The sequence below is a fragment of the Pelophylax lessonae genome (genome assembly GCF_965119305.1).
Source record: "Pelophylax lessonae genome assembly, chromosome: 10".
Classification (NCBI taxonomy): domain Eukaryota; kingdom Metazoa; phylum Chordata; class Amphibia; order Anura; family Ranidae; genus Pelophylax; species Pelophylax lessonae.
This window is the reverse complement of record NC_138777.1, coordinates 84,572,335-84,860,692: the sequence shown is the minus strand read 5'-3', so window position 1 is coordinate 84,860,692 and position 288,358 is coordinate 84,572,335. Positions and strand designations below refer to the sequence as shown.

The 288,358-nt window shown below is 42.0% G+C and overlaps 2 protein-coding genes across 2 annotated transcripts; both read left to right on the top strand.

The window, feature by feature from the left end:
• Positions 1-66,164: 66,164 nt before the first annotated feature.
• LOC309565966 (mucin-5AC-like) lies at positions 66,165-245,490 on the top strand (the record flags this gene model as incomplete). The annotated part of the gene is made up of 43 exons (XM_082270993.1): positions 66,165-66,259; positions 73,136-73,397; positions 76,127-76,241; positions 77,312-77,393; positions 81,584-81,702; positions 82,721-82,937; positions 89,982-90,107; positions 91,689-91,806; positions 92,382-92,520; positions 95,090-95,194; positions 106,011-106,080; positions 111,549-111,686; positions 114,413-114,577; positions 115,084-115,178; positions 119,852-119,978; positions 121,389-121,638; positions 125,314-125,360; positions 126,822-126,919; positions 127,030-127,181; positions 130,535-130,673; positions 137,289-137,399; positions 138,642-138,821; positions 142,354-142,593; positions 143,010-143,166; positions 146,224-146,355; positions 148,762-148,905; positions 155,538-155,810; positions 162,233-162,271; positions 168,615-170,246; positions 174,345-174,713; positions 180,110-180,535; positions 182,719-183,144; positions 185,443-185,868; positions 187,448-187,873; positions 194,774-195,199; positions 197,648-198,073; positions 199,630-199,748; positions 203,583-203,718; positions 222,168-222,230; positions 223,473-223,583; positions 234,805-235,085; positions 243,046-243,220; positions 245,186-245,490. Exons 1-43 carry the CDS (start codon positions 66,184-66,186, stop codon positions 245,488-245,490), a joined length of 9,663 nt encoding a protein of 3,220 aa, XP_082127119.1. The 5' UTR covers positions 66,165-66,183.
• A 9,661-nt stretch (positions 245,491-255,151) lies between these two features.
• Positions 255,152-271,894, top strand: LOC309565965 (intestinal mucin-like protein; the record flags this gene model as incomplete). Its single annotated transcript, XM_082270992.1, has 8 exons — positions 255,152-255,209; positions 257,670-257,845; positions 261,001-261,075; positions 262,723-262,830; positions 265,405-265,436; positions 270,143-270,320; positions 270,580-270,684; positions 271,836-271,894. The coding sequence occupies exons 4-8, from the start codon at positions 262,737-262,739 to the stop codon at positions 271,892-271,894; spliced, it is 468 nt and encodes a 155-aa protein (XP_082127118.1). The 5' UTR covers positions 255,152-255,209; positions 257,670-257,845; positions 261,001-261,075; positions 262,723-262,736.
• Positions 271,895-288,358: the final 16,464 nt, after the last annotated feature.

Sequence of the window (288,358 nt, the reverse complement as noted above, 5' to 3'; positions counted from 1 at the left end):
CTGGCGCAAGCTCAAGAATCCTACAAACCTAGGGGGATTGGCCCTGCCGGATTTTAATCTGTACTATCTGGCAGCTCAGTTGTCCCAGTTCTTTCACATAGATAAAACGGATAGAGAACGTTTTTTGACCCTGCTCTGCCCTGGGTGGGCTCATCCCCTCGGGGACCCCCTCCTAGTTATCCTTAGGGGTGTCAGGGGCTCGCCGGAGCCCTTGTGCCCCAGATCTCTTCTATACCACTATTGTCGGATCTGGGAGGTGGTAGCGTCCAGGCTTCGGTGCCCTCCATTTCACACATTCACCCCTCTGTGGCATAACAGCGCATTACGCGAGTTCCTTTCCATCCCTGACCTGTCGATATGGAGCGGGAGGGGTATTCTTCTCCTTAGCCATATCTCCACGACCACTGGTCTGCGGTCTTACGAGGCCTTGCAGGATCAGTTTGCGATCCAGGGCCCCATGCACTACAGATACTTACAGCTCTCCCATGCCTATAGGTCTCAATTCCCTGATGGCCCTCCTGAGCTAGAATCGGTTACCACCCTTGAGATTGTTAAAAGTACAGCACCCAGTCACCTTATTTCCATGTTCTACTCTGAACTTCACACACCTTCCTCGACCACCTTGGCTTTTGCACTTAAGACCCGCTGGGAGCGCAGTGTGGGGGCCATGGAGGATGAGGAATGGGAGGATGCCCTGGAGACGTGCCGCAGAGTGTCGCCAAAACTGTCGGATCGCCTAACTCAGACCTTTATAATACACCAGGCTTATCTCACCCCACTTAGACTGTCCAAATATCACCCTGACTTGGTCCCTTCTTGTCCTATGTGTGGAGACCCTGACGCCTCCTTCTTTCATCTCTTGTGGAGCTGTCCCCAATTACAGACTCTATGGCAACAAGTAGTCACATTCCTCCATGACAAGATGGGGTCTCCTCTGCAACTCTCCCCTAAGGAGTGTCTCCTGGGGGTTTACCCAGATGGAGAGATGCCCAAATCCACTGTCATATTTCTTCAGGAAACTTTGTTTATAGTACGTAAACTGATAGCCAGGAGGTGGATGAGACCTACTCCTCCTACTCTAGGTTTGTGGATTAAGGAGGTTAATAGTGTCATCCCATTTCATAAACTTTTATATAAACATAGGGGGTGCCCTCAGAAGTTCAACAAGATTTGGGACAAATGGGTGCAGTGCCCTGATACGGCTCGGTAATGCAGTGGGTAACTATTCTATGTTGACCGCCCCTGGTAAATCGATATTTTCTGTTCGAGGGTTGGATCGACGGAGAGCCACTGACTACTGTTTTGTTTTTTTACTATGTCTGTTCTGTCTCTCGGTGCTGATCATTTTGTATAATTGTATTTTTGTACCCCAATGTGTTATGAACCTGATTGCAGTTTCAATGCACGGTTTATTTTTGTATTGTACCAAAAATTTCAATAAACCTCACTGTTTTGAAAAAAAAAAGGATCAGAACATTCAGGGGTATGGGAGATGATTACAGCCACACACACCTACACAGGTTGAACTAGATGGACTACTGTCTTTATTCAACCTCACCTACTATGTAACTATGTAACTATGTACTACAAAAAGATTTTCAGGCATCTCCTTGAACAGTGCCTTTGGAACGCCTATATCCTTTACAAAGCCAACACTACCATACCCCTTGTTCATTCAGACTTTATCTGGAAGGTGGCTGAGCAGATTTTCGTCAACCACCCGACGCCATCAGTATCTGCTAACAGACTCGGATGACGCGCTGTTGATGTTGGCAATCCAGAACGCCTGACAGGCCGTCATTTTGTGGACTTTGTATCGCCCACCCCAAAAAAGTTAGTGCCTACCAGGATGTGCGTCGTCTGCTGTTCTAAGAAGGATGGCAATGGAAGAAAAGTCCGAAAGGAAACAAGGTACTATTGTCCAGATTGCAAAGTTGGACTTTGTCTAGTTCCATGCTTCAAACCGTTTTACACTCAGGATGTGTATTGAATTTCTTTGACAAATTTCATTATTTTTCATTGCATTATTGAATAAAATTATATTATTGATTAGATTATAATTCATGTGTTTGCATTTCAAATTTATCACATCTGGGATGTCTACTAGAGTCTTGTTTTGGTAAGTTTTAAGTCAGTAATTACTAAGAATTGTAGGCCTTTAATACATAACGCCAAATTTCCATGCAAAAAATTGTACCGCTTTTGGTACATAATTCCTGACATAATCATAATCATACCGCCAGGGAGGTTAAGTGCAACATGCTCAAAAGTGCTGCTGCAAAAAGGTGCAATTGGTGCTCCACATGGTGCAAAGGTGCCAGGAATTCCCTTAGGGAATCCACTCACCAGAGCCGATGGACCTTACAAAAAAGGTCAAAAGAGCCTTATAATAAAATGGACCGGAAACCTCCAAGAAGAAATACAGTGGATCCCCTTCTTCAGTGTCACTCAAAAGAAAGGATGGACCAACATAGTGAAGCCTGCATATATAAGTTTATTAATTGTTAGATAAAAATACTCACAAAGGAAAAAAGCAGGTATTCACATATGGAAAATATAGATGTCCGCATGTAAGGAACGAATGATGACACAGTCTTTCCAGGAACGCAGCTGGCGTGCGTTCCACGGACTTCAGGAAGTGATGTTGTGTGGTTGTCATTACCCGTAACGGCATTACCCGTTCCAGTAATATATGTCCTTTGTCGCCATGGAGGAGTGGAAGAGGACTCCAGTGGCAACCTGTGAAGCTTTGGTGAACTCCATGCCCAAGAGGGTTAAGGCAGTGCTGGAAAAGAATGGTGGCCACACAAAATATTGACACTTTGGGCCAAATTTGGACATTTTGACTTAGGGGTGTACTCACTTTTGTTGCCAGCGGTTTAGACATTATTGGCTGTGTGAGTTATTTTGAGGGACAGCAAATTTACACTGTTATACAAGCTGTACACTCACTACTTTACATTGTAGCGGGAAGTGTCATTTCTTCAGTGTTGCCACATGAAAAGATATAATAAAATATTTACAAACATGTGAGGGGTGTACTCACTTTTGTGAGATATTGTATATCTATCTATCTATCTATCTATCTATCTATCTATCTATCTATCTATCTATCTATCTATCTATCTATCTATCTATCTATCTATCTATCTATCTATCTATCTATCTATCTATCTATCTATCTATCTATCTATCTATCTATCTATCTATCTATCTATCTATCTATCTATCTATCTATCTATCTATCTATCTATCTATCTATCTCTCTCTCTCTCTATATATATATATATATATATATATATATATATATATATATATGGGCTTCCAGTCATTTTTGTGTTTATAAAAAGTCAGCAGCTTCAAAAGCTGTAGCTGCTGACTTTAATAAACAGCCACTCACCTGTCCCACGATTCAGCGGTGCACTCACCCCAGCCGTTTTCACCCTGTGTCCTCCCTCGGTGGTGCCGGCATCTTTACTATAGACAGCGGCTGTGATAGCCTTTTGACTTCACTGCGCATCTGCGAGCAGCGCTGCGCTCTGTGACTGGTAGAACCACAGACTATAGCGCAAACATAAAAAAAAAGTTACTTTCAAATCTTACAAGGCTATTTAAAAGCACATGATCTTAATATTGTAAGTAACTGGATCTGTGACTGGTCCCAAAGTCTTCTGGGACCTGTCATGTGTCCCAGAAGACTTCAGGAAAGAGAACTTTGACTCCCGATCGCCTTAGGCAACCGTAACGGAAGTGGGATCGAGTATCTGTCAAAATCTGGTACCCCCTCCTCCACAAAAGCTCAGTTTCACAAACAGAAGCCGGGGAGGAGGCCTTAAAGCTGAACTTCCCATTTTGGGTGGAGCTCCACTTTAAGCCTAATATAATATGTCCACGTGGTAAAATGCATTGGAAGAAATTTTAGACTAAGCCCTGATTCCCACCGGTGCAGCTTTGAAATCACTGTACTTCAGCGCAATTTCAAAGCCGCACACCGATTTGAACTGCCGATTTCATTGCGGCTTGCGACTTTATTTAACAGAAGTCTATGCAAGTCTCAATTAAATCGGGAAAAAGTAGTGCAGGAACCTTTTTCATAATCTCTGCGATATGAGTCGTGGCGATATGATTGGTTCCATTGCCGGCAATAGGATGCGACTTGTCTTGCAATTTGGAACTATCAAATCTCATGACAAGTTGCACCAGTGCGAACAGGGGCTTAAAATCATTTTTCATACAACTGCCACAGAAACCGTAAAGACACAACATGTGACGTGTCTAAAATTGTCTTTGTTCTGCAAAATTCCTGATGTTATCAGATGCTTGCTTTTCATTTGCATTCAGTAGTGTGACACAATACATAATTATAAGGAAATGGCAGTGCAAGAACCAAATGAATGCAATCAGATTTGAAGCAGATATTAAATTACCTTTAAACTCTGAAGCAGTGTGTCATGTATTCAGCCTACCTTCGTCTTCATTGTGTTCTCACCAATATCGACAGTGGGTCAGAAGGAAAGAAGATATTACAGGAATGCATTTATTAGAAACAGTAAGGTGAGGGAGAGAATAGTATTAATCTGTTCGCAGTTTTCTTATGCTGAATCTTTATTTCGGCCTTAAAGGAGAAGTATAGTTTTTTGGGTTTTTTTCCAGCATTCCAATGCTGCATCTGTCCCCCACCAGCTGTAAGACTGAGAATGTAGTGATCAAACACTGCTGATCACTCAGTTCTCAGGGCTCCCTGAGCAGAGAGCTGATGACTGTCAGTCACCGCTGTCTACTCTGACCACCCCCACCCCGGCGGGAGCGGCCAGCTCAGGCTCTCAGCAACCCTCTGAGAGGCTGAGCTGGGTGCTGGTCCAGGCATGTGGGAGGACTCCATTGTCATAATATTGCCCCAGCCTGGACGGGCTCTCCTCCAGCCCGCTGTCTGCTGAAAACAGGTCACAGAAGTGCAGAACAGACTGCACTCCTGCAATCCACAGGAGAAGTACAGCCGTACAAGCTTTTGGCTTTAACAGAGCAGCCCTGATCTTCCTCTTCTGGGGTCCCCCACCTGCACTCCTGGCTCCCCCCTCCTCCCAAACAGCTTGCTGTGGGGGCACCAGAGCAAGTTTGCCCCCAAGTCACAGCTCTGCATGTCCATTCAGACACAGAGCCGTGGCTCAGCCCGCCCCCCCCCCTCTCTTCTCCTTGGCTCCCCGGCTGTGATTGAAAGCAGCAGGAGCCAATGGCTCCCACTGATGTATCAACCAATGAGGAGGGAGAATCCCCAGAGAGCCAAGTCTCTCATGCACATCACTGGATTGTGATGGGGCTCAGGTAAGTATTCAGGGGGCTGCTGCACACTGAAGGTTTTTTACCTTCATGCATAGAATGATATAAATGAATGTAAAAAGCCTTGATCCTTTAGAACCACTTTAACCACTTGCTGACCGTATAACTTAAATGTATGGTGGCAAGTTGGTTCTGCTGCGCCAGGTCACCTACCTAGTACATGATCCGACACTTACGGGTAGGGAGCACGCTCCCACTGTGATTATACAAAGCGGGAGCTGATCTGCAAATACCATGGACTCGATGTCCACTGGCACCCACCGATGGTTATGCAAAAAGCCAGAACAGCAATCTGCCTATGTAAACAAGGCAAATTGCCGTTCTGACAGGAGGGAAGGCATTGATCCTGTGTCAGGGATCCATGGATCCATGTCTTCTACTAGTAAAAGCACCTCCCATAGTACACTAAAACACTGGCTAGGTACACAGTTAACCCTTTGATTGCCCCTGATGTTTAACCCCTTCCTAGCCAGTGTCATTAGTACAGTGACAGTGCAATTTATTTGCACTGATCACTGTATTAGTGTCCCTGGTACACAAAAAGTGTCAGTTACTGTCCACTGCAATATTGCAGTCCCGCTATAAGTCGCTGATTGCTGACAATACTAGTAAAAAAAAAAGAAATACAAATATCCCATAGTTTGTAGATGCTATAACTTTTGCGCAAACCAATCAGTATATGCCTATTGAGATTTTTTTTACCAAAAATATGTAGCAGAATAGCTCTATTTGTGGGAGAAAGGACATAATTGCTATTGCGGTACAGCGTTGCATGATCGCACAATTATCAGTTAAGTAACACAGTGCTGTATTGCAAAAAATGGCCTGGTCAGGAAGGGGGGTAAATCATCTTGAGGTCAAGTGATTAAAGTCATGATAATTCACACAAAAAGTGGTATTTTTTCGGTGACAAAAATACATAACACACACATTTGCATTTTTATACAAGTTTATGTATTTTTTATTGGTACAATAACAGGAACTCTTTTACTCCATAAAATATACATAATATCATGATGTATTTAACCACTTGCCGACTGCCTAACGCCGATCTACGTCGGCAGTCAGCCCCTCACAGGCAAAGTGACGTAGGGCTACGTCACTAGCTTGTGAGGGTCTAGGGAGCGAGCGCGCGACCCGGAGGCGCGCTCCCGCTCCCGCGTGGTCACGGACCCCCCCGCGCGTGTGACCGGCGGACCCGATGTCCGCCGGCCACTCTGCAATCGGCGGGGGAGAGGGAGAATGTCAGGCAGCTTGTGTAAACAAGCCACCTGTCATTCTCCTTGCTGTTAGGATACTGATCACTCGGATCTAGTATGTAGATCCATTGATCAGTGTCCATACAGCTCAAGCCCCAGCCAATCACAGTAGAAAGCACGCCCCTAGGGATACACACAGCCCCTCCCTCCCAAATAAAGTTAACCCCTTCACTACCAGTGTATTTTTACAGTAACAGTGCATATATATAGCACTGATTACTGTAGAAATGTCACTGGTAACCCCAAAAGTGTCAAAAATGTCAGTCAAGGGTCCGATCTGTCCGCCCCAATGTCGCAGTACCGCAAAAAAATCGCAGATCGCCGCCATTACACGTTAAAAAAAAAAACAACAAAAATGACAGAAATCTTTCCCTTTGTTAGTAAACGCGATAACTTTTGCGCAAACCAATCAAAATACGCTTTTTGCGATTTTTTTTACCAAACATAGGTAGCATAAAACAAATTGGCCGAAAAAGTAAAAAAATTTTGATTTTTAAATTTTTTTTTTGGGGAATTTCATATAAAAAAATGTGAAAAATATTGCTATTTTTGCAAAATTGACGCTCTTTTTTTGTTTATAGCGCGTGATCAAAAAATCGCACAGGTGATCAAATACCACCAAAAGAAAGCTCTGTTTGTGGGAAAAAAAGGACGCCAAATTCGTTTAGGTACAGCATCGCACGACCGCGCAATTGTCCGTTAAAGTCACGCAGTGCCGAATCGCAAAATACCCCCTGGTCGGAATGGGGGTAAAATCTTCCGGGGCTTAAGTGGTTAAATAAAAATAGTAAATCTGTTGCTAAAATCCAGACTCATATGTTATCCCTAATAGAATATCCCCTGGTGTATAGTGTGATGTACTGTATATTATTATTATTATAATAAGGAGAGAAAAACACGTTAAAAAAGATAGATTTAGGTCTTGACAGCATTTCAAAATGTTGATTACATAGTAAAGATACGGCGAGGGGGGCGTGTCCTAGCCTCGGTCGAACATGGCCGCTTAGAATTGGAGCTCCAGCCGCACGAGGGAAGAAGCAGCGGCCACAAGGAGGACATTCACAAGTAACCATGGGGCAGTGTTGCCAACCGCCCGTAAATTTACGGGCAGCCCGTAAAAACAGGGCACTTTTCTCCTGCCCGTAAATGCCTGTAGCAGGAGAAAAGTGGCAGTAAAAATGGCTGTGAATGGCTTAGCTCGGAACTGCGCATGCGCAGTTCCGGAGATGCCCGAGATGATCATCTGATGATCCGATGCTACATTCGGCTGGCAGGGCCCAAAGCTGGGGGCGGGGTCTGGCAGAAGCTGTGTGGCACGCTTACTGGTCGGGACTCGGGAGTGATGATGTCATGGCGCATTCCAGCCGTATCGCGACAGGAGCCGAGCGGGTGGAGCTGAGAAGTTGTACTCTACACACTGGGACAGCGCAGGACAGTATGTGGGATCTGGAGCCGACCGGGATGCCAGGAAAGTAACATTTTATATAAACTCTTTAGCTCCTCTGATTACATACAGATCACAGAATGTGGAGCCTGGACTGGGGTAATATCAAAAACTATATTTTGCACTTTTCAGTCAAATTCTACTGACTCCAAAGCTACTGCAGGTGATATCTCCCATGTGACTTTCTAGAAGCTGCTTTTTTGTTTAGTGTGACATGCAGGACAGATTAGACGAGCCCTCCATCCTGCTCTACCCTTTAATCCAGTGGGAATTCAATCAAAATGGTTGACCAGAGCCCCTCCAGTGACAATACAGGGTTTTGTCCAAGTTGGGGAGGAACAGAAGCAGCATAAAGAGCAATGGGCACCTGCAGAGATGGGAGTGTGCAACCAGGCTGAATCAGGTGGGGAAGTTCAGTGTACCCCATCATCAGGGGTGACAGCGATCAGTCCTGCTCCTGAACCCCCAAGGAGGAGGAGAGGGACCCCAGTGGATCAGCAAGCAGAGATTGCAGAGAGTGGAGTTTGTACTTAATGACAGCTTGAAGACAGCCATGGGGGCAACCCTGAATCTGAAGCCCTAACTGTCTGCATGGAGCCTGTGAGAGCGAGGTGGCACAGCTGACCAGTGTGAACTTTGGGGAGACTGTGGTGCTGGAAATCTTCTATGATGCAGAGTTTTTTTGGAAAGAACTGCATAATAAGATAGACATATATCTACCCTCCCATATTTCTCTGCCTCTCTATTGTGGCGGCTGTTTACCATACACACCGTGTTATATGCATGCTTATTTTCACTTTTTGGTGCCCATTTTGGAATTCCCTGCCGGTATTTTCCCTCCACATCCGTGGGTGAGGCGTCTTTCTGGGAGACCCCCCTTTCCGATCTTGGTTGATTGATGTCCTGTCATGGTGGCTATTCTATGCGGTGCACTTGGCTGTCCCACACTTGCATGCATTCATTTGTTAATGTATTAATGAAACTGTATTAACTATTGTTGTTATATCATACAGGTTAACTAAGGCATTCTTTACTCCTAACATGTTCTACACCCCTGAAGAAGCGGATCTGTTGTGTCCGCGAAACATGTCGGGAATTGTTTGATGTATCCTCATTGGACCTGACTACATATACATATATTGTTGCCTTATGCCTGCATATCTCGCATATTTATCTTTTATGTGTCATTTGTAATATGATGATGAATCTTTCGTGTGTTCTATCTTGTTTTTAACATTACCAATAAATGTTCTATTTTTATATCTCTGGTATTTACTTGTAATACGGTACCTAAAAAATCCCACCAGCCCTCAACATTTTCTTGCTGTTCTTTACATTCCTTTCCCTTCCCCCCTGATTTTCCCCCTTTTTTCTTCCTTGTCCTCCTCTCTCCTTTTTTCCCCCCTCCCCCCCTTCCCCCTTTTTCCTTCCTCTCCCTCTTCCCCTTCCCTTCTCCATCCCCTCCCTGTTTCCCTTCCCTTTCCCTCTTCCTCCCTGGCTCCACCCTCTTCCCTTTTTCCCCCCACCCTCTTATCTTTTCCATTTTTTATTTGTGTTTTCTTCTCTTTTTCTACCCTTTTTCTATCCATTTCTATCTGATGTGAGACCTCTGCACCTTAGGCCCCACCTCAGACAACTTTAGGGATAATTCCCGACTTTTAGTATATACATCCCAAGGGATGCGGTACCCCTTTTATATCTAATACAAACATAACTCTTTTTTATGATGCAGGTAGGAAAACTGATCAGCGTGGACATAAGAGGCAGACGTGTCACTTTTTTTTTTTCAAATACAATTTTTTTAAATACCTCATTGTGGTAGATGCTGAGTTTTATTTGGTGAAGGTATTAATTTTAAAGCAGACCTAAACCCTCTGAAGCTGGCCATAAACTCAGCTTGCAAACTGAATGAAAGTATCCAGGAAAAGCAGTCCTCTGCCCATACATCTCCATACCGTTATCTGCCTATACACCTCCATACCATCCTCTGCCAATACACCACCATACTTTCTTCTGCCCATACACCTCCATACTGCCCTCTGCCCATACACCTCCATACTGTCCTCTGCCCATACACCCCCATACCGTCCTCTGCCCATACACCCCCATACCGTCCTCTGCCCATACACCTCCATACCGCCCAGTGTTGCCAACGGTCAGTATTTTTACTGGCAGCCATTAAAAAATGGGCACTTTTCTCCTGCCAGTAAATGCCAGTAACAAGAAAAGATTGCCAGTAAAAAATATATCTGTGACTCTCGACTCAGAACTGCGAATGCGCAGTTCCAGTCTGACACTGGCAGAGACCATCTGAGCACATGCTACAGTGTGTTTGGGCAGCAGTAGCAGGGGGCAGGTCTGGCGGAGGTGGTGCCTGAGTGTGTCATGTGATGACATGGTGCAGTGGAGCCGTGTAGAGCAGCCGGAGCCTCGTGTGTGGGTCTGCAGAAGGGAAGCAAGGCAAGCCAGAAGTGGGACTGTCAATGCTGTTTGAACTGGTGTGGACTGAAGGGACCACCTGGCGTGGAGAGACTGTCACTGTGTTTCAGGAGGGGACGTGTTGTGTCCGTGAGATGCCATCATCGTCTGTACTGCTGCACACTGGTGTCAATGTCACTGTGAGAGTCAATTTCATATGTGTGCCGCCCATTCTAATTTCATGCCCTCCTGAGTCCTGTCCCTGACCTACTAAAGTAAAATAAGAAATCTGTTTTTACTTTAATATCTGCCTTAAATCATATTGCTAATTGCATATTGTACTTGTTTGTAGCCTAAATACTGAAATTTGCACTTAAAACTGTAGTTTCGTAACTTTTGGAAATGCCAGTAAAAATTTGGCTGTGCCAGTAAATTTTAAGTGTCATGTCAGTAAATTTCTATCTGGTAGGTTGGCTACACTGCCATGGGGAAAGGCAACCAGAGTCAGTCCGCATCATGATCCCGCTCTCCACTGACCCCAGGCACCCAGCTGAACTGCCAGATTCCGGAGATCTTCCAGACACAGTTACAGAGCGTGGCCGCCTCCTCAACACAGGTCTCACCTCTCTCCTCCCTGGACACAGGCATCACGCTGCACCTGAACAGCCTGGCTCAGTCACAGCTGCCGTTAAGAGACCCGCCAATCCCCACAGTTCCATCCCACCCCTCCAAACTAAGCCTGCATTACTTACAGGCATTTGCTACTGATATCAAGGACACACTATCAGCAGCCTTTACAGCGGCCATAGCAGACCTCTGCAATGAGCTCCATGACATTGCTGACCGAGTGCAGGAAATTGAAACAATTACCACTAGACATGAAGAGCATATAGAACAGATACATACAACACAGACCTTGCAGATGCTACAAATGAGAGAAATGCAAAGGCATTTAGAGGACTTAGACAACCATGGATGCAGAAATGATTTGCGAGTCAACGGTATCCCCGAATCGACTGAGAACGATCAAATCGCTCAAACAGTAATCACTATCTTTAATGATCTAGTTGATAAACCCGCCACAAGTCTCATAGAAATGGAGAAAATTCACTGTGGGCTACGCCCAAGGGGCAGAGACGCTGACCCCCCCCCCCCCCCAAGAGACATAATCTGCTGTCTCACGAGCTTTCGCCTGAAGGAGGAAATCCTCACAAAAGAACGTAACAGAATACATATCACATTCGCAGCCGCTGACGTTAAAATATACCAAGACCTATCTAGTATAACTTTACACCACAGAGATCTCCGACCATTGCTAGAAGTTCTGTGAACAAGAGGCATACACTACAGATGGAAATTCCCTTTTAGCCTCTCCGCATCAATATCAGGCAGGACGGCCTCACTTAGGGTACCTGAGGACCTCCCTCAATTCTGTGAATGCCTAGACATTCCTCTGGTTGTAAGATTCTGGTACCTTCGGTACCCTTCCAGCCCATTTCTTCCGCATTGCGTCCCACCTTTTCAGCTAGGTGTAACGCATATACCTGCCTATCTCTTTAAGCCGCATGACGTCATCACTAGGCGCCGCTCTGAGCGGCTATTTCAATCGTCGGCTTTCACTCACAAGGTGTTCGTGCAAACCGCTTGTTATACAGCCTTGTCTGACGCTGCCGAAGCCTCCAGCTATTTCCCCAGTATCTGGATAAACCGGAGTCTCGCTAATTGATCCTGTATCTCGCTACTGATCCTGTATCTCGCTACCTGATCTTTATCTCATTACCGGACCCCTCATCTCTCTAAACCAACTAGTGATAAGTACCCCACAGGGGATTCCTTCCTATCAACTTACACTATCTACTCTTTCATACTAAGGACTGTTGCTATCTATGCATTACTATTTCTATCATCTGCACTGTTACATAGATTGCTAGCTCTTGAGTCTACTACCATCTATATCCTTGCACTAAGTTAGCAATTCCTGTACACTTCATCTGCTGTCCCCTACCACCTGTTACTTGTACATGATTGCTAACCTATCTGCATACTATCTATCACCATCTGCTAACACTCCTGAACATTACTATTGAGTGCCTATCATTGCTATCACTACTCACGCCTGCCCTTTCAGCACATCACCTCTATACTATCGTATTCAACCTATCACTCCAGGAACATCTTATCTGAGTGTCTGTATATTTGCATGCTGAGGCAGGCTGGGCTACAATGATGAGTCTGGAGAGTTGGATATGGTGATTCAACACATCTCTACACGACTACTGAGTGGAAATTCTGCAGCTGCAAATCCAGTTCACTAAACAAACGCCGGAGCGTTACACTGGTCCACTTACTGGACTGGTATAGCGAACTCTACACTCCTACCACTAGAAACCCCTTCAGTGAGGACAGGATGGAAGTGCAAGCACATCGTCAACGTTGATACAGATCACCATGACGTACAACACCTACACCGAGAGCTCGCAGATCCCTACCTGGAGCCTGCCCCACGGCTTCCCCAGCCCACCACAGATTATGACAAGACACATAAATATACGTACACCTGAACACAAAAACTTAAAGCTTTGCTTCACTTTGACTATATATCCGAGATCAATCTTTATTTCAAATCCTCTTACATTAATATAAGCGGAAATGTGGTAGCCCAACCGGGTATCTGCATTTAACCAAATGGGCCTGGAAAGGACTATACCCTCAAAACTTTCTCACCAACATTGACCTTAACTATGTTACTATGTAATATGACCTTAACGGAGCAATGGAGGTACAGACACTGAAGCGAAAAACAAAACAAAAAGCCACAAAACAGGAATATCACTACAATGCCATTTCTACAAGCCCAGGTAAGTTAACTGGTTGATACCTGGTCATACCCTGGACTCTATATCAAATGCCAACACGGGTAAAGTACCTCACATCGGCCTGCACCTAACCTTCACCTCAATTGTTTGCCACAGACTGAATAGGAAGTCGATCCATGCATACAGACGAGATTGGGAAAAAAAAAAAACTATTAAGTGGAAAAGACAATTGCAGAAACTCTTATCACTACCACCCTACAGTCTTTTAGTGGAGAAATATCTCCTATAACTTGACAGAGCATAATCTCCCCCAGGGTAACAAACAATCTATGCCTAATGTCATAAGTTTCCAAGGCCGTCCCTAACAGATGAAGGTAAACAGCTCTAACGACTAGATACCCAAACGACTACTGGACACCTTTACTAGATTAGAAGTCTATGGTTGACCGTTCAAAGTTCTATATGTTGTTTCCATACTATGCTCACGAGGAAAACAAGGGAGACATATGATGCATATTATCACTAAAAATATGCATATTGAGTGCGCATGCGCATCGGCTCCGATATGGACGTCTGACCCCGGAGCTCCGCGCCGCCTCAGCCACTAAAGCTCGCACAAGTGAGCAGACTAGATCGGGAGCGTCTCACCGACCACCGATACTGGTACCGGAACGCCTTCTCCACCTCCCCAGATGTCCGGGATCCCCGAGACTGACTCCATTGCAGATCAGGATCAAGCTGCATTTTCTCCACAACCACTGCTGTCAGGCACAGTGCCATGCCCTTCCCATCCCCTGCATGCACCGAATCCCTGATAGAGAGATCACTGGGAGGCTTTGCACTAACTCCATTAGGGGACTTAACACCTAGCCCCATCCTGGCTGCTGCAGATGCACAAGCATTCTCTCCATGTCCTAAAGACTTTACCTCTTTGATGTCTTCCTTCTCTAAAATGTTGGAGAGGGGTCTTGCCAGCACTGCAACTCAAATCACTAGCTCAATCCATAAGGATATAATACAACTAGGCAGCCGTATTGAGTTGATGGAGAAGAAAACTGACCAGACCATAGCTCGTATGAATCAAAATTCTACCCGCATTCAAGAACTCCAGGACCAGCTTGACTTTACCACCTCTAAATTAGATGATCTGGAGAATCACAACGTTATAACTTCAGGATTAGGGGACTACCTGAATCTATTAAAGATGTCCACACAGCGGTCCGCACATTCCTCAAGGACCCTCTCCCTAACATTGCTGATAACTGGACAGAGCTCATAGAGCCCGCCAACCGCCACGTGCTGATGGTCTTCCTAGAGACATCATTGTCAAGCCCCATTATTACGCTGTGAAAGAGGAAGTAATGCGTCTCTCTCACACGGCGGATCAGCTTGCTATTCAAGGATCCCCCATTCAAGTCTTTGCGGATCTTTCCCCCTACACCATACAGTGGAGAAGATCTCTGAAACTGCTTCTCCAAATCCTGACGCAGAAAAATGTTTCCTATCGCTGGTCCTTTCCGTTTCGTCTGAACTTTTCCCTCCACAACAAATCCTATGGTTTCTCGTCGTTTCAAGATGGTGAAAAAATTCTACTACAATTGGGTCTCATCTCCCAAGATCATCTGCCTTCTTCTCAACAGAGGGGCCCGACTACATTGAAAGCCCTTCGCCTCCGAGCCCTTTGACCCCCCTGTGGGTTAAGCAACAATCCAAGAGATCTAGAGAAGCAAGACCACCCTGATTGCACCCTCATGGAGGAATTCTTGTGACCTGCTTTTTTTGCTTTGTAATCTTCGATTATGAAGCCCTCGTTCTTAAATGATTTGAGAATTCTCCCACCACTTTAGTACACATAATTGTGCAAAGTTCAAGGGGGCCGAATACTTTCGCAAGGCACTGTATATTTTGCTATTAAGGGTCCACTGAGATTTTTGGTGCATTCTATTTACTCCAATGGTACTCATGATATGTGTTCTCTTCTTCTTCTTCCCTCTCTTCTCCCCTCTTTATTCTTCTGATTTCTCTGCATGTCTCCGATGGGGTTTCCCCCGTTCCACAGTCATCCTTCCTCTCCTGGCTTCCCGTACATTTCCACACCAGACGGCCTGGCCGGGATCTCCTACTCATCTGGCGGGGTAAGTACTTTTTAGTTTGGGATATAGCTCACCTCTCTGATCCATTATGACGACATCACCCACACCCTCACACCTTAACGTAGCCTCGCACAGCACGCAGGGTCTTAACTCTCCTGTTAAGCGACGGAAAATTTTTCAGTATATCATTCCCAAAAACTTGATGTTGTCCTTCTGCAGGAGACACACTTCCCTGATAGATACCGCCCCTCTTTCCTACATCATAAATACCACAAATTCTACCTTGCCAATGCTAACAACAAAACCAAAGGGGTTGCAATCTGTCTAGCTAGACATCTTCACTTTTCCCTCTCCAAACTGGTCAGGGACCCTGATGGTCGCTACATTCTTGTCTCGGGCACTATAGATGGGTCTAGCTATACCTTCATCTCATATTACGCCCCGAATAGGGGTCAAGCACAGTTTTTTTCTGACTTACTACTCAAACTCTCACCCCTCTTTGAGGGCTTTGTAGTTCTAGGCGGTGACACGAATCTAGCGTTGGACCGCACAGTGGATAACTCGACACCTAGGGCCCTTAAAAATAAACACCTCCCTAGACAAAGCTCGAAAATTGCTAAATCTATCTATGCCTCTAACCTCACTGATATTTGGAGAGAGTTAAACCCCAAAACTAAGGACTATACTCATTACTCGGTACCACATCATACATATTCGCGCATTGACCATATTTTCATTAAAACTTCTACCATCCCTCTTGCTATGAAATCCACTATCAGAGACACGGCACTTTCGGACCATGCACTAGTTACGCTCACCATATCCAAGACACGGTACTCTGACAACACTTTTCGGTGGCGCCTCAATGAATCTATTTTGAGCATTCAGTCCCATTGCACACTTATTGATAATTCCCTTCGAGACTACTTTCTCACTAAAGATACTGAGGAAGTATCCCCCGCAGTCCTATGGGCAGCGCACAAACCCTCTATCAGGGGTCACATAATCCAACTCTCATCACGACTCAAACAGGATCGTAAACAGCGGGTATCTACTCTAAACTCTGCCTTCTTGGCCTTGTCAAAGCAACATAAAGCCCACCCCTCTGCAGCCATCCTTGCCCAACTAGACTCTGCCTGCCTAGAGCTGAATCTAGCGCTCACTACTGAAGCTGAGAAGCAGATTAGATGGTCGGGGGCTCGCCTCTACCATCAACAAGACACAATAGGTTCAAAACTTGCTGCTAAAATTACCCCTAAAATTGCTAAAATTGGTCGCGAATAGACTACAGGAGTTTTTACCTCACTTGGTACACACGGACCAAGTGGGGTTTGTGCCAGGGAGACAGGCCCCCGATGGAACTAGAAGAATTGTAAATCTGCTGGCGCGGATGGGATCCTGTCGGATGCCTTCACTGCTCCTATCTTTGGATGCGGAGAAGGCGTTCGACAGGATCCATTGGGGCTACTTAGAAGCAGTTTTGGGTAAGTTTGGGATAGAGGGATGGCTGAAAAAGAATATAATGGCTCTTTATTCTGCGCCAACAGCGAATGTATCATTATCTGGATTGTTATCTAAAATCATTGGGATAACCAATGGGACGAGGCAGGGATGTCCCCTCTCACCAGTTGTCTTCGCGTTGCTTATGGAGCCTTTTGCTCAGAGCGTTAGGGACAACGCGGGGATAACTGGCTGGAGGGTCGCTGAAATAGAACATAAGATCAGCTTGTTTGCTGATGACGTTATGTTAATCATCACAAACCCACTCTCTTCCTTGATAGAGGTTGAGAGAATGATAAATGAATTTAGCGCAGTGTCATTTTATAAATTAAATATTACAAAATCACAAATTATGGGCATTAATATCACCACTTTGGCACAAAAACGGATAAAAGCGAAATTTTCATTTGCATGGTCTCCATGTATACCTTTCTTGGGGATTATCCTAACCCCACATACTTCCCAGCTTTACGATCATAATTATAAACCGTTTTTGGATAACCTATTATTACAAGCTAGGGATTTTTCAAAATTCAAGACTTGACCACAGCAGGAAGAGTGGCTACGTTAAAAATGATTATTTTGCCTAAATTACTTTACTTGTTCCGTACATTGCCAATTACCCTTCCATCTCAGTATTGCACTTCGGTTCAAAAGCAATTTAACCAAATTATATGGCAAGGGAAACCACCTCGATGCTCATCCCTTATTATGAGGAGACATAGGAGGCACGGAGGGATGGGGGTCCCTTCGGTTCTCGCATATTATAGAGCATCTGTCCTTGACCAACTGAAGTATTGGTGGTCTCCTGAGCAGCATAAAAGATGGCTGAGAATAGAGATGAACGACTGTAAACAGGAGAACCTTAGAATCACAATGTTGGCTGTAATATTAGGAGCCGAGGTCCCTGTTATATAATCTGTAGTGGTTAAAACAGCCCTAACAGTCTGGGCAGAAATTGTAGGAAAGCTACTAGAACATGGGATGATGTGCGAATTCCCCACTCCACTGGCAGTTCTTTGGTGCTTTATCCCTAACCTTGATATAAACCTATGGTTAAGAAGTGGTGTTGATAGTTTGAAAGATTTGTATAGCGACACAGGTATCTATTCATTTGAGAGTTTGACAGATTGGTACAAAATACCACCATCAGCATTAATGAGCTATTATCAAATACGTTCGTTTTTACAGAAGAACAATCTCACTTTATATCTTAAATTACCAACTACTATGTATAAATTGTATCAAGAATAGCGTTGAGCGAACACGGACTGTATTATTCGTGTTCGTACCGAATAATTGGATTTTTTTTACCCGAACACGGACACGGACACTTTACTGTATGTTCAGGTAAAAATCCGTGTTCGGTCGTTTTATTTCCGGGTTTTGCATGCTTTGGCGCTCTTTTCAATGGCGGGCTTTCAACAGCCAATCAACAATCGTTTAACTGGTGTGCCTTAAGCCATCCCAGCCATGCCTGCAAATGTCTTAGTAGCTGTGATTGGCCGTCTGAAGCATGTGACCAAGTCTTTATAAGTTCGAGGCAGCCGCCGCAGCAGCGTCATTCTGCTGCTTAGCTAAGGGACAGAGCACACATCAATGTGCTGGCTGCTGATTAGGTAAAGATAGGCAGGAAAAAACCATTTGTGTCCGGATAGAATTGAGGGACAGGTCGGAGTGTTTAGGCAGGGCGAGTTGTAGGCATTTTAGGGATAGAGTCTGCTGAATTATAGGGTCAGTGTCTTCTACAAACTACAATCGATATTGCTGTGTGGGGGGTGGGGTGAATCTGCACTCAATCCTGATCTACGATCTCTTCTCAATCCTGTTAGGGACAGAGTCTGCTGAATTTTAGGGAAACTGTGTTCTACAAACTACAATCGATATTGCTGTGTGGTGTGGGATTGGAGATAGGCAGGTGTCAGTGATCCACATCCATTTTTCTGTGTGTGAGCTGCAGTGAACACAATCTTTTTGGGCTGCAGTGAACACAATCTTTTTGGGCTGCAGTGAACACAATCTTTTTGGGCTGCAGTGAACACAATCTTTTTGGGCTGCAGTGAACACAATCTTTTTGGGGTGCAGTGAACAAAATCTTTTTGGGGTGCAGTGAACACAATCCTTTTTGGTGTGCAGTGAACACAATCTTTGTGGGGTGCAGTGAACAAAATCCTTTGTGGGGTGCAGTGAACACAATCTTTTTGGGGTGCAGTGAACAAAATCCTTTTTGGGGTGCAGTGAACAACATCCTTTTTGGGGTGCAGTGAACACAATCTTTTTGGGGTGCAGTGAACAAAATCCTTTGTGGGGTGCAGTGAACACAATCTTTTTGGGGTGCAGTGAACACAATCTTTTTGGGGTGGAGTGAACAACATCCTTTTTGGGGTGCAGTGAACAAAATCCTTTTTGGGGTGCAGTGAACAAAATCATTTTTGGGGTGCAGTGAACACAATCTTTTTGGGGTGCAGTGAACACAATCTTTGTGGGGTGCAGTGAACACAATCTTTTTGGGGTGGAGTGAACAACATCCTTTTTGGGGTGCAGTGAACAACATCCTTTTTGGGGTGCAGTGAACACAATCTTTTTGGGGTGCAGTGAACACAATCTTTGTGGGGTACAGTGAACAGAATCTTTGTGGGGTGCAGTGAACACAATCTTTGGGGGGTACAGTGAACACAATCTTTTTGGGGTGCAGTGAACACAATCTTTGTGGGGTGCAGTGAACACAATCTTTTTGGGGTGGAGTGAACAAAATCATTTTTGGGGTGCAGTGAACAACATCCTTTTTGGGGTGCAGTGATCAAAATCCTTTTTGGGGTGCAGTGAACACAATCTTTTTGGGGTGCAGTGAACAAAATCCTTTGTGGGGTGCAGTGAACAGAATCTTTGTGGGGTGCAGTGAACACAATCTTTGGGGGGGTACAGTGAACACAATCTTTTTGGGGTGCAGTGAACACAATCTTTGTGGGGTACAGTGAACAGAATCTTTGTGGGGTGCAGTGAACACAATCTTTGGGGGGTACAGTGAACACAATCTTTTTGGGGTGCAGTGAACACAATCTTTGGGGGGTACAGTGAACACAATCTTTTTGGGGTGCAGTGAACACAATCTTTGTGGGGTGCAGTGAACACAATCTTTGGGGGGGTACAGTGAACACAATCTTTTTGGGGTGCAGTGAACAACATCCTTTTAGGGTGCAGTGAACACAATCTTTGTGGGGTGCAGTGAACAACATCCTTTTAGGGTGCAGTGAACACAATCTTTGTGGGGTACAGTGAACAGAATCTTTGTGGGGTGCAGTGAACACAATCTTTGGGGGGTACAGTGAACACAATCTTTGTGAGGTGCAGTGAACACAATCTTTGTGGGGTGCAGTGAACACAATCATTGTGGGGTGCAGTGAACTCAATCTTTGTGGGGTACAGTGAACACAATCTCATACTTCTGAAGATTTGAGGGTGCTGCCTGTTCCATACTCCCCCTACTCCTCATCTAGCCTTTTAGGGGTACAAACAATAGTAATTGGGGCCTAGTGTGGTTGTGTACGTGTGATATACAGACACTTTTTTTGGATCATATTTTCTATTCCGCTATTTAATCAAAAACCTTTGGGGATCAGTTAAATTGGGGGATAGTCTGTGTTGGTACGTGTGAGAGAGATCCACCTTTCCAAGTTGTTGGGGTTCATCTCATACTTCTGAAGGTTTGAGGGTGCTGCCTGTTCCATACTCCCCCTACTCCTAGCCTTTTAGGGGTACAAACAATAGTAATTGGGGCCTAGTGTGGTTGTGTACGTGTGATATACATACACTTTTTTTGGATCATATTTTCTATTCCGCTATTTAATCAAAAACCTTTGGGGATCAGTTAAATTGGGGGATAGTCTGTGTTGGTACGTGTGAGAGAGATCCACCTTTCCAAGTTGTTGGGGTTCATCTCATACTTCTGAAGGTTTGAGGGTGCTGCCTGTTCCATACCCCCCCTACTCCTCATCTAGCCTTTTAGGGGTACAAACAATAGTAATTGGGGCCTAGTGTGGTTGTGTACGTGTGATATACATACACTTTTTTTGGATCATATTTTCTATTCCGCTATTTAATCAAAAACCTTTGGGGATCAGTTAAATTGGGGGATAGTCTGTGTTGGTACGTGTGAGAGAGATCCACCTTTCCAAGTTGTTGGGGTTCATCTCATACTTCTGAAGGTTTGAGGGTGCTGCCTGTTCCATACTCCCCCTACTCCTCATCTAGCCTTTTAGGGGTACAAACAATAGTAATTGGGGCCCAGTGTGGTTGTGTACGTGTGATATACATACACTTTTTTTGGATCATATTTTCTATTCCGCTATTTAATCAAAAACCTTTGGGGATCAGTTAAATTGGGGGATAGTCTGTGTTGGTACGTGTGAGAGAGATCCACCTTTCCAAGTTGTTGGGGTTCATCTCATACTTCTGAAGGTTTGAGGGTGCTGCCTGTTCCATACTCCCCCTACTCCTCATCTAGCCTTTTAGGGGTACAAACAATAGTAATTGGGGCCCAGTGTGGTTGTGTACGTGTGATATACATACACTTTTTTTGGATCATATTTTCTATTCCGCTATTTAATCAAAAACCTTTGGGGATCAGTTAAATTGGGGGATAGTCTGTGTTGGTACGTGTGAGAGAGATCCACCTTTCCAAGTTGTTGGGGTTCATCTCATACTTCTGAAGGTTTGAGGGTGCTGCCTGTTCCATACCCCCCCTACTCCTCATCTAGCCTTTTAGGGGTACAAACAATAGTAATTGGGGCCTAGTGTGGTTGTGTACGTGTGATATACATACACTTTTTTTGGATCATATTTTCTATTCCGCTATTTAATCAAAAACCTTTGGGGATCAGTTAAATTGGGGGATAGTCTGTGTTGGTACGTGTGAGAGAGATCCACCTTTCCAAGTTGTTGGGGTTCATCTCATACTTCTGAAGGTTTGAGGGTGCTGCCTGTTCCATACCCCCCCTACTCCTCATCTAGCCTTTTAGGGGTACAAACAATAGTAATTGGGGCCTAGCGTGGTTGTGTACGTGTGATATACATACACTTTTTTTGGATCATATTTTCTATTCCGCTATTTAATCAAAAACCTTTGGGGATCAGTTAAATTGGGGGATAGTCTGTGTTGGTACGTGTGAGAGAGATCCACCTTTCCAAGTTTTTGGGGTTCATCTCATACTTCTGAAGATTTGAGGGTGCTGCCTGTTCCATACCCCCCCTACTCCTCATCTAGCCTTTTAGGGGTACAAACAATAGTAATTGGGGCCTAGTGTGGTTGTGTACGTGTGATATACATACACTTTTTTTGGATCATATTTTCTATTCCGCTATTTAATCAAAAACCTTTGGGGATCAGTTAAATTGGGGGATAGTCTGTGTTGGTACGTGTGAGAGAGATCCACCTTTCCAAGTTGTTGGGGTTCATCTCATACTTCTGAAGGTTTGAGGGTGCTGCCTGTTCCATACCCCCCCTACTCCTCATCTAGCCTTTTAGGGGTACAAACAATAGTAATTGGGGCCTAGTGTGGTTGTGTACGTGTGATATACATACACTTTTTTTGGATCATATTTTCTATTCCGCTATTTAATCAAAAACCTTTGGGGATCAGTTAAATTGGGGGATAGTCTGTGTTGGTACGTGTGAGAGAGATCCACCTTTCCAAGTTGTTGGGGTTCATCTCATACTTCTGAAGGTTTGAGGGTGCTGCCTGTTCCATACTCCCCCTACTCCTCATCTAGCCTTTTAGGGGTACAAACAATAGTAATTGGGGCCTAGTGTGGTTGTGTACGTGTGATATACATACACTTTTTTTGGATCATATTTTCTATTCCGCTATTTAATCAAAAACCTTTGGGGATCAGTTAAATTGGGGGATAGTCTGTGTTGGTACGTGTGAGAGAGATCCACCTTTCCAAGTTGTTGGGGTTCATCTCATACGTCTGAAGGTTTGAGGGTGCTGCCTGTTCCATACTCCCCCTACTCCTAGCCTTTTAGGGGTACAAACAATAGTAATTGGGGCCTAGTGTGGTTGTGTACGTGTGATATACATACACTTTTTTTGGATCATATTTTCTATTCCGCTATTTAATCAAAAACCTTTGGGGATCAGTTAAATTGGGGGATAGTCTGTGTTGGTACGTGTGAGAGAGATCCACCTTTCCAAGTTGTTGGGGTTCATCTCATACTTCTGAAGGTTTGAGGGTGCTGCCTGTTCCATACCCCCCCTACTCCTCATCTAGCCTTTTAGGGGTACAAACAATAGTAATTGGGGCCTAGTGTGGTTGTGTACGTGTGATATACATACACTTTTTTTGGATCATATTTTCTATTCCGCTATTTAATCAAAAACCTTTGGGGATCAGTTAAATTGGGGGATAGTCTGTGTTGGTACGTGTGAGAGAGATCCACCTTTCCAAGTTGTTGGGGTTCATCTCATACTTCTGAAGGTTTGAGGGTGCTGCCTGTTCCATACTCCCCCTACTCCTCATCTAGCCTTTTAGGGGTACAAACAATAGTAATTGGGGCCCAGTGTGGTTGTGTACGTGTGATATACATACACTTTTTTTGGATCATATTTTCTATTCCGCTATTTAATCAAAAACCTTTGGGGATCAGTTAAATTGGGGGATAGTCTGTGTTGGTACGTGTGAGAGAGATCCACCTTTCCAAGTTGTTGGGGTTCATCTCATACTTCTGAAGGTTTGAGGGTGCTGCCTGTTCCATACTCCCCCTACTCCTAGCCTTTTAGGGGTACAAACAATAGTAATTGGGGCCTAGTGTGGTTGTGTACGTGTGATATACATACACTTTTTTTGGATCATATTTTCTATTCCGCTATTTAATCAAAAACCTTTGGGGATCAGTTAAATTGGGGGATAGTCTGTGTTGGTACGTGTGAGAGAGATCCACCTTTCCAAGTTTTTGGGGTTCATCTCATACTTCTGAAGGTTTGAGGGTGCTGCCTGTTCCATACCCCCCCTACTCCTCATCTAGCCTTTTAGGGGTACAAACAATAGTAATTGGGGCCCAGTGTGGTTGTGTACGTGTGATATACATACACTTTTTTTGGATCATATTTTCTATTCCGCTATTTAATCAAAAACCTTTGGGGATCAGTTAAATTGGGGGATAGTCTGTGTTGGTACGTGTGAGAGAGATCCACCTTTCCAAGTTGTTGGGGTTCATCTCATACTTCTGAAGGTTTGAGGGTGCTGCCTGTTCCATACTCCCCCTACTCCTAGCCTTTTAGGGGTACAAACAATAGTAATTGGGGCCTAGTGTGGTTGTGTACGTGTGATATACATACACTTTTTTTGGATCATATTTTCTATTCCGCTATTTAATCAAAAACCTTTGGGGATCAGTTAAATTGGGGGATAGTCTGTGTTGGTACGTGTGAGAGAGATCCACCTTTCCAAGTTTTTGGGGTTCATCTCATACTTCTGAAGGTTTGAGGGTGCTGCCTGTTCCATACCCCCCCTACTCCTCATCTAGCCTTTTAGGGGTACAAACAATAGTAATTGGGGCCTAGTGTGGTTGTGTACGTGTGATATACATACACTTTTTTTGGATCATATTTTCTATTCCGCTATTTAATCAAAAACCTTTGGGGATCAGTTAAATTGGGGGATAGTCTGTGTTGGTACGTGTGAGAGAGATCCACCTTTCCAAGTTGTTGGGGTTCATCTCATACTTCTGAAGGTTTGAGGGTGCTGCCTGTTCCATACCCCCCCTACTCCTCATCTAGCCTTTTAGGGGTACAAACAATAGTAATTGGGGCCTAGTGTGGTTGTGTACGTGTGATATACATACACTTTTTTTGGATCATATTTTCTATTCCACTATTTAATCAAAAACCTTTGGGGATCAGTTAAATTGGGGGATAGTCTGTGTTGGTACGTGTGAGAGAGATCCACCTTTCCAAGTTGTTGGGGTTCATCTCATACTTCTGAAGGTTTGAGGGTGCTGCCTGTTCCATACTCCCCCTACTCCTCATCTAGCCTTTTAGGGGTACAAACAATAGTAATTGGGGCCTAGTGTGGTTGTGTACGTGTGATATACATACACTTTTTTTGGATCATATTTTCTATTCCGCTATTTAATCAAAAACCTTTGGGGATCAGTTAAATTGGGGGATAGTCTGTGTTGGTACGTGTGAGAGAGATCCACCTTTCCAAGTTGTTGGGGTTCATCTCATACTTCTGAAGGTTTGAGGGTGCTGCCTGTTCCATACTCCCCCTACTCCTCATCTAGCCTTTTAGGGGTACAAACAATAGTAATTGGGGCCTAGTGTGGTTGTGTACGTGTGATATACATACACTTTTTTTGGATCATATTTTCTATTCCGCTATTTAATCAAAAACCTTTGGGGATCAGTTAAATTGGGGGATAGTCTGTGTTGGTACGTGTGAGAGAGATCCACCTTTCCAAGTTGTTGGGGTTCATCTCATACTTCTGAAGGTTTGAGGGTGCTGCCTGTTCCATACCCCCCCTACTCCTCATCTAGCCTTTTAGGGGTACAAACAATAGTAATTGGGGCCTAGTGTGGTTGTGTACGTGTGATATACAGACACTTTTTTTGGATCATATTTTCTATTCCGCTATTTAATCAAAAACCTTTGGGGATCAGTTAAATTGGGGGATAGTCTGTGTTGGTACGTGTGAGAGAGATCCACCTTTCCAAGTTGTTGGGGTTCATCTCATACTTCTGAAGGTTTGAGGGTGCTGCCTGTTCCATACTCCCCCTACTCCTAGCCTTTTAGGGGTACAAACAATAGTAATTGGGGCCTAGTGTGGTTGTGTACGTGTGATATACATACACTTTTTTTGGATCATATTTTCTATTCCGCTATTTAATCAAAAACCTTTGGGGATCAGTTAAATTGGGGGATAGTCTGTGTTGGTACGTGTGAGAGAGATCCACCTTTCCAAGTTGTTGGGGTTCATCTCATACTTCTGAAGGTTTGAGGGTGCTGCCTGTTCCATACCCCCCCTACTCCTCATCTAGCCTTTTAGGGGTACAAACAATAGTAATTGGGGCCTAGTGTGGTTGTGTACGTGTGATATACATACACTTTTTTTGGATCATATTTTCTATTCCGCTATTTAATCAAAAACCTTTGGGGATCAGTTAAATTGGGGGATAGTCTGTGTTGGTACGTGTGAGAGAGATCCACCTTTCCAAGTTGTTGGGGTTCATCTCATACTTCTGAAGGTTTGAGGGTGCTGCCTGTTCCATACTCCCCCTACTCCTCATCTAGCCTTTTAGGGGTACAAACAATAGTAATTGGGGCCCAGTGTGGTTGTGTACGTGTGATATACATACACTTTTTTTGGATCATATTTTCTATTCCGCTATTTAATTTAACTGGGCCTCCATGCGAGACCTGTGTGCCTTGTTGCGCTGTTTTGAGTACTCCACCAACATGGCCAGTGGCAATGACGCCGTTCTCAGCTTAACTATCCCACTTCTATGCCTCCTTGAAAAAACAATTCGGGCGATGATGGAAGAGGATGTGGCACAGGATGAGGAGGAGGAGGAGGATGAAGAGGTAACATTTCCAAGGCTTTCAGGGCAGTCATTCGCAAGGGGCTCCGAGGGTGGGTTCCTGCACACGCAAACGCCAGGGACGCAATTGTCCAGCAGGGGCACAGTTCTGGAGGATGAGGAGGATGAGGAGGAGGAGGAGCTGGAGGAGGAGATGGAACCATGTTCACAGCAGGGTGGCACCCAGGCCAGCTCATGGCCATCACTGGTGCGTGGCTGGGGGGATACAGAGGACACGGACGATACACCTCCCACAGAGGACAGCCTTTCGTTGCCTCTGGGCAGCCTGGCACACATGAGCGATTACATGCTGCAGTGTCTCCACAACGACCGCCGAGTTGCCCACATTCTAACTTGTGCTGATTACTGGGTGGCCACGCTGCTGGATCCCCGTTACAAGGACAACGTACCGTCCTTAATTCACTCACTGGAGCGCGATCGCAAGATGCGCGAGTACAAGCGCACGCTGGTAGACGCCATGCTGCTGGCATTCCCATCTGACAGCGGGGCCACAGTGGAAGCACAAGGCAGAGGAGGAGGAGGAGGAGGTCGCCAACGCAACCAGGGCACCGCCAGCACCTCAGAAGGCAGGGTTAGCATGGCCGAAATGTGGAAAAGCTTTGTCAGCACGCCACAACAAACAGCAGCACCAGCAGCTCAGATGGAACGTCTTAGCAGGAGGCAGCATTTTACCAACATGGTGGAGCAGTATGTGTGCACACGCCTACATGTAGTGAATGACGGGTCTGCCCCCTTCAACTTCTGGGTCTCCAAATTGGGCACATGGCCTGAGCTTGCCCTTTACGCCTTGGAGGTGCTGGCGTGCCCTGCAGCCAGTGTATTATCTGAACGGGTATTTAGCACGGCTGGGGGCGTTATAACAGACAAGCGCAGCCGCCTGTCCAGAGACAATGTGGACAAGCTCACGTTCATTAAAATGAACCAGGCATGGATCCCACGGGACTTTTCCGTACCTTATGCAGAATAGCAATGGATACCGACCTTACCCACCCATTGTTCCATTTTTGCTCTTTCTCACTCTTTTGGGGTGTACCCTCATTTAAAATTTTTGAAAAGAAGCAGTGTTGGCTACCTCGTCCTCCTCCTCAGGGCCAGATTAATGTAGGGGCTATTGGAGCTGCAGCTCCAGGCCCCTACCTTTTATATAGGCCCCGGGTTGGCCATATTCACTGTTACCGCTCTTCTGTCACTTGTAAACACAGAAGTCTGGCTTCTATGCTCGCTTCCCCAGGCAGCACCCTCAGAACCTCCCCACACAGCGTGAAGGCCGGACAAGGAGGGACAGTTGGCGATGCATGGATGTGTTTATGGGCTTCAGAGACAGCATCCCATGTTGAATTAGGCATGCATGGCTGCACCCTTCCTCCTCTGGGTGCATGGCAAGGCACGGCCCTTAAGGCCCTTCAAAATCCTCAGCACCAAGCCCATGATGCTGTTAATCCGGCCCTGGTCCTCCTCCACCGCCGCTTCCACCTACACCGCCCATAGGTGTGCGCAGCCTATTGCATTAAGGTGTGCACCCCAAAGTTGAAATACACATGCATGTGTTTGCCAGCAGGGAGAGTAATGTATCGGGGCCATGTACCTGTAGGCAAGGAGAAATAGAGCAGAGCAGGTCCCAGGGAGATCTTTCCCATCTCCTCACTGGCAATGCTATGTGCCCTAGGTGATTAGGGTGTGCCCAGGCACACCCAGCACACCCTGTGCGCACGCCTATGTCACCGCCACATCCACCACCACCTCAACCTCCCTCCTACTCCATATGGGCCTCGTCCTTCAGAGATGAAGAAGAACATTGTTTTATTTTTCTGTTTTTTTTTGTTGTTTTAAGTTATTTCCCTATCCACATTTGTTTGCAGAGCACTTGCCATGCTCTTAATTACGTTTTGCTGCCATTTGCAGCACTCTAGCCCTTTCCTTTGGTGTTTTAGAGCCATTTTAGTGCCTTAAAGTTCGGGTCCCCATTGACTTCAATGGGGTTCGGTGTCCGGGAAAAGTTCAGTAAAAGTCCGGGACACGGACCCGGACTTTTTTTTAAAGTTCGGCCGAACCCGTCGAACACGGACATCTAGGTGTCCGCTCAACCCTAATCAAGAACCAATGACTACCTCTAATGGTATTTCAATTATCTACGATATATTGAATAAACATAATATTTACTCTAAATCCACTACTGTTTTGAAATGGGAGAGAATATTGGGGAAAGTTTTTCCCGAAATAAGCTGGTTGAAAGCCTTTGATATTACATACATCTCATCCAAATGTATCAACCATTGGGAGTTATACCAAAAAATCTTGAATTTTTGGTATTTAACTCCTATGAAATTGTCGAGATTCTATTCCTCAACATCAGCATTATGTTGGAGAGAATGCAGTGAGCAAGGATCGTTATTTCATATAATTTGGGACTGCAGATCGATTAGAGCATTTTGGTACAGAATATTCTCCCTGGTATCAGAACTGGTGGGAAAAAATATAGTCCCAAACTCTGAAATGGCGATCCTTCACTTAAATATATACAAGATTCCCCTGGAGTTCCGAGTAGTAGTTATGCATCTCTTATTAGCGGCAAAGCTTTTAATCACTAGAAGATGGAACTCTCAGGAGGTACCAACTCCATCCGACGCGGTTGAATTATTAAATCAACAATGTCAGATGGAAAAAATTGTGGTTACCTTAAGTGCAACAAAGAAAATGTTTGAAGTTAGTTGGAAATCATGGTTAAATAATAGAAGATGCATAGTAACATTGGAATAGGATTAAAGCAGCTGGGATAATATAAATATCGTTAGGCAGTTTTAGACTTGCTTTACCTCCCTCCATAAAAATTAATGTTAAATGAGAGAGATTTGAAATAACGGTATTCTAAATATGGTAACCCCCTTAGTGAGGGTCAAAACTATACTGGAAGGAAGGGGAGGAGTGGTTGTTTCTTTTTTTTTTTTTTTACTCTTCCTTTTCCTCTGGTAGTATAATGTTATAACTGACAAATTTACTGCAACAATGTTGTTCTTGTTTTTGCTACTGGATTTTGTACTATTTTTTTTGTGGTTTGTATATTATTTTGCTATGTGAAAAATTAAAATAAAGAGATATTGAAATTAAAATTACCCCTAAACATCACGCCACTTCTATTCCCAAAATCCACACTAAACTGGGAGACCTTACACAACATCCCCATAAGGTCCTGGCTGCATTTCAGGAATTCTATTCTGACCTCTACTCTGCTTCTGATACACCCTCTGGGCTTTTGGAGACCTTCCTGGAAGATATTCCGCTCTCCACACTGTCCCTCGATCACTCTAAATCCTTAGAAAAACCAATCTCGGAATCAGGTTATAAAATGCCTGAAACTCCGATCTGCCCCCAGGCCCAGATGGATTCTCTAACCTTTATTATAAAAATTTTGGCATGGTCCTCGCCCCCTATATAGCCCGTTTTTTTAACTCTCTCCGCTATTGTCACAGCCTAGATAAGGACTTAAATTCTGCTATCATCTCATTAATCCCTAAACCGGGCAAGGACCCGAGCGAAGTCAGTAATAACTGACCCATTTCCTTGATTAACAACGATCTTAAGATCCTAACTAAAGTTTTGGCCAATCGGCTATCCTCTTTTATAGCTCGTTATGTCCACATAGACCAAGCTGGGTTCATACCAGGCCGTCAAGGCACTGTTCAGACCCGGAGGGCCATAGACATAATTTCTTTACTCCAATCTCAATGGGATGGGGGTAGCAAACAGGAAGGCTACCTCCTTTCGATTGACCTACACAAGGCGTTTGATTTGGTCAGGTGGCCATATCTTTTTGAGATATTGAAAAGATGGGGCTTTGGTCCAAATTTTAGAAGCTTGCTTCAATCACTTTACTCCTCACCTGTGGCCCAGATTCGTATAGCTGGTCAGTACTCTACTCCCTTTCCCATACGGCAGGTTACACGGCAAGGCTGCCCGTTGTCTCTGATTATCTTCGCTATTGTGATAGAGACGTTAGCCATCGCGATTCAGAGGCACCAAGATATTAAAGGGGTCACTTGCGGACACTCGGAACACAAATGCGCTCTCTTTGCGGACAATCTCTTACTGTTCGTCACCTCCTCCCTCACCTCCACGCCCAACATACTCAAACTTCTACAGGATTTTGGACATGTCTCAGGATTACAGGTGAATATGCCCAAATCTACGGTTTTAAATATCTCCGTCCCCAACAGCCTTGTAGATAACCTTCATTCATACTTCCCATTTACTTGGAACACTCATTATATTCCTTATCTGGGCATTAATCTTCCTAATAATATTGACAGGCTTTATTCAGTGAACTATCCCGGGATGTTCAAAAAATTGGAAGCAGACCTCAGAACATGGGCTAAAATAGAACTTTCCTGGATAGGCAGAATCAACACTGTCAAAATTACACTACAGCCCCGCATCCTCTATCTCTTCAGGTCGCTATCTATCCCTCTTAAAAAATCGCAACTCACGCACTTACAATCTTACATTGTCCGCTATTCTTGGGGGAATAAAGGTCATTGTTGCGCGAAATCTATCCTATTCCGTAGGAAAGAAGATGGAGGACTTGGTCTTCTGAACTTGTGGTGGCACTACCAGGCGGCTCAACTCGCCCAAATATCTATGGTATATGTTAAAGGCCCAAAACTGGACTGGGTCCAAACTGAATGCCAAGCGGTTCCACACAATACTATTGATTATCTTATATGGTGTAATCCTAAACACAGACCTCCCGTTCTTGCCCCGACACTATCTCATTCTCTTCATCTCTGTGATACACTACATAAGCAACCCTCTCTGGTCTCAGTTCTGAGACCTTTAACTCACTTATTCCTCAATCCAAATTTTCCCCCTGGCATGGACATTGGAGCCTTCAAGTGGTGGCTCAATAAGGGCCTCTTTAGAACCGGACACTTCTTCAACAGACTAGGCCCCCTCACGCAAGGTCATTGCACTAAACTACTTAAAATGCCCCCTTCTGAAATTTTTCGATATTCACAAATCTCTAATTTCCTACACTCCCTGTGGCACGACAAAAACGAGCCCCCTCCCTGACACCCTATAAAAATTGGTGCTCTAATATAATGGATCAGAGTGGTGGGATCTTCATCATTTATGCTTCCTTGGCGGAAGCCACAGACAAACCTTCCTATGTCCGCTCATGGGAATCTGATCTAGGATCTGAGGCCACCCGGGATATATGGTCCCTAAACTTCCAACACTCCTTTAAGGTCGTCCTCAATGTCTCCCTGATTGAGGCTAATGTGAAAGTTTTCCTTAGATGGTACAGGGTCCCGGCCAGGTTGGCTACCATGTTCCCCAATGCGTCTTCCTTATGCTTCCGAAACTGCAGCTTGGTGGGCTCCATGTTTCACACGTGGTGGTCTTCCCAAGAATTAGATCTTTCTGGAACAAGATTTTTCACCTGTTGCGGAAAATCTCAGGATTAGCTATACCCCAAGACCCCAAGATTGCTCTTCTCAACTTTAAAATTGACAAGGCTCCAAAACATATGTCTAGGCTCCTCTTTTTCATTTTGTTAGGAGCCAAAATGACACTTGCTACGTCTTGGAAGCAGGAGGGAATTTCAATTCATGCAGTAAAGCGAAAAGTCTCCTGGATTATGACGCAAGAAAAACTAGCCAGTATCCTTCTCGACAGGGAACATCTATTTGAAGCAGTTTGGGAACCTTGGGCTGTCTACTCTAAGACCCCACTATTCCCAGGACAATTTACACCCACCCACAGAGGCCCTTGAGGAGACTTGCCCTACCTTCTTCTCATGCTCTCCTTTTTCCTCTCTTTCTTTCCTTCTCTCTACTCACCCTATTTCCTCCCTCATCACTATTATTTCCTTCTCTTTCTCTACACGACCTCTGTTCTGAATTTATGGAACTTCTGGATTTTTGTTATTTCAACTCATTCAGCCGCGGTTGACTGCAATCTACACAGCTCCGCTGGCCCCTTTAAGGGTCTAACAGGGTTTTTTCAATTGCCTCCCGCGGCTGATTCCTTTACTGTTATGGCATACAGCTTCCTGGCACAGAACATTCCAACCTTCATGGACATTGAGAGGACTACTTTATTAGTCTCCTGGCACAGTTAGTCCCCAATAGGGGTGCCTGGAACGTTAGATGGTTTGTTACTTACGTTATATGTCTTCCTCAATCTCTCAGGTTTGCGTGACTTCACAGTCCAAATTCCTTTTGTTATGCTGTACACGCCATGTTTACGCCATTTTATACCTTGTTGTTATTCTCAACCTGCTGTGCATTTTGATGCTTTCCTGTTCATTTATGTTTGAAACTAATAAAAAATCTTTGACAACTAAAAATAGGCATATTATATCTTACTCTGAAAATAAGAGAGTCAGAGTCTACCTTTGACAACAACACCCACTGTGGCTCACCCCACTCCTCACGGACAGATACACACTAGATGTTTAGAAATCGATGTAGCACCATCCTAGGTAGGTGCTAGGAAAATGCATTTGGTGGCTTTTTTCTGCTTCTCAGGAGAGCCTGATCTGTTAGTTTGGCCTGTCACTAGAGTTGAGCAGACACCTGGATGTCCGTGTTCGGCGGGATTGGCCGAACTTGAAAAAAAAGTCCGGGTCCGTGTCCCGGACTTTTTCCGAACTTTACCCCGACACCGAACCCCATTGAAGTCAATGGGGACCCGAACTTTCAGGCACTAAAATGGCTCTAAAACACCAATGGAAAGGGCTAGAGTGCTGCAAATGGCAGCAAAACTTAGTTAAGAGCATGGCAAGTGCTCTGCAAACAAATGTGGATAGGGAAATAACTTGAAACAACAAAAATAAATAAATAAAAATAAAACAATTTTCTTCATCTGTGAAGGACGAGGCCCATATGGAGTAGGAGGGAGGTTGAGGTGGTGGTGGATGTGGCGGTGTAGGTGGAAGCGGCGGTGGAGGAGGACGAGGTAGCCAACACTGCTTTTTTTCAGTCATTTTAAATGAGGGTACACCCCAAAAGAGTGAGAAATATCAAAAGTAGAACAATGGCTGGGTAAGGTCGGTATCCATCTCTATTCTGCACAAGGTACGGAAAAGTCCTGTGGGATCCATGCCTGGTTCATTTTAATGAACGTGAGCTTGTCCAAATTGTCTCTGGACAGGCGGCTGCGCTTGTCTGTGATAACGCCCCCAGCATTGCTAAATACACGTTCAGATAATACACTGGCTGCAGGGCACGCCAGCACCTCCAAGTTGAAGGGGGCAGACCCGTCATTCACTACATGTAGCTGTGTGCACACATACTGCTCCACCATGTTGGTGAAATGCTGCCTCCTGCTAAGACGTTCCATATGAGCTGCTGGTGCTGCTGTTTGTTGTGGCGTGCTGACAAAGCTTTTCCACATTTCGGCCATGCTAACCCTGCCTTCTGAGGTGCTGGCGTGCCCTGGTTACGTTGGCGACCTCTTCCTCCTCCTCCTCTGCCTTGGCCTTGTGCTTCCACTGTGGCCCCGCTGTCAGGTGGGAATGCCAGCAGCATCGCGTCTACCAGCGCGCGCTTGTACTCGCGCATCTTGCGATCGCGCTCCAGTGAGTGAATTAAGGACGGTACGTTGTCCTTGGAACGGGGATCCAGCAGCGTGGCCACCCAGTAATCAGCACAAGTTAGAATGTGGGCAACTCGGCGGTCGTTGTGGAGACACTGCAGCATGTAATCGCTCATGTGTGCCAGGCTGCCCAGAGGCAATGAAAGGCTGTCCTCTGTAGGAGGTGTATCGTCTGTGTCCTCTGTATCCCCCCAGCCACGCACCAGTGATGGCCATGAGCTGGCCTGGGTGCCACCCTGCTGTGAACATGGTTCCATCTCCTCCTCCATCTCCTCCTCCTCATCCTCCTCATCCTCCAGAACTGTGCCCCTTCTGGACAATTGTGTCCCTGGCGTTTGTGGGTGCAGGAACCCACCCTCGGAGCCACTTGCGAATGACTGCCCTGAAAGCCTTGGAAATGTTACCTCTTCATCCTCCTCCTCCTCCACATCCTCTTCCATCATCGCCGGAATCGTTTTTTGAAGGAGGCATAGAAGTGGGATAGTTAAGCTGACAACGGCGTCATCGGCACTGGCCATGTTGGTGGAGTACTCAAAACAGCGCAACAAGGCACACAGGTTTGCATGGAGGCCCATTTATTGGTGGTGAAGTGGTGCTTTTCCGCAGAGCGACTCACGCATGCGTGCTGCAGCTGAAACTCCACTATGGCCTGCTGCTGCTCGCACAGTCTTTCCAGCATGTGCAAGGTGGAGTTCCACCTTGTGGGCACGTCACATATGAGGCGGTGAGCAGGAAGGCCGAAGTTACCCTGCAGCGCTGACAGGCGAGCAGCAGCAGGGTGAGAACGCCGAAAGTGCGCACAGACGGCCCGCACTTTCTGCAGCAGCTCTGACATATCGGGGTAATTTTTAAGGAACCTCTGCACCACCAAATTCAGCTTATGCGCCAGGCAAGGGATGTGCGTCAAACCGGCTAGGCCCAGAGCTGCTATGAGATTTCGCCTGTTATCGCACACCACCAGGCAGGGCTTGAGGCTCGCTGGCAGCAACCACTCATTTGTCTGCTGTTCCATGCTCCTCCACAACTCCTGCGTGGTGTGTGGTTTTTCCCCCAAACAGGCAAGTTTTAAAACTGCCTGCTGTCGTTTACCCCTGGCTGTGCTGAAGTTGGTGGTGAAGGTGTTACGCTGACCGGATGAGGAGGCGGTAGAGGATGAGGAAGCGGAGTAGGAGGAGTTAGGAACAGGAGGCAAACTGAAGCGCCCTGCAATCCTCGGTGGTGGAAGGACATGCGCCAAATTGCTATCCGCCTCAGGCCCATCCGCCACTGCATTTACCCAGTGTGCCGTTAGGGAGATATAACGCCCCTGACCGTGCTTACTGGTCCACGTATCGGTAGGTAGGTGGACCTTGCCACAGATGGCGTTGCGCATTGCACACCTGATTTTTTCCCCCACTTGGTTGTGCAGGGAAGGGATGGCTTGCCTGGAAAAGTAGTGGCGGCTGGGCACAATGTACTGTGGGACAGCCACCGGCATAAGGCTTTTAAAACTGTGCGTCTCCACCAGACGGAATGACAGCATTTCAAAGGCCAAGAATTTTGAAATGCTGGATTTCAGGGCCAGGGATCGCGGGTGGGTAGGGGGGTACTTCCTCTTCCTCTGAAGTGTTTGGGAGATGGAAAGCTGAACGCTTCCACGGGACATTGTGGAGATGGTTGGTGACCCAGGTGGTGGTGTTGCTGACAGATCGTCTGTTTGCGGGGTGGCAGTTGCCGGTATCACTACAGAGGTGGATGAAGAGGCCGAGACTGCAGCAGAAGAGGAAGCAAGAGGAGCCAGAGACCTTTCTTGGTTTTGAAGGTGTCTAGTCTACTCCACTGCAGCTCGTGCTTTGCACTTAGATGCCTGATCATGCAGGTTGTGCTCAGGTTGAGAAGGTTTATTCCTCGCTTCAGGCTCTGATTGCACAGGGTGCAAACCACTCGTGTCCTGTCATCAGCACATTTTCTGAAGAACTTCCACGCTAGAGAACTCCTTTGAGCTGGCTTTGGTGCGCTCGGTCCCTTGCTGCGTTGGGCAGTAGCAGGCGTAGTGTCTAGGGCACGACCGCTCCGCTTCTGCACCCTTCTCCCTCTTCTGCTGTGCTGGTGGCTCTGTGCGACCACCGCCTCTTCCTCCAAACTACTCAGGTCACCTGCATGACCTTCATTCCATGTGGGGTCGAGGACCTCATCGTCCTCCACATCATCTTCCACCCAGTCTTCACCCCTGCCCTCCTTGTCGGTCTCCACAATTCTGAGTGCCGCAGCAGTTGGCACCTGCGTTTCGTCATCATCGGAGACGTGCTGCGATGGTCCTTCTATGTACTCATCTTGAGAAATAAGTGGTTGGGCATCGCTGCACTCAATCTCTTCCACTTCTGGGGCAGGGCTAGGTGGATGGCTCTGGGAAACCCTGCTGACAGAGTCATCAAAAAGAAGAAGAGACTGCTGCATGACTTGGGGCTCAGACTGTTTGCCTGATTTGCAAGGGGGTGAGGTGAAAGACAGTTGGACATCGGCTGCAGGTGCCAACTCTGACCTTTCTGCAGTAGACTGGGTGGGAGACAATGTGAAGGAACTGGAGGCACTGTCAGCAGCAAACCAATCTACTATCGCCTCTACTTGTTCTGGCCTCAACACTTGTAGAGGCTCATGATGCCCTACCAAATACTGCTGCAGGTTCTGTCGCCTACTCACACTTGAGGAAGGTGTTTCACTTGTGCGTGTAGCTGGCACAGATCGACCACGTCCTCTCCTTGCAACAGGAGCTCTACCAGCAGCACCACGACCCAGGCCATGGCCCCTATTTGACGGTATCCTCGTATTTCTGTAATTTATGATCTTGTCCTAGAAAGGTGTTTATTGAATAGCGGAACAAAACAACAACAGTATCGCACGGGTGTATCTCACAGTCAAATATGCAAACTATGCCGCAATTTAATTTTTTTTTACCCCAAAAGGGTGTTTATTATATAGCGGAATAGAAAAACAGTATACAAATACAACGGGTGTATCTCACAGTCAAATATGCAACGTATGCCGCAATTTAATTTTTTTCACCCCAAAAGGGTGTATATTGAATAGCGGAATAGAAAAAAGGATATAAAACGGTGTATCTCACACGTATAAACACAGACTAGGCCCCGATTACAATTTTTTGTACCCTAAAGGGAGGATGAGGAAGAGGAGTAGGAGGAGTTCGGAACAGGAGGCAAACTGAAGCGCCCTGCAATCCTCGGCGATGGAAGGAGATGCGCCAAACAAATTTAAAAGGTGTATCTCACACGTACCGATACAGACTATGCCGTAATTTAATTTTTTACACTCCAAAAGGGTGTATATTGAATAGCGGAATAGAAAAAATTTTATAAAATGGTGTATCTCACACGTACAAACACAGACTAGGCCCCGATTACAATTTTTTGTACCCTAAAGGCAGGATGAGGAGTAGGAGGAGTTCGGAACAGGAGGCAAACTGAAGCACCCTGCAATCCTCGGCGGTGGAAGATGCGCCCTAAAAATTTGGAAGGTGTATCTCACACGTACCGATACAGACTATGCCGCAATTTAATTTTTTTTACCCCAAAAGGGTGTAGATTGAATAGCGGAATAGAAAATATGATATAAAAAGGTGTATCTCACACGTACAGACCCAGGCTAGGCCCCGATTACAATTTTTTGTACCCTAAAGGCAGGATGAGGAGTAGGAGGAGTTTGGAACAGGAGGCAAACTGAAGCACCCTGCCATCCTCGGCTGTGGAAGATGCGCCCCAAATATTTGGAAGGTGTATCTCACACGTACCGATACAGACTATGCCGCAATTTAATTTTTTTTTACCCCAAAAGGGTGTAGATTGAATAGCGGAATAGAAAATATGATATAAAATTGGTGATTTTTCAATAGCACATGTGAACACAGCAGTGTCTTATGTTTTATGTCACGGTCAGCTCAGCAGCAGGCTATGAAGGGAAAAAAAAAAATTCTCCTATAACTTTGTAATTTTTAAATAGCAGATTAGTACAGACTATGCCACAATTTAATTTTTTTTAACCCAAAAGGGTGTATATTGAATTGTGGAATAGAAAAAAGTATATAAAATTGAAAATCACTCAATAGCACATGTGAACACAGCAGTGTCTTATGTCACGGTCAGCTCAGCAGCAAGCAGGCTATGAAGGGAAAAAAAAAATTCCCCTTTAACTTTGTAATTTTTAAATAGCAGATTAGAACAGCAATCTGTAGTAAAATATAGCTGAACGCTGAACACAACAGACTGATAAAAATATATTTTTTTCTCCCTCCTCCTCCTCCTCCTCAGTGGGCTCAAGTGAGGGCAAAAAGATTGTTCACTGCACCACCCCCCACACTGCAAAATCAATGTAGATCGCTAACGGACGATTGTTCTGTCCCTGCCTAATCTCTCCAGCCTGTCCCTAAAATGCTCAAATAACTTTCCCTGCCTACACTCCGACCCGATACTTTTTCATACAAGTACATGGTACAGCAGGCCCATATCAAGATAATGAAATGTTGGGTTTACATATTCTTTAATAATGTCTTAATGAGTACAGAGCTGCACTAATTTGTGTCTTTTATATCTGTCTGGTGTTCAGCTTTTAACACATTCTTCAGTTTTAGCATAGTCTGTAAATTATTCCACTTAGCCTAATACAAATAAATGTGAAACAGGAGTAGCAAAATAAAAACTGATTTACTGCCAAAATTCTGGTTTTGGCAAACTTTCCAACTTTTATTAAGTACAATGTGGATTTAAGCTTGCTCATTCTCTTTTAAAGTGTGGTATGAAAATAAAAAAACAGCAAACCAAACAGATTCTTAAGAACTTATTTTCATAGAATTGTTTGCACCAAGGCTTAGTGAATGAGGTTCTGCTGACTTCCATCAACCAATCCTGTGCAAGCGAAAATGCTTTTTTTTTTCTTTTTTTTTCTCACATGTGATTGAGTAATCTTTGCATGGTAGAACTTCACTTGCAACTTCAATTGCAAAATGAACACGTTTTTTTCCTACAGTAAAACAACCCTTTTGTTTCAAGGGCAACGGTTAAAGGCACATTTTTGTTTTTTGTATTTAAAAACAATAAGGTTGACATTACTAGATATTGTCAGTTAAACATCAAAGCAATTTACTTACCAATTTACTCACCAATGTATGTACTAATTGTACGTACCATTTTATTTGTCAATGTATTTATCAAATTTGATTAGCTAATTATTTATTTTTTCAATTTTCTTACTTACATATTTACTTCTATATTATATAACTTGTCTATTTACTTAAATGTTATTATTATTTTTTTTTATGTATGTTTTGCATTGTTTTTTTTTTCTTAATATTTGTTCTTTCTACCCATTTTGTTAAAGCCCAGTTGAACTTAAAATTTAAATAAAAAAAAAATACTTTCCAGATGCATCAAAACAAAAGGTTTGCAATGTCTTATAGTTAATTTTCTTTAGAAAGCAGCCACACCATGATTTGGAAAAAGAACAGTCCTTGCTAGCATGCTGTATAGAAGAACCCTTGCTTTCTATGTAAAAGCAACCGCTGACAGCTGAACCGCTGATAGCTGATTGTAAAAAAAAAGAATTGTCAGCAAAAACATTTGTGAAATAAAACAGCTTGAAGTCTTCCCCTAGGTCCTTACCAGGCCCTTCTGGTCTGGTATGGATTTGGAGGTGACACTCCAACGCCAAAATTTTTTTTTTAAATGGTGTGGAGTCCCCCCCAAAATCCATACCAGACCCTTATCCGAGCATGCATCCCGGCAGGTCAGGAAAGAGAGGGGAAGAGCAAGTGTCCCCCTCTTGAACCATACCAGGCCACATTCCCTTAACATGGGGGGGTGTGGTGCTTTGGGGCACCCCAAAACACCTTGTCCTTATGTTGCTAGGAACAAGGGCCTCTTCCCGACAACCCTGGGCTGTGGTTGTGGAGGTTTGTGGGTAGGGGGACCCCAGATTCCGGCCCCCCCTATGTGAATGGGTATGGGGTACATTGTGGTCCTACCCCTATACCAAAAAATTAGTGTAGTGTGACAAAAGACAATAGACAGTTTTTGACAAGTCCTTTATTAAAAATGTCTTCTTCTTCTCCCGCACTTCTTCTTCCTCTGGTCTTCTTCTTCTTCTTCCTCCATCTTCTTCTTCCCCTGCTTCTTTCTCCAGTCTTCTTCTTTCTCTGGTGTTCTGCTTCCTCCGCCTCTGCTCCTGTCGTCAAAAATAAAAAGGTAAAACCTCCTCCAACGCTGTGGATGACGTCATTCATATACCCTGCCCCCTTGTGAATGTCACTGCCCAGGACATGATGGGTCTGTGACGTCACAAGAGGACGGGGTCTCTGGATCACGCAATCGTTGTACCACATACTCATATACATAGGGGGGGGATCTGGGGGCGCCCTTGTTAAAGGGGGCTTCCGGATTATGATAAGCCCCCCTGCCCTCAGACCCCCACAATCACAGCCCAGGGTTGTCAAGAAGAGGCCCTTGTCCCCATCTACATGGGGACAAGGTGCTTTGGGGTGGAGGAGCCCCCCTGTCCCAAAGCACTGGAACCTCTCATGTTGGGTTGGTATGGTTCAGGAGGGGGACGCTCGCTCGTCCCCTCCCTTTCCTGACTTGCCTGACTGCATGCTCAGATAAGAGTCTGGTATGGATTTTGGGGGGACCCCACACCATTTTTTTAAAAATGTTGGCATGGGGGGGTCCTCTCCAAATTCATACCAGACCCAAAGGGCCTGATATGGACCTGGAGCAGACCTCCAGGCCGTTTTTTTTTTTTTTTTTCACAAATTTTTTTACATTCAACAAAAAGGTTCCTAGTCCCATTTGTAGCAACTAGGATAATCATTTTATGCAAAAGATCTATAAAACACCACAAGGGAAATCCTTGTGGTAAATAAACAATGTATTAATTGCTTTAGATAAAATAGGTCTAGAGATAGGGATCATTTTGAAGATTTATTGAGCAAGACCACAATATGAATAAACTATTGATGCTTGCATTGATTTGCTTCTACAAGGAAACTTTAAACATCCTTCTTCCTTTCTGAGTTACACATAAAAGAATGAACCTTTTTTTTTCTAAACTGATTACATCTATTGCGTCTACTAAAATTACTTACTGTAAATAGTTTTAGGTACAGTCAGTAGACTTGTAATACAAACCTAAAAGCCAGCTCCAACTTGGGTTTGTTAAAGCACTACTAAACATTCTGTTTAAATCAGCTAAATACATTCCAAGTGCATTAAAAGGTGTGCAAAGTATTACAGTTAGTTGTCTTTAGAAAGCAGCCACAATCCATGTAGCAAAGCATGGTCCCTGCCAGCAGCTGTAGAGAAGGACCTTTGCTCTCTGTGAAAGCAGTGGTCTCTTCACAGAGGTCTTGCATGCTTCCTGCAGAGTCAGACCTATAGCTCTGCAATCAGCAAATCACATGATCCCTGCTAATTGGCGAGCTATACGTCTCAGCAGGGGGCATGTCAGACCTCTGCTGAGATTTCACGACTTCCACACATTGAGCTAGAGACTTTCCCTTCAGGGTGCCGAGAGGGGATAGGCTTTCCTACTCATGATGTGATTGCTTTTTAAAAAAAATTCTAAACTTTGCGCACCTTTTTTAATGCATCTGAAATGTATTTAGATCATTTAAATTGAAAGTTAATTTAGGTTTTAAATGTGTCTACAGGATTTGAAGGGCAGCATTTGAATTTTGAAATGGATCCTTTGCAGCAGTATATTATTTGCAAATTACTTATACCATAGTGGCAGATTATATCCAAACAATGCTTCCAGGTACAAGGAGTCATCATTTGATGATCTTTTTGATTGCGAGCAATGCAAAGGCTGCCATTGCTTATCAGCTTCTTAAAAATATGTCTGCAGCTGAAATAGACTTGAAAGCACCAAATTGCAGAACTGTTTTTAGCATCTTATGGCCCTCTCTGGAGTCTGGGGCCATATTAATATGCGTTTATGTTTATATATGTATGTAAGGGTACCATGTTGGACAGCAGTTCCCGCCACACTAGTTCTGAACCCAACCTACTTCTTGGATAGAACAGGTCACAGCTACCTGTTGTTTTGGAGTCACTCTGCCATCTTGTATCACTTACAACCCGGCCTGAGGTCGGTTTTCTCTCTTGGCAGTTCATTCCAGCTAGCCTTTATCTCTCAGCTTCAGAGAAGCAAGACCTACATGGTGGTCATCAGGGTGTACTGTTCCCATACCAGAACTCCCAAAGCTTCACCCACAGCTGGCATAAAAAAAGGGCACTAACCCCATCCACTACATCACCAGGGGCAGAAAATAAACGTCACTTACACATGCCAGAAGCAGCATATCTCTTTTCAGAATATAGTGTGTACCAAGTGACAGGACAGTATCCCACTCTGAACCCAATATTAGGTTGCAGCGTACTTAAAAGGCTTTTTAAAAAGAATTTAGCATACAGTATAGCAAGTCAATAGTTTAGAGCACTTTTGTTTAGGTTTTTGCTGATAATAGGCAGCATCTGGGAGCTGTGTTAAAGTGTATAAATGGTTACAACTTCTTTTTGGATAGAGTAGGGGAGGTTTAAAACTCTTTTTTTTTTTTTTTTGCTGTATGTGTCCCACTTGGGAGTTTTTATTTTGCTTCCTGTTCCAGAGATTTAACAGAAACCAATAGAAAAAGTGAGGCAAAGTTCTCACTTAGATAGGTGTCACTAGAACAGGTTTCTCCATTTCAAGGTTTACCCCATCCACATGCTCTGTGACAACTTTCAGATTCCCTATTGCTTTCTGCCTCAGTAATAATGGTCCCCAGGGCAAATAAAGAAGGTAAAAATACCCAGCAGGGACATAGACAGCAATAAAAACCTGAAAGGGGTTTTAACCTAACCTCGACCCTATCCATCACTAAAAAAAGTCTGGACTTTAAATACAGTTTAAGATTAAAGTGTTCAGCTGTTTAATAAGATAATATTAGCTAAGGCCATGTTCAATAGCATGTTGATAAATATCCTTGTAAATATTTCCTAAGCAAAGATTGTTGATTTTGTCCTGATATATATATATATACGTCATGTCATTCTGTAAAGATGTCTCAGTATTTCTCATCATCGTTTATTTGCCAGCTTGTTAGAGACGTAGATGAGTTAATGTTTACTTGCTTTTGTCAAGTGGAAAGTCCAAGATTGCCAATGTCAAAAGGCTTCTCAGAGAATAAAATGCCATTCTAAAATAAAATAAAAATAAATCTATGTTGAGTGAACACATTTAGAACATGTAGCATTACAACTCTCTCTCCTAAATTTGGTTGCATTTTAAAGTGTATGTAAAAGCATAATTTGTCTTTTTCTAGGGATAGACGTCCTGTTAGGTTGATATTGCTGTATGCTTCCCTACTGGGGAGATTTACCCCTCTTTTCCACCTGGTGACTATTATCACATTAAACTGACGGGGAAATCAAAAATGTTACATCTGTCATGAGACCAAGGGGTGAGTGTAAATCTTTCAATGGGCCATCTGTTCTGGTGACAACTATCAAAGAATTAAGATTTTAACTCTTATCTACTCTACCAAAAGGAAAAAAAGAAAAGTCTTGGCTATACAAACATTTCATAGTGGAATTTTCAGTAACTTGTAAGGCTAATTAAATACATTTCTGACATATCAAAATATACATCAAAAGTATAATTTTCTTAAAAAGCCACACCCTCACACCCTTTGTCATTGAAAGATAACTGTACCTTCATAAAGTCTCTTGCCAGCAACCCCCCCCCCCCCCAATCCTGCCAAGTTGCATACCCTTCATCTGTGCGTGAGTATATAAGAAAAAAACATTACATTTTACAGGGGCCATATTTGAAGCTTGGAGTGTCTGTACAGAGCAGAAGAAAAAGCTGACCCCTACTGGGAGAGTTTGTAGCTTTGACTTTGTGGCCTCCAGAAATAAAGATCTGACAGGAGTGTGGGCAGGTGAGTACAAGGCTTCAGAGGGAACAATTCTTGAGCTCGCAGGGTGACACTCAAACACATTATTAGATGAGTTCAGTCCTCACAGAGTTATTGCTGCCCATTCATGATGAGGACTGCTGACAAAATTACTTCTATCTATACCATATAAAGTTTTAAAATATCTATTAAGTGGTTATGCCTATGTGACGTAACTCAGAAAAATGTCCAAATTTTGACTTAGGGTTTAATCACTTTTGTTGCCAGCGGTTCAGATATTAATGGCTGTGTGTTGAGTTATTTTGAGGGGACAGCTAATTTACACTGTTATACAAGCTGTACACTCACTACTTTATATTGTAGCAAAGTGTAATTTCTTCATTGTTGTCACATGAAAAGGTATAATAAAATATTTACAAAAATGTGAGGGGTGTACTCACTTTTGTGAGATACCGTGTATCTGATGTTGATATCCATTCCGTGCAGTAGGTTCTACATTTTATTCCACACTGCCTTTTTGTGTGCACTGTGCTATACATTTTTTTTTTTTTTTTTTGGAAAATAATTTTTATTGAAGTAAAATACATAACAAACAAAGACATGAAAGCGAGTATCATCTTGATACTACAAATTACATGGCAATCACATTTATCAGGCATGTACAATGAAATACAGCAAACTTCAGGAAACGGGACACAAAAACTTCAAGGCTATGTCAATCTGTAGACCAAAAGTCCCAGAGCTTATTAAACTTCTGTAGCTGTGAGTTATTAGTCGTCAGGTACTTTTCAAACTGGTAGTTCATACGCAACAGTGAAATCACTTCAGACATGTTTGGCGTGTCTGTGGACCTCCACTTCCTCAGTATGAGTGTTCTAGTGGCTAGCAGGACGTGCGAGGTCCACAGTCTATACATTAGGGGGAGATTTTCTATACCTAAATATAGGATGGCTAGAGCTGGGTTAGGTTTAATTATACACCCTGTGTATTTTGCAATAAAGCTGAACACTTGATTCTACAGGCTAGTGAGGGATGGGCATGACCACATCATGTGTAGTAGTGTTCCTACGCTAGAGCAATCCCTCCAACACAATTGAGAGTAATTGCTGGAGAAGCCCGCTAACCGGTATGGAGTATAGTACCATCTGTGGGTAAGCTTGAGAGTCATCTCCCAATGGCCCAGCGAATGCCATCTGCTGGACCCTAATTAAGATGATGTCTTCTGTCAGAGGTGAAGAGGAAATTAGCAGTAGAAGGCCTTCTTTTCCCAGCTCTGTGACAGCAGGGTCTTTGATGGTGGTTTAAGTCTGGTATTCATGGGAGAATGGTGGGGACCCATCTAGGGAAGTACCAGTTAGTCAGTAGGTAAAGGAGGTTATCTGCGTCCATAATACCTAGATATTACAGATCAGTAGAACAGTTAAGCTTTTCAGTAACCATAGATTTGTCTATGTGATAGTAGGAGGGAGTCCCAGTATTTACTGTTCCCTAATCTTGGCTTACTGGTCCACTAAATCCTGGTCCATTAGATAGCCCTTGTACAGCTGCACAATTTAACCACTTCTGGACCGGAAGGTTTTGCCCCCTAATGGGCGATTCGGCACTGCGTTTTTTTGCACTATAAACAACGACAATTCTGAAAAAAATATATATTTTTCTCATTCTGCTATATAACATTCCCCAAACAAAAAAATGTAAAAATCACATTTTTTAATCATTTTAGGCCAATATGTATTCTGCTACAAATTTTTGGTAAAAAAAATCCCAATAAGCGTAATTTGATTGGTTTGCGCAAAAATTATCGCGTCTACAAACTAGGGGAAAGATTTGTAATTGTTATTTATTTATATATTTTTTACTAGTAATGGCGGCGATCTGTGATTTTTAGCGGGACTGCGACTTTGTGGCGGACAGATCAGACCCCTAACTGACATTTTTGACACTTTTGGGGGGGACCAGTGAAATTACTACAGTAATCAGTGCTAAATAAAAGCACTGTTACTGTAATAATGACACTGGCAGGGATGGGGTTAACCCAGGGGTGATTAAAGGGTTAAGTGTGAGCCTAAGGGAGTGTTTTCTAAGGCTGGCCATACATGTTCAATTTTCTTGTTCAATTTTCTGTTAGATTTACCACATATCATATAATAAAAGGTATAATATAAGGTCAAAATTAAACAATTGTATCCTATTAGGCAGGACTTTTTACTACATAGTTGAAGGTAAATCTAAAGAAAATTGTACAGAAAATTGTAAGTAAATTGTATAATGTATGGCCAGCCTAACTGTATAGGGGAGGTACTTCTGGAATCAACACAGAGACCTTTTTTCCTAAATAGGAGGACCACAGGCTCTCTGTGTGCATTCCAGTGAGAACAATGGTCTGCTGTGTTTACAACAGCAGACCGTCGTTCTCTCTCAGCGGGGAGCGATCGTAGGATGCGCGCCCCCAGGAGCGTTCCCGTGAACCGTTGTACACATACATTGGTTTGCGTAGCCGAGCCAGCCTGCCGCAGTATATCTGTGGTAGGCGGTGGGCAAGTGGTTAAACAAAATGAGCATCTGCCCAAGTGTCATTTAGTTCTCTTTTTCCTGCTGTGATGTTGCTAACATTGTAATTTTAAAGTTTAGATCAGTAAAGTTCAATTCTGACAATTTCGGAGATGCTTCTGCTGATTTGTAAACAAAATAGCTATCACAAACTGATTTAATCTCCATGATGAAATTTGCATGTTAAAGGCCTTGGGTCCTAAAGCTTCTATGTTGCTGGAGAGGAAAAAGAAAAGTACCGTATGTGCACGTAACTTTAGATGCCTCCATTTCTTGTCTTCTGACACTTTACCATCTTTAAGTGTATTCGTTAAAATAAATGTGTGAATTAAGGTAAAGTTAATAAAATTAAACTTTAAATATTGACTTACAATTAAATAGGTACAATTAATAAATAGGTTTTTGGTATAGGAACATCAACTATAATACATTAACTTCTTGCTGTAAAGTTTTCAAGGGTGCCCATTCATTATATGTTACATTGGGGTTTATTCACTAAAAGAGTAGAGACTTTGTAGAGCTTTGCAAAGTAAAAAAGGTGAAGTTGAGTTTACTTCCATTATTCAATCAAGTGCAACAATAAAAATTCATGCCCCCAAATTTTAGTTTATTACAAAATGATTGTTATTTTAGCACATTTTTCCTAAATCCTCAAGCTGCAAGGTCACTTAAAGTAAACCTTTCTGGTGCATAATACAGTGCTGTGAAAAAGTATTTGCCCCTTCTTAATTTTTTTTTTTTGCATGATTATCACACAATTTTAATAATACACAAATACAACCCGAGTAAATACAACATTTTACATGATTTCATTTTTTAAAGTGGTTGTAAACCCACTTTAAAGTATTTTGCCTATAGGTAAGCCTATATTGAGTCTTACCTATAGGGGCTATAAATATCTCCTAAACATGCACGGAGATATTTACAGTGCATATTTACAGTGCATGCAGCCGATGATGTCATCTGTGCATGCACTCTGAAGGAACGGCCACCCGTGCCGTTCTTTCAAAGCCCTATACCGTGAACGGCGGCTCCCGCATGCATGCGCGGGAGTGATGTAATCGCGCCTTCGGCCAATCAGATGGCCGGAGGACACGAACAAGGAAGCAGGACGGCTGGAAATGTCGGCTGTCCTGTCGCTGAGTGGGCGGCACTGTGAGTGCTTAGTTTTAAGGTAAGTATTTCATAATGAGCTAGTATGCGATGCATACAAGCTCATTATGCTTTTGTCTTTACAGGTTTTTTTTCTCATTTTTTTTAATGAGGGTTTACTTCCTCTTTAAGGGAAAATACAATTATCTGACCCTTACCAGAAAGATTGTGATTAGTGTTGAGCGAACACGGACTGTATTATTCATGTTCATACCGAATAATTGGAATTTTTGTACCCGAACACGGACACGGACACTTTACTGTATGTTCGGGTAAAAATCCGTGTTCGGTCGTTTTATTTCCGGGTTTTGCATGCTTTGGCGCTCTTTTCATGGCGGGCTTTCAACAGCCAATCAACAATCGTTTAACTGGTGTGCCTTAAGCCATCCCAGCCATGCCTGCAAATGTCTCAGTAGCTGTGATTGGCCGTCTGAAGCATGTGACCAAGTCTTTATAAGTTCCAGGCAGCCGCAGCGTCTTCATTCTGCTGCTTAGATCAGGGACAGAGCACACATCAACGTGCTGGCTGCTGATTAGGGAAAGACAGGCAGGAAAAAACCATTTGTGTCCGGATAGAATTGAGGGACAGGTCGGAGTGTTTAGGCAGGGCGAGTTGTAGGCATTTTAGGGATAGAGTCTGCTGAATTATAGGGTCAGTGTCTTCTACAATCTACAATCGATATTGCTGTGTGGGGGGTGGGGTCTGCACTCAATCCTGATCTACGATCTCTTCTCAATCCTGTTAGGGAGAGGCTGCTGCTGAATTTTAGGGTCAGAGTGTTCTACAAACTACAATCGATATTGCTGTGTGGGGTCTGCACTTAGTCCCGATCTACGATCTCTTCTCAATCCTGTTAGGGAGAGGCTGCTGCTGAATTTTAGGGAAACTGTGTTCTACAAACTACAATCGATATTGCTGTGTGGTGTGGGATAGGAGATAGGAAGGTGTCAGTGATCCACATCCATTTTTCTGTGTGTGAGCTGCAGTGAACACAATCTTTTTGGGCTGCAGTGAACACAATCTTTTTGGGGTGCAGTGAACAACGTCCTTTTTGGGGTGCAGTGAACAAAATCTTTTTGGGGTGCAGTGAACAAAATCCTTTTTGGGGTGCAGTGAACAACATCCTTTTTGGGGTGCAGTGAACACAATCTTTTTGGGGTGCAGTGAACAAAATCCTTTGTGGGGTGCAGTGAACACAATCTTTGTGGGGTGCAGTGAACACAATCTTTTTGGGGTGCAGTGAACAACATCCTTTTTGGGGTGCAGTGAACACAATCTTTGTGGGGTGCAGTGAACACAATCTTTTTGGGGTGCAGTGAACAAAATCCTTTTTGGGTTGCAGTGAACACAATCTTTGTGGGGTGCAGTGAACAAAATCTTTTTGGGGTGGAGTGAACAAAATCCTTTTTGGGGTGCAGTGAACAACATCCTTTTTGGGGTGCAGTGAACAAAATCCTTTGTGGGGTGCAGTGAACACAATCTTTGGGGGTACAGTGAACACAATCTTTTTGGGGTGCAGTGAACAAAATCCTTTGTGGGGTGCAGTGAACACAATCTTTGTGGGGTGCAGTGAACACAATCTTTTTGGGGTGCAGTGAACACAATCTTTTTGGGGTGCAGTGAACAAAATCCTTTGTGGGGTGCAGTGAACACAATCTTTGGGGGTACAGTGAACACAATCTTTTTGGGGTGCAGTGAACAAAATCCTTTGTGGGGTGCAGTGAACACAATCTTTGTGGGGTGCAGTGAACACAATCTTTTTGGGGTGCAGTGAACAAAATCATTTTTGGGGTGCAGTGAACAACATCCTTTTTGGGGTGCAGTGAACACAATCTTTTTGGGGTGCAGTGAAGAAAATCCTTTGTGGGGTGCAGTGAACACAATCTTTGTGGGGTACAGGGAACAGAATCTTTGTGGGGTGCAGTGAACACAATCTTTGGGGGGTACAGTGAACACAATCTTTTTGGGGTGCAGTGAACAAAATCCTTTTAGGGTGCAGTGAACACAATCTTTGTGGGGTGCAGTGAACAAAATCCTTTTTGAGGTGCAGTGAACACAATCTTTGTGGGGTGCAGTGAACACAATCTTTGTGGGGTACAGTGAACACAATCTCATACTTCTGAAGATTTGAGGGTGCTGCCTGTTCCATACTCCTCCTCCTACTGCTCAACCATCCTTTTAGGGGCACAAACAATAGTAATTGGGGCCTAGTGTGGTGGTGTACGTGTGAGATACATACACTTTCTTTTTGATCATATTTTCTATTCCGCTATTCAATTAAAACCTTTGGGGATCAATTAAATTGCGTGATAGTCTGTGTCGGTACGTGTGAGATCCACCTTTCCAAGTTTTTGGGGTTCATCTCATACTTCTGAAGATTTGAGGGTGCTGCCTGTTCCATACTCCTCCTCCTACTGCTCAACCATCCTTTTAGGGGTACAAACAATAGTAATTGGGGCCTAGTGTGGTGGTGTACGTGTGAGATACATACACTTTCTTTTTGATCATATTTTCTATTCCGCTATTCAATTAAATCCTTTGGGGATCAATTAAATTGCGTGATAGTCTGTGTCGGTACGTGTGAGATCCACCTTTCCAAGTTTTTGGGGTTCATCTCATACTTCTGAAGATTTGAGGGTGCTGCCTGTTCCATACTCCTCCTCCTACTGCTCAACCATCCTTTTAGGGGTACAAACAATAGTAATTGGGGCCTAGTGTGGAAGTGTACGTGTGAGATACATACACTTTCTTTTTGATCATATTTTCTATTCCGCTATTCAATTAAAACCTTTGGGGATCAATTAAAATGCGTGATAGTCTGTGTCGGTACGTGTGAGATCCACCTTTCCAAGTTTTTGGGGTTCATCTCATACTTCTGAAGATTTGAGGGTGCTGCCTGTTCCATACTCCTCCTCCTACTCCTCAACCATCCTTTTAGGGGTACAAACAATAGTAATTGGGGCCTAGTGTGGTGGTGTACGTGTGAGATACATACACTTTCTTTTTGATCATATTTTCTATTCCGCTATTCAATTAAAACCTTTGGGGATCAATTAAATTGCGTGATAGTCTGTGTCGGTACGTGTGAGATCCACCTTTCCAAGTTTTTGGGGTTCATCTCATACTTCTGAAGATTTGAGGGTGCTGCCTGTTCCATACTCCTCCTCCTACTCCTGAACCATCCTTTTAGGGGTACAAACAATAGTAATTGGGGCCTAGTGTGGTGGTGTACGTGTGAGATACATACACTTTCTTTTTGATCATATTTTCTATTCCGCTATTCAATTAAAACCTTTGGGGATCAATTAAATTGCGTGATAGTCTGTGTCGGTACGTGTGAGATCCACCTTTCCAAGTTTTTGGGGTTCATCTCATACTTCGGAAGATTTGAGGGTGCTGCCGGTTCCATACTCCTCCTCCTACTCCTCAACCATCCTTTTAGGGGTACAAACAATAGTAATTGGGGCCTAGTGTGGTGGTGTACGTGTGAGATACATACACTTTCTTTTTGATCATATTTTCTATTCCGCTATTCAATTAAAACCTTTGGGGATCAATTAAATTGCGTGATAGTCTGTGTCGGTACGTGTGAGTTCCACCTTTCCAAGTTTTTGGGGTTCATCTCATACTTCTGAAGATTTGAGGGTGCTGCCTGTTCCATACTCCTCCTCCTACTGCTCAACCATCCTTTTAGGGGTACAAATAATAGTAATTGGGGCCTAGTGTGGTGGTGTACGTGTGAGATACATACACTTTCTTTTTGATCATATTTTCTATTCCGCTATTCAATTAAAACCTTTGGGGATCAATTAAATTGCGTGATAGTCTTTGTCGGTACGTGTGAGATCCACCTTTCCAAGTTTTTGGGGTTCATCTCATACTTCTGAAGATTTGAGGGTGCTGCCTGTTCCATACTCCTCCTCCTACTGCTCAACCATCCTTTTAGGGGTACAAACAATAGTAATTGGGGCCTAGTGTGGTGGTGTACGTGTGAGATACATACACTTTCTTTTTGATCATATTTTCTATTCCGCTATTCAATTAAAACCTTTGGGGATCAATTAAATTGCGTGATAGTCTGTGTCGGTACGTGTGAGATCCACCTTTCCAAGTTTTTGGGGTTCATCTCATACTTCTGAAGATTTGAGGGTGCTGCCTGTTCCATACTCCTCCTCCTACTGCTCAACCATCCTTTTAGGGGTACAAACAATAGTAATTGGGGCCTAGTGTGGTGGTGTACGTGCGAGATACATACACTTTTTTTGATCATATTTCCTATTCCGCTATTCAATAAAAACCTTTGAGGATCAATTGAATTGCGGGATAGTCTGTGTCGGTACGTGTGAGATCCACCTTTCCAAGTTTTTGAGGTTCATCTCATACTTCTGAAGATTTCAGGGTGCTGTCTGTTCCATACTCCTCCTACTCCTCATCCATCCTTTTAGGGGTAGAAACAATAGTAATTGGGGCCTAGTGTGGCTTTGTACGTGCGAGATACATACACTTTTTTGGATCATATTTCCTATTCCGCTATTCAATAAAAACCTTTCTAGGGCAAGATCTTAAATTACAGAAATATGAGGAGACCGTCAAATAAGGGCCGTGGCCTGGGTCGTGGTGCTGCTGGTAGAGCTCCTGTTGCAAGGAGAGGACGTGGTCGATCTGTGCCAGCTACACGCACAAGTGAAACACCTTCCTCAAGTGTGAGTAGGCGACAGAACCTGCATCAGTATTTGGTAGGGCATCATACGCCCCTAGAAGTGATGAGGCCAGAACAAGTGGAGGCGATAGTAGATTGGTTTGCCGCTGACAGTGCCTCCAGTTCCTTCACATTGTCTCCCACCCAGTCTACTGCAGAAAGGTCACAGTTGGCACCTGCAGCCGATGTCCAACCGTCTTTCACCTCACCCCCTTGCAAATCAGGCAAGCAGTCTGAGCCCCAAGCCATACAGCAGTCTCTTCTTCTTTTTGATGACTCTGTCAGCAGGGTTTCCCAGGGCCATCCACCTAGCCCTGCCCCAGAAGTGGAAGAGATTGAGTGCAGCGATGCCCAACCACTTATTTCTCAAGATGAGTACATGCAAGGATCATCGCAGCACGTCTCCGATGATGACGAAACGCAGGTGCCAACTGCTGCGGCACTCAGAATTGTGGAGACCGACAAGGAGGGCAGGGGTGAAGACTGGGTGGAAGATGATGTGGAGGACGATGAGGTCCTCGACCCCACATGGAATGAACGTCATGCAGGTGACCTGAGTAGTTTGGAGGAAGAGGCGGTGGTCGCACAGAGCCACCAGCACAGCAGAAGAGGGAGCAGGGTGCAGAAGCGGAGCGGCCGTGCCCTAGACACTACGCCTGCTACTGCCCAACGCAGCAAGGGAACGAGCGCACCAAAGTCAGCTCAAAGGAGTTCTCTAGCGTGGAAGTTCTTTAGAAAATGTGCTGATGACAGGACACGAGTGGTTTGCACCCTGTGCAATCAGAGCTTGAAGCGAGGCATAAACCTTCTCAACCTGAGCACAACCTGCATGATCAGGCATCTAAGTGCAAAGCACGAGCTGCAGTGGAGTACACACCTTCAAAACCAAGAAACGTCTCTGGCTCATCCTGCTTCCTCTTCTGCTGCAGTCTCGGCCGCTCCAGCCACATCTGTAGTGATACCGGCACCTGCCACCCCGCAAACAGACGATCTGTCAGCAACACCACCACCTGGGTCACCAACAACCATCTCCACAATGTCCTGTGGAAGCGTTCAGCTTTCCATCTCCCAAACACTTCAGAGGAAGAGGAAGTACCCCCCTACCCACCCGCGATCCCTGGCCCTGAATGCCAGCATTTCAAAATTATTGGCCTTTGAAATGCTGTCATTCCGTCTGGTGGAGACGCACAGTTTTAAAAACCTTATGTCGGTGGCTGTCCCACAGTACGTCGTGCCAAGCCGCCACTACTTTTCCAGGCAAGCCATCCCTTCCCTGCACAACCAAGTGGGGGAAAAAATCAGGTGTGCACTGCGCAACGCCATCTGTGCCAAGGTCCACCTAACTACCGATACGTGGACCAGTAAGCACGGTCAGGGGCGTTATATCTCCCTAACGGCACACTGGGTAAATGCAGTGGCGGATGGGCCTGAGGCGGATAGCAATTTGGCGCATGTCCTTCCACCACCGAGGATTGCAGGGCGCTTCAGTTTGCCTCCTGTTCCGAACTCCTCCTACTCCGCTTCCTCATCCTCTACCGCCTCCTCATCCGGACAGCGTAACACCTTCACCACCAACTTCAGCACGGCCAGGGGTAAACGACAGCAGGCAGTTTTACAACTTGCCTGTTTGGGGGACAAACCACACACCGCGCAGGAGTTGTGGAGGAGCATGGAACAGCAGACAAATGAGTGGTTGCTGCCAGCGAGCCTCAAGCCCGGCCTGGTGGTGTGCGATAATGGGCGAAATCTCATAGCAGCTCTGGGCCTAGCCGGTTTGACGCACATCCCTTGCCTGGCGCATGTGCTGAATTTGGTGGTGCAGAGGTCCCTTAAAAATTACCCCGATATGTCAGAGCTGCTGCAGAAAGTGCGGGCCGTTTGTGCGCACTTTCGGTGTTCTCACCCTGCTGCTGCTCGCCTGGCAGCGCTGCAGCGTAACTTCGGCCTTCCCGCTCACCGCCTCATATGTGACGTGCCCACAAGGTAGAACTCCACCTTGCACATGCTGGAAAGACTGTGCGAGCAGCAGCAGGCCATAGTGGAGTTTCAGCTGCAGCACGCACGCGTGAGTCGCTCTGCGGAACAGCACCACTTCACCACCAATAACTGGGCCTCCATGCGAGACCTGTGTGCCTTGTTGCGCTGTTTTGAGTACTCCACCAACATGGCCAGTGGCAATGACGCCGTTCTCAGCTTAACTATCCCACTTCTATGCCTCCTTGAAAAAACAATTCGGGCGATGATGGAAGAGGATGTGGCACAGGATGAGGAGGAGGAGGAGGATGAAGAGGTAACATTTCCAAGGCTTTCAGGGCAGTCATTCGCAAGGGGCTCCGAGGGTGGGTTCCTGCACACACAAACGCCAGGGACACAATTGTCCAGCAGGGGCACAGTTCTGGAGGATGAGGAGGATGAGGAGGAGGAGGAGCTGGAGGAGGAGATGGAACCATGTTCACAGCAGGGTGGCACCCAGGCCAGCTCATGGCCATCACTGGTGCGTGGCTGGGGGGATACAGAGGACACGGACGATACACCTCCCACAGAGGACAGCCTTCCGTTGCCTCTGGGCAGCCTGGCACACATGAGCGATTACATGCTGCAGTGTCTCCACAACGACCGCCGAGTTGCCCACATTCTAACTTGTGCTGATTACTGGGTGGCCACGCTGCTGGATCCCCGCTACAAGGACAACGTACCGTCCTTAATTCACTCACTGGAGCGCGATCGCAAGATGCGCGAGTACAAGCGCGCGCTGGTAGACGCCATGCTGCTGGCATTCCCATCTGACAGCGGGGCCGCAGTGAAAGCACAAGGCAGAGGAGGAGGAGGAGGAGGTCGCCAACGCAACCAGGGCACCGCCAGCACCTCAGAAGGCAGGGTTAGCATGGCCGAAATGTGGAAAAGCTTTGTCAGCACGCCACAACAAACAGCAGCACCAGCAGCTCAGATGGATAGTCTTAGCAGGAGGCAGCATTTTACCAACATGGTGGAGCAGTATGTGTGCACACGCCTACATGTAGTGAATGAGGGGTCTGCCCCCTTCAACTTCTGGGTCTCCAAATTGGGCACATGGCCTGAGCTTGCCCTTTACGCCTTGGAGGTGCTGGCGTGCCCTGCAGCCAGTGTATTATCTGAACGGGTATTTAGCACGGCTGGGGGCGTTATAACAGACAAGCGCAGCCGCCTGTCCAGAGACAATGTGGACAAGCTCACGTTCATTAAAATGAACCAGGCATGGATCCCACGGGACTTTTCCGTACCTTGTGCAGAATAGCAATGGATACCGACCTTACCCACCCATTGTTCCATTTTTGCTCTTTCTCACTCTTTTGGGGTGTACCCTCATTTAAAATTTGTGAAAAGAAGCAGTGTTGGCTACCTCGTCCTCCTCCTCAGGGCCAGATTAACGTAGGGGCTATTGGAGCTGCAGCTCCAGGCCCCTACCTTTTATATAGGCCCCGGGTTGGCCATATTCACTGTTACCGCTCTTCTGTCACTTGTAAACACAGAAGTCTGGCTTCTATGCTCGCTTCCCCAGGCAGCACCCTCAGAACCTCCCCACACAGCGCGAAGGCCAGACAAGGAGGGACAGTTGCCGATGCATGGATGTGTTTATGGGCTTCAGAGACAGCATCCCATGTTGAATTAGGCATGCATGGCTGCACCCTTCCTCCTCTGGGTGCATGGCAAGGCACGGCCCTTAAGGCCCTTCAAAATCCTCAGCACCAAGCCCATGATGCTCTTAATCCGGCCCTGGTCCTCCTCCACTGCCGCTTCCACCTACACCGCCCATAGGTGTGCGCAGCCTATTGCATTAAGGTGTGCACCCCAAAGTTGAAATACACATGCATGTGTTTGCCAGCAGGGAGAGTAATGTATCGGGGCCATGTACCTGTAGGCAAAGAGAAATAGAGCAGAGCAGGTCCGAGGGAGATCTTTCCCATCTCCTCACTGGCAATGCTATGTGCCCTAGGTGATTAGGGTGTGCCCAGGCACACCCGGCACACCCTGTGCGCATGCCTATGTCACCGTCACATCCACCACCACCTCAACCTCCCTCCTACTCCATATGGGCCTCGTCCTTCAGAGATGAAGAAGAACATTGTTTTATTTTTCTGTTTTTTTTTGTTGTTTTAAGTTATTTCCCTATCCACATTTGTTTGCAGAGCACTTGCCATGCTCTTAATTACGTTTTGCTGCCATTTGCAGCACTCTAGCCCTTTCCTTTGGTGTTTTAGAGCCATTTTAGTGCCTTAAAGTTCGGGTCCCCATTGACTTCAATGGGGTTCGGTGTCCGGGAAAAGTTTGGTAAAAGTCCGGGACACGGACCCGGACTTTTTTTTAAAGTTCGGCCGAACCCGTCGAAAACGGACATCTAGGTGTCCGCTCAACCCTAATTGTGATATCATCTTTGCCTTCGGCAGAAGGGTTTGGGTGTGTTAAAGGTAGTTAGTATTATTTAGTGTCCCTTGTGCCTTTTATCCCTTTTATTATAAATGTGATAATCATTTGTGTTTTTAAGTAGTTTAGGTACTTTACCTACTTATTCTACATTTTTCCACTGGCTGTTTGTTTTTTTTTTATTTTAATGTAGAAAAAGCATAAAATAATGAGACCAATAAGTGGTCATTTTACCACAAGAAAAGGTCCTGGTTCTTTCCAAAAAAATGCACATATGTTAATGTGACTCATAGGAAACCATGTTACATGGACTGCAGTGTGTTTCTGCAAAATTGAAAATGCATTAAAAAATGCACAGGCATAAATGAGCTTCTATAACCCCCAGGAGGAATTTAAACAGTAAAAGAGGGGGGTATGGGTGCTTCCGTGGAGTAATACCCTGAATCCGGCAGGTGATCCTGATCCATATACACTTAGGCAGCACTTGAGAGAAGAAGCAGCTCTATGGAAATGTAGAAGAAAACAAGGCGCCTCTAAATGCAGTATTATACCATTTATTCAGCAGCAAAGTGGTTAAAAACACTTACAAGAATTGAATCACATATGAACTTTTACCATTCTCACTTGAAAATATTAGCACCTTATATTTTTTGCACTTATTTATATGGGATCTTGTGTTTTTGTCAGATTTTTATCTATTTATTCATTGATATATTTATTATCTTGAAGCACTTTGCAGCATTCATTTTGCTGATTAATTTATATTTGCACCTTTGAATATTTTTGCACAGATCATCTTCTACACCAGGGGTGGGGAACCTATGGCCGGGGGGCCGTATGCGGCCCTCAAAGTCATTTGGTCCGGCCCCCTGTGCAGCTGAGTCTGGGTCTCTCAGCTGATCTGTCAGAATGGAGCCGATGCTTCCTGTATAGTTTCGACTCCATTCTGACAGTCTGAGTGAGTCACAGGCGGAGTGATATCAAATGCTCTCCGCCTGTGACCAATACAGGAAACATCGCCTTTTCCTCCAGCGCGGCGCCTCACAGCAGTACCAGCCAGCTGTACCCACCAGCAGTACCAGCCAGCTTTACCCACCAGCAGTACCAGCCAGCAGTATGCACAGCAGTACCAGCCAACATTTCCCACCAGAAGTACCAGCCAGCAGTACCCGCCAGCAGTACCAGCCAGCAGTACCCGCCAGCAGTACCAGCCAGCAGTACCCACCAGCAGTACCAGCCAGCTGTTCCCGCCAGCTGTACCCACCAGCAGTTTCTATCAAAACTTACCACCACAGAGAGTCGACTGCGCTCCAGACTAACCGATGCAAACCTGGAAAACCAGTTGCGAGTAGCAACATCATCAATACTAGCTAACATCACACACCTCACCAAAGAGAAGCAGTTGCAGCCATCACATTAGGGGTGAGTTCATTAAATGTTTGACCAAATATAACAGGCACATTTTTAAGTTGATAATTTTGTATGGCCCCCGAATAATTTTATAAATACCCAAATGGCCCTTGGCAGAAAAAAGGTTCCCCACCCCTGTTCTACACTCTCACCTGCACTGAATATTGTTATTTACATCACTGTTATTGTGCAACCAGTTTGTTGCCCACCATCAGCATATTTATTTATCAATTATTTATTTACTATCACCTTTATGATCCGGCACTGATCACTTTATTTATTTATATATCTTGTCAGCACCTTATTCAATTATTATTTAGTTATTTAGGATTTCCGTTTTATTGCTTCAGATCATTACTGTTTTATCATCATATGTTTCACGTTTACATTTTGGTCACATTTCTTAAACTTTAAAGCTTGACATGTTAAGTATCTATCTATTTACTCGGTGTAACATAATCTTTTATACTATATGAAAAAATTGGGGTTTATATTATGTTTTTTTTTTTTTCAGTTCATTAAAGTGTGTTTTTTTCTAAAAAAATTGCATTTGAAAAACCGCTGCACAAAAACTGTGTGCCATTAAAAAAGTGTAACGACCAAGGTTATCTGCTAATATAAAGGGGGTTTCTAAGAAATTTTCCAGCAAAAAATACAGATTTTTATTTGTAAACATCAAATGTCAGAAAAAGGCTGGGTTCTTAAGTGGTTAATGTTGCAGATATCAAAGAGAGCTACTTTAATACCCATTTACAATAAGTTGTGTACTCAGTTAAAGTGAATAGATACGGATGGATGAACTCCCTGGAGATTTGTCTCGATGCACTTGGAAAGCTGCAGAGCATGTTGGCGGTACAGCATAGAAGGAAAAGAGGGAAAAGAAGCACAGACATTCCGTTGTAAAACCTTACAGTATATTTATATTTGTTGAATTTGCTCACTTTGGTCTGCTGCTTCACCATGGATCGAGTGTGTTTTATCATTTGTTATATATTACCTACAAAGGTGCAATCAGCATTTTCAGGTGCTGTACTGATGGATGTATGCATGGGGCTAGGGATCATTCATTTGTGTTTGATCTGTAAGTATTACCAAAGTGCTGGACAGGGTCACGGTACTGAGCAGCAGCAACAAGCCAATTCAAATGAGGTGATAAAACAACTCTGCTAGTACATTAAAGTGATTGTAAACCTTTATTTATTTATTTATTAAAAAAAAAAAACATGTCACATTTATTTGCTATTGTTTTTCAAAGGGCAGCCCTGACCCTCCTCTTCTTGGGTCCCCCGCTGGTGCTTCTGGCTCCTCTTCCCACCATGTGCCCACCATAGCAAGACACTTGCTATCAGGGAACTTCTGCAGGCTCGCTCCTGAGTTAGCTCTGTGTGTCCAACACAAAGCGTGTCTTGGCTTCGCCCCCCACATTGCCCCCTTACTGGCTGTAATTGGCCCCTGCTATGGTCTCTGAGTCTATGAGAATGGAGAGAGCTTTCATGCACAATGCTGGATCAAGATCGGGTTCAGGTAAGTATAAGGGCTAGCTGCACTCAAAAGGTTTTTTACTTTAAAGCAGACAATGCAATTATGTAAAAAAACCTTCAGCCTGTAGAACACTTTTGTGCTTACAGTACACTGCACTCTGTCTCTCTCTGCTATACATTTCCTATTTCGAAACACCTCATTTCTTGTGTCATGTTTCACATTCCCCAAACTGTAATGCCTCTTTCTGTATGCCGTGCTTGCAAAATGCCTCATTCTGTATCCTATGCTGCACATTCTCTATTCCACAACCTCTCCTTCTGTATGCCTTGCTGCACATTCCCTATTCCACAATGTCTCCTTCTGTATGTTATGCTGCGCATTCCCTATTCCATAATGCCTCATTCTGTACACCATGCTGCCCATTTCCTATTCTGTACACCATGCTGCACATTTCCTATTCCACAATGTCTCCTGTATGTTATGCTGCACATTCCCTATTCCACAATACCTCATTCTGTACACCATGCTGCACATTTCCAATTCCACAATGTCTCCTTCTGTATGCCATGCTGCACATTCCCTTTCCACAATGTCTCCTTCTGTATGTTATGGTGCACATTCCCTATTCCACGATACCTCATTCTGTACACCATGCTGCACATTTCCAATTCCACAATGCCTCATTCTGTATGCCATGCTGCCCATTCCCTATTCCACAATGTCTCCTTCTTTATGTTATGCTGTGCATTTCCTATTCCACAATGCCTCATTCTGTACACCATGCTGCACATTCCCTATTCCACAATGCCTCATTCTGTAAACCATGCTGCACGTTTCTTTTTCCACAATGTCTCCTTCTGTATGTTATGCTGTGCATTCCCTTTTCCACAATGCCTCATTCTGTACACCATGCTGTACATTCCCTATTCCACAGTGCCTCATTCTGTACACCATGCTGCACATTCCCTATTCCACAGTGCCTCATTCTGTACACCATGCTGCACATTCGCTTTTCCACAATGCCTCATTCTGTATGCCATGCTGCACATTTCTTTTTCCACAATGTCTCCTTCTGTATGTTATGCTGCACATTCTCTACTCCACAATGTCTCCTTCTGTATGCCATGCTTCACAATCCCTACTTCACAATGTCTCTTTCTGTATTTTATGCTGCACATTCTCTATTGCACAATGTCTCTTTCCATATGCCAAGCTTCACATTCCCCATTCCACAATGCCTCCTTTCATATGCCATACCACACTGGCTCATTTCATCTGCCATGCTGTACATTCCCTGTTCACACTGTCTCATTCTATACACATGCATGCTACATGTATCACACCGTCTTTTTTTGTATATTGTGCAGTACAATCCTTTTTCTGCATCACCTTACTCTGTACACCATGTTATACATTCCCTTTTTCAAACTGCCAAATTCTCTACTCTGTGCTGTACATTTTATATCTGATGTTAATACAGTTCGTACACTGGGTTGCAAATGTTATTCCACACTGCCCCTTTGTATGCATTGTGTTTTACATTTTATGTTTCATGCTAACCCTTTCTGTATGCTGTGCTGTACAATTCATATTTCACATCATCACATTCTGTACACTGTGCTGAACATTTCCCATTCCACATCCCCTGATTCTAAAGGCTGTGCTGTTCATATTATAATTATCAGTGCTCTATTTTTATAGGGTGATGTATACTCCCTATTCCACATAGCCTCATTTTGTATGCTGTGCTGTACATGATATGCTCCATTTTAAACACTGTGCTGTGTCTACAGTAACACAGTGAGGCATGATCAAATTCTCCCTTTTGCATTGGTGCCAGTAGGACTCCCAATCAAACATTTTTCTTAATACAACTGACACCATGGCAGGAAAAGCTTTTGTTCTAAGAAAAAAGGCCCCCTTTAAAAGCCTTCAAACCTTTCATTACCTGCCAATGATGGGGTTTTGCAGTGAATGTCCATTCATGTATTTGCCAAAAAGCATCAAGAGGGACCAATTAAGCAGTAGGTTTAGGAGGTTATCTCTGCCCACAACAACTGGATATTACAGACCAGTAGAACAGTTCGGGTATTTACTAACCATAGATGTGTCTATGTGATAGTATGAGGGAGTCCCAGTATTTGCTGTCCCCTAATCTAACATTGCAATTTTAAAGGCTAGATCAGTAAAGTTTAGTACTGACAATTTCAGAGATGCTTCTGCTGATTTGTACAAAAATAGCTATCACAAACTGATTTAATCTCCATGCTGAAATTTGCATGTTAAAGGCCTTGGTTCTTAAAGCTTCCAAGTTGCTGATAAGGAAAAGGAAACGTATGAGCAGGTAAATTTAGATGCCTTTATTTCTTGTCTTCTGCCGTTTAACCATAATTAAGTGTATTCATTATAATAAATGTATTAATTAAAGTTAAGTTTTATAAAAGTCCACCTTAATTATTGACTTAAAAGTAGTTACAAAAGATAATAGGTTTTGGTATAGGAACAGCAACATAATAATAACAACGTAATAAACGCGTAATAATACGCTACCTTCTTGCTGTAAATATTTCAAGTGTGCCTCTTCATAATATGTTGCATTTGGGTTCATTCACTAAAAGAGTAGGGACTGTTCACTTTGCAAAGTAAATAAGTTGAAGCTGAGTTTACTTCCACCATTCAATCAAGTGCAAAAATTCAAATCTATTTACCCAAATCTGTATTTATTACCATATGGTTGTTACTTTAGCACATTTTCCCTAATTTCTCAAGCTGCAAGGTCACTTACCACTTCAATACCAGGCACTTTCACTCCCTACCTGCCCAGGCCCAATTTTCAGTTTTCAGCACTGTCGCATTTTGAATAAAAATTGAGCGGTCATGCAACACTGTACTCATATAACATTTTTTAAATGTTGGTGGTATTTAATCGCCACTGGGTATTTCATTTTTTGCTAAATAAACAAAAAAAGATCAAAAATTCAGGTCAAACTTTATTCAGCTACATTTCTTTGGTGAAAATAACCCAAATCATTGTATATTATTTAGTCTGTAGAAAAGTTATAGAGTCCACAACCAATGAAATAAATAGTGCCGCGCAATACAATAGGGTAAGTAAGTGATATGCAATTTATATGTTCAGTGATTACCAAAAAATGTGAACATAAATAAATCAATGTAAAGTGCACATGTGCATATGTGTTCCACAATACAGTGAGTGTAAACCAATAAAAAACGCATATAATGTAAACAATAATCACAATAATAAACGTATTATATAAAGTGTGAATCGTGCAAGTGTGATCAGCAGACAAATAACTGTATAAAAGAGAATAGGTAACGGTTATGGCAATGAAATTAAATTACAGACACCATCCATAAATAAAGTGAATAAGTGAATAAGTATCGATTGTGACAATCAGATTGTATACGACATTCACTAAATAAAGAGATCAAAATAATGCTAATGGCGTTTTCCCATGATAAGAAAAGCATTGCACTTCCCCAAGGTGCACTCTATAAAGTCCACTTTAAGTGATCCAAGGGTATCCTTCGTAGTAAAACGTGCCTTCACCACTACACCCTATGTGACTGGGTCCTCACCTCTGCTCCTGCAACCTAGCGATTAAGCATAGACATATTTCCCCCTGATGAAGACACGTGACTCTGTGTCGCCACGCATAGGGGAGGGGCCCGGACTGTGCTTTGCTGAATCCAGGAAGTACAGGAGCAGCCCATATAACTCATATAACTGGTGTGGCAGTGATCAGGGACACTGACTTGTGACAGAATGTAAAAACAAAAAAAGAAAAAACAAAATTTTTAATATATTTTTTTATTATTATATTTTTTTCTATTTTTATGATTTTTTATAAACACACTGTAACCAGAGCAATACCGTTTTAACAAACAGGTTTTTTTTTTTTTTTTTTTTACACATTGCGATTGCTTATACCAGTGAATTTCACTGTTATAAACAACCATTTTTTCTGAATGAAATAGATTCATTCATTGTTAACTATTGTGGTTAGCTGAGATTGGCCACAGCTAATCACATGGTACAGATGGGCTGTGATTAGCCCTGTAAGTAAACATCCCTTGTGACAGCAATATGCAGTGACAGGTACTCTTTATGGAGGGATCGAGGGTCTAAAAGACCCTAGACCCCTCCACTACACTTCCATATATTCAAAACGCCAAAAACTGCATTTTTGAATACACTCACTTTTTGAATCTGCTGCCTTTAGCAGACGAGCAACCTGGATGTGACGTCATGGACGCCGCCTCCGGGTTACGTCATCGGACACCCGATCAAAGCTGCATCTGGCTTAGATCGGGACTCCATCCAGCTGGCAGATGTGCCGGCTGCTTGCTCGGGTCTCCCGGTGGGACGGGAGACACGGGCAGAGCTGCGGAAGGCGGCGGGAGGGGGGACGTCCCCTCCCACTCGCCGGGGTAACGATCGAGCAGCTCCTGAGCCGCATCGGTCATTACTGCCAGAAAGCCAACCGCCGGCTCTAAAAAATGGTACCGGGATGATGCCTCTAGATAGAGGCATCATCCCGGTATAACCATGCAAAATCAGCCAACGTTTATTTACGTGATTTTGCGTGAAGTCGTATTATTAAGCGGTATTACACTATGTGGGTGTCTCCATTTCTTGAATGGAATGTGGATTGTCTGGAGGTCTGAGTCATCTATCCCCAGTGACCTGTCATCATTTGTGAGACCATGGTTATCTGGATCCCCCCAGAATGCGGGAGCTGTGGATCAGCACTATGCGTGTTTGACCCTCTTACAGTATAAGGTTTGTATGAATCTGTCAAATATTTCACATGCTACAAGGCACCTGGGTCCAAAGAATCCGGTGAGCACACATCTATATCCCTCTTCTGTGGGTGTTGGCTCCTCACTTGGCTTTCACTAGATGCTTTGCACAACTTCTAAGGATTCACAGTTCATCAATTGGACTCTCTGTGCTATTTACTTTTCTGAATTACTTCACTTTATTACTTATTGTATGGACTTTTTTACATTCTTCATCAGTTTAGGAGATTGTATGCACACAGTTCTTTTCATACATTGGTGTCAATATATCATTTTTTTCACATAGCTATGCGCTTTGTATTATAATTTTATCAATAACAATTTATGTCAGTTGTGGTGTCAGCTGCTATTTTTTTAGGTTATTTGTTAACGCAGCTGTATTTTACAATTTTTCTATTCACAAAGTGAAATCATTTCTATACCAGTTTGGTCAAGTACTGGTTTTAGTTTATTGTAACCTGTATAATCTATCCAACTGATAAATATATATCTATACAAGAATTCTGTGCAGTGAGCAATGGAGGTATTGGCTCTCAAATATTACATCTATCTATCTATCTATCTATCTATCTATCTATCTATCTATCTATCTATCTATCTATCTATCTATCTATCTATCTATCTATCTATCTATCTATCTATCTATCTATCTATCTATCTATCTATCTATCTATCTATCTATCTATCTATCTATCTATCTATCTATCTATCTATCTATCTATCTATCTATCTATCTATCTATCTATCTATCCTCTCTCTCTGTCTCTCTCTCTATATATATATATATATATATATATATATATATATATATATATATACACGCGACTGTTAATAACGTGTACTGCTCTTGGAGGTTAATAAAAGGCAGAAAAACATAGTAAGAAACATTTTCATGAAAAATAGATTACAGGGTTATTAAGTGGCAGATGTGTATGGAATACATTTGGAGAATAATGAGATCATTTAGTGTCACCTTAAGTAAGAATTTTGATTGGTCACAATGAGCAACACTTATAATTAATTCTTATTTTCTGCAAAATAAAAGCAACAGAAAATAAAGACAAAGAAAAATAAAAATAAAATACTACTAATCTTTACAGAAATTACATAAATAACACAAACTTTTAACATGAATGGAACATGGTCAACATATAAGCTAATATTATTATATAATGTTTTAGATTGTTGCAGTGCAATACACATAATGAGTTAACAAAAATTAATACATTTTTTACTTTGCTGCTTTGATGTTCGAGGTGGAATTAAAAAAAAAGAAAAATTGATTCTAAAACTGAAACTGCTGATTTAGTCAATGTCTGGAACTTTGACTGCATAATTAATCAACACAAATCAAGTTTTTAAATCTTTAATAAAGTCTCTAAAATAGGTAAAAGGAACAGGTGATTTGCATTTTGTTAATGGCATTGTCTGAGTAGACAGACTTGTCCAGCAGTTACCTGGTTAAAAACTGAATATCTTTCAGAAGATCCCTTCCTCATAGCCTTAAAATGAAGAAGGAAAAAAAGTAATGTTTGCTGATTGTAAAGATTGGATATTTCCCTACCCTTCCTGGTGTGAGGTCACTAACATACCAAATAGTCTTATAAATAGCAAGAAGTAACTGTACCTTATACTACTGATAGGCCGTTGCTTCTAGGGTAGACAATGGGGTACCAGGCTGCCAGCTTGGTCGTGCTGTGGCTGGCACAGGCTGTCTTTGGTGTCGTTATTATGGATTCAGGTATTTGTTCCTCTATGACTGCCCATTTATCTCCCAAAATTTTGGCATTATGTGCATTAGGATGAAAAATAGTTTAAATAACAACAGCAAGGCAACAGAACTACATTATAAGGTCTAGTCGCTGATGTCTTGTTTTAGCTGTAATTTCTATTTTAGCTATTTTTAACTTCCTCTTAAGGCTCCATGTACACGGGACGTTGTTAAAAATCCCTTTGCATGCTGGAATTTTTAGGACGTTTGAAACGTCCGTTCGGTTGCGTTTGTACCCGCGTTTGCGGGCGTTTGCATTTAGAACCGTTCCTAGAGGTAAAAAAAATGATTCCCCTTTAAAGTGGAAAAACGCGAACGCTAAATGCGGGTCATCGCGTTCGGTCGCGTTCGGACGCATTCGGTTGCGTTTTTGCGTTTGAAACGCCGGGAAACACACGTTCGGACACAAATAATTGCGTTCTAAAAAAAGTCCCTGAACGCAACTGCCTGCAAATGACTGTAAACGACCTGGTGTACATGGACAGATAAGATAAAATGTAGATGGGTTCAGGGGCTTCTAAAAAAAACGCCCAACTGCTCCTAAACGGCCATTTCCAGCGTCCCGTGTACATGGAGCCTTAAAGTGGTTATTTCACAAACATAAATATTTCCAGGGTTTTTAATCCCCTTGTTCATGAAATTGCTATTTATATACTGATTATTATTGTATCATCACTTCAAATAAGTCTTTCCCTGCTCTCCTCAATAGACAATCTTATTGAAACTCACAAGCCAATGGTATTTTGCATTTTATCTATAGCCAAAACTTTTAATTTTGAATAGAGCAAGAGAATTGTTAAAAATGCTTGTTGGGCTTTTTTTTTTCTTCCCGTGTTCTATTGGGAAAATGCCCTCTCTATTTGTCCTGGTAAATATTGGCAATGGGGCAGAAAATTTTAATTGATATCTTAAATTTTACAGTTAAGGTACCAGATCATAAGGTAAGGGAATATTTTCCAATAGGTCACCCATTCTTGTGACATCCTAAAGTGGTACTTATTCCCAAAAGAAAAATTTATTATATTGCAGCTTACCAATTCTTAGATGTGGTGGCCGCATTCGTTTTTTTTTCACACCACAATTTCAACATTTTTAAATGCATGTTTAGACACATTTTTGATGTGTTTTTAATATGTTCCGGTATGTTTTTTTGCTCTTGTTTATTTTGACACTTGAAAAATCTTAGGGTAATGGCTTCTTATGTGTGTTCCTGTGTGTTTACATGCATCTACATGCATTTTGATGTGTACTGGATGAAAAAATGCAGCAGGTTGTACTTTTGTTTAACCTCCCTGGCGGTATGATTGTTTCTGATTTTAGGTGCTGAAAGCGGTACAATTATTTTGCATGTAATTCTTAAGGACGAGCAGCCCAAACCAACTATTTACATATGATTTTTTTTTCTTCTTTATAACATCTCGGGTATGATAAAGTTTGAAACACAAAATAATAAATTATAATATAATAAATAACTATAAAAAAGTTAAAGTCGATATATATATATATATACACACATATGTGTGTGTGTATATATATATATATATGTGTGTATATATATATATATATATATATATATATATATATATATATATATATATATATATATATATATATAGTACAGTAAAACTGCAGGCAAGGGCACTGGGGGACAAACTAATGTCAATGTATTTTATTTAGTAATGTAATCCAATAGGATTACAATATATCAGTGTGTTTGTGTGTTTTAATTTTCAAATTTGCCGCTGGTTCCACCCCCCTGCGATGTGATGCTCACAGGAGACGGAAGCCGGGGCTCACAGCATCAGGCGGAATATCCGGCCACCGTATGCTGCAGGAACACATTGCGGGATCCCGGGGACAAGGTAAGTAACCTCTTCCAGGATCCAGCAATCCTCCCTGGCGGTACCCTGAGTGTGGCTCGGGGTTACCACTAATGGCACTGAAATTTCACCCCGAGCCACACTCGGGAATACCGCCAAGGAGGTTAAAGCACTGGAACTGATCGCACTAGTGAACTAGGGAATTTGGAATACATCACAATTACTAAATATGCATTACAAATGCATTTTAAAAATGTACTTAAAAGCATCTGGTGTGAACCAGCCCTTAGGCTTTTTTCCCTTTATTTTCACCTAGTGATCCAGCCAGTAAGTCTGTTAGTTTTCAATTTCCTTTACCAGACCAAGCTGTTTTCCAAAAGTGACAAAGGGTTGGGACAAACCATTTAACAATGACAGGGGAGCTTACAATGATCAGCTTTTATTCATTTATGTAAAACCTTTATCCAAGAAGAAAAAAGCTGTCGCTGTAACTGCTTTTGCAGTGTTAGCTGGAGTTCAGCTTTAGCTTGTTAGTGAAGTCCATCTAAATCTGCTAGTGCATCTAACATCTACATCTACTCTCTCCCCAGAATGACTGTGCTGCTGTCCAAAGGTGTCTCTGTTTCATAGTGGAGACAGACAGGTAGTGTGTTACTGGCTGGATTACCTCCTGACAATAAAGGAAACATTTCTAAAACAAGAAAACAAATGCAGACACCACTTTTAAGTATTTAAAATCTGCAGTATATTAGTTTTTTGTATTTTGGGGGTTTAATACCCCTTTAAGGTAATGAATGGCAATCAGCCTAATAGGGCATGGACAGAAACCTGGGAGGAGTTTTATCCATTCTCTACTCTATCCCAAACTACAAAAAAGAGTGGCTAGAGATGCACCCGTGCAATTATATTTATAAATTGGATTTTACACTCAAAATACAAAAAAATTATAAATGTGTGTGCATTAAAGGAGAAGTATAGCCAAAGCTATTTTGGCTGCACTTTTCCTATGGATCACAGGAGTGCAGTTCGTTCTGCACTCCTGTGACCCATTTTCAGCTAAAGCCCGATGTCGGCTGATGTCACAAAGCCAGCCCAGGCTCTGAAACGATCGCAACCATATGGTTGGGATCCACCCATATGCCTGGACCAGCAACTAGCTCAAACTCTCAGTGAAGCTCTGAGAGCATGAGTCAGCCTCTTCTGTCCTCTCCACTGCCCAGCGCTCCAGTGAGCACTGGAGGGGCAGACACCAGCTCTCTGCAGCCTAGTAGTAAACACTGAATGATCAGCAGTGTGTGATCGCTCAGTTCTTGGACTTAGGGCCTGCAGGGGACAGATGCAGCATTAGACCGATACTGCGCCCCCCTAGGTGAGTGTATATATATATATATATATATATTTTTTTTTTTTATCTAAACCTATACTTCTCTTTTAAATTTAGCTATTTCAAGTGATAAAACTTTCAGTAAATTAGAAAAATATTTTTTCAAGCAAATAACCCATGTAATGTAAACATTGCATGTTTTACGCTTTGAGTTGATCTTCAGGCATGATAAACTATTACAAGGAAAGACACGGGTGAATTCAGTGCTACTGACATGAACAGAACTAGCAGTTGTATGAAGCCAGCGTGCGTGCTTACTTATCTATATTTTTATTAAAAACATTATTAAAAGTAGAATACCTTTCCTATAAATGTTAAAAGAACACTTTATTTAGTTGCTATTGCACTAGTTACATTAACTAATATCTTAAGGGGCTTTTACGTTTTTAAACACTTGTTTTTCCATATTTTTATGCTTTTATTAAATGTAGGAATTTATTAATCAATGACTGGAGGGTGCTTTGTATTTGATTCAGCTTCATTCAACCTTTTTGGCCCCATAAACACGCGTATATGAATTAATGCTGCGCCCCGAGCCCACCCTTTTCTTTAGCCTATTAGAGCCTCTGGCTCTAATCACATGGCTAAAAAAAAAAAAAGCCCCATTGAAGTTCATGCGTCCGGCGCCCCGCGTGTAGATTAGGGGGTTGGACGCATGGCTGGGGGGGGGGCGGCGCCCCTGCGCCCCCAACGCACCAGCCACCACTGATCAGAACAGAGGGCTCTTGAGAGAAGAAATGAGGCAGTGTGTGGTGAGGTTTTCAGGAATTTATGTACCTCACCCTTCTGGCCCCTCCCATTGGAAATGATCTGCCTACATTGCATAGAGATGCACAGAGACTCAGTGATATGGGTCTAAAAAAAGGGATGTAATTAAAACAGCAAGCTTTTTTTTAAATCAATTTATCAGCATATTGATGAGGGGGTGGATGGAGGAACCAATGAAGGCAAAATATAAGCGGATTGAATTTCAACCTAAAGCGGAGTTCCAGTCATTTATTAAAAGGCAGCAGCTATAAAAAGTGTAGCTGCTGACTTTTACTAAACACGCACTTTCCTCTCCCAGGATCCAGCGATGTGGCCACCTGAACCCTTGGTTCTCTCCCTCTCCTCTTCCAGGCGTAGGCATTACAAGTGTGAGCACCCAGCTGTGACAGCTCTCGGCTTCAAAGCTGGGTGTGCACTGCGCATGCACGAGTCATGCTGCGACTCCTCAATGGTCAGGCAATCTGATGTGTCCCAGGAGATTGCAGGGAGGGAGGGGGAGAAAATAACTTCAACTCAGATTGCCTAACCTGTCCGAGCGGAAGTGGAAATGGGTACCTGTCAAAACTAGATACCCGCTCCCCTCCCCCAAACAAAAATGACATGCCAAATATGGCATAGGATGGGGGAGGAGTGCTTAAAGCGGAACTTCCCGTTTTGGGTGGAGCTCCGCTTTAAAAGTACAGTAAAACCTTGGATTGTGAGCATAATTCGTTCAAGAAACAAGCTTGTAATCCAAAGTACTCTTATATCAAAGAAAATTTCCCCATAAGAAATCATGGAAACTCAGATGATTTGTTCCACAACCATTTATTCATAAGTCCTTCAGTTTATAGTCCATAGAAAAAGATTATAGCAATGTGATAGGTTGTGTAACCATAACATTTCCATCCACAAATGGCGCCTCCACAAGGAGATTAGAAGCAAAATCCAGCAGCACCTACAGAGTATAAAAGAGGAGAGAGGCACCTCTAAGTGTAGCAGTATGGTTACATTTAATGGAGATACAACATTTAGCAACTCACATGGTTGATGATTAAAAGAGGCACATCTAAGTATGCAGGCATCCGGGGGAAAAGCTGCCCACAAAGACCGTCCTCCTCACTGCCGGAAATCGCCTCTGTCAGTCTGCAGTCGTGATCGGGAAGACTACCCTGCGTTAGAGCGTTCTGAAAGCGAGGCTTGAAGCGCTCATGGAGCACTACATGGAAGGGATGACATTGATGGCATGTGCAGAGGACGGTCTATATGGACAGCTTTACCCCGGATGCCTGCATACTTGGATATTCCTGTTTTAACCACTTAAGCCCCAGAAGATTTTACCCCCTTCCTGATCAGGGCCTATTTTGCGATTCGGCACTGCGGGACCTTAATGGACAATTGCGCCGTCGTGCGACGCTGTACCCAAATGAAATTGATGTCCTTTTTTTTACCACAAACAGAGCTTTCTTTTGGTGGTATTTGATCACCTGTGCGATTTTTTTGATCATGCGCTATAAACAAAAAAAGAGCGACAATTTTGCAAAAATAACAATATTTTTCACATTTTTTCATATGCAATTCCCCCCCAAAAAATTTAAAAATCAAAATTTTTTAACATTTTAGGCCAATTTGTTTTCTGCTACATATGTTTGGTAAAAAAAATCGCAAAAAGCGTATTTTTATTGGTTTGCGCAAAAGTTATTGCGTTTACTAACGACAGGGAAAGATTTTTGTCATTTTTATTGTTTTTTTTTAACGAGTAATGGCGGCAATCTGCGATTTTTTTGCTGGATGTGACATTGCGGCGGACAGTTCGGACCCTTGACTGACATTTTTGACACTTTTTGGGGGTACCAGTGACATTACTACAGTAATCAGTGCTATACATATGCACTGTTACTGTAAAAATTACACTGGCAGGGAAGGGGTTAACTTTATTGGAGAAGGAGGGGCTAAGTGTTTCCCTAGGGGCGTGCTTCTAACTGTGATTGGATGTGGCTTTTCATGTAACAGCAGAGATCTACGGTCCTACATAGTAGGACCGTATGATCTCTGCTGTTACACAAGGGAGAATGATCAGACACCTAACTGATATTTTTGACACTTTTAGGGGGACCAGTGACATTACTACATTAATCAGTGCTAAAAATATGCATTTTTACTGTACTAATTACACTGGCAGGGACGTGGTTAACATCAGGGGCGATCAAAGGGTTACATGTGTCCCTATGTAGTGCTTTCTAACTGTGTGGGGATGGGCTTGCTGAATGAACATAGAGACCTGTGTTCCTAAGTAAGAGGAACACAGGATCCCTGTGTTCATAACTGACAGAACAGCGGTCTGCCGCAATCTGTCTCCATAGGGAGCTATCGTGGGTGCCCGGCGGACATCGCAGCTGTCGGACCCACTGATTGGCTCCCCCTGTAGCCAATTGGCATGTGCACGTGCCTCTGATGGCGCGCACGCACCCTCACTAGCAGTCCCGCAACAGGACATATGGTTATGTCGTTTCGCAGGACAGAGCCGACTTCCCGCTGTATTTGTACTGTTGGCAAGACGGCAAGTGGTTAAATGGGACCCCAGGTGGTGAACAAAATGAAAACTACTCACCTCACTCTGGAGCAGCCACCAATAGAATTTCTTTTTTGCCATAAGATGTCCTCAGTCTTCCTGGTTGAATGACACAAAGTGGCATGGCCCCACAGCCTGTTCGGGCTTTACCATAGTACCCTTTATTCATTGTGTATTGATGCACAAAGCAGCACTGGTGTCACTTTGTCGATGTATATGTCTAACTCAGCTTCGAGCCTAATGAATTAAATTATCTGGAACAGAATTTTATAAGGAATGTTTAAATGTAATCAATGATGACCACCTATATTGTCTCCTAACAGGTCGAACCCGTAACCATGGTCACTATGTCTGCAGTACTTGGGGGAACTATCACTTCAAAACATTTGATGGTGATTATTACGAATTTCCTGGCAACTGCACCTACAACTTTGCTTCACACTGTGGGAGTTCTTATAGCGAATTCTTGGTTCATATCCACCGATCAACTGACAGTGATCATCCAGTCATAGACAAGATCCTCATCACTATCAAAGGTGTCAACATTGAACTGAAAACCAGCATAGCAGTGGTAGCTGGATCCATGTAAGTCATTTCAAAGTTTTCAATTATGTTTTTGTTAAATGTATAACAACATATTTTTTTCATCTGTTCTGTAGGAGAATTAAAGTTGTACCTGCACTGAAAGAAAAAAATATTTCTAGATTATCCATAATTTGGTTTGATTTAAAGCTCATTTTAAGAGTGCATGTGGTATCTATTAAAAAAAGATATAAAGCCAAAAACTACAATTTCATATGAGCTTTTACATTTGAAGTGATTTTGAAAGTTGTTTGCAATCTTTTACAATACAGGTATTTATTTTGAAAGAATACATGGTGATCATGTCATGAATCTTCTTGTTCAGGCCTCAGATGGGGTTACAAGAGAAGTATGGGATTTGTGATTATTTAGGAATCATACTGATCTAGGTGGATACAGCATCGACCGATGCTGCATCTGTCCCCCTTCGACTCTAACACTTAGAACCGAGTAAATAAAGTAAATAAAAAAAGCTGCGCTAATGAGAACTGATGGGTATGTGCAATACACCAATCACAATAGTATTAGGGTGAGTATGGAAATTCACCCAAAAATAATAATAATAAATAAGCACCAAGTGCCAGGTGGGCAACAAAAATAGTGAATATGTGTATATCTGGTGACCACTGAATCACAAACATATGGATAAGTAAATAAATGAATAAACCTAAAACAGAAGAAACACTAGATGACCAGTGAAAAGCAAAAAATAAAGTGCAATGATTGTGACCGTAAAAACACAAACACATGAATGTTAGGTGAACAATAAATCAAATAAGGTTAGTCCATAATAGAGCTTAGTAGAGTCCCAAAAATAAATTCCAGAATCAAAGTAATGAGTGAAGTGAATGGAAATGATCCTGTAATGCTAATCACCACGGTGCTCCCACACAAGTGACATGCATGTCTCCTTACCAGATTCTGGTATAAATGAGCCTCTATGTATGGTTCCTCACAGCGCCACTCTGAAGAGATCCCAACTCCAGCAAACCCCCAGGTTACGGCCAGAAGTGGATAGTAGTGCCAGTATTGTCCACAAGATGGAGCTCAATACACCATAAAGAAAAAGTGGACTAGATAGTGTGATACTGTACAGCATTTATTAAATAAATATAAAATAACACTCACATGATACCGATAAAAACTCGCATGTTCAAGAAGCCGGCCGGCTCTCGTGTAGCCCGTCCTCAGGGCAGCGCAGTGACGTCAGCACGCCGTACCCTACGCGCTCGTCTTCAAAGACTTCTAATGGGGATGAACTTAGAACCCAGTGAACCGAGTGATCAAACACCGCTGATTGCTCGGATCTCAAATCTCCATAAGAAGAGAGTGGGGACTGTCAGTCACTGGCTCTCTGTTCTGTGACCCCCTCTCCCCCTGCTCACTGGAGCGGCTGTGTCAGGTTCTCAGTGGCTCACTGAGAGGCTGAGCTGGGTGCCGGTCCAGACATGTGGGACGATCCCAACCATTTGGAAGCAATCTTTCCTGGGCCTGGACCAGCTCAATTACATCAGCCGACAGTGGGCTTCAACCGACTTCCTGTGAAAATGAGTCACAGGAGTAGTACAGCCAAACAAGCTTTGGCTGTACTTCTCCTTTAATGCTCTGTGTATAGTGATCTTGCTTTTTAAAGCCAGTCTATGGATGAAATAGGCTATCTAAGGACTGAGCAGTTAAAATAATGATACCTGTAATAGTACCTGTAATTCTGTTAGTCCAGCCTTATGTTTCAGACACTCCTTATACACTGTATAGTCAGAGGAGGTGACACCCCCTATTTCATGGTAAAGTTATGCAGGTTTCTGTGTCTCCTCTCTTTCTCTAGTCTTTTCATTGCTAGTAAACCAGCTTCAATAAACTGCTGATTCATTGTCCAATAAGCAGGCAATTGAATGTTCAAACTGTGAAGGTTAGAAAATAAATATTGTATCCATTATCAAATATTTCACATGCGCTCCAGGTGAGATCAAGCTCCACGATCCTCTACCACATCTCGGATGCTGGCTCTGCTAGTCTCTACCAAAGAAATCAATTGTACTAGCAGCAGGAATGGCACACACCAAGGTGAAAAATAATATTGTCTCTTTAATATAATAATTTGCAGGAACTAATTGTTTTCTGACATGTTTCTCTCTAGGCACAGTGGATTAATTTACTAAAACTGGAAAGTGTAAAATCAGCTGTGCATGGTAGCCAGTCAGCTTCTAACTTCAGCTTATTCGATTACGGAAGCTGAGTGGTTTCTATTCAGAGCTGCACCAGGTTTTGCACTCTCCAGTTTTAGGACATCAACCCCAGTGATTTCTCCAAGAGTGACAAAACCCCTACCATTACACTATTATATAGAACATTGACTTTTGACCTCTTTATTTTTTTAAACATATTCTTATCCACCTTTTGGAAATATCTATCACAGTATTTGCATTGGAATGCATAATGTTCAATACAAAATAATATAGTTTTGCATCTCAGTGTGTGACATTCCTGTTGCTGGGACAGAAAATATTTTAAGGTTCTTCGTGACTGGGTATCATGGTGGACATTGGTGAGTGAACAGAATTGCACATCTTTTGGCAAGTTAACAGCTTCCTGTGTATTTTGTTGTTTACAAGGAGTTCAGCTTTAATGCCATTAGATACAAGGTATTGATGCATGTTTCCAGTTTTTTTTTTTTTTTTTTAAGAAAACTTATGATTATCTGATTTTTTTGTTCTAATCATTATATTTTACAGTGCTAAGACACCATACTACAAAGATGGGATCATCATTACGAAAAGTGTTGCATACATTAAAGTATATACCAAGACGGGTTTTACTCTCCTGTGGAACAAAGGAGATGCCCTCATGGTGAGGAATCTTGTATCACCAGCTCAAAATTTCCTCCTTTTTCCCCTGACAGAATATAGGGAAAGACGCCACTTCAAAGCATCCAGTCTTTCTTTTTCTTTCTTCTTTTAGATTGTAGTAGGTAGTAAAATTTAACTTGATCCATAATGTTGAAGATGTTTTGCCACTCAACCATGCTACTTTAGTTCTGAGTGTCAGGAACATACCCCACATTTATGTTTATAGGGCATCATAATCCCCCCCGTTCTAATCCCCATAGCATCATGAAATGTGTCAAGACAGATGCTGATTGAATAAGAACATGATGATAGATGTGTTTGTACAAACTCTTTCCCATAATACAGTAACCATCACGCTGTGATTTGAGATGTGTTATATGAATTACAGCTGAAAGGGCAAATTTTTGTCTGATCTCTGGGGTAGAGATGTAAAAATTGCTCACATAACTTTAACTCCTCCCACCAAGTTATTGGACAACCATCATCTGCTTTAACAACAATGCATAGCAACATAGTATTTGAATTTAGTTGATTTGGTCACCCTGTGGCTATAAATGCTAGGGAATGTTTCTGGCACCTATTTAAACTGAGGAAGCCCGGTGGATAAGTAATGAAATGTCATCAACATTACTATATTATGACTTGGAGAAATGTAAATCTCCATGGACATACCTTTCATCTTTCACCTTTACTGTTGTATTATAATATACTACATTATATAACATCTTCTGCCTTGCTGATTTAGAAGCTTACTAAGAGCACTGAGCAGGGTTGGGCACTAACTCCCAGCAAGCCATCAGATCTCAGTTTTCTTGAGGTTTCAATTGCAAGAAAAATAAAACATGATTTTGTGTTGGGCATCATTTCTTATGAATTAATATGCTTTGCCATTTTCTATATCTAGAAGTATAGTTACAAATATAGGGCAGTAACCCACAGTTTAATTTTTAACCTCGATTTAATCAAGTAGTCAGACCATTGTACAGATGGTTCTTGGATGGTTGCTTTAGGTTATTATTATTCAAAGTGCTGGAATGTAACGATAACTAACACTCTTCTTCTTCTGTACAGGTGGAGCTGGATCCCATTTACAATAACCATACGTGTGGACTGTGCGGTGATTATAATGGCATAAGTGAATTCTCTGTGGAAGGTGAGTGATCTGGAAATATGGCAGTTATTGCAGCATCAATTTAGAGTCTAATATTACTTTGAAAATGTATTTAACACAGTTAATAGTATATTGATTTTTTCCAGCTAGGCACACAGAATCAGTGTATTCTTGGTAATTTTTTACCTTATTGTAACTAAATTAATCAGTCAACTGAATAGTAGTTTTGTTGTAGCACTTTCTGAAGTTTATATAAAATACAAGTCTTCCATGCTCTGCAGTGCTTCCACATAGTGACAAAATGCTAAGAGGAGAGCTGTACATTAACCAAAAGTAACCTGTCTGACCTTAGTAGTTGCACCACTCTTCTTTTAGCAGTTAATTATTGACTAGAAGCTGTGAGCTAGGAAGAGCGTCTTCACCCTCGGATCTTTGCATTCAAAATCTGCACTTAAAGTGTATCGCTAGTCTCTGTCAAGTTTTTATTGCAGTAGGTGTGAAAGAGAAGAGGAATTCAACATTTTGGAGTTATCCTAAGAACAAGCGATGAGGGGAAATCATCCAATGGGGACACCTGTTCCTGGGGCCACACAAGCTTTAATTATTATATCCCATCAATGTGTGATTCAGTCAAAATGATCTAAATTACAAACATTTGAATAGCCATAAGTTTCCCTTAGATTAATTTAAACCTAATTTTAATTGTATATAATCAAACTGAGTCAATCAACCAGGGTGGAATATTATCAATCGTTTTGCATCAACTGATAGGACTGAGATACTTTGTTCATGAATGCAATCATTTTTTATTGATCAAATTATGAGATTACATGGTGAAAACAGGGTTAAAATCATAATGTTGCTATAGATTGAAATCCACTTCTCCGTGTATGGCATACCGATGAAATGGGTTGTGGACTATAGATCAATTAATCGGAAAATAAATTGATAATTTATTAAAGTTTATATAGCTATCACAAGAAGGAAATTAGCCCCATGTTGGTATATTCTCATAAACTTCCCATTGTGTCTCAGGGAAAGTGAAAGGAAATTTTTTCCAATGGTACACGGACAACAAAAAAAGAAAAATATTTCATCTGGGTTGTAACCCTTGCCTACTTTTTTCAAAGCTACAATAAGGGTTTGGCTATACATAGCCTTTGATTTTGTAAAACACATACAAAACAGCTGAGTTAAAGCTACACAGTTTAGAATGAAAAAGTTCTTTGTCAATCCATCCCACATCCTCTTTAAACTGTGTTATTGAATAGGCTTGCCATTATATACCAAAATTTCCAGCACCAGCTCTAACATGTGGTTGAAACCAAAGTTTACTCAATCTATTGATATGTTAACCAGCAGTTAGAGAATAGATATGAATTGTTACCCGAAAGATATGAGATTTAATTTACCTCAGACAATATTTGGGTTAAAAATGAGAATTCTTTGACTATGAATGAAAGCTGTAAAACAGCAATTATTTATTGGTATATAGTTTGAAAGCCTAACTTAATTTAGAACAATCTAACTATTGTACATACTACAAAATGTAAAATATTCCTAGTTTAACTAAAGAAATACAGTGTATAGAGTATATACTCATATACAAACACACTACGACTGACACAGAGAGGACAAACAATGTAAACCTTACTTCTTCATAGTTACCCTTAGTGTTTCCTTTTGCTCTGCCATGCCAAACAGGAAGTCACTCTATCTCCCCCTATGTTAATATAGACCCATATCCCATAGCCTTGTATAGGGCTATTCTCATTGGTTCAGCTATCTTGCCCTGTTCCTTCCTCTGGGCGTATCTCGTTCAGGATAGGACAACTTCCCCCTCTTGCTAAGCCCTCCTCCCTGTTGGAGTGAGAACCTGTTCCTCTCCTGGGCCTGTTGTCCAACCCTTCAACCGATAGTCAATCTTCATTGCATATCTTAACCTCCCTGGCGGTATGATTATGTCAGGAATTACATACCAAAAACGGTACAATTTTTTTCATGGAAATTTGGCGTTATGTATTATAGGCCTACAATTCTTAGTAATTACTGACTTAAACCTGACCAAAACAAGAGTCTAGTAGACATCCCAGATGTGATAAATTTGAAACACAAACGCATGAATTATAATCGAATCAATAATATAATTTTATTATTTAATATATAATAAAATTATATTATTGATTAGATTATAATTCATGCATTATATATATATATATATATATATATATATATGTGTGTGTGTGTGTATATATATATATATATATATATATATATATATATATGTATATATAATATAACGCATGAATTATAATTGAATCAATAATATAATTTTATATATATATATATATATATATATATATATATATATATATATATGTATGTGTGTGTGTGTGCGCATATATATATATATATATACATATATACATATATATATATATATATATATATATATATATATATATATATATATATATATATATACATATATATATATATATATATATATATATATATATATATATATAAAATGTGTTTGTGTTTTGTGCAACGTTTTTTTTTTTTTTAATTTCCCTCCCTAGTTCCGCTCCCATGCAGCATTGCTGCTGCAGGGAACGGAACTAGGAAGTCATCACACCGACGGAGGATGGAGGAGTGGCGGGACTCTCGGCTGGCGGTCACAGCAATGAGAGATCATTGCTGGATCGCCAGGAGAAGGTAAGAGACACCGCTGCGCTCTCTGCACATCTACCCCGAGCGTGACTCGGGGATACCGATCCTGCACTAAAAAATCCACCCCGAGTCACGCTCGGGATTACTGCCAGGGGGGTTAAGGGACAGTCTTTGAAGTAGAGGGCGAGATAAAGGAATGACCTGTCATGGAAGATTATCAATTATTTTCTGGCCCCGTAATGTCTGGGGAAAAGGAACATAATTACAGGGTTGTACTACAGTTTGTTTATCAGTGTAAATAGCAGACCCCCTCCCAGGTAGCCCAGGCATGTATTTTAAATGGACTTGTTAATCAAGTCACTATTGCCTGTAGCTGGAAGCCACCCAACTTCATATAATTGATAATCATATATGAACTAAATGTAAAATCACAACTCAATATCTCATATATATATATATATATATATATATATATATATATATATATATATATATATATATATTACATTAATATTACAATTACTGATGGAGATTTATACATAACTCCTCATCATCACAACACGGTAAAGGAGATTACGCCTAAACTCATAAGGCAACAGAATAAATCAATACACAGAATTTGTAATCCACTCAATTCTGGGGATATTACAAGATTTGCCTTTGGGGGACATTTACAATCTAGAAGACTGGGAACTTACCGTGAGAGCAGAACATCATAGATCTGTTCTCTGAGGAGGCAAGACTGTGGCACCTTGCACTCACAAAGTAATGATACTTCATAATATCAGTACCACACTTTGCATCATAGAGGACCACTTATCATAGGTGAAAAAAACAAAGAGGACCCTGCATGACAGAAGATCAGCTTGAAGAAATCTTAAAGTGAAACTTTACCCATAACAACTTGATAAACAATAATGTTCTTTAGAAAGGAACATACATTCAACATTAATAATTACTCTACAAAAATTAGCCCACAGCCTCAGCAGTAAATCTCAAAGCAGAACTAAACAAATTGATTTACCGGTTTCAAAAAACAAGTACATTCCTAGAATGCTGGAAATGTAAATTGCCACATTTGCTTGTGTCCTCAACCAAACTGTCAAACCATCAAATAGCTGGTGTCATAACTGATCACATGTGCAGCAGCTCCATGGCAGTTGCAGTTCAAACAGAAGCAGCTTTAAGGCAGCAGATCAGCCTCTACAAACTAGGCAGTGACTAAAAATGCCTAAATATGTAGAGCAAGTGAGCATGTGCAGAGCAGGGTGAGACAGTGTTATCCTGAATTTTAAACTGCATAGGCACTTATTTTCAATGTTTATATACCTATACCTGCAAAAGGGGCCAGCCTGAAGTGATCTAGCAGTACTTAATTGTCTGCCTAAAGTTCCACTTTAATTACATAATTATATATATATATATATATATATATATATAATAAAAAAAAAAAAAGCATTAAAATACATGAAAGAGTATCTAGGAGGGCAGGGGGAGTAATCACAGAGTTGGGTTTTAATGTTGGAATGACTAATCTTTATTTATTTTTTGAACCACAGGCAAGAAACTTAGTCCTATACAATTTGGAAATCTACAAAACATCCATGATCCTAAAGAAACATGTACTGACCTAGATGAGACTAAGGCAATAACAGATATATCCAGTTGTTCTCAATATGTGAGTAGCAGTATCATATCACCAGGCAACATCTCTGGGATTTGATTAGTAAATTACTAAAAAGTCTACTGATATATGTGTAGAGGGATGGTTTTCCATCACAGGAGCCTTTGCTCTCACTATCCAAAACCAAATAAAACAGAGTAAGGCTCCGTTCACATGTCAGCGTATGGATCGCGGGCAGAACCGCCGCGGTTCCGCCCGCGATCCAGAGATTATTGCAAATCGCGGGACGCCTGTGCGTTGCCCGTTGATTTGCAATAGCCCCCCAAACGCTGAGCGATGTTGCCGCGATTTCCGCCTGCCGAATCGCGGTAACATCGCGCAAAAAAAATCGCAGGATGCAATACGCTCCAAAGAAGCTCTTGTACTTTTTTTTTTGCGCGATGTTACTGCGATTCGGCAGGCGGAAATCACGGCAACATCGCTCAGCGTTTGGGGGGCTATTGCAAATCAACGGGCAACGCACAGGCGTCCCGCGATTTGCAATAATCTCCGGATCGCGGGCGGAACCGCGGCAGTTCTGCCCGCGATCCATACGCTGACATGTGAACGGAGCCTAAGAGTTAAATGTAAACAAAGGGAATTTTGTTTCTCAAATGCTGGCATCTTTTTTTTTTTCACCATTAAAATGTCTCACTTTCACAGTTCCTTTGTTTAAAGCCCAGCTTACATCACCATCACATAACTTGTATGAAAACATCAGAACAGATATTTTCAATGATTATCTTGCTGCCAAATTTCAATAGATAATATAATCCATAAGAGAGGACAGAAATATAAGTGTTCCTCTCAAAAGTAAATGTACACAATTGATTTCCATGTATCTCTTTACCATCATCACTCTAATGAATACATATTCTCAAATATATTTTGAGAAGGGATAGCAAGCATCATGAAAAGGTGTTTAACCAATTGTGTTTCAGTTAATACTTTTGAACTCTGAAAGAAGTACATATAGAATTTGAATTTGTTGATATGTTAATTATTTTTATTTTAATGCTGCATTTTTCCTTAGCGCTCAGTGTGTGAAAACCACCTCAGAGATGCTGCATTTGATGACTGTAAAGATTTTCTCAATGTGGAAGCTTATATTAATGCCTGTATGCTGGACATGTGCTCCTGCGGCCAATCCCCAGATGCAATCTGCCTGTGTAGCACTATCAGTGCATTCTCCAGGCAGTGTTCCCATGCTGGAGGTCACCCAGGAAACTGGAGAACTGACAGCTTCTGTGGTAAGTATGCTTTTCCTGACTTACTTGTCCTTAACGTGCACAAAAGAGCATGTTCGCAGTCTATGCACAGCAAATTACTTTCATATTCTTAGCAGACAGTAAAGGAGCTTTAAAACAGGCCCCCACTGGCCTCTCTAGTTGCAGGTACTGTGAAGTAATTCATTCTCAAAGATCCTCAATGAACAAAACAAAACAAAACACTTTAGAGGGGTGCCAGACTGCCAGGTTTCTGCTCTCTATAGAAAGTAAAATTGAAAAGAATTGTGATTTCAATTCATACTGCCTTATAATAATAAGGCATAGTGATTTGGACACATTTTTAGGCATTAAGAACTGTGTTACCTCAAATTAATTTTATGATATTTTACATTAGTTAACCCAGATGAAGGAGAAGTCCTAGAGCTCAGGAACAAGACACATTTGCTTTTCTACTTGATCACAATATGAATTCATTAAAAAGTACTTGGACTTGCTGACTATTGGTCTTCACACAAGGTCCCCCAGTTAGGGGCACCCTGTTTCATAAAAGCAGCGTTATCCAACCTAGTGAGCTCCACAGAATTGACTGACCTAATTTTGTGACTTTGATAACATACCATCCTGAGCCTCTCATAAAAAAATATGACAGAGGTTCTAATATCACACTTTGTAAAGTGTATAAAGAGTTACTTAGCTTATTAAACTGATCATCAATATGAAATGAAACGAGCATGGAATCACACAGAAAATCAGAAATCAAGAAGAAGCTTGTTTTTAAGATTTCCCTCCAAGTAACTAAATACAGGTTCCTTTCACTTTACTCAACATAGCTTCATCCTTTAATAAATAAGGACCCCTAGGTGGTGAGGAATATCTACACACGGGGGTGGGGGGGTTATATATATATATATATATATATATATATATATATATATATATATATATATATATATACAGTGGGTACGGAAAGTATTCAGACCCCCTTAAATTTTTCACTCTTTGTTATATTGCAGCTATTGCTGAAATCATTTAGGTTCATTCTTCTTCCTCATGAATGTACACATAGCACTCCATACTGACAGAAAAACACAAAATTGTTGACATTGTTGCAGATTTATTAAAAAAGAAAAACTGAAATATCAAATTGTCCTAAGTATTCAGACCCTTTGGTCAGTATTTAGTAGAAGCCCCCTTTTGATCTAATACAGCCAGGAGTCTTTTGGGGAAAAATGCAACAAGTCTTTCACACCTGGATTTGGGGATCCTCTGCCATTCCTCCTTGCAGATCCTCTCCAGTTCTGTCAGGTTGGATGGTAAACGTTGGTGCACAGCCATTTTTAGGTCTCTCCAGAGATGCTCAATTGGGTTTAAGTCAGGGCTCTGGCTGGGCCATTCAAGAACAGTCACGGAGTTGTTGTGAAGCCACTCCTTCGTTATTTTAGCTGTGTGCTTAGGGTCATTGTCTTGTTGGAAGGTAAACCTTCGGCCCAGTCTGAGGTCCAGAGCACTCTGGAGAAGGTTTTTGTCCAGGATATCCCTGTACTTGGCCGCATTCATCTTACCCTCGATTGCAACCAGTCGTCCTGTCCCTGCAGCTGAAAAACACCCCACAGCATGATGCTGCCACCACCATGCTTCACTGTTGGGACTGTATTGGACAGGTGATGAGCAGTGCCTGGTTTTCTCCACACATACCGCTTAGAATTAAGGCCAAAAAGTTCTATTTTGGTCTCATCAGACCAGAGAATCTTATTTCTCACCATCTTGGAGTCCTTCAGGTGTTTTTTAGCAAACTCCATGCGGGCTTTCATGTGTCTTACACTGAGGAGAGGCTTCCGTCGGGCCACTCTGCCATAAAGCCCCGACTGGTGGAGGGCTGCAGTGATGGTTGACTTTCTACAACTTTCTCCCATCTCCTGACTGCATCTCTGGAGCTCAACCACAGTGATCTTTGGGTTCTTCTTTACCTCTCTCACCAAGGCTCTTCTCCCCCGATAGCTCAGTTTGGCCGGACGGCCAGCTCTAGGAAGGGTTCTGGTCATCCCAAACGTCTTCCATTTGAGGATTATGGAGGCCACTGTGCTCTTAGGAACCTTAAGTGCAGCTGAAATCTTTTTGTAACCTTGGCCAGATCTGTACCTTGCCACAATTCTGTCTCTGAGCTCTTCAGGCAGTTCCTTTGACCTCATGATTCTCATTTGCTCTGACATGCATTGTGATCTGGAAGGTCTTATATAGACAGGTGTGTGGCTTTCCTAATCAAGTCCAATCAGTATAATCAAACACAGCTGGACACAAATGAAGGTGTAGAACCATCTCAAGGATGATCAGAAGAAATGGAAAGCACCTGAGTTAAATATATGAGTGTCACAGCAAAGGGTCTGAATACGTAGGACCATGTGATATTTCAGTTTTTCTTTTTTAACCACTTGCCTACAGTGCACTTTCACCCCCTTCCTGCCCAGACCGATTTTCAGCTTTCAGCGCTCTCACACTTTGACTGAGAATTACTCAGTCATGCAACACCCATACAAAAATTGTGTCCTTTTTTTCACACAAATAGAGCTTTCTTTTGATGGTATTTGATCAATACTGGGTTTTTTATTTTTTGTGCTATAAATACAAAAAGACTGAAAATATCGTGAAAAAACGCATTTTTCTTTGTTTCTGTCATAAAATTTTGCAAATTAGTAATTTTTCTTCACAAATTTTGGCCAAAATTTATACTGCTACTTATCTTTGGTAAAAAAACCCAAATAAGTGTATATTATTTGGTCTTTGTGAAAGTTATAGAGTCCACAAGCTATGGTGCGAATCATTGAAAATTGATCACACTTGATCACACCTGATGTACTGAAGGCCTATCTCATTTCTTGAGACACTACAAGGTCAGGAAAGTACAAATACCCCCCAAATGACCCCTTTTTGGAAAGTAGACATTCCAATGTATTTAATAAGGGGCATGATGAGTTTTTTGAAGTTGTAATTTTTTCCCACAATGCTTTGCAAAATGATTTATTTTTTTTTATTTTTTTACAAATTGCCGTATTAACAGGTTATTTCTCTCACTCAGCACATGTATACTTGCAACTACACCCCAAAACACATTCTACTACTCCTCCTGAGTATGGCGATACCACATGTGTGAGACTTTTTCACAGCCTGGCCACATACAGAGGCCTAACATCCAAGTAGCAGCGTCCGGCATTCTAGGAGCACAAATTACACATATCATTTCCTGACAACCTATCGCACGTTTGAAGGCCCTGGAGCACCAGGACAATGGAAACCCCCATAAAATGACCCCATTTTGGAAAGCAAACAGCCCAACGTATAATTTTTGAGGCATAATGAGTCTTTTGAATATGTCATTTTTTACAAGCTAAAATCATTTTTTTTGCTAGAAAACTACTTTGAACCCCCAAACATTATATATTTTTTTTAGCAGAGACCCTAGAGAATAAAATGGAGATCGTTGCAATATTTTTTATCACACCATATTTGTGCAGCAGTCTTCCAAATGCGATTTTTTTGAAAAAAATTCACTTTTTTGAACTAAAAAATAAGAAAACAGTAAATTTAGCCCAATTTTTTTCCATAATGTGAAAGATAATGTTACGCCGAGTAATTAGATACCCAACATGTCATGCTTCAAAATTGCGCATGCTCACAGAATGGTGCCAAACATTGGTACTTAAAAATCCCCATAGGCAACATTTTAAAAATTTCTGCAGGTTACTAGCTTAGAGTTACAGAGGAGGTCTAGGGCTCAAATTATTGCACTCGCTCTAACGATCGCGGCGATACCTCACATGTATGGTTTGAACACCGTTTACATATGTAGGCGGGACTTGCGTATGCGTTTGCTTCTGCGCGCGAGCTAACGGGGACAGGGCGCTTTAATTTTTTTTTTGGTTTTTTTTTTTTCCTATTTATTTTATTTATTATTTTTTTATTTTTACACAGTTTAAAAAAAAAAATGTTTTGATCATTTTTATTCCTATTACAAGGAATGTAAACATCCCTTGTAATAGAAATAGGCATGACAGGTCCTCTTTATTGTGAGATCTGGGGTCAAAAAGACCTCACAACTACACTAAAAAAGAAAAAAAAAAAAAATTGTTGAAAGAGGAAAAAAAAAAAAGCAAAAAAAAAAGCGGCCCTTTAAACCGGTTGCTAGGCAACGTCTTTTGACGTAGCTCCGGTCCTCCAAGACCATAGAGTTGAATGAGGGCCATTTTGCCCTCACTCGACTTCCTGTCTCTGAGGATCCGGGACCGGATAGTTTTCCCCGCTGCCGGCGGGTCCGGTAAGCTGGGAAAATGTCTGGGACGTGGCAGGAGGGGGGGGGGGCACCTCTTCCCCTGCACCGTAAGGGTAATTCCGCGGCAAATCCGCCACTGGGACCACCCTTATCTGAAAGCCGACCACCCGCTGTTTCAAAAAATACCGGGGGTTATGGGGGCTATCTGCTGCCATAACCCCAGTATTTAGCTTTTAATGGCTGACGCATATAGTCGTTAGGCGGTCAGTAAGTGATTGCATGTATATGGCAAACAGGTGACGATGACTGACGGGGTGACAGGTGACGATGACTGATGGGGTGACAGGTGACGATGACTGATGGGGTGACAGGTGACAATGACTGATGGGGTGACAGGTGACGATGACTGATGGGGTGACAGGTGACGATGATTGATAAGGTGACAGGTGATGATGATTGATGAGGTGACAGGTGACGATGATTGATGGGGTGACAGGTGACGATGATTGATGGGGTGACAGATGACAATCACTGACGGGGTGACATGTGACGATGATTGATGGGGTGACAAGTGACGATCACTGATGGGGTGTCAAGTGACGATGACTGATGGGGTGACAGGTGACGGTGATTGATGGGGTGACAGGTGACGGGCGATGGTGCACGGCGGTACTGATGGCAGTCTCTGGTGACCGGTGAACTTTAGGCTATGTCCACATGTGGGCACTGATGAGGTGACTGTTGGGTGACAGGTGACATTGGGGGGGGGCTGAGGACTGTGTGTGGGGACCTTTATTAGTGTGATTTTTTCTTTGTGACATGTGTACAGAGCAGTAACTCACTATTTCTAGCTCTGCTCCCCTCATACTGGAAACTGTATGAGGGGAGAAGAGCTAGTAACACTGAGTTACTGCTCTTTGTTTACATTTTGTGATCGGCTGTGAATCCTTTCACAGCCGATCACATAGTAAACAGTCACTGTCAGTGACTGTTTACTACCGCCGGTGACAGCTGTGTTCCTACGGAACACAGTGCCACCGACATGACCGCGCTGCGCGCTCCCGATCGCGCATGCGCGGTCATCTTGTGGGCGCCTTCATTGTGATCGGCTGTGTCATTGGAACACAGCCGATTCACGTGGGAAACAGCCACGCCCATTGGCTGTTTCCCCCCTGCCGGTGACGGGGGGTGTCCCGGGGACACCCCAACACCGGCAGTGCAGGGTGGCGCGCACGCGATCGCGCGCCTGCCCTGCTTAAAGTGCCGCCGTCATATGACGGCGGCCCAGGATAATGGTCGCACCGCTCCGCCGTCATATGACGGCGGGCGGGCGGCAAGCGGTTAATAAATCCGCAACAATGTCAACAATTCTGTGTTTTTCTGTCAGTATGGGGTGCTATGTGTACATTCATGAGGAAGAAGAATGAACTTAAATGATTTTAGCAAATGGCTGCAATATAACAAAGAGTTAACAATTTAAGGGGGTCTGAATACTTTCCGTACCCACTGTATATATATATCTATATATATATCTATATATATATATATATATATATATATATATATATATATATATATATATATATATATATATGAATGAGCTTCAGGAACCCACTCAGTTAAGTTTGGTGAACCACTAATTAAACTGGCCAAATTTAGCAAATTTGCCATCATGAACCCTTGGCTGCTGCTTGTTAACAAAAAAACTCCTGGGGATCTGTTATTTATCAGTGGTAGTACTACCGCCACTAAATAACGGATCCCCAGCTTGCTTCTGTTTGGAAACAAATCAGATAGAGAAACTGGGTGATGCAATTGACCAAATATCAGCATCCCTGGCCTATTTGTTTATAAACAGAATCTGTCATTTTGAAATGATAGTACTTTAGGATGACAAGGTCTGGTGTTGTGACAACAACATCGGGGGGCAGGTAATTTGTGAATGCCAGAGATTTACATAATTGGATGACATAACTGAACTTAGATATATATTGAGAGACATTGTTTGCTTTTCTCTCGGAGGATGGGGGGGTTCTTCATTAAATAACGTTGTCTAAGGTGTGGATATTCTCATTTAATTTTAACTCTGCATTTGAAGGGGTACTTTACTCCATAATCACTCCCATAGGGGGGGAGGAAAAATATCTGGGAGCCCTCTTATCATAAAGGGGTTTTCAGATTTTATAAACTCCCACCTGTGAACCCTTGCACACTTTTGTGGCATCAGATGTGGGAATGAGGTTCAGGAAGGGGGGCCCCATGATCACTACCATCCCTTTCTTGGCCAAAGGCCTGGAATGAACTACAGGGGAAATCCCATACCATTTTCAAATGTATTTATTTAAATAAAACAAGCAAAAAAAAAACAACCAAAAATAAAAACAGAGTGGGGTCCCAGGCACGCAGTGTGTGTGTGTGTGTGTGTGTGTGGGGGGGGGGGGGGGGGCAGAAAGCATGCATTCCCCTCTCCTCCAAACCATGCTAGGCCCCATGCCTTCAGAAAAGAGAGGGTACCTTGCATGGTGGCAACAAAACCCCCTGTCCCAGCAATCCAGCTTATTTCCATAATGAGGTGAAAAGAGGCTCATCCCAACTTCCAATACAGTATTTATTAGCAGTAAGACCATGATAGTAAGAAAACCTGCCAGATTTAAAAATTGTGAGATTCATACCCAATAAACAGGCTGCTAATACATTTAGAGAAAAAAAAAATTTATATCGCAAGACTTTATCAGGGTATTTATATTGAATTGTTTTCAGCTGCACAATATCACAAGATGATACTTTTATCTATTTTATAGCCATTCAATGTCCTAATAATATGATTTATCAAGAGAGTTCCTCCCCCTGTACGAATACCTGCTCCAACCTAGACTCAAACCAGGTGTGTTTGGAGCACTACATGGACGACTGCTTCTGTCCCGAGGGTGAGTCACACAAGGCTAATATACCAACCAAATAATACTGTGTAATGTGTTGGGTTTTTTGAGTCTGTTCACAGTTTTTATCATTACTTACAGGATTTTGGTTTCATGTTTAAATAAAGGGAAAGCAATTAACCTCCCTGGAGGTATGATTATGTTAGGAATTATGTACCAAAAGCGGTACAATTTTTTTTCATGGAAATTTGGCGTTATGTATTATAGGCCTACAATTCTTAGTAATTACTGACTTAAACCTGACCAAAACAAGACTCTAGTAGACATCCCAGATGTGATCAATTTGAAACACAAACGCATGAATTATAATCTAATAAATAATATAATTTTATTATATAATATATAATAGATATAATAAAATTATATTATTGATTAGATTATAATTCATGCGTTATATATTATATATATATATATATATATATATATATATATATATATATATATATATATATATATATATATATATATATGTGTGTGTGTGTGTATATATATATATATATACATATACACATATATATAATTCATGCGTTATATATTATATATATATATATATATATATATATATATGTGTGTGTGTGTGTGTATATATATATATATATATATATATATATATATATATATGTGTATAGGTATATATATATATATATACATATATATATATATATATATGTGTTATGTGTTTGTGTTTTGTGCAACGTTTGAATTTCCCTCCCAGTTCTGCTCCCATGCAGCATTGGGCAAATATGTGTGTTGGAGATAATTTAAGGCAGCAGCTAGGGGGTTATTTGACTGCAAAGAGGAGGGAAGCACCATTTAAGTTGTTTAGTTAAAATTTGAACTCACTTTTTATATGAAAAGATTGTTTTTTTTTAAATGAGAACAATTTTATAAACAACAATCGCAAGGCTCATGGAAAGCCAGTGTTTGAAATAATTCCCATTCTACCCAACTGCATTTTTTATAATCCTACAGTTATTTTTACTGTTGGCTAAAGTAAAATCATACCTCAAAATTTTCTGATATCATAAAAAAAACAATTCCATTTTACACAAAGAAAATAGGCAAAATAGACCCCTGCCACGCCTGCAGTTACATGGACAATGAAGAATTATTATACAAAAAAAAGATTGGTTAAACCTAAAAGTGCTTTTTCAGTGTTACTTTCATACACTGTATTTTCTAAATAACGACTACAATGATTTAGATGTTGGATGAATATTTTTATTAGCATCATATTTTTGGCAGTATTTTTTATAGAGGGCTATGTAAAATTATTAAGGAAAGATAGTCCACAATTCCTTGCTTGCTCTTTAAAGTCTTCAAAATGTATTTATTCTCCATAAAAGATACGGTTTCCGTGTCTTTTATGGAGAATCAATGAATTTTGAAGATTTTAAAGAGCAAGCAAGGAGTTGCGGGACATCTTTGGTCATGATTGCCATTGCGGCTGTGCGACTAACTTTCCGCACCCAGGTAGCTCTGAAAAAATGTTTGAATCTTATTGGGTAGTAGTACCCTACCTCTGCTTTATTCTATGTAAAATTACTGTTTTTTTTTTTTTATCTCTAGGCACTGTACAGGATGACTACACAGAACAGGGCTGTGTCCCAGTTAGTGAATGCAATTGTAAATATCAAGAATCTCTGTATCTCCCAGGAGAACGTATACAAAATGACTGTAATGAGTGGTAAGAGTTTCTCAATAAATATAATTAGAGCAGATTTGTTAGTAAGTGCCTGTTCATTCTGTGTGAGGTAACCTGCGTTTTTCTGCTTTGAAAAAAAAAAAGGTCACTTCTGGGGCACATAAAACACAATTTAATTTCTATGTGCCCCATTCACACCACAATGCTTGTGTGATGTGCGGTAAAATGCAGCATGCAGCAAAAAATGAGCACTGGATGGTGCAGCACAATGCAAGACGAAGAAGAAGAATGAAGTGTCACTAAGTGACACCCCAAGAAAAAAGTTGAGAAAAAAAAAAAAGTAAGCAGTATGATGCTATGAATCGTGTATCACACTGCTCCCTGTCGGAAGCCAGATCTTTAACTAGCCCACATGGTAAAACACTGCAGTTTTCCATGCAGGCTAGTGTGAACCTAGCCTCTAACCTGTCTGCCTATAATTTGATCCCCTGCTGATCGGAACAAAACCTGCCCCATGTGAAAGGGCCTTTTGTCAATGATGTACACAAGCTGATCTCTACTCATTCTAGAATGACTTATCTCTACATGTCATGACAACTCAAGTATTTCTGTTACAGCCGCTGTATATCAGGAATATGGAACTGCACAGACCATGCTTGTCCTGGACCTTGTTCAATCGAAGGAGGAGCCCATATCACCACCTTTGACGGGAAGTTATATACCTTCCATGGTGACTGCTACTATGTGCTGTCCAAGGCAAGTGACATTTTTAATGCTCTTTGGTGAATTGATTGATAAGAAAGAAGACTAAGAAACGATAAAGCTGTCTGAAACACTTGGCAGCAATTGCAGTTATGAGACAATTTGGCTTCTAAACTTATTAGGTATTTTTACACATGCAATAGATATGTCAATGTAAGCCCTAACTGTAAGACATTTTGGGTTCATGGACATTAAGCAGCTGAAAAAAAGGGCATAAAAAGCAGCATAAAAATGCTCATAGTGCCTCAAATTTCACAAAAGTCTAAGAGTTTATGGGCAGATGCTTTTTTAAGGGTTTTTTTTCCCCAAAACATTCCACTCTGCTCATTTTTCACTATAATCTATGTACACTCAGAAACACAGAAGGCTCTTAAAAGCATAGTTTATGCACGTTTATGAGCGTTTATGCACGTCAAGCATAAGCTCCTCTTAAAAACACGATTTTGATGGGTTTTTTTATCTTCTGTCTGAAAATGCTCCTCAGCAAACGTGCCTGTAGAAGCCTTAATGTGCATGAACAAATAGGCTTTTAGAGGCTGAAGAAAAAAAAATGGCAAAAGCCTGTATAAGCTGCATTTTTATGCACAGTGTGTATGGATCCTTAGTATGCTAAAACACTGTGGGGTTGATATACTAAAACTGGCGAGTGCAAAATCCAGCGCAGCTCTGCACAGAAACCAATCAGATTCCAGGTTTTTAGTCAATGCTTAATTGTACATGCTGAAATTAGAAGCTGATTGGTTTATATTCAGTGCTACACCAGAGTTTGCAGTTTTAGTAAATCAACCCCAGTGTACTATGAACAGTTGCAATTTTTAAATTAAATACTTTTTTGTACCTTCTCCTCTGCCTCTTTAATGCATTTCACCCTGTCAAGTGCTTTATCATGAGCTATCCTCAATCGATGATTAAAGTAGTTCCCTTAGATAAACTGTTCCCTTTTAGCAGAAAATAAACAGCACAGTGCTTGTGCTGTCTAATCTGCCCTCTCTAAGCTGTAAAAAACCTGGCTGATCCTGCCAGTTCCTGTGTCCCCCTTGGTATACTGACCACGACAATCATGGCTGCTGAGCCCTGATTACTGTGGTCAGTTTACATGACTCTGCAGCTCTCCTCTCTCCCCCTCCATCCCTATTTTTTAAAGGTTACAAGCACTTTAAGCTCTTGACAAAGTGAAATGTAGAGGACAAAGGAGCAGGTGGAACAGCCTGTCAGGGATACTTAGTGCTGGTATCCTGTGAAACAGGTGTGACCAGAAATGCGTGGACTTGCACAGAGAACACCAGGCACAAGTATAATGGAAAATAATGCAAGTTATTAAGAATAAGTGGATAATAAAAATATAACTGCACCTCCAATATACCAGAACTGCATAAATTAAATCAGATAACCTAATAAGTGAGTGAAAAGACAATGAACAACTGCCCAATCCAAATATATACAGATAGCATGAGAAGCGTAGTTGGTGTCAGAGCCTTAGTCATATACAGAAGATCAGGCAGAAGGAGCAGGGAGCAAGCAAGGACAGGGAGAGGGGTTAACAGGAGAAGGAACAAGCAGGCAGGTAAAGGATCAGCCTGCAGGGTCAGTGCATAGTCTATTTGCCTTTAGTAACTTCACCCTAAATATACAATTGAATGTATTTTACTATATCTATTTGACAATTGCAAAAAAACAAAACCTCTTGGGTTTGCCAGAAATGATCTGATAACTTGCCGTGCTCTCTGCCTGTGCACAAGCAGGGGTTATGAAGGTAAGGAATGGGGGGAGGATGCAAATCAGTCTGTGTTCATTGCAATCCATCATAAAAAAAGTAGGCAAGACTGACACCACATTCTTAGGAACTCAGAGCTTTGTTGTCATGTCAAACAGGAAGGTAAGTGCACACTATATTTCTGGCACACCATAAATTTTGAATAAGCATATAGAGAAGGAGGTGGATCATTCACCATTTGACTCATTCAGTTGTGTCTTTGATAATGAAGTTGAGCTTCAGCTATTCAGCCCTATAAACAATTTTATAGGAAGATAAAAATAGTAAATACTGTATGTAACAAGAGAAATCTAGAGCTCCCTATGCTCTAAGTAAGCCCTCGTTCACACTGAACACGGCTTTGAAATTGTGTAACTTCATCTGAAATTGCACAATTTCAAAGCCGGGGCTTGAAAGACATCTGTGCGGCTTCATGCACAGATGTCTATTGAAGTCAGTAAAAATAGTGCAGGAACTACTTTTGTAAATCAGTGCGGCGCCGCAAAGTTGTGCGTCACACTGATTGAAACGGTGCCATTGTCGGCAATAGGCTGCAACTTGTCACGCGATTTGACCTTTCAAATCGCATGACAAATTGCTACAATGTGAACGAGGGCTAAATCATAAATCTGAAATATTTATTCCCATTTGTTTCATATTTACCATAGTGAAAATAATTTGGGGTCAATAAAAGATACATTTTAATTTAGTTTTTTGCCATGATTCAATGTTCATACATCATCAAGAGAAATCATATTTGTTGTTACTGAACAGATGGTCAATAATAACTGTGTTTCTTTTTTGTTGCAGGGAATTGAAAGTAGCTCACATGTTATTTATGGGGAGATAACTAGTGGCAGTAACTCGGAGACCCGTCTCAAATCCATTATACTGCTTATGGATAACAAGAAAAATGTAAGGATATCATTTAGTGTTCCTTACACTGACTAGTAACCAATCTGACTTAGTAAACAATAACAAATGATCAACAACTGTATAATAATTTCAGCAAAATAATGTAGGCAAATCTTTTGTTTACTGCCAACATCAGTAGAGGTTTCCCAATAAGATGATTTCAGAAGAGAGTTTCCAAGATTACAATGAAAGGCAAACAGCAGGATGGATGTCTATCAGTTGAAACCACCTCTGGCATTCCATATCTACAACAAGTTCACTATACAAAATGAAAACCTAAATTTTTGATGGAAATGGCCTTTAACTATGACCCCCTTGTGACCCTACTAAGCAAAGTATCCATTCAACAAGATGACCATTCACCAAAATTACATTTTTATTGTTTTAGGGCATTTCCATCTGATATCTAAAGATTCCATATCGCTAAGAGTTTTTTTTTTTTTTTTATCCAAACGCCTCTATTTTTTTTACACTCTTCTTCCATATTTTCCAACAACATAGAAATATAAATTTCACTTACGATGTGAAATAGAAAAATCAATGTGACCACAATAATATCAAACTGGAGGGTCGATCATGAGCAAGGGAGACAGATTACAAACAGGTAGCAAACAATTTATATCAAATAGGATGGTAACTTGAACTATAATATAGTTCGTTAACTGTTTCAAGAGCACTCCGGTGTGAGAAACCTTCAACTTTATACTTCTCACCAATGGTGCTTTTCCACTGCATGGAACCGAACGGTTCGGCTCGCTTTTGTGCTTTTCCACTGCTGGTACCGCATGGTATAGTGTAGGAACGGTTCGGTACGGTACGGTATGGCGGCACTTTTCCACTGCATGGAAGCGAACGGAATGGCTCTCAAAAACAGTACCTACTCGATTGTGGTTCCAACAGGTACCATAACCGGTACCATATCCCACAATCCTTTGCATGCAGTCACTACTAGCCACTGATTGGTCAGAGAATCCCACCCACCCTGTTGTTATCCCACCCACTTAACTTTAGTACTACTTTGGTGGAAAAGCAAACCATACCGTACCATACTGAACCGTTCCAACACCGTACCATGCGGTACCAGCAGTGGAAAAGCAAACCAGGCCAAGCAGGGCCAAGCAGGGCCGAGTAGAGCCGAGCCGGTACTTGCAGTGGAAAAGTGCCACAAGATGAGTTTGAAGTTCTATATTTAGGTGGGAAAACACAACCATCTTTATACTTAAAGTGCAACTAAAGGCAAACCTTTTCTTTTGTTTTGGATAGAGTGGAGAGGGATTTGAACACCTGTCAGGTTCTATTGTCCCCAGAAAAGTAATAGAGGGGAAATCTTTCAATAGGGACAATAGTACTGTGGCCTAGGGGTCCCCAAAGGCATTCCCTTAATTTGCAGCGATTTCCTCTCACTTTCTGTTTTGGCTATAAGACAGGAATTGATGGAGAAATCTCTGCAATGGAACACAGATGGCAAAAAAATAAACTAATGGGTTATAACCCTCCCTTACTCTATCCAAAATGAAAAATACTGAAAATTGTATCATACTTACTGTAATTTTCTTTTCCTGGTGCCTATCTATTGCAGCATACATGTAATAGTAGCCCCGCCTACTTCCGCCCACAGGACTAGTGCATAGCTATAAAAAGTTAACGCTCACACAACAGCCCTTTTCCCTGTACATGACTAGGAATGAACTGAGTGGGTTCCATACTGCCATGTATAGGCAATAGGAAAAGAAAATTACAGCAAGTATGATACAATTTTCATTTTTTTCTGGTGCCTTCATGGCAGCATACATGCGATTGATCAGTAACTAGCTACCAGGGTGACAAGCTTCAGCAAAGTCTATCATAAGAAAGTGAGTAAGCTACTGGCTTTCTGCCAAAGACAGGTGTAGTGAGGACTATTAAGCCCATCAGTAGTGCTGAAAAAATGCCCCATAACAGAAACTGATTGGCTATCTTGCCTGTCATGTTGGCTTACATGTCTGCATAAAGTGGCCATGATGTTCAGATGCTGCTGGAGGAACGTTCAGCAATTACTTGCAGCCCAGTGGTTGCAGCCCGGCCAAATAGCAGGACCTTAGAATAAACTTCAGGAACTGCAAGGTGATTGTGCGCTGAAGCCTTCAACCATTGTTGGGTTTTACGGAGCTAGGTATAGCAACTATGGTTAGCTAATGACTGTTTGCAAGTGTGCCGTCATTGATCTGGATGTATTGAAGGAGTGTTTCACTTAACTCGGACAACGCAATCTCACTAGGGGATAGGCAAACAAACATCTACAGGCTCTTGATGCCTCTGTGAACCTACTGCTGGACACGCACTGGGCACATCCTGGACAGCTTGCACACCTACTGTTTCTAGTAAGTGTTATTATCTCCTTGAGGCAAAAAAGCACATGTAACTACTGCACTTAGAAGTGCCTTTGCTGTTTCCTTTTGTTTTAATAATTCTTACACCAGAAGCTGGCTTCAGATAAGGGCGAATGTCAATCTGGCAGAAAAACAATTGAGCACCATCCGCAATACCCTCCCCATCTGCACAAACATTTAAATCCCCAGGAGAGGCCCCTGGAGTACACCCCCCCCCCCAAGAGATATGCCCCCAAAGCCTTCCACAAATATAACAGACCAGAGGAAAAGGATGACGGACAGCACCTAAATGCTCCCATAGAAAGTGAGTTAATCCAACTATATTCACCTCAAGTCCCTGGTAGAACACAGGGAAAGTGCAGATAGAAGCCTAGGCGGTAGCCTTGCTGATCTGAGAAACCATAGTCTGCAGCCAAAAGCTTGGGATGCACTCATATATTTATCAGAGTGCAACTTGTCAGGACACGATGGACTCTAAACCCTAGACTATGAAGTAGGTTGATGGTCTGCTGAGTTGACTAGTCATGATGGAGCCAGAAATCTGAGCATCAGTACAGAGTCCCTCTTGAAAAACAAGAGGAAAGTAAAGGCTGAGAGATAAACTTTCCATCCCAAACACATCCAACCAAGAGACGGAAACTTCCTTTGGGTGAACTGGATGCAGATCAAAGAACTGAATAAGTGTGTCCTGTTTGAGGAGACAGATAAAACTAACCTGAGCAAAATGGAGAACTGGGTTCTAACAACCTTGTCTTAAGTTAAACCTGTGAAAGGTTCCATGCAAGACAAGGTCACCAGTCTTGAACAGTCACCTCCCCTAATTAAGGCTACGAGTGAACTACTTAGGATCCCAAAAAGTCACATGCGCACTAATATTAGGAGCTAAATGCTGACCTAGGCCCAGCTGCAGGAGAGAACTTATCAAGCGAATATACTGTTGGGGAGAAAGTCTCGAGGCTTAAACCAAGATAAGCAACAATTGCATGTCCAGCAATAGATTTAACATGAAGAAGTAGACCTCCCTGCTTAGCATCAAGGGATTCCTAGACTCCATGATGTCCTGTCTCATAATTCGAGATTCAAGTATCAAGCTGTCAAAGGCAGCTTGAAGCTGTTATGGAAAAACACATTCCTTGAGAACAGATGATCCTGCTCTAGTAGATCCCTCAGAACAACTGTCTGGTGCCCCTTTTAGGTTGGTGTACCACATCTGCCTGGATCAGCTTGGAACACCAGAATGCTTTCTATTGCGAACATGTGAGACAAACCAGGGAAGAAAGTACTGAAAGTCACAGGAGCATGCTACCAGAGCACCACTGCACCTGAGCCAAAACAGCCTAGCTTTAGTCAAGGCAACCTCTGAAGTTGCCTACCTGGGACACACCTCTAGAAATAGATGCAGGGGTAGAAATCAATCTCCCAGGTTTAGGCATTGCTGTTAGATACAGTCTGCCTGCCAAGATGTATACCTGGAATGCTCATGTCTGACAAGGCTGGAGCCTGATGTTTTGAAAGGGATATCAATCTAGATTTTGCTACTGCAAAATTCTGGATCCACCTCAAAATTGAAGTTCGCCATCTTTATGGCATTGTCTGCTTAGATCCAGATTGTATAAAACAGCCCAGAACTCTGGATACCTTAGGAAACAAGACGCAAAAAACAACCAAGTTCCTTGATATCAAGGGTGTCTAGGTCTCTTCCCCAGAATGATCCACTGTCTGAGGTGTTATTCCATGGGGATTCCTTTAAACTGGAAAGGAGGACTTTCTTGCTCGAGAGCCTGAGCCTGAGCAATAGTGAAGTCACCTGGCCAAAGACTGAGTCCCTATAAGAACTGAGGCCAGTAAAAGCCTGGGGTGAAACCAGGCCAAAGGAATTTCCTCACATGAGGCTACCCTCAGTTCCAGTCCTCTCATACAAAAGTGGAGTTCCAGATTGCTCCTGCTACAGCTTGAGTCTGAGACAAGAGTGTGTAAATTTCACAATGAGGAAAAACACTCTGTCCCTATATGTGAGTAGGGCCATCCAGACATTCCCAAAGTGAGTCAGTTCCAGCAACGATCTCTGAAGGCTCTGAACATATCCAAATAATTCCGCATCTAAAGATCCCTCTATGATAATATTTTAGGAAGGCAATGAGGCTAGTGCTTGGTCCAGCATTTTAATACACAAGGTGCTGACAAATAGACAAGGGGCAGGATCCAAAAATGGTAGTGCATAGGTCTAAAAGCAAGGCACAGAAAGTGCTTAAGGGATGGGGACATTTATTATTGATACCCACCAAGACAGAAAGGGTCCCAGGCGAAGGGAGGCAATGCAAATTTTGTATTTTTTTATGGAAAATTTGCATCTGAACCCTTGAAGCTTCAAGATGCATAGCAGATAATGCCACCATAAGCTTTTTGGATAGTGAACTGTTTGCCACCACGACAGGGGCAGAAACACCTTGATGCAGAAAACCTTCAGAGGATATGCAGAGACCACAAGTGGAGAAAAGACACTTCTTAACAATTAGAAGGAGAAAAAGACCTTGTAATCTGTATACTAGCCTTCTTCTGCTAGAATTATAAGTGTTTAACTTCAGCTGCATTTCTAATGCTGTTGACCTGGACTGTCTCAAAGAGAACCTGTCCCTTGAAGGCCATGCGGGCTACTTCTTCCGACTGAGGAAATGATGTAGCATGTTTTTTACCTAGAGCCTGCTCTGGTTTCTTACCTGGCTCCTCTGGTTCTTCTCCACTCATGGTAAACTTACCTACCTAAAGGAAAATGGCCAGCAGGGGCAAAGCCTCAGGCAGAACATAAAGTGCCAGCTTATCTTCTCTGTTCTTCCTTGCCAGCAGTTGGCCTGCTCTCTCCTGAGGGAGGCTTTATGCAGTTGGTAGCAACAGTATTGCAATGCAGCTTGAGGTATTTGTAATAACTTGGATATGGTACCTTCACCCAGGCCCACAGCAATCCTTTGTGGCTATGAATAGTGGGCAGGAGAACTTCTGTATACACCTTTAAAGGCAGTCTTGACACCCTCTTTATCTTGTATAGGCAACTTCACCCAGGCTCACAGCAATCTTTTGCATCCATGAATAGTACAGTGGAAGAGCTTCTGTCACCCTCTTTAAGGCAATCTTGACACATTATTTACTTTGTAAACGCGGCTTCACTCAGGATTCACAGCTATTCCTTGTGGCTAAGCATAATGGGCCAGAGAGCTTCTGTCTGCCTTTTTAAGGCAATCCTGACACACTCTTCAGGCCATAGTGTTGGTGTTTGGCAAGGGAGAGGCTAGTTAGCACCTGAATGCACTCTTTTAGCAGCAAAATACCTACCTGGTCTGATGACCCATACCTATAGGAACCTTGTGGATCTTTGTTATGCAGTGAGCTCATGCAGTGCAGCTGGAACACTGACATTTGTTCAGGTATAATAATAATGCCACACTGAGACAAGAGTAAGGACATATCTATTCGCTAGGTAGCAGGAAATGGCTCTTGGATCAGGGTTTGTGGCTATGGGTGTGCTAGCATACATTTCTATCTTGTGAACGCCCCATCTGTAAGTCGCTGGGTCTTTAAGCCCATGTTCCTCAACTCTTCTGCCTACCCCCGCCTCCTGGCAACCGTTACACCTTGCCCACTTCCATGATGGCCTCCAGGTAGTCTTTCCCAACTCCAAGATTGCCACTGGGAGAGAACTTGCTCAAGCCAAAGATGGCCCCCCATGTGAGCTCTATCCACTTTACCTGTTCAGCATTATGCATCATTCGCATGAATGTAGACATTTCGCTTTTTCTTCCACAATTGCCACTTGAAAGCATACTGGCAGGGCAGCCATCAGAAATGTTGGGGCCCCTTACACAGCTTTAGGACTGGGCCCCCCGGTGCTTGACCACCAACCTTCCCCATGGCCCGCCAACTGGCTGCCCCAGCAAATCTGCCCACTGGCCATCTTACCAAGTAAAGTAGATTTTAAGAAAAATCAGAAGATGAAGGGGGGGGGGGGAGAACCACTTTACAGTAAAGGTGCAACAATGGTAACATTTCCAAAATGTAAACCACAGTTCCCAGTCCACCACAGTGCCCCGTACATCACCGTGCCGCTTACATAACAGTGCCCTGTACATCACTGTGCCCCCTATACATCACTGTGCCCCCTATACATCACTGTCCCGCTTACATAACAGTGCCCCGTACATCACAGTGCTCATACATCATGGCCACTTACATCACAGTGCTGCTTACATCACAGGGCCCATATATAAAACAGTGCAGCTTACATCACAGTGATCTGTATAACAGTGCAGCTTACATCACAGTGATCTGTATAACAGTGCAGCTTACATCACAGTGATCTGTATAACAGTGCTGCTTACAACAAGGTGCCAATAAATCAATGCCACTTACATTACAGTGCTGCTTACATCACAGTGCTGCTTACATCAATGCCACTTACATCAATGCCACTTACATCACAGTGCTGCTTACATCAATGCCACTTACATCAATGCCACTTACATCACAGTGCTGCTTACATCAATGTCACTTACATCAATGCCGCTTACATCACAGTGCTGCTTAAATCAATGCCACTTACATCAATGCCACTTACATCACAGTGCTGCTTATATCACAGTGCCAATACATCAATGCCACTTACATCACAGTGCCCATAAATCAGTGCCCCATACATCACAGTGCCCGTTCATCAATGTGCTCCTTTATGACACAGTACCCCTTTTATTGCAAGCCTTCCCTGCAGAGTACCACCTTGGTAAGTCATAGGCACTGATCAGCCTGGGTGTCCTCTCCCTTCTGTCTCAAGCCAGCAGCCGCTACAATGCTCACAGTGGACGGAGACTGGAGGTGCTGCAGATCTGGAAGGAAGGCGAGAGCTGGCCAACTTAACAAGCGGGTACTTATCCACTTGTTAATTTTAAAAGGCTCCCGCACTCTCTGCAGATAGTCCTGCAGCACCTCCCACTCCCTGTGAGTATGGCAGTGGTGGCTGGCGGGAGACCTAGCAAAAAGGACACAACTGCTAAGTGGTGGACCGTGGCCCTGACAGGACTTTCATTTGGCATGGACCGTGGCCCCATTTAGTGTTCCCTACGAAGTACCAAGAGCCTCTCATGGGCCCAAATGTCAGTCCGCCCCAATCCCTGTCCACAATGTATCCCCATCCCCACCCGGATTATCCATCCCTGTCCACAATGTATCCCCATCCCCACCCGGATTTATCCATCCCTGTCCACAATGTATCCCCATCCCTGTCCACAATGTATCCCCATCCGGATTTATCCATCCCTGTCCACAATGTATCCCCATCCGGATTTATCCATCCCTGTCCACAATGTATCCCCATCCCCACCCGGATTTATCCATCCCTGTCCACAATGTATCCCCATCCCTGTCCACAATGTATCCCCATCCCCACCCGGATTATCCATCCCTGTCCACAATGTATCCCCATCCCCACACGGATTATCCATCCCTGTCCACAATGTATCCCCACCTGGATTATCCATCCCTGTCCACAATGTATCCCCATCCCCACCCTGATTATCCATCCCTATCCACAATGTATCCCCATCCCCACCCTGATTATCCATCCCTGTCCACAATGTATCCCCATCCCCACCCTGATTATCCATCCCTGTCCACAGTGTATCCCCATCCCCACCCGGATTATCCATCCCTCTCCAGGATTCTGGTCGGGGATGGGGATACATTGTGGACAGGGAAGGATAAATCCGGGTGGGGATGGGGATACATTGTGGACAGGGATGGAGGAATCGGGCCTGGATGGGGATGATGGGAGTTGCAGTGTGATAATGGATGAGGATGATTCTGAGTGGGGATGAGAGTTACTAAGTGAAGAGGCTCACCACAATGTAATTCCTTTCCCCACTTACAATCACCCCCAGCCATTTTTACATTGCACCTCCATCATGTCTGGAGTTCTGTGTCCCATCAGGAGTGCAAACAAAGCACTGGAGGAACAGCAGCAGGCTGCAGCACATCACACATAGAACACTCAGTGACTTTTACCCTCCAAGCCGATCTTCATTCTGCTCCATGGCATGCACCTGTGAGGGCTGGAGCCACTTCCTCCATTAGGCAGATAACCACACCCCCATGCTGAGTGCTGGCCAATCAGCTACTGCCCAAACGTTTTTTTAAGAACCAGGCTCCACCTCAGGCACAGAGGTTATTGAAGCTTGCCAGGATCTACCCGCGGTCACTGGGAGGAGAAGAAAGCCTGTATGTAGGTATTTCTTCTCCTTCGCTCCTCAGTCAGAGTACTGCAGCGAGAGGGGGGAGGATTATTACTGACTAGAACACCCCCACCAAGCAAACACACGGCACAAACCCCAAGCAATATCTAACCCCCCCCGTGGCATACGAGCGGGGGGGGGTGCGGGTGGTGGTGGTGAAGATCGGAAGCTATTGTTTTTAATGTGTGTAAGGGAAGCGGTCCCCGGGCCCCTGTAGAGGCTCGGGCCCCTTACATCAGTACTGCCTGTACCCCCCTGATGGCGGCCCTGCATACTGGCACATAGTACAGCTGCAGCTCATCCGAGAGAAGATGTAACACACAACTTATGAGGCCATTCACAGACAAATTCCAAAAAATGAGAAAACATGCTTATCTTGGAAATGCGGTGTCACAGTTCCATGGATCCACTCACTTCTGGGAGGCAGGCTCCAGACACTGACAGCTCTTCTGAGGAACAGGGCCCTGGCTGCAATGCTGTATGTTTGCTTATCAGAGCATTTAGCTTTCAAAGGTCAGGGACTGTGCTAAAGGAGAGGCTAAACCTGTGAAAAAAAAATAAAGGTGGCAGGTAAGGGTTTATTCTCTTCACAATGGAATGTGATGTTGTGTGGGTGTTAATTTGCCCTGGTCCGTTGGGCCGAAGTAGGCAGGGCTACTATCACATGTACAGTATCTCACAAAAGTGAGTACACCTCTCACATTTTTGTAAATATTTTATTATATCTTTTCATGTGACAACAGTGAAGAAATTACACTTTGCTACAATGTAAAGTAGTGAGTGTACAGCTTGTATAACGTGTAAATTTGCTGTCCCTCAAAATAACTCAACACACAGCCATTGATGTCTAAACTGCTGGCAACAAAAGTGAGTACACCCCCAAGTGAAAATGTCCAAATTGGGCCCAAAGTGTCAATATTTTGTGTGGCCACCACTATTTTCCAGCACTGCCTTAACCCCCTTGGGCATAGAGTTCATGAGAGCTTCACAGGTTGCCACTGGCGTCCTCTTCCACTCCTCCATGACGACATCATGGAGCTGGTGGATGTTAGAGACCTTACGCTCCTCCACCTATCATTTGAGGATGCCCCACAGATGCTCAATAGGGTTTAGGTCTAGAGACATGCTTGGCCAGTTCATTACCCTCAGCTTCTTTAGCAAGGCAGTGGTCATCTTAGAGGTCTGTTTGGGGTCGTTGCCATGTTGGAATACTGCCCTGCGCCCTAGTCTCCAAAGGGAGGGGATCATGCTCTGCTTCAGTATGTCACAGTATGTTGGCATTCATGGTTCCCTCAATGAACTGTAGCTCCCCAGTGGCAGTAGCACTCATGCAGCCCTCGGCCCATTGCACTCCCACCACCATGCTTGACTGTAGGCAAGACACACTTGTCTTTGTACTCCTCACCTGGTTGCCCCAACACACGCTTGACACCATCTGAACAAAATAAGTTTATCTTGGTCTCATAGGACCACAGGACATGTTCCAGTAATTTATGTCTTTAGTCTGCTTGTCTTCAGCCTTCACACCTTTTGCTGGCTTTCTTGTGCATCATCTTTAGAAGAGGCTTCCTTCTGGGATGACAGCCATGCAGACCTGCTCCCCATTCCTAGTAACACTAACAAGTCACATGACACCAGGGAGGGAAAATGGGCCAATTTGAACATTTTCAATTAGGGGTGTGCTAACTTTTGTTGCCAGAGGCTTAGACACTAATGGCTGTATGTTGAGTTATGTACACTGTCATACAAGCTGTACACTCACTACTTTACATTGTAGCAAAGTGTAATTATTTCAGTGTTGTCACATAAAAAGATATAATAAAATATTTACAAAAATGTGAGGGGTGTACTCATTTTTGTGAGACACTGCATGCTGCCATGGAGACACCATGACAAAGTTGTGCCTTTTTAGTTCTACTTCAAATTATGATAATAAACTGTTCAGCCAACATTATGTTGATAAAAATGTTCAGCCAAAACTTTGTTAGTTAGTTTAGGATACAATTGGGAAGGGTCACTGCTACTAGCGTCTTTTGATTACATACAAACAAGTACTTTTAATACCCCATTGAGCCTAGTCACATCATATATAAGCCTGTATAAAGGAGTAGATATGGCCTTTACCTATAAATTCCTTGCCAAGCAAATGTTTGAGATTTTCCTTCTCTGTTCTAGATGGTGACTTTCAAGGCTGATGGCACAGTTCGGCTGAACAATCAGAGGGTAACACTGCCTCAGGTTACAGGTAATATGACAAAATAACATGCAGTATAATTCACAACTGTATTAAAAATGTTTACTACATCAAACTGGTTGCTTACCTGCTGCTCTGTATTTCTCAAAGCAGAATTCTAGGCAATACTTGTTTATTGACCTGACAAAATAATATATAACTCTGTTAAGCCAGAATTTTGATTCCCGAATATTTGTTAAGTGCATAGCCAGGCAGGTTCCAGGCTTATTTCTTGGTTTACCAGCGCAACTTCCTATGTTTTTACGACCAGCCTCCTCTTCGCTGAATAATGAATCAGCATCTTCAGCTTCATAAAACTGTTGGCAGAGTATTAATATAATGTGCTGGAAGCTTCTTGAATACAGGAAAACAACTTTACTTTCATGGAGGATAGCAGAACATATCTTTACATGGAATAGGAAGCAGAAGCATACAAGAACAAACACTTAGAAAGATATTACTTCCTCTCATTGCATCAAACCATAGATATACGTGTACATTAGACTATATTACTACAGTGCCACCTGCTGCATAGATAGGTATATTGCATACAGTGTATAGTCACAATACTTGCTGTTGTTCTTCCAACACATCTTCTCAACAGCATGTGCTTTGTCAAATTGCATTCAACTTCTTCTAGATATAACTATGATGCTCCTTTGACAAATGCTTGTGAGTGCATTGGCAGTCACCTCATTAGAGACTATATTGGCTTACGGGTCTGTGGTGATGAGCCTGTGTAGGTGATCATCCAGTTTTCCTATTGTGAGGAATCACTTGTTATTGTGAATGGTGCATTCATCACCTTGGAACTTAACTATAAGACCATTGTTTGCAAGACTTTTCACTGATAAAAAGCTGCCTTCTAGTTCTGTAACATACAGCACTTTCTTTACAAGGATACTGTGCCTGCCTCCTTGTGGTGTAATGCAATTCAAGAAGCCCTGGCCTTTACCTTCCTCAGTTATGCTTTTCCTGTTTGCTGGGAAAACTTTGTCTTTTGCACTGTAATCAATGTTTGTGAAGAAGGTCTCATCGCTAGTCATGTAGCTTGTTGCACCTGAGTCTATGCACCAGCCAAGTGGCTTGTCGCTCTGTGTCAATTTAAAGGTGCCACTTCATGAAGTGTCTGCAGTTTCCTTTGTGGCTACTTTGACTCTTTCTTTTGTGGATAGCTCTAGCTTTCACTGCTTGGCTTTCCAGATAGAACAGTCCTTTTTAAAGTGACTGGTCCTTTTACAGTGAAAACATGCCCTGCTTTCTTTGTTGTGCTTTGTGTCTTTATACATCTTAAGAGCTTTCTCATGCTGCATATTTTCTTTTCTTCTGTCATATTAATCAATTAATTTGCCTTTGACATATTCTAGCATTAGCTTCTGCTCGGGTCTGGTTTCTAAAGCATTAATAAGAGCAGTATATGTCTCTGGAAGGCTGCAGATGAGCAGGGCATCAATAGGGCTATTGTTGATGTCCTCTCTGATGGACTCGCAGCTGCTCTATGATTTCTAGCATAGCTTTTGCGTGGTTACATATTTGCTGGCCTTCTTCTAGCCTCATCTTTTACAGCTTTCTTAGCAGAAACAGTTTTTTCTCTTCTTTTGTGGATAAGCTGGTCATCTTCCACTAGCAAGCTTATAGTTGCTTTTGCCTGTGTGTCTTTTCTATCCCATTCCTCCGTCTCTATGTTTGTGGGTCTGTCTGTATTCAGCAATCAGCACTTGCCACAAGTCATCCTTGCTGAGAAGCTTTTGTAGCTTGAACTTCCACAGCTGGTAATTGGCATTGTTTTGCTTTGCAATTGCAAACTTCACATCTGAACTGCTTGCCAACTTTCAGCAGCTTGTATACAGCACTCACTGACGTAGTATTCTCTCCAGTGCCTGGGCCCATAACCTGTTGCCAGAGTGTTAATATGATGTGCTGGAAGCCTTTTTGAATACAGGAAAACAACTTTAATTTCATGGAGGATAACAGAACATATCTTTACATTGAACAGGAAGCAGAAGCATACAAGAACATACACTGAAAAAGATAGTACTTCCTCTCATTGCATCATACCATAGACATATGTGTACATTACACTATAATACTACAGCGCCACCTGCTGCATAGATAGGTATAATGCATACAGTGTATAGTCATAGTACTTGCTGTTGTTCTTTCGGCAAAAACTGGACCAAGATATGGTAAAGCTGAGCCACAACCTTCCTGGTTGTGCAGTTAGACAGAATGGTGGAAAGAAAGGGTTTTTCTAAACCACTGATTAGTAATGAGCTTGGTTTCAGGTTCAGCTTTATGAATGGAAATAGCAATCAGTGCAGGACCTTGATATTCCCCTGGATGATAATTCTATTTTCAATAGAAAATATTAGAAAACTATAAAAGAATTTCAAATAATTGTAGGTAACACTTACTGTGAGAATAATGTGATATATTTATATATATATATATATATATATATAGAGAGAGATGTCCCGAACTATTCGCCGGTGAACAGTTCCCGGCAAACATCGCTTGTTCGCGTTCGCCTCGGCGGGCGAACATATGCGATGTTCGGTCCACCCCCTATACATCATCATTGAGCAAACTTTGACCCTGTACCTCACAGTCAGCAGACACATTCCAGCCAATCAGCATACCCTCCCTCCCAGACCCTCCCACATCCTATAAAAAAGCAAGGACAGCACCCATCTTAGATTCATTCTGAAGCTGCAGAGTTAGTTAGAGCAGGGAGAGTGCTCCTGCTGCTGCTGACTTAATAGGGAAATCATTAGCTAGGCCAGTGTTCTGTGTCCACTCCTGCTGTAAGGACAGCATCCTGACAGCACCCCAAAAAGCCCTTTTTAGGGCTGGTATATCAGTCTGCTTTTATTTTTTTTTTCTATATATATATATACACAGACTGTACTGTGTGCACACCACTCATATCGGGTGGCACAGTACCTTGCAGATAAAAAAGTCATTTCATTTTTACCCTTTAATATAATAACAGTTGCCTGCCAGTGTGTGTCAGGCCCACTGACTGAACTGTGCCCACTGCCAGTGCCCACCACTCATATAGGGTGGCACAGCACCTTGCAGATAAAAAATTCATTTAATTTTTCCTCTGTAATATAATTGCAGTTGCCTGCCAATGAGTGTCAGGTCCACAGACTGTACTGTGCCCACTGCCCACCACTCATATAGGGTGGCACAGCACCTTGCAGATAAAAAATTCATTTAATTTTTCCTCTGTAATATAATTGCAGTTGCCTGCCAGTGAGTGTCAGGTCCACAGACTGTACTGTGCCCACTGCCCACCACTCATATAGGGTGGCACAGCACCTTGCAGATAAAAAATTCATTTAATTTTTCCTCTGTAATATAATTGCAGTTGCCTGCCAGTGAGTGTCAGGTCCACAGACTGTACTGTGCCCACTGCCCACCACTCATATAGGGTGGCACAGCACCTTGCAGATAAAAAATTAATTAAAATTTTCCTATAATAAAAAATAAAATTCATCCAGAAAAAAACAGGAACTGGCCTTTTCATTCGAATTTCAGTAGCGCAGGGATTGTGATAACCTCTTACCAAATAAATAGGATGATAACATATACCAAAATATTTGAATCAGATGTGATAAATATAAGCATAAAATCATTAATACATAAAAGCATGAAATCACATCAATCGGAGTCCATAAAGTCCATAGGTATAAAGTGCATAGAGCAATGAAAGTGCAAACATGAAGGATCACAGGTGCGACTTATGGGGACCACCCTTGCTTGCCACCACCACACAGTGCCGGGAGAAGTATCTGAAATTCAGACTCACCAGATGCCTATGTCTAACCACTCTCATGGACTAGCCAACATCATACGTTATTCCAAACAATTTAGGAATGTTAGGTGATTTATGCCCATTATGGATTAAAACCCGACTCTGCGTAAAATACGTAATTTTCCATGGGAGTTTTGCCATGGATCCCCCTCCGGCATACCACAGTCCAGGTGTTAGTCCCCTTGAAACAACTTTTCCATTACTATTGTGGCCAGAAAGAGTCCCTGTGGGTTTTAAAATTTGCCTGCCTATTGAAGTCTATGGCAGTTCGCCCGGATCACCCGTTTGCGACCATTTGCGGAAGTTCGCGTTCGCTGTTCGCGAACATAAAATTTTATGTTCGCGACATCTAATATATATATATATATATATATATATATATATATATATATATGAATCAAATGTATTAGAAAGTGCTGGATGCCAATTATAAATATGTAAAAAAGATACAGTACAGGATGTCAGTAATTGTACACACAATCTGGAAATTCTATGTACTGAAAAATATTAAACAAAATATTTATTAAGAAAGTGCACCGTGCAAAAAAAGTGCAGTGCAGTATAAACTGACTGAAGAATCGACATAACGGAAAATGTGAGACCGAATAATTGTGAAAAAGTGCACTGTGCGATTAATCGGTGCGGTGTATTCCTTCAGCATCCAGAAGCCCCGCCCTATTGTTTCGTCTATTGACGTCTTCTCGGAGCGGCAGTTTGAATATTTTCACTTTGAAAATAGAATTATCATTCAGGGGAATATCAGGGTCCTGCGCTGATTGCTATTTCCATTCATTATCATTTAGATCATCTGCAATTAATTGGCTGCACTTCCTTATCCCCTTGTCTACCAGCCTTGGAGTCCGAGGCGCTTGATTATTATTGTTTCTCACAGGTTCAGCTTTAGCCTGAGCCCAAGTTTTCCCAAACCTGTAAGTTAGCTACCATTGGTGGCCAATGGACTGTGAGCAGGAGATTCCCTGGCCCACAGGGTACAATACACAAAGGGGTGGGGATTCTAGTGGCATCATTGACCTAATATGGGCACATGCTCACATTAGGTTACTGTCATTGACCTAATAGGGCCATATTAGGTCAGTGGTGTCATGAGCATTCCTGCCCCTATGTATTGATGCAGCTATAGGACAGGGAATCTCCTACCTGCAGCTTATTTGCCCAGCAATGACAGCTAACTTCTGGGCTTGAAACTAAACTCAGTATGGACTGAACCCAAGCTCATCTCTATCATCTACCAGAGCAGGTATTATACTCGTCACACCATTTTTACTTCAGAATACCAAACCTTCCTTTAGTTCCTCCCCATTTAAATTCTCTTAAGCCCTGATAAAGGGGGACTTTTGTAACCTCTAAAATGCTTTTTAAACATATATTTTGACCAACAAATTTAAATTTGGTTTGACAACATTATAAATCAGGTAAAACAGTAGACATTTAAGCTTCAACTACATATTAAGATATTTACAATGGAATTCCACTTCAATATGCATTATGCAATATTTCATATTTATGTGAATGTAGAATCCAAGAATACATTTAACATAGAAACTCATACACATGTGCAAGACAAGCACTGTAAAATTGTAGCCCAGTGGTTAAAATAAAAATGTGGTTAATTATCGGTATCCTTTTACTTTCTTTGCAGCCACTTTTTCCATTTCTCAACCCACCAATTCTTACATCATTCTTAATACTGGATTTGGCCTTCAGATGCAGATTCAGCTGCAGCCTACAATGCAGCTATACATCACTATGAATGAATCTTTCATGGGACAACTACAAGGTCAGTTGAAGAGGGCCTGTTACCTCAGTGACGACAATGCATGATGCCTACCCCTGACCATACTGCTCCTGACAATATTTGTATACAAGTATATGTATAACTGACAATCTATTCAAATATAAATACATTTGTCAATTTGAGTGTGAACAACACATTTATGAGCATTGAGAGTGTTCATTATTTCAGTGCCTTAGACTCTTGATTAGTTCTAAATGTCCTGTATAAACTGACATACTGTAGCTACAGTTGTGTAATTTCACTCTCAGAGAGATATTATAGGACCAAGAACTATTAACACATCTGTAATAACAAAATATAAATGATATTGGCAATAGCTACTGCATAAAATATGGTACAACTTACTTCAATTTGAATTTAGGTTTAGTTGTACCAAAGATAGACTGACTGCCTCTGTATGCAATGAAATCTTTTCATGCTTACAGAGAAGTCTGCTAGGAAGACATTTTCTTCAAGGATCTGTGAATGGGCTAAAAGGCCTTCCAATGCATATTAAGGCTTTATATCAATTAAACTGTCAGGATTAAATGAAGTCTTGCATCTTTTTATCTCTTTATAGTCCCGTACCTCCACATGTTTTGATTTGTGACTGTTGTTTTCTTGGTGAAAATGTTACTTCTTGCTCTCTCTCTGCATTGCTCTGTGTTGGCATAGCTAACAGCCACATAACTAGTAACAAGTGTCCCTACACAGAATTGTATTACAGAGGAGGAGAAGAGGTGTGTCAGATCAGTCTTGTTACTGAGTACTAGGACTCTAAAGGCTCGTACACAGTTGACGGAAATCGGACGAAATATCCTCCGATTTTTCTCTCTCATGCTCAGCGGTCATAGCCATTTTTAGTTGACACTGCATAATGTTCACGAAATTTCTCGTCCGATTTTTTTTTTGGGACATTTGTTCCTAGACTTCCGGGTCGTCAGCAACTTCAGTTCATGCGTGGTCTTTCGTATCCGATTTTTCACGGACGTACTGCATACACATTAAACAAAAATTGGTCGTGCTGGGGACAGACGATAAAAATTTTGGTGTTTGTCCCTCCGTTTTTTTCCGTTGAAAATGTCGGCATCGGCTGCTGGTGTACACACTAGCCGAAAATCGTACGATTTTACCTCGGACAGGAATTTTTTCTACTAGTGTGTACCCCACTTTAAGCTAGCCCTACACTAGTACATTTTCAGATAAATATTCATAAGAATAGTCACATGTGCATTTGTAAGAAAAGTCACAGTACATTTGATGTTTTAACCGCTTGCCGACCGCAGCAAGTAGATTTACTGCGGCGGTCAGCCCCTCACAGGCAAAGTGACGTTAATTAACGTCACTAGCCTGGGAGGGTCTGGGGAGCTAGCAAGCGCCGCCGGAGGCGCGCTCCCGCTCCCGTGCGGTCACAGACCCCCCCGCGCGTGTGACCGGCGGACCCGATGTCCGCCGGTCACTCGGCGATCGTCGGGAGAGAGGGAGAAAGTCAGGCGGCTTGTGTAAACAAGCCACCTGTCATTCTCCTCGGTGTAAAAACACTGATCACACGGTTCTACTATGTAGAACCGTTGATCAGTGTCCTTACACCTCAAGTCACAGCCAATCACAGTAAGAATCACGCCCTTAGGGACACACACAGCCCCTCCCTCTCAAATAAAGTTAACCCCTTCGCTACCAGTGTATTTTTACAGTAACAGTGCATATTTATAGCACTGATTACTGTAGAAATGTCACTGGTAACCCCAAAAGTGTCAAAAATGTCAGTCAAGGGTCCGATCTGTCTGCCCCAATGTCACAGTACCGCAAAAAAAATCGCAGATCGCCGCCATTACGCGTTAAAAAAAAAACAACAAAAATGACAAAAATCTTTCCCTTTGTTAGTAAACGCGATAACTTTTGCGCAAACCAATGAAAATAGGCTTTTTGCGATTTTTTTTACCAAACATATGTAGCATAAAACAAATTGGCTGAAAATGTTAAAAAATTTTGATTTTTACATTTTTTTGGGGGAATTTCATATAAAAAATGTGAAAAATATTGTTATTTTTGCTAAATTTACGCTCTTTTTTTGTTTATAGCGCAAAAAGTAAAAAGCGCACAGGTGATCAAATACCACCAAAAGAAAGCTCTGTTTGTGGGAAAAAAAAGGACGTCAATTTTGTTTAGGTATAGCGTCGCACGACCGCGCAATTGTCCGTTAAAGTCACGCAGTGCCGAATCGCAAAATACCCCCTGGTCGTTTAGCAGCCAAATCCTCCGGGGCTTAAGTGGTTAACAAATGTTACTTTAAAATACTTTAAATATTCATTTGCTCTTAAACATTCAATTTTGGAGTGAATGGATTTTGCCTAATGAAAACCCGATAAACAATTTGTTTGTCTGAGGAAACATTTCCATCCTGCTTTTTCAAAGGTTATCATCCCTGCAGTTGAAAATGAACGTCAGTTTGACCCAACTAACTTTTACAAAATCAAACATTCTTGTAAGAAAACAATGATCATGAAATACCCAGCTTTACTGTGGGGTCTATTGAACTGCATAGTTTTATTTATACAACATGCAAAGTTGCAGTAACAGGAAGGTATAAAATGTAGTTTTTCAGTACAATGTCTAGTTGACTAAGCATATACTTCTCTGCCTTCAACTGTATTTGAATTTGTGAACATTATCCTTACAGGTTTTGAGATGTAAAGAAATATTGATATATTTTGGATCTGTTTTTATAGGTCTTTGTGGAAACTTCAATTATAAGGAAATAGATGATTTTGAAATATCAGCTGGTCTAGTTGAAGCCACAGCGTCAGCTTTTGCCAACACTTGGAAGGCCAACCCCTTGTGTTCCGATGTGTCAGACCGGCTGGTGGATCCATGCAGCCAAAGCATTGAGAACAGTAAGGCATCATCTTTATCCTATTATCTCAGTTACGTTGCTATTCAGTAGCCATGCTGAAAAGTTTGAGATCAACTTCCTCATTGGAGACAAAGTCAAAAGTGATAACCCAGTGATTCCCACAAAAGCATTATGGAGACCACGACATTCAAACGTTAAAAAAAAAGTCTAGAATTGGGTTTTCACATTCTACCTCATTCACAGATGCATCAGCTACAAAAAATATAGCGGCATGGTTGTGCTTACAAAGTGAGGGGGCCTTTGCAGAGACAGGGTCACTTTGCCTCTATAGTAGAGGTTTTCATTCAATATAAGCCAATGAAACTCAAGAATTGACATTTTTCAAAGGTATTGGGACATATTAAATAATTTTCTGTACAGTCTGCAAATATCTTAGTATACTACTGCTGTCGCCAGCAATTTTGACAGGTAAAACATTTATTTTACTTTGTTACTTCATTTGTTTCTCATTTACACAAATTAAGCAAGGTGCTTCATTCTTTCTAGAAAACTATGCAGACCATTGGTGCTCTTTGCTGGAAGATGACAAGTCTCCTTTTGCTAAATGCCATTCAACCATAAACCCAAATGAATATGCAAAGGTGAGTGTTGCATTGCATGTGGTCACATATAATATCATATTCTGACTTAGGAAGCACTTCTGTGCATGGGTTGTGCATTCACTGCAACATTTAAAAGAGAAAAATGTGTACACCTTGCTTAGCACCTGTCACTGTTGGTCTATAGAGAGAGCCTTGAGGTTACTTGAAGGCTATAGTGACTCTCCTGTTTTCACTTATGGTCATTTGGAGGCTGAGAGCTTCTCCACTGCCTGTCTCCCACTTTAATCCTTTGTTAGTCAAGGTCTCTGCCCAATCAGTGGTGCTGTGGTTCCTGTTCTCTGTGTCAGGCAAGCACGTAGTACCAGTCGTATGACATGTGTCTACTGTCCTACCCTGCTGTACCTTGTACCACTTACATGAATAAAGGAACTTTTCTTCATTGGATTCCGTGGTGGTGTGCGACCATTTTCTTGTTTCGTGCTTCTCCTGGTGGCGTGCCAAGGTTCAGCACCCACCTTGAATCGTGGACTTTGACTAGCCTGAGCGGTGTTACCTCTCTTCATCATATCTGTGCAGGGCAGGACAGGGTGGTAAAAACCCAGTACAGACCAGTACATGCCCTGTAAAGCAGCAGTGTGTGTAAAAATCAGTACTGTGCAGGGTAAACCAGCACACTTTGAGGGTCTGGTCTTGTCTTTTTGGGGTTGTTTTTTCAGCTCTAGGCTTATTATAAATATGCACTAATGCTTACCTAATATTAAATACTAACCATAGTATTTGGCTCCTCATATTGCCATGGTTGCATGATAATATATATTTCAGATCAAGTTAAAGGGCAGAATGTTTAAAGCCCAACTCTAGCCTATTGGGGAGATTTCCCCTGACCTTCTGTCAGGGCAGGACATGATGGGAAATCTCTCCATTGGGGACACAGGAAAAAAAATTTTTTTAGTCAGAAAGGGTTAGAACTTATGAAAATAATTTTATTTTTGTTTGTTTTTCTGTCCTAATGACAAATCCACCTCTTATTTCTTGCATGAGCATCAAAGAGAGAAGAAGTACAGGAAAATCTCCTTAATAAGTTCACAGACAGAAATAAAAACCTGACAATTGTAACTCTTACCCATTTAATCCAAAGCTTAAAATTGGCAAGAGAAAGACTTTCATTTTAAGGGTTAGAAAAAACTTTATGGTTGAGGTTTATGGATTTACTTGTGGTTAAACATTATGTTTCTGGGATAGGCATACAGTTAAAATGGACCAGTCAGTAAATGTATGCATGCATACATTCCTGAAAAGTCATAAACTACAGAAACTGCATATTTTAAAAAATGCATTAAATTTATTAATCGGTCACTGAGTTCTAAGCAAGTTACTTTGCCTAGGTTTAGATGTAGTAGCTAGCTAAATAATATAATCAATCTGCTGCAGGAAGGTAGAATCATTTCTCTAGTCCTCCAGTGATCACGTAGACCTTAAGCATGTAGAAAGTCACAAAGTGGATGGCAACAACAGAAGGCAGAGCTGTGTGTGCCATTATGGAAGAACACACCGAACTACTGCACAGGCACCAGAACTTCCCTTGTTGTGCTATCTATGAGTCAACATCTCAGTCCAGGATGTAGACACTTACCCTGGATGATTTCTGAGCTTGTGGGTAGGTGCAGCATGGTGAGGCAGGCAGAAACTAGTCAGAGTTGATGCAAAAACAGGAATGTATTGTAACTAAAGTTCAGAAATACATAACAGGCCCAGCGCGGGGCGGGGGGGGGGGGGGGGGACCCAGCCTGGCCGTTCTGAACCCAGCTGGGAAGGTCTCCAGGAAGGATAACATGTTCCTGCACTTTCTCTACTTTCCTAGAACCTTTCCCTGACACTAGGTACTGTTCCTGATAAATAGAAATCCTGTCCCTATGCTACCACTCTCAAAATGCATGCCAAACCTGAAAGCCAGGGCATATACACTGCCTGACCCAAGTTGGCCACCATAGTCACATAGTGTGCCAGCATCCAATCAGATGTTACCCCTCTGTGACCCAGGAAACCATAGAGGAAAAAGGTTTCTCTCAACTTCCTCCTCCACCTGCATTGCTTTTGCAGACTAAAGCTGTAGGGATTTTTTTTACTTTCTATTAGAGTAAAGGGGTGACTTTGCGCTAATAGGTGTCCCTCTTTTTTTCTTTAGATAGTTGGGAGGGACTGTATTGAAATGATCATGGCAAATTTTTTTGGTATTAATATTACTGTTTCAACCAAACAGCCAAAACCTTGTTTTATCTTTCGTTCATTGATGGACACAGCTCCAAAATCTTCGTGACCATTGGGTTATGCTGCCCTCTACAGGAGTAGGACACTAGGCAGCTTTACCATGCCTATGGGGCATTCCCAGGAGATATACTCCCACTTCCTGCTATAGGCAGGCACTTTTTCTGCCTAGTCTGGGAAAAAGGACTTAGTTCTTTGCTGGGATCTCCGGTCCTAGCATTTTTTCTTTTTTAAATGGATTTTTTTCCTCTTTTATTATTTTTTGTTCCTGTGAGAACTACAATCAACTGCCAGACTGGGTAACGCACTGGATATTTTAGCTCTTTACGGTCTTCCCAGCGAGCGCGACCCAATCACGCTAGGTTGGCCGTGGCATAGCCCCACTGGAAGGGGGCTGGCCGGGGAGTTAAACTTCTCGCGAGGACACTCAGACCTGGTCACGACCTGAGTCGCAGTGTACATCTGGCCCACAGCAACCCCATTCCAAGATGGCTCGGTGGTCTGCCTGGAGTGATGCCCACCCAGTTCCAAGGTGTGGTAAGTAGTGTTCCCCCTCTCCCTTGGTGGTCTTTCAGGGTAGATGTGGGCCCCTCCCTGGGATCGTTGGACCCCCGGGTTCCCCTCCATCCCCCCCAGCTCCTCTAAACAGTCACTGTGGGTACTAAGGATCCTCCTGAATCTCAGTACCTTTTTGGTACATGACCATGACCAAGAAACACATCCCAGTGTTTATGCACAGATGCTGCTTCTCAGCTCTGCATCTTCCTACAGCTTCCTAGCTGCTCTGTCCCGCATGGACTCTCTCAGGCTCAGGCCCTGCTCCATCCCGACCTGGACACCATGGTACGCAACAGCATCTCTCACAGTGCCCTTCACACACTAACCCTCTCGGGAGGGGGGGGGGTGAGTCTCTGAGCTCTATCTCTGGCTCTCATATGAAACCAGCACACACCTGTGCCATCAGTGTGCTTGCTTTTTACTATTTTAAACAGTGGCATGGGCTCACCATACTAAAATATGTCAAGGGGAACTTGAGTTCTTTTTTGGATCATAGAGTACATGGTAAAAAAAGGGCAAGTGTTAGGCTGCATTCACACCTGATCGTAGCAATTTACAGGTGTTTTTATTTGAGAGTTTTTGAGTGTTTTAAAAGAGTATTACAAGCGTTTTATAGGCATATTACAATTGTTTTACAGCTTCAGGTGTTGTTGTTTAGCCAAAAGAAAGTGCTCGGGAGAGGAGAGGGAGAGTAAATTGGGGGGGGGGGAGAGCTGGCGTTTGAGAAGAAAATGAGCGACAAAATGCTTTAAAAACCATCAAATCAGGCATTTCTTTTGAAGTCTATGGGTCCAAATTGAAATGAATAGCATTTGGCTTGTTGAGCGTTTTAAAGCTACAAGCTTCAAGCAGAAAAATGCTGAGGTGTGAACGGGGGCTTAGGATAAATCGATAAAATATGCATTTGAGTAGTAACCTGATATTACAAAAAAAAAGAAAGTGGCATACAAAGAAAACAAAAATTGTGATGCGGATACTTCCTGCGACGTTCCATGTTTTCTTTAAGTCAAGGCTTGACAAACTTGCTTGAAATCTAGGAGTCAACTAAAAAAGTTAGGAGCCAGTTTTTTTTTTTTCACGCATGTGGAATGGCCAGCTTCTGTCAGACTGGTTACCATACACATGGGCCGAATGGCGGCCAGTTTTTAATGAATCGGCTGATGTTGCCCTGCATTCAGCCTTTGTGTTCTTGGCTTGATGGTGTGGTGGGCAGTGGCTCATTAGGGAAAAACAGATCAGCAGGTTGGAGGCGATAGGAAATCCAGTAATTCATGCCACCTTAGGCCCCTTTTACACGTGCACCTCCGCTAAGCGGAATCTGATTGCTCAGTGGGTATTTCTCTGCTGATCCCCACTGAACAGGTGGATGACAGGTCTTGTCCACTCTGCTAAGTAGAGCGAACATGGACACAGTCCTGCTCTTCTCTATGGGGCAGTCAGATGGAAATGGACTGCTTGTCCATTTCAATCCGATGCCATCTGATTTGATCGGTCGGACGGATGGAAAGTAGGACCGCCATCAGTCTGTTTTAGGCCAACAGGATCAAATGGCAACAGTTGTTAGCAGACATCCGCCACTCCATAGAGGAGACTAGAGGGCCTGATCAGGTCCACCAGAAAGACTAACAGGCTTGTTGCAGCCCCATCCACCACAAGAAGGAGCCAGTTCCCCAATGGAAGCATCTCCCTACAGAAAGACCCCCAACTACCGGCCAGCTTGGCATCTTAGCCCATGCACCCTTGGGCAGGGGTCGCAGTGTAGCCCAGGCACCAGACCGCTAATTCTAGTCACCAACCTGGCGCCTGGGGTTTGTTGAGCCCTGCTTTAAGTTTAATAATTGTACTTCTGTTCACAAAGTAACCAATTTGTATTGTTTCTGTTTTCTCAGAGGTGTCGTTATGACTCTTGTAGCTGTAAAGACAGTGAGAAGTGTATGTGCGCTGCACTCTCCTCCTATGTCAGGGCCTGCGCTGAAAAAGGGATCATCTTGTGGGGATGGAGGAAGGGCATTTGTGGTAAGTGCTTTTTTGCCAGTATGTAATATTAATTAAGTAGACTGATTGTAAGAGCTGTTTCCTTCTTAGCATACATACATTTAGTGTCCTTCTGTGCCCTACCACTTACAAAATAACTCATTAGACTGTATGTTGGGCCAAACAATTTTGGAAAATTTGGGAATGATTAGAACTACTGTCTAGTTTTTCCTGCTATCATGGGCTCCGCTAGGGAGAAGTACCCTCCCTGTCCTGCTGGCAATGGTTTCACCCAGAGAGGAAGTGAGGGAAATGTGCAGCAATGACACAGAGAGCAAAAAAATGTGACAAAAAATATTTTTGTATCTCTCTGTGTTGCTGTTGGAGAGTTTCCCTCACTTTCTGTCTTGTAAAACATTATCAGCAGGAGAACAAGGGAGGGAAATCTATCTAATAAAGCCTTGAATAGCCGTATGAATAAATACCATATAAGAGGATTATGTAATGCTAAAATGTGCTTTGGTCCCAAATAAAGCTAACTACCAAGAATAAACATGTGACTGGAACTTTATATGCACCTACAAGTTAAACAGATGCTAATGAAATTCTAAAACCACAAACAATCTTTATTTAGACAAGCATTAAAAAATATCATGCTGATCAAAGTAAAATTTGTATAGTCTTTAGAGACTAGCTAATACAATGCTAAACCACTATTTTGCTCAACATAATAACAGATGACATGCAGACACCACAATTTGAGTGCCATTCACACATATTGAGAATCCCAATTAGTCAGTGAATACCTACCAGCATCACATGATTATTGAGATATCTCCCCCAGGCTCATTATACTTATTAGTTAGGCAAAATTGGGCATTCAGATAACTTCTGATGTTACTGAGGACACTAAGGGGTTGATTTACTAAAACTGAGTGTGCAGCATTTGGTGCAGCTGTGCATGGCAACTTGTTCAGTTAAGCTTTGCCAAAAATAAAACTGGAAGGTGATTGGTTTGTAATGTCCCAGATTTTGCACTCTCCAGTTTTAGATCAACCCCTATGAGCCATGATCAGCCATGCAAATTTTTAATGTTTGTCTACATAAGGATTTTTTGTGGTTTTAGAATTTTGTAGCATTTGTTTAGATTTAAGTAGCCTATAAAGTCCCAGCCACATATTTGTTCTTTGTAGTTAGCAGCAAAAATCAGACAGAGGTTTATATCAGAGGTTATATTCATTTTCCATTCCTTCCAAAACTTTAAAAAAACTTTGGCATACACTTTTTACGTTTTACATATCGTTATATTGAAATATTTTTTCCATTTTAAATATTTTGGTCATTTCCTAATTTATATTTTTTTTTAGTACACTATTTAGATGTAACTGAGAAACAAAGTATTTTTATGTTAATTAAATACTTAAAAGACAATGTGAAATTCCTCTTTTGTAGACATCGATTCTTGCCCGTCTAGTCAAATCTATCTTTATAACTTGACCACATGCCAGCCAACCTGCCGTTCTCTGGCAGAAGGTGGGAAAGCCTGTGCCAAAGGGTTTACTCCAGTTGAGGGCTGTGGCTGTCCAGATGGAGAGTTCCTGAATGAGAAAAACCAGTGTGTACCCATATCTCAGTGCTCATGCTACAATGATGGCTCATACCTGAACCCACTGGAGTCCATTAATAAACTTAATGAACGTTGGTAAGTACAATGATAAAATCTAATGATGGCAAGCTGGCCATAAACCTGTGGCATCAGTTAGGCATCTGATTTTCATAGGTTATTCAGGGCAGAATAATCAAATCACATTGTTAATAAAAAATAAATAAAAAATGTAAGACATTCATATTTAAAAATCTGCACATTCTATATTTCTACAACTCATTAAAGAAATCATTGCGAAGTATTTTCACAGTCCTCAATGCTGAAGTCTACATAGATATAAGACGAGACCCAAATGAATGCAGCCCTCTATTCATTAATACATCCTCATTATTTGTTTAGGCAGCCTGAATTTGACCTGGTATCAGCTTCTCACAGTCCATTGTACAGCAAAGCTAAATAGGAGAGGAAGAATCAGCACAAGAAGCCAATCAGCTCATGTACTGATGAGAGAATTTTGATAGGAGTAGAATGCAAACTGACAGTGTGACCTACCAGTTGCAAACCGAGGTCAGGTCCGCGACAGGCTTTGCTCAGAAGAAATCGGGTGAATGATGCTAGCTATCAAATAATTCAGAGGCCTGAGAAAAGCTTGTGGTGGATAAAGAGTAATGCAGGGGGGAGACAAAGTAATGCAGGGGCAGACTGAATGTATTTCAGCAAAAGCTGGTCACAAAAAGTCATTCATAACCTGATGGATCCACAAAGAACTATATATTTACATATAATTAGGGTCAATCAACATTGTGTATTTATTTAATAAATTATGCATTTTGCAAAAAATAACTTTTTTCTTTTCCAAAATCTGCTATAAACAGTAATAACGGTGACAAAAAAAAACTGCTTAAAGAAGGATTCCAGGCATCGGTTTGTTATACATAGTTACATTTGTTAAGCTTTGATAAATGTAATTATGTAGATACCCCACCTGGCCATTGCCCCTGAAAGCTGGAATTCACTGAAGCAGACACCGCTACTCCAATGATCTCCACTTGCTTCCAGGCCCTGTGAAAAGTGCCTTCACCTCTGCTTATTGAGAATAGGAAGTCAGCTGCTCGGCACAGGCACCTTCCAGAGAATGCTTTGCAATTTCCCCCCTTCTTGGCCAGGTGCCAGGTATCATGTATGGTATATGTATAGCTACATTGGTTCAGCTGACCCAATGTAATACTGCATGTATACCATACCAATGTCTGTAATTCTTCTTTAAAAGTATATATATGTGTATATATATATAAAAACTATAGAAAAAAGTTAGTACATACACCTATACTTCCAAATTCCATATTGCAGAGTGTATCATCATGATCCTTCTGGCTAGATCCTGGGGACAATGAGGATCCAAAATCAAGTCAGGATGAGCACTGCTCAGTCATTCACAGGAAGCTTTGTATTTTTATGAATGAATACAAGGCTTCCTCTGATTGACTGAGGTGATGTCACCCACCTGCCTCTCCACCTCAGCCAATCAAAGGAAGTTCAGAGACCGGTAGCTACAACGGAACTATTTATAGTAAGATGAAACCTTTTGAAACAACATTAGGTTTCTTTGTCAGGCTTTTAAAACATTTTGAAGAAACCTGGCATGTTTTTTTCAAAAGCTTACATCTTTAATAATTCAAGTTAACTAGTAAAGGTTAACCTTTAGGCCCCATGCACACAGGGTGTCAGAAAAAATGAGTTGCAGAGCCACTTCTAACGCCAGGAAAAAGCAGCTGTAAAAACATGCTTTTAGTAGCTTTTTCCATTGGCGTTATTGCACGTTTGGCCACGTCGGCTTTTAGCAGCTATTTTTTCTGCCTCCATTCAAAATCAATGGTTGCCTAGGAGCTGTCATTGATATGGCTTTCAGGCCATTGTCAGGATGATCTGACTTGTGGTGCGACTTGCGCTCTGAGAATCTTGAGGGGGAACTCCACGCCAAAATGGGAAAAAAAGCCGTGCGGGGATCCCCCCCAGGTTCCAAACCAGGCCCTTTGAGTCTGGTATGGATTTTGAGGGGAGACCCATACCGAAAAAATTGTGTGGGGTCCCCCCCAAAATCCATACTGGACCCTTATCCGAGCATGCAGCCCGGCAGGCCAGGAAAGAGGAGGGTGTGTGGCCTGGTATGGTCCAGGGGGGGTGTGGGTGCTTCAGGGCAGGGGGAGCTCTGCACCCCCCCACCCCAAAGCACCTTGCCCCCATGTTGATGAGGACAAGGGCCTCTTCCCGACAACCCTGGGCGGTGGTTGTGGGGGTCTGCGGGGCAGGGGGCTTATCAAATAATGGAAGCCCCCTTTAACAATATAGCCATTAGGGGCGTGGCCTCCCGGTGACGTCACCCGGAGACCTTGCCCCCTTATGTCACAGATGACGTAATAGACCCTAATGGCTATGTAATAAGCTGCATGGGCTGGAGCCTGCATAATCACCGGAGACATCGTGGGAGGAGGACCAGAGGAAGAAGAAGACCAGAGGGGAGAAGACAAGAGGAAGAAGAGCGGAGGAAGAAGAAGACCAGAGGGGAGAAGAGCGGAAGGGAGAAGACCAAAGCGGAGGGGAGAAGACCAGAGGGGAGGGCAAAAGAGCGGAGAAGACCGGATTAAGATTTTTAATAAACTTCTTAAAACATCTCCTGTCTTTATTTACATACACTGCCTTTTATGGGGTGAATGGGTAGGGGTACAATGTAACATACCCATTCACATAGGGAGGGGGTCCGGGATCCTGATCTGTTAAAGGGGGCTTCCAGATTCTGATAAGCCTCCTGCTGCAGACCCCCACAACCATCACCCAGGGTTGTCGGGAAGAGGCCCTTGTCCTCATCAACATGGGGGCAAGGTGCTTTGAGGTGGGGGGGGGCAGAGCTCCCCCTGTCCCAAAGCACCCAGCCCCCCCATGTTGAGGGTGTGTGGCCTGGTATGGTTCGGGGGGTGGGGCCGCTCGCTCATCCCCCTCCCCTTTCCTGGCCTGCCAGGCTGCATGCTCGGATAAGGGTCTGGTATGGATTTTGGGGGGGGGGGTTTCAGCATGGGGCTCCCCTCAAAATCCATACCAGACCCGAAGGGCCTGGTTTGGAACCTGGGGCGGGATCCCCACGCCGCTTTTTTTTCCCATTTTAGCATGAAGTTCCCCCTCACGATTCTCAGAGCGCAAGTCGCACCACAAGTCGGATCATCCTGATCCAACTTGTGATGCGACTTCCATCCAAATCAATGGGCTCCCATAGGTAACCATTGATTTAAAAAAAAAAAAAAAAAGCGTATAACGTGGCTTAACGCTGTATAAGCAATGTTAAGCAACGTTAATCAGCCTTTAGCAGCATCAGACGTTTTTACAGCTTGACGCTGCAGCTCCAGAACGCATTGGTCCTGGGGTTTCTTTTGCAGTTTAAAAACACCTATGCCACTTGGAGCTCCTAAAAGCCCTGTGTGTGATTGAGGCCATAGAATAACATGGAGGGGCGTTTTTAAGCTGCAAAAGAAAAAAAAAAAACGATGCTCCTAACAGCAGCTGCAAAAACGCCCTGTGTGCATGGGGCCTTAAACCTCAAAATTCCCACACTGATCGGTAGCTAACATGGGACAACACTCTGCTACAGCTGTACTGTTTCAATCCTACAACTACATACATTAAGAAATATTATGCCACAGATAGATATAACTGAATAAGCACATAAAATTGTAATGGTGCATGCCTCATACTTCTTTGTCTTCTTACTTTGTCAACTAGCACTTGCCGTGATGGGAAACTTTCATGCAGTCCTTCCCTTGATAAAGGTAAGGAGATTTACATCTTTTATTTTGCCTTTTTCATAATAGACTGTACATGCACTGATAAATCATTATTCAATTATTTTACAGTATGGCTTAGTGCCTATGTAATACAAAGAACCTGCTCAGTTACTCTGAGCCAGATAGCCCTGAACTTTGCAGCAATAGGCATAAGGGCACATGACAGAGTGGGCAGATGGAAGGAAATGAGGGGTATGGGTTTATGAACAGAAAGGGTTTAAATAATGACAATGAAGTGGCAGAGAAATTTTGAGCATTGTGGAACTGCCAAGAAATGAATAGGAACCTAGTGGACTTTTCTGGTACCAGAGAAAAACGAGAGACAACAATATAGATAAAAAATAAATTTTATTACAAAAATATATAAAAAACATTTATACAATTATGAGAGAATGCTTGGTTTGGCCAATACAAGTCAAATTGCTAGAGCTGCTTATAATAGCACAATGTATTGCTAGAGGTCGACATGTTTCGCAGACATTGCTTCCTCAGGACCTCTTAGTCTTGGCAGCAAAAAGCATTGGCCTATCTATAGTGAAAAAAACATAATGATCAATAAAATGTATATAAGTGACAATAAACATGGCGAAGCACTGCATCCATCGAGTACACTCACATGCCTGTACCAGAGCCCAGCTATAGATGGCGATATGGTAGTGTGATAAAATTACGTGATTAACTGCTGAGTATATATATGTTTCTACAATAATAGGAGAAGGCACAGATGTGTTACACAGCTGCCTGCTTTAGCCAGGATCAGTGACTCTCACAAATGTATACCGCTTACTTATTTGCTGTTTCCCTGGAAAACCATAAAAAAAGACTGTTGTCGGGTATAGATTCCCACTGTATATAGTCAACCAGCAGCATGGTCTAAGGATAATAACAATATATAGAACTAAGTGACTGTTCAATATGATAACATCCTGAACAGCATCTTAGAATAAAACCCTAAACAAATTATTTATGATGGTCCAGCAAACAAAAGACACTTACTCACAGTTATATACAAATTATGTGTCAGATGGTACAACAAGACCCATCCATGGAGCACACTACCCAGCAGCAGCATTGGGGAACTAGAGGACAACATTTACATAGAGAAGTTTGTTCCAGCTTTCCTCCCTGTTTTAGACTGAAAATGCTTAAAAATACACCTTAGAAGGGATAACAACCTGTTTAATTTTTATACTGTTTTTTTGTACCAGCATCTTTGAAGTTAATATTACTATGGTATTATCGGAAATGTTAATTTACCATTTATTATAGGTTTGGCCATAACCTGTCATAGGTAAAAATGAGTGTATCTGTCAGCATTTATTGAATTAGGGTTATTTTATGTCAGATGTTGTGTATATTTTGTTTTACCCAAGCTTACTTCCGAGGTTCAGCCCTACCCAGGTCAAGTTATTTTAGATATGAGACTAATTTGAGGTTTCTCTTCAGCTTGTCCCAAAGGAAAAGTCTACTATAACTGTGACAACCAAACAAGTGATTTAAAAGCCCCCAACCAAAGGAGTTGCAAGACACTTGACATTGGCAATGTGAGTGAACCTTTAAAGCATTTTGGGAAGTGCGCAGTGAATGTTACGATTATATACGGAGTCTTTAAATAATGAATTTGATTTTTTATTACCTTCATTTTTCAAAATAGTTTCCGACAGCATGTCTCTCAGGGTGTGTTTGCCCCAATGGACTTCTAGATGATGGGGCTGGTGGATGTGTTCCTGAGAAAGATTGCCCATGTAGCTACAAACAAGATAGTAATCCCAGTGGGACCGAGATCAATGTGGACTGTAATACATGGTAACTAGATATTTAGATTTGCTTGAATTTTCTCCCTTATGTCTCTTCTTTGATGATTTATACACAGTTGAAGTATACATGTACATAGGACTTTTTAGGTGCCGTTAACATATACATGCTATAAAATGCAACGTACCAAAACACAATCATTTACAAAAAGCCTTAAAATCACAAATGAAAAATAGAGAAAGAAGTTTTGTGCAATAATATCTGTCAATATCCCAACAAATTACACTTCACGCCCTGCAATAACCTCTGAACACACCACTATTACTTTTGGTTATACAGATATCTATTATTTCCATTTATTTGGGGATTATTACTGCAGTTGGATAAGGATCATTTTTCAAAGTTTGCCCAGATCACAGATCCATTGATAAAATGGGGTATGACCATTCAGAAGTGGAGATTCTCTATAAACTGAAGGTGGGCGGGGCTCTCAAACTCCTGATGAACTAGGGGAGGAACCCGCCCATTTCTTACATCTAAAATTCTACTGGTGAGATCTCTGTCTTTCAGCTGCTCTGTATGCATATCTGCCTGTGCCATTATGAGGGGCTTCTATTCTCCATGTTGAATTATCTAATTTACAGTGGTTGTAAACTCTTACATATAACAATTAAGTGAAAGGCCTCAGGTGATACACAGAGATTACAGAAATCCTCCAATATATGTTGTACCTGTTTATATGCAGCATTCTCTTCTCTACAGCCATTCAAAGTCCAGAATTTATGAAGCTTGGCTGAGCTGTCAAAAAGGGGGCAGAGAGCTGAAGTTACACTCTGTAGTGCTCAGTAGGGAAAGCTCTGAGATCTGATTGGAGGGAAGGAACTCCCCTCCCTTCACACAGAACACAGGACCAGAGCTGAGGATGTCAATCAGTTGGAGCTCTCTCCCCTGTCATCGCTTTTCTAAAACTTGACTCATGCAGATAGCAGGGGAACAAAGCAGCAGGCAGAAATTACACTTAGTGCTCATAATTTAGACAAGTACACACTATAGAGGGATATGCTTTGTTCATATTTCATGAAGAACAAAGGGGGATAGACTCCCAAAAGTTGCCGCTGTGTTGGGGTTCCTGATTGGTAGCAGGAAAAAATGATAATGCCCCTACAGAGCCCACCAGGTTGGTAGCCATTGAAAAACAATAGTAAGGAACTACAAAATTAGGAGACACAGAAGTACCCCTGAAAGGATCAACTATGGACACCAAGGTGGGTGAAGAAACGGAAAATAACTTTATTGTTGGACATATGGCTGAAATTCATCAAACATGGTGTAAATAAGGTGTTGCATAACACACAGTAAAAACGTTATTAAAAACAAGGCAAGCACAATAGGACAAGGTCATCAACCCGGGTTGGATGCTGTAAGAGCTTACTGGATGGGAGATGCAGTGGGGTAATGGATGATATGGCAAGCAAAAATTGCTGTTCCAAATGGCAGTATTGCACAGTCCCAGCTGCAGCAGTCAAAAGCAGTATTGCATGAAAGGGGGATAAAGTCCTTGCAGGGACAGTTCCATATGTTTTGGAAGTAAGAAAAACTGGAAAGGATGGATCGGTAATTGGAGGGTCTTGGCTAACCCAGGTGAGGGGCTAAATCTGAAGTCCTGCCGAGGTAGTAACAAGCTGGGGATAGGCAAGTGGAAGCTTGCTAGCAGGTAGACTCCATGCGAGGGGGTCAGATGGACAGTATCACAATGTAAAAGCCTCGGGTAGCATACCAAATACCTCTTAGGACCGTCCATTTTGGCATTAATCCCAGCCAGTTAGTAGATGTCCCGGGTTTGGATGGACACAGCAGACTCAGCGGTGGTGCAGCCCGGCCTGGCGTTCCCAGCGATTAACCTTCCCTCCACGGGGCTTCCTGGTAGATGGGCGGGCAAACAGATGGCGGCCCGACGTCACGCCGGACGTAGGAGGCGGGGAACGCTTGCTGCGGCCGTAGGGCGCCCGGAGGTCAATGTAGTCAGAGTCCTATTGGCAGTATCACCGGTTTCCTCAGAGCTGGAGATGGGGGTGTCCTGCAGGGTATCTTATAGAGGCCTATGATTAGGTGCACCTGTGTCAGAATTAGCATACAGATAACAAGTAGTATGTTCTTATGGCCACTAGATGTCCTCGCTGGAAAAAATGAGTAAAAATTACTTTGCCCCCATAGAGGTCATTCGGATTTCCCAGGGAGTGCGGATCCAACCTTTCCAGTTTTTCTTACTTCCAAAACATATGGAACTGTCCCTGCAAGGACTTTATCCCCCTTTCATGCAATACTGCTTTTGACAGCTGCGGCTGGGACTGTGCAATACTGCCATTTGGAACAGCAATTTTTTTTTTTTTTCTGTTCAAACGGTTTTTATTAAAGCAGAAGGAATGTAGTACAAAACAATACCAATAGGTAATAGTGGTGTGGAACAGTAATTTTTGCTTGCCATATCATCCATTACCCCCACTGCATCTCCCATCCAGTCAGCTCTTACTGAATCCAACCTGGGTCGATGACCTTGTCCTATTGTGCTTGCCTTGTTGTTAATAACGTTTTTACTGTGTGTTATGCTACACCTTATCTACACCATGTTTGATGAATTTCAGCCATATGTGCAACAATAAAGTTATTTTCCATTTCTTCACCCACCTTGGTGTCCATAGTTGATCGTTTCAGGGGTACTTCTGTGTCTTCTAATTTTGTAGTTCCTTTGTTCATATTTCATGTCTGCGGTTTATAACCACCTTATTGTATATTATGGCGTTTTCATCAGAAGGTGGTGGTGGTGGTGGGGGGGGGGGGGCAGAAACACCAGTACCTGAGCTGGGACTTTTGAAAGGAAGTGCTTGTTGCCATTGACGTATCCAAGACATAAGAAACCAGAAGATGATTTAGTTGACTTATTCGCACCTATGCATTTTCCCCTTTAGTATTTTTTACTGAAATCAATAAAAATACATCAAAGCACATCTTAAAGAGCACTGCAATGCCCTTTATTTTTAATGTCAACTTGGCCCATAGCCCATCTTAACATGCATCAAAACGTGTTGACGCACATCATGAGTTGATATGCTTCATGATGCATCAACATACGGCACTTTGCACATCTTAATGCATACATTGACATGCATTTTTTTTATGCATTTCAATTTTTTTCAATAAAAAAAAACGCATAAAGCAAATGGGTCTGTGGCTACCTGAACTGCCCTGACCATGATTCTGAAAAGGTTTTTTCATTCTTTAAGAACCCATTAATGAAATATAGAAGAAAACAAAAATATTAGTACAAAGTCATACAGTTCACATGAATGTGAATATCTTTAGATCTACATCAACTGACTATCTGTCTTCTGATCATAAATTCACAGCTTATGTCAGAGTGGGCGATGGAATTGCACCGATGATGTGTGTTACAGGACATGTTCAATTTATGGAAGTGGTCATTACATCACATTTGATGAGAAATTGTATGACTTTGATGGGAAATGTGAGTTTGTAGCTGCCAAGGTAAGAGACCCTATAGTTATTTTAGTTGTACATTGTTTATACATAATGCAGTTTAGCTGGTTTTTAAAAACACATGCCATCAATTTTGTGATGCCAGCTGTCAATTTTGTGTCCTTGCTATGTGCTGTGTGATGTACACATTTTATCTAAGCTTTTTATCATTTAACTGACTCTATTTACACTTAATGGCGCTATCCTTCAACTTTAAAGCAAATTTTTTTGCAATTTACATTCATTCATTCAGATATTGTCCACTGCAGTAATTATTTTCCACCACTAGATGGTACCCCTCTTCTAAATTGAATGATGACTAGCATCCTTTACACTGCTTCCTCTAAGCCCAACATGCCAAGAACCTGCCTCTCGGAGGCTTAAAAATAGTTGAACCCTTTTTCAAAAATCGCACCGCCCCAAAATCCATGCTACATTGTTTCCATGCTCTTTGGCGTGCACTAGCTTTTGCAAAAGCATGCATGTTAGCAAGGTACATGGGGGGGTACCATTACGAATTAATTAATTCATGTACTTGAAAACCTCAGATTAGCCTCAATTCATGCACCTTCAGACATCAAATCAATCCCAATTCATGTACTTTCAAACCTCAGATCAGCCCCAATTCATGTGCAACAACTGTGTTTGAAAAATCATGAATGCAATAGTATTCATATAGGTAAAGCAATATTAACCACTTAAGGACCGAGCCTATTTTTGAAACATTTTGTTCACAAGTTAAAATCTGAATTTTTTGCTAGAAAACTACTTTTTATAGCAAAGACTCTGGAGAATAAAATGGCGGTCATTGCAATATTTTGTGTCACGCGGTATTTGCACAGCAGTCTTTCAAACGCAATTTTTTTGGAAAAATTATGAAAAATTAAATTTCACTGCATTTAAAAAAATTAAACAGTAAACATAGCCCATTTTTGTTGTATATTGGGAAAGATGATGTCACGTTGAGTAAATAGATACCCAACATGTTACGGTTAAAATTGCGCACACCCGCTGAATGGCTACAAACTACGGTCAATAAAAATCTCCTAGGGCGACGCTTTAAAAAAATTAGCTCTTTTTTTAAAACTATTGCTCATGCTCTGGCGATCGCAGTGATACCTCACATGTGTGGTTTGAACAGCGATTTAATTTGCAATTTAATTTGCGGGCGCGACTTCCGTATACATTTTTTTTGTGCGCGAGCTCACAAGTGGTTGTACCAGGGTGATGCCTCTAGCTAGAGGCATCATCCATGTACCCTTTTTTAGAGCCGGCAGTCGGCTTTCCGGCAGTAATGACCAATGCGGCTCGGGAGCCGCTTGATCGTCACCCCAGCGAGTGGGAGGGGACACCCCCCTCCCGCCGCCTTCTGCGGCTCTGCCCGGGTCTCCTGTCCCACCGGGAGACCTGAGCAACCAGCCGGCGGATATGCTTAGATCGGGTCTCCAATGACGTAACCCGGAGGCGGCGTCCATGATGTCACATCCGGGTTACTCGACTGCTAAAGGCACCAAATTTAAAAAGTGAGTGTATTCAAAAATGCATTTTTCTGAGTTTTGAATACATGGAAGTGCAGTGGAGGGGTCTAAGGTCTTTTAGACCCCCGATCCCTCCATAAAGAGTACCTGTCACTGCATATTGCTGTCACAAGGGATGTTCACATTGGTAAACTTAAAAAAATAAATAAAATAAATAGGAAAAAAAAATAAAACATTTTTAGCCGTCCCCATCGCAGTGAGCGCCAGAGGTATCGCCGCGATCACAAGAGCATGAGCAATAATTAAAAAATAAGAGCTACTCTCTAACGCTAAACTGGTAACCGTTAAAATTTTTTAAAGCATCGCTTATGGAGATTTTTATTGACCGTAGTTTTTCACCATTCAGCAGGTGTGCGCAATTTTAAACCATAACATGTTGGGTATCTATTTACTCAATGTGACATCATCTTTCGCAATATAAAAAAATGGGCTAAGTTTACTGTTTAGTTTTTTTTTAAATGCAGTGAAATATGATTTTTCGTAATTTTTCAAAAAAATGGTGTTTGAAAGACCACTGCGCAAATATCGTGTGACAAAAAATGTTGCAGTGACCGCCATTTTATTCTCCAGAGTCTTTGCTAAAAATATATATATATATATATATATATATATATATAATGTTTGGGGGTTCTAAGTAGTTTTCTAGCAAAAAATACTGATTTTAACTTGTAAAAAATGTGTCAAAAATAGGCTTGGTCCTTAAAGCGGAGTTCCAGCCTTTTCTGTGTTTATTAAAAATCAGCAGCTACAAAAAATGTAGCTGCTGACTTTTAATAAACACACACACCTGTCCCATGGTCCAGCCTGAAGCCTCGATCCTCTCCCTCTGGTTTCGGCGGCGCCGGCATCACTGGTGTGGGCACCCGGCTGTGACAGCTTGCGGCTTCACAGCCGGGTATGTGCTGCGCATGTGCGAGTTGCGCTGCGCATCTTGATTGGCCGGCATTCTTCTGGGACCTCTGACATGTCCCAGAATATTGCAGGGAGGGAGGGGGAGGGGGAGCGGAAGTGGGAGCGGGTACCTGTCAAAACCACTACCTAAAGCAGAAGTTCCACTTTTGGGTGGAACTCCGCTTTAAGTGGTCAAAGCAGTTACAGAAAACTGTTTTGTACTTTTTTTACATTAAAAAAATAAAAGCTAACCATAGTAGGCACCCTTGTCAGTAGTAAATGCTTTGTCTCGACCATCAACCTGCTACATCTGCAGTTCAGTTAGAAAAACAACAGACTTGCTGGCCAGTTTACCAGGTGAAAATAAAAGAAAGCCCAAAAAAGACAACTAATGCAGCCACCACATCTAAGAGTTTGTAAGCTGCACTATAATAAATGTTTGCTTTTGGTTTTTAATACTGCTTTAAAGTAATAAAGTTATTTAACTGATACCATCTCTTAAAGCCTAGGGCCGGTAACGGCAATTCCCCTTCATCACATAAACATAGACAATGTTGACAGGGAAATTCTTCCCACTTAACCATTGTGTTCTCCCTGGTGGGCAGGGAAAATTCCGGGGAAGGGGCACGTAGAGGAGGAAATATTATGAGCTCGGTTTTAGATAGATTCAGTTTGAGGAAGTGGTGAGACATCCAGGCTGATATGTCTGTTAGTAGATCAGTTATGCGGGAGGAGACTGATGGGGTGAGCTGAGGGGTAGAGAGGTAGATTTGGGTGTCATCGGCATAGAAATGGTAGTGGAAGTCATGGGAGGCTATTAGCTGACCCAGGGAGGAGGTATAGATTGAGAATAGTAGCGGTCCAAGGACAGAACCTTGGGGGACCCCAACAGTAAGAGGAGTTGCAGGGGAGTAAGTGGAATTGTAAGTGACACTGAAGGTGCGGTGAGATAGGTAAGATTCGAACCAATGGAGAGCACAGTCACGGAGACCGAGCAAACTGAGTTTTTTGAGAAGGAGGGGGTGGTCAACAGTATCAAAGGCAGCAGAGAGGTCCAAGAGTAAGAGTATTGAGTAGTGACCATTGGTTTTTGCCGTTAGTAAGTCATTTGTAAGTTTTAGGAGAGAAGTTTCTGTGGAGTGTTGCTGGGGAAATCCAGACTGAAGGGGATCAAGGAGGTTATTCTCAATGAGGTGCTTGCTCAGGCGGTTGTAGACTAAACGTTCAAGGAGTTTGGAAGCAAAAGGGAGTAAGGAGATGGGTCTTAAGTTATTAAGATTGGAGGGGTCTAGTGAGGCTTTCTTTGGTATGGGAGTTACTAGCGCATGTTTTAGAGAGCTGGGGAAGATGCCAGTGGAGAGGGAGAGGTTGAAGATATGAGTTAAAGAGTGTAGGATAGAGTCAGAGGGTGACCGTAGTATTTGAGAAGGAACAGGGTCCAGGGGGCAGGAAGTTAGGTGGGCATTAGAAACATTTTTAGTGACTTCCTCTACAGTAGTTGGGTTAAACAAGGGAAGTATTGATTGTGCAGGACAAGGTGTGTAAGGTGAGGGAGATATCTGTAGTGTAAAGATCTCTTCACGAATTGTATTAATCTTATTTTTGAAGTGATTGGCAATCTCTTGAGCAATGAGTAAGTTAGTAGGTGGAAGCAATGGAGGACGAAGTAGAGCATTGAAGGTCGAAAAGAGTTGACGGGGACTGTGTGAGAGGGTGTTAATGAGAGTGATAAAGTAGGTCTGTTTGGCAGTGTGGAGGCAGGAACTGTATTTTTGGAGGGCAGATTTATATTGGCTGAAATCTTGCTGTGACTTAGTCTTACGCCACAGACGCTCAATCTCTTGGGCAATGAGTAAGTTAGTGGGTGGAAGCAATGGAGGACGAAGTAGAGCGTTGAAGGTTGAAAAGAGTTGACGGGGACTGTGTGAGAGGGTGTTAATGAGAGTGATAAAGTAGGTCTGTTTGGCAGTGTGGAGGCAGGAACTGTATTTTTGGAGGGCAGATTTATATTGGCTGAAATCTTGCTGTGACTTAGTCTTACGCTCAAGAGCGCGACTACGTTTTTTGAGGCTTCTGGTATTGTCTGTCTGCCAGGGTTGAAGTGGTCGGGGCCTGATTCTGTGTGTAGTGAGGGGGGCCAAAGCATCCAGGGTAGATGACAGTGAACTGTTGTAGACAGAAGTGGCCATGTTGGGGCAGGAGAGGGATGAGATTGTGTTGAAGAGACCATCTGTAGCAGAAAAAAGAAGTGAAGGGTTAAGATGGCGAAGGTTTCTACGGGTAATTGTTCGGTAGTTAGAAGGTAAGGAGGAGGACAAGGAGAGACTGAAACTAATGAGGTGGTGATCAGAGAGAGGGAATGGAATGTTGGAGAGGTTGCGAGGGGTGCATAAGTGGGAGAACATGAGGTCAAGGCTGTTGCCATTAGAGTGCATAGAAGCATGTGTCCATTGTTTTAGGTCAAAAGAGGAGGTTAAGCTCAAAAGTTTAGAAGTAGCAGGAGTGTTAAGATTAACAGGGATGTTGAAGTCTCCAAGAATGATTGTGGGAATTTCAGAAGAGAGAAAGTAGGGTAGCCAGGCAGAGAAGTCATCAAGGAAGCCTGATACCGGTCCAGGAGGCCGAGAGATCACAGCAATTCTCAACGAAACTGGAGAAAATAGACGAATACAGTGAGCTTCAAATGAGGAGAGAGACAGAGAAAGGGGTGAATGAAGAACCTGAAAAGTGCTTTGAGGGGAAAGCAGAATTCCAACCCCACCTCCTTTCCGTCCACTAGGCCTGGGAGAGTGAGTCCACAGGAGGCCACCATGGGAGAGGGCAGCAGGAGAAGGAGAGTCAGAGTCTTGAAGCCAGGTCTCAGTAATTGCAAGCAGGTTGAAGGAGTTTGTGATAAATAGGTCATGGACAGAGGTTTGAATCTCGGACATTTCCTGCTGTCTATGGCCCAATGAAACCCAGCCAAGAGATATTTTTTAGATTTAGATTTGTTTTTGTCACATTTGTGTTTCTTTCTTTAATTCCATTGGGGATCTGTTGTGACTGGAATAGGAAAGCACCAACAGCATTAGTAAAAAAAGAAGTGCATTCTGTTACACATTCTACTTAAAATGTGTTTTTGGTTTTTCTGCATTCGATGGAAAAATTTCCCATTGTTTCAGAAGTCTCTTTTTAAGTTAAAACCTAAGCCCCAGTTCACACTATGAACAGGGGCATTCCTGTGCGATTCATATGCAATTTATTACAGTGCCATTTGACCTTATTCATTTTGAATGGGCTCAAACTATACTGCATCGCACCAACAGTAGTGCATGCACTTCTTTAGGAAATTAGCTGCAACTGGATTGTATGATACTTTTGTGCCATGCGATCTAGTGCAGGCAAAGCCAATGTCTTTGTGACCTGCACGTGGGGTGTCGTTAACTTAACATTGACTTTCCCCCTGGCCTTATTGGCTGCTACCTGGCTGTTTGGCATGTCCGAACAGCTCCCACATCTCCACTACACCTTCCGGGGAACCCTCGCCCGGGTCTCCTCCATACCCTGACAACTATCCCTTCCTGTGCCTGGGCTTTCATTGCCCGGTGTATGGGCTTATCCACTACCACCGCCTTGCCCCATCTGGGGAGTATGTTCCCCCCTAGAGACTCCCGTAACTCCGCAAGACTTATACTCCCCCTCTAGCGCTGGGGTCTCACATCAACCCAACTCCTCAGACCACGGGTCTTGCCCTTAATTAGGGTACCTTTTACGTATAAGTCTTACCCAATTGAGCAATATGATCCAACTTGACCTTTCTGAGTAGTTGCTTGCAATGTCTTCCCTCTTCCCGGATACTTGTTGCTTTTGATTCTTTGTATGCTGGTTCAGTTGTCCTATGTTATGATACTTTATTTGACTTGTTTAACCATTCATGCCTGTATTTCCATCTGAATTCCATTTTTTTGTAATGCATCTTTTATTATCAATCAAATGTTTTGAAAAAAAAAAAAACATTGACACCTGCTGAAGATTGTAACTGCAGTGCATTTTGAACATGGTGTGGGGAATGTGCATGGATTGCAGGTTTCTCGTATCATGTTCTAGTGTGAATTAACACCTCCTCTGCTCTGTCAAAAACTAAAAAAAAAAAAAAAAAAAAAAGTTAAAAATGTATGTTCAAGATCGTTTGCAATAACAATGTATTTATTTGCAGGATTCCTGTGGCCCTAACCATTCCACTGGCACCTTCAGCATTGTCACAGAGAACGTACCATGTGGCACAACAGGAGTTACATGTTCCAGAGCCATCAAGGTCTTTCTGGGGGTGAGTATGCTTGAATTTAATATCATGGTTGGTCCTGGATAAGTGTGACTAAATTTAACAGAAATGTTCCCTGAAATAGCACTACAGATAACTGTGGTGGGTCATTTGTACAACTAAAGAAAACCTGGACCCAACAGAGTAGGGCAGGATCTCTCAACCAGGATTCCATGGAACCTTAGGGTTTCTCCAGAGGTTGCAACGGGTTCCTTGAGCAGTGAGAAGTTTCTGCCTCCCAGATAAGTTCCCACTGACACCATTGATCTTCTTAGCTATCTTTAAGGGGGTAATTCTTCCCAATGACCACCAATGTAAGGAGCATTCTTCCCACTGACCATCACACTAACGTATCATGAGTTGTAGATATAGTATTTAATAGCAGGGGTTCCCTGAGACTGGAAAGTTATATTAAGGCTTCTTCTCTGTTGAAAAGGTTGAAGAAGTCTGCAGTAGGGTGTCCATACAGTTAAGCTTTGTTTTTTGTTTTTTACAGTCAGGCTTCATAAATTGTAAAAAAAAATACGGCTGTCTTTTTAACCTTCTTAGCGGTATTCCCGAGCGTGGCTCGGGGTTACATTTCAAATCCAAAAGCGGTAACCCCGAGTCACACTTGGGGTACCGCCAGAAGCATCGCTGGATCCTGTAAAAGAGGTTACTTACCTCGTCACCGGGATCCAGCGATGTATGCGAGCAGTATGCGGCGGCGGATCTTCCTCCCGATCCTCTCCGTGCCCCGGCTTCCGTCTCCTGCAACGTGACGTTCGCAGGGGGGTGGAACCGGCGGCAAATTCAAATGTAAAACACACCAAACACACTGATACCATTCAAAATAAAATAAATTCACATTACATTGCCCCCCAGTGCCCTTTCCTGCAGTTTTACTGTACTTTTTATATATACACATACATACATACTTTAACTTATTAACTTATTTATAGTTTTTTATTAAAATAAAAAAATATTTAAATAGTTGGTTTGGGCTGCTCATTCTTAAGAATTACATGCAAAATAATGGTACCGCTTTCAGCACCTAAAATCCGAAAGAATCATACCGCCAGGGAGGTTAAAATAAAAATACTGTGTTTACAGCATGCTGGAAAGACATCTGCTCTTTACATTCTTGATTAGATAATGTCTCACTAAATCTACTAATTATATAATATGCTTGCAATCTTATTCAAAAGCTTTTGAAAAATGATATACTGTATAATAACTAAACATTATTATTCTATTCTTAAATCTCAGAATAAAATACTTCGATTAGCAGATGAGAAATTGGTGGAAATTGCAGGCGAAGGTGTAATAGGTGTGAGTTACCTGACCCGTGAGGTTGGTATTTACCTGGTCATACAGGCAGACAACGGTATTCTTCTGATTTGGGACAAAAAGACCACCATATTCATCAAGGTTTCCCCAGCATACAAGGTAAGAAGTTCTCCATATCATGCAAAAAAAGGTGTTATATGTTTTCTATGCACCATCGTTCCCACCTTGTCTGAACCAGCCCAAACTACTGTATGTACAGGTCTGAAAACCTTTGAACTCTGATAAAATACCATTGCTGATGACTTTCTTCTTTGAAGCCCCTAAACCAGCGGTCTCCAAACTGTGGCTCTGGGGTTGGATGTGGCCCTTTGCTTGCCCCTATCTGGCCCTTGGGGCACTATTACATTCACAACTTACACTAATGATGGGCATCGGTGTGCGCAGCCTATTTCATTAAGGTGTGCGCCCCAAAGTTAAAACACACATGCCTTTTTCTGCAGCCTCAACTGCACTGGACAGTGAACGAATAGTAAGTTCTCTGCGCTGATCGGCTTCCAGGTTATTCACAAACTGAAGCTTGTAAACAGTTTACTGTGCTTTAGTTGTGAATGAACACCATGATTGAGTGTATTTACTGTGTTCATTTAGAAAATGAAGGGGCAAGTAAATGAAATATTGACTAACCATTTCCCCCAATCTGCATCCTGAAACATCTCCCGCAGCAGCCGAGGGAAAAGAAGAGGAGGGAAGCCAGCAGCATTAGGGGAATGTCCGAGCAGTCAGCAGTGCGTAGAGTGATTAGGGTGTGCCCAGGCACACCTGGCACACCCCCTGCACATGCCCATGATGATGGGGGACTATTCCTCCCACTGACACCAGTGGTGGGGCACTATTCGTCCCACAGACACCAATGATGAGGGTCTTTTTCTACTCCCAATAAACCAATGCTGGGGCATTGTTTACTGCCACTGATGCTGGGCATTTTTTATTCCCACTGGCCCTAACCTGGCCAGTCTAATTTCTAAAGGATAGTAAACTGGCTCTTTGTTTAGAAAGTTTGGAGACCTTTGCCCTAAAACAACAGTAGTAGCAGAATATAACTCACCCTTCCCCCTGTTTCCAACCATGAAAATGTCTTTCTTTTTGGGTAGTGCCAGATTTCTGGAAGTGGCAGTGCTAGCCAGCAGATAATGACTGTGGGGTTGATTTACTAAAACTGCAGAGTGCAAAATCTGGTGCAAGGTAGCCATCATCTTTTAACTTCAGTTTGTTTAATTAAGCTTTGACAATAAAAATCTAGAAGCTGATTGGTTTCTATGCAGAGCTGCATCAGATTTTGCACTCTCCGGTTTTGGCAAATCAACCCCATACAGATTCTTTTCAGACACACCTGGTCAGAAGTGCAGTTTAAATTTGTCAACCCTATTAATGACTACTAACAGGGGGAATTCGCAAAGCATGGAAACATTTGATCAATTCATCATTAACAAACATTGCTTATTTCATGTATTTGTAGCACTGTCCCCACAGGAACTGCTGAGTAGTATCAGGCAAAAAATGGGGTTCCCCTTATGGGACTTTATAGGCACATAAAATATAAAAATATATGAAAAAGGTAATTGAAAAAATATTATTTTATTGTAAACACAGAAATATAATATAATGATTAAAAACAGTACAGGCAAGGAAGAGAGACAGGTAAATCAACCACAGTAGTCTGAACTGAAACCCAACATGTTTCGAAGCCAAAGAGAATTTGCTTCTTCTTCAGGGGATGGTTCAAACGGTACTCTAATGAATAAGAAAATATAAAAAATATAAAAACCAAGGATTTTTGAAGGTTTTTTAAATGAGTAGTATCATGACGGGCTCCCCTGGTTACCAGCACACAGTTACCTTTAAATAAAGTCCCTGGATCTTTCCTTGCTCCTGATGGCTCCTCACACAAATGAACAGTCTAGGGTTGTTGTTTATTTGTAAATGGGATAGAAGAATGGAATAGTGGGATACTCCAGCTAAACTATTGACGTTGGTTGAGGACTTATAGCTTCAGGACTTTCTTGGTAATTAGTAACAGCCAGACTGTTGATCCACACTTCCACAAATGTAGATGGGATTAAGTCTCTTGCTCTCGTTACTCTCTGACAGGACAACTTGATGGATAACTTATCTTCAGGACACTCTCACTAGCATCCCCTTTCAACTGACACCCGTCCACTGACTATCCTAGGAGCAGGGGTGGCCCCCCTCAGGTCAGGCCCCTTGACACGAGATTTTGTATTCACTGTACTGCAGAGACAGATCCTCCAGTGTCTCTCCTCTCAGTCAGTTTCTCTGGACCTCTGGGTTCAGTTCCTCACTGCTTCTCTCCAGGCCCTCGGGATGACCCCCTGAGGCCGCATGGCACCTCTACAGAGGAGGAGGCAGCCGCCCCCTCCCTCCGGGACTCCGCTATCTAGCCGAAAGTCCTCAAGCACATGTGTTCCTTGCTTTTATACAGTATCCCAACAGGCACTTTTCCCTCTGCCAATCATCAGGACTGTATCAAAGCCCATGCACCCATTCCTCAGGTTTCCTCCCACTGTCCAACATGCCTTCCTATTGGACCAGTGTGAAATACTCCCTGGACAGAATGAGTTGCATTCTGAGCACAATGAGCCAACCTCACTAACAGATCCTGCTCTCTGGTAGGCATAGAACAATATAGATTTACCTGCAGCTCTTCTGGTAAGCAGACAGAGCTCAAACTATACTTTCTCACTAGCACTTACATAGGAGGCTGCTACATATTTTTGCCTAAATCAAGGCAAACTAATAAAACATTTTGTATAAGATTTAACATTTTGTTTAGAGTATATTTAAAACCAAAGCTTTTTTTAGTTTTAGATAGTGTAAAGAAGGAGAAAATCCTCTATCAAGTCGTTTTTGCTGGCCTAGTGCTCTTTCAGATAGAAAGCTGGGGAATGGTAAAAATCAGTGTCTGATCCATGGTTTTAACACCCCCGGCCACCCACCTGAACTGTCCCACTAAAGCTGGGTGGGGTGTCACCCACCCAAACTATCCCGGTACAGCCTGACTGGACTGTATAGTGCTGTAGCTGTGATCGTTTGCTTTTGCAGCCACAACATTTTTAACTTGGGGTGTAGAGATTGACAGGCAGTACGGCCTGTCAAACTCACCCTTTGAGTGTAATGGTGCTGCAATGCAACTGCATGCCAAGCACATGATTGTGATGTGGTAGTGCGGAATTATAGGAATAAATCTGGTGTCAAGAAGGTGTTATAATGCCTCCTGACCACCTGTCAAATGCCCTCACATAAAGGCAGCAATAAAAAGCTGAAAAACTATCTAGTCCATCACTACTCAAAAAAACAAACAAACAACCACTGTCTTAACATACATATTAAAGCTGGATACACACTATACAATTTTCTTTTGATTTTTTACTTTAGATTTACCAAAACCATATAATAGGAGGTCAAACCCAAACACTTCAATTAGTATGCAATCAGGCAGGCCCTTATACTACATAGTTCAAGGTAAATCTAAAGGAAATCAAACAACAAAATTTGTATTGTGTGTATCCAGCTTAAGATTACATTCAGGATTTTCACATTGTTATTATTATTAAATTAGCTATTTTTGTGCACAAGATTTTGTGTCTATAAAAGGTATTTTTTCCCCCTTTAGGGCAAATTGTGTGGTTTGTGTGGAAACTTTGATGATATTTCACAAAATGACTTTATGGCCAACAACATGTTACTAGTCAATGATGTGCTGGAGTTTGGAAACAGCTGGAAGATTGACTCTACCTGTCCTGATGCACTAGAGGTGATCAATCCCTGCATTAAGAACCCACATCGCCAGACCTGGGCTGAGAAGCAGTGTGGACTAATCAAAAATGATGTCTTCAAAATCTGTCACAGCAAGGTATGGTGATGAGACTTGAGTTTAGCAGAAAAACTAACAATAAAATAGTTTTTGTAAGTTTTCTCCAAGTGGGTCTATGGGTAACTCTTCAGTGACTTCCGGTAGTTAAAGCTTAGATGCCCAGGCCAATTTTAGTGCCGTCAGTTCCCATTGTTTAAAAACTGCATTTCACACTTCACTGTGAATATTTTTTAATTTTTTTATTTTGGCACTGTAACAACTGCAGTCATTTATGGTCAGGCTCTGGACTAAGGGGCCACATTACTGCAGATTGTGAGCAGAAAGTGGATACACATGCCATAGCTAACTTTGTTGCTATCTCCATAGAGACTTTAACATAGTTAGTTAAAAAAAAATAAGAAAATGCATTCGCCAGCACAGAACATAGTGTATTCCAGTTGTTCTTGTTGTGATAGGTGGATCCAATGCCATTCTATGAGGCCTGTGTGAGTGATGCTTGCGCCTGTGACAGCGGTGGAGACTGTGAATGTTTCTGCACAGCAGTAGCTGCCTATGCTCAGGAATGCACCAAAGCCGGAGCCTGTGTCTACTGGAGAACACCAGACATATGCCGTAAGTAAAGTATTATAAAGCTCAGGGGTGGTGCATTAATGTGGGTTTCACGTTGCATCCAATTCAGTAGGAGTGACCTCAAAAATAATGTACTAGCTTAGCACTTGAAGAAATTGTGTGGACTCGTATTAAACTCTTAATAGAAAAAAATGTTTAATTTGCCTAAAGTGTTTATCATGGCAACATAAAAAAAAAAATAAATAATCAGTAAATCTCTGATATGAAGGTAAGTATCCCTTTTCTAAAAAAGTTATACTCCCCGCGCCTAGGAGTTATTAAATATAAATTACCTTTAAATATGTGTATAAAATTATGTAAAATGTAATAATAGTAAATTTTAATTTAAATTTGTGTAAGAAATAGCAGCAGCAGTAGTAGAAAATGATGATTGGAAAAAATAGTCCTAAACTTAGGGCTATCTACAGCGCTTGCTAAAAGATTTTATATAATATTATGTGAATATAAATATATATAAAGGTGCTAATGTGCAAAATAAATTTTCAAATCAATTACTCAATGTGCAAATAGTGCCAATGTGCTAATAGATATACAAATCAATCAATCAATATTCCAAGTCCATACGTAGGTAAAAATTATAAAAAAAACTTTTTCTTATTTTTCTGGTGTACAATGTGGGTTGTAGAGTTACAAATAAAATTTCAAAGTGCAAATGCTTGTGCAAGTCAATAACTCAATATTATAAGTTCATGCATAAATCAATACATTTTTCTTTTGTGCAATAACTATATATCAAAAATTGTCCAAGGTATAAATAAAATTAAATATTTAATCCGTGAGAAATCCTTTTCTTAGGAAATGTGCCAGTGCTCTTTCAAGACAAAATTTAGTGACTGGTAAAAAGTCCAAAAGTGCTTGAAGCTTTCTTCCCGTGCAATATAATATAAGGTGGGTAACTTACCAAATGGAGTGCGTCTCACATATCATATAATATTGAGACCAACCAGGCTTTATGGTAAGTTCCCTTTAAGAATCCTCCTCTGCCGCTGGTGGTTTTCCTCCTCACGGATCCATGGAGCAGCTCAGGTATTAATAGATAAAAAGATAAACTCCAGATAGTGTGATATTGTAATAGAAGGTTTATTCCAAAGATTCAAGGTTTAAACAGAGACATCAGCAAGTTCCAGCAAGGATATCTCGTGCTGATATCCGTGACATGAAAGACGATTGTGCAGAGTGGCGAGCGGCAGTGATTCCGGCTTGCGTTCCAATCGTGTGTCACGTGTGCTACGCTGTGCGGTCCACGTCTTGACGCGTTTCGTCACATCAGTAGCACACGTGACACACGATTGGAACGCAAGCCGGAATCACCGCCGCTCGCCGCTCTGCACAATCGTCTTGCATGTCACGGATATCAGCACGAGATATCCTAATCAGCATACTTCTGTTCCTTCTTATCATAAGCAGTAGGCTGGAGATGGATATGTTACTCTACTGTATATCCTAATGATAGGAGAGAGTCAAATAAAATATTTCACATGTATGTATTTCAATAGTGTTATAATTTAGTTTTGTTTTAAATACAAAATCTTTACCACTAGAAGCAGCAGAGCACCACGGCATTTTTGCCAACACCTGGGCACAGAGTTGTATAAAGTACTCGAAACCCATACTTGAGTAAAAGTACAAGTGCTCGATCAAAAAGTGACTTGAGTAGAAGTGGAAGTGCTCGATCAAAAAGTGACTTGAGTAGAAGTACTAAAGTATTCAACATTTTTTGTACTTAAGTATCGCAAGCAGTTTTTTTTTTTAAATTTTGCTACTCAAGTACTGAAAGTAAAAGTACAAGTAGTTTTGAAAAAAAATTGCTACTCAAGTACTGAAAGTAAAAGTACAAGTACTGTGTTATGTAGTTATTAAAGAAAGAAGTCAAAAGTTTGAACATCATATTGTTTTTTATTATTTCAAATGCAGCTTTTATTTATACATACAGTAGCATTTATTTTCGTATGCGCTGATAATACACATGTTTTGAGCTTCATGAAACCTGCCATCTACTGTTCTGGCAGTGGTAATTTTTATAATAGTAACGAGTAACTATGCAGCACAAAAAAAAAATATCGGAGTAGAAGTATTGAAATCATCAAAAAAATGTAGTGAAGTAAAAGTGGAAGTTGGAGAAAAAAATTATACTCTAGAAAAGTACAGATACCGCCTTTCGGTACTTAAAGCGGAGTTCCAGCCTAACTGCACACTCACCTGTCCCACGGTCCAGCGATGCGCCGTCTTCTCCCTCTCTGCTCTGCAGCGCCGGCATCACTGATGTGGGCACCCGGCTGTGACAGTTTGCGGCTTCACAGCCGGGTACGCACTGCACATGCGCGAGTTGCGCTATGCGTCGTGATTGGCTGGCAATCTTCTGGGACCTCTGACATGTCCCAGAAGATTGCAGGGAGGAAGGGAGAGAGGAGAACTTCCGCTCAGGGCGCCGCGGCGCTCCGAGCGGAAGTGGGAGCGGCTACCTGTCAAAACTAGGTACCCGCTCCCCCCCCCAAAAAAAAATGACATGCCAAATGTGGCTTGTCAGGGGGTTAGGACTATTTAAAGCGGAAGTTCCACTTTTGGGTGGAACTCCGCTTTAAGTACAGTAGTGAAGTAGTTCTACTTAGTTACTATACATCTCTGCCTGGGCACCCCCTGTTCTTAAAGCATGACAGGGACCTATCAGGAGTCTGCCAGCACAAAAAGCAAATCCTGCCCACTCCTGCCTCTGATTACTGGATTTGATAGTGCTAGACCGGTGTCATCCTAGGATTGGATCTATGAGCAGGAAGAGCTGCCTGGTGATAGCATTAATCTCCATTATTAAGGGGAAAGACCCAAAGCAACACAACTCTGCAGAAGAAATGAAAAATGGGAAACAGCAGTTGCAGAAAGCATACTGTCAGTATTATATCATTCATAGCTGACTTGTCTACCACTGTCTGAAGGATAAGATTGTCTCAGTCTAGGTCAGCTCTAATTCACATATACTGTATAATGCAAGGTCAAATACTGATACTGGACTGTACTAAATAAAATATATTTTTTTCCCTCTAGCCATATTTTGTGACTACTATAACCCTAAAGATGAATGTGAGTGGCATTATCACCCTTGTGGCAAGAACACTTTTAAGACATGTCGCTCTATTAACAATGTATATACAAATGTCACCATGACTTACTTGGAAGGTGAGTTTCCTACAACTATTATATTCTATTCTTAATTTCATGGCACATAAATGACTGATTATATAACACGTATGTACTGATAAAACATAACATCATATCTAAACATATTAACAATACAAATATCGTAGCTTTAAGATGTGATTAAAGTATATCTAAAGCCCAAACATTTATTTATTTTTTCATTTTGGATATAGTAGGGAATAGTTAATTGCACTCTCATGTTTATTTGAGCCACCTGTCCCACAGAGATTTCTCTTCACTTCCTGTTCTGCTGTCACAATAGGAAATAAAAAGGATTTTCTTCAAAGTGAGGTGAATTCCTTTTAGCCAGTTGTCACTGGAGCAAGTCTTCCCATCAGAAGACTTTTAATGTGTTACTGTGCTAGTAACAACTTAGAATTTTGGATTTTCACTCACTTTAGATGTTTACGGCTATGTAACATCATTTCAGCTATTAATTAGTCTTTCTCAACCTGGGTTCAGTGGAACTCTAGGGTTCTCCAGAAACTGCTAGGAGTTTAAGCAACAAGCAGTATTGGGTTGTCTTACCAGTTACCACCCGATGAGGCTGCATAGTTACAGGTCCAATGACAGTGGGCAGAGCCAAAGGTCTAGGACTATTGGAACTCCTTCTCTTTTCTATCAAACAAGTAACGACTGAAATAAATAATCTTTTTAGATGTATTCAAGGATGGCATTTTTTCCAATGACCACAAATATAATGGTCATTCTTCCTTCTACTGATCGGCAGTGTAAAGGAACCCTAAAAAGAACCCACCTTGGGTGTCAAATACTCTAGAAGAATTACAGAGTGTATTTTTTTAATTTATTATATCCTTAATATCTAACCAATGATGTTCTGTAGATTTTATTCATTTTTAGCAGGTTTTCCTGAGGTATGAAAATTATTTCATGGGTTCCTCAAGGTAAAAAGGTTGAGAAAAACTGGTCTTGATAGAAGACAGTGGGTTGATTTACTAAACGTTGCAAAATCAGGTGCACCTCTGCATGGTAGCCAATCAGTTTCTAACTTCAGCTTGTTGTCAATTAAGCTTTGCCAAAATAAACCTTGATTTCTATACAAAGCTTCACCAGATTTTGCACTCTCCAGTTTTAGTAAATCAACCCCAGCATGTTTAATTTAAAACTGAATTTCACTTTTATAAATTAATTATCACTTAAAGTATAACTAAAATCAAAACTTGTTCAGATGAGAAGGATTAGAACGCTTGTCTGGGTTTTTTTGCTGTCTGTGCCTCCATTAGGGAGATTCACCCTCTTTATTTGTCCTGTTTACCATTATCATTGAAAAAGAAAGTAAAAGAAAATTCCACATTTTAGGTTGTCCCCAGCAAAGTAATAAAGGAGAAATCTTCCAATGGGGACACTAGTTCTGGTGACCTGGGGGCTCCCAAAGAATTCCTTTAATTTGTAGGGATTTCTTCTCACTTTCTGTTTGGCTATGGGACAGGAAGTTAAGGTAAATCTCCACAATGGAACACAGAGGGCAAAAAAAACGGAGACAGGGTATAACCCTCCCTTTCTCTATCCAAAATGAAAAAAAAAAAAAAAAATGTTGCCTGTTACTTTATCTTTTATCATAATTTGTCAAGTCAATATTCGTGTTGCAAGGAATACATAATTATGTGAATTTTTTTCTTGCAAATAATTGGATGATTTAGGTCTGCGTAATTTAACCTTTTTTGCCAAGTTAAGTCTACTTAATGCTACAAATAGAAAATTCCCTTAGCTTAGTGAATGAAGTAAAGTTGCTCTAATTTCAACAATACAATCATAGACAACAGGAAAGAGAACTTTGAGACTTTCCAGGTGTTATTAATAAGTATACAACATATATTTCAAAGTATTTTATTAAAATCTTGTTTTATTATATCAATCTTTTAAAAAAAAAAGCATGTTGCAGAAGTAACAAGTACAAATGTTAATCCCTTTTAGGAAGCATGCAAATAACTTTATGAAATTGCGGTGTTTTCAGAAATAATACCCCAGAGTCCAGCAGGGTGAATTATTTGTTAGCTGACAATGAATTTATTGTTGAAGTAGCTGCTAGTTCTAGAACTGGGCTTAGGGATGTGGTGCAGCTATGCTGTTGGCCAGCCACCCATGTAACTCTTCAATTATACAATCACGTGCAAACAATAATTCTGTTTTTTATTTCCTTTGCATGTGATTGGGTATCCTAAGAGAGGTAAAATTTCACCTCATTCACTAAGATAGAGGACAATTCAGTTTGAAAGTGAATGTGTTCTAATTCTTTAATAAAGCAACACTATCATGTTTATGTTATATATGTTTAAATTGTCTTTGGCCTTGTTTTTTTCTGTGAGTTAACCAGCAGTGTACAAATACTCACCAAAAATGTTTGCTTTTTTTTTTTTTTTTTAGGCTGCTATCCAACTTGCCCTAAAGACAAACCTATTTATGATGAGTTAAAGAGGATTTGCGTGCCGCCAGAGCTATGTGGCTGTTTCATTAATAACACCCACTATGATATTGGGGGTCATATACCCAATTTCAAGAAATGTCAAAGTTGGTAAGATACAGGGTTTACTGTAGAAAGTGGAAAAAAAAAAGAATAAAAATTTTAACTTAGATGTACTTTATTTACCGTATTTTCCGGCGTATAAGACGACTTTTTAACCCAGGAAAATCTTCTCAAAAGTCGGGGGTCGTCTTATACGTTGGGTATCGTCTTATACGGCAGATGCTGGAGCCGAACTGGAGAATATGCAGTGGGGGAGTGAGAGCACTTCAGCTATGCTGCCACACAGACTGCCTAAGCTGACAGAACTCCCATCCAGGCTCTCCCGCCCCTACCTCCACCACTGTCTAAGTTAAAAAGCCTGTGATTTGTTGTTGCTAGGGGCGGTCCTAGCAACCAATCTGCCTGATAAATGGAAAGTTGCACACTTCCTGCCTTATGCTCGGACATGCTGCATCCTCTATCTGCTGTGTAAGCTAAGGGGGGGCTGTAAAGGGGACTGTGAAAGGGGGTAATGTGCAAGTAAGGGGGGGACAACTGTAGAAGAGACTGGGATACAAGGAGGGTGACTGTGGAGGGTATTGGGATACAAGGAGGGGGACTGTGGAGGGGACTGGAATGCAAGTAGGGGGGTTGTGGAGCATGGCAGCTCCCATGGATTTATTGTTTTATGTTTTAGAGTGAATTTGGAAAAGTTCAATCCACTTGCACTGTTTTATGCATACTCTATATTTTAACTGGAAAAGTTGGGGGGTCGTCTTATACGCCCAGTCGTCTTATACGCCGGAAAATACGGTAATGGTCTATTTAGATGCTATTTATATATACGAAACAACCTTTGTAGAATAGTGCCGGTCAGAATATACAAGCTTAACTTTAAGGGTCTTTAATCTACAGTTTCTAAGAATTAAAGACCCCTCTGAGCCTATGGTAAAGAGCTTTGTTGCATGAAAGCAATGATTCTCTTATAGGTGATCTTCAAGATATATATACCTAAAGGTACTTTTGCTATTTTGAAACACAAAACTACTATACTTGGGTATATTATATGGCTAACATCCCTCATATTAAAATGATAAGAACTATACTATACTTCTGTTGAAAGGAACTTAGGCCAACCACAACTATAAAATCCAAATACTTTCAAGCAGCTCAAACTTAAGAGGCGGGTGTGATTATTTGACCTTACAGGGGGTAAATCAGAAACAATAGTGAGCTGGTATTATTGCACAAAGAAATGCTCTCTTCACAATTTTTTCATTTTTTATTTAAAAATTTTAATTTTTAAATAAAGCTAGTGCAAGTACCTGATTCTGTCTTGACATCAGTCTTTATATTTTCCAATCCGTGGCACTCAGACTGAGAGAGGAAGGCCAGCGCTTGAAGCCTGTCATTCTCTGCTGCAGTGCACATGGACTGACTGATGACCACATCATGATGAGCATGTTGCTGCTCTAAATTATTCTTTCAGTAAGCTAAGTATGTGGTTTGACCATTGTTCTCTACACTAAGCTTTGCTGCTGCAGTGTAGGTCAAGGATCTCTTGTGCTGTCTATGGATGCCTGGATCACAGGACTGTCTGTGTCAAACATTTGTCAGGTAAAACCCTTCTCCATTTGAAGGACTGAGAATGAGGTTATTCGAAAACTGTATTTGTCTTTTTTTCTGTAGATACTAAAAGACAATGGAAATAAATCCAATGCTGGTGATCTAGGGTTATACTCCATATATATTTTTACTTTACTCACTGTGAGTCCCATGCAAGAATGTGATGATACTTTGTGACAATACGTGTATAGGTGGTGTAAGGTTGCTATGTGAGTGATTTCTTTACTCTACAAAGGAGGTTGGTATAATATATCGGTTTTGGCGAACCTTGGCACCCCAGATGTTTTGGATCTGCTTTCCCATGATGCTCATGAACTCTAAAGTGTAGTTGAGCATCATGGGAAATGTAGTTCCAAAACATCTGGGGTGCCAAGGTTCGCCATCACTGATATAGGCTATTTAGAAGCAATATCTACAGTGGGTTTAACTGTTGCTTGTGGGGGATTCAATTAAAATGTATGAACATTTTATTATAGTTGCTCTTTATAATATGTTTACATTTTCTTTTCTTTTATAGTAAATGTACTGCAGAAGGGAAGGTTGATTGTGTATACGATAAATCAGGTACACTCAGCATATGTTTTTACAGAACTCTCAACTTTCCGATATACAGTGGCTGAGTAGTTTGCTACATTCTCTATAAGATAAGACTTGGTGTGTAAAAAATGTTCAGCATGCAGCATGGGCAGAGGTGGTATAAATTCTTACCTTTTAAAAAATGTACAGTCACTTATAAACCTTGACAACCAGAAAGTCTTCAGCTTCTTCTTTTTTTAGCCACTTACTGACCGCAATATGTTGCAGTTTGCAAGTGGTTTACTGAGGTTATGGCTTTATTTTTCAGTAAGTGATTGGCTTTCTCATGAAAGTGGTCTGAGTGCCTAATTAGCTGCTGGATTGCTTTTAGAAGCAGTAAGAGGGGTCTCCCCTCCCTGCTCCCGCTCACCGCTGTGTCTCTCAGGCTTACTGTTTTTACTGGCACGCCAGAGAAACTATCCTGTAATCCGTGTGGCTGGCCACAGAGGTTACCAGATTGTCTTTGATCACCTCTATGATCTTGGAGGAAGGGAGCGACCTCACGACGTCACTTCCGGTCTAGGGCAGAAGTAAACAATCTAGGTTTTTTTTTTTTGCAGCAATTTTTTGCAGCAAAATATCAATTTTTTTTATCTTTTTCTTTTAAAGGTAGAGGAGAGATCTGGGGTCTTTTTGACCCCAGGTCTCTCTATAAAGAGGACCTGTCATCCATTATTTCTGTTACAACCTGTCATCCATTATTTCTGTTACAAGGGATGTTTACATTCCTTCTAATACAAATAAAAGTGATAAAAAAAAGAAAGAAAGGCACAGTGTAAAAAAAATAAATAAATAAGGAAAAAAAGTTAAAGAACCCCCCCCCCCCCATCCCTCCATCCTCATGCGCAGAAGTCACACATTTTTAAACATTGTTCGCACCACACATGTGAAGTATTGCCGCGAACATTAGTGCAAAAGCAATGATCCTAGCACTAGACCTCCTCTGTAACTTTAAATTGGTAACCTGTAAAAAATTTAAAGCGTTTCCTATGGAGATTTTTCAGTATTGTAGTTTATCGCCATTCCACGAGCGTGCACAATTTTAACCACTTTAGGACTAGGCCTTTTTCTGACACTTGTTGCTTACAAGTTAAAATCATATTTTTTTTTGCTAGACAATTACTTAAAACCCCCAAACATTATATATATATAGAGACCCTAGAGAATAAAATGGAGATTGTTGCAATATTTGTTATTACACTGTATTACCTTAAAAATGTAATTTTTGGGAGAAAATTAACTTTTTTTAATTAAAAAGTAAGAAAACAGTAAAGTTACCCCAATTTTTTTCTATAATGTGAAAGATAATATTATGCCAAGTAAATAGATACCCAACATGTCATGCTTCAAAATTGCGCACGCTCGTGGAATGGCGACAAACATTGGTACTTAAAAATCCCCATAGGCGACGCTTTCAAAATTTCCACAGGTTACCAGTTTAGAGTTACAGAGAAGATCTATGGCAACCATTACATGTGTGGTTTCAACATTGTTTACATATGTGGGCGCAACTTGCGTATGCATTCGCTTCTGCGAGTGAGCTAACGGGGATAGGGTGCTTTCATTTATTTTTACCTATTTATTGTATCTTTTATTTTTATTTTTTTTTTTATTTGATCCCTTTTATTCCTATTACAAGGAATGTAAACATCCCTTTTAATAGAAATAAGCATTATAGGACCTCTTTATTGTGAGAGCTGTGGTCAAAAAGACCTCAGATCTCACATCTACACTAAAAAAGAAAAATAATGATTTTTTCATAATGAAAAAAATGGGCTCTTTAAATCCATTGCTAGGAAGTCGCTCCGATCCTCCAATGCCATAGAGTCGACTGAGGGCCATATTGCCCTCACTCGACTACCCGCCTGAGAGGACAGTGGACCGGATCATTTTCCCCGCTACCAGCAGGTCCGGAAAGCGAGGGAAAACGACCGGGAAGCAGTGGGGCACCTCTCCTGCTTCCCATAAGGGTGATCCCACTGCGAATCTGCCACTGGGACCACCCTTATGTTAAAGCGGACCACCAGCAGTTTAAAACAATACTGGGGTTATGGCAGCTATAAAACAATTTCTTTAAAAATTGTGTTTAAAAAACTGCTACGCAAATACCGTGTAACAATCGTAATTTTTTTCTCTAGCTAGTATCTCTTTTAGAAAAAAAATGTAATCACAAACTATATGTACAATGTGAACAATTAAAGCTGTATTAAAACAAATGGCCACCCAGATGGTTTGTGCTATAATGTGCTAGTGTGCACCCCATATTAGCACATTATGGCAGACTTACCTGTTAAAAAGAAGCCCCCCAGTACTGAGCTGTCACTGCTCCCACTGGTCAAAGGTACTTCAAACTTTGCCCAATCTTTTTTGCGGGTTTGCTCTCTCTGGCTACTTGAATGGCCTTGCCACAATGAAATCACTCCCATGCATGTGCATGTTTTTTCAATTTATTTTTTTTATTTTTTTTAGGTTTAGATACATTTTGAGGGTTAAGTGCTGCAAGACTCCTCTTATTTTTGGTTTGGTGTAATCTAGAAAATACAGACAATGTTGAGAAATTGTATCATTAATTGTAATATGAAGATTAACAGTATATCTAAATCTCCGATCATTAATTTGATATTTTGCAGATAGCCATACAGAATTTTTTTTTTTACATTTTTGCAGATGTGATGGCTATATTAGAATTATTTTTTATTTTTTCAAATAAAGAAAAATACCCATTCATCTTGTCAGTAAGCCAATGTCCTTTATTTCCTGTGCCCCTAACTAAAATGTTATTAGCCCTCCCAAATCTGTGGATCACAGACCCTGTGCTATAGAGAGAAGGAATCCAAATCAGGGAAGCAACACAGAGCAGCTTTTTTCCACCAGGGTGCCCAGGCACCCTGGGGTGATTTCTGGTTTCTTTAGGGGTGCCTTGGCAAAATACCTAAATTGCCCACAAAGAAGAAAAAAAGCTGGAATTCTAGTCAGTACCAGTGTGCAAAGCTGATTTTGTTTTGGAAGAATAAATCCTGTCTAACTTTGGGTGTCCTACACTCAGGGCCCGGGATAAGAGGTGGGCAGGAGGGGCAACTGCCCTGAGCACTGTGGTTGCATGTGAGGTGGGGAGGCACTGCCCTGGGCGACCAGGGGATAAGAATTGGTAGGAGTAGTGATTTAGATGGATTTGTATTGGGAGGGGCGATGGGGGAAGAGGATTTGTTCTAGGATGGGGATTTGGGGGGTTTGTGCTAGAAGAGGTGATATGGTGAAAGGGGGGAGGGGAAATTTTTGTTTCGGGGGAATTTTTGCTGGGAGGGGGGGAGAGGATGTGTACTCGAAGGGGAAATTTGAGGGGTAGAAGATTTGCGCTAGAAGGGGTGACTTTTTCTAGGGGGGGGGCATTTTTGTTTGGGGATGGGGGGGGGCAAAGATTTGTGCTTGGAGGGAGAATTTCAGCAGGGAGGTGGATTTGTACTGGGAGGAGGGGGAATTTATGCTTAGGGGGTAAGCATTTTTTTTTGGGGGGGGGGGAATTTTTGCTGACATATAATTTTCATACATCTTGCTGCAACAGTTTGGCATGTTTGCCCTGGGCTCTAGATGACCTTGTCCTGGCACTGCCTACACATGTTGCTGTGTTATATAAAACTAGTTATAGCTTAGCTTTTTTAGATTAGATTTAGATTTTAGAATGGGGTGCCTCAAGATTGCCCATCATTTTAAAGGGCGTCTTGACTGATAAAATGTTGAGAAACGCTGGCCTAGAGTGACAATGCTGCTTTTGCATAGATACAATGAAGTGAGTGTTGTCACCCTAGAACAGGAAGTTTGCTAATGGCAGGATCACTAGGTAAAAATAAAGGAAAAAAAGAAAAAGAATGCAGCCTTCACATCTAAGATCTGATAAATTGCATTCTACTGTAATGTGTCATTTTTGTTTTGGGGTTTAGATACATTTTAACTGAAAATAAAAATGAATTTATAATGTGCAAGGAACATTTAAAACCAAAGCATACTTGTGTTAGACCCTTATTGCCTTACTCCGAACTATTATAGAGGGGAAGGCATAGAACCCCTTTGAGTTTTTTTTTTTTAATATAATATTAACCTGACAGAAGCTTTAAACCCTTTTTACAAAAATGGGTATGGCCCTAAGTCACAGCTACTTTACAGTAGCCTGGCTGTCCTGAGGGGTATATGAAGGACCTTCTAAGATCACCTTACCACCAGGACCCACTGCCACCTAACCAACACCACTCCTGTCCCAAGCGGGCTGCTGAACTCTTCTACTTCTCCCCACAGCTGTGCTCTTTCCCTCTAAGACCAACATTCATATTCCACATAGTAATGAACTGTTGCTCAGCTTTAGGATATTTTACTGCAGATTTACATATCGGTGGTATTGGTGAAAAGATTTCGGAAAAGTTACCTTTTAAAATTAAATGAATGATACATTTGTCTATTTATTTGGAAATATATAATTTTCTGTATGTTTTATTGATTACAGCCTGTTTCTGTATTGTCAATGGTAAAAGATATGAAGAAGGAAGCGTCATTCACAGAGTAGATGGGTCTGGAGAACAAGGGTCTGGAGAACAAGGGTCTGGAGAACAGGGGTCTGGAGAACAGGGGTCTGGAGAACAGTGGTCTAGAGTTTGCTATACAACAATATGTGTGAATGGCACAGAGAAATTTGAGTATTTGTCGATTTGTTCTACACCCAGTACTACATCCGTTACTTCCACTACCGTTACTACGACAACTCTGACAACCACAACAGGTAATAATTTCAACATCGGGGGCATGTTTATTAACCTCCCTGGCGGTATGATTATGTCAGGAATTATATACCAAAAGCGGTACAATTTTTTTCATGGAAATTTGGCGTTATGTATTATAGGCCTACAATTCTTAGTAATTACTGACTTAAACCTGACCAAAACAAGACTCTATCGACATCCCAGATGTGATAAATTTGAAACACAAACGCATATAATGGAATCAATAATATAATTTTATTATATAATATATAATATATATAATAAAATTAGATTATTGATTAGATTATAATTCATGCGTTATATATTATATATATATATATATGTGTGTGTATATGTATATATATATATATATATATATATATATATATACACACACACACACACACACATATATATATGTATATATATATATATATATATATATATATATATATATATATATAATTATAATCGAATCAATAATATAATTTTATATATATATATATATATATATATATATATATATATATATATATACGTGTGTATATAGGTATATATATGTGTGTGTGTGTGTGTGCATATATATATATATATATATATATATATATATATATATATATATATATATATATACACATATATACATATATATATATAATATAAAATGTGTTATGTGTTTGTGTTTTGTGCAACGTTTTGAATTTCCCTCCCTAGTTCCGCTCCCATGCAGCATTGCTGCTGCAGGAAAAGGAACTAGGAAGTCATCAGACTGACAGACGAGCGGCGGGACTCTCGGCTGGCGGTCACAGCAATAAGAGACACCGCTGCGCTCTCTGCACATCTACCCCGAGCGTGACTCGGGGATACCGATCCTGGACTAAAAAATCCACCCCGAGTCACGCTCGGGATTACCGCCAGGGAGGTTAAGCTACACAGAAAAAAAAAACTGTTTGTGTATCAACAGATTGGATTTCAATTTGAAAATGTTTGGCATAATTTGTTAAAACCTAATTCCAAGCCCAACTAAAAAAAAACCCTTACAGTAGGACCACCCTGCGCTAAAAGGTTTAATTGCTCCTCTCCCTGAAGCTCTGGTTGTGAGCAGAGCCTCGGCATCATCACATACAGTGCCTTGCGAAAGTATTCGGCCCCCTTGAACTTTTCGACCTTTTGCCACATTTCAGGCTTCAAACATAAAGATATAAAACTGTAATTTTTTGTGAAGAATCAACAACAAGTGGGACACAATCATAAAGTGGAACAAAATTTATTGGATATTTCAAACTTTGTTAACAAATAAAAAACTGAAAAACTGGGCGTGCAAAATTATTCAGCCCCCTTAAGTTAATACTTTGTAGCGCCACCTTTTGCTGCGATTACAGCTGTAAGTTGCTTGGGGTATGTCTCTATCAGTTTTACACATCGAGAGACTGAAATTTTTGCCCATTCCTCCTTACAAAACAGCTCAAGCTCAGTGAGGTTGGATGGAGAGCGTTTGTGAACAGCAGTTTTCAGTTCTTTCCACAGATTCTTGATTGGATTCAGGTCTGGACTTTGACTTGGCCATTCTAACACCTGGATATGTTTATTTGTGGACCATTCCATTGTAGATTTTGCTTTATGTTTTGGATCATTGTCTTTTTGGAAGACAAATCTCCGTCCCAGTATCAGGTCTTTTGCAGACTCCATCAGGTTTTCTTCCAGAATGGTCCTGTATTTGGTTCCATCCATCTTCCCATCAATTTTGACCATCTTCCCTGTCCCTGCTGAAGAAAAGCAGGTCCAAACCATGATGCTGCCACCACCATGTTTGACAGTGGGGATGGTGTGTTCAGGGTGATGAGCTGTGTTTGCTTTTACGCCAAACATAACATTTTGCATTGTTGCAAAAAAGTTTGATTTTGGTTTCATCTGACCAGAGCACCTTCTTCCACATGTTTGGTGTGTCTCCCAGGTGGCTTGTGGCAAACTTTAAACAACACTTTTTATGGATATCTTTAAGAAATGACTTTCTTTTTGCCACTCTTCCATAAAGGCCAGATTTGTGCAGTATACGACTGATTGTTGTCCTATGGACAGAGTCTCCCACCTCAGCTGTAGATCTCTGCAGTTAATCCAGAGTGATCATGGGCCTCTTGGCTGCATCTCTTATCAGTCTTCTCCTTGTATAAGCTGAAAGTTTAGAGGGACGGCCAGGTCTTCGTAGATTTGCAGTGGTCTGATACTCCTCCCATTTCAATATTATTGCTTGCACAGTGCTCCTTGGGATGTTTAAAGCTTGGGAAATCTTTTTGTATCCAAATCCGGCTTTAAACTTCTCCATAACAGTATGTCGGACCTGCCTGGTGTGTTCCTTGTTCTTCATGATGCTCTCTGCGCTTTAAACGGACCTCTGAGACTATCACAGTGCAGGTGCATTTATACGGAGACTTGATTACACACAGGTGGATTCTATTTTTCATCATTAGTCATTTAGGTCAACATTGGATCATTCAGAGATCCTCACTGAACTTCTGGAGAGAGTTTGCTGCACTGAAAGTAAAGGGGCTGAATAATTTTGCACGCCCAAATTTTCAGTTTTTTATTTGTTAACAAAGTTTGAAATATCCAATAAATTTCGTTCCACTTCATGATTGTGTCCCACTTGTTGTTGATTCTTCACAAAAAATTACAGTTTTATATATTTATGTTTGAAGCCTGAAATGTGACAAAAGGTCGCAAAGTTCAAGGGGGCCGAATACTTTCGCAAGGCACTGTACAATGTAGGGCTATTAACCCTGTATTACACATGGTGGAGACTAAAGTGTGACCTCAGCCAGGAGCAGCCTACAGAGGAGGCTATGGTGGACTGGTCACACAGATCAAGGGAGCCTGCTGGAGTGGGAATTCAGGTAAGTAACAAAGCCTCTTCTGCAATCCCCTAGACTTAAAAAAATACTTTAATCCTTGCAGTGTGGGAGGCCACACTACAAGGACATTTTTTTTTTTTTTTTAATGTTGTGCCCAGAGCTGGGCTTTAACGAGTGAGGATTAGACCTTCAGAGTGAATTTTTGATATGTTAAGGTGAAAAAGGTTATCAACACCCATCAGTTATTATCTCCTTTCTGTCTAACCCTTAGCACAATGCCCCATGCTGTTGGCACGTTAAAGGATATCAAAACCTAAGAAAAAAATTTGATATATTGCAGCTTGCCGGTAGATAGAGGTGATGGCGGGCGGCATTCCTTTTCTTTCCATAGGCTAAGAATGCCTTGAAATAATACCTGTTGATTGTTCTTGTCGCTTTCTGTAAGCTACTGTATATTGAAAGCAAAGAAATTTTTTTCTGTAATTTACCCAACATATATTTGAAGTGAAGAGGGGAAGACATGTTTGAAGTCTAGCCTGGGTGACAGCCACAGCTCCCTCCATAAATGACAGGAATTATCAAAATAAAGAAAAAAATCATGAAAATAGAAAAACATGTATTGGCTGTTAAACTGCAACGTACAAAATGTTTTGTTTTTGGGTTCAGATATGCCTTAACCAGTTCTGGACCAAAAGGATTTGTTCCTTAATGACCAGGCCATTTTTAGCGATTTGACACTGCGTTACTTTAACGAACAATTGCGCGGTCGTGCTATGCTGTACCTAAATAAAATGTCCTTTTTTTTCGCCCACAAATAGAGCTTTCTTTTGGTGATATTTGATCACCTGTGCGATTTTTATTTTTTGCGCCACAAACAAAAAAAGAGCAACAATTCTGAAAAAAAAAAAACAATATTTTTTACTTTCTGCTATATAACATCCCCCCCCCCCCCCCCAAAAAAAAAAAATGTAAAAATCTATTTTTTCATCCTTTAAGGCCAATTTGTATTTTGCTACATATTTTTGGTAAAAAAAAATTCCAATAAGCGTATTTTGATTGGTTTGCGCAAAAGGTATTGTGTCGACAAACGAGGGGAAAGATTTTTGTCATTTTTATTTATTTATTTTTTACTAGTAATGGTGGCGATCAATGATTTTTAGCGGGACTGCGACATTGTAGCGGACAGATGGGACCCCTAACTGACACTTTTGGGGGGACCAGTGACACTACTACAGTAATCAGTGCTAAAAATATGCACTGTTATTGCAATAATGACACTGGCAGGGAAGGGGTTAACCCAGGAGTGATCAAAGGGTTAAGTGTGAGCCTAGGGGAAGGTTTTCTAACTGTATGGGGGAGGGGCTTGGGAAATGAACACAGAGAACTGTGATCCTATATAGGAGGAACAAAGGCACTCTGTGATCATTTCAGAGAGAACAACGGTCTGCTGTGTTTACAGCTGACTGTCGTTCTCTCTTAGCGGGGAGCGATTTCAGGTGCCCTGCGGCAATCAGTGCCACCGGTCCCGTGGATCGGCATCCCTGCTGCCTAGTGGGGGTGGGCCAGGAGCGCTCCCACGAACTGCCGTACAGGTACGGCGATTCGCGCAGTCTAGCCAGCCTGCTGCAGTATATATGAGGTGGGCGGTCGGCAAGTGGTTAATAAGGTTCTGTTCCCATCTTTGCAAGTGGGAGAGTGCACCTGTGTTTTTGCTTGTTTTGTGCGTCATGTTAATCGCAACCCATGCATTTCAGTTTCAATGCCCTATATGCAACAAATCACACAAAAGAAGAGCAAGCACCTTTTTTTTTTTTTTATTTATTGAATCGTATTGCACTACAGTATATGGCAATAAGTTGCCATGCATTTTAGTTCGATTTAGCAAACATGCTTTGAATGGTGCATTTTCTGAAATATTAGAAATTAATGGCATCGCCTGCCATTGCATAGGCATAGGTATGAACAGAGCCTAAAGATCCCATTGCTGAACTAGCGACTGGCAACTGCGCTGGCTGCTAAATCTGTCACTGATATAGTGGGCCTGTCTGATACGGGGATCACTTGGCATTTTTTACATACAAACCAGTGCAAAAAAAGAGGAACTTTGACAGAAGCAGTCATCAGGCTCCAGCTGTTAACCGAAAATGCATCTTGTTAAAAAAAAAAAAAAAGAATAATTGAATAATCAATTTAGAAAGCCTAAAGTGACCCCTTCATTATCGAAAGGAAGTCAGAACAGAGTATTACTATAAAAGAAGTAGAGGAATTAACTTCTGGTAGACAGTGAGGGACATCTTCATGAGATCTGGTGGCTGCAGCTATCCATCTCTTCTCGGGGCTAGCTGTGGTTCCTTTCACCGCTCTGATGTCACCCTGGAAGATTTCCTTCACTGCTCACCTGAAGAGTGTGTATTACTCTTCTAATGACAGGATCACGTAAAAACCAACTCCAGTCAAAAATAAAATTAAAATTGGTAATTGTGCAATAGTTACCTTACTCCTAAGCCATCCTGCAGTGTAAAAGATCAAAGTGATAAGTGTCCTAAAGGATTATTGTCATCTTTAAATTTATCATAGTGGTTGTAAAACTTCTTAAATAAAAGAGAGAGAACAGAGCTGCGCCACCTGAGTGTAGTATTAAAACAATCCTTTATTGGCATAAAAGGTAATGCACTCCCATGAGTGATAGGAAAGCAGGCCTTACTGCAAGTCATCCGATCCACTGCAGGGGAAGTAGGAGAGGTGTAGACAGCCCTGGGTCCTGGCTGTGTCAGTGGCTTCTGGCACCTCCTGGTGTTGTGACGGCGTCACAGCTTCTCCCTCATCACATCCAGTGGACGCAGGGTGGTGCTAGCGTTCGAGGCATGCGTGCCCCTTCATCAGGCATTGTCTGATGAGATGAGACAATGCCTGACGAAGGGGCATGCATGCCTCGAACGCTAGCACCACCCCGCTTCCACCGGATGTGATGAGGTAGATGCTGTAATGCCGAAAGGACACCAGGAAGTGCCAGAAGCCACTGACACAGCCAGGACCCAGGGCTGTCTACACCTCTCCTGCCTCCCCTGCAGTGGATCGAATGACTTGCAGTAAAGCCTGCTTTCCTATCACTCATGTGAGTGTACCTTTCATGCCAATAAAGGATTGTTTTAATACTATACTCAGGTGGCGCTGCTCTGTTCTCTCTCTTTTATTTATCTACCATGCACAGAGTCCCCTCCTAACTCTGATAGAGTCGGCGGCCACCCAGCCATCCATTTCTACATAGACTACTTCATGGACTTTGTATCTATATACACCTGAAACATTTATCATTATTGTGTTTTTTATCAATATTTTTTTGATTCTCTATATCTGCTTTTATATCTATTGTTTACATTCGTTTTTTTTTAATTTTCCCCTCACACTGTGGGTTTAATATCGCTGGTCCAGCATCTATTATAGATTTCTGTTGTAAAACTTCTTGCATGATTGGAAATGGAATTTTTTCCCCACTTAAAATTGCTTATTAATCAAAAATATTTTGTTTGTGATTCATACTAATGCTAAAACCAGTTCTTAAAAATATTGTAATTTCTTGCCTTTATTTGCAGTCACCACCACCTCTCCATGGACATCGACAACTTCAGAACGTAAGTTATGACTGTTACTGAAAAATAGAATATTTAAAAATCGAATTTGCCAGCCTGTACATGTCATAATAAAATATTAAAGCTGAAGTCCAGCTTTAGTCTTGCACAGTTGTATATTTTCCTATTCTGTACTTACGGTATATTGCTTAGTTGATTTCACACTGTGAAATTCTTGCAGGGTGCATTAGAAGCGGAAACAGGTCAGATAGAGCCATCCCATTTCCTGGCTGCAGGACATCCGGCATTATCCAGCTCATTCCTCCCCAGCCTAAAGCTGGATACACACTATGCAACTTCCTTTAGAATTTTGTTCCTTTAGATTTACCAAACCCATATAATTTGAGGACAAACCTAAACCCTTTCAATTTGTAAGCAATCAGGCAGGCCCTTTCACTACATAGTTGAAGGTAAATCTAAAGGAAATTGAACAACAAAAGTTGTATAGTGTGCAGTGGTGGCTGGTCATGGGCCGGGGGGGGGGGGGGGGCGGCAGACGGACCGCATCATACTCCCCCCCGGACCACACCAGGCTGCCGCACACCATACCCCCCCCCCCGGACCACAGTGAGACAGGACAGGAGAGACAGGAGAGAAGACAAGACCCCCCCCCCACTCACCCTGCCTGTATGCAACAGCAGGCAGCTGCGACTTCGGCTTCTTCCCCCTGTCTTCTGCGTCTCCTCCCTCCTCCTCCATGCCCAATGGCATGACTTCTCCTTACGGCCAATCGGGAAACGGGTCTCAAAACCCGCTTCCTGATTGGGCAGGAGGAGGATCCGTGTGACAATAGCGAATTTTCATTCGCTATTGTCACACAACTGGGTGGGCTCGGGGCACACTGCTCTGCGCCCTGAACCCACCCTTTTTTTTAGCCGGTGAGAGCCTCTGGCTCTAATCACATGATTAAAAAAAAAAAAGCCCCATTGAACTCCATGCGTCCGGCGCCCCGGACGCATGGCGGACGCATGGTTTGGGGGGCGGTGCCCCTGCACCCCATATACACCATCCGCCACTGATAGTGTGTATCCAGCCTCAGGACTGGGGCTCTTTACAGAAGTACTGAGGCAAAATGCTGTGATGTTTTCAAAAAGCTATGCTCAGCACCCAATCATCTCATCCCACTAGCCTGGATCAGCTTACATTGCATAGAGAAGCGCAGACACAAGTGATAATGTCACTGGGTCTGAAATTAGGTATGTAATGAAAATGAAATGGTTTAATTTAAAATTTAGCATGCTGATAAATGGGGAGGAAGGAAGCAAGTAAGGAAACATAAACAGTTTTAATAATTATTTTAAAATGGTATTAAACCCTAAAAACAAAAATGTAATATGGTGCACTTTGCCCATCTCTAAATGTGGCGGATGCTTTGATTTTATTTTTTTTTAGATTTTTTTCTTCCCTTTGTTTTCACCTGGTGATCTGGCCAGTAACAAACTTCCCATCTCAGGGTGTCTCCACTCTACTGAAATAACAAGACACCTTTGGACAGCAGCATTGTCAACCTGGGGATAGAGTAGCGTTAGATGTACTAGCAGATTTAGATGGACTTGACTAACAAATTAATGCCGAATGCAGCTAACACTTTTTAAACCGCTACTGCAACAATGTTTTCTTTATTTTTGGGATAAAGGTTTTAGATAAATGATTAAAATCTGATCATTGTACGCACCTCTGTCAGTACTAAAAGGTTTGTCTCAGCCCTCTAATGGCACTTTTCCACTGCAAGTACCAGCTCCGCTCCACTCGGCCCTGCTTGGCCCTGCTAGGCTCTGTTTGGTTTTCCACTGCATGGTACCGCATAGTACGGTGTTGGAATGGTTCTGTACGGTTTGGTACGGTTTGCTTTTCCACTGAAGTAAAGTGGGTGGGATAACAACGATTCTCTGACCAATCAGTGGCTAGTAGTGACAAACAGTTAAGGCTGCATGCAAAGGATTGTGGGATATGGTACCGGTACGGCCCTCTTGGAACCACAACCGAGGTGGTACTGTTTAAGCGAGCCGTACCGTTCGGTTCCATGTAGTGGAAAAGCGCCGCTGTACCCTACCGTACCGAACCGTTCCAACACCGTACCATTTGGTACCATACAGTGAAAAAGCGCAAAAGCGAGCCGAACCGTTCGGTTCCATGCAGTGGAAAAGCGCTATAACTGACACTTTTTGATGGAAAGCTTTGTCTGTCAAAGTAAGTTGAGAAATAACCGACTTATGCTGGCCATACACTAGCCAAAAAATTGTTCGAAAATCTGTCATTTGGTCCGTTCATTTGTTTTTCGTTCCAGTTAATGGGCACAAGCAGAAAATCGGTTTTAACTTTTCAGAGCTGAAAAACTAAAGGAACAGTTTGGGAAATTCTGCCAAACGAACGATAAATTGAAAGGTTAATGTGTTTCTCGCTAGGGATGATCGAACGGTTCGGGTCGACCATCGGTTCGACCCGAACATTGGCTGTTCAAGGTTCGGCCGAATTTAGAACTTTTTGCCCAAAAAGTTTGGAATTCGGCAACCAGAACCGACCAAAATGCAATGGTTCAGGAAATGGGCTTTAAAAGCCAGTGATTGGACCAGAACCATCAGTAAAAGTCAATTGAGGGGCAGGAGAATGCTAGGAATGTGATTGGAGTGACTAGGGGGTCCCTAGACCAATCATTAGTGAATACGCCCCCCAGTATATAAGATAGCCCCGGCAAATTCCTAGCATTGTAATACAGGGACATGGAAGAGAATGGAAGCAGTTCTGTTAAATGTGCTTCAAAAGTGTCATTTAGCATTTATTAGTGTGAGGAAAGGGATATCTAGTGTAGTTAGAGTGCTCCTTTACACTTTAGTTAGATGCAAAAAATTAGTTTCTTTAGGGAAAGTGTTAAGTGCCAGGGTGACCGTAATGTAGTGTAGGGTTAACTGACTGCTATGGCAGGGTGACCAAACCCTTCCATGTCAGGGTGACCGCTATAGAGAAAAGCTAGTTTCTCTGAAGTCACTTTCGCTGCAGGAATATGGCTTCGCTCCCGTCAGCATTCTTTATGCTGCAGGCGTTGATAGTGCTTTTTTGAGGACATGTTTGGAGTCAGGCATGACATCTGAACATGTCTATAGGGGTATACCCATGTCTGTATATATACACCTGCACATATATAGGTGTTAAAGGAGCAGAACACTATACTTTTGCTGGTTGCGCTCCCAACATCTATATATGTGTAAGTGTAATATACATATCAGTGTGTGTGTAAAAAAAATGCCCCAAAAAAATGCCTGCAAGAACAAACCTGGGCATTTTTTTTGGCGCTGACATTTTTTTGGGCATTTTTTTGGGTTCTTTGGAGGCAGGCAAAACATCTGAACTTCTGTATAGGGGTATATATATACACACACACTTATATGTATATTACACTTACACATATATAGGTGTGTTAGGAGCCTAGCCATATTAGTGCAAATTATTTCATTAGCAAAAGTATAGTGTTGTGCTACTTTCAAACCTATATATGTGTAGGTGTGTATATATACCCCTATACAGAAGTTCAGATGTCATGCCTGCCTCCAAAGAACCCAAAAAAATGCCTGCAAGAACCAAACTTCTGTATAGGGGTATATAAAAACACACACTTATATGTATATATACCCATACACATATATAGGTGTTAAAGGAGCAGAACACTATACTTTTGCTAATGAAATCATTTGCACTAATATGGTTACGCTCCCAACACCTATATATGTGTAAGTGTAATATACATATCAGTGTGTGTGTGTATATATATATATACCCCTATACAGAAGTTCAGATGTTTTGCCTGCCTCCAAAGAACCCCAAAAAATGCCCAATAAAACGCTAGCGCCAAAAAAAAAAACTGATTAATAGTCCCTGGGGCATGACCCAGAACCCTAGGCACTTTTTAGGGGCATTTATTGGGTTTTAGGGGTTCTGAAATCCGGGCCGAACTTTCGGGTAGTTCGGATGTTCTGGCCGAACCAAACTTTTCAAAAGTTCGATCATCCCTATTTCTCGCCCAAACTGTTTGCACTAGGTATATGTCACAAAATGAACAAACTGATTCATTTATGTCCATTGAACAATTTATCCTTCGAAATTTCGTCATTACATGATAGCACGATCGTCTGCTCTCGCGGCCGAGTGTTCATTTTTCAAAAATTTTTCGAAAATTTTTCGAAAATGAGTTTGAACAATTTTTCGGATAGTGTATGGCCAGCATTACTAGTAGGATCACAAAGATGAAATGAAGGTTAAAAAAAAAATCCTAAAAAAGAAAACGAATGCAGCCACCACATCTGCGAATTGGTAAGCTGCAAATATTGAAAATACTGTTATTGGGTTTAATACCACTTGACATGTAATTTTAGTTTTGTCAAAAGGGTACGTCACTGTTCACCTAACCATTTTTTCTATACAAACAATGAAAATAAAAACAAAAATATCCTAAAATCAAATAAAAATATTGCCCACCCCAGTCCTAAAAAGCAAACACCATTCAAAGCTCATACTCAGTAAGGGTACACAATGCTGGGTATTTCCCATACAGTTACACAGGTAATTCACAAGCTATGACAGTCATTAGAAAATATGAGTTTGTTGAAGATCGAGTCTGGAGCTCCAAAGCATCTAAAATTAGCAAGGTCTATTTATAAAATACAGATTGTAGGGAAAAATGAGCTCTATAAAAGAGACCCTGTTACTAGATTGTATGTCGTGTTTTGATGCCTTGCAGCAATCCTGCAACATTAGCACTTATTTTTTTCCTTACCAAAGCTTTCATTTGGTTCTTGGCTGTGGCCCCCCACCCCTACCCTGGCTGCTGTGGTACTTTTGGGAATAGTTCCCAGCAGCACAACCTCATTGAAATCATATGAGAGCACTAAGGCAGAGCAATTCGATTCAAATTTTACTGGAATTCAAAAACTGTCAAGACATTTCCTAAATAACACAGAAGCTACTTGTATTTAATCTATTCTGGCATTGGAATAAAAGTTTTGCATCATCTGGGCCATGTTACATCCAAGATGGCAGTGCCCGACAGGGTCTTAAGACCTGTTCCAGTTGCTGCTCAAATGAGGCCTTTATATGCACATTGCATTGAGCACATGCATATAAATACATAGAATATGTTACTGAAACATATGTTTTTATTAGCTGCTGTCTAAAACTTTACCTATTCGGGCTGTAAGTTCAAGCAAAATTCCTGTCATTTAGCATACTCCTATAACATTGACAAAAGTACAGATTTTTAGAGAACATTTTGGACATCAGGTTATTTGCCTGTATCCACTTTGTAATAAAAAAAATGTAGACATCCTTTTTTTTAAATATAAATACTAAGAAAATATTGAAATGTCTCCTTGATCTATAATAGCAGCAGACTGAGAGCCCCTGAGTTATGAAGCCAGGCTTTCCCTGAATCCCTACCTCTTAGCTGTATATAGTTGAATCACTCCCTCTCTATTTGCACTGTATGCATGTGCTGAAGGGCAACAAGTTCACTTTAATTGCAGCTGCCAATAATTGCTGATACCCCCTTTTTTCACTGCTTGGCCACCAGGGGAGAACTGGGCCAGGGGGCAGGGGGGCAATTGCCCCCTGGGCTACTCTGATGCCCTGTAAAAAGGCTGCACCATTTCTGCCACAGACATGCCTAAACGATTCCTGGTGAAGAGAAGTAAAAAGTCCCTGCCGCTGACCTACTGAGTGCGGGTTAAAGACAAGGACAAAGCGCGGGCCTCCCTCCCCCCAGCATGGATGGTGTAAACTGTGTCTGAGCAGAGGCCGATTCCATGCCCCATTTGAGACTCTTCTGCCCTGGCCAGCCCCAACCAAGCTGTCCCAGCTCCCCCCAACCTCCCCATGCTGGCCAGGTCGGGAACCCGGATTGAGCCGGTAAGTAGAGAGTATCTTGAGCAGGGCTTCAGCTAGGAATGGGGGTCAGGAGGAGGATTAGGAGAGTGGAAGGGGGAAGGGGGGTTAGTGAAAGTGGGAGGGGGCTGAGTCGCTGCACCATGGGCCTCCGGTTTGTATTTGCCGCCTGGGCTGAAAGTTGCCAGTCTGCCCCTGTTGGCCACTCCATTCACCTGGGGAAAGAAACTAACATGGTACTTCAGGGCATAGGGGAGTATGTCACTCACCTTCTTTTCTCCCACATGACAGCATCAGTGCTTGGTGATTGGCTGCTCTGGCACCTAGTGTTGTCACAGGGGTCAGGAGAAAGTCTGTAATTCTGTGTAAGTCACAACCAGGAGAAATTGTAGGAGAATTTGTGACAACCAAATATATACTTTGAATAGATGCTGTATGTTCTTTATATTTTCTATATATTTTTTGTTCTTCACAGCTTGTGTCTATGAAAAGGTATGCAGGTGGACTCAGTGGTTTAATGTTAACGAGCCAAAAGATGGGTTGGACAGTGGAGATTATGAAACATATGAAGAGATAAGAAAGCAATATCAATTCTGCAGTGTGCCTGAGCAGATTGATTGCAGAGCAGTTAATGACCCTGATGTCAGTTTGGAGGATCTGAAACAAAATGTTCACTGCAACCTATCTAATGGTCTTATCTGCAAGAACAGTGAGCAGAATCCAAGTGTCAGCCTATGGCAGAAGTGCTTCAACTATGAGATTCGAGTGACCTGCTGTGACTATGAATGTGTCAATACTACCTCTCCTACTACCACCACTACGACTACTACCCCAACAACCACTACTGAAACAACTCCAGTTTCCACTTCAACACCCATCACCACTACCTCTCCTACTACCACCACTACGACTACTACCCCAACAACCACTACTGAAACAACTTCAGTTTCCACTTCAACACCCATCACTACTACCTCTCCTACTACCACCACTACGACTACTACCCCAACAACCACTACTGAAATAACTTCAGTTTCCACTTCAACACCCATCACTACTACCTCTCCTACTACCACCACTACGACTACTACCCCAACAACCACTACTGAAACAACTCCAGTTTCCACTTCAACACCCATCACTACTACCTCTCCTACTACCACCCCTATGACTACTACCCCAACAACCACTACTGAAACAACTCCAGTTTCTACTTCAACACTTATCACTACTACCTCTCCTACTACCACCACTACGACTACTACCCCAACAACCACTACTGAAACAACTCCAGTTTCCACTTCAACACCCATCACTACTACCTCTCCTACTACCACCACTGCGAATACTACCCCAACAACAACTACTGAAACAACTCCAATTTACACTTCAACTCTCATCACTACTACCTCTCCTACTACCACCCCTACGACTACTACCCCAACAACCACTACTGAAACAACTCCAATTTACACTTCAACTCTCATCACTACTACCTCTCCTACTACCACCCCTACGACTACTACCCCAACAACAACTACTGAAACAACTCCAATTTACACTTCAACTCTCATCACTACTACCTCTCCTACTACCACCCCTACGACTACTACCCCAACAACCACTACTGAAACAACTCCAATTTACACTTCAACACTCATCACTACTACCTCTCCTACTACCACCACTACGACTACTACCCCAACAACCACTACTGAAACAACTCCAGTTACCACTGCAACACTCATCACTACTACCTCTCCTACTACCACCCCTACGACTACTACCCCAACAACCACTACTGAAACAACTCCAGTTACCACTGCAACACTCATCACTACTACCTCTCCTACTACCACCCCTACGACTACTACCCCAACAACCACTACTGAAACAACTCCAGTCTCCACTTCAACACTTATCACTACTACCTCTCCTACTACCACCACTACGACTACTACCCCAACCACCACTACTGAAACAACTCCAGTTACCACTACAACACTCAGCACTACTACCTCCCCTACTACCACCACTACGACTACTACCCCAACAACCACTACTGAAACAACTCAAGTTTCCACTTCAACACTCATCACTACTACAGGTGAGTAAACATTGTATTTTCAATATTATTAAAGACAAAGTCAGCAAAGCCGAAATTGTGAAAATTTGAGAACAAGTGTAAATTGTCTCTGAATTAGATCCAAAAAGTGCTACAATAGTTTTGTGTTACAGTAATATTATAGCTGTAGAGATGAATTTGCCCTGGACTATATCCAACTATATGTAGTCAAATAATTCAGCTATTTTGCTATATTAATAAACTATTAATCTGTTTTGCTACAACATTTGTTGGTAATATAGATAGATAGGAACACCTGAAAAGAAGATAGGCTCAGTTAGGGATCAGTCACTGTTTGACAAGTTTGGTTTGGAGGAACTCACCTAGCCTGATCTCAATCCCATTTAACACCTGTAGACTGAATTGGAATGCTGATTGCATCCAACATCAGGACCTGACCCCAAAAATGCTCCAAAGACTTGTGTTAAGCCTTTTCTAAAGGAGTAGAGGCACAAAAAGCCACAGAGGAAGTCCAGCTCCATATAAATTTCTATGGTTTTGAAACTGGATGCCCAACAAGCTCATATAGGTGTGTTAATCACATGTCATATACAGTATCTCACAAAAGTGAGTACACCCCTCACATTTTTGTATATATTTCATTATATCTTTTCATGTGACAACACTGAAGAAATAACACTTTGCTACAATGTAAAGTAGTGAGTGTACAGCTTGTATAACAGTGTAAATTTGCTGTCCCCTCAAAATAACTCAACACACAGCCATTAATGTCTAAACCGCTGGCAACAAAAGTGAGTACACCCCTAAGTTAAAATGTCCAAATTGAGCACAAAGTGTCAATATTTTGTGTGGCCACCATTATTTCCCAGCACTGCCTTAACCCTCTTGGGCATGGAGTTCACCAGAGCTTCACAGATTGCCAATGGAGTCCATTTCCACTCCTCCATGATGTCATCATGGAGCTGGTGGATGTTAGAGACCTTGCGCTCCTCCACCTTTTGCCCCCCCCACCCCAAAACATCTTGCCCCCATGTTGATGGGGACAGGGGTCTCTTCCCGACAACCGTGGGCTGTGGTCGTGGTGGTCTGTGGGGGGAGGTTTATCAGAATCTGGAAGCTCCCTTTAACAAGGGGGCCCCCAGATCCCACCCCCCTCCTATGGTAATGGATATCGGGTACATCGTACCCTTACCCATTCACCAAAAAAGTGTACAAAAAATAAAGACAAAAGCCAGTTTTGGACAAGTTCCCCTGTTCGAGATGTTCTGGTGCGAACCAAACAGGGGGGTGTTCGGCTCATCACTAGTGTTGAGTTATTTTGAGGGGACAGCATCTATATACTGCATTCACGGTCATTACTGCACATATTATAAAACAGAGTTTAGAACTAATTGGTTAATATGCACAATACTTCAGTTTCCTTTGCAAGTTTTTTGTATTAGCCCCATCTTACATATTATTAGTGTGAACTAGACACCAAAAAAAGTACCATCCTTCTAAAGCAGATTGCTCCATTTTGGGTATTGTGAAACAAAGTATCCTAACTTTTTGATTAGTTTAATAGTAAAGGCAGGATCAGAATAACATCCCCAGAATCTACACCTCTAAAAACCAAATCAGCAAAAGGAGTTCCCATTTATATTCTCGCAGATTCATTTTTATTGTGTGATGCGGACACTGCTTCTTGTTGCTTTTGTTGTTGCAATGCACTTATGTCCGCTGTAATGGGAAGCACATTAGAGGTGTTCCATTTTATGCAACTGTGTTGTGAGTTCCCATAAGCATCCATAAGTGGTCTTGGATTTCTGCATTGAGCTGGGCTCTTTCAGCATTGATCACAATCTAGTGCCAAAATACCAAAGGCAAAAAAGACGCTCTAAAGTTTATGAATACATTCAGTTTAGGTTTCCATTGTTGAGCAGGAAATAACTATTATGGCCTTAATTCTGCAACTAAAGAAAAGCAGGTTATAGATGTTACCATATCCTATCCATCAGTAAACATCCAGTAGCAATAAACAGTATTGAGACTGTATTAGCTTGACTCTAGATATCATTTTTATTTGGAAGGAAGAGTTTGCATTTCTGTAATGTTATGTTTCTTGTGACCAAATGGGGAGATTTTCCTTACTTCCTGTCCCTGTGACTCCCTAACAAGAAACAGAGAATGCATGAGTCACAAGCAAGAAGGCGCAGACAGCAATGAAAGGTTGTCAGAAATTCTTACCCTTCCCTACTTTACTAAATTGTGTTTTTATTATTGTCAGGGTCATTGTTGGGGAGATATCCCTTTACTTCCTATTTTCACAGGAAGTAAACTGACATCTTCTCAGTATAGCCACTTGCTGATCAAGCCTATTCTGGCACTTTTTGTTTACAGGTTCAAATCAGTATCTTTTGCTGGAAAATGACTTAGAACCCCCAAACATTATATATATATATATATATATATATATATATATATATATATATATATTTTTTTTTTTTTTTTGCAGAGACCCTACAGAACAAAATTATGATCATTGCATTATTTTATGTCACATTGTATTTGCACAGCGGTTTTTATAACCGTTAATTTTGGAAAAAATTTGAATGCAAGAAGACACAATATATAACCCAATTTGTGGTAAAATATAAAAGATGATATTACACCAAGTAAATAGATCCCTAACATGTTAAAATTTTTGCACGCTCGTGGAATGGCGACAAACCACGATACATAAAAATCTCCATAGGCGACGCTTTAAAAAAATGAACAGGTTACATGTATAGAGTTACAGAGGAGGTCTAGCACTAGAATTGTTTCTCTTGCCCTAACATTCGCAATAATACCTCACATGTGTGGCACAAACACCGTTTACACATGCGTGCACAACTTATGTATGGGTTTGCTTCTGCACGCGAGCACGGGGGATGGGGGCGCTTTCATTTTTTTTTCTTATTTACTTATTTTTTTTACTGTATTGTGCACTAGAAGGATCCATGACACAATAGCTCAATGATACCCATAGCTCCAATGATTGCCTGGCTAGCCAAACACTAGATGGATCCTACAGTTCTCTGGTAGACCAGACTGATTATAGAAAAACCCAATCCCCAGTATCACCCTACAGCTGAGAATGAATCTGTTCATTCAGCTTAAAGCGAAAGCTTAGCTAAAAAAATAAATGAATAAATCCTACAGCTTAAGTCAAATAACCCACTTGTACTAAAGTATAACCTATGTTTATGGCTTCAGGTCTTCAGGCAAAACAGCAGTACCAGCAGTAAAGTTTACTTGATTGGGCTACCTTACCTCCTTCCTCCTTTTCCATTGAGAAAAGTTATTTCATTGATTACATTGCTTGTAACAACATCCGTGAATGGGGAGAGCATCCTGTGACTGATCAGACCATTCCCCATTCACAGATCATGCTACAGGTAAGGTTATCAATTAAATAACTTTTCTCCATTGGAGGATGAGAAAGCAGGGAGCATGTCCCTCTCAAACTGTCTGTACAGCTGTTCTGCCTGAAGACCTAGAACTGTTATCCATTGCAGAGCCTGAAGTTCAGAGACGGGAAGAGGACAGGTATCTCTGCAGTGAAGATGTCTCCTGGATCCAGATGCCTGCACAGTGTGACCCTGTATAATAACTGGCAAATGGTGTGACTAAAGTTGTAGGGAGTTTTTTTTACCCAACGTTAGTTTTAAATGTGTTACCATCCTTCACAAATGGAGCTAACCCTTGAAAGCACAATGCACTGTGGGAGCCCTAAAACTGGATTTTAGAAATGTCGGAGGCATGTCTCTACCTTATCCCACAATGTAAAGTAGGTTTTAGTAACCTTTTTAGAAGCAGCCCATATTACGCTGTTTTATGCTGAAATTCTGAAAAGTCCAAATCTCCATGATTAGGATTCCTTGCACCAACCATATGGGAAGGAACCAAATAACAGCCCATTGTGCAAGTCTTGCTTTCCAAAGTTGCATTCATTTGTAACAGATTTGTTTAAAGTCTCAAATATGTTGATTTTATCATAACCCCTATGGAAATGTTTTATTATTACAGGACTTATTCATCCACCCACTTCGTATTTTAATAATGCTTGTGTTTTTATTTCATTCTTTTTTCCTGAAGTTCCGATCTGTACACCTAAGTGTGGGTGGTCACGCTGGTTTGATGTCAGTTCTCCTACATTAAAAAATGGAGGGGATTTTGAGACCTATGTTAACATTCGAAACGCTGGTTATGATGTTTGTGAAAAGCCAGAGAAGATTGCTTGCAGATCAACCAAATCCCCAAATTCATCACTGGAAAGCAATGGGCAGTATGTGACCTGTAATGTCTCTAGTGGTCTCATTTGTAAAAATAATGACCAGACGGGAGACCTACCTCTCTGTATCAATTATGAGATCAGCGTCTACTGCTGTCAAGTAGAAGATGACTGCAGATCTACACCAGAGACTACACCTAGTACAACATCCCTGAGCACCTCTCCTAGCACAAGTAAGGGGGAATCAAGGAAATGAATAGATATTGTGTTTGAAATGTTAAGCACTGTTACTAACAATTACTCATTTGGGGCTTATTTACGCAATAGAATATGCAGTAGAAGGGCTAAACCGTGGGGGTAGGTTTTGATTGCATACCCACATGTGTGTGTAAACACATGTGAGCTTTCATTTACATGTGTGATTGCAATCCAAGACCTTATCAAGGTGATCATACTCTTATGTTCAGTGAGTATAGTGATGTCCTAGATTGTATATTGAACTTCTACATATTGACTCTTTTATGCCTCCTGATTTCCTAAGATGACAAATGTTTTCACATACACAATATAATACCCTTGTGCAAACAGAAGCTTTTTTTAAAAAATATATATATTTGGGGTGGAGATTGCGCTGGACTGACTTGATCAGTCAATGCTTATGGATGTGAGGAAATGTGGGCAGCTGGGAAGGATGTTCTTGCCTAGGTTATTGATTAGCTTGACAAGAGAGTGATGGGCCTTGTTGGGGCCTGGGCTGCTGCCTCGAGGTATGGCCGAAAGGTCAATTCTGCATATAATCGAGAAAAGTGAATGTAAAGGAGCGCCCCGTGTCCAGTGAATGTAGATTTGAATAAAAAACGTTTTATTTGGAGTAGCAATGATAACATATTTTATCATTGCTACTTACAAAAAAAAAAATTTTCAAAAAGTTTTTTTCAAAATATGATATATTTTTATAGTCTCTTATAGCTATAGCCATGGGATGCAGATTATTTTTCTATGGCATGTGCATGCAAAAATGTTCTCAGCACTTAGACTCCAAATCACATGACAAGTCATGACTTGTGTAAATCTAGACAATGGAGCATAAATTCTCTAGCAAACCACCATTGGTAATACATTTTGAGGATAAACAATGTACTTGAATATTTGTGCACAGATAGGATGAATTATAAATTCCATGGTCGAAGATTTAATTATTTAATGGGGGAATCAATGCATGATTGTATCTGTATAAATTATAGTAAATCAGACCTATTATCTCTTTCTTGATTGCTCCTGTCCAAGATAAACAAATCTTGGAGCAATTTTGGCTACAACTTCCAAAGCATAATAGAGGCTTGGGGAACTTCTACTTCCCAAACTCCTCCTGGACCAAATGAACTGGAAAGTGCTCAGCACTTTGCAGGGCAAAGCAACAGTGTCTCTGTAAAGGGCATCTCCCGACCCACACTCACCTTACACAGCTCCCGCACAGCTTTTAGCTTCTCATTAGGAAGTGCCGCCATGGCTAACAGAGGATAGACTTAGAGCTAAACTAGAGAAACTTAACATAAATAAATCCCCGGGACCGGATGGCTTGCACCCAAGGGTTCTTAATGAGCTCAGCCAGGTGATTGCCAGACCATTATTCTTGATCTTTAAGGATAGTTTACAGACGGGTATGGTGCCAGCTGATTGGAAAAAAGCCAACGTGGTACCAATATTTAAAAAGGGGCCGAGATATATCCCGGGTAACTATAGGCCGGTCAGCCTAACATCAGTAGTCTGCAAAATTTTGGAGGGGATGATAAGGGGCCACATACAAGACTTTAGTAATGAAAACGGTATTATAAGTAGTAATCAGCATGGATTCATGAAAAATCGTTCGTGCCAAACCAATCTATTAACCTTCTACGATGAAGTGAGCTGCCACTTAGATAAAGGTAAGCCTGTGGATGTGGTGTATCTGGACTTTGCAAAGGCCTTTGACACCGTTCCCCACAAACGCTTACTGTACAAACTAAGGAAGGTAGGTATGGACCATAAGGTGAGTACCTGGATAGAGAACTGGCTCCAGGGGAGAGTACAGAGGGTGGTGATTAATGGGGAGTACTCGGATTGGGCGGGAGTGGAAAGTGGGGTCCCCCAGGGTTCTGTCCTGGGACCAATCCTGTTTAATTTGTTCATAAATGATCTAGAGGAGGGGATATATAGTACAATCTCAGTATTTGCAGATGATACTAAATTAGGCATGCCAATATCTTCTATGCAGGACGTGGAAATCTTGCAAGCAGACCTGAACAAAATAACGGGGTGGGCAACTACATGGCAGATGAGATTTAATGTTGAAAAATGTAAAGTAATGCACTTGGGGGCCAGAAACCAGAAAGCAAGCTACTCACTAGGGGGGGAACCTCTGGGTGAGTCTAGGATGGAAAGGGACCTGGGGGTAATGGTAGACAACAGGCTTGGCAGTGGCATGCAATGCCAAGCTGCTGCAAGTAAAGCCAACAGAATACTGGGTTGTATAAAAAAGGGGATTCACTCCAGAAATAAAGAGATTATTCTCCCACTCTACAAGACCCTGGTTCGGCCACATCTGGAGTATGCTGTCCAGTTCTGGGCACCGGTCCTCAGGAAGGATGTGCTGGAATTGGAGAAAGTCCAGAGAAGGGCAACAAAAATAATTAGGGGAATGGAGGACATCAGCTATGAGGAAAGACTACAAGCACTGAACCTATTCTCTCTGGAGAAGAGACGATTGAGGGGGGATATGATATCAATGTACAAATACTGTACTGGCGACCCTAGCATAAGGAACAAACTATTCAGAGAAAGGAGATACAATAAGACACGTGGCCACTCACTAAAACTTGAGGAAAGGCGGTTTAACCTTAAAGTGCGTAAGCGGTTCTTCACTGTAAGAGCGGTAAGGATGTGGAATTCTCTTCCACAAGCAGTCGTATCAGCAGGGAGCATTGATAGTTTCAAAAAACTATTAGATGGACACCTTAAAGACCACAACATACAGGGGTATACAATGTACGGTTAAAAGCAAACACACACACACATCATAGGTTGAACTGGATGGACTGATGTCTTTTTTCAACCTCACTAACTATGTAACTATGTAATTAGCTGGAGCTGACCCTAGGGGATTGGTGACATCATTCCCTTAGACATATGACAGTGCTCAGGCCTAACAATTGGCTGCTAGACCAAGGTTTCTCACAGGGGAGCTAGTCACATGTTCCCCATACTTGGAGTTGCCTGGTGGAGGGGCAAGGAGCTGTAAGGGAGTGCATGTAAGGTGCATATAAGGGGACTGGGGGATAATGGTTATGGAATGTTATTTTTTGCACTTCTTCATTTGCGAATTATCAACTACAATTGTTAATTTCAATTTTATGTACAAAGGTGTGTTACAATAAGCCATGTTCAAAAAGCCAATTCTCTACAAAGCTCCAATAACACACATTCTTCACAGCTTTTGAATCTGAAAGAGTGATACTTTGAAGGAGGAGAACATAAGGTGCCACAATGACCAGTGGCTGTATCGTGTTGAATTGAGTGTTTGGCATAATAGGGCTGAAATTAGCCCACTCACAATATACACCAAACACACATATCCTGGAGTCCCTGTACTCACAATTGAGAGATGTTACAGATACAAAGTTTGGAAAGCACACTAATGTAGTTCATAACTTAGCAATATAGCCCAAAAGAATGCAGAGGGGCATATTTATAAAGCAGTTGAGGGGCATATTTATAAAGCAGTTGAGGGGCATATTTATAAAGCAGTGAATATTTTGACATTCGCCAAATATTCACTGGTGTGGTGAATGAATCACTGTCACTGAAAACACAAGATCCAGCAAGATTCACCTGTAGTAAATGTTTGTTGGATGTCAGACTTACTGCTTCATAAATATACTCCTTAAGATTTGCAAACCGACCTCTGGCTCTAATCACGTGCTTAAAAAAAAAAAAAAATCCCCCATTGGAATCCATGCATCCGGCATCCGGCATGTAGATAAGGGGGCTGGGCTCATTGATAGGGGGGGGGGGGCGGCTCCCCTACACATTTACATACATGTACATTACCTGCAAATACAGGACAATGCCAGAAATCCAGTGTCCTTGTAATTTTCTGTGAGCTGAATTGAAATCTCAAACAACGTCATCAGCTCTCACCAGTTCTCTCTAGTGTGAACTACGGGACACCTTACTATTTAGTCTAGATAAGGAGAGCAGCCTAGGGTTCCTCTTCTTATGTCCCCAGCCAGCGCCCATAGCTCCTCCTCTCTGCCAGTGCCCCCAGAGAAAGACACTTTCTATTGCTCACATTTGCGGGCTTGTTCCTGAGTCTCACAGTCAGTAAACTGATGCCTAAACATTTTTTTACCTTAATGCAAGGAATGCATAAAGGTAAAATCTGATTAGGCTTTAAAACCACTTTCATTTAATCCTTCTCTTGCAATGGATACGCAATAAAGATTTGTGTGTGTGTAAGTTACAGCATATGCACTCCACAGCACCGAGGATCAGTGTGGGGATGCTGGAACTGGTGTACTCCATGGTTCCTTCTTGAAATGTCCCGCAGGTCACAGTAACAATGCTGCTTCTTATTGCTGATCTTTACCCATAGAAAGGATGTGCATTGTACCGTACGTTCATATTTTAAGTATGTTCATACAATGGTCGGCCATGGCATTTCTTGAAATTAACCATGAAAAAGACATGTGACTTTGAGATCACAAGGAACAGTTTGCTCGTTTTTTCTACATAGCTCTGGTATGGACATAATGGGAGGTGTTCAGACACACAGCTCAAAGCATCAGCATGTATTACTAGTGTCTTTGCAAAACATCAACAGTTACATAAAGTTCATGAGGTGGAGAAGACAAATACACAACAGTGTGTCTGATAATAATAAAATGCACACTGTGTGTTCTGTTGATATTAGTATAAAGGATGCCTTTTTAATAATGATCATCATCCCAAGTCCATATTATTGTAATGCATACAATTTGATTTAAAATAGAACTATGGGCAAAACTTTTTTTCTCATTTTGGATAGAGAAAGGGAAGGTTATAACCCCTCTCAGATGTTTTTTGCCATCTATGTCTCATTGCAGAGATTTCCCTTCACTTCCTGTCCAATAGCCAAACAGGAAGTGAGAGGAAATCCCTGCAAATTATAGGGAATTCCTAGGGGATTCCTAGGTCACCAAAACTAGTGTACCCATTGGAAGATTTTACCTCTATTACTTTTCTGGGGACAGCCCAAAATGTGGCATTTTCTTTTAATTTCACTTTTAATTATAATGGTAGACAGGACAAATGGAGAGGGGGAATCTCTCTAACGGGAAGCAATAAAAACTTAGAGGGGGTTTAATCCCTTTCCTCCCCATCCAAATCTAAAAAAAAAAATTTTTTGTCAGTAAGTGTATTTACTGAGATAATAAATATTATGCAGATGTTTATATTCATCCTAGACAAAGTGAACAACACTGTTCAATTTGGTAAAAATCCTTCTGGACAGCTGTACATGATCCAGATTAATTTATGGAAGGTTTGCATTATTTCCACAATTCAGTTATGCAAAGACCCCTTTGTAATAATGGAATCATGATTTGTGTTTCAGCAACTTCCTGTGCTCCTGTCTGCTCGTGGTCACAGTGGTTTAATGTGAGTTACCCTAGTCCTGATCCAAATGGGGGGGAATTTGAGACCTATGAGAACATCAGGAAAGCTGGACATCAAGTTTGTGAGCAACCACAAGAAATTTCCTGCAGATCAAAGGATAACCCGGATACAGCACTGGCAGAGCTGGGAGAGAACGTCACCTGTGAAGTCTCCTCTGGGCTTGTGTGTTACAATGACCCGTTTGGTTTCCCATGTAATAACTATGAAATTAAAGTCTTCTGTTGTCAGTTACCAGCTTATTGTACAAAAACTCAAACTACAACTCCCACAACTACAATAACTACAACCGAAACCTCAACGCTTACATCTACACCATCAACCGCCACAGTAACCCCAACAACAACTCAGACTACATCTGAAACAAGTAAGTGCAGTGTTTGCTATTTGTTAATAGCAGTAATGAAAAAATGAAAAGTATTTAAAATGTTTAATAAAATATGTGTAAGTAAAACTCAAATAAGAGTCCTCATGGGCAAGAAAACACATTAGCAGCACTGCTAATGTGTTTTTTTGCCCATGAGGACTCTTATCCGAGGGTTACTTACACATATTTTATTAAGTTATATTTGAGCTTTAGCGGCTGCTCTGCTTAAGGTGTTATGTAATATATAATATCTTGATTTGAAGAGGTGTCTTGTAGCGCAGGGTGAGTGTGATACAGCTACATAAGAGTTTAGCGGTTTTTACATTCCTTTTCTTTATATTAAAAATGTTTGTCTTTACAATATATATTTGTATCTGTATGTGTGTAACAGGAAGCTAGTTTGGTATGAATTTATGAAACTCCTTGCAGTTACTTAAAAGTGATTGTAAATGCTTTTTTTTTGTATATACAAAACAAACACCAAACAGGATATACTTATCTGGCCCTGAACCTCCTCTTCTTATGTACCCTGCCAGAGCCCATAGCTCCTCCTGTCTGCCAGTGCCCCCAGAGAAAGACACTTTCTATGGCTCACATTTCATTTAATCTTTCTCTTGCAATGGATATGCATTAAAGATTTAGTTACAGCATATGCACTCCACAGCACCGAGGATCAGTGTGGGGATGCTGGAGCTGGGGTACTCCATGGTTCCTTCTTGAAATGTCCCGCAGGTCACAGTAACCATGCTGCTTCTTATTGCTGATCTTTACCCATAGAAAGGATGTGCATTGTACCGTCATATTTTAAAGGTCAAAACTCTTTTGGATAGAGTAAGGCAGATTTGATTCACCATCTTTGTCCCATTGCAAAGATTTCCCTTCACTTCCTGTCCCATAGTTAAACAAGAAGTTCGAGGAACCCCCGGCAAATTTAAGGAATCACTTGGGAATTCCCAGGTCACCAGAACTAGTGTCCCCATTGGAAGATTTCCCGTCCGTAACTCTTCTGAGGAGAACCCAAAAATTTGAATTTTCTTTTACTTTCAATTATAATGGTAAACAGGACAAGTAGAGAGGGGGGATCTCCCTAACGGAGACATAAACAACAATAACAATTTACAGGGGTTCTAATCCCTCTATACTCCTTTCAAAACAAAACAAAACAAAAAAAAAAGGTATTGACTTTTGTTATACTTTAATTTTTTTGCTAGTAAGTGTATTTACTGAGATACAATATGATGATATGCCGGCCTATGTTTATAGCATCCTGAAAAAAGTCAACAACACCTTTCAATTTAAATATAAAATGCTGAAAGAGCAACAATTGATTTATCCAGCACTAGCAGCGCTTAGTAGTAAAGAAACCAACTAAAATCTTAAAACAGTCCAAGTTTAATCCACCCGGTGAATGGAGATCATGTGTACATGTTGTTTGGAGATACTGTGGGTGATCAAACAAAACATCCTAGTCACCACACCTCATGAAGCAATCCCCTTCATATAACACACTCACCAGAATTAAATGGATTAATCGCCTTGTAATAACCATATGACTGTGATCCAATGATTAATCCTCGATCCAAAGATTGTTGCTCATACATCCGTGCTCCTGGTCCAGTCTATGCGATGTCCCCACACATGATCCTCTCACCTTCCCTGTCTCCAGACCTCAATTGGGGCCCTGCTCTCCCCCCACCGATCCTGCCTCCCCCCTTCTCCCATTTCCTCTTCCTCCTCTGGCTGGCCTGTAAGATTCTCTACGGAGGGGATGGATCCGACGTGGAAGCCAAGGATGTGGGCTGTCAATGGTGTCATGTGGATCCGGATCAGCCCCGGAAGCTGTGTGTCTGCATGGGAGTTCTGGAGGAGGAGAAGAAGAAGAAGTTCTTCTCCTCCTCCAGGACTCCCATACAGATACATCTTTCAGCACTCTATATTGATTTTGATTTGGTTTATAGTAGCTTCTATATGTGCATTTACATTTTTATTTGAGTTTTATTGGTTTGAGTGTAATGTACGCTGGGTTCAGTCATATGGTCTTACTGAACACCTTTCAATTTGGTAAAAATCTATCTCATCAGCTGTACATGTTCCGGATTCATTTATGGAAAGTTTGCATTATTTCCACAATTCAGTTATGCAAAGTCCCCTTTGTAATAATGGAATCATGATTTGTGTTTCAGCAACTTCCTGTGCGCCTGTCTGCTCGTGGTCACAGTGGTTTAATGTGAGTTACCCTAGTTCTGATACAAATGGGGGAGAATTTGAGACCTATGAGAACATCAGGAAAGCTGGATTTCAAGTTTGTGAGCAACCACAAGAAATTTCCTGCAGATCAAAGGATAACCCGGATACAGCACTGGCAGAGCTGGGAGAGAACGTCACCTGTGAAGTCTCCTCTGGGCTTGTGTGTTACAATGACCCATTTGGTTTTCCATGTAATAACTATGAAATTAAAGTCTTCTGTTGTCAGTTACCAGCTTATTGTACAACAACTCAAACTACAACTCCCACAACTACAATAACTACAACCGAAACCTCAACGCTTACATCTACACCATCAACCACCACAGTAACCCCAACGACAACTCAGACTATATCTGAAACAAGTAAGTGCAGTGTTTGCTATTTGTTAATAGCAGTAATGAAAAAATGAAAAGTATTTAAAATGTTTAATAACATATGTGTAAGTAACCCTCAAATAAGAGTCCTCATGGGCAAAAAATACATTAGCAGTGCTGCTAATGTGTTTTTTGCCCATGAGGACTCTTATCTGAGGGTTACTTACACATATGTTATTAAGTTATATTTGAGCTTTAGCGGCTGCTCTGCTTAAGGTGTTATGTAATATATAATATCTTGATTTGAAGAGGTGTCTTGTGGCGCAGGGTGAGTGTGATACAGCTACATAAGAGTTTTTACATTCCTTTTCTTTATATTTAAAATGTTTGTCTTTACAATATATATTTGTATCTGTATGTGTGTAACAGGAAGCTAGTTTGGCATGAATTTACGAAACTCCTTGCAGTTACTTAAAAGTGATTGTAAATGCTTTTTTTTGTATATACAAAACAAATACCAAACAAGTTATACTTACCTGGCCCTGAACCTCCTCTTTTTTTTTCCCCTGCGAGCGCCCATGGCTCCTCCTCTCTGCCAATGCCCCCAGAGAAAGGCACTTTCTATGGCTCACATTTGTGGGCTTGTTCCTGAATCTCACAGTCAGAAAACTGATGCCTAAACATTTTTTTTACCTTAATGCAAGGAATGCATAAATAAATAAATAGTTTAGGCTTTAAAACCACTTTCATTTAATCTTTCTTTTGCAATGGATATGCATTAAAGATTTGTGTGTGTAAGGTAGAGCATATGCACTCCACAGCAGTGAGGATCGGTGTGGGGATGCTGGAGCTGGTGTACTCCATGGTTCCTTCTTGAAATGTCCTGCAGGTCACAGTAACAATGTTGCTTCTTATTGCTGATCTTTACCCATAGAAAGGATATGCATTGTACCGTCATATTTTAAAGGTCAAAACTCTTTTGGATAGAGTAAGACAGATTTTATTCGCAGTCTTTTGTCCCATTGCCAATATTTCCCTTTACTTCCTGTCCCATACTTAAACAGGAAGTTAGAGGAACTCCCGGCAAATTTAAGGAATCACTTGGGGATTCCCAGGTCACCAGAACTAGTGTCCCCATTGGAATATTTCCCCTCTGTACCATTTCTGAGGAGAACCCAAAAATTGGAATATTCTTTTACTTTCAATTATAATGGTAAACAGGACAAGTAGAGAGGGAGAATCTCCCTAACGGAGACATAAACAACAATAAAAATGTACAGGGGTTATAATCCCTCTATACTCCTTTCAAAATGAAAAAAAAAGTTATTTAATTTTGTTATACTTTAATTTTTTTTGCCACTAAGTGTATTTACTGAGATACAATATGATAATATGCCGGTCTATGTTTATAGCATCCTGGAAAATGTCAGCAACACCTTTCAATTTAAATATAAAATGCTGAAAGAGCAACAACTGATTTATCCAGCACTAGCAGCGCTTAGTAATAATGAAACCAACTAAAATCTTAAAACAGTCCAAGTATAATCCACCCGGTGAATGGTGATCATGTGTCTATGTTGTCTGGAGATACTGTGGGTGATCAAATCAAACGTCCCAGTCACCACATCTCATGAAGCAATCCCCTTCATATAACACACTCACCAGAATTAAATGAATTAATCGTCTTATAATAACCATATGGCTGTAATCCAATGATTAATCCTCGATCCAAAGATTGTTGCTCATACCTCCGTGCTCCTGGTCCAGTCTATGCGGTGTCCCCACACATGATCCTCTCTCCTTCCCTGTCTCCAGACCCCAATTGGGGCCCTGCTCTCCCCCCACCGATCCTGCCTCCCCCCCCCCATTTCCTCTTCCTTCTCTGGCTGGCCTGTAAGATTCTATACGGAGGGGATGGATCCGACGTGTGAACCAAGGAAGCGGGCTGTCGATGGTGTCCTGTGTGGGTCCAGATCAGCCCCGGAAGCTGTGTGTCTGCATGGGAGTTCTGGAGGAGGAGAAGAAGAAGAAGTTCTTCTCCTCCTCCAGGACTCCCATACAGATACATCTTTCAGCACTCTATATTGATTTTGATTTGGTTAATAGTAGCTGCTATATGTGCATTTACATTTTTATTTGAGTTTTATTGGTTTGAGTCTAATGTGCGCTGGGTTCTATCATATGGTCTTACTGTTTTATAACGTTTTGAACACGTTTCAATTTGGTAAAAATCCTTCTCGTCAGCTGTAAATGTTCCGGATTCATTTATGGAAAGTTTGCATTATTTCCAAAATTCAGTTATGCAAAGAACCCTTTGTAATAATGAAATCATGATTTGTGTTTTAGCAACTTCCTGTGCTCCTGTCTGCTCGTGGTCACAGTGGTTTAATGTGAATTACCCTAGTTCTGATCCAAATGGGGGGGAATTTGAGACCTATGAGAACATCAGGAAAGCTGGATTTCAAGTTTGTGAGCAACCACAAGAAATTTCCTGCAGATCAAAGGATAACCCGGATACAGCACTGGCAGAGCTGGGAGAGAACGTCACCTGTGAAGTCTCCTCTGGGCTTGTGTGTTACAATGACCCATTTGGTTTTCCATGTAATAACTATGAAATTAAAGTCTTCTGTTGTCAGTTACCAGCTTATTGTACAACAACTCAAACTACAACTCCCACAACTACAATAACTACAACCGAAACCTCAACGCTTACATCTACACCATCAACCACCACAGTAACCCCAACGACAACTCAGACTATATCTGAAACAAGTAAGTGCAGTGTTTGCTATTTGTTAATAGCAGTAATGAAAAAATGAAAAATATTTAAAATGTGTGTGTGTAACAGGAAGCTTGTTAGCTAGTTTGGCATGAATTTACTAAACTCCTTGCGGTTACTTTAAAGTGATTGGAAATGCTTTTTTTTATACAAAACAAATACCAAACAGGTTATACTTACCTGGCCCCGGATCTCCCCTTTTCAGGTCCCCCCAGCACCCCTGGCTCCTCTTCTCTGCCAGTGCCCCAAGAGAAAGCCACTTACTATGGGTCACGTTTGTGAGCTTGTTCCTGAGTCTCAAAGTCAGAAGACTGATGCCTAAATTTTTTTTACCTTAATGCAAAGAATGCATTAAGGTAAAAATTGTTTAGGCTTTATAACCACTTTCATTTGTGTGTGTAAGGTAGAGCATATGCACTCCACAGCAGTGAGGATCAGTGTGGGGATGCTGGAACTGGTGTACTCCATGGTTCCTTCTTGAAATGTCCTGCAGGTCACAGTAACAATGCTGCTTCTTATTGCTGATCTTTACCCATAGAAAGGATGTGCATTGTACATTCCTATTTTAAGTATGCTCATACAATGGCCAGCCATGGCATTTCTTGAAATGGACCATGAAAAAGACATGTGACTTTGAGGCCACAAGGAACGGTTTGCCAGTATTTTCTACACAGCTCTGGTATGGAGATAATGGGAAGTTTTCAGATACACAGCTCCAAGTATCAGCATGTAATAAATATGTCTTTGCAAAACGTCAACAGTTACGTAACGTTTATGATTTGGAGAAGACAAATACACAACAGTGTGCCTGATAATATAACAATCCACTTTGTGTGTTCTTTTGATATATGTATGTACAAGAGTGCCTTTAAAATATTGATTATCATCACAATTCCATATTAATGTTATGCATACAATTTGAATTAAGGTAGAACTATGGGTAAAACCTTTTTTTTTTTTTTTTTTTTTTTTCATTTTGGATAGAGAAGGGGAGGGTTATTACCCCTGTCAGATGTTTTTCTCCATCTTTTTACCATTGTGGAGATTTCCCTTCACTTCCTGTCCTTTAGTCAAAAAGGAAGTGAGAGGAAATCCCAGTAAATTAAGGGAATCCCTTGGGGATTCCCAGGTTACCAGAACTAGGGTCCCTATTGGAAGGTTTCCCCTCTTTTACTTTTCTGGGGACAACCCAAAATATGGGACTTTCACTTTCAATTATAATGGTAAACAGGACAAATAGAGAAAGGGGAATCTCCCTAATGGGAAAACAGAGAGCAATAAAAACTAGCAGGGGTTCTAATCCCTCTCTACTCCATCAAAACTAAAAAAAAGTTTTGAATTTAGTTAAAGTTAATTTTTTTGTCAATAAGTGTATTTACTGAGATAATATATAACACGCTGGTCTATATTTATTGCATCCTAGACAAAGCCAACAACACCTTTCAATTAGTTAAAATCCTTTCTGGTCAGCTATACATATACTGGATTCATTTATGGAAAGTTTGCATTATTTCCACAATTCAGGTATGCAAAGACCCCTTTGTAATAATAGAATCATGATTTCTGTTTCAGCAACTTCCTGTGCTCCTGTCTGCTCGTGGTCACAGTGGTTTAATGTGAGTTACCCTAGTTCTGATCCAAATGGGGGGGAATTTGAGACCTATGAGAAGATCAGGAAAGCTGGATTTCATGTTTGTGAGCAACCACAAGAAATTTCCTGCAGATCAAAGGATAACCCGAATACAGCACTGGCAGAGCTGGGAGAGAACGTCACCTGTGAAGTCTCCTCTGGGCTTGTGTGTTACAATGACCCATTTGGTTTTCCATGTAATAACTATGAAATTAAAGTCTTCTGTTGTCAGTTACCAGCTTATTGTACAACAACTCAAACTACAACTCCCACAACTACAATAACTACAACCGAAACCTCAATGCTTACATCTACACCATCAACCACCACAGTAACCCCAACGACTACTCAGACTACATCTGAAACAAGTAAGTGCAGTGTTTGCTATTTGCTAATAGCAGTAATGAGAAATGAGAAGTAATTAAAATGTTTGTCTTTACAATGTATTTTTGGAAACTGTGTGTGTGTAACAGGTGGAAGCTAGTCTGGTGTGAATTTACTAAACTGCTTGAAGTTACTTTAAAGTGATTGTAAATGCTTTCTTTTATTTACAAAACAAATTATACAGGTTATACTTACCTGTCCCAGGACTATCACTTATTCGGGTCCCCCCCCCCCAGTGCCCATGGCTCCTTCTCTCTGCCAGTGCCCCCAGAGAAAGCCAATTTCTATGGGTCACTTTTGTGGGCTTGTTGCTGAGTCTCACAGTCAGAAGACTGATGCCTAAACATTTTTTACCCTAATGCAGGGAATGCATTAAGGTAAAAATTGTTTAGGGTTTATAACCACTTTCATTTGTGTGTGTAAGTTACAGCATATGCACTCCATAGCAGTGAGGATCAGTGTGGGGATGCTGGAGCTGGTGTACTCCATGGTTCCTACTTGAAATGTCCTGCAGGTCACAGTAACAATGCTGCTTCTTATTGCTGATCTTTACCCATAGAAAGGATGTGCATTGTACGTTCATATTTTAGGTATGCTCATACAATGGCCGGCCATGGCATTTCTTGAAATGGACCATGAAAAAGACATGTGACTTTGAGGCCACAAGGAGCGATTTGCCAGTATTTTCTACACAGTTCTGGTATGGAGATAATGGGAAGTTTTCGGATACACAGCTCCAAGCATCAGCATTTATTAAATATGTCTTTGCAAAACAGTTACGTAACGTTCATGAGTTGGAGAAGACGAATACACTACAGTGTGTCTGATAATAATAAAATGCACACTGTGTGTTCTGTTGATATTAGTATAAAGGATGCCTTTAAAATAATGATCATCATCACAATTCCATGTTCATGTAATGTATACAATTTGATTTAAAGTAGAACTATGGTCCAAACTTTTTTTTTTTCATTTTTAATAGAGAAAGGGAAGGTTATAACCCCTGTCAGATGTTTTTCGCCATCTTTGTCTCATTGCAGTGATTTCCCTTCACTTCCTGTCCCATAGCCAAACAGGAAGTGAGAGGAAATCGCCACAAATTAAAGGGAGTCCCTTGGGGATTTTTACATAGTTACATAGTTAGTGAGGTTGAAAAAAGACATGAGTCCATCCAGTTCAACCTATGATGTGTGTGTGTGTTTGCTTTTAACCGTACATTGTATACCCCTGTATGTTGTGGTCTTTAAGGTGTCCATCCAATAGTTTTTTGAAACTATCAATGCTCCCCGCTGATACGACTGCTTGTGGAAGAGAATTCCACATCCTTACCACTCTTACAGTGAAGAACCTCTTACGCACTTTAAGGTTAAACCGCCTTTCCTCAAGTTTTAGTGAGTGGCCACGTGTCTTATTGTATCTCCTTTCTCTGAATAGTTTGTTCCTTATGCTAGGGTCGCCGGTACAGTATTTGTACATTGATATCATATCCCCCCTCAATCGTCTCTTCTCCAGAAAGAATAGGTTCAGTGCTTGTAGTCTTTCCTCATAGCTGATGTCCTCCATTCCCCTAATTATTTTTGTTGCCCTTCTCTGGACTTTCTCCAGTTCCAGCACATCCTTCCTGAGGACCGGTGCCCAGAACTGGACAGCATACTCCAGATGTGGCCGGACCAGAGTCTTGTAGAGTGGAAGAATAATCTCTTTATTTCTGGAGTGAATCCCCTTTTTTATACATCCCAGTAATCTGTTGGCTTTGCTTGCAGCTGCTTGGCATTGCATGCCACTGCCAAGCCTGTTGTCTACCACTACCCCCAAGTATTTTTCCATCCTAGACTCCCCCAGAGGTTCCCCCCCTAGTGAGTAGCTTGCTTTCTGGTTTCTGGCCCCCAAGTGCATTACTTTACATTTTTCTACATTAAATCTCATCTGCCATGTAGTTGCCCACCCCGTTATTTTGTTCAGGTCTGCTTGCAAGATTTCCACATCCTGCATAGAAGATATTGGCATGCCTAATTTAGTATCATCTGCAAATACTGAGATTGTACTAGATATCCCCTCCTCTAGATCATTTATGAATAAATTAAACAGGATTGGTCCCAGGACAGAACCCTGGGGGACCCCACTTTCCACACCCGCCCAATCCGAGTACTCCCCATTAATCACCACCCTCTGTACTCTCCCCTGGAGCCAGTTCTCTATCCAGGTACTCACCTTATGGTCCATACCTACCTTCCTTAGTTTGTACAGTAAGCGTTTGGGGGGAACGGTGTCAAAGGCCTTTGCAAAGTCCAGATACACCACATCCACAGGCTTACCTTTATCTAGGTGGCAGCTCACTTCATCGTAGAAGGTTAATAGATTGGTTTGGCACAAATGATTTTTCATGAATCCATGCTGATTACTACTTATAATACCGTTTTCATTACTAAAGTCTTGTATGTGGTCCCTTAACATCCCCTCCAAAATTTTGCAGACTACTGTTGTTAGGCTGACCGGCCTATAGTTACCCGGGATATATCTCGGCCCCTTTTTAAATATTGGTACCACGTTGGCTTTTTTCCAATCAGCTGGCACCATACCCATCTGTAAACTATCCTTAAAGATCAAGAATAATGGTCTGGCAATCACCTGGCTGAGCTCATTAAGAACCCTTGGGTGCAAGCCATCCGGTCCCGGGGATTTATTTATGTTAAGTTTCTCTAGTTTAGCTCTAAGTCTATCCTCTGTTAGCCATGGCGGCACTTCCTGAGGTGTATTATTTAGTTCGGCCTTACAAGCGGGGTTCGTGTAGCCCCCCGATTCCTTTGTGAAGACTGAAGAAAGTAAAATTATTTAACACTTCCGCCTTTTCTCTGTCCTCTGTGGCCATTTTTCCTTTATCATCTTTTATGGAGCCAATGTGTTCTGGCCTCGCTTTCCTACTGTTTATATACTTAAAGAACTTCTTGGGGTTCTTTTTACTTTCCTCCGCTATATGTCTCTCGTGTTCTATTTTAGCCGCCCTGATTTCGTCTTTACATTTCTTATTACACTCTTTGTAATGCTTAAATGCTGCCAATGACCCCTCAGTCTTGTATTTTTTGAAGGCCTTTTCTTTAGCTCTAATATACATTTTTATGTTGGAGTTTAGCCACCCAGGGTTTAGTTTTGCTCTTTTAAATTTATTTCCCTGTGGAATGCACTGGCCCACCCCCTTGTTAAGTATGCTCTTGAAGCACTCCCATTTTTCCTCCGTGTTCTTTGTTCCCAGGGTTCTATCCCATTTGATATTTTCTAGCAGCGAGCGCAGTTTAGGGAAATTGGCTCTTTTGAAATTCAGTGTCCTAATATTACCCTTGTGTTTCCTATTACTGTAATTAATACTAAAACCAATTGACCTATGGTCACTGTTCCCTAAGTTGTCCCGTATTTCTATATCCGTGAGCAGATCTGTATTGTTGGTAATCAGTAGGTCAAGTACCGCATTATTTCTTGTCGGTGCATTCACCATCTGACCCATGAAATTGTCCTGCAAAACATTTAGGAACTGCCGAGCCTTGGCTGAATGCGCGGTTCCTTCTGCCCAGTCTATATCAGGATAATTAAAGTCCCCCATTATAATGACATTTCCCATCCTTGCTGCCAATCCTATCTGTAACATGAGGTCCGCCTCACCCTCCTCCCTCTGGTTGGGGGGCCTATAGCATACACCCAATATTACCTTCCCCACTGTGCCTTCCCTTTGAAGCTCTGCCCATAGGGATTCTGCCTCGTCCATAGCTCCATTATTAATATCATCCCTCATATTTACCTGTATACTGTTCTTAATATACAAACATACCCCTCCCCCTTTTTTACCTTCTCTATCTCTGCGATAAAGGGAATACCCCTGAATGGTCGCTATCCAGTCATGAGAGCTGTCAAACCAAGTCTCAGTTATCCCCACAAAATCTAAGTCCTCCTCAAACATCAGCAGCTCCAACTCTCCCATCTTGTTGGCCAGGCTTCTGGCATTGGTATACAAGCCTCGTAATTTTGATCGGTTACATTTATCCTCATTTGATGTTTTTAGGCTGCTCTCTTGATTTTTCCCCATACCCACCCTGGGTATAGGAGCTCCGAACACCCTACCGCTAATGCCCCCATTTCTGCCCTCTGAAACTTGCTTTCCACTGGCTAATTCTACATCTGTACCCTCCCCCCCATTCCCTAGTTTAAAAGCCCCTCTAACTTTTTGGCCATCCTCTCACCCAGTACGGCTGCACCCACCCCATTTAGGTGCAATCCGTCCCTACCAAAGAGCCGGTGACCGACTGAGAAGTCGGCCCAGTTCTCCAGGAACCCGAAACCCTCCTTACTACACCAGCTCCTCAGCCACTCGTTAACTTCCCTAATCTCCCGCTGCCTCTCTGGTGTGGCTCGAGGTACAGGTAGTATTTCGGAAAATACTACCTTGGAGGTCCTAGTCCTCAACTTAGCGCCTAAGTCCCTGAAATCGTTTAGGACTCTCCGTCTTCCTCTGCCTATGTCATTGGTACCCACGTGTACTATGATAGCTGGGTCTTCCCCAGCCCCACCCAATAATCTGTTCACCCGATCCGCGATGTGCCGAACCCGAGCGCCCGGCAAACAACAGACTGTTCGGCGCACACGGTCTTTGTCACAGATTACACTATCTGTCCTTCTAATAATTGAGTCCCCTACCACCAGCACCTGTCTTTCCTTTCCCTTTCTCCCGGCCTCACTGGAGGAGTTCTTCCCCTGGCAGCTATTGGCGTCGCTCTGCTCCAGCAATGCTGGTCCCTGACTGGTTTCCCCAACATCACACAATGGGGCGTATCTATTGGAGTGCTCCAGCCCAGGATCAGCCTCCTTGCCTTGTCCCCTTCTACCCCTCCTAACTGTCACCCCTCTACTCTGCTCTGATGCCTGCACCTCCAATACTCCGCCCACCTCTGTGGAGACCCCTGCCTGCACCTGACTGGTACGATCCTGGCTCTCCTCCGGTATGGACATTCGTCTCAGTGTTGCCAGCTGCTTCCCTAGATTCAGGACCTGAGCTTCCAGGGAAGCAACGTGCTTACATTTTGCGCATTTGTATTCGCCCTCGATCACATGTCTGAGGAACGCATACATATTACAAGATGTACACCGAATCGCATCTCCACACCCGCCGGGCATTGTACCTACTATCTAATCTAATGGGGATTCAGCGATTTAAGTCTATCCTATGTGGCTATTTCCTGGCTTCCTAACGCTACCTTCTCACCCTCTGGTATTCCGCTCCACTCACTTGACACTCAGTTGCACAACACTCACAATCGCACAGCCCGGTCAGTCACACAACACTCACAATCTCACAGCCCGATCAGACGCACAACGCTGAGTCGCACAGCCCGGTCAGACGCACAACACTAAGTCGCACAGCCCGGTCAGACGCACAACACTAAGTCGCACAGCCCGGTCAGATGCACAACACTGAGTCGCACAGCCCGGTCAGACGCATAACACTGAGTCGCACAGCCCGGTCAGACGCACAACACTGAGTCGCACAGCCCGGTCAAACGCACAACACTAAGTCGCACAGCCGGTCAGACGCACAACACTAAGTCGCACAGCCCGGTCAGACGCACAACGCTGAGTCGCACAGCCCGGTCAGACGCACAACACTGAGGCGCACAGCCCGGTCAGACGCACCACCCTGAGTCGCACAGCTCGGTCAGACGCACAACACTGAGTCGCACAGCCCGGTCAGACGCACAACACTAAGTCGCACAGCCCGGTCAGACGCACAACACTGAGTCGCACAGCCCGGTCAGACGCACAACACTGAGTCGCACAGCCCGGTCAGACGCACAACACTGAGTCGCACAGCCCATTCAGACGCACAACACTCAGTCGCACAGCCCGTTCAGACGCACAACACTCAGTCGCACAGCCCGGTCAGATGCACAACACTCAGTCGCACAGCCCGGTCAGACGCACAACACTCAGTCGCACTGCCCGGTCAGACGCACAACACTCAGTCGCACAGCCCGATCAGATGCACAACACTCAGGTAGTGATAGGTACTCCCAGACACTCAGGTAGTAACAGGTACTCCCAGATACTCAGGTAGTAACAGGTACTCACAGATACTCAGGTAGTAACAGGTACTCACAGATACTCAGGTAGTAACAGGTACTCACAGATACTCAGGTACTCACAGATACTCAGGTAGTAACAGGTACTCACAGATACTCAGGTACTCACAGATACTCAGGTAGTAACAGGTACTCACAGATACTCAGGTACTCACAGATACTCAGGTAGTAACAGGTACTCACAGATACTCAGGTACTCACAGATACTCAGGTACTCACAGATACTCAGGTAGTAACAGGTACTCACAGATACTCAGGTACTCACAGATACTCAGGTAGTAACAGGTACTCACAGATACTCAGGTACTCACAGATACTCAGGTACTACACTACACCCTCAGTCAGTGTACAATCTCAGTCCCCAGTTATACTTACCTAGTGTGTGTCCCTTTAAGTCTGTCTCTAGCAGTTCCTGGCTGTTTTTTTTTTTTCCCTCAGACGGTCAGTCTCCGCTCTGCACCCGCCTCCCTCTGTCACTTCCCGGTCAGCCTTTGCTCCGCTAGTCTCCTCTGCTCCCTCTCTGTCTGGGGGGGTCCGCACCACTCGCCGCCCACCGCAAAAGGGGGGGGGGTTTACTGTACCGCTCGCCACCCGCAATAAGAGAGGGGGGGGGGTTACGTCAACAACACTGTTCAATTTGGTAAAAATCCTTCTGGTCAGCTGTACATGATCCAGATCAATCTATAGAAAGTTTGCATTATTTCCAAAATTCAGTTATGGAAAGACCCCTTTGTAATAATGGAATCATGATTTGTGTTTCAGCAACTTCCTGTGCTCCTGTCTGCTCATGGTCACAGTGGTTTAATGTGAGTTACCCTAGTTCTGATCCAAATGGGGGGGAATTTGAGACCTATGAGAACATCAGGAAAGCTGGATTTCAAGTTTGTGAGCAACCACAAGACATTTCCTGCAGATCAAAGGATAACCCGGATACAGCACTGGCAGAGCTGGGAGAGAACGTCACCTGTGAAGTCTCCTCTGGGCTTGTGTGTTACAATGACCCGTTTGGTTTCCCATGTAATAACTATGAAATTAAAGTCTTCTGTTGTCAGTTACCAGCTTATTGTACAACAACTCAAACTACAACTCCAACAACTACAATAACTACAACCGAAACCTCAACGCTTACATCTACACCATCAACCACCACAGTAACCCCAACGACAACTCAGACTATATCTGAAACAAGTAAGTGCAGTGTTTGCTATTTGTTAATAGCAGTAATGAAAAAATGAAAAGTATTTAAAATGTATTTTTGAAAATGTGTGTGTGTAACAGGAAGCTTGTTAGCTAGTTTAGCTTGAATTGACTAAACTCCTTGCGGTTACTTTAAAGTGACTGTAAGTGCTTTTTTGTTTTTTACAAAACAAATACCAAACAGGTTATACTTACCTGGCCCTGGATCTCCCCTTTTCAGGTCTCCCCAGCACCCTTGGCTCTTCTTCTCTGCCAGTGCCCCAAAAGAAAGCCACTTACTATGGGTCACTTTTGTGAGCTTGTTCCTGAATCTCACAGTCAGAAGACTGATGCCTACATTTTTTTTTTACCTTAATGCAAAGAATGCATTAAGGTAAAAATTGTTTAGGCTTTATAACCACTTTCATTTGTGTGTGTAAGGTACAGCATATGCACTCCACAGCACCGAGGATCAGTGTGGGGATGCTGGAGCTGGTGTACTCCATGGCTCCTTCTTGAAATGTCCTGCAGGTCACAGTAACAATGCTGCTTCTTATTGCTGATCTTTACCCATAGAAAGGATGTGCATTGTACATTCCTATTTTAAGTATGCTCATACAATGGCCGGCCATGGCATTTCTTGAAATGGACCATGAAAAAGATTTGTGCCTTTGAGGCCACAAGGAACGGTTTGCCAGTATTTTCTTTACAGCTCTGGTATGGAGATAATGGGAAGTTTTCAGATACACAGCTCCAAGCTTTAGCATGTATTAGCATTTCTGGTGCGGAAGGTTTTACCCCCTTAATGACCAGGCCAGTTTTTGCGATATGGCACTGCATTACCTTAACTGACAAAATTGGTGTACTTTTTTCCCCACAAATAGAGCTTTCTTTTGGTGGTATTTGATCACCTCTGCAGTTTTTATTTCTTGAGCTATTAACAAAAAAAATAACGATAATTCTGAAACAAAAATACACCAATGTTTTTACTTTCTGCTATTAAACACAGCCAATAAAAAATAAATAAATAAATAAATAAATAAATAAATAAATAAAAATAAAACTTTTTCATCATTTTAGACCAATATGTTTTCTGTTACATATTTTTGGTAAAAGAAATTCCCAATAAATGTACATTGATTGGTTTGCGCAACAGTTATCACGTCTACAAACTAGAGGATATATTTATGGCATTTTTATTTATTTATTTTTTTTATTAGTAATGTCGACGATCACCGGTTTTTAGCGGGACTGTGACATTGTGGTGGGAAGATTGGACACTTAACTGACACTTTTGACACTTTTGAGGGGACCAGTGACATTACTACAGTAATCAGTGCTAAAAATATGCACTGTTACTGTACTAATGACACTGGCAGGGAAGGGGTTAACACCAGGGGTGATCAAAGGGTTAAGTGTGTCCCTAGGGGATGTTTTCTAACTGTGTGTGGTTTGGACTCACTAGACAAACACAGAGATCCGTGTTCCTAAATAGCAGGGACACAGGATCCCGTCGGACCCGCTGATTGGCTCCCCCTCTGGCAATTGCAGGAAACAAGGTACAGGTACGTCGTTTTGTGCAATAGAGCCAACTTGCTGCAGTATATGTACTGCTGGCGGTTGGCAAGTGGTTAAAAGTGTCTTTGCAAAACGTCAACAGTTACGTAAGGTTCATAAGGTGGAGAAGACAAACACACAACAATGTGTCTAATAATAATAGAATGCAAACTGGGTGTTCTGTTGATATTAATATAAAGGATACCTTTAATATAATGATCAGCATCACAATTCCATATTAATGTAATGTATACCATTTGAATTAAAGTAGAACTATGGTCAAAACTTTTTTGGATAGATTAAGGGAGGGTTAAAACCCCTGTCACATTTTTTTTGCCATCTTTGTCCCATTGCAGAGATTTCTCTTCACTTTCTGTCCCGTAGCCAAACAGGAAGTGAGAGGAAATCCCGGGAAAATAAAGGGAATCACTTGGGGATTCCCAGGTCTCCAGAACTAGTGTCCCCATTGGAAGATTTCCCCTCTTCTACTTTTCTGGCGACTACCCAAAATTTGGAATTTTCTTTTACTTTCACTTTCAATTATAATGGTAAACAGGACGAGTAGAGAGGGGGAATCTCCCTAACGGAGACATAGGCAGCAATAAAAATTGACAGGGGTCCTAATCCCTCTATACTCCATCCAAAACAAACTAAAAAAGTTTTGACTTTTATTATACTTTAATTTTTTTTTCAGTAAGTGTATTTACTGAGATACAATATGATACAATGTCGGTCTATGTTTATAGCATCCTAGAAAAAGTCAACAACACCTTTCAGTTAGGTAAAAATCCTTCTCATCAGCTGTACATGTTCCGGATTCATTTATGGAAAGATTGCATTATTTCCAAAATTCAGTTATGCAAAGACCCCTTTGTAATAATAGAATCATGATTTGTGTTTCAGCAACTTCCTGTGCTCCTGTCTGCTCGTGGTCACAGTGGTTTAATGTGAATTACCCTAGTTCTGATCCAAATGGGGGGGAATTTGAGACCTATGAGAACATCAGGAAAGCTGGATTTCATGTTTGTGAGCAACCACAAGACATTTTCTGCAGATCAAAGGATAACCCGGATACAGCACTGGCAGAGCTGGGAGAGAACGTCACCTGTGAAGTCTCCTCTGGGCTTGTGTGTTACAATGACCCGTTTGGTCTCCCATGTAATAACCATGAAATTAAAGTCTTCTGTTGTCAGTTACCAGCTTATTGTACAACAACTCAAACTACAACTCCCACAACTACAAAAACTACAACTGAAACCTCAACGCTTACATCTACACCATCAACCACCACAGTAACCCCAACAACAACTCAGACTACATCTGAAACAAGTAGGTGCAGTGTTTGCTATTTGTTAAAAGCAGTAATGAAAAAATGAAAAGTTTTTAAAATGTTTGTCTTTACAATGTATTTTTGAAAATATGTGTGTGTAACAGGAAGCTAGTTAGCTAGTTTGTCGTGAATTTACCAAACTCCTTGCAGTTACCGTATATACTCGAGTATAAGTTGCCACGAAAATAAGCAGAGGCACCTAATTTTACCACAAAAAAATGGGAAAACGTATATTGACTCAAGTATAAGCCTAGGGTGGGAAATGCAGCAGCTACTGCGGGCATGGCACAGGAGAGGAAGAATCTGCGGGCATGGTGCAAGAGATGCAGAGGCTGTGGGCATGGTGCAGGAGATGCAGGAGCTGTGGGCATGGTGCAGGAGATGCGGGCATGGTGCAGGGGCTGCAGGCATGGTGCAGGAGATGCAGAGGCTGTGGGCATGGTGCAGGAGATGCAGGGCTGAGGGCATGGTGCAAACGATGCAGGGCTGAGGGCATGGTGCAGGAGATGCAGGGCTGCAGGCATGATGCAGGGATGAGGGCATGGTGCAGGATATGCAGAGGGGGTCTTACTTACCCATCCCCGAGGCGCCTTTGATTTAAAAATGGTGCTGCCCGGCGCCACACGTCATTGCGCATGCGCCGTCTGCCAGAGAATGGCCGAGTGCGTATGGGCTTCCCCGAGCGACGGCGGCGCATGCGCAGTGTACATGTTGGCCGGCTGCCGCTGACGTTCGGTCAGCCCCAGGGAGAACAGGTAAGTGACTAGAGTATAAGACTATGTTGTTTGGAGATACTGTGGGTGATCAAATCAAACGTCCCAGTCACCACACCTCGTGAAGCAATCCCCTTCAGATAACACACTTACCAGAATTAAATGGATTAATCGCCTTGTAATAACCATATGGCTATAATCCAATGATTAATCCTCGATCCAAAGATTGTTGCTCATACCTCCGTGCTCCTGGTCCAGTCTATGCGGTGTCCCCACACATGATCCTCTCTCCTTCCCTGTCTCCAGACCCCAATTGGGGCTCTGCTCTCCCCCCACCGATCCTGCCTCCCCCCTCCCTTCCTCCTATTTCCTCTTCCTCCTCTGGCTGGCCTGTACGATTCTCTATGGAGGGGATGGATCCGATGTGGGGTGTCAATGGGGTCCTGTGGGGGTCCTGGGGGGGCCCAGATCAGCCCTGACAGCTGTGTGTCTGCATGGGAGTGCTGTAGAAGGAGAAGAAGAAGAAAATTCTTCTCCTCCTCCAGGACTCCCATACAGATACATCTTTCAGCACTTTATATTGATTTTGATTTGGTTTATAGTAGCTGCTATATGTGCATTTACATTTTTATTTGAGTTTTATTGGTTTGAGTCTAATGTGCGTTGCGTTCGGTCATACGGTCTTACTGTTTTACCACATTTTGAACACGTTTCAATTTGGTAAAAATCCTTCTTGTCATCTGTACATGATCCGGATTCATTTATGGAAAATTTTCATTATTTCCAAAATTCAGTTATGCAAAGACCCCTTTGTAATAATGGAATCATGATTTGTGTTTCAGCAACTTCCTGTGCGCCAGTCTGCTCGTGGTCACAGTGGTTTAATGTGAGTTACCCTAGTTCTGATCCAAATGGGGGGGAATTTGAGACCTATGAGAACATCAGGAAAGCTGGATTTCAAGTTTGTGAGCAACCGCAAGACATTTCCTGCAGATCAAAGGATAACCCGAATACAGCACTGGCAGAGCTGGGAGAGAACGTCACCTGTGAAGTCTCCTCTGGGCTTGTGTGTTACAATGACCCATTTGGTTTTCCATGTAATAACTATGAAATTAAAGTCTTCTGTTGTCAGTTACCAGCTTATTGTACAACAACTCAAACAACAACTCCCACAACTACGAAAACTACAACTGAAACCTCAACGCTTACATCTACAACATCAACCACCACAGTAACCCCAACGACAACTCAGACTACATCTGAAACAAGTAGGTGCAGTGTTTGCTATTTGTTAAAAGCAGTAATGAAAAAATGAAAAGTTTTTAAAATGTTTGTTTTTTGAATTTTTATGTATTTTTATGTATTTTTGAAAATATGTGTGTGTAACAGAAAGCTAGTGAGCTAGTTTGTTGTGAATTTACTAAACTCTTTGCAGTTACCATATATACTTGAGTATAGGCCCACCCGAATATAAGCAGAGGCACCTAATTTTTCCACAAAAAAACTGGGAAAACGTATATTGACTCAAGTTTTTCGGTGCCTACGGTGGGAAATGCAGCAGCAACTGCGGGTATGGCACAGGAGAGGAATAATCTGTGGGCATGGTACAAGAGATGCAGAGACTGTGGGCATGGTGCAGGAGATGCAGGAGCTGTGGGCATGGTGCAGGAGATGCATGCATGGTTCAGGGACTACAGGCATGGTGCAGGAGATGCAGAGGCTGTGGGCATGGTGCAGGAGATGCAGAGGCTGTGGGCATAGTGCAGGAGATGCAGGGCTGAGGGCATGGTGCAGAAGATGCAGGGCTGAGGACATGGTGCAGGAGATGCAGGACTGAGGGCATGGTGCAGAAGATGCAGGGCTGAGGGCATGGTGCAGGAGATGCAGGGCTGCAGGCATGATGCAGGGCTGAGGGCATGGTGCAGGATATGCAGAGGGGGTCTTACTTACCCATCCCCGAGGCGCCTTCGATTTAAAAATGGCGCCGCCTGGCGCCACACGTCATTGCGCATGCGCCGTCTGCCCGAGAATGGCCGAGTGCATACGGGCTTCCTCGAGCAGCGTCGCATGCACAGTGTACATGTTAGCCAGCTGCCGCTGACGTTCAGTCAGCCCCAGGGAGAACAGGTAAGTGACTAGAGTATAAGATGACGGGGGCTTTTTCAGCATAAAAAAATGTGCTGAAAAAGTCAGCTTATACTTGAGTATATACGGTACTTTAAAGTGATTGTAAGTGCTTTTTTTTATTTACAAAAGAAATACCAAACAGGTTATACTTACCTCACCCCGGATGTCCCGTTTCCGGTCCCCCCCCCAGCACCCCTGGCTCCTCCTCTCTGCCAGTGCCACCCTCTATGGGTCACTTAGGCGGGGTTGTTCCTAAGTCTCACAGTCGGGAAAACCGATGCCTACATTTTTTTTTAGCTTAATGCAAGGAATGCATAAATATAAAAATAGTTTAGGCTTCAAAACCACTTTCATTTAATCTTTCTCTTGTAATGGATATGCATTAAAGATTTGTGTGTGTAAGTTACAGCATATTCACTCCACAGCACTGAGGATCAGTGTAGGGATGCTGGAGCTGGTGTGCTCCATGGGTCATGTTCATGTCCATGCCACAAGGAAAGGTTGCCAGTCTTTTCTCCACAGCTCTGGTATGCAGATAATGGGAGGTTTTCAGATTGACAACTCCAAGTATCAGCATGTATTATCACTTTTGGTGCGGAAGGTTTTACCCTCTTAATGACCAGGCCATTTTTTGCAATAAGGCACTGCATTACTTTAACTGACAATTGCATGGTCCTGCGACGCTGATGTCCCTTTTTCCCACAAATAGAGGTTTCTTTTGGTGGTATTTGATCACTTCTGCGTTTTTTTATTTTTTGGGCTATAAAAAAAAAAAAAATCATTCTGAAGAAAATTCTGAAAAAAAAAACCACCAATATTTTTTACTTTCTTCTATTAAACACAGCCAATAAAAAAAAACTAAAATATATATATATATATATATATATATATATATATATATATACATATATATATATATATATATATATAATCATTTTAGGCCAATATGTTTTCTGATACATACTTTTGGTAAAAAAAATCCCAATAAGTGTATATTGATTGTTTTGCACAACAGTTATTGCTTCTACAGACTAGTGGATAGATTTATGGCATTTTTATTTATTTATTTTTTTATACTAGTAATGGTGGCGATCACCAGTTTTTTAGCTGGACTGCAACATTGTGACGGACAGATTGGACACCTAAATTACACCTTTGATACTTTTGAGGGGATCAGTGACATTACTACAGTTATCAGTGCTAAAAATATGCACTGTTACTGTACTAATGACACTGGCAGGGGAGGAGTTAACACCAGGGGTGATCAAAGGGTTAAGTGTGTCCCTAGGGGATGCTTTCTAACTGTGTGGGGGATGGACTCACTAGATGAACACAGAGATATGTGTTCCTAAATAGCAGGAACACAAGATCCCTGCTTTCATCTGACAGAAGGGTGGTCTGCCTTCTTTACAAAGGCAGACCGCTGTTCTATCTCACTGAAGAGCAATTGCGGGTGGCTGGCGGACACTGTGTCCACCGGATCCGCTGATTGGCAACATACAGGTAGAACCGATTTGCTGCAGTATAACCAGTATAACCAGTTTAACCATATGTACAAGTGGTTAAAAGTGTCTTTGAAAAACATCAACAGTTATGTATCGTTCATGAGGTGGAGAAGACAAATACACTACAATGTGTCTGATAATAATAAAATACACACTGTGTGTTCTGTTGATATTAGTATAAAGGATGCCTTTAAAATAATGATCATCATCACAATTTCATATTATTGTAATGCATACAATTTTAATTAAAGTATAACTATGGGCAAAAGTTTTTTTTTTTTTCCATTTTGGATAGAGTAAGGGAAGGTTATAACCCCTTTTTTTCGACATCTTTGACCATTGCGTTGATTTCCCTTCACTTGCTATCCCATAGCCAAACAGGAAGTGAGAGGAAATCCCGGAAAATTAAGGGAATCCCTTGGGGATTCCCAGGTCACCAGAACTAGTGTCCCCTTTGAAAGATTTCCCCTTTATTACTTTTCTGGGTACAACCCAAAATTTGGAATTTTCTTTTACTTTCACTTTTAATTATAATGGTAAACAGGACAAGTAGAAAGGGGGAATCTCCCTAACAGGAACATAGACGGCAATAAAAATTGACAGGGGTTCGAATCCTTCTTTACTCCATCCAAAACAAAAAAAAAAAGTTTTGTTATACTTTAATTTTTTTGCCAGTAAGTGTATTTACTGAGATACAATATGATAATATGCCGGCCTATGTTTATAGGATCCCCGAAAAAGTCAACAACACCTTTCAGTTTGGTAAAAATCCTTCTGGTCAGCTGTACATGTTCCGAAACTTTATTTATGGAAAGTTTGCATATATTTCCAACATTCACCTTTGTAATAATGGAATCATGATTTGTGTTTCAGCAACTTCCTGTGCTCCTGTCTGCTCGTGGTCACAGTGGTTTAATGTGAGTTACCCTAGTTCTGATCCAAATGGGGGGGAATTTGAGACCTATGAGAACATCAGAAAAGCTGGATTTCAAGTTTGTGAGCAACCACAAGACATTTCCTGCAGATCAAAGGATAACCCGGATACAGCACTGGCAGAGCTGGGAGAGAACATCACCTGTGAAGTCTCCTCTGGGCTTGTGTGTTACAATGACCCGTTTGGTCTCCCATGTAATAACTATGAAATTAAAGTCTTCTGTTGTCAGTTACCAGTTTATTGTACAACAACTCAAACTACAACTCCCACAACTACGAAAACTACAACCGAAACCTCAACGCTTACATCTACACCATCAACCACCACAGTAACCCCAAAGACTACTCAGACTACATCTGAAACAAGTAAGTGCAATTTATGCTCTTTGTGAAAAACAGTAATGAAAAAATGAAAAGTAATTAAAATGTTTGTCTTTACAATTTATTTTTTTAACTGTGTGTGTGTGTAACAGGAAGTTAGTTTGGTGTGTATTTACTAAACACTTGCAGTTATCTTAATTTAATCTTTTTCTTGCAATAGATATGCAAAAAGGTGTGAATCTGTAAATTACAGCATAGGCACTTCACAGCAGTGAGGACCAGAGTGGGGATGCTGGAGCTGGTGTACTCCATGGTCTCTACTTGAAATAACGAATTGAAAAAGTGTTACGCAACCTCAAAGAATATGTAATTGGTGCACCACCCTCAACACATGACAATAAGGGTCTATATAAACACTATATAAACTATATATATATTTTAAGATTAGCACCACATATATTACCAATAAGTGACTTTCAGATTGTGCATAAGCAAACTCCGGAAAGTTGCATCAATTTAAAATCAACCTAAATCTGCTATTGTTAGTAGCATGATATTTAACTACAAACAGACATCATATAATGTATTAAGCAAACTTATATTAACCACTTCACCTCCTGAAGATTTACCCCCCTTCATGACCAGGCCATTTTTTTTTTTGTGATACCGCACTGTGTTACTTTACCTGACAATTTCGCAGTCCTTCAACACTGTACCCAAATAAGATTTATGTCCCTTTTTGCCAACAAATAGAGCTTTCTTTTGGTGGTTGTTGATCACCCTTTTTACTTTCTGCTATAAAACACTTCCAAAACAAAATTGTAAAACATAAAATGTCTTCATCAGTTTAGGCCAGTATGTTTTCAGCTATATATTTTTTGGTATCAAAATCCCAAAAATCGTATATTGATTAGTTTGCGCAACAGTTACAGCATCTTCAAACTAAGGGATATTTTTATTTATTTTTATTTGTATTGTTTTACTAGTAATGGCAGTGATCAATGACTTATAGTGGGCCTGCAACATTGTGGTGGACTGTCAGGACTCTAACTGACACTTTTGTTGGACCAGTGACACTAATGCAGTGATCAGGGCTAAAATATGCACTGTATTAATGACACTGGCTGGGAAGGGGTTAACATTAGTGGTGATCAAAGTGTTAAGTGTGTGCCTAGCTGATGTTTTACTAAACTGTGGGAGATGCTTTTACTAGGAGGAGCCATAGACCCATGTACCTGCCTCGCAGGAACACAGGATCCATGCCTTCCCTACTGACAGAGTGGCAGTCTGCCTTGTTTATATAGGCAGACTGCCTATCTGCCTGTGTAATGAACAGTTGGTGAGTTTCGGTGGACATCAAGTCCACGACACCCGCTGATCGGCTCCTGCTGTGAATAATCATAATAGAAGCGGGCTGCCGCCGGCAGGCCTGCACGCGTGCACCTGGGAATTTCTGGATCATATTCTAGTGTTGCCCTGCCCCCGAGGGAGTGGCTTGTTGCATGGGTATTCTCTTCACTTCTTGTTCCCTGAGCCTGCTCCAACCTGTCTGACACTATTAGTTCTGTCATCGTGAATAATTGAGACCACAAGTATTGCAGTGAATAATCAATTTACTGCTTTTTGACCTTTGATGTAAAACAAGAATATGCAAACAGAATTAGAAATAACAAAAATGTTGCTACCGAGATAGATCCTGAATTCCCAACCAAGGATTTAGGCCTTTTAGTTCAGCACTCAGGATCCAGAACACAGGCCACACATACATATACACAAATAAATGTGTATGTATGCTAGAGGATTGCGTTCAACAACAATAAACAATACTTTAAATAATCGGGTGTAACTAGAGAGTGACCACAGATAATAGTGACTACACTTGGTAACTTGAATGTAAAGTAGGCAATATAACAATATTAGAACAACTATCAGAGTGCACTCTGTGTACTAAAGGGGGCCCCCTTTATGAGGAATTGCAAGAGTCTCCTGGAGAGTGAGGCCTCACTTGTCTTCACCGGCAAGGAATTCCCAACAATCCAAGGAAAGTATTTGTAATCCAATAAAGGTAGAGATGAACTGTATCCCCCAAGGCAATCAATAGTTGTAATCCACAGAGAAGCAAACGTAATAAATCCTAATGCATCACAACAGGTTCACAACCTGGCACTGAATAAAGGGCTTAAGGCCTAGTTCACCCACCTCACACTATATGTATATCTGCAGTGTCCAGTGGTTTGCTGAATGTCAGTATGGCCTTATGAAAGTATGCAGTTTAGTTATACTGCCCTGATTCAGCTTAGGTCTGTGTTTAATGGAGAAGTAGATTCTGGATGTCTCTCACCCAAACCGGGAGCTCCATTCTCCTCTGCGACCAGGCCCCACTCATCTCCTGAGCCTCCATCCGCCTGTCAGCAACCTTCCGCTCGGCCACGCTACCGAGACTCCTCCGCTCACTTACACCACCAGCTTCACTCCGGTGTCCACCACTAGGCCTCAGCCTAAGTTCCTGCGATCCGCAGCAGCTCTTCCCCTTCTTTCCAGTACGCTGTCCTCGAGGCAAGAGAGCAAAATGGAGCCCCCTTTTATATAGACACTCCCAGCAAGCTCCGCATGTCCTATTACTCCCTGGGAGAAGGGTCTCTCTCTCCCAGCAGTCTATGATCCTAGCTCCTCCCGTAGTACATCTCCCATAATGTCAAAATCACTGTCTTTGCAGAACTTTAATAACAATACACAGGTTGAACAATACCAGCCGTGCAGGAAAACAGCCTTGCTGCTATATATTTAAGTGATAGGGGTTAAAGTGCATTAACCTTAAATCTTGTGTGAATGTGTATCAAAAAACCATACACATTAAAAAATATCCAATATGAAATAGAAAGTCCAATGTATCACTCCAGTTCTCTTGCTATGATTATTAAACATGTGAAGATACAGCAGAGGGTCCCACCACCATTCACACTCTGCTCTCACCTTAGTAAATCTACCTATTTAACACAAAATAGATCAAATGTGCATTCCTTTTAAGGGGATTCACTCCAAGGCAACGCTGCTCCCTCTTCGTGAGATCCTCTCTGGTAGTTAGGAGATGTTATCTTCCTGATGGTACACTCCTCCAGGGCTCCTCAGCTGAAAAGTAAAGAAAGGGAGCTTCGATAGTGTAAAACCATTAAACCCAGTAAAAACGTTATTAAAAGACATATAATGTATTGCACTCACAAGGAAAGTGCACTAAAGAAGTAGTGCACCACTTAAAACGCAATGGTGTATAAACAGGTGTATGACCCCTTAAGCCTGAGACTCCCACATCACCATTCTAGCATAAAAGCCAGGTACGTTATGATGTCACTAGGCCCTGACCTGATGTGTTTCGTCATGATCAAGTGAACTCTTTGAGGAAGTCACGTGATTGTGACAAAACGTGTCAGGGCGTGGCCTAGTGATGTCATCATCTGTGGCCTGCCTTATTTTTGTCACATTCCAGGGAATATCAAATTTAATAATTTACCAAACAATTAGCAGAGGGTATTAGTACTATTGGTTTATAGCCAGTTATAGTTATTATTTATGAGGGGGTGGGGGGTTATAAATATTGCATATTAATATTTCACTTGTTTTATTGGCTCTCAAAGAATAAGGGGGATCGGGAACATGTTACATGTTTTACCTTAAATACGGATGGAACATGTAACATGTTCCAAAAGTGAACTTATCCTTTAACCCAGTAGATCTTTATATTGATATCGTTAGACAGAGGAAAATTGGTTATAACTAGTGTTGAGCGAACACGGACTGTATTATTCGTGTTCGTACCGAATAATTGGATTTTTTGTACCCGAACACGGACACGGACACTTTACTGTATGTTCGGGTAAAAATCCGTGTTCGGTCGTTTTATTTCCGGGTTTTGCATGCTTTGGCGCTCTTTTCATGGCGGGCTTTCAACAGCCAATCAACAATCGTTTAACTGGTGTGCCTTAAGCCATCCCAGCCATGCCTGCAAATGTCTCAGTAGCTGTGATTGGCCGTCTGAAGCATGTGACCAAGTCTTTATAAGTTCGAGGCAGCCGCAGCGGCGTCATTATGCTGCTTAGATTCAGGGACAGAGCACACATCAACGTGCTGGCTGCTGATTAGGGAAAGATAGGCAGGAAAAAACCATTTGTGTCCGGATAGAATTGAGGGACAGGTCGGAGTGTTTAGGCAGGGCGAGTTGTAGGCATTTTAGGGATAGAGTCTGCTGAATTATATAGGGTCAGTGTCTTCTACAAACTACAATCGATATTGCTGTGTGGGGGGTGGGGTGAATCTGCACTCAATCCTGATCTACGATCTCTTCTCAATCCTGTTAGGGACAGAGTCTGCTGAATTTTAGGGAAACTGTGTTCTACAAACTACAATCGATATTGCTGTGTGGGGGGTGGGGTGAATCTGCACTCAATCCTGATCTACGATCTCTTCTCAATCCTGTTAGGGACAGAGTCTGCTGAATTTTAGGGAAACTGTGTTCTACAAACTACAATCGATATTGCTGTGTGGGGGGTGGGGTGAATCTGCACTCAATCCTGATCTACGATCTCTTCTCAATCCTGTTAGGGACAGAGTCTGCTGAATTTTAGGGAAACTGTGTTCTACAAACTACAATCGATATTGCTGTGTGGTGTGGGATTGGAGATAGGCAGGTGTCAGTGATCCACATCCATTTTTCTGTGTGTGAGCTGCAGTGAACACAATCTTTTTGGGCTGCAGTGAACACAATCTTTTTGGGCTGCAGTGAACACAATCTTTTTGGGCTGCAGTGAACACAATCTTTTTGGGCTGCAGTGAACACAATCTTTTTGGGGTGCAGTGAACAAAATCTTTTTGGGGTGCAGTGAACACAATCCTTTTTGGTGTGCAGTGAACACAATCTTTGTGGGGTGCAGTGAACAAAATCCTTTGTGGGGTGCAGTGAACACAATCTTTTTGGGGTGCAGTGAACAAAATCCTTTTTGGGGTGCAGTGAACAACATCCTTTTTGGGGTGCAGTGAACACAATCTTTTTGGGGTGCAGTGAACAAAATCCTTTGTGGGGTGCAGTGAACACAATCTTTTTGGGGTGCAGTGAACACAATCTTTTTGGGGTGGAGTGAACAACATCCTTTTTGGGGTGCAGTGAACAAAATCCTTTTTGGGGTGCAGTGAACAAAATCATTTTTGGGGTGCAGTGAACACAATCTTTTTGGGGTGCAGTGAACACAATCTTTGTGGGGTGCAGTGAACACAATCTTTTTGGGGTGGAGTGAACAACATCCTTTTTGGGGTGCAGTGAACAACATCCTTTTTGGGGTGCAGTGAACACAATCTTTTTGGGGTGCAGTGAACACAATCTTTGTGGGGTACAGTGAACAGAATCTTTGTGGGGTGCAGTGAACACAATCTTTGGGGGGTACAGTGAACACAATCTTTGTGAGGTGCAGTGAACACAATCTTTGTGGGGTGCAGTGAACACAATCATTGTGGGGTGCAGTGAACTCAATCTTTGTGGGGTACAGTGAACACAATCTCATACTGAAGGTTTGAGGGTGCTGCCTGTTCCATACTCCCCCTACTCCTCATCTAGCCTTTTAGGGGTACAAACAATAGTAATTGGGGCCTAGTGTGGTTGTGTACGTGTGATATACATACACTTTTTTGGGATCATATTTTCTATTCCGCTATTTAATCAAAAACCTTTGGGGATCAGTTAAATTGGGGGATAGTCTGTGTTGGTACGTGTGAGAGAGATCCACCTTTCCAAGTTGTTGGGGTTCATCTCATACTTCTGAAGGTTTGAGGGTGCTGCCTGTTCCATACTCCCCCTACTCCTAGCCTTTTAGGGGTACAAACAATAGTAATTGGGGCCTAGTGTGGTTGTGTACGTGTGATATACATACACTTTTTTGGGATCATATTTTCTATTCCGCTATTTAATCAAAAACCTTTGGGGATCAGTTAAATTGGGGGATAGTCTGTGTTGGTACGTGTGAGAGAGATCCACCTTTCCAAGTTGTTGGGGTTCATCTCATACTTCTGAAGGTTTGAGGGTGCTGCCTGTTCCATACTCCCCCTACTCCTAGCCTTTTAGGGGTACAAACAATAGTAATTGGGGCCTAGTGTGGTTGTGTACGTGTGATATACATACACTTTTTTGGGATCATATTTTCTATTCCGCTATTTAATCAAAAACCTCTGGGGATCAGTTAAATTGGGGGATAGTCTGTGTTGGTACGTGTGAGAGAGATCCACCTTTCCAAGTTGTTGGGGTTCATCTCATACTTCTGAAGGTTTGAGGGTGCTGCCTGTTCCATACTCCCCCTACTCCTAGCCTTTTAGGGGTACAAACAATAGTAATTGGGGCCTAGTGTGGTTGTGTACGTGTGATATACATACACTTTTTTGGGATCATATTTTCTATTCCGCTATTTAATCAAAAACCTCTGGGGATCAGTTAAATTGGGGGATAGTCTGTGTTGGTACGTGTGAGAGAGATCCACCTTTCCAAGTTGTTGGGGTTCATCTCATACTTCTGAAGGTTTGAGGGTGCTGCCTGTTCCATACTCCCCCTACTCCTAGCCTTTTAGGGGTACAAACAATAGTAATTGGGGCCTAGTGTGGTTGTGTACGTGTGATATACATACACTTTTTTGGGATCATATTTTCTATTCCGCTATTTAATCAAAAACCTCTGGGGATCAGTTAAATTGGGGGATAGTCTGTGTTGGTACGTGTGAGAGAGATCCACCTTTCCAAGTTGTTGGGGTTCATCTCATACTTCTGAAGGTTTGAGGGTGCTGCCTGTTCCATACTCCCCCCTACTCCTAGCCTTTTAGGGGTACAAACAATAGTAATTGGGGCCTAGTGTGGTTGTGTACGTGTGATATACATACACTTTTTTGGGATCATATTTTCTATTCCGCTATTTAATCAAAAACCTTTGGGGATCAGTTAAATTGGGGGATAGTCTGTGTTGGTACGTGTGAGAGAGATCCACCTTTCCAAGTTGTTGGGGTTCATCTCATACTTCTGAAGGTTTGAGGGTGCTGCCTGTTCCATACTCCCCCTACTCCTAGCCTTTTAGGGGTACAAACAATAGTAATTGGGGCCTAGTGTGGTTGTGTACGTGTGATATACATACACTTTTTTGGGATCATATTTTCTATTCCGCTATTTAATCAAAAACCTCTGGGGATCAGTTAAATTGGGGGATAGTCTGTGTTGGTACGTGTGAGAGAGATCCACCTTTCCAAGTTGTTGGGGTTCATCTCATACTTCTGAAGGTTTGAGGGTGCTGCCTGTTCCATACTCCCCCCTACTCCTAGCCTTTTAGGGGTACAAACAATAGTAATTGGGGCCTAGTGTGGTTGTGTACGTGTGATATACATACACTTTTTTGGGATCATATTTTCTATTCCGCTATTTAATCAAAAACCTCTGGGGATCAGTTAAATTGGGGGATAGTCTGTGTTGGTACGTGTGAGAGAGATCCACCTTTCCAAGTTGTTGGGGTTCATCTCATACTTCTGAAGGTTTGAGGGTGCTGCCTGTTCCATACTCCCCCCTACTCCTAGCCTTTTAGGGGTACAAACAATAGTAATTGGGGCCTAGTGTGGTTGTGTACGTGTGATATACATACACTTTTTTGGGATCATATTTTCTATTCCGCTATTTAATCAAAAACCTCTGGGGATCAGTTAAATTGGGGGATAGTCTGTGTTGGTACGTGTGAGAGAGATCCACCTTTCCAAGTTGTTGGGGTTCATCTCATACTTCTGAAGGTTTGAGGGTGCTGCCTGTTCCATACTCCCCCTACTCCTAGCCTTTTAGGGGTACAAACAATAGTAATTGGGGCCTAGTGTGGTTGTGTACGTGTGATATACATACACTTTTTTGGGATCATATTTTCTATTCCGCTATTTAATCAAAAACCTCTGGGGATCAGTTAAATTGGGGGATAGTCTGTGTTGGTACGTGTGAGAGAGATCCACCTTTCCAAGTTGTTGGGGTTCATCTCATACTTCTGAAGGTTTGAGGGTGCTGCCTGTTCCATACTCCCCCTACTCCTAGCCTTTTAGGGGTACAAACAATAGTAATTGGGGCCTAGTGTGGTTGTGTACGTGTGATATACATACACTTTTTTGGGATCATATTTTCTATTCCGCTATTTAATCAAAAACCTCTGGGGATCAGTTAAATTGGGGGATAGTCTGTGTTGGTACGTGTGAGAGAGATCCACCTTTCCAAGTTGTTGGGGTTCATCTCATACTTCTGAAGGTTTGAGGGTGCTGCCTGTTCCATACTCCCCCTACTCCTAGCCTTTTAGGGGTACAAACAATAGTAATTGGGGCCTAGTGTGGTTGTGTACGTGTGATATACATACACTTTTTTGGGATCATATTTTCTATTCCGCTATTTAATCAAAAACCTCTGGGGATCAGTTAAATTGGGGGATAGTCTGTGTTGGTACGTGTGAGAGAGATCCACCTTTCCAAGTTGTTGGGGTTCATCTCATACTTCTGAAGGTTTGAGGGTGCTGCCTGTTCCATACTCCCCCCTACTCCTAGCCTTTTAGGGGTACAAACAATAGTAATTGGGGCCTAGTGTGGTTGTGTACGTGTGATATACATACACTTTTTTGGGATCATATTTTCTATTCCGCTATTTAATCAAAAACCTTTGGGGATCAGTTAAATTGGGGGATAGTCTGTGTTGGTACGTGTGAGAGAGATCCACCTTTCCAAGTTGTTGGGGTTCATCTCATACTTCTGAAGGTTTGAGGGTGCTGCCTGTTCCATACTCCCCCCTACTCCTAGCCTTTTAGGGGTACAAACAATAGTAATTGGGGCCTAGTGTGGTTGTGTACGTGTGATATACATACACTTTTTTGGGATCATATTTTCTATTCCGCTATTTAATCAAAAACCTTTGGGGATCAGTTAAATTGGGGGATAGTCTGTGTTGGTACGTGTGAGAGAGATCCACCTTTCCAAGTTGTTGGGGTTCATCTCATACTTCTGAAGGTTTGAGGGTGCTGCCTGTTCCATACTCCCCCTACTCCTAGCCTTTTAGGGGTACAAACAATAGTAATTGGGGCCTAGTGTGGTTGTGTACGTGTGATATACATACACTTTTTTGGGATCATATTTTCTATTCCGCTATTTAATCAAAAACCTCTGGGGATCAGTTAAATTGGGGGATAGTCTGTGTTGGTACGTGTGAGAGAGATCCACCTTTCCAAGTTGTTGGGGTTCATCTCATACTTCTGAAGGTTTGAGGGTGCTGCCTGTTCCATACTCCCCCCTACTCCTAGCCTTTTAGGGGTACAAACAATAGTAATTGGGGCCTAGTGTGGTTGTGTACGTGTGATATACATACACTTTTTTGGGATCATATTTTCTATTCCGCTATTTAATCAAAAACCTCTGGGGATCAGTTAAATTGGGGGATAGTCTGTGTTGGTACGTGTGAGAGAGATCCACCTTTCCAAGTTGTTGGGGTTCATCTCATACTTCTGAAGGTTTGAGGGTGCTGCCTGTTCCATACTCCCCCTACTCCTAGCCTTTTAGGGGTACAAACAATAGTAATTGGGGCCTAGTGTGGTTGTGTACGTGTGATATACATACACTTTTTTGGGATCATATTTTCTATTCCGCTATTTAATCAAAAACCTCTGGGGATCAGTTAAATTGGGGGATAGTCTGTGTTGGTACGTGTGAGAGAGATCCACCTTTCCAAGTTGTTGGGGTTCATCTCATACTTCTGAAGGTTTGAGGGTGCTGCCTGTTCCATACTCCCCCCTACTCCTAGCCTTTTAGGGGTACAAACAATAGTAATTGGGGCCTAGTGTGGTTGTGTACGTGTGATATACATACACTTTTTTGGGATCATATTTTCTATTCCGCTATTTAATCAAAAACCTTTGGGGATCAGTTAAATTGGGGGATAGTCTGTGTTGGTACGTGTGAGAGAGATCCACCTTTCCAAGTTGTTGGGGTTCATCTCATACTTCTGAAGGTTTGAGGGTGCTGCCTGTTCCATACTCCCCCCTACTCCTAGCCTTTTAGGGGTACAAACAATAGTAATTGGGGCCTAGTGTGGTTGTGTACGTGTGATATACATACACTTTTTTGGGATCATATTTTCTATTCCGCTATTTAATCAAAAACCTTTGGGGATCAGTTAAATTGGGGGATAGTCTGTGTTGGTACGTGTGAGAGAGATCCACCTTTCCAAGTTGTTGGGGTTCATCTCATACTTCTGAAGGTTTGAGGGTGCTGCCTGTTCCATACTCCCCCTACTCCTAGCCTTTTAGGGGTACAAACAATAGTAATTGGGGCCTAGTGTGGTTGTGTACGTGTGATATACATACACTTTTTTGGGATCATATTTTCTATTCCGCTATTTAATCAAAAACCTCTGGGGATCAGTTAAATTGGGGGATAGTCTGTGTTGGTACGTGTGAGAGAGATCCACCTTTCCAAGTTGTTGGGGTTCATCTCATACTTCTGAAGGTTTGAGGGTGCTGCCTGTTCCATACTCCCCCCTACTCCTAGCCTTTTAGGGGTACAAACAATAGTAATTGGGGCCTAGTGTGGTTGTGTACGTGTGATATACATACACTTTTTTGGGATCATATTTTCTATTCCGCTATTTAATCAAAAACCTTTGGGGATCAGTTAAATTGGGGGATAGTCTGTGTTGGTACGTGTGAGAGAGATCCACCTTTCCAAGTTGTTGGGGTTCATCTCATACTTCTGAAGGTTTGAGGGTGCTGCCTGTTCCATACTCCCCCTACTCCTCATCTAGCCTTTTAGGGGTACAAACAATAGTAATTGGGGCCTAGTGTGGTTGTGTACGTGCGAGATACATACACTTTTTTTGATCATATTTCCTATTCCGCTATTCAATAAAAACCTTTGAGGATCAATTGAATTGCGGGATAGTCTGTGTCGGTACGTGTGAGAGAGATCCACCTTTCCAAGTTGTTGGGGTTCATCTCATACTTCTGAAGGTTTGAGGGTGCTGCCTGTTCCATACCCCCCCTACTCCTCATCTAGCCTTTTAGGGGTACAAACAATAGTAATTGGGGCCTAGTGTGGTTGTGTACGTGCGAGATACATACACTTTTTTTGATCATATTTCCTATTCCGCTATTCAATAAAAACCTTTGAGGATCAATTGAATTGCGGGATAGTCTGTGTCGGTACGTGTGAGAGAGATCCACCTTTCCAAGTTGTTGGGGTTCATCTCATACTTCTGAAGGTTTGAGGGTGCTGCCTGTTCCATACCCCCCCTACTCCTCATCTAGCCTTTTAGGGGTACAAACAATAGTAATTGGGGCCTAGTGTGGTTGTGTACGTGCGAGATACATACACTTTTTTTGATCATATTTCCTATTCCGCTATTCAATAAAAACCTTTGAGGATCAATTGAATTGCGGGATAGTCTGTGTCGGTACGTGTGAGAGAGATCCACCTTTCCAAGTTGTTGGGGTTCATCTCATACTTCTGAAGGTTTGAGGGTGCTGCCTGTTCCATACTCCTCCTCCTCCTCATCCATCCTTTTAGGTGTACAAACAATAGTAATTGGGGCCTAGTGTGCTTCTGTACGTGTGAGATACATACCCTTTTTTTGATCATATTTCCTATTCCGCTATTCAATAAAAACCTTTGGGGATCAATTAAATTGCGGGATAGTCTGTGTCGGTACGTGTGAGATCCACCTTTCCAAGTTTTTGGGGTTCATCTCATACTTCTGAAGCTTTGAGGGTGCTGCCTGTTCCATACTCCTCCTCCTCCTCATCCATCCTTTTAGGTGTACAAACAATAGTAATTGGGGCCTAGTGTGCTTCTGTACGTGTGAGATACATACACATTTTTTGATCATATTTCCTATTCCGCTATTCAATAAAAACCTTTGGGGATCAATTAAATTGCGGAATAGTCTGTGTCGGTACGTGTGAGATCCACCTTTCCAAGTTTTTGGGGTTCATCTCATACTTCTGAAGCTTTGAGGGTGCTGCCTGTTCCATACTCCTCCTCCTCCTCATCCATCCTTTTAGGTGTACAAACAATAGTAATTGGGGCCTAGTGTGTTTCTGTACGTGTGAGATACATACACTTTTTTTGATCATATTTCCTATTCCGCTATTCAATAAAAACCTTTGGGGATCAATTGAATTGCGGGATAGTCTGTGTCGGTACGTGTGAGAGAGATCCACCTTTCCAAGTTGTTGGGGTTCATCTCATACTTCTGAAGGTTTGAGGGTGCTGCCTGTTCCATACCCCCCCTACTCCTCATCTAGCCTTTTAGGGGTACAAACAATAGTAATTGGGGCCTAGTGTGGTTGTGTACGTGCGAGATACATACACTTTTTTTGATCATATTTCCTATTCCGCTATTCAATAAAAACCTTTGAGGATCAATTGAATTGCGGGATAGTCTGTGTCGGTACGTGTGAGAGAGATCCACCTTTCCAAGTTGTTGGGGTTCATCTCATACTTCTGAAGGTTTGAGGGTGCTGCCTGTTCCATACTCCCCCTACTCCTCATCTAGCCTTTTAGGGGTACAAACAATAGTAATTGGGGCCTAGTGTGGTTGTGTACGTGTGATATACATACACTTTTTTTGGATCATATTTTCTATTCCGCTATTCAATAAAAACCTTTCTAGGGCAAGATCTTAAATTACAGAAATATGAGGAGACCGTCAAATAAGGGCCGTGGCCTGGGTCGTGGTGCTGCTGGTAGAGCTCCTGTTGCAAGGAGAGGACATGGTCGATCTGTGCCAGCTACACGCACAAGTGAAACACCTTCCTCAAGTGTGAGTAGGCGACAGAACCTGCATCAGTATTTGGTAGGGCATCAAACGCCCCTAGAAGTGATGAGGCCAGAACAAGTTGAGGCGATAGTAGATTGGTTTGCTGCTGACAGTGCCTCCAGTTCCTTCACATTGTCTCCCACCCAGTCTACTGCAGAAAGGTCAGAGTTGGCACCTGCAGCCAATGTCCAACCGTCTTTCACCTCACCCCCTTGCAAATCAGGCCAGCAGTCTGAGCCCCAAGCCATACAGCAGTCTCTTATTCTTTTTGAGGACTCTGTCAGCAGGGTTTCCCAGGGCCATCCACCTAGCCCTGCCCCAGAAGTGGAAGAGATTGAGTGCAGCGATGCCCAACCACTTATTCCTCAAGATGAGTACATGCAAGGATCATCGCAGCACGTCTCCGATGATGACGAAACGCAGGTGCCAACTGCTGCGGCGTTCAGCATTGTGGAGACCGACAAGGAGGGCAGGGGTGAAGACTGGGTGGAAGATGATGTGGAGGACGATGAGGTCCTCGACCCCACATGGAATGAACGTCATGCAGGTGAACTGAGTAGTTTGGAGGAAGAGGCGGTGGTCGCACAGAGCCACCAGCACAGCAGAAGAGGGAGCAGGGTGCAGAAGCGGAGCGGCCGTGCCCTAGACACTACGCCCGCTACTGCCCAACGCAGCAAGGGAACGAGCGCACCAAAGTCAGCTCAAAGGAGTTCTCTAGCGTGGAAGTTCTTTAGAAAATGTGCTGATGACAGGACACGAGTGGTTTGCACCCTGTGCAATCAGAGCTTGAAGCGAGGCATGAACCTTCTCAACCTGAGCACAACCTGCATGATCAGGCATCTAAGTGCAAAGCACGAGCTGCAGTGGAGTACACACCTTCAAAACCAAGAAACGTCTCTGGCTCATCCTGCTTCCTCTTCTGCTGCAGTCTCGGCCGCTCCAGCCACATCTGTAGTGATACCGGCACCTGCCACCCCGCAAACAGACGATCTGTCAGCAACACCACCACCTGGGTCACCAACAACCATCTCCACAATGTCCCGTGGAAGCGTTCAGCTTTCCATCTCCCAAACACTTGAGAGGAAGAGGAAGTACCCCCCTACCCACCCGCGATCCCTGGCCCTGAATGCCAGCATTTCAAAATTATTGGCCTTTGAAATGCTGTCATTCCGTCTGGTGGAGACGCACAGTTTTAAAAACCTTATGTCGGTGGCTGTCCCACAGTACGTCGTGCCCAGCCGCCACTACTTTTCCAGGCAAGCCATCCCTTCCCTGCACAACCAAGTGGGGGAAAAAATCAGGTGTGCACTGCGCAACGCCATCTGTGCCAAGGTCCACCTAACTACGGATACGTGGACCAGTAAGCACGGTCAGGGGCGTTATATCTCCCTAACGGCACACTGGGTAAATGCAGTGGCGGATGGGCCTGAGGCGGATAGCAATTTGGCGCATGTCCTTCCACCACCGAGGATTGCAGGGCGCTTCAGTTTGCCTCCTGTTCCTAACTCCTCCTACTCCGCTTCCTCATCCTCTACCGCCTCCTCATCCGGACAGCGTAACACCTTCACCACCAACTTCAGCACGGCCAGGGGTAAACGACAGCAGGCAGTTTTACAACTTGCCTGTTTGGGGGACAAACCACACACCGCGCAGGAGTTGTGGAGGAGCATGGAACAGCAGACAAATGAGTGGTTGCTGCCAGCGAGCCTCAAGCCCGGCCTGGTGGTGTGCGATAACGGGCGAAATCTCATAGCAGCTCTGGGCCTAGCCGGTTTGACGCACATCCCTTGCCTGGCGCATGTGCTGAATTTGGTGGTGCAGAGGTTCCTTAAAAACTACCCCGATATGTCAGAGCTGCTGCAGAAAGTGCGGGCCGTTTGTGCGCACTTTCGGCGTTCTCACCCTGCTGCTGCTCGCCTGGCAGCGCTGCAGCGTAACTTCGGCCTTCCCGCTCACCGCCTCATATGTGACGTGCCCACAAGGTGGAACTCCACCTTGCACATGCTGGAAAGACTGTGCGAGCAGCAGCAGGCCATAGTGGAGTTTCAGCTGCAGCACGCACGCGTGAGTCGCTCTGCGGAACAGCACCACTTCACCACCAATAACTGGGCCTCCATGCGAGACCTGTGTGCCTTGTTGCGCTGTTTTGAGTACTCCACCAACATGGCCAGTGGCAATGACGCCGTTCTCAGCTTAACTATCCCACTTCTATGCCTCCTTGAAAAAACAATTCGGGCGATGATGGAAGAGGATGTGGCACAGGATGAGGAGGAGGAGGAGGATGAAGAGGTAACATTTCCAAGGCTTTCAGGGCAGTCATTCGCAAGGGGCTCCGAGGGTGGGTTCCTGCACACGCAAACGCCAGGGACGCAATTGTCCAGCAGGGGCACAGTTCTGGAGGATGAGGAGGATGAGGAGGAGGAGGAGCTGGAGGAGGAGATGGAACCATGTTCACAGCAGGGTGGCACCCAGGCCAGCTCATGGCCATCACTGGTGCGTGGCTGGGGGGATACAGAGGACACGGACCATACACCTCCCACAGAGGACAGCCTTTCGTCGCCTCTGGGCAGCCTGGCACACATGAGCGATTACATGCTGCAGTGTCTCCACAACGACCGCCGAGTTGCCCACATTCTAACTTGTGCTGATTACTGGGTGGCCACGCTGCTGGATCCCCGTTACAAGGACAACGTACCGTCCTTAATTCACTCACTGGAGCGCGATCGCAAGATGCGCGAGTACAAGCGCACGCTGGTAGACGCCATGCTGCTGGCATTCCCATCTGACAGCGGGGCCACAGTGGAAGCACAAGGCAGAGGAGGAGGAGGAGGAGGTCGCCAACGCAACCAGGGCACCGCCAGCACCTCAGAAGGCAGGGTTAGCATGGCCGAAATGTGGAAAAGCTTTGTCAGCACGCCACAACAAACAGCAGCACCAGCAGCTCAGATGGAACGTCTTAGCAGGAGGCAGCATTTTACCAACATGGTGGAGCAGTATGTGTGCACACGCCTACATGTAGTGAATGACGGGTCTGCCCCCTTCAACTTCTGGGTCTCCAAATTGGGCACATGGCCTGAGCTTGCCCTTTACGCCTTGGAGGTGCTGGCGTGCCCTGCAGCCAGTGTATTATCTGAACGGGTATTTAGCACGGCTGGGGGCGTTATAACAGACAAGCGCAGCCGCCTGTCCAGAGACAATGTGGACAAGCTCACGTTCATTAAAATGAACCAGGCATGGATCCCACGGGACTTTTCCGTACCTTATGCAGAATAGCAATGGATACCGACCTTACCCACCCATTGTTCCATTTTTGCTCTTTCTCACTCTTTTGGGGTGTACCCTCATTTAAAATTTGTGAAAAGAAGCAGTGTTGGCTACCTCGTCCTCCTCCTCAGGGCCAGATTAATGTAGGGTCTATTGGAGCTGCAGCTCCAGGCCCCTACCTTTTATATAGGCCCCGGGTTGGCCATATTCACTGTTACCGCTCTTCTGTCACTTGTAAACACAGAAGTCTGGCTTCTATGCTCGCTTCCCCAGGCAGCACCCTCAGAACCTCCCCACACAGCGTGAAGGCCGGACAAGGAGGGACAGTTGGCGATGCATGGATGTGTTTATGGGCTTCAGAGACAGCATCCCATGTTGAATTAGGCATGCATGGCTGCACCCTTCCTCCTCTGGGTGCATGGCAAGGCACGGCCCTAAGGCCCTTCAAAATCCTCAGCACCAAGCCCATGATGCTGTTAATCCGGCCCTGGTCCTCCTCCACCGCCGCTTCCACCTACACCGCCCATAGGTGTGCGCAGCCTATTGCATTAAGGTGTGCACCCCAAAGTTGAAATACACATGCATGTGTTTGCCAGCAGGGAGAGTAATGTATCGGGGCCATGTACCTGTAGGCAAGGAGAAATAGAGCAGAGCAGGTCCCAGGGAGATCTTTCCCATCTCCTCACTGGCAATGCTATGTGCCCTAGGTGATTAGGGTGTGCCCAGGCACACCCAGCACACCCTGTGCGCACGCCTATGTCACCGCCACATCCACCACCACCTCAACCTCCCTCCTACTCCATATGGGCCTCGTCCTTCAGAGATGAAGAAGAACATTGTTTTATTTTTCTGTTTTTTTTTTGTTGTTTTAAGTTATTTCCCTATCCACATTTGTTTGCAGAGCACTTGCCATGCTCTTAATTACGTTTTGCTGCCATTTGCAGCACTCTAGCCCTTTCCTTTGGTGTTTTAGAGCCATTTTAGTGCCTTAAAGTTCGGGTCCCCATTGACTTCAATGGGGTTCGGTGTCCGGGAAAAGTTCGGTAAAAGTCCGGGACACGGACCCGGACTTTTTTTTAAAGTTCGGCCGAACCCGTCGAACACGGACATCTAGGTGTCCGCTCAACCCTAGTTATAACAAACTATGAAAAAAAAAATTTTTTTCAAAATGTTTGGTCTTTTTTGTTTTTTTTTTAGCAAAAAATAAAAAACACAGCGGTGATTAAATACCACCAAAAGAAAGCTCTATTTGTTTGAAAAAAAAATGATACACTGTTGTGGTGAGGATTTGTTTATATTTGTTGTATATTTGAAAATCTTCAATAAAAACTATTGAAAAGAGAAAAAAAATTATACAAATTTCACATGGGTACAATACTGCATGACAGTGCAATTGTCATTCAAGTTCACACTCACATACTCCAAGTAAATGTGTCAGAGCAGTGGCAGCGCTGAAAGCTAAAAATTGGCCTGGGCAGGAAGGGGGTAAAAATGCCCGGTAGGCAAGTGGTTAAGGTGGCCATACATTGTACAATCTCCTTTAGTTCTTCAATCAACTATGTAGTGATTTCATACAAATTGAATGGATTGTTCAAGTGGGTCCTCCTATTACATAGTTTTGGTAAAAGGAAATTAGTGTATATAGTGTATAGCCATCTTTATAGAAGTACATAGGAGGGAGACATTTAGCAGTCAATGTTTTTGTTATGGTTCGGGGGGGGGGGGGATTCGCTCGTCCCCCCTCTTTCCTAACCTGCTGGACTACATGCTCAGATAAGGGTCTGGCATGGATTTTAAGGGGCACCCACACCATTTTTCTTTTAATTTTGCCATTGGATTTCCCTCAAAATCCATACCAGACCTGAACACGCTGTTTTTTAAAAAATGTTTTAGTGCCGCCACTTGTTTTGTTTACATTCTGCTGTCAGCGGGGAATCCTGCAGACAGAAGATGGGTTATGGTTGTTAAGGAAGCAGTGACCGCCCGCTCCTTAACAACCAGCTATTCCGAATTAAATTAAACAAATGCCGAAGATACAAAATTAATTGCGAAAATAATTAGTTCAAATAACAAATGAATCCAAAATTAAATTCTTCAATTAACGAAGTTCTCCCTTGAATGCAAGATGAATCATATGTTTTATTTGTAGACATGAATTGAAAAGTTTATTGATGGGAATTTACTAGGACTAGGAGCATCCAGAATCAGAAGCTGTCCATGGCAGCCATTCAGCTTCTAGCTTTCTGTTCCAATGCTTAACTGGAGAAGCTGAAGAAGAAACTGATTGATTATTATACACATCTGCTTCGGGTTCCGTCTTCTCCAGTTTTAGTAAATTCCCCGCATTGTGTTTTCTTTTTAATAATGAGAATATATCCTGTTTATTTATACAGCGGACCATGTTATAATTATCATACCACATAAATCAACAACCGTTTCATCAGGAAAGCAGGAAGGTAATTTTCATAATGTGAGATAAATTAAAAATGATCTACTTTCACTACACTTTGAGCAGTTGAATAGCTGTGAGAACAGAAGGAAATATTTAACAAAGGGTCATTAAAATAGCTAATAGAAGTAGTAGAGTGTTGTACCATGTTAGCACCAATAAATGCAGAAGGTTTGGAGTTTAAGCTATACCCTTTACTCAGGCATACCTATAATCCCAGGTATTGTTCTGCTCACTAAAAATATCTCAGACTGAGTGGAAAAAATCCTAAAATCCCTGGTCTAAAAAACACCTAGCTATATTTAAGACACAACTGATCTCCTAAATAAACTCACTGCCATTGGCCCCGTACCGGAAGGAACCATTCTAGCCCCCATGGATGTGGAGTTTTTATAGACCAACATTTTGTATGATTAAAGTGAAGTTCCGGCCAAATAAATTTTTTTAGCAAAAAATACCCCTAGAATAGTCAGGGCTAGTGCATTTAACCTTCCTAGCGGTATTCCCGAGCGTGGCTCGGGGTTAAATTTCAGAGCCAAAAGCGGTAACCCCGAGCCACACTCGGGGTACCGCCAGAAGCAACGCTGGATCCTGTAAGCAGGGTTACTTACCTTGTCACCGGGATCCAGCGATGTGTCCCGGCGGTGTCTAGCTGCGGTTCTTCCTCCCGATCGTCTCCGTGCCCCGGCTTCCATCTCCTGCGACGTGACGTTCGCAGGGGGGGGGAACCGGCGGCAAATTCAAATGTAAAACACACCAAACACACTGATACTATTCAAAATAAAATAAAAAATCACATTAGTTTGCCCCCCAGTGCCCTTTCCTGCAGTTTTACTGTACTTTTTATATATATATCTATATATATATATACATATACATACATACGTATATATATATATGTACATATATATACATATATAATATATATGTATATATATATATATATATATATATATATATAATAAATGTATACAGTTGGTTTGGGCTGCTCATTCACAAGAATTACATGCAAAATAATGGTACCGCTTTCAGCACCTAAAATCCAAAAGAATCATACCGCCAGGGAGGTTAAACAACTATATCCTCTAAACTGTCCCCTGTTTAGTGCATGCTGCATGGATTACTTACCTTGTGAAGTTCTTGTCCACGCAGCCATCTGCGGTGTGGGCACGTGTGCATGAGGCCTAAAAGATGAAGGTATTACTATATTAGACTGGACTTACCTGACTTTTCACCTTGTTTTTAACAGCAGCAACTACCACTTTAATAACCACAACTTCTGAACAAACTACCACACCTGAGAGCACAACTATTACGACACCTTGTGTTTGTGTTTATGAAGGAAAAACATATCCAGAAGGTAACTATGCATTTGTGTTTAATCATTTCTACAGACTTTACAATCAGATTAAAATGCTGGTTCACATATGGAAGAATAACCCAGCCAGTCCTCTGTTTCCTTTAAAGCAAGGGTGTCCAACCTTTGACCTTACTTGGCCACATTGGAAGAGGAATTGTCTTGGGCCACACATAATATTAACTTCTAACAATAAGGATAGATGATGAGCAGAAAAAGTTGGGTAGATCACAAGTTAACAATCACTGATATAGATAATGTTTCTTTATGACTAATAAAACCAAATTTTTTTGTAATATTTTTTTATTATAAAAGTAAAAGAGGGCAGCATAAAACGAGTATGATATTTGACACTGTTTTTGATAAACGAACGCATCATTATCTAGTTTGATGGATATAGTAGCAATTCTCAATGAATTCTCAAGGTGCTCATTAGATATGTTGACTCTAATATAGGTGTGCGCAGCTTGTTGCATTAGAGTTTGCACCCCAGAGCTCAAACACACATGCCTGTGTATAGATATATACAGTGAACAGTGTCAGTAGGGCAGGGATTGGTGTAAGTAGCGCAGTAAATGGTGTCAGTCAGTAGAGCAGTGGATGGTGTAAGTAGGGCAGAGGATGGTGTCAGTAGTTTTTTATTTTAATGTTTTTATTATTTTTTCACAATATTATTTTTTTATTTTTACAATTGTAGCACCCTACAGGTAGGTGCTAGGTAAATGTATAGTGGGCCTTGTCTGCCTAACAGCAGGGCTGTGATCTATTTAGACAGGGTGTCAGGGCTTCCAGCTGTGCCTGTTGAGGGGAGAAGTATCCCCACTGGCTCCTGTGAGAGTCTTCCCATAGGGCGTGTGGGAAGCCCAATCAGGGAACACATCCAAGCTTATAACTACCCCAGAAGGCAGATTATGCTGCAAAGGATTCTGGGAGTGGATATAAGTTTGGGTGAAGTGCAAGACAGGGTGTCTTTTTTTTGGCGGGAGCAGAGACCCAGGAGGGAGAGTGCGGCTGTCTCTCCTCCTGTCTGAGGGAAGCGGATATCTCGGGGTGTCGCCTGAGAATCCAGAGAGCGCTAAGTTGAGCTGAGGGGATCCGTTGTGCCGAGAGCCTGCGGAGAGAGAGAGGGGTCCAGTTCCAGGAAAGCCTACACAGGTCGTGAGTACTGAGGATTGCCCCTGGGGGTCTGCCAGAGTCAGAGGGGACCACTCCGGAAGGGGTTCTGGGATCCAGTGCCAGCTAGCTGAAAGGGGGTACCCAGGTTGAGGACCCTGAAGTTACAGAGGGGGGGGTGCATAGACAGTGAACTCCGAAGAGTTCAAGGATAAAGGGGGCACCTGCATATGGGCCCTGAATTGTACAGTGTGTGCCAGTTGGAATTTACAGCTTTACAGAATTCTACAACATGCTACCTCAAGACAGAGCAAGGCGGGAGGGGAGTATTAAATGATTTGTTGCAGTATAACAGTGTCAGCGGTTTTACAATTTCACAGTCCTGGATCTTCTGGACTTTAAGTCAAGGATTCAGCACTTCTATCGAGTTGCATTGTGTTCTCAGAGTTAGTGAGCGTTGGCTGGCGCCAGCTGGCGTCAAGGAAGCGCCAAAGGGCATTTTTCAGGAACAAAGTCCCAAGTGTACATAGTTGAAGCCTAAAGGAGTATCCCACTCATTCCCTTCTCCCATCCCCTTTATCTACAATAAAACAACAAAACAAAGATGCCGGTGTTGTTCATGTCTCAGTCTTCACACCGAGGGCCACAGCTCACATGGGCTGGAAAGGTAACCACTAACAATGGCAGAACCACATCAGGCCACAGGTCTGGAAAACCTGCTACCCAATGTTCATTTTTATTTTCTTTTTACAATTTTTTTATGGAGCTCGTTGCAGGGCTTTGGTGAAATATCAAGGGTCTAATCAGACCCCTGATTTCTTACTTTTGAGACAGAGAAAGTGACTGAGGACAGAGATTCCCCAGTCCCTTTTTCTGCAGCCTCAGCTGCACTGGACAGTGAATGAACAGGAAGTACTTTGTGCCGAGTGGCTTCCTGTTCATTCACAAACTGAAGCATAGTAAACACAGCCAGACAGCAGGGGGAATCTATGCCACATAGGGTGATTAGGGTGTGCCTAGGCACACCCTGTGCACACACTATAGACTCCAATGTTGCCCTTCATGTGCTTCATCCTTGAAAATAGTTGCTCACAAATATAGGTTCTGTCAAGGACTAATGACATGAATAAGGTGTGATTGAGAAGAGTGTAATATTTTTCTTTGGGAGGATAAAACTTATAAATGCCCAGTAAAATTTTTCTTTGCCAGCATGTGTTTGGGAAGTGTAAGCACATTATACATTTTTTTTTTTTTTAATTAACATTTTAAAGTGAGTTTACGGTTGTGTGTTTCGCCGCATTCATGGCCATTTTGGGCCACACGCAGCCCGTGGGCCGCAGGTTGGACACTCTTGCTTTAAAGGATGCACCAAAGATTCCTACTGTAGTTTCATTCTGAATGTCTATAGAGGGTCTAGTTTTGAAAAATGTAATCCAGATTATGCTTTGCTTAACCTTCCTAGCGGTATTCCCGAGTGTGACTCGGGGTAAGATTTTAGTGCCAAAAGCGGTAACCCCGAGTCACACTCGGGGTAGCGCTAGGAAGATCGCTGGATGCTGGAGGAGGTTTTACTTACCTTTTCTCCGGGATCCAGCGAAGACTGGGAGCGGTGTGCGGCGGCGGAGCTCTCTCCCGATCGTCTGCGAGCCCCGGCTTCCGTCTCCGGCGACGTGACGTCCGCCGGGGGGTGGAACCGGCGGCAAATTCGAATGTAAAATGCACCAAACACACTGATATCGTTCAAAATAAAATAAAATCACATTACATTGCCCCCCAGTGCCCTTTCCTGCAGTTTTACTGTACTTTTTATGTAAATATATGTATATATATATATATATACATATATATACAGTATATTTATATATATATATACACATATACATATATATATACACACACACACACACACATATTATATATATATATACACGTAATTCTTGTGAATGAGCAGCCCAAACCAACTGTATACATTATACGTATATATATATATATATATATATACGTATATATATATATATATATATATATACGTATATATATATATATATATATATATATATATATAATATATATATAATATATGTATACATACATATATATATATATATAATATGTATAATAAATGTATACAGTTGGTTTGGGCTGCTCATTCACAAGAATTACATGCTTTCAGCACCTAAAATAATGGTACCGCTTTCAGCACCTAAAATCCAAAAGAATCATACCGCCAGGGAGGTTAATAGCATATCTAAGGATTTTTTAAGAAATCTGATTTTTTTTTTTTTGCTTGTTTGTGAAAGTGCAAACGTTGGGACTGGCATCCTTAACCACTTGCCTACAGTGCACTTTCACCCCCTTCCTGCCCAGACCGATTTTCAGCTTTCAGCGCTCTCACACTTTGACTGAGAATTACTCAGTCATGCAACACTGTACCCATACAAAAATTGTGTCCTTTTTTTCACACAAATAGAGCTTTCTTTTGATGGTATTTGATCAATACTGGGTTTTTTATTTTTTGTGCTATAAATAAAAAAAGACTGAAAATATCGTGAAAAAACGCATTTTTCTTTGTTTCTGTCATAAAATTTAGCAAATTAGTCATTTTTCTTCACAAATTTTGGCCAAAATGTATACTGCTACTTATCTTTGGTAAAAATAACCCAAGTAAGTGTATATTATTTGGTCTTTGTGAAAGTTATAGAGTCCGCAAGCTATGGTGCGAATCATTGAAAATTGATCACACTTGATCACACCTGATGTACTGAAGGCCTATCTCATTTCTTGAGACACTAAAAAGTCAGGAAAGTACAAATACCCCCCAAATGACCCCTTTTTGGAAAGTAGACATTCCAAGGTATTTAATAAGGGGCATGGTGAGTTTTTGAAGTTGTAATTTTTTCCCACAATGCTTTGCAAAATGAAGATTTTTTTTTTTTTTTTTTTTACAAATTGCCGTATTAACAGGTTATTTCTCTCACACAGCACATGTATACTTGCAACTACACCCCAAAACACATTCTACTACTCCTCCTGAGTATGGCGATACCACATGTGTGCGACTTTTTCACAGCCTGGCCACATACAGAGGCCTAACATCCAAGTAGCAGCGTCCGGCATTCTAGGAGCACAAATTACACATATAATTTCCTGACAACCTATCGCACTTTTGAAGGCCCTGGAGCACCAGGACAATGGAAACCCCCATAAAATGACCCCATTTTGGAAAGCAAACAGCCCAACGTATAATTTTTGAGGCATAATGAGTCTTTTGAATATGTCATTTTTTTTCACAAGTTTTTGGAAAATGTGGAAAGAAAATGAAAACACATTTTTTTTACACAAAGCTGTCCATTTATGCAATATTTCTAACACATAGCATGTACATAGCAAAAATTGCACCCCAAAATACATTCTGCTATTCCTCCTGAGTATGGCGATACCACATGTGTAACACTTTTTCACAGCCTGGCCACATACATAGGCCTAACATCCAAGTAGCGCTTTACACAAAGTTGTCCATTTATCCACTTTAAGACTGGGCCTATTTTTGACACTTGGTGTTTACAAGCTAAAATCATTTTTTTTGCTAGAAAACTACTTGGAACCCCCAAACATTATATATTTTTTTTTAGCAGAGACCCTAGAGAATAAAATGGAGATCGTTGCAATATTTTTTATCACACCATATTTGCGCAGCAGTCTTCCAAATGCGATTTTTTTGAAAAAAATTCCCTTTTTTGAACTAAAAAATAAGAAAACAGTAAATTTAGCCCAATTTTTTTCCATAATGTGAAAGATAATGTTACGCCGAGTAATTAGATACCCAACATGTCATGCTTCAAAATTGCGCATGCTCACAGAATGGCGCCAAACATTGGTACTTAAAAATCCCCATAGGCAACATTTTAAAAATGTTGCAGGTTACTAGCTTAGAGTTACAGAGGAGGTCTAGGGCTCAAATTATTGCTCTCGCTCTAACGATCGCGGTGATACCTCACATGTATGGTTTGAACACTGTTTACATATGTGGGCGGGACTTGTGTATGCGTTTGCTTCTGCGCGCGAGCTAACGGGGACAGGGCGCTTTAATTTTTTTTTTTCCTATTTATTTTATTTATTTTTTTTTATTTTTACACAGTTTAAAAAAAAAAATGTTTTGATCATTTTTATTCCTATTACAAGGAATGTAAACATCCCTTGTAATAGAAATAGGCATGACAGGTCCTCTTTATTGTGAGATCTGGGGTCAAAAAGACCTCACACCTCACAACTACACTAAAAAAGAAAAAAAAAAAAAATTGTTGAAAGATGAAAAAAAAAAAGCGGCCCTTTAAACCGGTTGCTAGGCAACGTCTTTTGACGTAGCTCCGGTCCTCCAAGACCATAGAGTCGAGTGAGGGCCATCTTGCCCTCACTCGACTTCCTGTCTCTGAGGATCCGGGACCGGATAGTTTTCCCCGCTGCCGGCGGGTCCGGTAAGCTGGGAAAACGTCTGGGACGCGGCAGGAGGGGGGGGGGCACCTCTTCCCCTGCACCGTAACGGTAATTCCGTGGCGAATCCGCCACTGGGGCCACCCTTATCTGAAAGCCGACCGCCCGCCGTTTCAAAAAATACCGGGGTTATGGGGGCTATCTGCTGCCATAACCCCAGTATTTAGCTTTTAATGGCCGACGCATGTAGTCGTTAGGCGGTCAGTAAGTAATTGCATGTATATGGCAAACAGGTGACGATGACTGATGGGGTGACAGGTGACGATGACTGATGGGGTGACAGGTGACAATGACTGATGGGGTGACAGGTGATGATGACTGATGGGGTGACAGGTGAGGATGATTGATGAGGTGACAGGTGATGATGATTGATGAGGTGACAGGTGACGATGATTGATGAGGTGACAAGTGACGATGATTGATGGGGTGACAGATGACAATCACTGAAGGGGTGACATGTGACGATGATTGATGGGGTGACAAGTGACGATCACTGATGGGGTGTCAAGTGACGATGATTGATAGGGTGACAGATGACGATGACTGATGGGGTGACAGATGACGATGACTGATGGGGTGACAGGTGACGGTGATTGATGGGGTGACAGGTGACGGGCGATGGTCACTGATGGGTGACAGGTGACGGGCGATGGTGCACGGCGGTACTGATGGCAGTCTCTGGTGACAGGTGCACTTTAGGCTACGTTCACATGTGAGCGCAGCGATCATGGGCAGAATCACAGCGATTCTGCCCGCGACTCAGAAATCATTGCAAATCGCGGGGCGCCTGTGCGTTGCCTGTGATTTGCAATAGCACCCCAAACGCTGTGCGATGTTGTTGCGATTTCCGCCTGCCGAATCGCGGTAACATCGCGCAAACAACGCATGACGCCCCAAAGAAACTCTTGTACCTTTTTTGGGCGTCATGCGATGTTTGTGCGATGTTACCGCGATTGGCGGCAACATCGCACAGCGTTTGGGGTGCTATTGCAAATCAGGGGCAACGCACAGGCGTCCCGCGATTTGCAATGATTTACGGATCGCGGGCAGAATCGCTGTGATTCTGCCCACGATCGCTGCGCTCACATGTGAACGTTATGGGTGTCAATTTCTGGGCACTGATGAGGTGACTGTTGGGTGACAGGTGACATTGGGGGGGGGCTAAGGACTGTGTGGGGACATTTATTTTTGTGATTTTACTTTGTTACATGTGTACAGAGCAGTAACTCACTATTTCTAGTTCTTCTCCCCTCATACTGGAAGCTGTATGAGGAGAGAAGAGCTAGTAACAGTGAGTTACTGCTCTTTGTTTACATTTTGTGATCGGCTGTGAATGGATTCACAGCCGATCACGTAGTAAACAGTCACTGTCAGTGACTGTTTACTACCGCCGGTGACAGCTGTGTTCCTACGGAACACAGTGCCACCGACATGACCGCGCTGCACGCTCCCGATTGCGCATGCGCGGTCATCTCCCGGGCGCCTCCATTGTGATCGGCTGTGTCATTGGAACACAGCCGATCACGTGGGAAACAGCCACGCCCATTGGCTGTTTCCCCCCTGTCGGTGACGGGGGGTGTCCCGGGAACACCCCGACACCGGCAGTGCAGGGCGGCGCGCTTGCGATCGCGCGCCTGCCCTGCTTAAAGTGCCGCCGTCATATGACGGCGGCCCAGGATAATGGTCGCACCGCTCCGCCGTCATATGACGGCGGGCGGGCGGCAAGCGGTTAAGCTAGATTCACTATTTGTGGGTTCACTTACCTGGCTTTACAAACCTGTGAATATCAGATATTGGAAAATGCTGCTATACACCTACATGTGCTAGTTCAGAGACTGGACAAGTAACACACTGACAAGAAAGTAGCCTTAAAGTGGTATTAAACCCAAAACCAAAAATGTAAAATATTACAGGTTACCAATAATTATATGTGGTGGCTGCATTATTTTTCTTTTTAGGCTTTTTCCCCTTTGTTTTCACCTGGTGATCTGGGCAGTAGCTCCTGTATTAGAGTGCCCCACTCTGGATGAAGGAGCACAAGGGGGGACCTTTGGACAGCAGCATTGTAGATGTACTAGCAGATTTAAATACACTAATAAAAACAAATTGAAGCTAAATTCCAGCTAATACTTTATAAGCAGTTAAAGGAAACATTTTTTTTTTCATTTTGGGATAAAGGAGTTACATAATAAAGAAAAGCTGACCGTTTTAAGCACCCCTTTCAATGCTGAATATTTTTTATTTTTCTTATCACTGAAACTGATACATTTGTAGAAGAGGTTGTTCATTTGAAAAACAACAGCCTTAAAGTGTTACTAAACCCAGGACCCTGCATTCACTATATATGGTCTCCCACAGTACACAGAAAATAGAAGTGCAATTATATTAGTAAATATAAACTGCTAAATACCTTTTCTCATCAGCAGTATATAGCAGTCTTGTGACTTCTATCAGTGTCTGGTTAAAATGTGTAGGAGGAGTTTTCATACTGCTATGGCTATCCTATCAGGATGCAAGACCCCTGACCCTCTGTCTGGACAGAGCAGATTGGCCCTGTGCTAATCACATGCACACTCCCAAGAGAAAAAAACTCTCTAACAATACAAACAAACTGAGCATGTGCCAACTGACTCTGTCTTATCCGGACATGTTTTGTGGACAATGCAAGAAGGGGAGGATCTGAGCAAACAGGATCATGCAGCCTTTTTGCACAATGCAGAGGGTTAACCCCTTAGGTTCCACAGTGAGTATAACAATCATGCTTTCCTGCATATACAGACTGATTTTACTGTTGTGGGTTTAGTAACACTTTAGGCCAGCCATAGATGGATTGAAATTCCACTGGTTTAGCAGGGACTGAATGAATTTTGACCTATGTATGGGCAGTCTGGTGGCTCTGAAGTTGATCCACTTTCATCTTTAGTACAACCAGCCTGTTGGGCTTTTCTTGTTCAATCAATGCCGGCAGCTATAGCAGCTAGCAGTGATCATTGTATTCTGAGGACTGGACTGGGAAGCCTCCCGCTGTCAGAATACAAAGCCCCCTCGGGAGGGATTCCTCCATCAACATTGAATGTGTTGAATAGGAATCAGGCTAAGCTCACATGTAGGCGTTTTGGGGCGTTTTTGGGGAGTTTTTCTGCTCTAGGATCAGCTCAAAAAACGCCCAACAAGACAAATCCTATTCATTGCAATGGCCACTGTTCACATCTGAGCGTTTTGACGTTTTATTTTTTTCCATTGGTCACTAGTCAACCTAAAAACGCCTGCACAAAAACGTCTGTAAAAACGCCTGTAAAACGCCTGTAAAATGCCTGAAAAAACGCCCATAAAAACGCCTGAAAAAATGCCTAAAAAACGCCTGTAAATAGCAACGCCAAGATGTGAACGTAGCCTCAAGCAATTTTATTTTTCTTTTTTTATTTTTTTATTAAAATAATAAGCATGTTATACTCTATGCAATGGTTTTGCACAGATTGGCCCTGAACCTGCTCTTCTGGGGTCCCCTGCTGGCGATATTGGCTCCTCCTTTTCTCCCCCCACAGCAAGCTACTTAAAATGAGGCAAACAGTGCGTGCTTGCTCCCGAGCTGCATGTGTCTTTAGAGCCACTCTCCATAGACACACACAGTGCAGCTTATTCCGCCCCCCCCAAGCCCTAGCACCCCCCCCCCCCGGCTTCCTACTCACATTATTTGATTGACAGCAGCAGGAGCCAATGTCGTGAAGACGAAGAGAGGAGAGAGAAGTGATGCAGCCGTACACTGCGCTGGATAACTTGGGGATTCAGATAAGTATATAGGGTGGTGAAAGAGGACAGAAAGCTGTAAAACGTTTTTTACCTTTTACCCTAATGCATTTTGGCTTCAGAACCACTTTCATTTATAGCCTGCTTTAATCACTTCCATAATGGGCCATTTCTGGCACTTTGCTCCTTCATGTAAAAATCATCATATTTTTGCTAGAAAATTACTCAGAAACCCCAAACATGATTTTTTTTTAGTAGACACCCTCAGGGAATAGAATGGCGGTCATTGAAACTTTTTATGTCACACAGTATTTGTGCAGACATTTTCAAACGCGTTTTTTGGGGGGGGAAAAAATTCAGTTTTATGAATTAAAAAAAAAAACAAAACACTAAAGTTAGCCAATTTTTTTGTATATTGTGAAAGATGATGTCACGCTGAGTAAATAGATACCTAACATATCACCCTTTAAAATCGCTCACACTCGTGGAATGACGCCAAACTTTGGTACTTAAAAATATCCATAGGCAACGATTTAACATTTTTTACAGGTTACCAGTTTAGAGTTACAGAGGAGGTATTGGGCTAGAATTGTTGCTCTCGCTCTAACGTTTGTAGTGATACCTTACCTGTATGGATTGAACGCTGTTTACATATGTGGCCGTGACATACGCATGCATTTGCTTCTGTGTGCGAGTACGCGGGGACGGGGGCACTTTAAATTTTTTTTTTAATTTATATATTTATTTATTTTTTTACTTGCTTTTAATTATTATTTTTTCTGTTATCACTTTTATTCCTATTACAAGGAATGTAAACATATAATAAAACCTCAGATCTTGCCTACAGGCTGGAAAGCCTGAAATCATAAAAACAAAAAAAAAAAAAAAAAAACGATTTTGGCTATGCAGCCGAGATCACGGCAGTATTGACAACTGCCAGGCCAGGCGTGACGCCCAGGCCTCGGAGAGTCATAGAGACTACCGGGGACCATCTGGTGCCCAGCACAAAGGAAACCGCCTACGAAAGTCAAGCCCGCAAATTAAAGCGCTATTCAAACCACACATGTGAGGTATCACCGTGATCGCCACAGTGAGAGCAATAATTCTAAAATAGAGCTACTCTATAACTCTAAACTGGTAACAATTAAACATTTTTAAAGCATCGCCTTTGGAGAATTTATTGACCATAGTTTGTCGCCATTCCGAGGGTGTGCGCAATTTTAAACCGTAACATGTTAGGTATCTATTTACTCAGGGTGGCATCATCTTTCACAATATACAAAAAAAGATGGGCTTACTTTACTGTTTCATTATTTTAAATGCAGTGAAATGTATTTTTTCCAAAAAAATGGCGTTTTAAAGACCGCAACACAAATAGTGCGCAACAAAAAATATTGCAATTTAATCGTCATTTGCTAAAAAAAAAATATATATATATAATGTTTGGGGGTTCTAAGTAACTTTCTAGCTAAAAATACAGATTTTAACTTGTAAAAAACATGTGTCAGAAATGGGCCCGGTCCAGAAGTGGTTAAATGAACAATCATGCAAAATACTTCTCACTACATTATTGCCAAAATAGACTTGACAAACATCATTTGAAAATATGTCATAATTTTGATTGCTTTTAATATAAAATGTTGGAATTAATGTCATTTCTGTTAAAAATGTTCTTGATCTAGAGAAAATTTAGGAAACTTTCACAACGGTTGGAATTTTTTCTTCTCTAGGTGGACTTTCGAATGATTAGGATTTATTGTATGCTGCTAGTCAGCAGTATCTAAAATGTTTGAATGCAGATGTAATTCATATGAGATAAAGAAGGATAGTTGTGTACATTAAACACATTGGCTTTGTTTGTTTTCATCTTCAGGTGAAATTAAACATGGGCAAGTCAGGGAAACATGCTACAAAATAGTGTGCAGTGAAAAGTGTACAGTGACTGTCCAGGACTGGGTTTGCGAAACACAAAACCCCACAACTGCGACTACAAGTACACCGACAAGCTCAACTACAACTACAACAACACACAGCACAACTACTCCAATAGTTACATCTCCGGAAACAAGCAGTTCTACAAAACAGTCAACATATATCACTGTTACACCTTCAACAGTCCCTCCACCTGATTGTTTGCTTGTACCCCCTCGTAAGGTGAGTGATCTCTCCATATCACGTATTGTAAATTGGAGAATGTATTGTATTACTTAAACACACACTATAGTAAAAAGTATTGTATTCTGAACTGTATGTGGTTAACATATGTAGGAATAGTACTGTGTATATGATTTTCATTTTTTTTTCCCCTTTAGTATTTGGCAAAAACCCAAATTGTTAAGGGGGGTTTGACCGTTTTTTCGGGACGCTGAATGCCCCAAAACACACTGTGCGAAGCTCTTATTGGCTGAAGCAATGAAGGCTTTGCCCAATCAGGGCACATAGCACTGTCAGAACCATCATTGGACACAGTTTTGATGACTATCTCCAATCATGGCTCATTGTTCATAGTCCTAGTAAAAAACATTGGGATAGAAAAAAGATGGGGCTTTACGGGCCAGTGGGAGTAGAAGGATCAGAAACAAAACCAATTGTAAAACCAAAAATACATTTTATTGATATAAAGAGTAAAAAACAAGCATGGGCTACCATGCATATATACTGGTAACAAACTGACATACAATTATAAAATCAAACATGTAACGTCACTGGTAATGTAGAAACATATCCCATAAGGGGATTATAGCCAAAACAAAGCCTGTATAAGGTGGAAGATGGGTCTCAAGCTGGATTCGGTCACGGAAGGTCCCCAGCAAGCCGACGTGTTTCGCTCAAGGCTTCCTCAGGGCCTGAGAGACCATAACAGACCGATGTTTCCTTTTTAGCAGTGACTTGTGTTAGGCGACAGGGCTGTAGCGATACAGAGGCTGTCCGGAAGATATTGCTTCCATATTCACCATACAAAATCTATATAGACATCAAAAAACATATCTAAGGGAGACCCTTAGACTGGGGATATACTTTCGATAAACTGCATAGAGAAAGGTGCTTTGCGCCCGGCTCAAACTATTGCAATATAAATACTAGATTTTTTATATCTGGAGGTGATTGCACATAAAAGGACGAATAAACCAGGAAGAGCACGCCCACCCTTTGAGGGGTAACCTACCCCAAGAGGCTACAGTGGAGCTATCCCCAGAAGCCCTGCCCTTGATGACACAGTTGGGACCATTATACCGGATCCAATGCAAGAGATATGTTTTTTGATGTCTATATAGATTTTGTATGGTGAATACGGAAGCAATATCTTCCGGACAGCCTCTGTATCGCTACAGCCCTGTCGCCTAACACAAGTCACTGCTAAAAAGGAAACATCGGTCTGTTATGGTCTCTCAGGCCCTGAGGAAGCCTTGAGCGAAACGCGTCGGCTTGCTGGGGACCTTCCGTGACCGAATCCAGCTTGAGACCCATCTTTCACCTTATACAGGCTTTGTTTTGGCTATAATCCCCTTATGGGATATGTTTCTACATTACCAGTGACGTTACATGTTTGATTTTATAATTGTATTACAGTTTGCTACCAGTATATATGCATGGTAGCCCATGCTTGCTTTTTACTCTTTATATCAATAAAATGTATTTTTGGTTTTACAATTGGTTTTGTTTCTGATCCTTCTACTCCCACTGGCCCGTAAAGCCCCATCTTTTTTCTATCCCAATGTTTTTTACTAGTCTCCAATAGGGGTAAGGGCCTATACTGCACGGTATTTTTGTGTTCATAGTCCTACTTCACACTATAAAAGGTTCCTTTCCAGAGCAGCCAATTGCATTGGGATATTGGAGTTGAGATATATAGAACAGGGATCTGTTCATTGCTACTTGCAAGTTAGTGTGCTATTGTGATTCTGTTGTGAGTATAAAATATCAGTGTAGTGTGAATATAGTGATAGTTCAGTGTGAGTGTAGTGCGACCGTTTTTATTTAGTGTCAGTTTAGTGTGAATATAGTGATAGTGCAGCATGAGTGTAGTGTGACTGTTCATTTTTACTGTAGTGTCAGTTTAATGTGTCAGGGCAGGTTTACTGCAGTAAATTGAAGTGTGTCAGTGTGGAGTGTCAGGGCAGTTTTACTGCAGTATAGAAGTGCATTGGGGCACTATTACTGCAGTATATTGAAGTGCGTTAGTGCACATTTACTGCAGTATATTAATATGCGTTAGTGCACTTTTACTGCAGTATATTGAAGTGTGTCAGTGCAGTTTTACTGCAGTATATTGCAGTGTGTCAGTGGATGTTGTCTGTGCTATCCAGCCACAGCATACAGAGGAGGTGGGGGACGGGCCTACTAAAAGAACGAGTACCTGTGTGAGTATGGCACAACGACAGGCTCAGGCCGGCCTGGTCTTTTTTCCCCACATCAATGACTGCTGATAAAGATGCATGCACTGTACTGTCATAGTTTGAGGAGGTGACAAGGATGATGAGCCGTGACAATGCATGTCTCAGTGACACAGTCCCTGTTGCGTTCTTGCTGGAACAGACTCTGAGTGGCATTATGGACAAGGCACTCGAGGCAGAGCAGCGGGAGGAAGAGGAGGACTTCTTTTGTCTCTCAAGGCCCGCTTTATGCAGACATCATTTTTGCAACGCTACAGAACACAAGAAAAGGACGACGATTTTGGCAGTTTTGGAGGCATTGAAGCAGAGGAAGACATATGTCAAACCTTAAGAGTTGGTTTTCCATCCCCAGAACCCTTGGGAGTAGTACGTGTCTGGGAGGAGACAGTTCCGTATACTGTAATCCACAGTGCCCCCGAGGACTCTGCTTCTCATGCCTCCGCAAACATGCGGTGCATGGGCTCCTTCATTTTTCAAAGCCTGCGAAAGGACCCAAGAATTTGTGGCATCAAGGAGAAGGGTCACTATTAGTTGGCAACCCTCCTTGACCATTGTTACAAGGGGAAAGTCTCGGAACTCATCCAGGGCCGGCCTTAGGTGTTTAGGTGCCCTGTGCGAGCTAATCCTGTGGCACACCCCTATCCTTACCTCTCGCTCCCCCTAAACATGGCTGTATCTATTGAGAAACTATTTAAGAGTGTAATTGCTGTTAATTGACTGCAAGTGGGTGCAGCAGCAAGATAAAAACAGGGAAAAAAATCAGCGCAAAAATACTAGTAATAGTATTTACCCTAAAATGATATATAAATATGTCACCCAAATCTGTTTCTGTTGTAAAAAGTGCACAATGCTAAATTATTAATTAAATCTGCATGGCTACTACAGTATACATATCATATACCACTACTAAATAAATAACAATTAAATATTTGAAGATTTGTCAACGTAAATATTTATTTGCACTTTTTTGCACATTTTCTGGCACCTTTTTGGCACTTCATTGGACTTTTCTTGGAACTTTTTTATGTTCACTAATAACTTAGCCCCCCTACATTAGAGAAAGCCAGGTGCTGAAAGATAGAGGTTTGTCTGATTCGGTGATTCCTACACTGTCAAAAGCTAGAAAATCTACCTCTAGGAAGATCTACCATCGTACATGGAAGTCGTACATTGTGTGGTGTGAATCTCTTGGATTTCATCCTCGCTCTTTTTCAGTGGCTCGGATCTTGACCTTCCTCCAATGGGGCGTTGAGCAGCGCCTGGCCTTGAGTACCATCCAGGGCCAGGTCTCGGTCTTGGCAGTCTTCTTTCAATGACCACTGGCCACACTTTCCTTGGTGCATACTTTTATCCAGGGAGTTTAACACTTGGCTCCTCCGGTGCAGTCTCCCTATTTCAGTGCTGTTAGGGGGATGTAAAGGGGGTCAGTGTTGGGAGAGAGATGTAAAGGGGAGCAGTGCAGTGGGGAAGATGCAAAAAGGGCAGTGATGTGGGGGGTGATGTAAAAGGGAGGCAGACCTAAGGGGGGGGGGGGGTTGATGTGAAGGGGCAGTGGACACTAATATGAAAGGGAAACTGATGTGAAGTGGGTACCTGATGTGCAGGGTACTAAGGACACTGATGAGTGAACGGCATTGTGATATAAAACGAGTGGGGCCGTGATGGGAGGGATCTGAGACATTGCACAAACATACTATTTGGACCTCTGCTGGAAGAAAATTTTGCTGAATGGATCACCGTGAATTTCAATTCAATACCCCTGATATATGAAATGTTATCCTTTCACCATTGTTCTAGCTTATTTGCAATTATTCTAAAGTTGTGTGTATTGTTACACTATATTGTTTATTTTGACTATTTATTAATATAAACATTCAATATAGAATGTGACTTGAATTAGGCAAACAGATAAACAAACACATTTAATACACACATGGAAGTTTTTAAAGAATTTGAATTTCTGTTTATCTAGTTTGTGGGTATGCACAGCACTACCGGCCACTGTAGTCAGGTCGGTTACTTGACCTTTCTATTGCAGTTTAACAATACAGCCTGGTTGCTCTCCCTGTTGTCCCCCTGCCCCCTGTTCATTAACAAAGTCATGTGATCACTAGGTCATAGAGAGCATGGTATTTAAAGGGGTTTTGTGATAATGAAAGCACTGTGATCACACGCAAGGATGATTACATGGCTTTGATTATCGATGAATCCATCAGGAGTATTTTCCTTTCAGGCAAGCTGGCTCTCATTAAAAAACCTTAAAATATTGATTTCTGTAAAGGATTTATATGCTGGTTGTCTGTCAAAATATAAAATATTCACATGCAACTTTTTCTTTGAAAAAGAGGGAACGTATTTACAAAAAAATGATTCTTAACAACCTATGCAAAAGATTCCAAAAATGATCTTATCAAATATCCCATTTAAATTACAGGTAAAAGAAAGTATATATGTAGAGTTGAGACAATTAGTAATTGTAACGGATCTTTGTACCCCAGCTGGGCACATCCGCCGGACCTGTGTCTCCTGTCCTCCAAACGCATCCACAGCCTGCGGAGAAGCCATATCCAGCCCTTAACCCCTCAATCACGAGACAATCCACACAGGTGTTGAGGGTTAACCATGCAGAGCTTAAACTAGTTTATTCAATTCCAAGACATACAGTTTTACACACAGTTAGGGAAACTCCCATTAGCCTTGTCTCAGAAGGGGGGAAGGAGACAAAGACCAGCCAATGGGAACGGAACATTTGTACATTGAAACAGGCAGTCTTAATACACACCCCCTGCGGAGAGATGTCTCCAGCCAAGACCAGACCATTGTCTGTGTCATGATTCCACACAATTAGACACAGAAACAGGAGGGGGGGGGGGGGGTGGGGGGAGAAGGGCTGCAGCATTACATTCCAAACACTTGGTTCTTAAACGTATACACATCTAATAAACATAATGCATACATGAAGGACAATATACAGTGGCTGTGTTTGCCACAATGCTCCCCCAGAACCAAGCCGGCATACACAGTCTGATCCTAACGGATCGGCTTGGGGATGTCTGGGGAGTACTCACAGATCATTTGTCAATGTCTGTTTGCCTGGATAATTCGTCGGCGTTGCCGTTTTGCTTCCCAAGGCAGTAGTGGACGGTAAAGTCAAAAGGCTGCAGCGCCAAACTCCAGTAGCTTCTGGCCCATAGTCTGTCGGTAGGAGGCTTGCGCACAGACCCCTCCAAAACACACAGTGACAGTGGGTGCTGTCACATTTCCCCCCTTTTAAAAACAGACTAACGAGGTTCCTGACCCTCAACTGGTCTGGACCTGCATTAGTCACGAACTTCCACCCCAGACAACCAGGAAAAGTAAAAGTACAACTGGCACTGGGGAGCAAAATTGCACATAGGGTCTCCCATGAATAAAAACAGCCGCTGCAGAGTGGGAACAGCTGTCTGCACTCCTCTGATCTAGGGCAGGGTTGCAGATATTGGGGGGAGCTGAATAATTCTCTGCCTTGATGATGGAGAAAAAGGTACTTGCTTTTCTCCTGGTGTAGTTACCAGCCGCTGAGAAGGTATCTTGCAGGGACTGTCTCCCGGATTCTTCATCTCTGGTTCTGATGCTGAGCAGAGACCATCAGCGCTCTCTCCTGTAGCCAGCGCTTCTGCCAGGGGGGACAAACACCGGGGTAGTGTCCAAGTGCTGAGGAAACGGCTCACTGAGGTCATCCCTCGGACTCCCGGGATCTAACTCTGAGGGTGGGCAGAGGCCAGCGGCACTCTGCCCCGTAGCCAGCGCTTCTGCTGGGGGGATAAACATTGGGGTAGTGTCCAAGTGCTGGGGAAACGGCTCACTGAGGTCATCCCTCGGACTCCCTGTATCTAACTCTGAGGGTGGGCAGAGGCCAGCGGCACTCTGGCCCGTAGCCAGCGCTTCTGCTGGGGGGATGAACATTGGGGTAGTGTCCAATTGTTGGGGAGGGAGAATTGCTTCCTCTACTCCCGGTGGGGATATCTGCTGTTGGGAAAATAGCTCACGCAGATCCTCTCTCAGACTCTCCGGATCCAACTCTTTTTCTGATGCTGGGCAGATGCCAGGGGCACTCTGCCCTGTAGCCAGCGCTTCTGCTGGGGCACCAGATGAGATACTCTGGACTTGCTGCTGATCACCATTTCCCAGCCTTCCAGCGCCTGTCTCAACTCCCCCTTCTGAGACCTTCATGCTATTAGCTTGTCTCGCTGCCTGGGGGACCTCTGGTGCGTTCCGGCATTCTAGCGCTCGCAGTGCCCTCTGTATCATCGCTGCTTCTTCCATTGCAGTTAGTACGGGAAAACGCAGGTTCACCCCTGGCCCCATTTGCTTCTCATCTTCGTGACTGTCTGCTATTTCTCTCGGACAGTCCCAGGCAACGGGAGCCATGCCAGGCTGCTGATCACCGTCAAACAGCCACTTGTAGGCAATCTCGAGCTCCCATTCCTGCTCAACCAGGAACTCCAATTCCTCCAGGTCACACGCCTCGTCGGGGAGGTCCAGCACCTCATCTCGGAAATCCAGAATGTGTTCCAGCCGCCACTCCTCATCGCTCCCAAAGTCTGGGTCTCCGTACATTTTTTGATGGAGTAGCCCCACGCCGCCATAGCCAACGCCTTCTGTCGGGCTGCCCTCTGCTGTACCTGGCCACAGTTGAGCCGCGAACCACCGGAGGGCTCTGTAGCTGGCGTCCAGCCTCATTTCCTCCTGGACCAATCTTCCGAGCTCCGTCTTCCCTTAATCTCACGGTCGTTCCCCCAGGAACACCTCTCGTGCACAGTACTGCGTCTGGTACATCTCTGTGGAGGAGGGAAGGATCTTCCCCTGATGGTGCCGCTTGTGGCTTAGCGCCTCATGCCAGAGTTGCCGGCGGATCACATCCTCCCAGCCGAGCATGGTGTGCTCTGTCGCTGGTCCCTGATGGTGCTTCCGCATGCCTTGCAGCCTCCTCCCGAACTCCGCTCTCATGCTGGCTGGTCCCCGTATCACTCCTCGGCAGCTGCCCAGATCTTGAATCCTGGTGGTGGTTTGGATGTCCTGGACTGCAGGAGACATCCCACCGCTGCCAACCAATGTAACTGATCTTTGTACCCCAGCTGGGCACATCCGCCGGACCTGTGTCTCCTGTCCTCCAAACGCACCCACAGCCTGCGGAGAAGCCATATCCAGCCCTTAACCCCTCAATCACGAGACAATCCACACAGGTGTTGAGGGTTAACCATGCAGAGCTTAAACTAGTTTATTCAATTCCAAGACATACAGTTTTACACACAGTTAGGGAAACTCCCATTAGCCTTGTCTCAGAAGGGGGGAAGGAGACAAAGACCAGCCAATGGAAACAGAACATTTGTACATTGAAACAGGCAGTCTTAATACACACCCCCTGCGGAGAGATGTCTCCAGCCCAGACCAGACCATTGTCTGTGTCATGATTCCACACAATTAGACACAGAAACAGGAGGGGGGGGGGGGTGTGGGGGTAGAAGGGCTGCAGCATTACATTCCTAACACTTGGTTCTTAAACGTATACACATCTAATAAACATAATGCATACATGAAGGACAATATACAGTGGCTGTGTTTGCAACAGTAATGCTTTCACACAACACATATAATGTACATTTTGATTTTTAGGTTTAGTGTTTTTCTTGTTTAGACTCAGTGATATATTAACAATTCTGAACTCTTTATCTCTTCAGTATAATGAAACTTGGAAAATAGACAACTGCACTGTGGCTCAATGTTTAAGAGGCACTTCAGTAAATATTACACGCATTCAGTGTAAACCTTCACCTCCAATTATATGTGTTAATGGTCTCCCACCAATAGCTGTAACCAATGATGACCAATGCTGCCAGCACTGGGAGTGTCAATGTAAGTATTTTATATCTGCATAATGTCTGTCTGACCTATTAAGGAAAACAAGAATAATACAAGCACATACAAAATGACCAGCCAAGTGTGTGTGTGGCTTGAGTTTTGTACAGGGTAAATCTTCCAGGCCATTTACAGTTTAGAGTTAAACGTGAGCTCTGGCATTAAAGTTATTGCTTTCACTCTGACACTTGTATGTCCTGCTTTACATGTGCATGCAGGACCTACATGCAAACGTGCACTTGTGCATGAGCACAGGGAGAGGAGGGTGCTTTAATTTTTTTAATTTATTTTATTCAATTACTTTTTTTTTACACTTCAACTGTATTGCTCTCACAAGGGAGTAATAATAGAAGATCAGGGGTCTATAAGTCTCTGATCCCTCCTTTGCCCTGCAGCACCACTGTTCAAACAGAGATCTGATTAATTGGCTTCTTCCCTGGCCATACTGGCTTCATTCATAACAGAGGAGAGGGAGCTGTAAAAGTGTTACGTGTGCTGTAAAAGTGAAACAGTGGCTGTATAACCACTTGGATCACTTTTACTGGAAAACCAGTAACAGCTCTAGAAATTATTCCAGGACCCTGGTTTAAGCACTTCCTCCAGAAGCTGTATACATGAAGCCTCTAGGCTGTAAGTGGTTAAAGAGGAACTTTAGTTCCCTTGATTGTGGCTCTGCCCCCTCCAATGGCACTGTCATTTTTGATAGTCCAGTGCATGCACAGATGCATCTGTGCATGCACTGAGCAGCGCTCACACATGCACAAGAAAAAAGGTTCCAGACCTCCTTCACTGCGCCATCCGCTTGGCTTGTGCAAGGAAACCTGCACATGCACAGATGTGTTGAAGGTCAAACTTGAGGCCGTTTGGCACATCTGCGAAGGTATGTGCAATCTTATTCTCCCCTGGGTGAAAAAGTTCTGCCAAGCAGCACCAAAAAAAAAAAGAAACTTAAAAAAAATGCAAGAAGACAGCGAACATTTTTAGCTTATATCAACCTACTATAATCCCAAAACAGCAAAAGTAAAGCTGGCCAAACACTGGTAGAATTTTTTCTGAACTTTCATTCAAGAAGTCTCCTCAGTATAATTGATGTTGTTGTCAGATACTTGACAAATGTTGTTCGAAAGTACTTGATAATAGAATTTGCTTTTAACATTCAATTTTGGAATGAATATAATTTCCAATTAAAAAAACACATTCACTGTTAGAATTTCCTACTTTCAAGAAAAAAGAAGAAGAAGAAGAAAACATCCAACTCCCTTGTTTTTTTCTTGCTATGGCTGAAAACAATAGTGGATTTAACCCCGTTACCTATTAGAAAATTAAACAAATATTGTGAAATCAATAACTTTTGAACAAAATTCTACTGATGTATAGCCAGCTTAAGACTGAAAGAAGTGCTTGTTGACAATCTCGTTCTTGGCTCCATGCGCATTAGCATTTTTTGTTAAGCTAATAAACACTGGAAAAAATTGCTGGATAAAAAAAACGCTGGTAATATTTTTTTGTAGTAGTGTTTTAGTAACGTTTTAAGAGCGTTAAGGAGCGCTTTGGCGCATTAAAATTTTATTAGCGTTTTTGCAATTCCTTTAAAAAAAAAGGGGGGGGGGTTTCACCAAATGATGTTAGCAGCATTTAGGAGCATTTAGAAGTGTTTCTGCTGGAAAGAAACTCTCCAAGAAACTCTACAAAAACAATTTTATTTCTGCTCCTAGAAGCCAAAGCTCAAAAAATGCTAATAGCCCAAAGTAGTGTGCATGGACACATAGGGTAACACTGTTTAGCTTCTAGGAGCAGAAAAAAGGTTATAATAGCATCTAGCTGAGCATTTACATGCTTGCTTGGAGTTCAGCTTTAATTGAATTCATTAGTTGGGACATTATACAAAAATAGATGAATTCCAGACCTATATTAACACCTAAAATGGATTTCCTTTCAATAACTGCAAATTTTATTCTATAGGTCCTTGCAATGGTTGGGGTGATCCCCATTTTAAGACATTTGATGGGACGCGCTATGACTTTCAAGGCAACTGCAGCTATACTCTGGTGGAAGAGATTATAAAGAAGATTAGTACCTTTGGTGTATACATTGAAAATTATAACTGTGGAGCTCAAGACGGGGTATCATGTCCACGTGACATCATTGTAAAGTATGAAACTCAGACAATACGCCTTTCAAAAACATTCCTGTCACAACCAACGGTACAGGTAGGATGGATCTTAGTTAATTATATTGGCCGAGTAACCAGCAAACCTATGCTTTGAAACTGAACTAATATGTTGGTTGATATAAAGGGCTTCATTTCTGTGACTTAAGTGACTTAAATATTTTCATTATAATAAAAAAAAAGAAAATCTCTACATAAAAAAATATCTTTTTTAATAAATAAATCCTAAATCCTCTTAACTGCTGACATTTGTTATTGGTGGCACCTAGGGAGCTTGACCAAACCCTGAGGTAAACTGTCATTGTCAGGCCAAACAGCTGCAGGTGGAGAATTCCCCACCCCACAATTGCCTGTACACCAGTGGTGTATTTTGGTTTTGTGCTGCCCTAGGCAAGACCTAAATTGGATGTCCCCATATATATTTGCCCCACCCCTTCCTGTTTAAGACCCACCTGTTATTTCCACCCTTCCTCTTTAGGCTCCACCTCTTAATATTATAGCTCTACCTCTTCAGAGGGGGATGAGAGGGGGGATAAAATAGAGAGAGGGGAATGAGAGAGAGAGAGAGGGGGGGTGAGAGAGAAAGAGGGTGTGACAGAGAGTGGAAGGGGCAAAGAAGTTGCGTGGAGAGACAGAGGGAGAGAAGAGGTGGGGGAGGAGAGAGAGGGGGTTGAAAGAGAGAGAGGGGGGTGAGAGAGAAAGTGGGAGGTGAGAAAGAAAAGGGGCTGAGAGTGATATTCTTGACTTGTGGCCATATTCAGTCAGTGATATCATGAGCATCCCGCCCTTTTGTGTATGTGCAGCTACGATAAGTCGGATTGGCCCAGCACTGACAGTTGTTTTCCTGGTTCAGCCAAACATGGGTTCAGACCAAACCTGGTGTCAAACTTATGCTCATCCCTGGTGCCATTATTGGTTCAATGTGGGTTTTCTTTCCATTTATGTCATTTATTCTCAAATCTAGCTAGCGGATTGACACTGAAAAATGGAGACTTGCTAGCCATTTGCCCATCTGGCCATAGTTTATCCGTCTGCACTTAGTGAAAAACCCTGAATTCCAGTACAGATAAACCCAAGCCTCCTTTAATATAATGCCTGATAACCACAAGATCCATAACAAATTTAGATACAGTGGGATATATTTATCAATGATCTAATGGGCAATTTGCTCAGTTAATATTTAGCCCAACTGAGGCTTAATTAAATTCACCCTGCATTCAACAGACACATCACAGTAGGGTAAATGTGCACCCTGTGAGTACAGCTGCCGGTGAACAGCTATAGAATCTGTACATATATGTACAACATCATTGAAGAATTGGATTTAGATTGCAGGTATATTTACAAGCAATAGCACAATATTGTGCTGTGTTCATAAGCAGTTTAGCACTAGGAGGGTTAAATATATTTTTATTATGTAAAACATAAAAAAGACAGTCCAGCATGCCAGGTATGCAAGAAACGTCTCCAAAGTTGCGTGTGTACATAAATCAGCAACATAATAAGCCTTTCCTTGCCAACCTTCCCTCCTGGGCACTGGGAATGCCAAAGAGCCTGGTGGCTGTCAGCATTAGGAACAGGTGCTTTGGGAAGTGGACCCCTATTTTGTGAAGGAACCTTTCTCAAAACACCCCGAGGCTAAAGGGCTTAGTGTCAGCATCAGCATCAGTATTTGCGGACGATACTAAACTAAGCATGCCAATATCTTCTATGCAGGATGTGGAAACCTTACAAGAGGATCTGAACAAAAAAATGGGGTGGGCAACTACATGGCAGATGAGGTTTAATGTTGAAAAATGTAAAATAATGCACCTGGGCATCAGTAATGCGAAAGCAAACTACTCTCTGGGGGGGAAACTAGGGGTGAGTCTAGGATGGTAAAGGACCTGGGGGTTAGGGATGATCTAACTTTTCAAAAGTTTGGTTCGGCCAGAACATCCGAACTTCCCGAAAGTTCGGCCTGGATTTCAGAAACCCATTGAAATCAATGGGACCCGAACTTCGGTAATCAAATAAACACCATTTTGGAGCCCTAAAACCCAATAAATGCCCCTAAAAAGTGCCTAGGGTTCTGGGTCATGCCCCAGGGACTATTAATCACACAAAAAAAAGTTCTTAAAAATTGTCATTTTTGATAGAGAGCAAATTATTGAAAAAAAAAAAAATAATTTTTTGGATTTAGTATCTGGGGGGTCTAAAAAGTGTACCTGTGAAGTTTCAGCTCTGTAGCATGTCCAGAACCATAAAAAAAAAAGATTGTTTGTATTATGTCACTTAGAGAACAGGGATATGGCTTCGCTATTTTCACACCTATATATGTGTAAGTGTAAAATACATATAAGTGTGTGTGTATATATATATATATACCACTATACACAAGTTCAGATGTTTTGCCTGCCTCCAAAAACCCCAAAAATTGCCTGCAACAACACACCTGGGCGTTTCTTTTTTTTTGGAGCTAGCGTTTTTTTGGGCATTTTTTGGGTTCTTTGGAGGCAGGCAAAACATCTGAACTTGTGTATACGGGTATATATACACAAATACTTATATGTATATATACACCTAGACATATATAGGTGTGATAGTAGCAGAAATATATGCTTGCGCTAATTAAATAATTACCACTAATAAGGGTCTGCTCCTATAACACCTATATATGTGTAAGTGTAAAAATACATACAAGTATGTGTGTATATATACCACTATACACAAGTTCAGATGTTTTGCCTGCCTCCAAAGACCCCAAAAAAATGCCTGCAACAACACACCTGGGCGTTTTTTTTTTTGGCGCTGGCGTTTTTTTGGGCATTTTTTGGGTTCTTTGGAGGCAGGCAAAACATCTGAACTTCTGTATAGGGGTATATATGTACACACACTTATATGTATTTTACACTTACACATATATAGGTGTTATAGGAGCGTAACCATATTGGTGTTAATTATTTAATTAGCGCAAGTATAGTGTTCTGCTCCTTTCACACCTATATATGTGCAGGTGTATATATACATACATGGGTGTGTATATATACCCCCTATACACATGTTCAGATGTCATGCCTGACTCCAAACATGTCCTCAAAAAATGCCTATACACGCCCGCAGCCAAAAAGCAGGCTGACCGGCGAGAAGCCATATCAGTGCTCTGAATGTGACATAAGAGAAACAATCTTTTCTCTATTGCGGTCACCCTGATATGGAAGGGTTTGGTCACCCTGCCATAGCAGTCAGAGTCAGTTCACCCTACACTACATTACGGTCACCCTGGCACTTAACACTTTCCCTACAGAAACTAATTTTTTGCATCTAACTTAAGTGTAAAAGAGCACTCTAACTACACTAGATATCCCTTTCCTGACACTAATAAATGCTAAATGACACTTTTGAAGCAAATTTAACAGAACTGCTTCCACTCTCTTCCATGTCCCTGTATTACAATGCTAGGAATTTGCCGGGGCTATCTTATATACTGGGGGGCGTATTCACTAATGATTGGCCTAGGGACCCCCTAGTCACTCCAATCACATTCCTAGCATTCTCCTGCCCCCTCAATTGGCTTTTACTAATGGTTCTGGTCCAATCACGGGCTTTTAAAGCCCATTTCCTGGCCCATTGCATTTTTGGTCGGTTCTAGTTGCCGAATTCCGAACTTTTTCAGCAAAAAGTTCTAAATTCGGCCGAACCTCGAACAGCCAATGTTCGGGTCAAACCAATGGTCGACCCGAACCATTCGATCATCCCTACTGGGGGTACTGGTAGACAACAGGCTTGGCAGTGGCATGCAATGCCAAGCTGCTGCAAGCAAAGCGAACAGAATACTGGGATGTATAAAAAAGGGGATTCACTCCAGAAATAAAGAGATTATTCTCCCTCTCTACAAGACTCTGGTCCGGCCACATCTGGAGTATGCTGTCCAGTTCTGGGTACCGGTCCTCAGGAAGGATGTGCTGGAACTGGAGAAAGTCCAGAGAAGGGCAACAAAAATAATTAGGGGAATGGAGGGCATCAGCTATGAGGAAAGACTACAAGCACTGAACGTATTCTCTCTGGAGAAGAGACGACTGAGGGGGGATATGATAACAATGTACAAATACTGTACTGGTGACCCTAGCATAAAGAACAAACTTTTCAGAGAAAGGGAATACAATAAGACACGTGGCCACTCACTAAAACTTGAGGAAAAACGGTTTAAGCTAAAAATACGTAAGGGGTTCTTTACTGTCAGAGCAGTGGGGATGTGGAATTTTCTTCCACAAGCAGTCGTATCAGCAGGGAGCATTGATAGTTTCAAAAAACTATTAGATGGGCACCTTAAAGACCACAACATACAGGGGTATACAATGTATGGTTAACAGCAAACACACACACATCATAGGTTGAACTGGATGGACTGATGTCTTTTTTCAACCTCACAAACTATATCCAGCATAACAGGGCAGGGTTGCATACTCGCTGCTCTCTTGCTTTGATGATACCAGCTTGCATGCCTGGCATTTTAATCTGGTTACCTCTTGAAGGCTAAGAAAATCATGCTGTTTAGATAGATAGATAGATAGATAGATAGATAGATAGATAGATAGATAGATAGATAGATAGATAGATAGATAGATAGATAGATAGATAGATAGATAGATAGATAGATAGATAGATAGATAGATAGATAGATAGATAGATAGATAGATAGATAGATAGATAGATAGATGTAAAATAAATAACCATAGAAATGCAGAACCTATATTAAAAACATAAGGTCTCGCATAATCAATAGACAATCATAGGATTTTCAAGAGAAAATACAATGATTCGGCAGCTAACACCAAAGGTATTTTAGTAAAAATAGGTTAAAGGAAAGTCAGATGAAAGTACAGGGAAGGTAACAGTCACCCTTTGCTGAATGTTACAGTAAAGACCCATTACTGGAATGTCCAGGCTGGAGCCTGGAAATGTTTTTTCCATTGGGGGAATCCTGGGTGAATATCCACTGAGGACCAAATCACTAATAAATATATAATGGTAACACAATGGTGAATCTCTAGGAAGTAAGCACAAAAACAACATTTCATTTACATTTACTCATAGGGGCAAGAAGATAAAACACATCCTAGCTCTGGTTGAAGCTTACACAGGGCTAGGACCTCCCCAATCTCATGCTCTGGTGCCTGAGCAGCCAACAACCTGTACTGTAATGTGTTAGGAAGTGGAGTGAGTCTTTGCTCCCCTTATTCTTCAGGTAACGGAAGTGGATGGTGCAAAGGAAAGATGTGCCCAAGTGAACTAAGCACACGGTGCAAAGAAAAGGTAAGTATAGGTAGCTGTGAGGTCCAGCTGTCTCTGCATCTGGACACAGTACAGGTGTGCTGAAAGGGGAAAATTTAGTTGGTTTCACAAATATTCAGATGACAATTTTCTTGTTAGCATAAAAATGCCTAAAAAGCTTACTTCTTCTCTTTCTGTTTATCCTAGGTTATTGTAAATGACACAGTTGTAGGAATTCCTTACGAAAAGAATGAGGTGAAATTGTATAAATTAGGCCAATTTTATGTAGTGGAGATTCCAAATATACAATCTCTTATAAAATACGATGGCCTTCGATTCCTAATCAACCTGCCATATCAGCTTTTTGGAAACAATACACAGGGACAGTGCGGTAAGCTATTGTCAATATTTATATTTCCAGAAATAAAATATTGTAAATGTTCTATGGTATCATTTTTAGAGAATCAGACTTAGAAATAAAGTTGCTGGAGGGAAGACTTCTCATAGGGCAGTTGTGATATCAGATATTTACTTACAGTGGTTATACTTGTAAAGGCTGAAGTTTTTTTACCTTTATGCATTTTATGCTTGAAGGTAAAATTCCTACTGTGTGCAGCAGCCTCCCCAACCCAGTACTCACCTGGAGTCCCCTCTCAATTCAGCAATGTGCACAGGAGCCTCGGCTGTCCGTAAACTCCCTCTCCTCGTTGGCAGAGACAGCAATGGAAGCGATTGGCTCCTACTGCTGTCCATCACAGCCAGTTAGCCAATGAGGAAAGAGTGGGGGTGGGGCCCAGCCGTGGTTCTATGTGTCTTATGGATGAATAGAGCAGGGCTCGGGAGTGAGCATGCACCAGTGCCCCTATAGCAAGTGGCTTGCTATTGGGGGCACTGGTCAAGGGGGAGGAGCCAGGAGCACTGGTGGGGACCAGAGGAGAGGAGGATCAGGGCTGCTCTGTGAAAAACCATTGCACGGAGCAGGTAAGTATGACATGTTTGTTATTTTTAAAAAATGCCCCTTAATACCAGTTTGATCCATGGAGGGGCAGTAAGGAATGCAGTGGTGTCAATTCTCCACCCCCAGCCTGCTGTCTGAGCAGTGAAAGAGCAGTAGCAGACTGCTGGGGACATCACTAAATCTGCTCTTTCCTCCTATAAGCATGTTCCTTGCCAATGCTACCTTCCAGTCCTGTCCTTCCCTCTATCAGGGGGTTGCAAGAGGCTAATAGCAAGTCTAATTTAGGTACTTACACTAAATGCATACAAATATATTTGATGACTTACAGTACCTCGCAAAAGTGAGTACATCCCTCACATTTTTGTAAATATTTTATTATATCTTTTCACATGACAACATATGTAAAGTAGTGAGTGTACAGCTTGTATAACGGTGTAAATTTGCTGTCCCCTCAAAATAACTCAACCCACAGCCATTAATGTCTAAATCGCTGACTACAAAAGTGAGTACACCCCTAAGTGAAAATATCCACATTGGGCTCAAAGTGTCAATGTTTTGTGTGGCCACCATTATTTTCCAGCACTGCCTTAACCCTCTTGGGCATGGCTTTCACCAAAGATTCACAGGTTGCCACTGGAGTCCTCTTCCACTCCTCCATGGCAACATCACAGAGCTGGTGGATGTTAGAGACCTTGTGCTCCTCCACCTTTCATTTGAGGATGCACCACAGATGCTAAATATGGTTTAGGTCTGGAGACATGCTTTGCCAGTCCATCCCCTTTACCCTCATCTTCTTTAGCTAGGCAGTGGTCATCTTGGAGGTGTGTTTGGGGTCATTATCATGTTGGAATACCCAGTCCCTGAGGGGAGGGGATCATGCTCTGCTTCAGTATGTCACAGTACATGTTGGCATTCATGGTTCCCTCATGTACTGCACCCCCCCCCATTCCCGGCAGCACTTATGCAGCCACCATGCTTGACTGACATACATGTCTTTGTACTCCTAACCTGGTTGCCACCACACACGTTTGACACCATCTGAACCAAATAATTTTATCTTGGTCTCATCAGACCACAGGACATGGTTCCAGCAATCCATGTCCTTAGTCTGCTTGTCTTTAGCAAACTGTTTGTGGGCTTTCTCCTGCATCAGCTTTAGAAGAGGCTTCCTTCTGGGACAACAGCCATGCAAACCAATTTGATACAGTGTGCGGAGTATGGTCTGAGCACTGACAGGCTGACCCCCTACCCCTCCAACCTCTGCAGCAATGATGGCAGCACTCATACGTCTATTTCCCAAAGACAACCTCTGGATATGACCCTGAGCACGTGCACTCAACTTCTTTGGTCGACTATGGCGAGGCCTTTTCTGAGTGGAACCTGTCCTGTTGAACTGCTGTATGGTCTTGGCCAGAGTCTTGGCAATCTTCTTATAGCCTAGGCCATCTTTATGTAGAGCAACAATTATTTTTTTCAGATCCTCAGAGAGTTCTTTACCATGAGGTGCCATGTTGAACTTCCGGTGACCAGTATGAGAGAGTGAGAGCAGTAACACCAAATTTAACACACCTGCTCCCCATTCACACCTGAGACCTTGTAACATTAACGAGTCAAATGACACCAGGGAGGGAAAATTGCTAATTGGGCCCAATTTGGACATTTTCATTTAGGGGTGTACTCACTATTGTTGCCATCGGTTTAGACATTAATGGCTCTTTATTGAGTTATTTTGAGGGGATAGCAGATTTACACTGTTATACAAGCTGTACACTCACTACTTTATATTGTAGCAAAGTGTAATTTTTTTTATTGTTGTCACATGAAAAGGTATAATAAAATATAAACAAAAAAAAAAAAAAAATGTGAGGGGTGTACTCACTTTTGTGAGATACTGTATTATTAAAAAAAAATTGAAAGGTTCACTGCTGCACCTTTGTGTGTTTTTAATGCCAGTATTCGCCACCAGTGAATAGTGCCAGCTGCTTTTGTATACATTATCCCAATACTGTAAGTGTAGGTCTATTGTTTTCAAATGATTTATGATTGAATACAGAGCTACGTTACTGGGTGTCTTTTATACGTTATCTGTAGTAACACTCATTTTGTACGTAAAAAAAAAAAAAGAATGGTAGTATAATTTTTGCTTTAGGTGGGACACCTGGAATTGGCCCTAGATGTCTGTTGAAATGAAACTAAGGGCTCTTTCACACGGGCGTTCCGATCAGATCCGCCTGTCAGTTTTTTAGGCGGATCTGATCGGATGCCCCATTCAGCCCTATGGAGCAGCGGATGTCAGCGGTGACATGTCCGCTGACACCAGCTGCCATCCGCATCCGGACAGGTGGTCCGCTCTCATCCGATTCCCCATAGAGAGCAGCGGGGCTCTGACACATCCCTCTCCGCACATAGTGCGGAGACGGAGCTGTAATCTGCTGGCTCAGCGGGGATCGGCGGATCGATCCCCGCTGAGCAGAGCGCAGTCCGCAACGGAATGCGGACCGTGTGAAAGAGCCCTTTAACAGAAAAGACAAAGCATGGGCGGTTGAAACTTGGAAGCTCTGTGAGCTCTGTGGTTTCTTCTATCTACCTCTTTTATACTCAACCTATTTTCAGGTTGAATTTAGGTATTTCAGATGGTGAGATTGTAAATTCATAGAAAATAAAAGCTGTTATAGAAAAAGGAATCCCACACTTGAGGGTAAAATAGGCATATTTTGTACATATTAGAACAAAACCAGGTATAGACTTTACAGTAGAAGATTTAACATGTTGGCAATAATCATTTTAACTTTTTCGTTTTCGAAATTACTTTTAGAATTTGTAAGTAAGCAATTTCCTCAGCTGCATTGGACCAATATGATTTGGGTGTACACAGGAGATACAGCTATTGCACATTTGTATAATTTTTAAGTTACAGCATGTACTGTATAGTCAAATTTTACAGACCAGTTTACTTGCTATGGATATGTATATGAAGCAACCCTGTTACTGAATTAGCAATGGAAAACAATGGAAAAAAAGCTTCTGTAAAAGAAAAGACTTTAAAATGTAATGTCCTTCAGTGCAAAGATGCCTGAAGCTGCCTCTTGTTCCCCCCACCATGCCTTATGTCCCTGATGGACAAGTAATTATAAATATAGTATAAAAATGAAACACACACTCCAAATAAATTCACAGGGATTATTGCAACTCCAAATAACAGAATGCCCATCTAGCCTCATCCCTCTAATGTTCTTTTTTCGTAATAACCGTATTCATAAGCCCTGATTACAAATGAAAAATGTTGGAGGAAGGAGCACAGGCAAGTGTTCCAGTGAGTTTGAGTTCAAATAAACCCTTACATGGATCAGAGAGCTGCTCTTGTTTTGATTTTGATTTTTTTTTTTCTGATATTTCAAACAAATGTATCTATCTTATGTAGGTACTTGCAACAACAACAAATCAGACGACTGCTTGACAAAAAGTGGTAACTATGTATCAAATTGTGAAGATATGGCAGCTACATGGCTTTATAACAATACACAGAAATCTAACTGTGTCCCTCCAACAACAAATATTACAACTCCTTGTACACCATCGCCAATCTGCCAACTCATCAATGACACGTAAGCATTTATAGGTTGTTTGGAAAGTACATTATGGAGGTTGATTTATTTTATTTTTTTTCATACCGAGAAAAAGCAATAAGAAATACAATAATTGATTGGATTCTTGGATAGCAAAAATGCTGACCAAATCACACAGGCTATTGTGTTTTCATGTGTAACAGTATCACTTGAGTTAGGCTCCATGTACACGGGACGTTGTAAATGGCCGTTTAGGAGCAGTTGGGCATTTTTTTCAGAAGCCCCTGAACCCACCTACATGTTATCTTATCTGTCCATGTACACAGGGTCGTTTACAGTCATTTGCAGGCAGTTGAGTTCAGGGACGTTTTTTGGAAAGCAATTATTTGCGTTCGAACGTGTGTTTCCCGGCGTTTCAAATGCAAAAACGGACGCAATGACCCACGTTTAGCGTTCGCGTTTTTCCATTTTAAAGGGGAATCATTTTTTTGACCTCTAGGAACAGTTCTAAACGCAAATGCCTGCAAACGCCCGCTACACGCCCGCTAAACGCGGGTGCAAACGCGACCTAACGGACGTTTCAAACATCCTAAAAATTCCAGCATTCAAAGGGACTTTTAACAACGTCCCGTGTACATGGAGCCTTAAAGTCAAAACTTTGTGTTTAAGAGTTGTTAGAATTTTTTTATTGCTATCTGCATATTCGTTAGGAAGATTTAGGCCCTGTTCTTACGTCTGCATTTTTTTGCGTCTTGACGTGTGATAAAAAAAAAAAAAAAAAGCCTCCTTGCTACATCTTTGATGCTCTGTCATGAAACAGGACACTACAGAGTGTTCAATGTGCCTAAACTGCACCTCACAGATGAGAACCAGCCCTTACTATCTCTATAAGTGCTGGTGACTACTGTCACTGTTACTGAAAGAAAATAACTAACACCAGAACAAGAATAGAGGGTGACTCCTCCAAGGAAGACGCTTGTTCAGGGAGCAAACATTCAGAAAGGGGAAAAGAGACACTGGAAAGATAAGGATAAAAAAAAAAAACTGTCAGTGATTTTAGACATTCCCTACTCTACTCTACCAAAATTGAAAATAATATTTAGCATGGCTTTATTTATACTTTAATATTACAGGCATAGACAAGCAGATGATCTTCTCTCCTTTTGTATCGCATTGTGATAGTGTGCCCTGAAAAAAGTACTGCCTGCAGTACACCACATCACAATGTGCTGTATTGAATAAAAATATATATATATATAATTTTGACATTTCAATAAAGTTAAGACAGTGAGACATGCTGATAACAGCATTGGACCTAAAAAAAAATGCAGAGATGGGACATTTCCCTAATGCTTATGCAGACAGCAAACAAATAAGACACTTACATTGCCTACAATACACATCTAGCAGCCACACAGAGTAGTTATGTATTTTAGATTGTAAAGTGGACATACACATGAAAAAGATGTGTAACACTTAGGGAGGAATACTTAAAATAAAGATTATTTGTGGGAAAGGGTTAAGGGTTAATTAACCTTTCAAACTTATTGACAACTGTTCGAGTCAAGCAAACGTTCGGTCTGAACACTGCCTGTTAACCCGTTCGGCAAAAAAACTAATTTGCAGGGCGCTTGGTGGGGTGTTTACCTGCCAAGCGCCCCACAATACACTGTGCGCTGCACAGTGCATTCTAAGCCCTGTCCGCAATCAGGGCACAGTGAATAGCTGTTGTTAAGGAGCGGAGTACAAGAGTGGAAAGGAGTATTTGGGAGGGTGGGTTAAGATTGCCCAGAAAAGGGCTTTTATTTTAAAGCCTAATGTTTGCCGAAAAATGGTCTTTGTCTGACTGACCTGTGCCTGGACTGGTGTCCGCGAATCTTTCTGTGATCGTGGATAGATGCCGTCGGTGTGGCGTGGCAGGAAATGCGCCATGACATTCATCACACACCTAGGCGTGCCGCTAAGCCTCTGCCAGCAGCTAGACCTGCCCCCCAGCCCGGCCGAATAAAGGAAAAGATCAGATCATCTCGGGCATCTCCAGAACTGTGCATGCACAGTTCCGAGCCCATCGCAGCCATTTTTATTGGCACTTTTCTCCTGCTACGGGCATTTTACGGGCAGGAAGAAAAGTACCCTATTTTTACAGGCTGCCCCTAAATATACGGGTGGTTGACAACACTGGTGGGATGTGCAGTATCTTCACAGGAAGCTCCGTTCTCACACTACAGACAGCGGTCAGGCATTAACCTGTGCAGTGCCATGCAGCATGCTTCTACACAGATTTGAACAAGCTCAAGTTAGAAGCCAGTTGGCTACCATGCACAGCTGCACCATATTTTGCACTCTCCAGTTTTAGTAAATCAACCTTCATGAAACTACACAATCATTGTACATATTATGCAGATGAAAAACGCAAGCCATGGCTTATAACTTTTTAAACGTTTTATCATATATCATATATCAGAATTATTATTTTAAACCTTTTCTGTATTCTTTTAGTATCTTCAAAGAATGCCATAAAATGTTTCCACCAGAAGACTACTACGAGACTTGTGTTTTTGACAGTTGTCATGCACCCAACTCCAGCTTGGAATGTTCCAGCTTAGAGCAATACGCTCAGCTTTGTGCAGAACGGGGACTCTGCATTCCATGGAGAGATAAAGCTTCAAAATGTAGTAAGTTCTTTTAACCAGTTATCTGTTTTTTGACTGCAAAGAGCTTTAATCCTTATTTATATTTATAAACATGTACAGCATATCTACTGAGCATACAATAGGTGTGCGCAGCCTATTGTATTAAGGTGTGCACCCCTACAATACCAAGGTGTGTTCCTAATTACAGGATTTCATCTGATGTGGCTCTCCTTCACTTCCACCAGACAAGTATCAAAAAATTGGAGATGCAATCTTAGTCTTAGTTGAATTTCAGCTACATGAAGGACATGTGTTTGCCCAAAAACTGTGCAGTCGCTAAGACTGACATTGCATCTCTAATTTTTCGATATATACTATATATATATATATATATATATATATATATACATATATACATATATATATATATATATATATATATATATATATATATATATACATATATATATATATATATATATATATATATATATATATATATATATATATATATATATATATATATATATATATATATATATATATATATATATAGTGAGGGGTAAAAGCATTTGATCCCCTGCTGATTTTGTATGTTTGCCCACTGAAATAATTCAAAATAATTTTGATGTTAGCTTTATTTTAACAGTGAAAGACAGAATAACAACAAACATATCCAGAAAAACATATTTCATAAAAGTTATAAATTGATTTGCATTTTAGTGAAATAAGTATTTGATCCTCATTAATCAGCAACATTTCCGGCTCCCAGGTGTCTTCTATACAGGTAACGAGCTGATATTATGAGCACTCTCTTAAAGGGAGTGCTCCTAATCTCAGCTTGTTACCCGTATGAAAGACACCTGTCCACAGAAGCAATTAATCAATCAGATTCCAATCTCTCCACTATGGTCAAGATCTTAGCGCTATCCAAGGATGTCAGGAACAAGATTGTAGACCTACACAAGGCTGGAATGGGCTACAAGACCATCGCCAAGCAGCTTGGTGAGAGGGTGCGATTATTCATAAATGGAAGAAACGCAAAATAACTGTCAATCTCCCTCAGTCTGGGGCTCCATGCAAGATCTCACCTCATGGCATTTCAATGATCATGAGAACGGTGAGGAATCAGCCCAGAACTACACAGGAGAATCTTGTCAATGATCTCAAGGCACCTGGGACCATAGTCACCAAGAAAACAATTGGTAACACACTATGCTGTGAAGGACTAAAATCCTGCAGCACCCGCAAGGTCCCCCTGCTCAAGGAAGCACATGTACAGGCCTGTCTGAAGTTTGCTAATGAAAATCTGAATGATTTGGAGGAAAACTGGGTGAAAGTGTCTTGGTCAGATGAGACCAAAATTGAGCTCTTTGGCATCAACTCAGCTCGCCGTGTTTGGAGGAGGAATTCTGCCTATGACCCCAAGAACACCATCCCCACCGTCAAACGTGGAGTTGAAAACATAATGTATTGGGGGTATTCTGCTAAGGGGACAGGACAACTTCACCGTATCAAAGGGACGGTGGACAGGGCCATGTCCTATCAAATCTTGGGTGAGAACCTCCTTCCCTCAGCCAGGGCATTGAAAATGTGTTGTGGATGGATTTTCCAGCATGACCATGACCCAAAACACATGGCCAAGGCAACAAAGGAGTGTCTCACATTAAGAAGCACATTAGGGTCCTGGAGCGGCCTAGACAGTCTCAAGTCCTTAATCCCATAGAAAATATGTGAAGGGAGCTGAAGGTTTGAGTTACCACATGTCAGCCTCGAAAACCCTAATGACTTGAAGAGGATCTGCAAAGAGAAGTGGGACAAAATCCCTCACCAGATTGCTCAAAAACAAATACCTGACACATGACTATTGCTGTCACAAGGAATGTTTACATTCCTTGTGACAGCAATAAAAGTGGTAAAAAAAAAATAAAGGGACAGTGTAAAATAAGGAAAAAAATAAGAAAAAATAATATAAAAATGTTAGCACCTTTTGTTTTGATACATTTTAAATGTGTTCATGTTGTAAATTATCCTTCACTCCTTATATGGTGAAATCCAGAGGCGTAACTAGAACCTTCAGGGCCCCGATGCAAGAAACCATGAAGGGCCCCCCAGACCCCTGGCTGGGGCCCTTCCCTTCAAGCCCGGGGCTCTTCCCACTAGTCCTGGGGCTCTTTAATCTCATTGCATGGCCTTTTATTATGGTCCCGCATCAGGATCCTTTCACAAGTTCTGCAGTGGGCCCCCTTCCTGCAATCTTGGGGCCTCCCCACAGTGGTGAAATGCCAGGGCCCGGTCGCAACTGTGACCTTTGAGATCCTAGAAGTTCACCCACTGGTTTGCTACCGGGCCCCCTGGAGCATGGGGCCCGGTAGCGATTGCAACCCCTGCAACCCCTGTAGTTACGCCCCTGGTGAAATCATTGTAAGGAGGACAAGAAGCAGGGATAAATCGAATGGGCCCTGGATAACAGGAAAAACTCAACAGAAATTCTAATCCTTCCTCACTCTATCCAAAACTAGAAAAAAATATGTGTGGCTTGACATACACTTAACTGTTTTACAGGGGCATGCTTGCACTTTATTAAGAAAAAAAAAACTATGTTTTTTTTTTTCTATTTAAAGAAGTAGGGACTTTCCACTTTCCACTGCAAAGTGTATGTGAATGTTGGTTCATTTTTAATACCCAATCATGTGTGACGAATTGAAAAAAAAATGGAATTTAAATAAACCACAATGAAAAAAATGAACACAGCTTCACCTTATTCATCAATGTCTTCTTTGCAAAATGAACATCTGCTTTAAGTGATCAGCCTCTGCTCCTTATAACCCCAGTGTATTACTTCAGACTATCATGCAGAAGAGAGTCACTGCCCGCTTTGACCAACTTTTCTGGGTGAGAAAACATGCAAGGTGAAGTACAAAGAGTAATTGTATTTGTCCTTGCTACTTGCTCACATGCACTCCTAAAAAAGACATTGAGTGGCTCTCAGCATACACCACTGAGAGGATATAGTGATAAGGCACAACCATTCTTCACCTTCCACCTGCCACCGCATCCAGCCGCAGAGTAATCTGGCATATCACATCGCTGTCAATCTTATTTTTTTCAGGTAGTGGCATTAAGAAATAATGTTGTATTATATTTAAAATTGTTTTCAATACAGTAAACACATTTTTTTTTCTTTTTACTTCTAGAACTTACTTGCCCTTCAGGCAAGGTCTACAATGCATGTGGCCCAGTTAAACAAAGAACATGCCAAACGTAAGTGTGTAAACACCAAGCATCAAACAGTTTTATTACTGCATAGTTTGTATTGATTTGCTTGTCTTGCTACTGTAACGTCATGGCATTGACACTTAAACGAGAAGTCCAGAAATAGAAAAATTAAATAAGTAATCATAAGTAACCTAGATGGCTGCAGCATCAATTCCAGCTTCAACTGTCCCCTGCCATCTTTACACCGAGAATTAAGCTATCAAAGACCATTGATCATTGTTCTCTTTATTCAGCCTGCAGAGAGCTGGTGACTATTAGTCTCTCTTCTCTGTCTCTTCAGCACCCACTGGAACTCCAGGCTGTGAATGAAGGGGGGGGGGGTGGAGAAGCTGGCTCAGGCTCTCAGTGGCATGCTGAGAGGCTGAGCCAGCTGCTGGTCTAGGCACCTGGGGGGAATACCTACTTTAAAGTTGGGATCTTTTCAGAGCCTGGCTAGGCTGAGTGATGTCAGATGACAGTGGGCTTCATCCCACTGTTGATTGAAAATGGATCACAGGAGTACAGAATGAAATGCACACCTGTGATCCATAGCAGAAGTAGCTTTGGCCATACTTCTCCTTTGAAGGCTTATGTATAAACAAAAATTGCTTTGCTTACCTGGCCTGGTTGTTGTGGGGGTCTGCAGGTGAGGGAGCTTATTTAAATCTTGAAGCACTTTTTAACAATAGGAGATCCTATAGATATTGACCCCTTATGGGAATAAGTACATGTTACATAGTACCCATACTCATTTACAAACAGTACAAAAACATCAGTAGTCTTCCTTGTCCCATTGTTCTGAAGTTATTCTATAGGGTCTCAAACATAGTTAGGAAGTGTTGGATGAATTCAGCATATATGCCCCCCCCCCCATCCCTGCATGTTCTGAATAGACAGCTTGCTTACACAAAACCACTCATGGCCAATGCTGGAAGATACAGTGTAAACCATGGGTGTCCAACCTTTTGGCTTCTCTGGGCCGCAGTGAGTGTAGATACATTTTCTAGGGCCGCATATAAAATATTTACTATAGTTAAGGTATATAAGTAATAAAACGCTGCTTTGCCCTTCCTGTGCTGAAGCCCCCCCCAGCACTAATTTAACACAACTAGTGGATGATCCCCTCCGAGGCAGCCTCTGTGGCGGTGCCCCCAACTCGACTTCCTTCCTCCCCAGCAGAAAAAAAAAATGTCAGGGGGCAGTGGGCCGCATTGCCTGCGGGTTCCGGGCCGCAGGTTGGACATGCCTGGTGTAAACCAACTAGTCTTGTGAAGACTTCACCGTACTGGATTGTTTTCATTGCGCATTTTTGCATCGGCTGGCAAAAGCTGTGTACAAATAGGCTGCCTGTTCAGATCATATAAGTGTCCAGTAGCTGATGACAGAAAGGGGGGAGCAGCTTGGCTGAATGGAGCAGATAATCTCCAACACTGCTACAACCAGTGATAGAAAATAGAAGTGCTTTGATCATAAAAATGAGAGAATCAATTGGCAGGAGAATAGCTGCTTTAATAACTGCTCAGTACTTTTAGTAACAGGGTATATATAATGTATTGTACACAGAGTGGTGAAAGTGTCACTTTAAATCAGTCAGACTGCCATTTCATGTAATGTTCTTGAAAATAGAGATTACTTATCTTGTATGACTTCTTACAGGCCAGAACAATATACAGCCATGCAGAATAATAGTCATTTCATTGAAGGATGTTTTTGTCCAAAGGATACAATGCTCCACAGTGAAGCTGTAGATATTTGTGTATCTAATTGTGGTAAGGAGTGTGTTATTTTATACTTCTCTAATTAATATAGTGTACAAAAATAGGGGAACAGTCAACCAACAATATATTAATTTTCGACTACAGCATTATAAGCTCAGAGGTGCCAAATACAGATATACTCTGCTAGTTTCAAAATCCAGCATGGATGATTCAGCTTGGTTTAATAGGCATGTGAGCTGGTCTCCTGTATATATTGCACCCTTTATATACTTCATCAACTGAGCCAATGGCAAAAAAGGATCGCTGTTTCCAAACACTAACCTGGTGTGGTGTTATGTGAACTAGAATTTTCATTATCCCCAGGAAGGACAAAATATGTCAACAGCACACCAACAAGCTTGCTTCAAAGTGCAAAGCTCTTTATTCTTGTGTGATTACATAGAAAAGCAATGTTTCAAAAAAAGAAAAAAGAAAAGCAATGTTTCAGGAGTACAACTATGAACAGAATATATAGCCCTGGACTTTTTGTGGACATTTAGAAGAGAAACTAGGTACCATAAAAACAACTTTATTATATACTATTAGAAATCTATTAGACAACATTACACATTACTGTCCACATAGGGGATTCACAATATGCAAAGATTCCAATTACAATGCATATGGGGACTCAATGTGTCTCAGGAATCCATATTCAGTAGCACATGTGACAGAATCAGTACACTTGAACCCACTCCTAATCTTTAATAAAGTAATATCAGCCAGTATGATTGACTGAAATTCATAGCATGTGTATGTTGCCCATAGAGGTGCAAATGAATAAGCCAAGGTGAAGCCATTGCTTCTTGGGTTGGAAATTCAGGTAAAATCAGTAAACAGCCAATGGTCTTGTTCACATAATTCTAAAATAGAAGGACCAACTTCCCAATGGGGAACCATCCAGACCCAATGTGAATAGGTCACCATGAAGACAGCATGGTAGTTAAAGTAGTCAAGACACATATATTCCAAATAGGGCGCTCTTGAGAAGTATCTTAGAAACAAAATCAGTTCACATCAATCAAAGAGGGTGCTCTTGATAAGATTCACAAGAAGAATCATAATAAAAAACAAACTCAGTTTACACCAATCCACCCTGCACATACGGGCTCAATTGATGTGAACTGAATTTGTTTCTAAGATACTATTTTAATCCCATGACAATTCCAGTATAATGTGTGAATAGAATATGGACGTTTCCTACCTTCCCATGGAGTGCAGAATTAATGGAACTATATATAACTGCCTGTTCTTGAGGATAGGTAGCCACTCTTGCCACAATAAACAGTTAAATGGGTCACCATGATGCCAGCAAAGTGTAAACAACATTCAACTGTGTGTATAGCCAACATTTTTTTTAGTTAAGGATAGAGTAGAAAAGGGTTAAAACCGCTGTAATGTTTTTAAGCTGTCTGTGTCCCATTGGTGAGATTTCCCTTCAATTCCTGTCTCAGAGATCCAGCAGGAAATAAAATGGAATCTCAATAAAGTGAGGGGAATCCCCTGTTAGGCCACTTAGCTGTCTGAGATGTTGCAGTGTGAAAATGTACTATTATCTCCTGTTCTTGAGACAACTGTAAAATCTGCATTTTCTGTCTCAGTAAAAATAGTCCCTAGAACCAAAATAGAGGATGAATGTAACATGAATGTAAAAAAGCAATTTACATTTTCACAGGGATTTTAACCCATTACTACACTATTCCAAAAAAAAAATAAATGTTTGGCTATGCATACATATGTATTATGTTATGATTTGTATTTAGGAAAAAATACCAATTTTGCACTTTTTGAATACATTAAAAAAAGATTATGCACAATGTGACTTCCTAAAATAAAGTATGAGATTCATTAAAGTATCTATATTTGATATTATGATATTATGATAGTATGATATTTAGGGAGATTCTCAAACCTTCATTAGTAGTCCTTATTTTGCCCCATCTTTCTGATTTTTGGCACTCTTGTGTAGGTGTGTTAAAGATTTTAGAGAACCAAACTGGTGTATGTAGAGTGGTGCTTCTTTTTTTATCGACCCTATTGGCTGGGATTAAACACTCAGGGGGCTCTAACTATGACCATTCCAGCTCTGTGTATTAATATTATGAGACAGTATAACCAGATGGTTTAATGTGAAGTAGGCCAAAAGGAACCCAAAAGCCCTCTGCTGAGCACGTGCTTAGAAAAGCTTTAATTAAAACTTTTTTTTTTTAATTAGGAAAAGCTGGCTCAATGGTTCTGTGACTTGTGGTGACTACAAAACACACTGTCATCAGAACTGACTTAAGTTGACTGGATTGGAGGATGCTGCTGTGATGTCTATAGCTAGATGTCTGATATACTTGATTTGTATTTCTGCATGTGCAGTTATGATTGTTATTTATCCCTTCATTTATTACCATTATTATTATAGAATATATTTAAGCTATAGTGAATAATATGTCTATAAAGTACATGCATATAGTATATACTGTTTGTATGGTAAAGCACTTATATTCTGGGATAAAGTATGATAGTACAGTGAAGTTGTAAATAGGTAATACTAGATATTGGAAAATTTTGCTAAGAAGATTTTTTTGTATCTTTCAGGATGTGTTGGACCAGACAATGTGCCACGACAGGTATGTTTTTTTTTTTTTTTTAATCAACTTGCTCCATAATCTTCCATTATAGAAGATCCATGCAATATTTATGATTATGTAGTATCGTTTGAGCCTAGCCAGACATTCAGTTCATCTGGGAAGCAGCTGTATTTGAATCCACGGAAGTCTACTGTGCAGACGTATGTTTTAAGGCCTCATGCCCACAGGTTATTTGAAAAAACAAGCTGCAAAGCCAGTTCTGATGCCAGGAAAAAGCAGCTGTAAAAACGCCCTGTGTGCAGGAGGCCTTAATGTTGACCCTCTGTGACAAGAGGAGGCCAGACACAACAATAAAAAAGAATCTAAAGAATCATTTTATTATTTACACTTTACCCTAGGCAACAAGACAATGGATATTGCCCTCCCCTAACATTTATTGCAAGCACACTTGATCTTACATCTAAAATTACCTTTTAAAAATGTAATAAATGCAGTTAATAATAAACCTACACCCAAGTATTTACTCCATCTGTGTACTAATCAGTGTACAATGCACACCATTAAATAAAAGTATTTTTCCAAGCCTTTTTTTTCTACCACCCATTATAAGGGGGAGGGGGGGATCATGCTCTGCTTCAGTATGTCACAGTACATGTTGGCATTCATGGTTCCCTCAATGAACTGTAGCTCCCCAGTGCCAGCAGCACTCATGCAGCTCCAGACTATGACACTCCCACCACCATGCTTGACTGTAGGCAAGACACACTTGTCTTTGTACTCCTCACCTGGTTGCCGACACACACTTGACACCATCTGAACCAAGTAAGTTTATCTTGGTCTTATCAGACCACAGGATATGGTTCCTGTAATCCATGTCCTTAGTCTGTTTGCGGGAATTTTTGTGCATCATCTTTAGAAGAGGCATCCTTCTGGGACAACAGCCATGGAGACCAATTTGATGCAGTGTGCGGCGTATGGTCTGAGCACTGACAGCCTGACCCCGCAGACCTTCAACCTCTGCAGCAATGCTAGCAGCACTCATACGTCTATTTTCCAAAGACAATCTCTGAATATTAGGCTGAGCATGTACACATAACTTCTTTGGTCGACCATGGTGAGGCCTGTTCTGAGTGGAACCTGTCCTGTTAAACCACTGTATGGTCTTGGCCACTGTGCTGCAGCTCAGTTTTAGACTCTTGGTAATCTTCTTATAGCCTAGGCCATCTTTAGCAACAATTCTTTTTTTCAGATCCTCAGAGAGTTCTTTGCCATGAGGTGCCATGTTGAACTTCCAGTGACCAGTATGAGAGAGTGAGAGCGATAACACCAAATTTAACACACCTGCTCCCCATTCCCATCTGAGACCTTGTAACACTAACGAGTCACATGACACAGAGAAGGAAAAATGGCTAATTGGGCCCAATTTGAACATTTTCACCTAGGGGTGTACTCACTTTTGTTGCCAGCGGTTTAGACATTAACAGCTGTGTGTTGAGTTAATTTGAGGGGACAGGAAATGTACACTGTTATACAAGCTGTACACTCACTACATTGTAGCGAAGTGTCATTCCTTCAGTGTTGTCACATGAAAAGGTATAATAAAATATTTACAAAAATGTGAGGTGTGTACTCACTTTTGTGAGATACTGTATATATATATATATATATATATATATATATATATATATATATATATATATATATATATATATATATATATATATACACAGTATTTATTCAAAATACAAATTGTGTTATAGGGTGACAACACTGCTTCATCTCCCACAATTTCATGCCTTTGAATTGCTGTCACATGAGTGCTGATGCACATTGCTCAGGCATATTCCACTGTTCTTACCATAAAGTGGACCTTCCATGAAAAAGCCCCCATCCCAAAGTCAAATCACCTGCAAAGATGACTTTAAAATAAAGCTGTTGCTAAAGATTTTTTTTTTTAATAATCTGGGAGGCGCAGTAGATGACACAGTGAGGTTGATTTACTAAAGACAAATAGTCTGTGCAGTTGTTCCAGAGCTTAGTAAATGAGGTAAAGGTTCCCTTTGCAAAGAATGCACAATCACGTGCAAGAAAGAAAAAAATTGAATTTTTGCTTGCACATGATTGGATGAGGGAAGTCAGCAGAGCTTCTGCTCATTTAATAGGCTCTGGAGAAACCGCAAAGTGCACAGTCTATTTGCCTTTAGTAAATAAACCCCAGTGCCTTACTGCTTCTTCATGTGATAGCTGGGCCCTCAAAAAAACCCATGAGAAAATAGCTTTTCAATTTGCTGGATGGCATTCTCGTGTGATTTTGTGCTCCCACCTATGTAAGAGGCAGCTGTGAGAAGTTTTTTTTTTTTTTTTTTTAAATCTCCTTTTTGCAGGATTTGACATTGGGGTGTGGGGGGTTTACAGTGGAGCAAACCTTTTCATGGAATGTCCACTTTAATAAAAGGCTTGCAAAAAAAAAAAAAAAAACAATTGTAGCCATCAACAATTGAAATTTGCCCCAGGAAAAAAAAAACCTACATGCAGTCTTTCATCATTGTAGTGCATGTCTAGTTGGGGGGAGTACCGCGCTTTATGTGCTTATTATAATATAGATTAAATCATATAAATATGTGAAAAAGTGTCTCAGTGCTATTCAATATAATGTTCACATATGTGTATCTCCATATATAAAGTAAATACAATATTCTTTCAATAAATAAATAAGTGGTAAAACATTAATTATTAAAATACATAGTACAAACACAATATACAGTGACATAAAATAGTGTATAAATATAAAGTCCGTGACCTTTTAAAATACAATAAAGTGCTCCTAAAAGCACCTAATTAGGTGGCACATAATTAATAAAGCACCTAATTAGGTGGTTTCAAAAAATAAAGTGCTGAAGTGTCCTTTAAATAAATATAAATATAAATATGTAGTGATCAACCAGATCTTCTTATTCAAATATGGCATGCAGGTGCTCTTTCGTGCTGTGCCCACTAGGTGTCCTAAGCGCTCACCTCAATGCTTTATAAACAGAGCCTTAAGTAGTGTGTCTCAATATGCTCCTCCTTCCTCCTTATTGGCTTATAGATACCATTATAACTCCTCGGTTTTTCTCCCTTATTCACACCTCTATACTCCCGGGGGTATGTACGATCCTTTATGTCTCCAAAAAATCAGATCAGGCCAAACATAGTGAAGTACGTTCCATGTATTTTATTAAATAAATAAGAGTAACACTCACAATATACTCCGTCTTGTTCAAAGCATAACGTACATTCCTTCGCCGATACGTCACTTCCGGTTAGCTATCCTACGCGTTACGCTGCGTACCCACGCAGCTTCTTCCAGGGATCCCGTTATGCTTTGAACAAGACGGAGTATATTGTGAGTGTTACTCTTATTTATTTAATAAAATACATGGAACGTACTTCACTATGTTTGGCCTGATCTGATTTTTTGGAGACATAAAGGACCGTACATACCCCCGGGAGTATAGAGGTGTGAATAAGGGAGAAAAACCGAGGAGTTATAATGGTATCTATAAGCCAATAAGGAGGAAGGAGGAGCATATTGAGACACACTACTTAAGGCTCTGTTTATAAAGCATTGAGGTGAGCGCTTAGGACACCTAGTGGGCACAGCACGAAAGAGCACCTGCATGCCATATTTGAATAAGAAGATCTGGTTGATCCTTACATATTTATATTTATATTTATTTAAAGGACACTTCAGCACTTTATTTTTTGAAACCACCTAATTAAGAGCACTTTATTGTATTTTAAAAGGTCACGGACTTTATATTTATACACTATTTTATGTCACTGTATATTGTGTTTGTACTATGTATTTTAATAATTAATGTTTTACCACTTATTTATTTATTGAAAGAATATTGTATTTACTTTATATATGGAGATACACATATGTGAACATTATATTGAATAGCACTGAGACACTTTTTCACATATTTATATGATTTAATCTATATTATAATAAGCACTTTAAAGCGCGGTACTCCCCCCAACTAGATTTATCTGTATTGTGTAGGTTACCAATTTTAGTACCTGCGGCATTAAAGGTGACAGATTTTATACTATAATAGAGAGACAGCGCGAGAATTTCACCAACCTTTGTATTGTAGTGCATGTAGACAGTGATAGACTGTAAAGAGACTGCAAGACCTCACCATTAAGATATAACAAATGCTGAAAAAATGGTAATAACGCTTCCATACCCCATCCACAAGTACCCCTAGATACACATTACAGTATTTTGCTACCTATCAGAAATTCATTAAGCCCTACACTAATCTGTCCCTGTGACTTTATAAGCAGCACTCCCTATACTTTCCCTATCACAGCTTAAACACATTGTCAATATGGCTACTAGTAGCCCACCCTTTTAAAGCAAGGGGGCTGGCTTATCCTTTTACACCAGCTGACGTATGTTCAAAGGCCAGGCAGTACCCTATAGTTACTATGGCAAATTTCCACATCATTTGCAGGGTCCATAAACATGCAGGATTCACCACAAACCCACAGTAGCAACATATCTGAACCTCGTCCCTATTACCTATATTGGCCATCAAAAGGTTCCATTTTGACCTATACTGTATAAGATGACACCTACAGTCTCGATTTGTGCCACAAAGAAGGTCAATTCCTTAACTCTGGTAATTGTAAATTAGCACTGATATGCAAGTAGTTTAACGTTTTCATAATTGTGCTCATTCTTTATTTTACAGTTTGGAGAGAAGTTCCAGTTAGGTTGCCTGGACTGTGTCTGCAGGGAAGGTGGCAGTGGCCTCTATTGTGAAAACCGCAAGTGTTCCATGAAAAAGACTATCAAATGTGAACTGGAAGGTTTCATTCCTGTGACCCAGATCAACTCCAGTGACCCCTGTTGTAATGAAATTGCTTGCAGTAAGTGCTATTTATTATTTTTGCCCATTTGTTTCTGGGAAATCATAGAAAGCTATGAGTATTGGCTCTTTTAGGTGTACTATAAAGAGACCTTACCTTCTTAGGAGGTTCATTCCTCATTAATGTGACCAAGAAAACATGTGATTGGTGCAGCCGGCCACAGGCATCAGACATCTATGTTTCAAAACAGTTATGCTAACGGATATGTTCCTTATTATAAATGTTTGACTAACCCTAAATATTGTGTGCTTTTTTACAGTATGTGACCCTAGTCGGTGCACAACTAAGCCTCCCAACTGTGGAATTGGCTATGAAGCTGTCGGTGGCATTCCAGATGGACAATGTTGTACGTTGTATACCTGTGGTAAGTTGTGTCCTCTACAGGTGGACTTTTTTTTTTTACATTTCAGGGACTAAAACAGTTCATATACACACCTATGGGATTAAAGTAGAGCATCATTCTAAAACATTATACATTTTATCACCTAAGAACATTAGAGAGTGTAAATAGGACTTATGCTGCACTTAAAAAAAACTAAAAATGTAGCCTAGGAGTGGGCACCACAAGACAAATTGCCTGCTATTACCTCACTTACCTAGAAAAACCTCCCCATATTAGATGTTTTACATTTGCTATGAAAATTCAAACTCCTTGAGTTAAGCCTTGGCATCATCACTATGCCCCACATTGAACAGGGGATCATAGAATCAGTGAAACATTGGGGGAGATTTACTAAAACCGGTGCAGCTGTGCATAGTAACCAATTAGCTTCTAGGTTTTATTGTCGAAGCCTAATTGAACAAGCTGAAGTTACAAGCTGATTGGATAGTATGCACAGCAAATATCCCCCATTGTGTAAGCAATAAACTTTTATAGCAAACTGAGAGAATTCTCAGATGTTGCCCTAGGGAGGCTATTCTGAGCAAGGGAAGCAATATCAGGAACCTTCCCAGTAATAAAATATTACTTTAATCTATGTTTAACATGGGATTGTAATTGTTGGATTACAAGGAAACCCTTACTGAGAGAAATATGGAGAAAGCTATTTGTGACCTTCCTAAAATGCCAGTTGCCTGACTATCTCTGGCTTTAGCAAGAGTCTCTGACGTGGAAACCTCAAAGGTAGGCAAACAGTGCAGTCAGAATAAACTCAGAACTCTTGATCTGCATTTTGGTTCTATGTCAGCAACTCAAAAAGTACTAAAGACCCCTAGTTAGCATGAAAGCCAGGTCTCTTGCATTTCTGGAAAAAGAGGCCAGCAATGGCAGCCTACATATTCTCTGAGTTCAGGAACCCTTTCACTATAATCAAGAAGGTTGTGTGCAATATTTCTGGATACTAAATTGTAAGTGCGGTATCAAGCGGTCAATACTTGTTAGGGTGATTATGTGTTAGCAAGTAGTTATTATAATTGATCTAATTGTATCTAAAACTGCACAAACAAAAGACATACAGTATGTTAAATAGCATCCTTCTTTGCACATATAAAGTCATCTGCTGTGCTCTTTTGCAGTTCAGAAGAAAGTCTGTGTACACGAAAATGCAGAGTTTTTGGTAAGTTCTTTGGAGTAAATTAAGCACCTTGGTTGTTTTTATGCTGCTCCTAACTCTATTTTGTTTTTAGACATGTTTTGCCTATGGTTATTCTCCAGGATATGGTTATTCTCCAGCATACTCTCCATCACAACTTTACTTCTTTGGTCTCTGTGACTGTTCTTTTCGTGGCTCTCATCCTACCTATCCCACCACACCTTCAGTGTCATTTACATTTCTATTTCCTCCTCTCCTCTTCCTTTCTCTGTCGGGGTCCCCCAAGGTTCTGTTCTTGGACCTCTTCTATTCTTATCGACTAGAATCATGTCTATACGTGAATATGAGTTGTGGCGTTGGGAGTGGTAGGAATAGTCTCTCTCTCCCGGATGGAGACATCGCCAAGAGTCATAGAAGTCCCCTGAGTGGAGTAGAGGCTGCAAGGCTTGAGGGGCCCGGCGGGGTGCCGAGGATGTATCCACTTGAGGATCAGAGGTCACGTTGAAGTCTCCGCAAATTATAACGGAGCCTCTCCTGTGTTTGGCAACCAGGCGAAACATCTTCCGCCAAAAACGAAGTTGGTGCGTGTTGGGAGAGTATGCATTGACCACTGTCAGGGGCATATTGTTTACTACGCAGGTCAGTATTAAGTAACGGCCATTTGGGTCTGCAGTTAAATCCACCAAGGAGAATGCCACAGAGTCCCTGACAGCGATGAGTACCCCTTTTCGTTTTTGGGGCGCCGAGGCTTGAAAAACATGTGGGAAGTGTTTATGGGCAACGTTAGGAGCCAAGTTAGCTTGCAGATGGGTCTCCTGAATGCATAATACATCACTTTGGAGTTTCAATGCCTCACGCCACATGGATGTCCTTTTTGCCTGGTGGTTTAGGCCACGGACATTGAAAGATGTTATTTTAAGTGTCATTCAACTGGATAGAAAGAAAAAGATGTAGTTTACCTGCAGCCAGTGGTCTCAAAACAGATCCAGGCAGAAGGATAGCAGTACCTCCAACAGATGTACCGGGACCGTGGGGTTCAGTGTTCAAGTTGCAGGCAAGGTTCCGTGGCGCCCGGACAGTGAGTCGACCAGAAGATCTCGGGAAATGGATAAGGGTGGACGGGAGGAAAACATAAGGGAAGAGAACAACAACAGTCATTAAAAAATAGAGAGTAATCTCGAAAGCAGTCATGCTGCACAACATTTTGGAGGGGAAAAAGAACAGTGGTCTGTGTAGTCAGACATGGAGAGACACTCATTGTTGGTTGCTGCGTGGCGGCGAACCCTTCGGGTGTTTCTTACCCTTTTTGCCATATGAGACCGTCTGCCAATCCTCCTGTAGTGGGGCAACACGGTCGGGTGAAGGAGAGGGATTTGGGTTTTGCGTCGGGAGAATTCCCCAGGTCTGTAGCAGAGCTAGGCCTTCCTGCAGGGATGTGACCACATGGGCCCTGTTATTGTATGTCACCATTAGCTTGACCGGAAATCCCCACTTGTAAATTATGGCGTGGTTTCTAAGCGCCTTGGTAAGCGGCTGCAAATTTCTCCTCTTTTGCAGCGTATGCTGGGAGAGGTCAGCAAAGAGTTGGATCCTGGCATATTTGTCAGGTACAGGAGTCATTTTGCGAAACTCAGACATTAAACGGTCCTTCACATGAAAAAAATGGACTCTCATGATAACGTCTCTAGGAATGTCCTCTGACAGGTGGGAGGGCTTGTGGAGGCGGTGGATGCGGTCTATTACAAGTTCAGAAGAGGGAATAGACGGGAGAACTGCCTGGATGAGTTCCCGGGCATAGCTGTCCAGCTCGCTGGGTTGTACTGCTTCGGGTACGCCCCGGATTTTGACGTTATTACGTCGCGAGCGGTCCTCCATGTCCGCCATTTTATCCTTCAGTTTATCAATTTCTGCCTCATGGTTGTAATGGGCATCAATGAGTTCATTGTGGGATGAGGCAAATTCTCCCATTTTAGTTTCCACCTTATCCACGCGCCCCCCTAGAGCTTTAACCTCCCCCTTGAATGAAGCTACACAGGCCATCATATCGGCATGCATAGAGGCCTTCAGGGACATCATCATATCCTTGAATTTCACTTCTGAGACCGGCCGGTCGCTTACTGGGAACGTGTCAAAGTTAGTGATCAGCTCCCTTGTGGAGTTCAATGAGGAGGAGTCCCCCAGGCTTACCTCCTCCGCCGGCGACTCTCCCGACATCCTGGGTCTGCTTTTGGCTGGGCTCCTGGAGAGCGGAGTAGATGCCGACAGCCATCTGGGTTGATCCGCTTTCTGAGCAGGCGGAGGTGAGGAGCCAGGAGGAGACAGGGATGCTCCGCTGGAGGAGGCCGGGGAACCGCCGCCGGCGCCATCTTGTCCACGCTGCTGACCCTGCGGCATAAAGAAGTGCTGTAGTTGCCTCGGTCGGCCGCCGTCTTTGAGCTTCTTCCTGGCCATCCTGGTGCAGCAACGTTCACAGGGGAGTCTGACAAGGGTAGAATCGCAGCTGTATGCGGTATTAGGGTGCCGATGGAGGTAGATTGTGTCTCGGGTCCGACGGAGCTACAGGCTCACACGTCCATGCTGCTACGCGGCGACCACGCCCCCCCGACCTCTTCTATTCTTAATCTACACCTCCTCCCTGGGTCAACTGATAGCCACCCATGGCTTTCAATATAATTTCTACGCTAACGACACCCAAATCTTTCTCTCTACCCCTCAGCTCACTCCATCATTCTCCTCACCCATCACTAATTTACTAAAAGACATATCAGCCTGAATGTCACACTACTTCCTCAAACTCAACCTGTCCAAAACCGAGCTCACAATACTTCCTCCTCCATGTGCCCCCTTCCCCTGTCTTCTCTGTCAAGATCAATGGCACAACCATTAACCCATCCCCACATGCCAGGGTGCTAGGTGCAGTCCCGGACTCTCCTTTCGGCCTCACATCCAATCACTTTCCAAAGGTTTCCGCCTCAACCTCCGCAACATCTCCAAAATACCCCCCTTCCTAACAATGACATCACTGAGCTCCTAATTCACTCCCTGTTTATCTCTCGCCTTGACTACTGCAACTCCCTCCTCATTGGCTTGCCTTTAACCTCCCTGGCGGTGGTATGATTCTTTCCAATTTTCGGTGCTGAAAGCGGTACCATTATTTTGCATGTAATTCTTAAGAATGAGCCGCCCAAACAAACTATTTCATATGATTTTTTTTTTTTACTGTGCGTTCTTCTTTATAGCATCTCGGGTATGATAAAGTTTGAAACACAAAATCATAAATTACAATATAATAAATAACTATAAATAAGTTAAAGTATGTATGTATTTATGTGTATATATATATATATATATATATATATATATATATATATATATATTTATATGTATATATATATATATATATATATATATATATATATATATATATATATATATATATATATATATATACATACATACATGTGTATATATTATACACATATGTATATATATATATATATATATATATATATATATACATACACGTATGTATATATTGCCGAGTGTTAAGTAAACAGAGATTTACTAAACCAGCATATAAATTATATTTAGTTAGTGAATTAGACCATTTATTTTAGTTTACCAGCTTCCTTTGCTATCTGAAATGTGCCTATAAAGTATTGTAAGAAACTGCATGTTTTGTCATTTAAATAATTGGTACTTAGGCTGACCTAGGACAGAACAATGGTTATCATTTTTGCATTGCCTAAGGATATTCTGAGCTTTAAGGGCAAGCACACTTATAGGGCAGCCCCTATAAAGTATATACTCTGCTCAAAAAAATGAAAGGAACACTTTGAAACCATATCAGATGTCAATGGGGAAAAATCTCATGCTGGATATATATACTGATATGGACTGGGTAATGTGTTAGGAACAAAAGGATGCCACATTGTTTAATGGAAATGAAAATTATCAACCTACAGAGGGCTGAAATCAAACACCCAAAATCAAAGTGAAAAAATGATGCAGCAGGCTAGTCCATTTTGCTGAAATTTCATTGCAGCAACTCAAAATGGTACTCAGTAGTTTGTATGGCCCCCATGTGCTCGTATGCATGCCTGACAATGTCTGGGCATTTCCTGCCAGATCTGGACCAGGGCATCACTAAGCTCCTGAACAGACTGAGGTGCAACCTGCCATTGTCTAGCCTGCAGAGGTCTGTGCGTCCCTCCATGGATATGCCTCCTCAGACCATCATTGACCCACCATCAAACCGGTCATGCTGAACAATGTTACAGGCAGCATAACGTTCTTCATGGCTTCTCCAGACCCTTTCACGTCTGTCACATGTGCTCAGGGTGAACCTGCTCTCATCTATGAAAAGCACAGGGCGCCAGTGGCGGACCTACCAATTGTATTGGTGTTCAATGGTAAATGCCAATCAAGCTCCATGGTGAAGTGCATTGAGCACAGGGCCCACTAGAGGACGTTGGGCCCTCAGGCCACCCTCATGAAGTCTGTTTCTGATTGTTTGGTCAGAGAAATTCACACCAGTGGCCTGCTGGAGGTCATTTTGTAGGGATCTGGCAGTGTTTATCCTGTTCCTCCTTGCACAAAGGAGCAGATACCGGTCCTGCTGATGGGTTAAGGACCTTATTTGGCCCTGTCAAGCTCTCCCAGAGTAACTGCCTGTCTCCTGGAATCTCCTCCATTCTCTTGAGACTGTGGTGAGAGACACACCAAACCTGGCAATTACACGTATTGATGTGCCATCCTGGAGGAGTTGGACTGCCTGTGCAATCTCTATAGGGTCCAGGTATCGCCTCATGCCACCAGTAGTGACACTGACCTAAGCCAAATGCAAAACTAGTGAAAAACAGTCATAAAAGATGAGTAGGGAAAAAAAGCTCTGTGGCCTCCACCTGTAAAATCATTCTGTTTTGGAGGTTGTCTCATTTTTGCCCATCTTGTGCCCCCGTTATTTTAATTAACACAAAAGCAACTGAAGCTGATTAACAACCCCCCTCTGCTACTTACCTGACCATATCAGTTTCCCAGGAGTTTAATTGACTTGATGCTATACTCTAAATAAAAAGTGTTACTTACATTTTTTTTAACAGTGTATATCCATTATAGTCCCTGTACCCAGCATTTATATGAATACACACTTCCATGAAATCTTGCTCTGCTGACAACTATATGGTGTGGCCACATGGGCACCATATACTGTAGCTTCTTCTGAAAAATTTCATTAATACATATGCACTGTGGCTTCCATTTTAATTGAAAGACCGCTCACCATCTGTCCAGGTGGCTATGAATGGAGTATGCAATGTAAGGGAGGTGCACAAGCCAGCTTGCAAAATATTTAGGAGAGGCTACATAGTACCAGACAAGTTGCATAGTGTGGATCTTGTTGGGGTGGACTACAGGTAGGTATGTGCTTGTATAAAAGGAGACAAAAGCAGTATGTGCAAACCTCCTAACATTCTGAGATGGAAAAGAGGGACATCTTTTAGCACAAAGCATACAAGGAAATGAAAAAGGCTTATTTCATGGTTCCCATTTATGCAGATCATGAATGATTTAATAGGAATAGGTTAAAACAACAAGGACTTTTTTTACCATGGCTTTTCCTTTATCCTGGCATTCCAAAATATCAAATGCAAGTTTAGAGGTTAGATGAAAGGTTTAGTGAAGTATAACATTTTTAGCAGTTCACTTTTCTATATAGGCCTATACATCAGACCAAAAAGAGGGACAACTGGTGAGGAAAGAGGATCATAAGAATTTGATTCCAAAAGAATGGAAGCTATGTAAGTGTACTATAGGTGCACTTACCCTTTTTTTTGGAATTCAGATTTTGGGTATGAAAACGAACTGCTTAAACTACTCCTCCAATGTACTTGAGTACAAAAAAGACAATATATTGCACATTTTATGTATTCTGTACTCTACACCACCTTTGCAAAAAACAAGTAAACACTATTGCACAGATAATATAAAACACACAAAAACAAGCAGTCTATATGCTTCTCATCAAAAGATGTAAAATCAGCTTACAGCTAAGCTAACATCTGTATTTATTCTGGGCTGATGTGGGTTGGTTCTGATGTAGAAGCCAATTGTGATAAGGTAGGGGAGATACATAAGGGCTTTTCTATGTATGTGTTTTATTGGTGGGTTTCGCTGTTTGTCTTGACATTCTATTTAGAATTGCCTGTGTATAAGCATCCGATTAACCATTACATTAACCACATCCAATTATGAATATGATTTTTCTCTATAGCCTGGAGCTAAAGTGTTCATTGACAAGTGCAAGAATTGTGTGTGCTCAAACTCTACAAGAGGTTCTGGAGCAGAGATACAATGCACAGATGTACCTTGCAACAAACAGTGTTCACAGGTAAGTGTTGTATGTTCAACCATACACAATATTGCATACATACCCTGGACATTCCAGTAAGAGCAATGATTTCTATGAACATAACAAAACTAAAGTAAAGTAACAGTGTGAATATAAAAAAAAAAAAGTCCATAAATGTAAATATAAATCCATAAATAAAAAACACCCAGTGCTGATCTCCGTGTTAAAGATTGATGAAAGCTCTATATATTTGGGATTTTGTGAATCTCTTTCTTATTCCAAGTATTACTTTCAAACCACTATTTCATGTGCAATAAGTGGTCCCACTCCCAGTGGATGACAAACTCACCAGCTATTGTTGCCTTCCATTCTCATGGTCGCTTGTTTGTTAAAGAATTCCAAGGCATCAGAGCACTTGCTCTCCACAATATGATGCACCCCCTGTGACAAAGTCGGAAGTGACGAAACGCATCGGGGCATGGTTACACAGTGACCCAGACACCTGGATATGCAGCTGGCGTTAAATGTTGGTGAGATAAGGATTCGGTTTCAACAATAACATATGTGATCCATATTGTGTAATGCCTACTTTGCTTTTAAAAAATGTGAGCAGCTCGTTTCTATTTTTTTTTTATAAAGTTTGGATACCTTGTTTGCTATGCCATTGGAAGTTTTCTTTTTTGTTTTCACATGATAATTGATCCATCGCCTTGGAATTGTTTAACAAACAAGTGAGTGTGCCGACCATGAGAATGGAAGGCAATAACAGCTGGTGAGTTTGTCATCCAATGGGAGTGGGACCACTTATTGCACATAAAATGATGGTTTGAAAGTAGTTCTTGGAATAAGGAAGAGATTCATGAAATCCCAAATGTTTAGAGCTTTCACCAATCTATAACAGGGAGATCAACACTGGGTGTTTTTTATTTATGGACTTATGTTTACATTTATGGACTTTCTTTGAATATAAATATATATATATATTTTTTTTTATATTCAGAGCCGGTTCACACTGGGGCAACTTGTCAGGCGACTTGGTCGCCTGACAAGTCGCCTGCCATAGATTAGCACAGGACCCGTTCTAATAGGAGCGACACAAGTCGCTCCGACTTAGAAAAAGGGTCCTGTACTACTTTGGGGCGACCTGGAGCGACCTGCATTGACTTCAATGATATGAAGTCCATGCATGTCGCTCCGAGGTCGCGGTGCGCGCTGTGCACCGTGACTTCACAGGTCGCCCCGGCAAGTCGGGTCGCCTGTGTGTGAACCGGCTCTTACAGTGCTACTTTTAAAGTGATACACTGTTACTTTACTTTATTTTTGGTATATTGAGTAGTTTATGGTGGCAGCAGTGAAATAATTATATATATATGAGTGTTACTAGCACATAGGATTCACTCTTTTATTTTGCACAGCGTATATATTTTTACAGATATATATTCTTTCATGGATATTTACACATTATTGTTCTATAGCGCGGAGTTTTCATTTGAATTATTTCTATGAACATGTTTGTAAATTTAACTGTTCTAATGAATATATGTATAAAACGTGAACAAATATGCATTTTGCTTTTGCAGGGCTATAAATTGATGAACAGCACAAGTGACTGTTGCGGTGAATGTATACAGACTCATTGTTTAATCAATGACAACGTTGGATTAAGTTTGCTACAGGTATATCACTCTTAATATTTTTTTAGAACTTGGTCTTCAAAATAATGCATAAAACATTTAAAACAATCTGGTTCAACTGGCAATGGCTATTTTACATATATATTCCTCCAAGAATGCCATTACCCTTATGCCAAAGTCTCACTCAATTGATACATTGCTCTACGTACTATCCTAAATAATGGAATCAGTTCCTTTTTTTTTTTTTTAAATCTGTGAAGTGAGACATGCAGATACTCTCTGTTACAAGAAGGTTCTACTGTGTTTTGAATTGATTGAGGAGGAGCCATTTTGATTTCTTTTTGAACCTGTCTACTTGTAGCATTGTGTTGGTTTATAAGCCTTATCAAAGAAATTAAAATATCCATGCACTACATTATTGATGGTGGCTAACAAGCCTGATACAGCTCTTTGCAGTTTGGAATAACTTCTGGCTGTATAGTTGACCAGTGACCACATGGGGCATAAAGGAATGATTTTCATGGATTCACCCATTATTCTAAAGTTATTCTTGCTTTTTTGGATGGGAGATTTGTGATGAAAGTGAGACTTGCAGATACCTTCTGTTTTAACCACTTGCCGACCGCCCACCACAGTTTTACTGCGGCAGGCTGACTCGGCTGTGCGAAATGACGTATTACTACATTGGTCACGCGCATGGTGCTAGGCAGTGGGGATTCCAATGCATGGGGCTGGCACCCGCGATTGAGAGAGAGAGAAGGACGATCAGCTGTTGAAAACACAGCCGAACGTTCTTCTCTCTGAAATAATCACAGAGTGCCTGTGATCCTTCTATATAGGATCACAGGTCTCTATGATCATTTCACAAGCCCATCCCCCCCACAGTTAGAAATCACTCCCCTAGGCTCACACTTAACCCTTTGATCACCCCTAGGTTAACCCCTTCCCTGCCAGTGTTGTTATTGCAGTAACAGTGCATATTTTTAGCATTGATTACTGTAGTAATGTCACTGGTCCCCCCCAAAAGTGTCAAAAAGGTCAGTTGGGGGTCCAATCTGTCCGCCGCAATGTCGCAGTCCCGTTAAAAATCGCAACTAACTAGTAAAAAATAAATAAAAATGACATAAATCTTTCCCCTAATTTGTAGACACCATATCAATCAAAATAAGCTTATTACGATTTATATTATCAAAAATGTATAGCAGAATACAAATTGGCCTAAAAGGATGAAAAAATTTGATTTTTAAATTATTATTTATTTGGGGAATGTTATATAGCAGAATGTGAAAAATATATATTTTTTTTTTCAGAATTGTCGCTCTTATTTTGTTTATAGTGCAAAAAATAATAATCGCAGAAGTGATCAAATACTTAAATACCAAAGGACCTCACAAAAAAGGCACAAAGGGCTAGGCAAGGACGTCAAATAAAAATCATTTATATGGTATGGGTTTAGAGCAAAACAGTGCATAAGAAGAATGTACATCAAAACACAAGCACTTTTTAACCAATTCCCGACCACCCGCTGCCTATTTACTGCGACAGCTTGTTTATGAAGATTATCGATGCCAGTAAATCATAGTTTTCCAATTCCTTTTATTTTTTTTTAGCCTGGAGAGTCGAGGAAGTCAGAATATGATTCTTGTACAGTTTATGACTGTACTGTAATCCAAGGTCAGTTCATCTCATCATTCTCAAATACCCCGTGCCCGTACTTCAATGAAGATAACTGTGTACCTGTAAGTAAAATATTATTCCTTACTTTTAAAAGGAAACTAATTTTCTTTTTAATGTAAATTGTATCTATTTTTTTTTTAAGCTTATACTTTTACAAACTGTTTTTATATAATTGTGGAACATCATATGTACAGTATTTGTAGAAGAAAGTATTTCATATATGATAAATAATTCCCAAAGCACTCTGAGTTATCTAAAGAGGCAGAAAAATAGTAACTGACAAAATAAGTGAAATACAAAAATATGAAATAATCACATATAAGTGAATCAACAGTGGTGCAATAGTATCACCAACTATTATCAGTGATCTAGATATGCAAAAGTTTAAAATGGGAAAAACAAAAAAATATAGTCCCTTAACCGTCCTCTTTGATAATAAATTCTAATCCGAAATAAATGTGAACCCAGTAAAATCCAATTACAATTAAATCACCAGAAAACGCATTGTGAAACGTTGTGTGTAAACACCGATCCACTCCCATCAGATGGCAACTCACCAAATAATATTGCCCCCCTTTCTCATGGTTGGGCAAATAGGTTAGACAAATTGATTGCTGAAAGAGTCCTTTAGTAGACCAGTTCATTTCTCCACCCCTCTTGCAGTAGATATAACTTTGTGGGTATACATAGAAAAGAAGTGCTCCACTAGTATAATATTGTCAAGGCTCAAAACATTTATTAAAGTCAAAGTCCAATCCGCTCACATGTTAGAAACTTGTAATGGACATTGTAAAGCTTATGCCATAAACAAACGATCAAACGATCCGGATTGATCCCACCACCTCCACGCTGGGGCTAAGCAATCCCTGAAAATATGTGAAAAAGTCCTTCTAGCTCCACCTGCCGACCCAAAAGATTACCAAATTTTAAAGGAGCCCCTATATTAGATATGATAACACAAGACATCTTGGTACCTACGCAGTTTTTAGTTATGTTCACAAATGTCTGACAGAGATTGGTCCCCTGCTGTATCCTCTCGCCTTGTAATTTTCTAAAAGTTTACAATGATTTAGCTTGAATATTGCAAGGAAAGAGGGTGGGGGGCAAAGGAAATGCTTCCTCCTGCCTAAGGGGAAACATATAAAAGGCAAGAACATAACTTCAGCCTAGGCAATGTCAATGGACCGTGGTTCAAGGATGGCTATTTAGTCTGTTTGATATTTCTGGATATGTATAGCTTACAGGACATTAAAAACCGTTAATCTGGTGTCCAATGGTTATTACAATGATCATTTTTGTATCCTACTAGTATACCCAGAATATATATTTTTTTTAAATAGAACTTGTTTATTTTTTCAGGGAACCATTGAAGTTTCACCTGATGGCTGCTGTAAGCAATGTAAGTACTTATTGACTGAAATGTACAAATTGGTGGAAAATAATTGTGTTTTATTTTTTTTTCTCAAGTGCTATTTTGGCAGTTGTCCGTTCTGCATAGCTTGATTTACTTTGGATTTATTTGCCTAGTAAATTACCAACTATAAAAAAATAAAAACGGATACTCTATTCTGTTAGTATTTCAGCCTTGTTACATTAGCCAGCATTCACTTAACATTCCCTAGTCACACTCACCATATATCTAAAAGGATCAATAAGCTTTAGACAAATATAACCAGTAAATGTCACATTTTTTTATTAAAAAAACAAAAAACAAATCATCTATGGTGACAAATTTATACAAAGTAAAGATGTTAGAATTAACAGAACATGCAATACCAAAAACCCAAACAGTGAATAATGGCAGTGATACATGGATAATCATTGATAGCACCTATTGATATATATGGTGTGCAGACTGTTAAGTAGCTAAGTGGAAGATATGCAATGAATAGTGCATTGTACCCATTAGGTAAACAGTTACATAGTTACATAATTAGTCATGTTGAAAAAAGACACAAGACCATCTGGCTCAACCAATAAAAAAGAAAAAAAAAAGGAAAAAAAAACAGCATTTACATCCTCTACACATGAAGAGGTATTCGCTAACCATCTATCCCATACCTTATGGTACTTATTTTGGCACTCTCTATGAATATATAGGACTTTTTTGTAGGGTATTGTAGCATTAATGGCCACGATCCAATGCTGGATGGTCGGAGGTGACTCCCTGAGCCAAACCCTTGCCGTTAACACTCTGGCCATAAAGGGTTTCTTGTAAAAAAAAATATGAAGGTGTTTATCTTCCTCTGAGGTGGAAAGAAGGTCCAATAAGCATTGTTTAGGGCAGAGGGTTAGTGGGGAGCCCATTTGGTCATGTAGGTTTTTTTTTACTTATGTCAAGTATCCTTGGATAACAGACAAGACCACATTTGGTAGAAGGTGCCAGTGGTCTCATCACATTTGGGGCATCCTAGAGTGTAATTTGGTTGATATTTAGATAAACAGATAGGCTTTAGACCTATGTAAAATGTAAAGGTGAGTGAGGCGGTCAGAAAGTTTGAGAGGTGTTCCGTGAGAATTACCTACCCCGTGAGAAAAACCTACCCTCGTCACTTCCTGCCAGGAACAGCTGAGCAGCGCAGCAGTGCGCATGCTCACAGCCCCGGATACGTAATGGAACAGCTGAGGAGCTGACTAGTGCGCATGCGCACTAGTATGAAATGATCCGTGAAAAAAACCTACCCACGCGGCGGTTACATCAAAACAGCTGTGCTGCAATATGAGTAATCTCCACTCCTATCCCTGTCACTTCCGTGATCTTGGCTAGTAAATATAAAAGCGGCTCTAGGCTCCGTGATTTATCTTTTCATACACCCGCCGCCGCTTTTATATTTATTAGCCGAGATCAGAGAAGTCACAGGGATAGGAGCGGAGATGACTCATATTGCAGCACAGCTGTTTTAATGTAACCACCGCATTACACACACTGGCGTGCACCGGAAGTGACGAGGGTAGGTTTTTCTCACGGGTAGGTAATTCTTACGGAACAAGAGATACTAATTTACAGGTTTCTAAACCTCATCCCAGTCTTCATCAGCCAGTTCCCCAACATCCGCCACCCACCATGATTTTAATTGGTAAGCCAGGTTAGTGGCAGCTGGAAGTAGAAGATAGTTATAAAATGTGGAAATTAGCTTTTTAGGGTTTGGGCCCATAACTACCTCCACCAGGTACAGGGAATCAAGACTGGGAATGGAGTCCCCAAATTGAGTATGGATAGCATTGACAGTTTGTGATAGGAATTACCCCATATAAATGTGTTAAGAATAGATACAATGGACTTTAAAAAGCAGGGTGGGATATAAGATTTGTAAGCCCCAGAACTCTCCAAAGCATTAAATGAGATGCAGAGCAGCTGATCGCGATGGGCCCACATCCTCCAGATACCAAAACATATCATCCACAAAGAGACTAATAGTTTCAATGACCAGACCTGAATGAAGGCCTTTAGTGTCTGGATGTGTTCTGATAGCAATGGCCAAAGGTTCTACGGCCAGTGTGTAGAGCAGTGGGGACATTGCGCATCCTGTCGTGTACCTCTAGAGAGGGGGAAAGGATCAGAGATCCTACTATTGACCCGGATTTAAGCTGAGGGGGCCTAATACAAGAGTTGGAGCCATTTGATGACATTCGAGCCAAAGCCAAACCTGCAAAGACATTCCCATAAATAACCCAATTTTCCCCAATCAAATTCCTTGGCGGCATCTAGACTGACAAGGCTCTAGGGCCAATGGAGTCATGGGGGGACTGTAGGTTCATAAAAAGCCATCTTAGATTAAGTGTTTTTAATAGGCATATAACCTACCTGGTCCGGATGGATTAGGCTAAGTATAACTTTATTTTAGGGCACAATGCTAACATTTTGGCTAGGATTTTTACATCAGTAAATGTCACATAGAAACATAGAAACATAGACTGTGTCGGCAGATAAGAACCATTTGGCCCATCTAGTCTGCCCAATATATCTGAATCCTATGAATAGTCCCTGGCCCTATCTTATATGAAGGATAGCCTTATGCCTATCCCATGCATGCTTAAACTCCTTCACTGTATTTGCAGCTACCACTTCTGCAGGAAGGTTATTCCATGCATCCACTACTCTCGCAGTAAAGTAATACTTCCTCATATTACTTTTAAACCTTTGCCCCTCTAATTTAAAACTGTGTCCTCTTGTGGTAGTTTTTCTTCTTTTAAATATGCTCTCCTCCTTTACCGAGTTGATTCCCTTTATGTATTTAAAAGTTTCTATCATATCCCCTCTGTCTCTTTCTTCCAAGCTATACATGTTAAGGTCCTTTAACCTTTCCTGGTAAGTTTTTTCCTGCAATCCATGTACTAGTTTAGTAGCTCTTCTCTGAACTCTGTCTAGAGTATCTATATCCTTCTGGAGATATGGCCTCCAGTACTGCGCACAATACTCCAAGTGAGGTCTCACCAGTGTTCTGTACAGCGGCATAAGCACTTCTCTCTTTCTACTGCTTATACCTCTCCCTATACATCCAAGCATTCTGCTGGCATTTTGTGCTGCTCTATTACATTTGTCTTCCCACCTTTATTTATGGCTTTTATGGCTAGTTATATGCGTGTAGATTTCTCTCATTTAGCCCCACAGAGTGGGGCAGTAGAAAGAGAGAAGTGCTTATGCCGCTGTACAGAACACTGGTGAGACCTCACTTGGAGTATTGTGCGCAGTACTGGAGGCCATATCTCCAGAAGGATATAGATACTCTAGACAGAGTCTAGAGTCAGAATCAATTGATTTCCCCATTGATGCTAACAGCATTGGTGGAAGACTCTCCACCGCTTGGTTATTGTATTCAGAAGATGCAGCATCCACAACTGTCTGAACACCCAAACGGTAACTGCATCTCATACGGTGCAGTCACTGTTCAGTCAGTATCTCCCCCCCAGTTCAGTTGATTTTTAGGTTGTCTTTTGCTGAGCTGGGCCGTGCCGACAATGCCACCTGCAGCTGAATCGTCCAAAATTTGAGCCATGTATTTCTACCTTTACAGAAAAATCTGTTTCAGTTCAGTCTCCATAGTGCTAAAACTGTGTTTTTACATCTTGTAGTGAAGGGGGGGGGGCATTTTTTGTTTATTAACCACTTCAACTCCAGAAGGATTACTCCCCTTCATAACTAGGCCATTTTTTGCGATACGGCACTGCATTATTTTAACTGACAATTGTGTGGTCATGCGACGCTGTACCCAAACAAAATTGATGTCCTTTTTTTCCCACAAATAGAACTTTCTTTTGGTGATATTTGATCACCTCTGCATTTTTTATTTTTTGCGCTATAAACAAAAAAAGACGGACAATTTTGGAAAAAAAAAACAATATTTTTTACTTTCTGCTATAACACGTATTCAATAAAAAAAATTTAATTTCTTCATCAATTTCGGCCAAAATGTATTCTGCTACATGTTTTTGGTAAATCCCAATAAGAGTATATTGATTGGTTTGCGCAAATGTTATAGAGTCTACAAACTATGGAACATTTTATTTTTGACTAGTGATGGCAGCGATTATCGATTTATAGCGGGACTGCAACATTGTGGCAGACAAATTAGACACTAAGTGACACTTTTTTGGGGACCTGTGACACCGATATAGTGATTAGTAGTGATCGACCTATATCGGTTTTTCATTACCGATACCAATATTTTGGTCACTGCATATCGGTATCGGCCAATATTTTCATACATTTAAAACAAAATTTTATTTTTATTTTTTTTCTTTGACAGGTACTCTTGTGGAGGGACCCCAAACCCATCCTCTGCACTTAAAATCATTCAAAATGCCAAGTTTGGCTGTTTTGAATGCTGTCATTTTTTGAATCTGGTGCCGAGTACCTGGAAGTGATGTCATGACATTACTTCCGGGTTTTTGCACGGAGACCCGATCAGAGCCGAATGCGGCTTTGATCGGGTCTTCAGCGGCCGTGCAGGCTGGTTGCCTTGGTCTCCCGGTGGGATGGGAGACACGGGCGAGTCACGGAAGGCGGCTGGAGGGGGGGACGTCCCCTCCCGCTCCTTGTAATGACAGCCGAGCGGCTTCTCAGCCGCATCGGTTGTCATTACAAGACAGCCGATCGTCGGCTATGGATGCCGGTACCGGGGTGATGCCTCTAGCTGCAGGCATCACTCCGGTAAAGCACTTTCCCAAAATATCGGCAATATTGGTCACCTTGGTGGCCAATTCTGATATATTGGGGTAAGTGCAGATCGGCCCTCAGTATATCGGCTTTGCCAATAATCGGTCGATCCCTAGTGATTAGTACTAAAAAATATGCACTGTCACTGTACTAATGACACTGGCTGGGAAGGGGTTAACATCAGGGGTGACAACAGGGTTAAATGTGTCCCTAGGGAGTGCTCTCAAACTGTGTGGGAGGTGCTTAGCAGAAACACAAGATCTCTGTCTTCCCGTGTCACAGAAAGGCGATCTGCTTTGTTTACATAAGCAGACCGCCGTTCTGCCTCTGTCAGGGACGATCAGCCGGTCCCGGCGGACATCGCTTCTACCGGACCCGCTGATTGGCTCCCACTGTGTCCAATCACCAGGAAATGCCGAAGATGTACAGGTATGTGATTTCCCCTGTAGGAGCCGCCCCGCAGTGCATATACATTGGGCAGTCGGCAAGTGGTATAGTGTGTCCTAAAACAAAGTGTTTAACCTTCACCTTAAATGTTCATGTTGAGCACTCCTTTTAGACAGTTATTGTCTTTCCATTATAAAATGCTATAATCTGGCATCTCAAGGAAAATTTATTTTTCAAATATGTCCAGTGAATTACACGCAAATCTGCAGTGGTTGTAATATTCATTCATTTATAAATAGAGT